Raw genomic sequence first — 288,358 nt, forward strand, 5'->3', positions numbered from 1 at the left:
TTTTATTGCTCTCTTCTAATAATAGTGATACATTTGGCTTGGCACAGTAAAATATTGCCAGCATTTGCAAGGTTTAACAGTAATTTCTTACAATAAAAAAGTGTATTCCGAATTTTACTGTGAATTCAATTCTAGCTTATTCTATCATATTCTCTCATAACACAACTTATTCTCTTAATTCTGATAATAATGTGCAATCTACATGATATATGTCATTATTGGATATTACAGTACAAAAATTATCTAAACTTTTAGAAACGGTTAAGGGGGTGTGGTGTTTCCAGTGCAGTTGTGGTGAGCTAATTGGTTGTTATATTAAAAGGGTCAAAAAATATGAACACAATTGCAAATTGTTTTGTTGAACACAGGTGGTGATGAAACAAATGTATAGTTCTGCCCCAACTTATGACAGGTCACTCAAAACAAGCAGAGAAATTATATTGGGCCATATAAACACAGTGTTTAAAATTTCATATAGCTGTCTCTGCATTTTAAGCTAGGATAGAAGAAAATAGTTACACACTTCTGCTATAAATATTAATCAGTTTGTTTTAAACACCATCACATCAGATTTGTAAGTAAAAGTTACTGTATAAACTGAAACGTTTATGTTAGATTCACCCTCTCAATTTATTCAATATTAGGCTATGCCATTAAGTAGATTTTACTTAATTGTATACAATTTAAATTTACTTGCAAAACTTGTGAAAAACCTTTTTTTTTTCAGTGTACAGATATCAACAATAATGACAATCAAAAAAAATTATTTTGGATTAAAAAAAAATGCACAAAAACATCAAAAACAACAATAAATAAATAAACCATAAAACAATTCTATGCATTCTGAAATTGCATTCAAACCTTGGCTTTGGGTTTGTTTTGAAGGAGTCTTCAGATCAAATCCAGTTTCTATCACATTGCTTTTTGAATTGTAATTTTCAGTGAGGTAGTGATATTAAAGCACACTTGTGTGAATTTATATTACTGACTTCACCATAATACAAATGTTTCCAAAGTTATTTAAAGTATTAGTAATTACTGTATTGTGACTTCAGTGGGTTTTAAAACATTTTAATTGGATGGCATAATTTTACTAATAAATAAATTATTTTTGGCTGCAATTGTTTACACTTTCATCATATCATTTGTGGTGCTTGCTAAGGCAAACAACACTATTAAAACTGCTCATATTTCGGGTTGGGGATTTGAAAAAAAAAAACAAACAAAAAAAAAAAAACAACTTTGGTTCATATTAGGGGGTTAATTAGGGTTAACCCCTAAACCTAAGAGTTAGCTTAAGAAGTAAATTAGTGTTAACCTTTAAACCTGTAACTCATCCGGCACCATTTGTGCTTCTGAGACAAAAGATAAATCATATAATGCGGCTTCTGAAGGAAAAGTATGCTATATAAAGATGTGTGTGCTATGTGTGCTTCTACTAATGTATGATCAGGACCCCGATGCGAAGCACGCCCTCCTCCTCGTCACACTCCTCTGCCGCCCGATTCAGGCCGGGGAGATCTCCGGCTTGACGTACTCCCCTCCCTTCCTGAAGGGGAGGTATTGCCCTTCCGGCCGTCCTTCTGCCGGCAGATCTTCCCTGCCTCTCTGGAGCCCTGGGAGAGATGAGGGGAGGGAGAGGGAAAGAGTGAGGGGGAGAGACAGAGAGAGAGAGAGAGAGAAGAGAGAGAGAAAAAGTGGCTCGCCGGTCCCCGGACACATTGTTGCCTGGTCCTCGGCCAGCTGGGCAGTGGTCCTCCCCCGACGCTGGGCGATGGCACTGGACATCGCCTCCTGGTGGATGGCAGCCGGCTCATCCTCCTCCCGGCAGACGTCAGTGGCTCCTCTGCCACTTGGCGGCTGGCAATGAGCTCCTCCGCCTCTGGCAGCGTCTCCTCTGCTCCAGGTGGCCGACAGCGAGCTCCTCTGCCCTCTGGCAGACGGCAGTGGCTTCTCTGTCTTCTGACTAATGGTAGCGGGCTCCTCCGCCTCCTGGGAAACTGCTCCAGTACCACCGTACCATACATCCTCGGCGTCGTTACCCTCCAACAGCATTGAGGTCTCTCCGACAGCGCATCCCTCATCCTTCCTGGGTTTCGGGACCAATGAAAAGGGTTCAGGATGGGCAAGGAGGAGGCAGGAACCAGCAGAACAGTCAACATAACTTTAATGACATAAAAGAACTTAAACAAACATAAACACACACACACAGCGGCCATGTGTCTCTCTCTCTCCCTCGAACTAGCGCTACCGGTTCTTCTTTATCCCTCTCCCAGCTGATTACGACAATTCAGCACTGGGCGTGCATCGTCACGGCTTGGCCACACCCTCCTTCTTGTCACATGTACTTGTAAGATGATACAAGAAATAGGAAAGATACCTTGTAATCCCTGGATCACCAGTGAAATATAACTTTATACCCAGATATGCAGTCATTTTTCAGGAATATTAGACAGCTGGATGGCGCTATTGACCAGTCAGAACCGAGTATTCCAGAGAACTGTGTATTAATACTTTTTTAAAACCTTGCAGTTGATAAAAAGTGCAAAAATATCCCATAGACTTATATTGAAGAAGGCATTCAAGCAATACTGTATCTAGAGACCAGAATATCACAGAGCCATAGTAAAAAAAACAACAACAACAACAACAAATATAGCAATGCACTAGCAACCACTCTGAAAACCCTAGTAACCACCTAGAACACATAGAGCATAGTGGGAGACACTTAAGGAACATTTTCTTCAGCTCTGATTTTTATTAGTAATTTATTCATCCTATGCATTGTACCACAAATTTTAGTTAAGAGCCCAAGCCTGATTAATGAATTATCACAAATCCAGACTTAAAATTGGTCATTGAAAACTGCTTGTTTTGAGTGCTGTTGTTGCACACTCAAAATCTAAACCTAATGGATGAGCTATATGTTCTCTCTCTCTCTCTCTCTCTCTCTCTCTCTCTCTCTCTCTCTCTCTCTCTCTCTCTCTCTCTCTCTCTTTCATTCTCTGTCTTCTATTAAGGTCAGGATTGAAGCTTGACACCTCTGCAGATCTTCCCATCAACTGCATGCAGTCATTGTCCATATTACTGCCGGGCAGCAGCGATGGATGTTACATGCCACGGACAAGCAATTTATTTTTATTTTTATGATACTACAGTAAATCAAGGCACTTGAATATGGAATGTAAAATATAATGTCATCATAGGGAAATATCTGCATAATATTAACACTGAGCCATATATTTTATATCAGTTAATCTCAATTTATGGCATTTACTTTGCATGTGGAAAATACCAAATGTAAAACTGTGTTAACCTGCTAAAACGGTCTGGTGCTATCGAATTATTTCCTATGCACGTTGATACTGTCATTGTCATGAAAACTGCAATGCACACACAAACATCTGAGCCATTTTTTTTTTATTTTTTTTTTTTTATTTATTTATTTATTTTTTTTTATTTATTTTTTTTTTTTGCCACAACTGCCAATGTTAGGTGAATTGAGAACAATTCACAGCCACAAACATTTCTTACTGGCCATGAAACAGTATTTTGCACTACTTTTATCAGAAAATAATAACACTTTACAAGAAGACATTAGTTAACTTCTAATTAGTTTTTTTTAACATTAGTTAACAACATTATTTACATAAACTATCAATGAACAATACTTTTACAGCATTAATTAATCTTGGTTAATGTTCATTTCAACATATAGTAATACTTTTTTTAAATCAAATGTTGTATGATAACATTAGTTAATGCAGTATGAACAAACATGAAGTAGCAATTAACAATTGTATTTTTATTAGCTAACATTAACAAAGAATAATAAATGCTGTAAAAATAAAATATATTGTTCATTGTTAGTTCATGATACCTAATACATTAAGTAATGTTAACAAATGGAACCTTACTGTAAAGTGTTACCAAAAATATGTTTGACAAACAGTGCAAGTCACTCAGAGAAGATGAGTCAGTCTCTATCACAAAACCGGTAAAGAAAACCCATTGTAATTTTGATCCTCATATTTTTTTATTTGGTGGCTTAATGTGAGGAAGATTCTGCATACTGTATGGTGTTCTAACAAAACTTCAGATAAAGGCCACGTCCACACTAATCATTTTCAGTTTCCTAACATAATCGCTTTCCAAAATATGCGGAAATGGAGAGCGTTTTTGAAAATCTCAGTTTTCGTTGGAAAAAAAATGCCATTCTAGTGTGGATGAGTGGCATAAACTTAGCAAAATGTATGCATTTTCAAATGAGAATGGATTAGTGTGGACTTGGCCAAACTTCTGATGATACAGTAAATATTCCACTCAGGTAAAAGTTGACAAAAGAAGACATGCAAGTCACAAGTAACGTGCCTCGACAGATGTTTTCTTTAGTAGACATTTTGTCTTATGAGTTAAAGAAAATTCCAGGTTCCATACAAATTAAGCTCAATCTACAGCTTTTGTGGCATAATGTTAATTTCTTCAACAAACAAAAAAATTCTTTAAAAAAATACATAAAAAAAAAAAAAATAAAAAAAAAAAATACATAAATAAAAAGCAAAAATTGAGTTTACAATGGAAGTGAATGGAATAATTTTTGTAGGTTTTAATGGCAGAAATGTAAAACTTATAATTTTATAAAAGCACTTACATGAATTGTTCTGCATTATTTGAGCTTTAAAGTTGTTTAAATTGTCATTTACGGTCGCTTTAGGGTTTACGGAGTTACGGCATCATGGCAACGAAGTTGAATATAACTTCATACAGAAGAGATTAGTAAGTGATTTTAACACACTAAAGTCATGTTAATATGCACATTGTTTACGTCTTGTGGCAATAATGTTTGAGCGGAATTTTAACGTTAACAGATTGGGCCCATTCACTTCCATTTTAAGTGCCTCACAAGGAGAGGGGTGAGTTGAAATAATTTTTGTGGTAATCAACATTATGCCACAAATGATGTTGATTGAGCTTAACTTCTATTGAACCTGGAATATTGCTTTAAAGGTGGGCTGAGAGGGTAACCATAGGGTAAAACATATCTTTCTTTCTACTGTACTCTAACTCACCAATAGGCAAGACCTTCACAGTTCATTAACCTACTTTCATATGCACATCCATTCAGAAAAGTAATCTCAGGCCAAGATGTGAGAAAGGCAAATTCTTTGAAGGCTTGCACTCTGTCTGAAGGTGGGTGATTATACACTGAGTCAATGTTCACATCTCTGTGCTCCAGTGCAGCTGAATTAAATTTTGGAATCAGATATTTTTATTTGAAATGAGCCTGTGCCCCTCTGAAGATAAGAATGGAGTTTTTCTTTCTTTCTAGTTCACTACTCATGTGAACAGAAGATTAAGCTTGGGTGTATGAACATAACATTTTGTGAAGAGTTTGTCGTAAAGTTAACTCCCAAAGAAATCCCAGTTTATTTTTCATTGAACGTCAATCATTCATGTATGCAATCATGGGCATCATTTTGTATTAAAAAAAGGTTAAAGAGACTTGGGGGTTGCACAGATGGACTGGGTGTTAAGTTGCGAAATTGCAGAGGCATAGCTCATGAATATTAATTATGTTTTGCACAAATCATTTAACATGATCTTTTACCGTTTTAATAAAAAATGTGATGTTTTTTATTTTATTTTTTTAATAAACTTTATTGAACAAATTCAATTTACAAACTACAAGTAGTGCACTGTAATTTGCATATGAAAACATATAAGCTAGAAAATATACATATATACACTTAAATATATCTCCAATCATATATCTATAGTTAGTGTAAATATGCTTACTCAGACTCATATGTTCCAAGTAGCAAAATCAGTATAAAAGAAACAATAAATCAAAAAACAAACAACATTCAAACATATATATATATATATATATATATATATATATATATATATATATATATAAAAAAAAAAGAAAAAAGAAAAAAATGTGATGTGATCTGGAGATCAGGTACATTTTACAGAAATTCGAAATATTGCCCCCAGTGGCCAAAGCGGTAAGTGTTGTTGGGTGTATGGTCCTGTGTTAGCTCCATTTTCTGGTTGCAACATCCACTGAAGGGCACCAAAAGCGAGTTGTGAAGCAAGTTGTTTTCAGCTGTACAGGCTGTAATACAGTGGAGGAATGCATGTCTTATAAACTGTACCATACGTTCGGAATCATCAGTCGGAATGATTTTAATTTCCAATTAAAACAAAACACAGCTAATGAAAACAATAACATTATGATTAGAAATGTCCAAAAATAATTAAGTTCTTATTAACGCAGTGATTTGAGGGATATGTCCCCACCGTAAGTGACACCTGTGTACGTTATTAAAGATTTGACATCTTGGAAATTTAGTTAGTAAAAGTTCACTGATGAAAAACAAACAGTTTATAAACAATTTATACGAAAACAAGTTAACCAAAGCAGTTGTGTCGATTATCCTTAATTTCTTAGTATTAGTAGGAGCATCTAGGGAACTAAGAAAATTCTGTAATGTGTTCCAAATCAATACGTTAATTGTGTTCTGTTTGTCATTCTATTAGATAGTTATCACCAGGCTTATGTAATGCACTCTATACATCTCTTAATGACTGACCTTTCTCTTATGTCGTTTATTGATCCATTTCACTGCATAATGGTCTGAATTCCATTTTCTGCTCATTTCTCTCCACCTTCCACTTATGACCGAGTATTGATGAGCTTTGGGTTAAAATGCATTAAAATCCTTTTAGGTTAACCCCAGCTGCCTCACTGCAACAGAGTATTTGCTACAAGTAATCATTATCTGGATTGTACATTTTACTTCATTTGTATCTGTTTTTATTTATCAGTAATATATTGTAACACATGGTCTTTTTTAATGTGGCATTGATATCATAAGGACGTCTGTGGCATAAGCTCTTTTAGTCTTACCAAGCATTATGTTATTGGCTCTTGGCTTTTTCTGCAGTGTGACAGACTACAAATGCTGCGGTTTTGGATATGGTCACTGATTTAATTAAGCAATATCACATGAGCAGGAGTGCGATATGGCCCTACATCGGCAGATTTAGAGCCATATAGCATGATTGCAAGTGTGATATTGCTTATATTCAACAGTTCAATGAACAAGTAAATTAAAATAAAATTAGGAAAAACTGAGTACGGTCATAAAAAACGCATTTGTGCATGGAACTACTTTCTTAAGCTGTGGATCAGAATTTGCCGTTGCTAGTTCAAAGCAAATGATGCATCCTAACCTCCGTTAGTAATTCAAAAATGTCAATTGGGCTGTTTCTAACAAGTTATTGGAGAAACAAGGGTGTGTGTGTGTGTGTGTGTGTGTGAGAGAGAGAGAGAGAGAGAGAGAGAGAGAGAGAGATGGAGCATGTGCCATCACCTGTTGCCACACGCAAGCAAAGATGCTATAGTCAGCTTTCTGAAGATAATGTCATTTTGGTCAAATTCATCCGTCCAAGTGGGGGTATTCCTCCCTATTTTGCTGTAGCTGGTGTCCAAGAGTCATTCACCATAGAAACCGCAATCTCCTCTGCCATTTTGAACAGTATTTCCTCTCCAATGTGGAAATTCCGGTAAGATGTAAGCGCCTTGAGTTTGTGTAATTAATCAGTCTGTTGTGTCTCTCAGCTGTGATGAGCCTTAATGCTTAAGTTGTTAGTTTAAAGCTATTACCTAGCTTTAGTGGTGTAGTAGTAGTAATCCGAGTGATCAGTAGTGCTGATGAATGAAAAAAAAACTGACAGAGGCTGACTAACTTAACATTACCTGGCTTATTTTACACACAAAAATTGTCTTTTGACGCCACCTGCTGGCTAAAATATGTAATGTCACAAAAGATAAAGAGACACATACAGCTCTTAGCGCATCTGCACTGCTCTTACACTTTAGTTTAGAATGGTACGAACACAAGCAGAGTGATACACACAGTGAAGCGTCCGAGTGCTGATGGTGTGAGACCATCAGTCCTCACGGAACGTCTCTCATCCAATCAGATTTGAGGACTGTAACTAACTGTTGTATATTAAACAATATCCCATTCCACTGGACTACATTTGGGATATATTGTTTCTCTTTACAAATCTTCACTAGCATCTCTGCCCCAGTCTATTTTCACAGGGTTAGAAAGTATTCATTTTCAGTGAAGGAAAACACCGTATGAGAAGCATAAAAATAGTAAAATCAATGCGTTTTAACCGAAAACTTTTGATTGTGGCATTAAAGGAATATTCCAGGTTAAATGTAAGGCAAGCTCAATTGACAGCATTTGCGGCATAATGTTGATTACCACAAAAAAAAAAAAAAAAAAAAAAAAAAACAACATTTAGACTCGCCTCGTCCTTTTATTTCGAGGTTACTGTGAGGTACTTACACCTCACAGTGAAAAGTATAGCCACAAGACATAAACAATTTATATTAACATGTTTTTAGTGTGATAAAATTGCTAACTAAACTTTTCTCTGTAAAATTGTATATAATTTTACAACTTTGTTAATGCCATAAACCTTATAATCCTGATTATAATCCCTGATTTAAACAACTTTACAGATCAAATAATATGCAGGTTATTACAAAATAATTAATGTACTTTTGTAATATTATAAGCTTCACATTTCTGCCTTTAAACCCTCTAAAAATTGGCCACAATCACTTCCATTGTTATTGCCTTACTTTAACCTCAATTTTTGCTTTTATATATTTATTTTTCAATTGCTGTTGTTGAGCTTAACTTGTATTGAACCCGGAATATATATATATATATATATATATATATATATATATATATATATATATATATATATATATATATATATATATATATATATATATAGATCAGTGTAGTTACTGACTGGTTGCTCTTGACAATGTGTAGTTAAAGATGCACATTAAGAACAGTTTTGATGTAATACATTTTGAAACACATGACATTTTTTTTTTTTACGAAAATAGTATTGTTCTTTGTATTTTTGTTTATAATATCTAAAAAAGTAGAGCTGTAAATTGATTTAAAAAAATTATCAATTACAGATACGCTGACATGGCAAATAATTGCATTTGCAGTGGTATCAATATTTGTTTCAAAAATTCTCCAAATGAAGATAAATCAAAGACATTAGGATACATGATAGTGGCAGATAAGTAAAGCATTAAAGTGTTACGTGGAACCTGAATTGGAACTAGAATTGTTCAATTCCCATCCTTAGCTATAAGAGAAGAAAAGACTGTTGACAAATAAGATGCAGGTGGTCACTGCAAGGCTGTTTGACAGATGCCATTGATTTATTCCAGCTCTTCCTGGATCTTGGATCAAGTATCTGCCTGTGGGTGTGGCACTGTGCCGTTAAGTGAGAGTAAACCCAATGCTGATGGAAATGTGACCCCTCGATGGCGAAACACGAACAAACAGAACACAATACCTCTGCGTTTTACAAGGTGCAGATTACTGCAGAATCTTTAGAGATTCAATCATGTCTGTTGAAGGGCTGTGAGTGGAATGCACTAGATAAATCACATAGAATATGATCCTGCAAAGGCACACTCACAAGGATCACAAGGGTGTCGATTTGGCTTGAACATGGGGGGCGGGGGTGTTATCATGCATGTCATTTTGTTATAATGGTAGGCAGCAATGTGTTTAAACTGTTTGCACTTTAATAGCATCTGTTTTGGAAGAGAAGTTGAGCTGGAATGAATATTAGAGTGGCCTATTTTAAAGCCTCAGGTGTCTTTAGCCCAGCGGTATTTGTCATGCTGGATATGGGAGTAAGGGACTTTAAAATATGAACCCAACTTAATTGGGGAGGGTTTATATTTCAACTGAAAATGAATCATTGCTTCTCATGTAGCATTATGTAATTCACAGGCGTAAGCAACATCATCTGTTTAGCCAAATCCTTCATCAATATTTTTTTTCTCCAATTTTTTAAAATAAAATTTAGATTTTTCTATTGCAATATATATATATATATATATATATATATATATATATATATATATATATATATATATATATATATAGTAACTTTATAATACATATTGCTAAAAAAATGATATAATGCATAACAGATATGCTATATTATATTATTGTGTTATAATTGATTTACATTATGAATATACTTAATATACTTAATTGAATATAATTCGATGTTTAATGACATTTCCCATTATTTTTAACTGCATTAGTAAATGTAGTTAGTCAACTAAAAAAAATAAAAAAAATAAGGATGTGGTAAGCAGTATATAATTTTATCAATGATTTTCTTACACAATTCATTCATAAATGTAATAATGTTTATTAATATTACTAATTAATTGAGAATATAAATAAAATTGTTAATTATATTATATTTGATATTAAAGCTAATAATATTAATAATAAATAGTATTATTATTGTTATAATTATTATTATTATTAATAATAATAATAATGTGTTAACTTTATTTAAATATTATATTTATTTATTTTTGAAATATAGAAAAAGTTGTGTACATCGCACAACAGTACAACAGTACAGGTTTGCGAAAAGAGGTGGAAGTCATCCAAATATGGGCAGAGAGGATTGTTCATTCTAATTACATACAGTATGTCCACCAAGAGATGGCACCAAGTACATGATGACTCAAGTGACACAGAATGGAACTGAATCTCGTTACTCTCATGAGATCTCATTACTCATGCCTGCATTCTTTGGAGAGAGAACAGTACAAATCAAGTTCATTTCAAGTGCTAGCTAGTCTCCAGAGTCTGATACCTCAACTTGAGTTTCCCTTTTGCTTGTGAAATGGGTGTGATTTTGGCACTAGAGTGGCATATTAAGGGCGGGTTTTATGGCAACGCTGTGGGGCTTTTGGCCCGATGGTGGGAATGCAGATCGATTTTGGTCTTGCGGCTCAAGGTCTGAGGCTGTTGGCCCCAGCTGAGCAGTTGATAGCCCTGGTTTGCACTGGTCCGATGGTGGAAAAGAATGGTACCAACACTGGATATAGAGTCTATGAGCAAGAAAAGGATAAGAGGACAGTGGGTCTATAGATAAACTGCCCCAACCCCAACAAGTTGTTGCTGCTAGACTGTGTATTTTATGTCAATGACAAATTCCTGATAATTTACAAACTGTGCTGCAGACCAGGAACCTGCAATCACCCATAATGGGGCACTGGCTTTTCCCTTTTTGTGTCCCCAAAAGGGTGAATAAAAGAACATTGACATTAACTAATAAGTCTGTGAGTAGGTGTATGTGTGTTGGGAGGCGATCCTTGGGTTCCTTCAAATTGAATATCTTAATAAATGGAACACATGGGATCATTAGAACAAAGCCTGGAGAGTAAATTCAGCTTTTTAATTTATTCCAGAATCAAATTGAGCTGTGAGACAAAGAGTTTCAGGGCTCATTGATGTGTAGATTTGGTCCTCAGTGAGGGCGCAATGGTCACATAAAGCTGTGCTATTTACAACTGTGTCTACGGCTTCAAATCACAACTCTGTATGTGCCAATCAAACACCAATGACCATTCTCCTCCCTCTCTCTCTCTCTCTCTCTCTCTCTCTCTCTCTCTCTCTGCATCATTCGCTTCATCTCACCATGTTTTTAAGTTACTTACGGTGACACTTAGGCTGTTTTTTAATGTCTACCAGTCAGTTAGTCTCAGTCGGCACACCCATAAACTGTCCACAGTTCATTCACTTCTATCAGAAAGACTTGCAGGCTTAATAAATTGGACCTGACATTTATTTGATGATATGATATTGAACCACAGAATATATTCTCTCTTTTGGCGTAAGCCCTGTCTGGTGGTCCGATGAGATTGTTACTCGAACCATCAGATCCTGCCGGAGATAGGAGGAGGGGGCGAGGAGCCTACCCCTGTGTAGAACAGGACTCGACTGGTGGTGGTGGGGAGGTGGAGGTTGCCATGTTGGCACACAGAAACAGCAAAGAGGTATATTGACAGCAGGCTTTTAAAATAATGGCTGATGTATTATTGGTTAACTAGATAAATGTGTGATGATATACAGCTGTGAGTCTCCCTCTAGAACTATGCTTACATTTCTATCAGAAAGACTTGAAGGCTTGGTAAAGTTGACATTACATTTATTTGATGAAATGATTTTGAACCACAGAATATATTTTCTCTTTTGGCTAAGCCCCTTCTGGCAGTCTGATGAGATTGCTACTCAAACCATCAGATCCTGCCTGAGATAGGAGGCAGGGGGCGAGGAGCCTACCCCAAATGGAGAAACCAGATACTACCCCCCAAAGAGAGGAGTTCCAGATGTGTTACGATCCAGGTCTTTGTGGCTGAAGTTCTGTTCTGGAAAAGAGAAAAGGAGATGTTATAAATGAATATACAATGGTGCATGAATTATGCAATATAACAGGCATGGTTGTGCAATACCTTAGCGATAGGATAAGCCTTGCTTGCTTTTGCTGATGACTCTTATGAGAAAGAGGGCATGGTTCATGTGATATCCTTGCTTGAGGATAGCCATGCTTGCATATCAACGTTAACTGTGTGATATCATTCAGAGGATGGACAACGTTTCGTTTGAGCCCTATGAAGGGGTGACATTGTTGCACGATTCCTTTGCTGAAGATAATTAAAGTATGGTATGAGCCCTCCAACGAGGGCAGTTGTTTCCGAAAGACTGATGATGTATGATTATGAGCCCACCGACGAGGGTGACCATTGCTTGTGCGATATCTTTGCCAGAGGATGAACAACGTGCATAAAGCCCTATGATAAGGGTGACGTTGTTGTGCAATATCATTTGTTTAAAGATAAACAAAGTTTGCTTATAAGCTCACACAAGGGCGGATGTTGTTTGTGGAATATCTTTGCCAAAAAATGTACATAGCATAAAGCCTTTCGATAAGGGTGATGCTGTTGTGCAATACCTTTTTTCTAAAGATGAACAACGTTTACACATGAGCCCTTCGATAAGGGCGAGCTAGGCTTGTGCAGTATCTATGAAACCATGCTTGGGATTGTGGAAGCCCTGGTGAGGAGGGTGGATATGATTATACAATATCCTTGCAGGAGGATAGACATGCTTGAATTTGATAATTGTGTGATATGGAATGTGTGGATGTAAAAGTGAGTGGCCCCAGGCCACCACCAGACAGGCACGAAACTTATGGCTGATGGAGAGTTGAGCATGCATGATGATTTGAAGTTTGGTTCGAATATATTTCTGGTATGATGAGGAAGGACAGCGGCCAAGCATCTCAATTGTGGATTCTGATAGTCCTTGATGAGCAGCGGTTGTTGCGGCACCAATTCTGAATAAGTGCCCCGAGAGACTCTGGGGGGAGACCACAATGTTTGAGGGGTCAGATGCGAAATGTGAACTAGTAAGTTGTAGAATGAATTGCCAAGTTGGCACACTGAAACAGCAAAGGGGTAGATTAAAAGCAGGCTTTTAAAGCAATGACTGATGTATGTATGATTGGCTAGGAGCTAACTAAATAATGGTGTGATGAGGTACAGCTGCGAGTCTCCCGCTAGAACTACGTTTACACTTACAATGACCTCCTGATGTGCATTGAAAAAAAGCAAGAGCTAACTGAAATTGCCAGTTCCAATCTGATTGGCATGGTTTACAATTGTTTTTATTTATTTATTTATTTATTTTTTTATCAGTCCATCTGGAAACAAGGTTGTGTTATGGGTTCACATACAATGAGCACCTTTGAGGAAGAGCTTATCACTGGATTTTCAGTTAGTGGCATCAGATCCTTTAAAAATTCTCAGAATTCTATTTGAGACAGTTAGTATTAAGTTAGTAACTGTAGAGTCTACTTGTTTATTATTACTTTTGGATGGACAGAAATTCTGATCATAGTATATACACATGTTTCTCAATTTTGTTCTTCTGTACAACCATTCACAAAGACTGCTGTGAATTTTTAACTCTATCATTTTGGTATAATCCAGTGATTTGCAACCTGGTATATGTGTTCCCCAGAAGCTACATCAGCAGGTTCGAGTGGGTACACGAAAATAATTGTATTTTGCTTTGTTTAACCCTTTAAGATATTATATATCTCAGGGGGTAAATAAGGTAGCTCCGAAAAACTGCTATTGTTTTGTTCCCAATCATGACACCTGTAAATGAGTAAAATTGTGTGTTGATACAACAAAGCAATCAAAAGATATAGCATTACAAAAACAATTTATCCAAGTGTCCAAAACAAATAAAACATAGTAATTGTGCATACGAATAAATTAAACAGGCAAATACAACAATGACTTAAGGTATGCTCTCTCTCCAAAGAATGCAGGAATGAGTAAAGAGATCTCATGAGAGGAATGAGATTTAGTTCCATTCTGTGTCATTTGAGTCATCATTGAGTCTGTGTCACGACTTGGCACCATCTCTTGGTGGCCATACTGTATGTAATTAGAGTGAATAATCCTCTCTGCCCATATTTGGATGACTTCCACCTCTGGTTACAGCGATCTGAATCCTAATACGATTGGTTTTGCATTAAATGACGCTGGACAACATACTACATAATTGTATGTGCTGTGTACACATTGTGCTTCATGTGGATTATCTGATGATCTATCCACTTTATTTTTCTGCGAAATTAGGGCGCCACTATTATTAATCTTGAATGTGGACCACTTCCGGTACAAGCCACTTCCAGCTATTTTAGCGATACAAAAATACTACATTATGCTGCTTTATATTATAGGCTGGCAATATATGTCATCATATTATTATCATTAATTATGATTTTCTCATATAGTTTTACAAGATATTGCATTTTGCCATCGTTTTATCACACTGTTGCACAGGCAGAATGAATGAGAGGTCAGACGCTGACAGGACAGTCCTCCACGCCGTCTGACGGCTTTTTTACTCTCCATTCTTGTCAGAGAGCATTCTCATTTTCTTAGCAGTGTATAGTAAACTGACATGCAGATCTTGCATTCAGCATAGCTTATGGAACATCACCTTTGGAAATAAACAAATAAAGGCATCATTGGAGGTTATGCAAGTACATATAAATGAAGGTTTACATGGAAACAAGTAACACTGCATCATTACGATCTCGGTAAAGTAAGAAGCGGATTTTATTTCCGTCTCTTCAATACAACACACAGCAACAAGTGAATGATTTACTTACTCTTTTACTATAAATGCTGAAGTTAGAAAATTATCTGACATTAGGCCATCATTCTGCTGTACATCCTATGGTTGTGTAATAGTTTATAAACTTATATCACAAAATCTATTTATTTAAATTTTGATCAAGAACAGCTGAACTTTTACACATTCACCGGAAATGCAGCCACTGCTTACTTCCACGTTGCAAAATAAGGTGGATACATCCGATTACATTGCGTGTGTGCTTGTTTTAGCGGGAATCCTGTTAAACGGGTGTGATATTTTATGCTCCTTTTATTTTTCGTGAAGTTATGAGCAAAAACGCGGCTTATAAGCTACACCTGTTTACATGTAACATGTATGTCAAAGACATGTACTTAGCTATTACACGCAATATTTTCACAAACAAATAGGCTGGTTGTATTTTACTCTTTGAGAGCTTTTCAACGACATATGTAACATGGCTATATGATCAGTTTGATTTTATTTTATTTTGTTTTACAGATTTCAATAATATGTACAGTGCAAAATTATTAATAAATTATCAAAACGGAACACTTCTGATTTGTCTGCAAATTTCAAAGCACTTGTTCAGTTTTGGTCATAATGCCTACATGCATTGTAAACTACAGCGTCTAAGCTTTATTTTGTGTTTGTCAAGACTGTAGTTTTAATATTTTTATAAATATTTCTTTCCCAATGGGCTCGCCGGCAGGCCAATCCGAGCTTAAAAGTTTAACCTATAAAACAAAATGTGACTTAAAATTAAAATATTGGGGATAAGGGCTGGTATAAAAAAAATACAGATTTTCCTATTAAATTAGTCTATTAAATGAATAAAAATCATTGAAAAAATCGATGACAATATTAATGATAATGTTAAATGATTGTAAGTCAGTGGGCCTGGGTAGCTCAGTGAGTAAAGACGCTGACTACAACATCTGGAGTCGCAAGTTTGAATCCAGGGCATGCTGAGTGTCTCCAGCCAGGTCTCCTAAGCAACCAAATGGCCCGGTTGCTAGGGAGGGTAGAGTCACATGGGGTAACCTCCTCGTGGTCGCTATAATGTGGTTCTCGTTCTTAGTGGGGTGTGTGGTGAGTTGTCCGTGGATGCCAAGGAGAATAGCGTGAATCTTCCACACGCGCTATGTCTCCGTGGTAACGTACTCAACAAGCCACGTGATAAGATGCATGGATTGACGGTCTCAGACACGAAGGCAACTGAGATTCGTCCTCTGCCACCCGGATTGAGGCAAGTCACTATGCCACCACAAGGACTTAGAGCGCATTGGGAATTGGGCATTCCAAATAGGGGAGAAAAGGTTAGAAAAAAATAAAAAATACAAAATATTGTTAGTCTTTGACACACATCTTTGATTTGATATTGATAAAGGGGTCCCTAAGCCTTACTGTTGGTGCTGTGGAGATACTTATGACAAAAAAGTTTAAGAAACACTGGTATAATCTATTTCAGATAAACCTTCCCCTATATGATGCATAAAAACAAAATGAACAGTGTTTGGTTGCTTTTCCCATCTAATTGGGAAGTTCTTGACCAGAACATGCTGAAAACTTTATTTGTTTAGTTACAAGTATGGCAATGTGAGACTACCACCCAGTAAAATACAGCTAAACTAACAAACTAATGCTGTCTTTAATGCAATTTAGTACAGAATAACAAATTCTGAGTAATGATCATGACTCTATTAGAGTCCTTAATATATCTTCTGAACACTGACCATATTTTCAAACCAAAAGTGATGGAGTGTCCTTCAAGACAAAGACAAGATGTATATAATTTATGGACTGGATTTGTGGAAGTGTTTATATGAAATACTACAAATGAATACTCCATACTAATGTCTATGATGCTAATTATATTCATCAGGTCAACAAGACTGCATGTGCAAATTGCATGTGTAAAAACAAATGGAAATGAATAACACCTTATGCTTTCATTATTAAGGTAATTAATGTAGAAATAATGAAGAAAGATGCTCAAGTCTAAATATAGTCCATGTTAAAGGGCAGTCATTAAACATTATTTTATTGAAGAAATGCATTAAGCACAAACCTTCCATATTGCTGTGCAATGATATATACAGTTTTTTGCATCCTAGTTGAAAATATATTGTGTATTTTAACTCTTCTGGAACACTGTATAGACAAATCAGCATCCAGGACTGGAACTATCCATTTTATAACAAACACTGGTAACACTTGGCAATAAAATTCTATATGTTAGCATTATTTAATGCAATAGCTAACATAAAATATTGAACAATAATTTTACAGCATTTTTAAAATCATAATTAATGTTAATTTCTACATATATTGTAGAGTTTTTCTAACTATTTCCTTATGAATTTAAATATTTAATTAATTAATTAATTATTATTATTATTATTATTATTATTATTATTATATTTATTTAGCCATCTTGATCATAACACCTAATGCATTAACAAGTGTTATCAAACTGAACCTTATTGTAAAGTGTTACACAAACATCACATAATAGATCAGATCAGTAGTTCATCTAAATGCAAATATTGTAAAATATATTTAAATATATGAATCAAAGTCTAATGACATTTCTAATTACTTTAATTTACATTAACTAATCATCTGTTAAGAGTTAATGTTTGTTATTAAGTATTATACAATACTTTTTTTATCTGTCATGTTAAGACATTCCAATCTTGCCAGTAGATGTTCTGGAACATATTACTTAGATGGAAACATAAATCACAGTGGTGTTCTGCCAAATGTCATTGCACTATCAAGAAACAATGCTGGATGTCAATGAAGTATTTAATCCAAAGGCCAACCATTAACATACAGGCTCCTTAAACATTTCAATTCTTACAGAGGCTTTGAAAATTGCTTTCCCTGCATGCCGTAGTAGCACCATAGTTGCTGTGGTCAGGGTTAGTAACCACACATAATCCAGCAAAAAAATAAAAAATAAAATAAATAAATAAATCTCATGTAATATAGAGCATTTATATTTATACGGTCCATTAATACTAATATATGCAAAATTAGGTTGATATTCTTAGCACAGAGACCAAAAATCCACATTTATTTCAGTCTGCTCACTTTGGGATATTGCAGTGCAGAATGACATCTGTCAGCACACAGTAGTAATCACAGGGAGAAAAGAAAGACCTTCAATTATTAACGGAGATAGAGACAAAGGTAAGATCTACTCACCCTTCACTGATATTAAACACATGAATGAGTGATGAGCTCCTACCTCACTGCCTTTCCTGTAGGACAGATTTACTCATAACAATTCAAAAGTTGCCTTTAATAGCATCATTTTGATGTTTATTGCCTTATTATTGTGTTTTTATTGGCTTCTCCTCCTCTGTCATTCATTCATTTAAGACTTATAAAACAGTTCAGATAAAGGTATTGCCAAATTAGACACATCCCTGCTGAACAAAACAGCTGAAACCAACCTACTGTAAGCTTGTTGTCTGGTCTTAGCTGGTCACTCAACCTGATCAGGGTGGTCAGTTAAATCGTTTCAGGGTTTTTTTTTTTGTTTTTTTTAGCAGGGATTGAGTGTCATCTCTTGCAGCACATTGCACTGAGCTGTTTTCACCCTATTTCATAATAAGAGCCAAAATATGATAATGAAACCCAACATGATGCAGAAGCAAAGATGCAGAACCCTTTTTATCAGTCAATAAATGTCTCTTTTGACTTCTGATCGATGCCTTTAGGTGGCAGCTTACAGATTAATGGAGAAATTTGGGTGGTTTTACATTATATTATTTTGATATTATAACCAAATCTTATGTACTGTACATTATGAATCTCCTCCATTTATTGACATATTTTGATTTTGAATTGTTGTTTGGATGAGTGGTAGAATATGACGCATATGAACTGTACTATTTTATTTTTATATTATTTTATTATTTTTTTGCAAACTGAATACTTTTTAAGAAATGTAATATTAAATAAAAAAAAAAGAACTTTTTTTATAATGTAAGAAACTACACTTCAGATGGAAAAGAATTTATTTTTTCTTACCCCATTGGCAAAATAAGTTTATTTTTCTTGTTTTAAGCATTAAACCTTCATAAATATCATAATAAAGATTTAATATCTTATGAATTTTTGCTTCTCAACTAAACATTTCTTGCTTTAAGGATCTTTGGATAATTTTGCTGGAAAATACTGATTAAAAAATATGTTTGCAGTGTAACACTATTCTTTTGCATCTTTGAAAGAATTTATATATCTTTCAAGAAATGCAATTCTTGTTAATGATTGAAATTAGTTACAAGCTTCACAATTTCTCTTTGTTACTAAACAAAAACGTGACCTTTAAAGCAATTTTAAACAAAAAGCAATATGTTATTGCTATGTGGAAACTTCAAGACGGTGAATCAAAGGAACACATTTTTATCTGGAATGTGTTAATTATAATGCTTTTATGCGTTCAATACTTGTGTTTATATATATATATATATATATATATATATATATATATATATATATATATATATATATATATATATATATTTGTGTACAATGGCTTTTTAAAGCTGTTAAGTGCAGTTTTTTTTTTTTTTTTTTTTTTTTTAAATGCTTTCTCATACAGGCTTACTGTAATATGCAGAGACAAGTATAAAAAAGCCATTTGCATGCTGATTCCACCTAAAAGTGGCTCTGTGGTACTATCAAAACATTGCTCTGTTTGTTTGAGCATCCCGACAGCCTGACATAACCAATAGCATTAGTTTGCGGCGGGACTGTCAGATTCATTGACCAATGAAAGCCAGGGAGAGTGGTGTTTATAAACGGAGATTATTTTTGCTATTCCGTTTGGTTTCCATTTTGCTATTGAAATAACACATTTCATCTTTAATACCTATGGGGTTTCTTAGACACAATTAAAGGTTGAGACAGGTAGACACCAGGAGAGTGTGGAATAATTTTTTAAAAAATAAAATAAAATAAAAAGCACTTTTCAAGATTTAATTTGTTTCATTAAAAGGATCTATCACTTAAACTGAATGCTTTTTTTTTTTTTTTTTCTGGCTGGAGCAAGGGCCCAGTATTACAATTCACGACACGTTTGCTCTATTTAAATGGAAAGCTATTAAATTAACTGTCGGATTCTTAATTTTCACTTCTCTCAAAAAGTGAATGGGGCCTTATTGATGAGTTTTGTTGGTGACGGAACAGAACCCGTCAAATATTAGCTTGCCAACAAGCGATAGCATTTAATGAGAGAGGAAATTTTTTTTAACTGTGTAGCAGACATGAGTGATTTAATTTCAGATAGTCTACTATACAGCTGTGATCCTGTTGTAATCAACACCAAACAAATGTGGCCATGAAGCTCAGCTATTGTTTTGAACTTTCTCACTGAACTTGACTTTCTTGTCCTATATTCTAAAGAAACTGTCACGTGAGCTGAAACTTTGACCCTGTTTGTAGCTGGCACTAAATTCAGTCTTGGGTGGTTCAATTTAGATGATCACTTAGTGATTGGATTTGGATGGGAAGCTACATACTAGGACTGATTTGATGCCAAGCACGGCCTGTACCCGAGACCTTGTGACCTGACCTGACTGGCACGGCCCAAAGCTTAAACCCAACCTGAAACCTGAAATCAATATCTTTATAACTTGAGTAAATTGGTTGTATTTTATTTAAGCATTTTAGGCGACATTCATTACAGTATTGTAACAGTAAACATAAATTGTTTTAACAAGCCATGGCAGCCCCTCAGCACAGAATAAAAGGGAAAAAACACTGGTTTACCGTTTATCAAGCGCTGAAACTTTTTTAGGTGAAGAACAATCTGGAACACATCGCATTTTGTAGTATGAAACGCAATCCTTCCTTAATGTGTCCCGGACAGTAGCGAAGCATCACCGGTTGCCTGTCAGTCAACCACTGTGCTAAAACAAGCGTTGAAATGTTGCTGGTTATGTGCAGCTGTAAAAGGAAATAATGACATCTTAACAGATCTTCTTCAGTGTGTCTGATATCAACATGCAGAGACACAGATGACAAGCACACACATCTGAAGCTCAGGTTAATATAGGTACTCCACTAAAATAACAGGGAATTCTGCTCGATATGTTGCATTTGTTCTTAGGTAAAATGTCAACTGCATGCAATTTCTTTTTTTGGGGGGGTGGTGGGGGGGTTATCATGCAAAAACACTGACATAGTGATTGATGTATGTCGTCATGAAATCAGAGACCCTCCCCTCAAAATCCGAACACAAGTGTCACAGGAGACGCATGGTAATGCCAGGTGGAAACAGCAATGCGTCTCTGCTGACCACATGTGATCGGATCCCCGAAAACGCATCTCAGTAGCAGATGGAAACAGGGTCTTTGTGGTTTTTGTAATCAGATCACAAAATGATTTGAACCCCGTTTCCACCTGTATTTAGCGCTGACCATAAAAAAAATAAATAAAAAAATAATACTCAATTAATAAATTTTATTTTCAAATTTACAAACCTGAACCCGACCCCAAATTGAAAAAGCCAAACATGAACCCGGCCCGAACTCGGCCCGAAAACCAATGGTTTGTCAAGTCCCGTCGAGCTTGGGTTGAGTAGCAAACCTTACTACACACAACACAGATAAGTTATGTTTATTGAGTGCAAAATAAAAAAAAAATAAAAATAAAAAAAAAAAGGACAAAAAAATTAAATTAAATCAGCATACTACTTCTAAATATAGAATATAGGGTACAACTGGGCTAAAGGCACACTTTACACAATTTTTTTCTGGTCACAAAGTGTATCAGGATTGATAAATACATTTCTTTTTATTGAATATTAATGGAGCAACATAATTTGTGTGAAAATAAATTAAAATATGTGTTTTATGGGGGCCTTTAGCCCCTGCAACAGGGGGGCTTTTTACCCCAAATACTGTCCTTTCACTTATTGGACAGTTATTAAAAAAACATTTTGATTTAATTACCTTGAACAAAACTGAATATGACAAATAAGTATTTCATCTTAAAATAAATGTGATAATTTCAGGTATTGTCATTAACAACATAAAAAATTATTAAATATAAGATCAAATTTCCTCATAATCTACCTTTAGACATTACACGTAAGATCTCGTGGGTCAGGAATATTTTGAAGTGCATAGTGACAAACAGGTGTTAAGGAAAGTACTCTGGTACTATAGTTTTTGTTGCTGTTTAGTGTTTTGGGAGAAAATAAAATCAAAAGTGCCTTTTACCCCTGGGGGGCCTTTAGCCCCATTGGACCCTATATTTACATTTTAAACTCACCTCAAATGTGACAATTCGAGAAGAATACTCACTGTTATTTTGAGCATATGTGACGGTTAATAACTGGGCCCCGCAGAGTAGCATCACACATATGTGTTTCTGCAACGACCAGTTTCGTTACAAGCTGCCAGATTCAAATCGGCTTTTGCGGCGACACAGGCTACGCTGGTCAAGCATCTGTAGTTTATATTCACTCAATCAGTTACTCATATAGTGTTTTAAACCACTTAATTATTTTATTTTATATACATACTTCCAACTCGTCTCCAAAGTACCACGATGAAAAGTTTACAGCTCATATACGCACAGACAATACATCAAACGCGATCTTCCTCCGATGCGTGCTGCAATTTGTTTGCATTAGTAGCAGTTGTCATTTGTCAAACAAACAGCTACTCATAGAGTCTTTTCAAGCACAAAATATGTTTATTTTATGTAACAAACAGCCTAATTGTCACCAAAGCACCACGATAACAGTTCACAGCTTGTATATGCACAGCCATCATATCTAAATGTGATCTTCCCATGCACGCAGCCACGTCTACTTATTAGGTGCAAATGCGGTTTTCACTCACACAAACCAGTCTTTTCAGGCATATAATATGTTTGTTTTCTGAAACAGACAGCCAAACTATCACAAAAGCACCACGACAACAGTTTAAACTCGTATACTCACAGTGAAAACATGCTGATCAAGCATGATTATCCGATGCACGCAGCCAAGTCTGTTTACATAAGCACTTGTTGTACACACACACACACACACACACACACACACACACACACACACACACACACAATGTCTGAGAAGTCAAACAGTGCATATAGGCAAACCGGACTGCAGATATTATTTGTTCATTTGTTTTTTACAGCTATAAAAATGAAATAAATAAAACAAATAAGAATAACCCATTTGTTCACATGTTTGCTATATTATATATCGTATTTTGTTTAAAAAAAAAATTATGACAAGAAATAAAAAATAAAATAAAATAAAATAAAATACTAATTTACACTCTGGCCCCCTCTACCGGCTGTGCAGTGTCACATGCAAAAATAACTCACTCCAGGGGGCACTGCAGGGGAATTTAGACCCTACTTATGAAAAGGTTAAAGCCATTGATAATGCATAGTCCGTTTGATGGCAAAAACTCACATTTAGGTTGGTTCTAGGACAGAAAGAATGGACTATTATATTCTGTACTGTGGACCACAGGGGTTCTTTTTAAAGCCATTACATTGACTGAAACAGCTCTGAATTCAGAAAGCTTAAGAGAAACAGTCATTTGCATAATGCACACCTGCAGATCCTTTTTAATGCATTTCAAATTGCTTACTACCCCAAAAACTTTAAATGTTAAAAGGCTTTCCAAATAACTTCAGATGAAAAATGTTCTCTCTCATTCTCAAAGCTGTGATTGCACCCAATCATTTATTAATAAGACTCTTTTTTACAGCAAAGTTTTAACTGTGCAGTGCGAGTTTGTGGTTGCCGTAACATTTGATTGTGATGGTGTTCACTGTACAGACACTATCCTGTCCTTGATGTACAGAGAAACACTGAATAAATTATTTCAGTCCACTCAAAGTAATTGTCTCAGCAATAGAAAGAGATAGACAGATCCTTCATAATGAGGTGCCCGTGTCTACATGTGCTCTACAGTAGAACACACAGCCGAATATTTAATTCTGCATGTCTTTTGAGAGGCACTCTCACAAATATGAAGGATACTAGCATAATGGAATAAGCCAGTTCAATTTATGTTCACGTCAATGTTTCCCTAGATCGCTTAGCAAGTTGCAGGCCATTTGTTGTATGTGATATTGTACACTTCAAGTAACTGACTAGAGCAGGTGTTGTTTGATTCCCGACTATCCTTATTTATTAAGTAAAAAATATGTCCCATTAATTGGTATTTTGTCAAAAGATTTGGCAAGCAAATGCATGATAATGTGCTAGATTTACCTTGCCAACACTTGTTAGCAAGTTCACTGGCATCCTGCAAAACATAGTGCCTTTCATACTTGAAATGAATTTGAAAAGCTGATTTGCATTCATGGTGGTGATATACACTGCATATTAAACATAGACACTTTGACATGTAAAATTGTTTCAGAGAACGTGTTTGTCATTCCATTTTTTTCCCACTTGCTGCTTCCTTAGATTTCACACCTAATGCCTAATGCTTAAAAGGATAGCTCACCCAAAAATGTAAACTCTGTTTGTTCACTCATCTTCATGTTTTCGTAGGGCTGTCCATTGAATACAATTTTTAGCCGAATCAATTACACGATATGCCGTTTAATTACCGGTAATCAAATTAATCGCAATGAATCGCATATAAATGTGTGCAGAGAAATGCCCCCAAATAACTACATTTCAATTTATAACGATAAAAAAAGTATAAATAATTATATATAATTTATTTATATAATTAAAATCCATTAAATTATTGTGGCAGACAAGTAAGGCATTGATAAAACAATGAAAAAAGTGACTTTAAAAGGCAATATTTTGTTTATTTCTATATTATTAAACATAAGCCTATTACTGGCCTACAATACACAGCAATTCATTTTGCAATTAAATTTGTCAATCTGTTGGAGATAGATTGTTTATTATAAGGGCTTTTCTAAGTATGTGTCAGTGTACACATGCATCAAACGGACGCTTTTGGAACATCTAATTTTAGTTGCTTTGCGTCATATACAGCAATTTTAGGTCACTCTCACAAGTTAAATGTATTAGAAAAAATGCGTCTCATGATCCTTGTATTTGGAATTGTGCTCCATGCAGCTGTTTTTGAATGCAAGAACGTGTTCTCGCTAGTATCAGGCAAGTCTAAGTTTGGTTTGTTCTCTGTAAGATGTGCATTGCCTAAACAGTTTTGCATATTGCTACCGGCTGAAAATAGGTGGTACTTCATGCTTGAATTGCTCCGATGGTAGGATAATTGTTTATTACGGTCCGGGGGCACAGTAGCGGTTCTAGCTTGTATGGCGCCCTGGGCGAAATCCGCTTCAACACGCCCCCAAAGTTGTTGACCGGGGGGTCTGTGTGGGTGCCTCGTGCCACCCCCCCCGCAAGATGCTGCCCTGGGCGACTGCCCATGTCGCCCATGCCTAAATCCGCCACTGCGAGGGCATGATATATTGCATTTTTATTTTTTTACAATTCTATTTTTTATATAATTAATCGCACTGAATTACAATCGCTGTACATTGCTGGCAGTGCTGGCAATGATGATGATGAAGACGATGACATAGTGTAGAGAACCCAAGTGCAGTTTATTTACAAAGTGAGAACCAATAACCCTGACTACAAAACAAAACATGAACATGGACTAGACTAGACTTGACTATGGCTTGGCTTGGCTTGACTTAACAACAGCGTACCAAACACATACATTCACATTCAGTACTTGACAACTAGACAATGCAAACATGAGAGCTTAAATACAAGACATGGGAGAACATAAACCAATGAACAAACAGAACTGATAACAAACTAATTAAACAATAAACCAATGAAAACATGACACATGAACATGGAGGGAAAACATGAAATCACATGACAAGGGATCACATGACATGAAACAGGAACTAAACTTTTCAAAATAAAAGACATGAATCAACAAAATACACATGACATATCCCCCCCACTAAGGGGCGACTCCCGACGCCCCAACACATAAACAAAACACGTAAAACATGACATAAATTCAAAGTTCTGTAAGGAGGGGGGAGGGGGGGTTTGGTGTCTTGAGGCGTGGAGCGTGGCGTGGCGAGAAAGGGCGAGGGGCATGGGACCGGGGCAAAGTCTGTGGGGGGTGGAGCCATGAGAGGCTCGAGGGACTCGAAGGGTCAGGGTGGAGCCGATGGCAGGGAGGACCAAGGTGGTGCTGGAGGCTCGGAGGAGCAAGTTGGAGCTGGGGGATCGGAAGACTGAGGTGGAGCTGGTGGGACTGAGGACCAAGGTGGAGCCGTAGGGAAGGAGGTCCCCGGTGGAGCTGACAGATCGGAGGAACGAGGCGCAGCCAGAGGATCGGAGAGCCAAAGCGGAGCCAGGTGACCGACAGACCAAGGAGGAGCCGGAGGGACGAGGGGCCGACAGGCTGAAGGACCGCAGTGGAGCTGAGGGAATGCCGAGCTGAGGCAATGTCGAGGGACCGACAAGCCAAGGTGAAGTCCAGGGCTCGGATGGTCCAGGCGGGGTCAGAGGGCCGAAAGTTCCCCTTGCCTGCTCAGGAGAACTAAGGGTGGGTATAAGGGTGGGAACCATCTCCAGGTCCAACTGCTCAGGTGTGGCTGTGACGTGGCATGGAGCAGGCTGAGGCATTGCTGTGACGTGGCATGGAGAAGGCTGAGGCGTTTCTGTGACGTGGCATGGAACAGGCTGAGGCGTTGCTGTGACGTGGCATGGAGCAGGCTGAGGTGTTGCTGTGACGTGGCATGGAGCAGGCTGATGATTCGGGGCAAAAGATGGCGCTAGCTCAGCGGCCATGACGTGAAACTCTGGCTCAGCGGCGGCCATGACGTGGAACTCTGGCTAGGCGGTGGCCATGTCGTGGAACTCTGGCTAGGCAGCGGCCATGTCGTGGAACTCTGGCTCGGCATCCGCCTCTCAGCAGTGAACGTGGAACCAATGATCTCTAGGGCGAGGTCGATATATTGAGCCAGACTGAGGGATCTGCGACCGCCAGGCATCAAAAAAGAAATGGACCTCAACATAGTCCTCCAGGGGACGATTCCCCTGACGTAGACGCAGAAGTAAAACTGCTGGGTTCATGGCTGGTCAAGTATTCTGTAACGATGCTGGCACTGGCAATGGCAATGATGAAGACGAAAATGATGATGTGAAGATGAGAGAACCAAAGTGCAGTTTATTTACAAATGTGATAATCCAAAAAACCCTAACTATAAATGTGAAAGCAAACAACAAAACATGAACATGGACTAGACTTTACTATGGCTTGGGTTAAGTAATAATTTAAGTTAAGCTAATTAAACAATAAACCAATGAAAACATGACACATGAACATGGATTTCAACATGAAATCACATGAAAAGGGATCACATGACATGAAACAGGAACTAAACTTTTCAAAATAAAAGACATGAATCAACAAAATACACATGACAATCGCATTCAATTGACAGCCCTATTTGTTCATGCTTATTTTATGATTTTCTTTTTTATTTTTTATTTTTTTTAAGAAAATCCTAATTGCTCTTTTCCATTAAAAAAAAAATAAATAAATAAAAGTTAATGGGGACTGGAGCTGAAAAGCACCATGAAAATATAATAAAAGTAGTCCAAAGAATTAAATGGAAGAAACAAAGTCAAATGGGTTTGGAACAATATAAAATTAGGTAGATAAAAACTGGATTCTAGGGTCAGGCAATACCACTTACAGTATTTTCTTTTCAATTTGAAACTAAGTATTATCAATTATCAATCCTCTTCATAAAACTTACTTTAGAATCGATCCACGCATCCCTACTGGATTCGTCATTTTAAACTTTATGGAACTGGTATGCGGTATCATAGATTTTGAAATTTTAAGACTCTGATGTTTGTTCAAATGATTGTGCCTAGTAACTAGCATCATGGCATCATGACTCAGCAGCTATTAAAAAAAAAGAAGGGACATAAGTAAATGCCTTTAAAAGCACTCTTGAAAGAGTATATTTTATTTATTTATTTTTTTTTTTTTTTTCTGATTTAGGTCTCTCATAACATTGCGCAAATTTTTCATTTTCACACAAAGAAACCAAATCTTTTTTTTTATTTTTTTTTTTTTTATTTTTTTTTTTGCAGTGTTGGGTTTTATTTTAAAGCACCATGATGAGGTTGAACCCTTGAGCAGATTAGTGCGAGGAACGGCCTACCAGAGAGTCCTCCATAACCTCTCTGAGCTGCCAGGGTTTGGACTGATTGTGCCAAGACTAACCCAGTGTCCTACCCCAACCTCTATCCTCAGCACTTAATTTCCGGAATTGGAAACAGGTCTTCACCTTGCTGAACACATCATGGAATGATCTGATCTTGGCCCAAGACTGTCTGAGCGATTTACTCCTACAGAAGAGAGAAACAACAGACAAAGGACATACTGTATTATGTTACAATGGGAAATGGATGCACCATTCTCTTCTTGTTCAATGACTTATATAGTTAAAAAATAAGCAAAACTCGAGAGCTTTAATATTTTAATTTGAGAACTTGTACAATAAATATTTGTACTTGTAAGTTGAAATTTACACTCACATACCCGACGTGAAAACTTGTACAATACAAATCTGAAGTTGAATGTTGCAATCTGCACTTGCAGACAATGATTAAAAACTGTTTTCTGCATTTAAATTTGCAGACAAATAGTTACAAATGTGTAAAATGAAATTTACATAAATACAACGATAGACACAAACTTGTATTGCATATTTATTTTTAAAATTTAATTCAGTTTTGCAGTACATTCACAAGTCTGTACTTACAACCTCTCAAGCCTGCCAATGTCAAAAATACACTAACTAACTAACCAACTAACCAACCATCTAACTTAAATAATTAATGCATAAAGGCTTTTAAGATCATGATAAACATATTTTCAGTCAAGTGTGTCCAAACTTTTGACTGGTAGTGTATCTTAACCTTCTCCGAGCGTGACTGCTGTGTGAATTTTGCATTTCCCTTTTTGATTTGTAACTAGTAACACCTAATACACATGAAAAAAAAAAAAAAAAAAAAAAAATCTGGAGCAAAACGTTTTCCAAAAATGTGATGCCAATATATGTGGACAGCGGGACTACATTTAAATAATACCAAGCTATTGAAAGTCTATGTATTTAAGATTTTTTTTTTTTTTTTTTTTTTTTAACACATTGTTTATTATGTTTCCAGGAGTGTTGGTTATTCACATTATTTTGAGATGTTACAGAATTACATCAGAAATTATCTTAAGTAATTCTGATTCAAAGTAATGGCCAGCATCATCCAGTTACTGCCAACCATGTTAAAATAAAATTATACATCATAAATTCTGAATCTATGTACTGATTAGCAGTGCCCCATGTCTTTCAAACATGTTTAGTGGTTCAAACATCATCTGCAGCCTGAAACTGAACTTTAGATAAGAATTTTGGATTGAATGCACTTAGCTGCATAGAGAACTATAGGATGCTCCTTTGCTCCATATTTAGTGAATTACTTAAACTCCAGTGGGCTGTCTCTCTGCACTGGTCTCAGAACAGTTCGAAATGCACCTTATTTTCATCCTAACTCCATATACAGCCTCTGAAAGCAGCATTTTTCAGCTTTAGAATGAACCCATTGATTCTCAAAGTGAAAATGAACAGTATATATAGAATTTCTATGGAAAAAATGTGCTAAAGTACACATTTGGGTCCATTGTTTTTAGCAGCGTGATGTTTTGTGATAAATCGCTCAAATTTAAAAAAAATGGCATATCGGATGAAACTACAGACTCAAATCTTTTGACTCAAACAGGTTTCAATGTAAAAACATAACTAGTTTCTTACCAGTAACCTGATGTAGTTTTGTTGGCATTTCTACCTAAGACAAGCTCCGCTGTAGTCGGCGCCATGTTGCTTGTCGCATACCTCCGTGCAACAAAATTTTAACCATTTACGGACAGCAAAGAGTTTCCTGAACTGAGATCAGTTGGTTTCAATAAATTTTAATTATACATTGCGTACAGCAAAGCCAAAATACAACGCCCACGAATGTGTACGCAGGGTCGCACAAGGTTAAAGTATAGACAAATTTGAAGACGTGTAGATTTTGACAATGACTGTGAAAAACACAAACAAAATGTTATAACTGATAGATTTGTAATACAATTTTTGCAATTTATTCTTTAGAGGACACTCAAATGTAGTCTTTGGTATTCCAATGACATTGATTCATGATTTTCACAACTTCTGATGGGAGGTCTATTGGCACACAATCAACAAAATAGCTTTATAAACTAGATCTGCCTTAATATAATCATAATATAATTAAAAAAAAAAAAAAACAGGACTGAATTATCTATGGTGATGCAGAGATGCAATAAAGTCACAAAGAGTGAAAATATAAGCAATTCATTTGTAGCCTTTTAGAAAATTCTGTTGCAATAACTAAACATGCTTCCACTTAGAACAATATGTTTAGATTTGTTTAGGATGCCATTTTAGTGCCATGTTTAAATAAAAATAATAATAATAATAATAATTATATATATATATATATATATATATATATATATATATATATATATAAATATACATATATATATATATATATAAACTCAGCAAAAAAAGATAATTTTGTAAATCCAAATAACTTTACAGATCTTTATTGTAAAGGGTTTAAACAATGTTTTCCATGCTTGTTCAATGAACCATAAACAATTAATGAACATGCACCTGTGGAACGGTCGTTAAGACACTAACAGCTTACAGACGGTAGGCAATTAAGGTCACAGTTATAAAAACTTAGGACACTAAAGAGACCTTTCTACTGACTCTGAAAAACACCAAAAGAAAGATGCCCAGGGTCCCTGCTCATCTGCTTGAATGTGCCTTAGGCATGCTGCATGGAGGCATGAGGACTGCAGATGTGGCCAGGGCAATAAATAGCAATGTCTGTACTGTGAGACGCCGAAGATAGTGCTACAGGGAGACAGGAAGGACAGCTGATCATCCTCGCAGTGGCAGACCACGTGTAACAACACCTGCACAGGATGGGTACATCCAAATTTCACACCTGCAGGACAGGTATAGGATGGCAACAACAACTGCCCGAGTTACACCAGGAACACACGATCCCTCCATCAGTGCTCAGACTGTCTGCAATAGGTTGAGAGAGGCTGGACTGAGAGCTTGTAGGCCTGTTGTAAGGCAGATCCTTACCAGATATCACCGTGTGTGTGTGTGTGTGTGTGTGTGTGTGTGTGTGTGTGTGTGGTTTTTTTATTTATTTATTTATTTTTTTTTTTTTTACATACACCAGTGGGGCCCATTTTCATAATCCGGCCAGCCTTGTCCATCATTAATCTCTGTATTTGATTGGATTTATCATCTTTTTCTCATGTCTGCAAGTGATTGCAAGTTCCTAAAAGATGTAGTGTGTCCATGATGGCCTGTTTCTCTTCATCAAATGTTTATAGCTCACCGATAACCTTGACCCTCAATAAATGCATCTCTCCCTTGTTGAGTGTCAAGTGTCGGGCTGGGAAGAGGTGTATGGCTTGTGATCGACAGCAGAAATGGGTCATCAGCACTGGCTGGCTGCATGTTTGAGTTGTCTCAGTCGCAATGACATTGATGGACGGCATTTGCTTTTGTAGACACAAATTACTTGCCTTACTCCTCTATGGCTGTAGCTAGTGGTTCATATCTGGCACTGAGGTAACTTGGAGAAATCTACTGCAAGGCAGCCTTTGATCCACAGTGGGATTGATAAAACAGTTTGCTCTGAGATTTGACATTCATTCACGTTGTATGGCTTTAAAGGGCTAGGATGAAACATCAGTCATGCCCTTTCAGGTTTTCTACAGCAGTCCGAAGCTTTCTTGTCAAAACAGCATCTCAGATTGGGTGAACAATTCTCAAATGCTGTTAAATGGACAAAGTAAACTTTGACCTTCTGTATGCGTGTCTAGCTAAATCTCTGCTTATTTGTTTGCACTCTACACTCATATAATAACATTTCCCATGAAAGAAAATATCAGTGCATGCAAGGCAGGAAAATAATAATGTAAAAGTTTTAGGTAAGCTTATGTTTTAGGTTTTAGTTCTGCTTATATTAATACTGCGTTTACTTCATGTCGGAATTACTGTAATTACGTGATGACAACTGGGGAGGTCTACATGGAGCTGTTCACATCCTCGGGCCTTGGAAATTATTCATTTCTATGGCAACACTCATAACGGTAAAATGGAAACATGTGTCTTAGTTGTTTACAACAAAATATTTAATCACTACATTAATTCATTATTTCGCCCATATATGTTCTTGCAAAATGTTTCAGAACAAAAAAAGCACTCTAGGTTACAGTGGCTATAATACAATAGCATACCAAAGAGAAATATGTGTAAATTACCTTAAATGGTTGAGGCCGTTACCATATTTTTTTACATGATTTTGGCTTGTTTGCAGGTACTTGCTGGTAGATGCTTGGAATGCATCCAGATGGAAAAAAGCCTGTCTCCCCATTTACAGCCATTCAAAAACAGCCGTGATTTCGGACAATTGTTTGTTTTTGTTTTTTTTTCAACAAATAAATAAATAAATAAATAAAATCAATCTAAGTTATTTCATTACATTATCCACACCTGACTAATCACTGGGCAGCGCCATGATGATTCTAATCGTTGCTGGAGTGTTTATTGGTTTCGTTCTCCATAAGAAGCATGGTAAAAACCACCAATATGGCCATTCCAAATGGAGAACTTTTACAGCTGAGGGACTATTAAAAATCGTGACTAAAGTATCAGCACTATGGAGCCACATGCTTTTTTGACAATAATACGCTAAACATCACATTTTCTGCCAAGAATATAAACCGATGCAAGAGAAAGACTTGTAATTGCGAGTTCTACAATGACATGAACTCTTTCTACAAATCAGAATCTCAAAATTACGGTAATTCTGACATGTCGTGAATGCAAAAATGCTACATCAGAGCTAATTTGCAGATTTCATGACACTCAGCATGTGTTTTCTTTTCATTTGAGAGTACACAAGAATCAACACATTGTCTTTGTTCACAATAGCATACTACCATACTACTCCTACTTTCCCTGCAGTATTTAGTATGGTGTATACAGTGTTGTTTACATTTTGAATGCTAAACATTCTTTCAATGTAAGCCAATGGGAAATGTTCAAATTGTAATCTTACATTTATTAAAAACTTAAAATTTTGCACAAAATAGATAGCACACCCAAGTCTCAAGACTTAAGTTAATATAGTTTTGCACAAATTTGAATTTCCGTCACTCACCAGGGACATGCTGGACTGAAACTAAGAACATCTACTCCTGGGTACAGGGGCGGTCACACTACACTTTGTGCTCCATTCACTCCCATTCATACGCATCCGAACGTGGGAGACCGGAAACGCAACCTCATGTGAAGAAATTTTGTACACCGAGAGACCTGCTGAAGTCCCGGAGCCTCACCTGTTCAAGACCTTTTGCGGGCCTCAGAACAGCTCTGGCTGGAATTGATAGCCACAATATCAGCTGCCATTCTCCCCAGTTATATGCTTTGAGCCTCACAAGTAATGTCAGTTTGGTTAAGAATTCCACTGTGCTCTATACGGCTAATTCCTTGGCAGCTTGGTATGTACAGGGATGTTATCTGTGAACTTGTCCCGAGCACCGAACTGTATGCTACTAAGTCATTAAATCAGATCGGATGGGCCTGAGTAGCTCAGCGAGTATTGACGCTGACTACCACCCCTGGAGTCGCAAGTTCAAATCCAGGGTGTGCTGAGTGACTCCAGCCAGGTCTCCTAAGCAACCAAATTGGCCCAGTTGTTAGGGAGGGTAGAGTCACATGGGTTAACCTACTTGTGGTTGCGATAAGTGGTTCTCGCTCTCAATGGGACGTGTGGTAAGTTGTGCATGGATCGCGGAGAATATCATGAGCCTCCACGTGCTATGAATCTCCACGTTGTCATGCACAGCGAGCCACGTGATAAGATACGCGGATTGACTGTCTCAGAAGCGGAGGCATCTGAGACTTGTCCTCCGCCACCCGGATTGAGGTGAGTAACCGCGCCACCACGAGGACCTAGTAAGTAGTGGGAATTGGACATGCCAAATTGGGGAGAAAAGGGAATAAAAAATAAAATCAGACCTGGACATTACCTACGGAAATACTCTTCATTAGTGTCATAAGTGTTCTATGTAAAACCTTGATTCCTCGAATTAAATAATAATAATAATAATAATAATATATATTTGTTTTTTTGTTTTTTTACTTAAGTTTGAATAAAGTTATTCACAACTGCAATATTATATAATTCCAAGAATATGGATTTCTGGAATGACGCAATAAGCAAACAACAGTTGTACAGCCTTCATTACCTCGGTTCTATTTGTGTCAGGAGGAGATTTCTCAGACAGATTTTTCGACCCTACTGTTAATGCCAGTCACTGGGCGTCAGGATTATGTCAGGATTATTGACTATGTCAATCAAGATTGACAGTAATCCAGATGCACTATAACGCTTCCCCACCGTAAAACGTGCAGGTACATTGTGAATAAAGGGCAGTGGCACACTGTTATTGTTATGATGCTCATGTGACATTGTCACGTGCAGAATTATTAGTGTGGTGCAGCATGCTATCTCAAGGCAATTTCAAACAGCAGTCTACAACTCATAGCTCTTCAAAAAAAAGAGCTTGGCTCTGTCCACTTTAATAAAACTGTCATCTCACTAATACCAACACATAATAACAGCACAGAATAAACTACGGGGATCAATATCATATATTGTTCTCATTTATCAAAGTCAACCTTCAGTATTAAGAAAATAATAAACAGTTAAGGAACTTTGAAAATTATGCAGAATTTACCTTTCTTAGAAATTTGCATTTCTGAGAAAGAGTTTGCAGATATTCTACAAATATTGTCAAGGGCAAAGTTTGGAAAGAATGATGTATGTAATGTATGAAAGATAATAGTCTGTTTAAACTCAGTTTAAAGACCCCAATGGCATGGAATGATTGGACAAAAGATTGTATACACTCCTGAGTGCAACATTAGTCATCAACAGTTTTGGTCTGTTTTCCTCAAAGAGAAAGATTGTACAGTAAATCTTAAATGTGTATATCTGATAAAATGTAATTTTGTCTACTTTTAGAAGTACACTAATTTAAAAATCTCCTCAAAGCGAACACACATGGACCAAAAGCCACAAAAGACAAATTTTGGTTTCATTGGGTTTTAAGTTGAAAATAAATACAGTATAATGCCAAGTTTATCATTAAAACAACACATGTTGTTTTTTGGAGATCTGTCTGGACTGCTTATGCTGTTATGTTTTATGTGGTTATTTGTAATTTCTGCCACATATAATTACAGGAATCTATTGCAAAATGTTTTTTTATTTATTTATTTATTTTATGTACAATACATAATTTGTTAATAATTTGTCCCACAACACAAGCTTTAATGACTCATCAATATCTAATTTCACAAAAAAAAAAAAAAAAATAAAAAATAAACTGTGTTGGGTAAGTTACTTAAAGTAATCCACTACAAATTATTAATCACTATACTAACATTTTTATTTGATTACTATACTGATTAGTTTATTGAAAAATATTCACGTAATTAATTCGTTAAAGTTTTTTTTTTTTTCTAAACACGTCACAGAAAAGTTTTTGTTTTTGCGCTCAACAACTTTCAAAATAATGTCTATATTTCATCCTTATTCATTGTCACATGCTAGTCGAATACAATTAGCACCACATGTTTCACCACCACAATGTCTCGTTATGGGACGCATGCCCTTCAGCTGTCACGGGAACACAAACAAACATACATATGAACAGAGCTGGATAGTAACAGATTACATGTAATCTGGATTATGTAATCATATTACAAAAAATCAAGTACTTGTTATTGTCACGTATCCACCGGACTCCCTCTCCCTCACCGTCTGTCACCCGCTCTTACTGGACTGAGTTCTAATAACGCACACCTGCAGCTCATCATCACCTCATTTGGACATGCACAACATCACTCTCACTCTCAGTCAGCGTCTAGCCTTGTTGTAGGCACCTCGGACTCACCTTTTGCTCAGCTGCAGTAGAAAGCTGCTTTTCTGTTTATTACTTTGTCAATGACCTATTCTGGAGATATTAGATAAATTACTCTGAGAATTCTGTGATTTCGGCATATCTACTCACCTGTGTTAACCTCACCTGTTTGTCAACTAACTGTTCTGGATATACACAACAAGTGACTCTGAGAATACGGCGTTTCCACTCACCTGGGCTAATCTCAACTGTTTGTCTACGATCTGCGCAAGATAAGTGACTTTGTGAAATCTGCATATCTACTTACCTGTTTGAAACGTACCTGTTATACCACAAACCTCTCTGAATGCTCAGGAAATGTGACTTTGAGAACTCTGCAAATACTTTGTTTCGATTTACTAACCTGCTTTTTATGTACGTAACTCACCTGTGATACTGTCTGACGTTGAAGTTACCTGTTTGGGCACATGTTGATTTGGAAATTACCACATATGGATTTGTGCCTTCTGCCTTGGTTCTCTGATCAAAGACTGTCTCCAAGACCGTGTATCATACCTGAATACTTGCCTTGCTTACTGCTTTTCCAGTGTCCTGTATAAACTCCCACATCTGGTTTCATCTCAAGCTTCTGAGTCAGCGTGTCATTTACATTTTTAAATACTTGTAGATTTCATTTACTTTTTATTGTTTACATTAAGGCAACATCAGTAAATTGTTCATAATTTATTGGTCCACCCTATTTAAGGTTTTTAAATGCTCAATGAGCTGACCACTGATATACAGTATGTTGGGTAAGTCTTTGAGTGTTTTTGAAAGTGGGGGAGGAGGGTTGAGGAACTGCACACACATACCTGATACTAGCCAGGTGGCTATAATGAAGATGGAGCTGTCTCACTCAGCCTTTGACCACTGGATTTACAAAAATCAGTTCACTTAAGGAGAGACAGGGCTGTGCAATGTGAACTCTACGTTCCAAAACGTAATGTCCACTACAAACAATCCCACCTCAAATCTAAAGAATTGAGGTGTGCTTGCATGTTTTCTCAACTTTACACTGCATATCTAACCAACTCCTGATGAACACATTTTATTTATCACTCTGTGTGTCGCTATGTCTCTGGAAGGGTTTTATCCATCAAAAGCATAAACATTTCATATTCGCAATGCAATCCGCACATAAATGCCAAACCGATATTTGTCATGTTTGAGAAACCTATTTGTGTTTGTCATTGATCGGCCTAGAGCACTATCAGCATCACAAGGGATAACCTGGAACTCCCTTCGTATTTTTACGCCATGTAAATACATTTGCGCTATTTGGACAAAAGCAGCGCTCAAATGATTAGACCATGCCTCTCATTATGATAAAATTATGCAAGTTACTAAACACTGCTGATGTAAAGCTGTGAAATGTTGTTTACATATCCAGCAACCTTCACTAATTATTAATTCTGGAAGTCTGGTCAAAAAAGTCTTTAAAGAATTATCAACCATCTTTTTCTGCCATATTGGGGGGGGGGAGGGGGGGGTGTTTATTTCATCACCCTGTAAGAGCTTTATTTTAGATTTAGTGACAGACAAATAGTCAAATTCTCATATTTTGATTCATTAAGTTTTTTTTTTATTTTAAAATGGTATAGAATAGCCTACTTCAATGCATGTGACATCAAACCTAACAAACATGACATTGCCTAACAATTTAAATCAGAGGTAATCTGATAACATAATCCAAGAAAATATGTTTCTGATTGCAATTTTATTCATGCAATTTGGAATCAGTACCAGATTACAATTTAGAAGCACTGCATATGAACATAATTCATGTTTTGAATGTGTTCTACAAATAAAATTTTAGAAATATTTGTAACCCAAGTAATTAAAGTCAGTAATTGTAATCTAGTTACAAAAATGTACATGTAATGTTACACTACATTTTGAATAAAAACAGTAATTAGATTACTGTAATTTAACACATTACATTCAACATTGTTAAAAATACATGTAAATAAGGCACAAAACCAGCAGACATCCATTCCAGAAGAAAGAGTTTCATGTACTGCAAAGATGATATCAAAATATACTACCGCTACGTATTTTAGATTGAAAAGACATTCAGTTAAAAAACAATAAAACGTAGGGCAGGACTTCATATTCATCAGGTAAAGAGGTCTCTATCTGACAAGTCATTGGAAAGTTGAAGAAAACAGGGGCTTGGTGACATCAGTTAAAAAAAGGAAAATAGTTAAAGTGGCAGAGTAAGTTATTACATTTTGATTAAAGGTTATGAAGACAACACTTTTTTTTTTTTTTTTTTTTTTTTTTATTGTGCCTTACAAGACCAGGAACATGTATTAAGAAAGTAAATAGTGTATATTTTGATTTCATGCTGACTTTAAAAGAATAGAAAACAGACACTTCAGATTTGACAATTCATTTACTTTTTGAACTTACAAAGTTTTTGGCCGCAACTGCATTCCTGTGTCGAGGAACTGACAGTGCGGCACCTTAGATGTCTCGCAGACTTAACTCTGAGTCTTTGTGTTCAAGCTGAAGGCCTCTTTGAAGCACAGAGCTCTCATGGCTTTGATGTTTGCATAATCCATTCCTTCCATGCAGCAGAGACTATGGTGGAAAAGAATAAGGTTAAATTACACTCTCCTTAAAGTGCAAATCAATGCTAATGTAGAGGAATTAGACCGCCTACATGCATCCATTCTCATTAGTCTCCTGGTCATGACACACCAGGCAGAAACAAAACTATGTTCCTGAAGCGTGCAAGGAGGGCCTCTTAGACCTCTCAGCTAAGACTTTGGGGAAAATCATCAAATTGCAGCCTCAGGGTTTCAGCTAACACTAATTAAATGATGTCTAAATGGAGAAAAAATAATTTATTTTCTTGTGGCATAAACTGTATATACAGTACTGTGCAAAAGTTTTAGACACTTGTGAAAAATGTTGCATAGAGAGGATGTCTTCGTAAATAGTCATAAATAGTTTTCATTTATCAGTTAATATCGTACAAAGTCCAGTTAACATACAAAAGCTAAATCAATTTTTGTTGGGACCACCTTTGCCTTCAAAACAGCACCGATTCTCCACGGTACATCTGGACACAGTTTTTCTTGGTTGCTGGCAAATAGATTGTTCCAAGCTTCTTGGAGAATTCGCCAGAGTTCTTCTATCTGTTTAGGCTGTCTCAATTGCTTCTGTCTCTTCATGTAATCCCAGACTGACTCGATATTCAGTGGGGAGCTCTGTGGGGACCATGCCATCTGTTCCAGGGCTCCCTGTTCTTCAATTCTATTTTATTAGCAAAATTAATGTTTAGGAGTCTAAAATGTATATTTCCTATTGACACACTAAAGCTACATTTATATGGACAGCAATGAGGGTGAATACTCACAAGCCATAAACCAGCACTGACTTAGCATGTTCCCCGTATTTCAATGTATATACGTATACATGTTATTTTTTTTATCTTGCTTGATAAAGTATACCACTATTTTATTGTATGTATGTTTAATATGACAATTGACAATATTCCTACTTTCTGGCAAATGTGTGAGTGAATGATAATATAAATTCCTAACATGACTCTTACATTAAACCTACCATCTGTCAAATAGTGGTCGATATTAGTTCATGTTGTTGTTTTTATGCAGTGTGTATAACATTTGAATTTTCAGTATAACTGTCATGTATGGAATTTGTAATAACCCCCAAAAAACAACAATTTTGTAACTTATTCTGTTGCTCAATGAATAATATTACTGTAAAGCAATCTTTATATCAGAGAAAAAGGCATATTAAGTAGAATGTTAAGATGGGACCTGTGCAGTAAATTGAGAAATGTGGGTTTGTCATATTGCTGTTAATAGCAGTGTCATAAAGCACATCCTTTAATCAGTATGTGATGCTTTAACCTCAGAGCTGAAATGCCACAGGAGCTGAAAGGTAAACATTTTAAATTCACAGGCAGGTGCTGCATATTGTACTTTTTTTTTTTTTTTTTTTAGCAAGGGCAGAGAATCTAGATGGATGGCAATCAGAGTTCATCCTCTGTCCAACAATACCAGATTTAAATCTAACACTCATTTGTCTGAAGCCAAATCACCTTCACTGCTATTTTACTTACTGCAGTGCTCAATGAAAGGGTGCTACATTCTTGAAAGAATAGGACAAACTGTAGTAACAAAAGTAATTAACATGCTTTTTTTGGACATAATACCATGAGAATACCATGTTCTTTAGGACATGTTGTTTCCATGGTATTATTTTAAAGCTGACGTGTATTTTTATTTTTTATTTTTTTCAATTATTTTGTTTTTTGTTTTTTTGCACCCCAGCTTAATATGAAGAGTCAGCTACAAGTAGGTTGATTGAGTGAAATGTTACCCTTTCCACTAGCTTCTATAGAGTACTGGATGTGATAGTACATAGATGTGATAAAATGAATTGCTGAGAGCCAATATTGCAATCAAGGTTGGCTTATGTCAAAGCTGCTATTGAAAATGCCTCAGAGTTTGACACAAACCTTGACAGGATCTCCAAGCTACAGTCATTGATTAAACCAAAATACCAACCAAAAAGCTTTCTGTTCTGTTGAAACAGGAAGGAAATGTGTTGAAGTATTTTGAAAGGCTGCATGTTGTGTTTGCCTGTGTTTGCTTTTAAAGTTTTTCACTTTTGGATTTTTGAAAATTTATTTTAGTCTGATGTCCAAGTTATGCAGAGGGGATCAGGTATGTCATGAAATTCCTCTTCAGAAGTTTAAGGAAAAAAATAAAAATTGTGTGTGTGTAGAACAAAACACTATCTCTTTGAGTTTAATTGTTACTAAAGGTTCTACAGTATCTACATGTTGTAATTGACATTATTGCTTGTTTTCATGAACAACTGTGAAATATGTTGCCAAAATGAATAAATTAATGTTATGCAGGAGCTTAAAAAGAAAAGTATTATTTTATAGAATATAGACTTTATTTTAAAGGTCAAAAAGGCAATGAAGCAATATACATCTTCACAAAGCTCAAACTACTGTGTGGATTATAAAGACATCTGTTAATGTTAATGAGCAATCTGCATTCAAGTAAGCTTTGTTTTTGTCAAATGTACATCTGTTTATAACAGCAAATTAGAATGTTGTTTTTCCCAGCTGCAACATCGGTTAACCTCATAGTACTTTTAGATTACATGTGTAAAAAAAAAAAAAATTCGGAATGTGAAAGTTGCATACATGGTTTTGCAGTTCAGACCCAAAATCTTGTGTTTGACAGTATTTATGAGAAACAAAGTGATATCGTAGAGATAATGTGTGGGGTCCCCCAAGGCTTGGTATTAGGTCCTTTATTAGTTAACCTATATATCCTTCAATTTGCTGGTGTAATTGATTGATTTTACTTCACCTTTCATTAGTCAACAAACGATACACAACTCAATTGATTTTTTACATGCATTTATACACACACACACACACACACACACACACACACACACACACACACACACACACATATTGCAGAATTTTAGCCTCAGTCACCATCCACTTTCATTGCATTTTTTTTTTACATACAAAGAAAGTGAATGGTGACTGAGGCTAACTTTCTCCTTTTGTATTCCACAGAAGAACACATCATTTCTCCCTAAAGACTGGTTGCATTTCTCTGTGTGTTCACCCTCCTTTCTTCTGAATTAGCTGACACATACAGATTAAAGGGAGCTCTGGACTAATCATAACAGAAAAAAGTGGAGTGAGGGTTGTTAAAATGTCATTGCCCTCGGCTAAATCTTGATAGCACATGGGCGTCATGACCCCTAATGAGACAACAGAGCTGAAGAGGGACGGAACGTCTCTGAAGCCCGTCTATCGGATCTTTCTAAAGCTACTTACCTTTAAGAGTCCATGGCTTAAAGGGGCTATAAGAAGGACATTAAAGCTGTCAAACAATTTTACGTTAGCATCTGTCACTTTTGGAGTCACATGCCTTTGTGTAAAGAACCAGAACCTGTCATGATAACAGAAGAACTCAACCCACAGCTGTATGAGTCAAACCATCATAGTGCAGATCAATACAGAGGTCATCATTTATAGTATGACGTCTTGTGATAAGGTATATTTTGATCTTGCAATGATTTTAAATGTTTATTGATGATCTAATTAATTTAGCAGATAACTAAGTAACCATAGTGTCCAATAACCTTGATTGTCAAATTTGTAGGTTTAGGGACATTTTTAGCAATCTTACACAGAACAAAACTTCCCAGTATATCTACGTTAATGAAGATATAAGCTGGGTTTCTATGTACAATGTTAGTCACACATAAGCAGTGTTAGGTGTAATCTGATTGCAAAGTAATTAGTGACTGTAATCTAATTAATTTTACAGCCAAAAAATAGTAATACATTGCAATTTAAATTTTGGTAATCAGATTACAGTTACTGACTTTAAGTACTTTACTTGGGTTACACATATTTAAAACATGTATTATGTTCATGTATGTTTATTTGCATTTCTGTGGAAGCTGAAGGGTGTACGCCCCCTAATAAGTCATTGTAAGGTAGAAACGTTATGACTTGTGTGCGACAATGAACAAGGCTAGATTTTTTGAAGTAGAAAAAACTCAAACTTTTCTGTGAAAAGTGTTTAGGAAAGTAAATTAAAAGTCATTAGTAGTGTGATTACTTTTTCGATATAAGGATCAGTAAAGCAATTTGATTACAATTTAATAGAAGTGGATTATTTTTTTTGATTAACCAAAACTGCATGTACGGTTCCCAAAAACATTGTATCTAAGTACTATGTAAAACAGGACTATTCAACTGGTGGCCCATGGCCAAATTGAAGTTTTCAGTGGCTCGCGTGAGGTTGTCAGTTGTCTTGTTTACATCGAACATGTTTTGTGTCTGTTCACACTGTTTTCAAATGTTTTTCTATGCAAACTTGCGCTAAGCAGACATCGTGCCATATCTTGATGATTTTACAGTGTCTCGTGCATGAGCACGCCATTTATAGACGCTTTTAGAGGTTGCGCTACTAATAAACATTATCCTTAATTTTGACGGAAGGAGAAGATTAAAGACGTAAAATCATGGACGACTGACAAGCGTGAGTTCGGAGCAACAGAAAAGTTCTATTCATTAATTTGGTCAAGAAATTTGCAAAGTCAAAAGTTTTTGTATTAGTCTGATTTACTCTTTCTGTAATTGACCAATTTTGAAAGCACTTTTTTTTTTCTTTGTTACCTGTATTTTTCTATAAAATAAAACAGCTATAAAACACAGATGTTTTATTTATATAGTAAACAGATATTATAGGCCTGCTATAACACTATCTGTAGATAGAAGCTTTTCGATAACAAAATATCCTGGCTTGGCCCATGTGCCCCGAAGATTTTTTCCATGTGGCCCATTTGTCGATGAAGATAAATAGCCCTGATTTAAAAACATGGAAAGTGAATTTTGTTTTGATGTGTATTTTTTTTTTTTATTCTCAAATATAGTGAACAATTTAGTTGCAATAATAAAAACACATTATTATGATTTATTTTGTGTGTTTTTTTCTCTGATAAATTGTGAAGGAAAGTGTAAAGACACATTTTAAGAGTGTTTGGGGGCTATCTTTAATTTGTACATTACATACAGTATTAGTGACATGTAAGTAGTAATTCATCTCCATAGCACGATATAGAAAAAAAAAACAAAAAAAAAAAACATTATCTTGGGTCTTTCACTTGCTTTCACAATTTATCAGAGACAAAAGACATAAAAGCCATGATTACAATGCATTGCAAAGCAATTGTTCACTATATTTGAGAATAAAAAAGTAAAAAAAAAAAAAATAAATAAATAAATCTACAAATCAACAAGCAGTTTTCATGTTTGGCAGTATTTACACACTATTTCCATGTTTGGGAGACTAATAATTAAAGTGAAAGGTGTGACGTTAGGTCAAAACCTTTGCACCTGACAACTCCCGTAACATGCGCTTAAGCTCTACTTAATGAGGATCTTCATGCTGGTTTTGGAAACTGCCGTTGTTCCATTGTAAAATAACAAGATGTAAGTTACGACGATGAGATTTGCAGCATTATCAGGAAAACCCCATAATAATAAAGGGGCAGTGGTAGCTCAGCAGTTAAGGCTCTGGGTTACTGACCAGAAGGTTGGGGGTTCAAGCCCCAGCACTGCCAAGATGCCACTGTTGGGCCCTTGAGCAAGGCCCCTGACCCTATCTGCTCCAGGGGTGCCATATCATGGCTGACCCTGCACTCTGACCCCAGCCTAGCTGGGATATGTGAGAAAAGAAGAATTTCACTGTATATGTGCAAATGTATAATGTGATAAATAAAGAAAATTATTAAAAATTATAATTATTATTAATTATAACTGGTGTTTTTCAGCTCTTTTAAGGGTTGTTTTTCAATAATTGTGTTGGAAATCTTGAATCTGATATTGTTACAACAGTTGTCAATCCACTTTGGCAATCCTCAGCTTTAATTTGGATCAGATTATTCCTCACCCTTTGTTTAAACTCTCTAAGATGCTATTTACCTTGTGAAACAAAACTCTTCACCTCCCTATACGGTACAAGCGTTGTCAAGTTTGCTGAAGTCTTTTAAGCAAATTGCAAACATTGTAAACAGTGTGCACATTATGTGATGCATTATGTGATCATCTTAATCAGTTTACAACGCAGATGCTTTAATGAATGATGAACCATAGAGAATTAGGTTCTGTTAATGAGGTGATTATTTCCTTAAATTATCCTTAAGCTGGATCTGAGCTCACACAGGGAGGATAAACGGACCAAGCACAACATTACACTAATACATCTGTTTTGGGAGGAACACTGCACTGTATAATATGTTAGTAATTTTAATAGAAAAAGAATGTTAAAACAATACAGTAAAATCCTGTTTATCAACTGTGCAACCTTGCCATATTTAGTGAAAGATTATGTACTTTTTATTGTAAATTTATTTATTTATTTATTTATTTATTTATTTTTTTTATGAAAATCTGTTATATTTAACAAGACATTACATGTACTTTCACAGTAGAATATTGTTAAAATAATAATAAAAGACTGTGGGATGCATCACATTTCATTATATATATATATTAGTACAAATTATTTATTTTATATAAATAATACAAAATAATTTAAATATTTATTTAAAAAAATTATGAGTTTTGTATATTTAGTTTTTTATGCTATGTTTGATTTGATTAAGTTAATGTGAACTGCACTATTTTAGAGTCATGAGTGTTACTCTTCATGAAAAGGCCAATTTTGGTGAACTTTAAGTGGCTTTGTATTTTACCACTACTTTAGTGTTGCATTCCTAACTAAGGTGGGTTATCAGTGTATTGTAAGTACAAAACAGATTTATGTAGTTGTTTGGGTGGTATATTAAACAACATTATATTAGATAAAGATAAAGCCAGTTACAAAAAAAAAACAAAAATGTTACCAAACATTGTTACTTACACAGATTAAGATTTATGAAGTACCTATGAACCTGCAAAATACTTTACATGATCTCCTTCAAATTTGTTTAGTTTTCATAATGATACAAATAAACTTGTTTAATTTTTTATTATTATTTTACACAACATAAGAACACAGCAGATGTTGTCTTTCTGTACATGTATCTTTTGTGCCGTAAAACAAAGGCAAAATCAATGTCACTCAAAAGAAAAAGCTTTCATTTTAAAAAATATCAATTTAATAACAGGTCAGTATCAAGTCTTTATATACTTGTTTTTAGAGTTTTTTTCTATATTATGCAGGAAATGTCATTTCCTTGAATAGAAAGGCTTTTGTGTGAAATCTCTCATGTTTCCTTCCATCCAAATGATCTAGAAAGAGACAGTAGGAGCCCCTGGCAAGAGGACAAAGGAAGGCACCAATGCTCTCCTCATACCATGATGCTCAAAATGTGTAGTAAATGTGTAGGTGAAGTTCTTTCTCTGATTATGGTTGGTTTGGTGGTGGAGCTCAATTAGAGCAGTTACCACCTTCAGAGAAGGGAGACCTTGGAGTGGACTCCCTCAAGGCAAACATCCGGATTATCCATGGGTTTTTCCAGAAAAAATAAAATAAAAATGACAGCAGAAAATATGACACACACACACACACAAACACACACACTCACTAACACACACACACACACACACACACACACACACACTAACACACAGAGAGAGAGAGAGAGAAAGAAAGAAAGAAAGAGAAAGAAAGAAAGACTTCTAGTGGCCCCAAAAAGTATTTGGAAACTTAAGCCACAGTTAAAATTTGAATGTCATTGCATTGGATAACATAATATCAAACCATTATTCATTTTAAGGATCACTGAGAAATAAGGTTATTGCGGTGATAAAAATGTAAAAGCTTTTCAAAAATCTAATTTAAAATGTGTCAAGTTCTTAGAAATGTAATCTTTGTGTTCGATTTAGTTTTGTACATTTATTGAACAAAAATTTAATTTTTTTTACAAAAAAAAAGAAAAAGAAAATTGATGTAATGACTTTAAAAATGTCATGTGGTGTAACCAGCAAGTAAAAGGTATTAAAATAAATTAAAAGGCAATTAAAATAATATATATTAAAATTTGGTCACATGACAACAAAATGGCAACCTACATGGTGGTTAAACCGCATGACTAATTTTGTGGACAAACGTTTTAAGAAATAATAATAAAATATTTTTCTGCACTACTCTCTCTCTCTCTATATATATATAAATTACTTAGTAATTGAAAACATGTTCATCATAGTACAGGTGTATTCAAGTCAATGTTTTGTGTGAGCTACATTTTTAATGTTTATTTTTATTTATTTAAATTTTTTTGAATAACATTTGAATAACACTGACCCTTAAATAGAGATGGCATAAGCACACTTTTAAAGCAAAACATTTCACACACACACACACACACACACACACACACACACACACACACACACACACACACACGAAGTTTGTTAGGTTTTAAATAGATATGGTGTCCAGAATTAAGACAAATATTACAAATACATTTTCAGGTTGACCATCTTAGTGGAACATGTCCATAGTTAATGTGATAAACTACACTTGTGTTTACTCTGCTAGCAACTCTTGTGTACTTGAGGGGAACATCTACTAAATGTTACCCTGGGACCAGTTGGTTTAGTAATTATAAAATGACTAAAGTTAGTTCTGAGAAAATGTTCAGCATCTTTTCATTGTAGATGCCACTTGGTTTGATACTTTGCTATAAAATGCAATGAAGTTTAAAGAGATCTTTCTGCTGTCATTTGCTTACCATCATCTTGCTCCAAACCTCTAATAGCTTACTTTCTTTTCACTTCTCTTTCAACACGAGAAAAAATGTTGAAGAATGTTGACACTGCTCTTTCCCACACAATTAAAGTGAATAAGGATCTCCTTTTGTGTTCCATAGAAGAAAGAAAGTCATTCAGGTTTGAAAAGCCATGAGGGTGAGTAAACGATGACATAATTTTCATTTTTGGGTGAGTTATCCCTTTAAATATCCAAATATTTTATGGGGCCAATGCATTTGCCTATTTGCACATACACACATAAACAATGAATGAAGACAAAAGTGTGAGATGCAGGCACTCCTTCTGCATCGTACATTCACACCGTGCTCTCTAGAATCCACTCTGAACTGGAAAATGTGGTTTTCTCGGCTGAGTTTTCCTTTTGGACTAGCATTCCATTCATGGACATACTCCGCTTGCAAAACGTGTTCCCGAACTTCTGTGAGCCAATATAGCAGTGATGTTTTGAGAGGTTCTCGTTCAAAGAGTACCTGCGTTTAGCCCGCACTCTTTCGACAGGCAGTGTCATATACTTGGACACAGTGGGGTGTGCTCTCCTCAAGATTGGGGTGTCTTTGAAGCAGGACGGGGGTGTAGGTGTAGGGGTGGGGGCAGGTAGAAGGTGCTGCTGCAGGGCGGTGGAGTTGTTGCGGTTCGTGTTTTGCGTCTCTGCGTTGGGTAGCGCCTCCACCTTGGGCTCAGTGCTGGCCGCAGGAACGGGCTTTGGCGCTGGTTTGCGCTTTGGCTTAAGTGACCCTGAAGAGCCGCGTGTTGTCCAGCTCTGGCTTTCCACGGAAGTGGTGGTGGAGCAGTCCGGGACGGAGGTCTCCGAAATGTGGGTTTGGGAATCGGGAGGAGGAGGTGGAGGCGCAGAGCTCTTTTGGCAACCATCGCCTCCTTCTAAGCTCAAAGCACCTTGCTTGGACACAGAGGGTGTGATGGTACAGCCCTGTGACTGCGCCCCGTTGGTTTGTGAGTGCATTTCGATGACTGAGGTACCTTTGGTAGTGTCGCCACTGTTGCACACTTTAAAGCGAATCATGAGGATGATGATGAAGACCAAGACAGAGGCGACGATTATGCCTCCAATGATGATGATCATGGTGCCACCCAAGAACTGGGATTGCATGAAGTGGCAGCGCATATATTCAGACTCAGTGGTGAACTGCACGCAGCCTACAACACGCGTAGCCGTCAGAGAGGTGATGCCATCATCATAAATAGCCAGCACACAGAGGTCGTACTGAGTCCCACCAGCCAGATTATTCACCAGAAAGTTCTTACTCGTTGGGGGAATCATTCTATTGGGTAAAAGAAAGAAAAATGGTGGTATAAAACATTACATGTTTCTTTAATCATTCAATCATTCGCTTTTTAAACTGTAATACATCTTTTAAGCAACCTCGAGAGATTTACCAGTTCCAGCAAAATGTTAATTTACACCTTTTTCTATCCAGAAGCAGTCCTGGCTGACTTTGTGCAATAGCCAAAACATTTTTTAATCTCAGATGTGGACTCTGTGTGTTGTTGTAGCCTATGTATTTGCTTAACAAAATAAAAATCATATAAAATCATCATATAATCATAAAAAAAGAATAATTTATAATGATAAATTAAACAGAATCGCAGAAACATGAAATCTAAACAATGCAATAATACTAATAATAAACATAGACACTGCATGGCTTGTTGGTCAAGAGATACAATTTTGAGGGGTTTTTTTTTTTTTTTTTTTTTTTTGGGAGTCAAACTCCACATCACTATTATTATTATTATTATTGCAATTCAAGCAAAATTGCAACTGTATGTACTGCATATAATTGGACATATTTTGTTTTCAAAACATTATGATTTAATTAATATTAATTAATATTAATACAACTAATACAATAACAATTAATGCAATTAATTAATATTTACAGTGGGGTCCAAAAGTTGAAAAGACCACAGGTGAAAATGCTTTGCTTTGCTTTTTTTTTTTTCTAATTTGATGCAAAATTCTATTATCAGCATATCCACATCAGGAGCAGGGGGAGCTGTTGTTTGTATTTTATTTTGTTTTTACTGAAACAGAGAGCAGGATACAGCAGTGGAGTGCACGTCTGAGAGCTTTGTACAGGGGCACACCAGTGCTAAATTATTGAAAAATAACCTAGATTTGGATAGTAGCTTTGGATAAAAGTGTATGCTAAGTATAAATGTAAATATGTGAATACTTAAGTCCTACTTTCTTTTGAGAAACAAACTCAGATGTAGTGCATCTGGTGAATGTATTATACTATTCTTGTCACGTTGTAATAAACAGCCCAAGCAAACTGTGATATCAGGACCATCTCTTATCTGTTTCATGTTTACCTTGCTGACAGCATGTTTAATCACATAATCTAAAGAGCATAGGACTGGAGCTGCAGTAAATCAACTTCGGTTCTGTATCTACAGGAAGTCTTGCTGTACCTGTAAGAGCCTGGGGCCTGCAATCACTCTCCAAGCGGTTCACTTCAGATGTGAACAATGACATGTCTTATCATCATTCCCCACGTGCTTCACCTGTCTCTCTCCACAGCCTGGCAAACATTTAGCTCATTCAGGCTGCTGAAAGAATCGCTCTGTGATTTTCCGTAAAAACCGACTGGATTTGAAGCACAAAGGATCTCAGTAGAATGGCCTTGTGCTCGGCCCGCCTTGACCAGTCAGAGCATTTCAGTATGCTAGGCGACAGTGGACAGAGAGACTTGAATGTATCCACCCATTTCTAGATGCTTCTTTCTTAAAGTGTAGTTTACCCAAAAATAAAATTTCCATTATACTTTACTCACCACCCTCATGTTGTACCATATCTATATTGAACTTTCTGTTCTTCAGTGGAACATAAAAGGAGATTTGGGTCAGAATGACAGCTTCAGCCACCATCCACTTTCATTGTATGAAATGCATTGTAAGTAAATGTTTACTGAGACTAACATTCTGTCTCACATCTCCTTATACAGGACTGGAATAACATGACGGTCAGTAAATGGCAACAGGATTTTCATTTTCGGGTCAACTATCTCTTTATACTATGTATAACAACTAATTAGTGGTACTGGGTGGACTTTATAATTGTAATGTACTATACTAATAGAATGACTTTCCTCAAATGTCATTAAGCGCCACCTTGTAAACATTACTGACCAATTCTACCTTAGCAACTGTTGCCGTATGCCATATTCATCAGACAAGCTTTTGCTAATTTTAAAGGGTCATGAAACCCCAAAACATATATATATATTTTTAGATGTTAACAGATATATAGGTTGCACATCATTGAAAACACTCATGTTTATTGTTAAGGGTAAAGTGGGATTTTTTTTACAGTTTAAAGAGAAACTTGAAGCAAAGTCATAAAATGAGGTGTATGCATAAACTCTGTGATTGGTAGTAGAGAACACTAGGGTACACTTCAAAGTGTTTCTCCACATTATTCATGATAAGGAAGGCTTCCATCCAATCAGGGGCATAGCACAAAATTTTGGGCCCTGGGCACAGAACTATTTTATGGCCCCCTGACCAATTTGAGTTTGTGGTGGGGATACTATGGACCACGCACCGCTGATGGACCAGACCACTTTTACTTTTTGAGGGGGTGGGGGTTGCTAACATGTGAGGAGACAAGGTAGATTATATGGGAACTCCCCATTTTTACAGGTAAAAAACAGAGTCTTGCGACATTTTATTCCAACTAATAGCATGTTATTACTGTATATATACACACTGGCTGCCAAAATTTGGAATAATGTACATATTTTCCTGTTTCGCAAGGCATTCAACTGATCACAAAGTATAGTCAGGACATTACTGATGTAAAAAACAGCACCATCACTATTTGAAAAGTCATTTTGATCAAACCTAGACAGGTCCCATTTCCAACAGCCATCACTCCAACACCTTATCCTTGAGTAATCATGCTAAATTGCTAATTTGGTACTAGAAAATCACTTGCCATTATATCAAACACAGTTGAAAGCAATTTGGGTAATTAAATGAAGCTTAACATTGTCTTTGTGTTTGTTTTTGAGTTGCCACAGTATGCAATAGGTCAATATTAGGTCAAAAATGGCAAAAAAAGAAACAGCTTTCTTTAGAAACTTATCAGTCAATCATTGTTTCGAGGAATGAAGGCTATACAATGCTTGAAACTGTCAAAAAACTGAAGATTTCATACAAAGGTATATACTACAGTCTTCAAAGACAAAGGACAACTGGCTCTAACAAGGACAGAAAGAGATGTGGAAGGCTAGATATGCATTTGTGCTCAAAATTTTGCATACCCTGGCAGAAATTGTGACATTTTGGCATTGATTTTGAAAATATGACTGATCATGCAAAAAAGTGATCATATGAAGCAATTTATTATCACATAGTTGTTTGGCTCCTTTTTAAATCATAATGATAACAGAAATCACCCAAATGGCCCTGATCAAAAGTTTACATAACCTTGAATGTTTGGCCTTGTTACAGACACACAAGGTGACACACACAGGTTTAAATGGCAATTAAAGGTTAATTTCCCACACCTGTGGCTTTTTAAATTGCAATTAGTGTCTGTGTATAAATAGTCAATGAGTTTGCTAGCTCTCACGTGGATGCACTGAGCAGGCTAGATACTGAACCATGGGGAGCAGAAAAGAACTGTCAAAAGACCTGTGTAACAAGGTAATGGAACTTTATAAAGATGGAAAAGGATATAAAAAGATATCCAAAGCCTTGAAAATGCCAATCAGTACTGTTGAATCACTTATTAAGAAGTGGAAAATTTGGGGATCTCTTGATACCAAGCCAAGGTCAGGTAGACCAAGAAAGATTTCAGCCACAACTGCCAGAAGAATTGTTTGGGATACAAAGAAAAACCCACAGGTAACCTCAGGAGAAATACAGGCTACTCTGGAAAAAGACAGTGTGGTTGTTTCAAGGAGCACAATATGACAATACTTGAACAAAAATAAGCTGCATGGTCGAGTTGCCAGAAAGAAGCCTTTACTGCGCCAATGCCACAAAAAAGCCCGGTTACAATATGCCTGACAACACCTTGACACGCCTCACAGCTTCTGGCACATTGTAATTTGGAGTGACGAGACCAAAATAGAGTTTTATGGTCACAACCATAAGTGCTATGTTTGGAGAGGGGTCAACAAGGCCTATAGTGAAAAGAATACCATCCCCACTGTGAAGCATATTGGTGGCTCATTGATGTTTTGGGGGGGCTGTGAGCTCTAAAGGCACGGGAATCTTGTGAAAATTTATGGCAATATGAATGCAGCATGTTATCAGAAAATACTGGCAGACAGTTTGCATTCTTCTGCACAAAAGCTGCAAATGGGACGCTCTTGGACTTTCCAGCATGACAATGACCCTAAGCACAAGGCCAAGTTGACCCTCCAGTGGTTACAGCAGAAAAAGTTGAAGGTTCTGGAGTGGCCATCACAGTCTCCTGACCTTAATATCACCAAGCCACTCTGAGGAGATCTCAAACGTGCGGTTCATGCAAGACGACCAAAGACTTTGCATGACCTGGAGGCATTTTGCCTAGACGAATGGGCAGCTATTCCACCTGCAAGAATTTGGGGCCTCATAGACAACTATTACAAAAGACTACACACTGTCATTGATGCTAAAGGGGGCAATACACATTATTAAGAACTAAGGGTATGCAGACTTTTGAACAGGGGTCATTTCATTTTTTTCTTTGTTGCCATGTTTTGTTTTATGATTGTGCCATTCTGTTATAACCTACAGTTGAATATGAATCCCATAAGAAATAAAAGAAATGTGTTTTGCCTGCTCATTCATGTTTTCTTTAAAAATTGTACATATATTACCAATTCTCCAAGGGTATGCAAACTTTTGAGCACAACTGTACAACTAAACAAGATAAGTACATCAGAGCCTCTAGTTTGAGAAATAGACGCCTCACATGTCCTCAGCTGACAGCTTCATTGAATTCTACCCGCTCAACACCAGTTTCATGTATAACAGTAAAGAGAAGACTCAGGGGTTCAGGCCTTATGGGAAGAATTGCAAAGAAAAAGCCACTTTTGAAACAGAAAAACAAAAAGAAAAGGTAGTGTGGGCAAAGAAACACAGTCATTGGACAACAGATAATTGTTATGGATCTTAACCCCATTGAGCTTTTGTGGGATCAGCTAGACTGTAAGGTGTGTGAGAAGTGTCTGACAAGATAGCCACATCTATGGCAAGTGCTACAGGAAGCGTGGGGTGAAATGTCACCTGAGTATCTGGACAAACTGACAGCTAGAATACCAAGGATTTGCAAAGCTATCATTGCTGCACATAGAGGATTTTTTTTTATGAGAACTCTTTGAAGTACTTTTAATTTTCAGATTATTAATGTCCTGACTATACATTATGATCAGTTGAATGCCACTTTGGTGAATAAAAATACCAATTTCTTTCCATACGAGCAAAATCTGTACATTATTCCAAACTTTTGGCCACCAGTGTGTATATATATATATATATATATATATTACTGACTTAAGTTTGAGAACCCCTGCATCAAACTAGGGCTGCAACTATTAGACTATACGGCGATTATTGCAACGATTAATAATTAGCTCTTAACCGATTATTCAGCTTGTGCCCCGACTTAAAAGTTTCTATTAAACATGCTTATTAACAATAAAGAGGACAAAATCATCTTTTAAAAATACCTCTAAATTACATTCACTGTATTAAAGAAAAAAAAAAAAAACTTTTTATTAAGTTTAATTCAGTAAAGAAATTCACTGCAAAAAAAAAAAAAAAAATAATAATAATAATAATAATAATAATAAAAAGTCCTATTGTTATCAAGTGTTTTTGTCTTGTTTTCTATTTAAAATGGTCTAAAAATCCTTAAAACAAGATACATTTACTTGAGAAGCAACATATAATATATTTAGACTTGCTTTGTATAAAAATGTATCTTAAATATAAGTGTATTTTGTATATAAGTGTATTTTTTCACTTGGTTACACTTCTGGGAGTGCAGTAAAGACAAAATATACTTATATTCAAGATCTGTTCTCTAAAAGCAAGTCTAACTATCTTATATGCTGCTTCTCAGGTGAATGCAAAATAGTAATTTTTCACGTTATTAATGTCCTGATTATATATTGTGATCAGCTGAATGCCACTTTGGTGAATAAAAGTACCAATTTCTTTCCATAAGAGCAAAATCTGTACATTATTCCAAACTTTTGGCCGCCAGTGTATATAACAAATGATAATGGAATATCAATGAAGCCTTTCTGTGGGCATCCCTCCAGTGAGGGTCCATCGTTCCCTGCGGTCCGATGCCCCTGCATCGAATCACTGCGATGCCTCATGCATGCGCTAGCATTACAACGGAGAATTCAAAATCACACATGGACGTGAGAGCAGTTCCTGGCCCAGATATGAGAGCAGACTTTTACACAGAATACCGTGGTCAGATCAGAATCACTTGTCAGAAAGGACCGCAGTCGATAACTGGACCAGAGCGAACATTTTTGTTGGACGAAGTTCTGCTACTTGCACTCCAAACATGAAGCAGCTTAGAGACACATACATATATTTCATTGCATCTTCTACATATGTCTGATCATGGACAGGATAACATGATGGCTGTTAAAAAACAGAAGACAAGGATGAAAACCAAAATCTCAGAGTCATGTCAACTATCTTCATGGTTTTCTTTACATTGTGCGAAAGTTGCCAGGATTTAGGCCTACAGGGTTTACCGGCACTGTCGTCAAGACAATGAAGTTGAAATACTGGATAACTTTACAGACAAGGTTAGTAAGCGATTTTATCACATTAGAGTCATGTTAACAAGTATTATGTTTAAGTATTGCAGCTGTACTTTTTAAACTGTGTATTGGACATGTTTCCTTTAATTAGTGCCTCAGTTTATGCAATTTTCTTTCTTTAGAAAAAAGGGATGAGTCGAAATTATTTTCTGTGTTAATCAACATTATGCCACAAACACTGTTAATTAGGATTGCAACTAATTATTATTTTGATAATCAACTAATCTAACTGATTATTAGAACAATTAACAGACTGTTCGGGTGATTATTAAAAGGATTAATCATTAGCTCTTAACTGACAATTCAGCAGAACTGATGCTCACTGGATGTTTTTTTGTTTTTGGCACCATTCTGAGTAAACTCTACTGTTGTGCATGAAAATCCCAGGAGATCTGCAATTACAGAAATACTCAAACCAGCCCATCTGACACCAACAATCATGCCATGTTCGAGATTACTGAGATCAAATTTGTTCCCCATTATGATGGTTGATGTGAACATACACTGAAGCTCCTGACCCATATCTGCATGATTTTATGCATTGCACAGCTGCCACACTATTGGCTGATTAGATAATCGCATGAATAGGTAGGTGTACAGGTGTGCCTAATTAAGAGGTCAGTGAGTGTATATACATATACTGTTTATAAATATATAGGGCTCTATTTTCGTGAGTGCACAAAGCGCTACGACTGTGCGCAACAGCTTATACAATTTTCGTGAGAACGCTAATTCTAAGTGCAATTTTCCTGCCATCACAAAGCGCAAATGGGCATGGGTGGGAGTGTCTGCGCTACTCTGGGTTTAAGCGCGCAAACTCTATGTGTATTGTATGTAAATGAAGTGGCACAAAGTGCAATTTGCTATTTTCCTGAGAAATATATTATTGCGCTAAGACGTTTAAATACCACCTCTTAACTCAGCACAAAGTCCAAATTCAGTTCCTGCATTTGCAGGTGGGAGTGAGGATTACACACTGCACAGCTACCTACCAGCAGGCTACCTTTACACTTAGTGCTTGCACACTTAAAATAGGGCCCACAGTAATTTTCTGTTTTCCACTAACATGAGTATCACATTTAAACACCAATATTGTGTCCTTGTTAGTGGTTAAAGCTCAGGGGTGGTAGCTGGAAAGCTCGATCTCTGCAAGGAGCAAGCCATGAAGCCATCACCATTGTGCCCTTGAGCAAAACACTTAAAGTGTCATGAAACCCCCATTTTTCAGCACCAGACTTTCACACCTCAAGGCGATTAACATTTTTAATAGAAACAATGGATTCCTATGAAGCTGTTCACACCTGGTGTGAATATTCGCATGCCGACAAAGCATGTTTTTTTTTTTTTTTTGGTTTTGTTTTTTTGCACCCAGCGATGAAATGCCCTGACCAATAAAATATATGCTTTGGATCACATGGCACCAAAGCACAGAAAGCTGTTTTGACCACTAACATAAATGTGAAAGTAACTCGAGGAAGAAATCCTGAACCAGCAGTGAGTATGTGTATTTCATTTGTATCACATGCCTTAAAAAAAAAAAAAAAACATTATATATATATATATATTCTCATATGGGTTCTCTTAACATGTAAATTACATTGCAGCATCACTGCCTTGCATCCCTGATCTTATGTGGATTGTCTTCATTATCTATTCCATATTGCTGCACTTTTGCCTTTGCATTTAATCTTACGTGAGTTATCTTATATCTCTAATAATATATATGTTGTGGCATATTTGAGTGATTCTAATCTTACTGCAGTGTTCTGTGTAAAATTCCGCTTTATATCCGGGCCAGGAACCACCCTCTCATGTCTGTTCCGCGAGTGCTGTTTGAACTCGCGTCGGCTAGGAACCACTTTCATGTCTGCATGTGATTTTGAATTATCCGCTGTAATGCAAGCTCATGCATAAGGTGCAGCGATTTAATGAAAGTGTTCCTACTTAAAAATAATGTGGAGACAAGCACAGATTCGAATGACCTATTAGTGTACTGTACTACATAGGGATGTGCCTGAAGCCAAATACCTTATTCGGAAAGGCACGAATAATGACTTCAAAATGAGTAACGGATTCATCCGAAAAATATAAAAAAATATTTGTATGACTGATTATCCAAAAAATCACAAGGATAAAGCGACATTTTAAATAAACATATCCAAAATTACAACAAATTTATGAATCTGTGCAGCCAGTATTTCTAAAAACAACCCTGATAGCATATCAACTACAAAGAACAAATTAAACCCTTGGCACTTCCAAAGTAACACAATTTACAATACAAAAGATTCAAAAGCCATTTCACACACATCAGTCTCTAAAGTACACCAGAATCACTCGTTTAAGGGAAAATTAGAAATGGATTTCTATTTCATGGTTTCTAATGGACAAATAGCACAGGATTGATCCATCCCTTCATTAGAACAACACAAACTGGTGATGGATTTGTGCACTAATGCACTGAGTATAAGGAACTTTTTCACAATTGGCCCCTTTACACCTAGCTGTTGTCACCAAGGGCCAAAGTTAGCATATTCAAGCATCTAGATAAATTGAGTTTTTTTCAACTGCTTTTAAAACCGAGTGGATTGTTCTCTCTTTGTGGGTTCCTCTGGGTCTCTATCGTAAGATTGTTCCCTCCAATTGTTTCTATCGGTTTTAAAGCTTACTTTCTAAATGACTGTGCTGTATTCATTTAAAGACCAAATCAATTTCTATTCTGTTCCTTGCAGGGCTGGAAATGGGGGGGAAAGCAGGGGAACGGAGTTCCCGGGGTAAATTTAGTCGGGGCACGGCGTTCCCGTTCATACAGGCTACATTTTTTATCTTTTCTCCACTAAATAGCCTACAAAAGCTTTCGGGTTCCACACATAAATGCATGGGATCTTTTGTGTCTGTGGTTGTGCAATGTTGACCATCCTGAGTGGCCAGAACACATTCATGCAACCAGGTATGTACACAGACATTTTGGGGGGCAGGGGCTCAAGTGGAAAAAAGGGCACTTCTCATAATTATTTATTTAAAAAACATTTTTTAAACAAGACGTTAAATATATTACACAACTCTGACTTCCTTACCAATTTATTTGAATCCCCTCACACTCACGCAATTGTTTCATACTCAACAGATTTCTACAAAATAATCAGTTCACACAGAGACCATGGTCTTCTTTAGTATTCACTAGGTTTATCACAAGAGCAGGCAACAGCAAAGGAAACTATGCCACAATGTGCATGTTTTCTATACTACTAGTTTCAAGTATATATTTAGAATAAATGACTGCACCAAGGAGAGGGACATAGTTTCACTAATAATTTGTTTATTTTGCACAAGGCAATAAATTGTTTTAATTCTTTTGGTGTTATTGGAATACATAACATTTCAAAATCAACAAAAATCTTCACACTAAACTGAAAAAGGCTGTTGCTGCTATTTTGTTAATTTTACAGGAAAAAAACACTGCAAAAATAATGAAAAAACACTGCAAAAAATTATTGACAAAATACAAAAATACAGCAATTTAACTGGAATTATTACAAAAAATTATCTTGAACTTTGAAATAAAACCTGTTACTTCCATTCCTTTCGTTCCTTTGTTGTCTCTCCTTCCTCCCTCTATCAGCATACAACAAACTAATAGAATGGATAGTTATTAGATGAGGAGCCTACGATCAAAATTATGAAGTTACTGTTTAAGGCAGGACACTTTTTTCATGTAGTGGTCAATTTTGAAATTTTGGTCTATTTTGCTTCCATGTCTTCTTTTACTCTAATGGAAAGAAAACTTCCAAAATACACATTTAGATGGTGATTGTTTTAAGCCTACTACCCTCCATCTGTTTGCATCTGTAGGTTTCTTCTAAATTAACCAAAAAAGCTAATCTGCATATTTAAACATAACATTTCAGGAGAAAAGACTCCTGATGTAAGTCATTAACTGTGGAAGTTCTGTGGTGATATGCTTTAGTTATTTTGTTTATCCTATTCACCTGCAGTGCCTTGTCAAATGTATGCAAATTATCGCATTTTAATTAGTTAACGCCTAATTTGCATATCAATGTGGCGATTGTGATGACGTTATTAGACACAAATTTTACTGTATTCACCTGTAGTGTCTCCATTAAGTACAGTACATTAGCCTGTATGGCCATGATATATTGCCTTAGCTAAACTTTAGCTAACTTATTACATTAGCTAGTAGCTCATGAGTCATGCATGTTAGCAAGACACAAGTTAACTATATATGTCTTTTGGCTAATTAGCTGTAAAGTCGAGGCACTGGAAGCTTAGTCTTTTGTTCATCACCTCTCGCCTCCACACAAGCCAAGAAAAACACAACTGGGATAGGAGCTGGGAGGGGCTGCTGCCTGCCTGTCTGCCTGTCTGTGTGTCTGATGTGCCGATGTGTGCTGCACTGCTGCGCGGAGACGCAGAGGGAGAGAGAGAGAGAGAGAGAGAGAGAGAGGGCATCGGAACTCGACAAAGTGTCATCTCCCGACCTGATATTTTGATTTTTTATTCAATAAATATATATATATATATATATATATATATATATATATATATATATATATATATATATATATATATATATTCATTTATTTAAAAAAAAAAAAAAAAAAAAAAAAAGGCACCCCAAACAAAAGGGCACTTTCTCTCGAGGAAGAAAAAGTGCAGGTGCTCAAGCCCCCTTTCATGTCTATGTGTGCACATGCCTGCATGCAACAGATCGACAGATGCACACGGGAATCCACGGCAACCAAACCAAACATGCATGCAACAGATCCACACAAACTCAATTTACAAATCCATGCACCAGAAGAATGCATACTGGTTTCTTTGCTCAGAATACCATCCACAAGTACATAAGTGTGTGTGTAATTTAATGCAAAAATAAATGCTGAGACATTTGTATTGGTATTCTTCTTCGAGAATGTCTGTTCTGCAGTCTTGACATAAACATGTACAGTGCTGGTGGCGTGGTTTAGCTTAGCTGACAGCAAATGCCCATTCATTAAAATGAAGGGAAATATCCAGTAGATTTGGCTATTATAAAAAAATGAAAAAGTACAAATGTGTTCAGAATGTTCAGTTTCAATCAGTAATTTTTATTTCAAGTGTAATGTGGTAATAGATTACATAGATATAATCTCTATAATCTGAAATAACTGTTTTATGTTTTTATTTATAATAAAATTCTATTTTTATCCCATTTAGACCCATTTTCAGCTGCCATTACTCCAGTCTACTAAGAAAATAATGTGTCACACAATCCTTAAGAAATATGTTAATATGTTAACTTAGTACTAAAGTAATTTATTTTTGTTAGAACAATTACAATGTTTGTGCTAAATCACAATATAGTGTATTTTTTCCAGCTGCAGTACTGCATTTGTTTTAGTTACTTTACAGTACATTTACTTTACAAATTTCAGTTTGAAAAATAATCAAAAAGAAACAAATTTCTCCTCAAATTCATCAGTCTATTGTTCTTATGAGAGATGAAGGCTATTCCATGCACTTCTTTTTTGAAAGATTAAAACAAAATTGATCTAACTGGGACCATGAGAAGTGGACAACCCGGATGCACGACAACAAAAAGACAAGAACATCAGAGTCTCTAATTTGAAAAAAAAAAAAAAAAAAAAAAAAACAAGACTCCTCACAGGTCATAAACTAGCAGCTTCAATTAACAGTATATGCTGAACTGCATTGCATTTGCATTGCATTTGCATTGCTGAAAGTAGAGGATTCTTGGATGAATAGAAAGTTTGAAGAATAGTCAATTGCAACATTATAAATGCCTTAACTGTAATTTTTCAATTATTTTCAAAATGCATCCTCGGTGAACATGACTAAACTAGCAAAATATACAGAAAGAATTACAAAAAAACTACGGCAATAGAGCACATCAGTGCCCACCCACTTTTTCAGCCGTCTTGGTTCTGGAAATATTTTCACATTTATTTTCTAAGCCATGAACCAAACCACCAGCTCTGAGGTGAATAACAACATTGCTTTGTAATCGCAACTTTGATTTGAAGCAAAAGAGTATTTAAAAATTGGATACAAAGACAAAGGTACAAGACTGTGTACTCAACATCTTTAACGAGGGAATGAACTACAAATCCATGAAGCATTGCAAATGACATAATTAAATTAAAATGATGGAAAAAAAATATACTATATTGATATAAATGTGTTGATTATAAGTACAGAATCAATACATTTAAATTTTATTGTAAAATATTAAAATATGTACAAATACACTTACTGAACACTTTATTAGGTACACCTGTACACCTACTTATTCATGCAATTATTTAATCAGCCAATCATGTGGCAGCAGTGCAATGCATAAATTAATTCAGATACAGGTCAGGAGCTTCAGTTAATGTTCACATCAACCATCAGAATGGGGAAAAATGTAATCTTAGTGATTTCAACCATGTCATTATTGTTGGTGCCAGATGGGCTGGTTTGAGTATTTCTGTAACTGCTGATCTCCTGGAATTTTCACCCACAGCAGTCTCTAGAGCAGGGCAACTCAACTTCGGAAAGGTCAAGGATCATTAAAGCTGGATCCCTGTACCCTCGAGGGCTTATCTCTTAATTTTTTATGACAATACATATACAGTATACTGTATATAAAAATATAAGTTAACATTTTTATAGTAAGAATGTTGAAATATTAGTTAATGAGATAGTTCACCTAAAAATACAAATTCTCTAATAATTTACTCACCTTCTTGCCATCCCAGAGGTGTCTAACTTTCTTTCTTCTGCTGAAGACAAATGATGATTATTTAGAAAATATCTCAGCTCATAAAAGTGGAGGTTTATAGTAAAAAAGAAAAAGACTTAAATATTGATCTGTTTCTCAACCACACCTAACCTGTCACCTATCAAATAACTTCTGAAGACATAGAGTTTACCCCTGGAGTCTAATGGATTACATTTATGCTGCCTTTATGTGCTTTTTGGAGCTTCAAAGTTCTTGCCACCATTCACTTGCATTTTATGGACCTACAGAGCTGAGATATTGTTCTAAAAATCTTCATTTGTGTACTGCAGAAGGACGAAAGTCATACACATATGGGATGGCATGAGGGTGAGTAAATAATGAGAGAAGTTTCATTTTTGAGTCAACTATCCCTTTTAGTAATTGTTTTTAAACATAAGGGGTGTAACAGTTAGATTTTCTGATATAGATCAGTTCTGCTGTCACTGTGATTGTCAACTAACAAACACCATGAGTGTTCAACATCACATACACCAGAGATGCATTCAAAAACAAGAGCGATATATCCACAATTAGCACCAAAAGTCCTAAGTGACAAGTCCTAAAGATTTGTTCACCCCTCTTAGCGTTTTGCACTGAAGTAGATCACTAAAAAGCATTTGCATGAAGTCATCTCAACGCCGTCAATGCAGGAAAAACTGTTATTTTTTTCCTGTAAATACTATTGTCATGATGTGTACATATCTCTGATGAGCTATTCAAGAGATTGAACAGATTTGCGCCATGTTGCGTTACCCTCAAGTGAGACTGTGCGCGCGCATGTTTGATCGACAGACCACGCATGAGTGCACGTGTACTGTGTATGAACATATGTGCAAACCAACAACCATTATCATAACATCAGCCATGATCAGATATTATATATTATATATTTGTATTTTATTTTATTTATATTTAACATCCTCTTGCAGTTTAATTCCCTCTCTAACATGATTCAGCAATGTAGAGAACTAGCGTAAATCCTCATGAAAATGGACACCTCACTATTCATACAGATTTTATAGGCTGCTGATAAAGCTGACAGAAAGGCTACGGTATATCAGAAAACCACTCTGTACAACTGTAGTGAGCAGAATAGAATCTCAGAATGCTACCTTGAGGCAGATGGGCTTCAACAGCAGAAGACCATGTCAGGCACTTTATTAGGACAATAGTGTTCCTAATAAAGTGCTCTGTAAATGTATATAAGTAATTTAAGAGTGTAGGGTCATTCGCACTATGTCATGGAAGTGGGCAGTGGTGTAGTTCTTTACCAGGAATTCCGCTATTGGACTGATGGGTTTGACAGAAGCATACCATCAATTAACAACCTTTTCCTATGGAAAAAAGGAGGATTTTTACTTCCAGACTGTTAACCTCTATATTCAGTGTGGACTCTCATTCTGCAAATAAGCTAGCTTAGCTTTGCATTTAAAAGTACGCAATTCTCACCTGTAAACAAGGGAGTCATCATAGGTTCCATTATACTGAATCTGAAACATGCGTATTCCAGGTATATTCCTCTGAAAGTTAAATTTGATGAGTGCAGTGGATGAAGTTGCTTCAGCTATTACCACCCTCTTATCAGGGCTGGTCTTAGCATCGCCAGTGTGGTTACTACCATTTGCTCCAGCCCTTGTAGACGTGGAGATGTCAGAGGAACCAGGGTCTGGCTCTTGAATGTTATTGGTGCTGTTGCTAATGTGTGGAAGCTTGATAATGACCAGCTCCACAATCTGGTGGGCTTCCCCAGCGGGGTTTGAGGAAATGCATGTGAAAGAACCTGTGTCCTTTACTGTGCTTATCAGGATGTCCAGTGTGCCATTGTTGTAAACGAATGTACGTGATGAGTTTGCAACTAACTTCCCCTCGGGAGATATCCAGTGAATGGCAGGCTCAGGGTCTCCTCTGGCTTTGCACTTCAACACTACCCTCTGGCCCTCAAGAACCCTCATCTCATGAGAGTAGCGGGTGATGAGAGGCGGCTCACAGAGGAACTCCTCCTCAGGAATGGACCAGAAGTAGCGTCCAGAGAGGTGCAAGGGTGTGGCACAGGTTTCTAAATCGTCCTCACGATTGAGTCGCCTAAGCCACAGAAGCTCGCAGTTGCAGTGTAATGGGTTTCCTCCAAAGCTCAGGGCAAAAGAAAAGGGATTCATAATTCCAGACGTAGCCAGAACCTGTGCTCGCTGGAAAAGCGGGTCTGGTGGAAGTTTCTGGAGTTTGTTGGAGGTCACGTCCAAGCGATTCAGCTTCTGTAGGAGGGAGAAGGTCCCCTCAGGAATGTAGTCGATCATGTTGTGGTCCAGGCTAAGAGTATGTAGGCTGGTCATCTTTTGAATGGCTTCCCAAGGGATGGTCTCAAGGTTGTTGTAAGATATGTCCAGTTCTTCTAGGGCTAGTAGGTCATTAAAGGCTCCCATGTGGATGAGGGTCAATTGGTTGTTGTTCAGAATCAGGTGATGCAGCTTGGACATGCCGCTGAAGGTGTCGTTGGCTATTCGCGTCAACCGATTGTGGTCAAGATGCAAGGCGCGTAGGTTCTCCAGGTCTGCAAATGCATGTGGAGTGATGTAGCTTATTGTATTCCTTGATAGAGTAAGATCCACCAGCTTGGTCATGTTGGCCAAGTCTTTCCGTTTGACACTGGTGACAAAGTTATCAGCTAGTCGGAGCTCCACAGTGTGCCTGTCAATATTGGGTGGTACAAAGAGCAGCCCTTTTTTAGCACAGAGTGTTGCGAGGTTGGGGGATAGAACTTGACAGACACAGCGCTTTGGACAGATCTGGGCCTTCACTGCCATTCCAATAACCAACAGGCAGACAAGCAGTTTTTCCATTGTAAATCAGGTTTTTACACCTACGGAAAAGAAAGAAAACAAAAAGGGTGAGATAATATACAGGGTTGCTGTAAGGGAGTTTGATTCATAGCATGGAACTTTTAACTTTAAAGGCACTTTAACTTTAACTTTGAAATTCACCAGGGACTCTTATTTTGAAATGTTTGCGCTTCACTGCTTCCAGCTGCTCATTCAAACAGATAATCTACAACGTATTACATTATAAACGGTAACAGTAAACATTGTCATATTTCATCAAACTACAGTATATATCATCATCATCATCATCATCATCAACAGTTGATCTTTAGTGATAGCTTGTTATAAATTTCCGATATGGCTTAATGATTGTGAACTGCTCTGCAAGAGCTGGAAACACTCACAAGCCCCCATGGGCTTGAAGAAAATACAACAGTTTTAACTTTAAAGGACGCAACACATGCATTTAATTCAATTGTATTCTTCTGAAGTTTAATAAACACATTAGGTCATATCACGATTCCTGTCTTTCTGACCCCAAATTTAAGACCTTTTTAAATAAAAATTAAGACCTTTTTTTGTATCCTTTAAGATATTTAAGACTTTTTGTGATCTTAAATTTTGGAAAACTGAATTTAAGAGATTTTAAGACTTTTTAAGGATCCGCGGGAATCCTGATATACTACCTTGCCTTTGAAACTCTATTGCAAGCAAGCAGGAATGTATTCTGTTTAGGGTTGGGAACTGAGAACCAAGAACCTGTTCATTTTTTTTTTAAAATATCGGATCAGATTAATTTGATGACTTTCAGTTCCGTGAACGGTTCTCGAATGTACATTCTTCCACCAATATGGACCTAACACTGTGCTAAAATAAATTTATCTTCCCCTTGAATCAAATATTTTTTGTAAGCTTTTTTGCCCACTGTCAAATAGTTTTTATTTTTTTATTTATTTTTTTTATTTTATAAATGCTTTTAAACTTTGTTCGATTTCTCTGAAAACAAGACAAAATATCTCATGCAATTTTGCTCAAATAAATTCATCTTGCTTTATTTTTACTAGAAAACAAAGACAAACATACTCAATAAGAAAATTATTTTCTGCAGTGTATTGAATCAGCAGCACAAAACATACAGCACAGTCAGTGTAGTACGATTCTGGAACAAACAACTCTTATAAAGCAGTTCTTTTACATCACAAACCATACAGCATGGCCCATATAATCCGATTTCTGAACAAAATGCTCTTATGAGCCGGTTCTTTTGAATCTAAAGCATGAAATAGAGCATGACAAGTGCAGTCCGATTCCCAAACGGATTACTTCTATGGGTATGTATAAATACCATTTGCAAGAATCGGTTTTGTTAAAATCGGAAATTATATCATAAGTTGGCAACAGACTGCTAAGGCCATCAAATGCAATACAAATTGCATTTCTTATTTCCAAATAACTCTCCTTAAAATGTGTTAAAATATTCATTACTAGAATTTGAATCATTAAGAGAAATCAGAATCTGAATCACTCAATTCCTTATTATTCCCTTCCCTAAGTCAGTCAGAACAATTGCATTTGTTGATGTTTATCAAACAACAGTGGTTGGCACAGTTAGAATGCATGTAATAACAGCACGCTTTTTGTTATCCTGCAGTTATTATAGGATGAATGATGCACAAACAAAATCCCATGTTACTGCAGATGTAAGAAATCAGCAGTTCTGTAACACAGCATTCATAACATTCTAAACTCAAAATAGACTCATGCAGTGTGGGTTTATTTCAAGCATTACACATGACAAACAATCATCATTACTCACTACAGCAGTTATTTCAAGATCTTAGTTTATTAGAAGCAGAGATTAAGAACAACTCAATATACTCTCTTTATCTTTGATTTCAAGAGTTTTAACACAACATCTTCTCTTAGTTTCTCTCAAAGGTGTGACTCATTCTGTCTTACTGTAGAGTCCTTCACTCTGCATAAGTATGTGGGAGTGCAGAACAGCTGTTTCATAATGACCGTGTGTGTGTGTGTGTGTGTGTGTGTGTGTGAACAGGGAGCTCTGACCCAGTGGGGGCAACTGTATTACATTTAATTATATAATTACGCAGGGCCTGGGTAGCTCAGCAAGTAAAGACACTGACTACCACACCTGGAGTAGCAAGTTCAAATCCAGGGAGTGCTGAGTGACTCCAGTCAGGCTTCCAAAGCAACCAGTTGGCACGGTTGCTAGGGTGGGTAGAGTCGCGTTGGGTTAACCTACTCGTGGTTGCTATAATGTGGTTCTCGCTCTCGGTGGGGCGCGTGGTGAGTTGTGTGTGGATGCTGCGGAGAATAGCATGAGCCTACACACGCTAGGTCTCCGCGGTAAGGCGCTCAACAAGCCATGTGATAAGATGCGTGGACTGACTGTCTCAGACGTGGTGGCAACTGAGATTTGTCCTCCGCCACCTGGATTGAGGTGAGTCACTACGCCACCACGAGGACCTAGAGCTCATTGAGTATTGGGCATTCCAAATTGGGGATAAAAATGTATTAAAAAAATACAATTTTATATATATATATATATATATATAATTACGCTAGTCTAACATCTCACTTGGCTCATACAAGGTACTGCATTAAAAACATGTATTAAAGCATTAGATGGAAAAAGATGCTGACATCAGACTGTGAAATTATGAGGACACAAAGAGCCAATCAAAGCATTAGACCTAAAATTATCAGAGCATGTATGACAGTGGGCCTTCTGACTGAATGATTATATAATCTTATTGAGGATGATGATGGTCTACTCACCCCTGTCTTTCCAAACCTCAATGACTTTCTTCGGTGGAAAACTAAAAGGTTGATTTTTCAAGGAAATATTTATTTGCCACATAATGAATGTGAAAGGGGTCTGTCAAGTTCCAAAACGACACAAAAAGCACAGTTTAAGTAGTCCATGACTTTGGCAATATATTCCAAGTCTTCTGAAGGCAATGCTTATTATATATATATATATATATATATATATATATATATATATATATATATATATATATATATAGACTACTTTCATGATTCTTCAGTTTTTTTACTCCTTGGAAGACAAAGTCATATGAATTTGAAACAACACAAGGGAGAGTAAATGATCACAGAATTTAAATTTTTGGGTGAACTACTCCTTTAGGTGAAAATGGTGACAAAAGATTACTGTATATTTTAGCCTCAGAACATGGCTGGGCATGTTAAAATAGTCATGTTAGTAACCACAAAAAAAGTCTACAAATGATGTTGCCACCCAATCACACAACGTATGCAAAGACCATGTTCTTTCCCACACTGTAAGTCTTTACTATTGATTTTCACTTCACCTTGTGGGTGGTACCGAGCACCAAGATTTGAGTGAGAGACAAGAAGAGAGAAAGGAAAGTAGAAAGCAAGAGTGAGAGATACAGAGAAATATGATACAGTAATGGAGAATGCTGTGTTGCAAATAAGAGCATTTGGGAATAGTATGTTGAGTGTGTGATTCATGCTAGTGGATCTGATTCATGAGCTCTGGCTCTCCAGTGGTGCATGGAGCTCAGCAGAAGAGACTTCAGCAGATGTGCATTATGTTCAGCCTCATGATACACTGAAAAATGATACACTAACCGTTCAACGCACCTGTATTCAAATACCACAATCACTATTTGGTTATTCTACACATGCAATAGAGGTCTTCAACCCGACTCAAGACTGACGGGACCCCGACAAAGTGTTGGGTTTTGGGCCGGGTTTGGTCTGTTTTTGAAGTATAGGATGAGTTAGGGGCTGTTTTTGTGTGTGTCTAAACGTGCTGGGTGGACTTTGACTTTTGCACCGTGCAAGGCTGTCAAATTTTTTAGAATCAAGTTAAAAAGGGTTTTCATTTTTAGAAATGCATCTCGAGACACCTGCGTTCTGTTTCATTCACTGCACTGCGTCTAGCTTTTTTAGAGCAGGTGTGACATTCTGAAGAAATTAATGTTGAAAAGAGGTCTTTACACATAACTGCGGCTGGAGCGCCAACCTGCCAAATGGAGTGGTGGACGGTGGTCGTGATGCCAGCCGTACACACCAGATATGTTACCCAGGGAACAAGGAAACCACTCTTGCTGAGCTCTTGAATACTGCAGCCAATTGGGCATGCAGCACAATTAAATGCAAAAGGTAACAAAAAGATGAAGATCTGCTTACCAGCTCCAGAGCAGCAGGTTTCGTTGTCCCTGGGTCGCCCGTCTCAAGGGCGCTTTGAAGCCTTTCACCGGTTCTGGGTGGCCGCGAGACGGGTGGCGTCAGCGTCAGGGGGACGCCCTTGGCGATGAGTAGATGGGGTGCGGGATCTTGAGCCGCACCGGGGCAGGATATGCCAGCTAGCATCCATCTACTGCTCTACCAACGAGAACTGCTGGGCAAAAGTCCTCGACGGTGTCGCAGAATAGGCCCGCCTGGGAAATGGGGGCAGCAAGGAATCGTGTCTTGTCGGCCTCACCCATCTCGACCAGGTTGAGCCAAAGGTGGCGCTCCTGGACCACTAGTGTGGCCATCGTCTGCCCGAGAGACTGCGCCGTGACCTCCGTCGCTCGGAGAGCGAGGTCGGTCGCCGAGCGCAGTTCCTGCATCAATCCTGGGGCGGAACTACCCTCGTGCAGTTCCTTTAGCGCCTTGGCGGACTTGCAGGAGAGCCATGGCGTGCAGGGTGGAGGCGGCTTGTCCAGCGGCACTGTAGGCCTTGGCCGTCAGAGACGACGTAAACCTACAGGCCTTGGACGGGGGCTTTGGGCACCCGCGCCAAGTGGAGGCGCTCTGCAGGCGTAGGTGCACCGTGAGCGCCTTTATCCACCGGGGGATTGCCGAATAACCCTTGGCCGCCCCACCATCGAGGGTAGGGAGAGCGGGGAAGCTGAAAAGATCAGGACCGGGCAGTAAAAAGTGCCTCCCGCGACCTTGTCAGCTCTTCATGCACTTCCGGGAAGAAAGGAACGGGGTGGGGCATGGCTTTGAGCGGCGCCGCGAGCCCAGGAACCAATCACCGAGCCACGAGGGTTCAGGGAAGAGCGGTGAAATCCACTCTAACCAACGCTCGCGGCTGCCCGGGAAAGCATGTCGTCATCTCCGCATCAGCCTGTGACTGGGCGATCGACCCCGAAGGGAGGAGCCCAGCTGAGGCTTCCGACTGGACGAGCCCGCTCTCCGATGCTGCGCTCGAGAGCTCATCACTTTCACGGGCTCCGAATAAGAGGTCGAACTCGCCGTGAGACGAGCCGGTGGACTCACCCGGAAGCCCGATCAGGGCAGACGAGCGTGCTGGGGAATGGGAGGTCCGCGGGGGGATACCCGGCGGAGGCGGTCCCATTGGGGTCCCCAAATCGCCCCCAGTGCTAGCCGCGCTGGCCTCAAACCCGTGGGTAAAAGGACCGAGGCGGGAGCCTCTGGGGTGGTTCGCTTTCTTACGAAGGCGAGCCGCGACCGCAACGTTGCCATGGACATATTCTCGTAATGAGAACATGACCATCCACGAATGCTGTCTCCACGTGAGCAGTGCCCAGACATGAAAGACAGTGATCATGACCATTAGAAGGCGAGAGATAACGAGCACAACCAGGAATAACACACAATTGGAAAAGCATCTTTAAAAAGACGTGTCTTTAAAAAGACATTCCATGTGTGCGCTCTTTTAGAGGGGAAAAATGCTCTTTCAGAAAATATACTCTCTAGTTTTTCTGCCGAAGTGCCCAGGGGCATTCTCTGCAGTGCACCAGTGCAGAAGAGGGAGAAGCCGCTGAAATGCACCGTCAGATCCAGCAGAGGTGAATGAACAGTAGTATTCAGCTCAGTGAGCATGACCATTCGGCTCCGAAGAGAAAATCTGAATGAGTGGTTGCATACCAGCTCTTTTTATACCCGTATGTTCGGGGGAGTGGCATGCAAATACCACTCGCCAATTTTCATTGGCCTTTTATCAAAGACCAGAGGTGTCTCGGGCTCCCAAGAGTGACCCCTAGTGTCACTACATCGACACCAACATCGAGTGAGTGACAGACAGGGAACTGCTGGATTTACGGCGCATTTCAGCCGCTTCTCCCCCTCTGCACCCGTGGAGTGCAGAGAACGCCCCTGGGTGCTTCGGCAGAGAGAAAATAAGAAAGTATATTCTAAAAGAGTATATTTTCATTCACAAAAAGAGCGGCACACACAGAACGTCTTTTTAAAGATGCCTTTCCGTTTGTGTGTTATTCCTGGTTGCGGTCGTTATCTCTCCCCCAGTGAGCCTACTTGCACATACCCTGTACAAGGTCAGGGAGGACGAGGAGCAGTTCATCCTAGTAGCACCCTACTGGCCCACCCAGACGTGGTTCTCGGATCTCATGCTCCTCGCGACAACCCCACCCGGCAAATTCCCCTGAGGAAGGACCTTCTTTCTCAGGGATAGGGCACCATCTGGCACCCGTGACCAGACCTCTGGAATCTCCATGTCTGGCCCTTGGACAGGACGCGGATGACCTAAGTTGCCTACCACCCGCGGTGGTAGACACGATCACTCAGGCTAGGGCTCCCTCTACGAGGCACCTGTATGCCTTGAAGGGGCGTCTTTTCGCTAAGTGGTGTGTTTCTCGATGTGAAGACCCCCAGAGATGTGCAGTCGGATTGGTGCTTTCCTTCCTGCAGGAGAGGCTGTAGGGGCGGCTGTCCCCCTCCACCTTGAATGTGTATGTAGCTGCTATTTCGGCTCATCACGATGCAGTAGATGGTAAGTACTTGGGGAAGCATGACTTGATCATCAGGTTCCTGAGAGGCACTAGGAGGTTGAATCCCTCCAGACCGCACCTCATCCCCTCGTGGGACCTCTCTGTAGTCCTTAGGGGTCTACAGGGAGCTCTCTTTGAGCCCTTGGAGTCAGCTGAGCTTAAGGCAATCTCTTTGAAGACTGCCCTCCTGACTGTGCTCACTTCCATCAAAAGGGTGGGGGACCTGCAGGCGTTCTCTGTCAGCGAATCGTGCCTGGAGTTCGGTCCGGGTTACTTTCATGTGATCATGAGACCCCGACTGGGCTATGTGCCCAAGGTTCCCACGACCCCTTTTAGGGATCAGGTGGTGAACCTGCAAGCGCTGCCTCAGGAGGAGGCAGACCCAGCCTTGGTGTTGTTGTGTCCGGTGTGAGCTTTACACATCTATTTGGATTGCACGCAGAGCTTTAGAAGCTCTGAGCAGCTCTTTGTCTGCTTTGGTGGACAGCGGAAAGGAAGTGCTGTCTCCAAACAGAGGATCGCCCACTGGGTCATTGACACCATCGCAATGGCATATCAGGCTCAGGACGTGACACCCCCTGCGGGGTTACTAGCCCACTCTACCAGGAGTGTGGCAGCCTCCTGGGTCCTGGCCAGTGGCCCCTCTTTGGCAGACATCTGCAGAGCAGCGGGCTGGGCAGCACCCAACACCTTTGCAAGGTTCTACAATCTCCGGGTTGAGCGTGTCTCGTCCCATATATTGGCAGACACGAGCAGGTAAGTTCTGGGACAGCTGGCCGGGTATTCCACTTGCGCATAGCGCCTTTACCCTCCCAGTCATGTTCACAGACTGTGATCCCTGGATGACTTTCCTCCTTAGCCCTCTGGCAGTTGAGTTTGCGGAGAAACTCGCTGCCGGCCCAGTACGTGCGTTAATGAGACCCTGTACTGAGGTAGGTGCTCCACATGTGCTGGTTCCCTGAAGGCAACCCCATGCGATATCTTCCACAAAATCATTTCCCTGTCGGTAAACTGCATCTTCCTTGGGCAGAGGCCCCTCTGCCCCCGGTCTCCATGCTCTGTAGAAACTCCTCCCCCTTTGGGTAGGACCAACTATGGGACCTCTCCACATGACACACTTCCGACAAGACTCGGTAAGACCATTTGACGTATTCCACTCTAAATAACCCCCCTTCTTGGGCGGGGTGTGTTCTCCGCGGTGTCTTCCCTTGGGAGGGACACCCTTCGACGTAGATACTTATGGCTTCCAGTTGGTTAAAAAATTCCACTCTTTTTGGGGAGAAAAGAGAGGAAAAGAGGCCTCGGCTGGGCTAGCCTGTCCCTATTGTTGGGCAGTTGATTTGTTCCGGTCTGCCCGTCACACACCGCCAGTTCACGTAACACAGTTCAGATAGTTGTGGTGTTTTGTATAGGGACCCCTAGTGTCACTACATCGACACAATGTTGAGTGAGTGACAGATAGGGAATGTCATGGTTACTTTCGTAACCTCCATTCCCTAATGGAGGGAACGAGACGTTGTGTCCCTCTTGCCACAACGCTGAACTACCCGCTGAACTGGTGAGTGGTGGTGGCGTAATGGGCTAAAGCACATAACTGGTAATCAGGTGGTTGCTGGTTCAATCCCCATAGCCATCACCATTGTGTCCTTGAGCAAGGCACTTAACTCCAGGTTGCTCCAGGGGGATTGTCCCTGTAATAAGTGCACTGTAAGTCGCTTTGGATAAAAGCATCTGCCAAATGCATAAATGTAAATGTTACTGGCCAGGACCTGGTCTCAGCTTCTCAGCACAAAACCTGAATGAGTGGTTGCATACCAGCTTCTTTTATACCCGTATGTCCGGCGGAGTGGCATGCAAATTCCACTTGCCAATTCTCATTGGCCTTTTTTAAAAAAAGCAGAGGTGATTGGGGCTCCCAAGAGTGACCCCTAGTGTCATTACATCGACACAACGTCTCATACCCTCCATCAGGGAACGGAGGTTATGAAAGTAACCATGACGTTTTATCATTTGAAGATGTATTGTGCTATATAGGCTTATAGCTCGCTGTTAAGTAGTGTTTGGTGCATATCTATTGCAATAAACGTTCTTTATTCCCGAGTCCTGAATGAATCCCAATGAAATAACCATTCGTGAACCCTCATGGTTATCTGAATATTACAAACGGTTACCATGCACATCCCTAGTTTATATGAGACTTTTATTAGATATATAATAATACAGCAACTACTTTAAGAAGTAACAGGACAAAATAAAAGTTGATGTAGAAGGTGACAGATTATATAAATTCATAGAGAATGAATATTCCCAACAATTGTAACACTGCAATTACCAAAGCAGCTTTTACCTCACAAAAGGTAAAAAATAATTCATCCAACTTTGCCTCTCAGAGTGAGAATCTTACACAAGGACACTTAAGATGACACTTAGGCCATGTCCACAATAATCCACTAAGTATTTCAAGTTTAAGGATATTATAATGGTATAATTTTCCGAAGTATGCGTTTATGGAGAGACTTGAAAGTCTCCATTGTCAGTGCCGTTCCAGTGTGGATGAGAGGCGTAAACGTAAAGAAATCAACGTGTTTTCGAACGAAAATGGATTAGTGTGAATGTAATGACTAATAGCAGTATTTAATCTGCATCCTAAAAATTCAGTCCTAAAGAATAACATGGACATCTAAAATTGTTTTCATACAGTTCCAATCTTACAATCCAAGCTCACTCTCATTCATCACCATTCTTTATGACAATTAAAAGCATTCAGATCCAAGAACAAACATATTGGCAGCTCCCAATTCTACTATGAACTTACTGCCAAAACTACTCTGCAATAATTAACCAGCACATTTATTTAAATATATTTTTAATTGTTTGTTCATGATACCTAATGCATTAACTAATGTTAATAAATGGAAACTTGTAAAGCGTTACCAGCAAAACCAATCAGATGGTTGTTAGACAAGCCTATCAGTTTGATAATATCTACTTGTACTATTTGAATTCACGAAACATTTGAAACTTCTAAACTGAAACAAACTATTTAAGTATCTATAATCAGCCACTTAAGAGTAAAAGAGTACTATTAAGTGGCTGACTAAGAGTACTCTTTTAAGAGTAAGCTCTACTCCTCATCTCATTCATTTTATACAGAATTGGACATTACAACTGCAACAAACTGGCTTCTAACCTTTTAATTAATAAGAGAACGAAGCTTTAACATTCTTTGGACTGTTTGGTTTTGTAGATTTGTCTTGGTTGAAGCTGGTTGATAACATTGTGTAACAAATGTATTTATTTATTTATTTATTTATTTATTTATTTTTTTGGTTCCTGGGTAGTAAGTGTTATTTCCTAATTGCTTTTGCCTCAGAAGTATAGAAAATGGCTATTATTCCCCACAAACTCTGCTTTTGTGACCAGGACAGTCACAAATAAATCTTGAAAAACTACTCACTTCTAAATCTTTTGTAGTCATTTTTGTATTACTTTAGTATAAATACATGTTAATTTGGATTCAAATGTTTTTTTTATTTTTTTTTTTTTTTTTTTTTTGAATTTATGTGAATGAAAAAAACACAAATTCACCGGTTTTCTCATTGGAAATAGGTACGTTTAAAAATATCACTGTCCTAGTCACAAAAGTAAAGTTTGTGGGGAATAATAGCCATTTTCTATACTTTTGAGGCATAAGCAATTAGAAAATAACACTTACTACACAGGAACAAAAATTGTGTTACATATTGTAATGGAAGTCTTGCTGCTTAAGGAAGTTAAGAAACATGGTGGGGACCAGTATCCATAATAAAATGTATGCTGGTACCCAGCAATGATGGTCTTTTCAACAGTGTTCTTGAGTACAAGGTGTATATTGTCTCTGCTCCAACAAACTATGAACAGAAGAGCTGTTGTTCTACCATTATTAAGGCAAAGGTAGGGCTCGGCGATATGGCTACAAAAATTATATCTCAATATTTCCAGCCAATAGATGTTCCTCGATAATTATACATTTGCTCTGAATTGACTTAAAAGTTATTAGCTTTTGTTTTCAGATGAACCATTATTTCAACTAAAAAAAACATTGTAGTCAAGTAGATTGAAAATGTTCAATGCATGAGGTTAAAATCTAGTTAAAATTATCAAAGGCATATTTTCCATATTTTTTTAACTAAATGAACACAAGGAAGCATGTTATTTATTTGGTTTAATTTATGTGCACCCATATACAATGATACATAGTAGCCTGATCAAAATTATTTACATTATTTACGTACTTTTTTTACTTAAACATTTTTGTGGATGAAATTCCCCCACTAATTTTTTTGGGAACCCAGTTGAATATTATATAATACTGAATTTTTATTGTGGGACCCAGTTAATTATTATAATATTATACTTAATAATTATTACTATTATTTTGAGGGTTATTTTTGTTTTTTATACAATAATAATGTGTTTCTGTCACTTATTTCACCTGGAGCTTTTATTTTGTTATGTCTCTGAAAGTGTACTGCAGTGTCAGAATATTTGACAGTTTACACGGTTCCTCACTAAAAATCTGGTAAGACTCTTTAATTTCCTTTTATTTTGTGATACTGTGTCATGTTTTTAGATTTGTATAATGATTTGTTGAGGTAACACAAGTTTGGAAATCGCAGTGGCCTGCAAACCGTTTTCATCTCAGGAGGTGCTCTGAGTTTAAATCACTTTAAATTCAGCAGTTTGCATTTTACTATACATGGATAGTGAATAGCCTATACACTGTATATATGCATCAGATAAAGGTGGCTGTACAAATCAAAGTGGCTGGTAAAACTGGGTCAAAAATTTTAGTTTTGTACCCTGCTCTCAACCGAGGTGCAGAAAATGCCAAAGGGGGTATTTACATTTGCTCACTTCATGCATTTTTACTTATCTGACTGCTATCCGATTGAATAAGCACATTCCATTTACACTTGGCCAAACGGGTAGAAATCTGATCTTTAATTCCCGCACTATAAATAAGGAAAAAAGTTGGGAACCACTGCAATAGATTATGTATACACAATAAACCCTCATGGAACACAATTTGAGAGCCACAGTAATGAGAAAGTAGAAGAGTGCTGTCAGTCATTTTGACAGGATACAATTGCTATGCACTTCAATGTGGAGAGCAGCACCAAGACAAACACTCACTAATCAAGCATGTCTGTGAGTGTATGGATGTTTCACCCCACCACAGCCCTTAATGAAGTGAAGCGATTGGCTTAACCACAGCACATATTGTACAGGGGTGTGCACTTGGTCCTTTATAGGTTTATGCATGTATGGGTTTGTTTGTAGCAACAGAGTGGCGATCATATGATCGCTCTTTGGTCAGTGATAGACAGAGACAGAGGGAGACACGATGTACAGAATACCTGATTATCATGCATTATTGATTTGGCAAACACATAAAAACTGCTCCATTATTCACATTGATTATATTTTACACACAGTGCACAAATAAATGTTTTAAGTGTTCTAAAAGAAGATCCTCTCACTCAAAATATTGTCATACACTTTTAAGATGTCAACAATGAAGAGATGCACAGCAGGATGAGGAAAGAGAGAGAGAGAGAGAGGGGGGGGGGGGATTGTGTCTAGATGGTAAACCTTGTTCTGCTAAATTTTGAGAGATTCACATTTGCTGGTATCAAGATTAGGGATAGGAGAAGAGCTGGCTGATGCATCAAAGATTCATGATATTTTCATAATGATTTTCTGCCAATATAAAATTAAGCTACAAAGCCGCGTCGTGACCTTATTCAGAGTAGTGGCATCTTATGGAGTTAATTAATAGAGGTTTGGGAGAAGCATGTTAATTTTAATCTGACAAATCACAGCCCAGGAGCAGGAGTATACAAGCCGCTGCTTACCTGCTTCCTGTGACAACTCTTCTGACATCCCACCTCCACCCCATCTTCACCTATTCTCTAGATTCATTATCTAAATAAGTAAAGTCCAGGAGGGGGGTAATCAGGACTCGAGTCGAGTCTCCAGCTCCGAGCCCTCCAGTATACGGACAGCAAGCCAAGCGTTTACTGCTTCAACACAAGATTACATTAACATACAAACTACTGAATATTTTTTTTTATGGAAATGAAATCAAGGCTCTGAGATAGACATACAGTCTCTTCAGTGGGTTGTACTGTTGTTTAAACTGCTTTGTATTGTTCCACTGACGAATCATTAAAAAATTGTTCCACTGACGAATCATTAAAAAAAAACAAAAAATAATAATATTTCCCAAAAATTTCAGTAGACAAAAATAAATAAATAAATAAATAAAAAATAAAAAATAAAAATATAAAAAAAAATAGAACATTAGATGTGATCTAGGAGGTTTATACAGCTTTATACAGTGCATGCCACTGAAGAAAATAATTTTGCCTCACAGCCTCATTTTCATACCCACCAAAAATCAAAACTGACGCTACTATGAATGAGGTCTATTAGACAACTTTTGCAATAACAACTTATCTTGCTTCTTTAAGAGCATCTATGATTTAAATGTAATTTGCACAAGTGGTGTTAGAGTTGGTATGTCAAATTAGTTAATTACAGAGCGTGATCAGTTAGCAATTTGTTTGCGGCATCACTCAAAAATGTTCACGGTCCCCTCGCTGCATGTAGTCGTTCATGTATTCAAATATTTTAGTAAAAATATACTGTAGGTAGGTAAACATTGCTGTTTAACACTATGTATTGGTATATTTGTGAAAATTATATATATATATTAGTTATATTGGTCATGAAAATGATTGAATAGCAATAATCCTTTTTTTTTATTTTTTTTAATGAAAACATGCATATTTTACTGTATTTGTTTACTTGCATTAAACATTTTGAATCTGCTTGGCAACAATGGCTATTTGGGGGTTGCTGTGAGACTTCAGATAAATAGTGTATGAATATCCCATATGAATCTCACAAGACTTTTCACAAAATTGGGTTTACTATCACAACTGAGAAAGAGTGGACCTGTCTGTGAGGCTATGATTTATAAATCTGTGGTCACCTCATGATCTGAACTACATGTGATCATACATAGAGTGAAATCAAAAGCATGTTCACTGTCTCTAAGGGTGATCACAATGTGAAATTACTTCAGACCCCACAATGAATATGGGCAACAGATCCAATATCAGGCTCCCAGGCCTCTTTTTTGAATGAATAGTAAATAAAAAATGTTAAAATATACCATCTACATCAATTCCCCAAGGCTTCTTTTCTTAATTGAAATTAGATTATTTATTTATTTTTAACTATGTTTAATATTTTGAACAGGAAAATAGAATGATTTCTCCATGTTTAATGTTTATCCAAAGGGTCAATCTGTGACACACAGATCCTCTATTGGTCAAAGGTATCTGTGTCTGCTAAACCTGCCTTTAAACAACTCGTAAAACCAAAACAAATTGTCATTGGACACATTACATGTCAGTCAGATGGTCTCTTTCTGGTTAACTGGTTAACTGTTTTTTTGGCCAGAATACACTGCATTGTGAACCAGACATTTAGTCAGTCAGAGTTTACTTAACTTGAACTTCAGTACCTAGCAAAAGCTAAACAATTCTGCACATATGTTTGCGTACCTGTACTCTTGCGTTTGTATTTGTACGAATGGAAGTTAATGTGAAACTAAATCTAGTGTGAGCAGCTTCTTCTAAAGGTTGGGTGGGAGGCTGACTTTTCTGGAGCATGTAGATCCAGACTTCAACAGGAAGCGATGGAGCTGCATTTTCCCCTCGCGCTAAGTGATGGCAGCAGCATTTTTCAGCCTGCTTATTCCAGATTAATCAGCACCTAATGGCAAAATACAGAGTGCTAAAATCTCCATAAAAGAGAGAGAGCTACAGACTAAGAGAGATGGATTGAAATACAGACAGGAAAAAAAAACAAAAAACATCAGCAGTAGTTGCCTGGAGCGATGACCAGCTTCAGCTTCACTCCCACTGAAACTCACGCACAGGAAGACGATAAGACAGCATCCATACTAAATCTTTCTACTTCTCTCCATGTTGCCTCTGCTTACTTCTGCCTAGCCTCTTTTGCTAAACTCAAAAGAAAGAAAACTCACAAGTGAGATCTATTTCATATCTTAATTGTTTTCCCTAGATGGTAAACAGATTAAACAGGGGGTAAATGGAGAATTGCTAAAGACCCTAGTAATCTTTAATGTTTAAGACTCTAGACTTCTCTAGAGTCTTAAAATATCTCAACAATTTCATAAGAAAAATCACAAATGAGATCTCTCTAAAGTGTGCACTGTACCTGCTGTAAAGTGTCACCTAACACTATTGCCATTGGTTGAAACATCTAAGACAAAATTACTTAAATTATAAACCTAAATGGCAAAGTATTCTTAAATGAGACAAATGAGAACTCCATGAAGTCTCCAGAGATATGAAAGAGCAACCTTTAAGCATCAGAATGATCCTCTCAATGGTTTTGCTGTCTGCCCCATTTCATTTTTCCCCTTTTGGTTCCCCCTTTGTGTCTCCTCTGATCCCTGCAGTTGTATGAAAAGATTTCAAAATAAAGCAGTATTTTACACCTCTTCCTGCTCTGTCAGCTTTCCCCAAAAGAGTTATGCTTTAGAGGAGTGGAGTGCAGCAATCATAGGAAATCTCTGCTCTGGAGGGATAACCTATTGTTCAGCACTGATCAAATTTCAGTAGGACAAAATCATGTGACTGTCAGTGCGTATGTGTGTCGGAGACAGGCACGACAGCTATGGGATCAAAATCCCGTCAAATGTATTGCGTTCACGGATCCAAAAATAATAATCGGGAATCAAATTAATAAGTGGGAATCAAAAAATAATAAGTGCAGATAAAAAAAAAATAAGCACAAAAATAAAAGCGCAGATCAAAATAATTAGCACAGATAAAAAAATAACAAGCATGAATCAAAAATATATAAACACATTTAAAATATGCTGCAAAAAAAAGCAAAAAAAGAAAAACAACAACAACAACAACAACAACAACAGAAAAATGAAAGCAAAGTCATCAGAATTGCAAACACAATCGTGTATTCCTTGGTTATATTATTGTTTTTTGTACTCTCTGACAATTTTGCTCATATTTTCATTTTTGTGTATGCTAACGCTGTATTTTATTTTATTTCATTTTTTTGCTTTTGTTTCCAAGTTCTGCGCTTGGTTTTCCAAAACTTGTAGAGTCTCATGTAAATCAGGGGGCATTTTGCGTCCCTTTTGGTCCACTAGTTCTTGATCGACAGCTCCTCATCTAGTTGGGTGACGTCACTCCAATACAGCTCCGAGGGCTGCTGCTCAATATTATATTATTTGTGGTTGATAGATACGCTGCTTGTGTCTGTTTTGAGTATTAGCTCTAGGAAACAATGTGTTGTCCGAGTAGGCCATTATCATAGTCTGTTAACACATGTATCGAGTCAACTGAATTTAGTTAGCAGAGTCTTTAGTTTAGGCATTATTTAAGACTTCCTTGTTTTTAGGTTATTGGCTGCATATCTAAAAAACAAACAAAAACAAGGCTGGGTTGGTGTGGATGTTTGATGCATGTTTTTACTAGCTGTACCAATGTAGTCGCGAGTTCAGAACACAACTTGATCCGCTTTTCCACGAAATAAAATACAGATCCCAACACCAAGACCTATTACAATACTGATGAATATAGAAATGTTTACATATAACTGGATTTTATTTTTACATTTTTTGTTTTTTTTTATATTAAAAATCTAAAAGGTGTGCATTATTGCTTACACCTACATGCACACATTGGAGTTGGTTGTGTGGCTGTAAGTAATTTGCTTAAAATGTTACTGAAGTTGTATACTCTATGTTATGGAAATGTTTGTAAATGTTTTGGATTTGTATGCTCCAATGTTGCTGTATCTTTAGAGACGTCCCTAAATTTGCGACAAAATGTGAATTAAGAACGTCCAACATCAAGCCAACTTTATTGCATTATTTATTGATGTGGGGACGCTTTGTCACGTGTTTCTGATTTCGCAGCAGTATCATGGAAAAAGAAATTACATGTAGCTGTGCCAACGATGGCAACGTAGGATCAGTACATAACGGCACATTCAGCAACATGGAAAAGCGGATCAAGTTGGGTTCTGAACTCGCGATTTTGGTACAGCTAGTAAAAACAAGCATCAAACATCCACACCAACCCAGCCTTGTTTTGCTTTTTTTTTTTTAGATATGCAGCCAGTAACCTACAAACAAGGAAGTCTTAAATAATGCCTAAACTAAAACTCTGCTAACTAAATTCAGCTGACTCGATACATGTGTTAACGGACTATGATAATGGTCTACTTGGACAACACATTGTTTCCTAGAGCTGGCAGAAAATATTAAAAACAGACACAAGCAGCATATCTAGAAACCCAAAACAATATGATATTGAGCAGCAGCCATCGGAGTTGCATTGGAGTGACGTCACCTCCCCTCTTCGAATGATTGGCTAGAGGAGTTGTTTATATATTTTTGATTCATGCTTGTTATTTTTTGATCTGAGCTAATTATTTTGATCTGCGCGTATTATTTTGATCTGCGCTTTTTATTTATTATTGCGCTTATAATTTTTTTAGCTGCGCTTATTATTTTTTGATTCACGCTTATTATTTTGATTCACGCTTATTATTTTTGGATCCGTGACAGCAATAATTTTGATGGGATTTTGATGCCATAGACAGCAAGAGACAGAATGATAGTTGGCATGCAGGTCACTTAATTGGATGAGAAAATGAATTCAGCGTTACATACGATGGGATGAATTTTAATAAAGCACATGACACTTGTGACACAAGCCAGATCCTATCAGGGGAAGCTCATATCTCCTTTGGTCTCTGTGTAATCCCTGGTGTCTGAGCAAAAGTGTGCTGTCTGGCATTAGAAACAAAGCATATGTACTACCGCCCACCGACCCTTGTAATACCGCTCTGGCTGTTTATTATAAGAAGGTGTCAATACCATCAGGCAGTATGCTGACAAATGTTTTTTGTCTGTCTGTGGTCTCATGTAAATGCAAGAAGAATAAGGCAATAAGCCACAAGAAGCTGTGTGTAACAGTGATTTAACCATGGTAAAAGGATATGTTGGGCAATGTGCAGTAGCATTTGAATCCTTTCAACATTATGGCTAGGGCTTGGCGATATGACTGCAATAATTATATCTCAATTATATCTTAATATTTCAGCCTAATTTATAGATAATTGCATATAATATTTAGTTTGACCTCATGAGGTGGATGAACAACATTTTCCAGCCAAATCTTTAAAAAAATGATGTGACTGTGGTGACATTTTTGCAAAATGACATTACATGGTTTATTACATGTTTCGTCCACAGTTCCAAGGTAAAATAAACACTGTGGCACTAAAAGTGAGTTACATTTTCTCCCAAACAATTTTTTAAGGTTAAAGCTCCATCGAGTTTAAAATCAACAAAACCTACCGCCCATCCTAAACCTAAACAATAGTGTCAGAAAAAGCAAATGTGAGAAGAAAAACGTAACTGTTGAAGAAACCATGCCATTTTGTGGTGCTTCTTTGACACTTTCAATTCATTTGTCAACCTGGATGCTCTTTAAGGCTTGTATCCCGGTCCTTCGCATTGCAAGTGCAATGCTCTATCAGTACAGCTACCACACAACTTGATTGCTCTTTCTTGTAAAAATATTTGGTTATGTGATGCTAACATTAAAATGTATCGCCTTAAAAGCATTGTGTGAGGAAAAATAGTGGAAAGTACGTGTTTATGAACAGTTAATCTGCTGTTTTACTTGTGATTTGTGTAAAAGTTAATAGAAGTCTATTGTAGCGCCTTTAGTGGTTGATATCAGGAAACTGCTGCAATATGTGCAACGAGCCACGTAAACATAATTTTGCAAAAATGTAGGTACAGTATAGTAACGGGAGTCTATGAAACAAGATTTACATTTCCTGAAGGTTAAAGTAGGAACACCTACTTTCACTATTGATCTTTTTTTTTTTTTTTTTTTATAATTGTAGTATTCTATCATTGGAACTCTAAAAGAGAAAGTAGCTATGAAAAAACCCCAGTCACCTCACCAAAGACTAATAAGAAATACTCTTTTATTACTTGTGGCCTAATTTCACATTACTGTGTTGTGACATAAATCCCAGAACCTATATCTAACCATTTAGAAGAAAAAAAGAACGTAGCTATGGTTTTATGCCTAGCAACCTGAGACAAATCTTGACATGACGGCATGCGTGTGTGTGTGTGTGTGTGTGTGTGTGTGCACTGGCATATGTTAATAAGGTCTCTGTGTGGTATCCTGTGGCTGATGACTGAAGCTCAGCGGGGGCTGTACAGTTCAGTCTGTCTGTTGAGTATTTAACCTGGCCCATTCACACAGACACCCCATCCGAGCTGTCTTGTGTTGTAAGAAGAAGGTTGTAGTCCAGAATAAGCTGCAATGTGGGCCAGACTTCATGCCGAAAATATGGCTACAATCTTTTGGTTTCCATTCATTTAATACATGTGTCGATGGGTTAAGTGGGCGAAGCTGGTCAACTAGTTCCGGTTGTGTTATGAAACATGCTTTACCAGTTTGAACAGGCCCCCACCAGCATAGCCACGGTAGTCTTCCTGCCCTAACAAGGTTGACTTTTGCCCTACCAGCTATTAATCCAACTGATCAACCACATTAACGAGGTTGGAGCAGTAAATGACCATCTTCAATCAGCTAGAAAACATCTAAAACTAACTACGTACCATAAGAAATCGTAACCTTAAGGAATTTCAGCTGGATTTTTTTTTCACATCATAATAATAGACTAACAGCCATCTCGTTGAACCTCCTTTACTCTAGAGGCTATACACCATCCATCAGATATACGGCAGCCCTCAGCATCATCAAAGGCAAAAATGTATCAATAAGATACATTTATGTATGCTTTCAAATGTAATGCCCAGGGACAAAACACTCTATCTACCATTCAACGTGAGATTAAGGGGTGAGGCCTGAGCTGTCCGTCAGATCCATTGCACCAGGGTTTAGTAGGCATGGATATCTCTCTTTCCCAGAACTCAAAGTAATAGATCCAGATTTGTTTTTTGTTTTTCTTTTCTCTGATCTTTTTCCCATTTAGCCATGCAGTTCACCAGACTCTGGGTGCTCCCGTCTGATTGCCAAATTCTGTGGAGTTTGTTATAATTCAGGATAGTTTAAAATTCCATCTATCATTATGCGTGATTGTATCACATCAGTGACTTTATGTAATCGTTTATGCAAATGTTATATAAAAGACTAATACACCAACATCACACACAGAAATCACTATTGAAAATGGCTTGCTAAATCTGTTAAGCTGTTGTATTTCAAATCCAAAACAGATACAATCTAATCGCTATTAAGAACTACATAAGGCTCACTGCCAAAGAACCAAAATGGTTTTAATATTAAAAGTCATAATTATCAGGAATAGTTTGAAGACCTCTAACAAAACTAATTTTTCTTGTGGGACTGAAATTTCAGTGTCAACTGAATTTGCTCAACTAGCCTTCTGTGTCTACTGATGTTTAAAAAATGATTTATTGATCAAAGCTAATTGGGTCTAAGTGTAATATATATATATATATATATATATATATATATATATATATATATATATATATATATATATATATATATACCGATCAGCCACAACATTAAAACCACCTGCCTAATATTGTGTAGCTCCCCCACGTGCCACGAAAACTGCGTCAATCCGCATCTCAGAATAGCACTCTAAGATGATATTACCATAGACTTTGTCAGTTCGAACCAGTCTGGCCATTCTCTGACCTCTCTCATCAACAAGGCATTTCCGTCCACAGAACTGACACTCACTGGATTTTTTTTTTTGTTTTTTGCACCATTCTGAGTAACTTTTAGAGACTGTTGAGCGTGAAAATCCCAGGAGATCAGCAGTTACAGAAATACTCAAACCAGCCCATCTGGCATCAACAATCATCCATGCGATTATCTAATCAGCCAATCCTGTGGCAGTAGTGCAGTGCATAAAATCATGCAGATACGGGCCAGGAGCTTCAGATAATGTTCACATCAACCATCAGAATGGGAAAAAATTTGATCTCGATGATTTGGAACGTGTCATGATTGTTGGTGCCAGATGGGCCGGTTTGAGTATTTCTCAAACTCAAAATCTCATCAAAAACATTTCCAGGTCATTTTTCACACCAATCAAAAGAAAATATAGCTGCAAGCAGCAATTACAGGGTCAAACACCAAAATGGCAAGCACTGCACAGCATTAAACACAACCCAAAGATCACACAAAACATAAAGTTCAAACACACAAAATGGATTTGAACCTACAACTTTCCATTAAACAGGTCACATGCACAGTCCACTACACCAGCTGTTATCAAAGTGACATACCAAGCATAGAGCAATCACAGCCAATCATCGTTGTGACCATAATCATCTTCATATTAATGTAACTTTATAATAAAATGAAAATCAAAATTTGATTTGAGAAAAGCCCAGAAACTATTTAGTAAGCGCAATAGAAAGATATCCATAACAACAGAAAAAATAACTATAGGAATTGTTGAGGTGGGGATTCAAACCCATAACCTTTAACACTATAAACCAGCGATTTGACACACTGAGCCACAGCTAACATATTAAACTGATGGCAAAGAGACACTACAAGGTTAGAGTTAGCACACAAATGTGGATTATCTTTTGAGCTATAGGTGATGCTGTCTCAAAACTGCTCAGGTATCCTCAGGACATGATGTTTATGATGCATAACAAATATATTTTAAATCTGACAATGCTTTTAAAAGATATATCACTTTTTAATAAAATTAAAAACACTATCGGTTATCGGCAAAATTCCACACTGATAGTTTTTCCCTGTTGTGTCCAGTGCTGGAGCGGCTGGGAAGGGTCTGCTGTCGTTAAACAGTATGAGAGTGGCCTCTATAGGTGAAATAAAAACTTCACTGATGCCTTTGTGGTGTTTGTTTTGACACGTGAGACTACACACTGCATGGAGCATAACACTTCAGATGTGGATTTAAAAAATCAACAACTAAAAGGTATGTATACAGTACACTAAAGTACACGTTGTCATATCATTATAAAGTAGTTAATTTGTTGACTAGATGCTGCATTAGTAGAGAACAGGAGGATGTTTGCAGACAAGGCTGAGAGGACGCTAAAATTAAAGCTAACCTCAAGTGGTTAGAACAATGTAACAAAAATACACGCACTTCCTACCCAAATGTTTAAATGTCATGATTGTTACCATCTATTACCGTCTATTTGCATTAGTTTATATCCAGCTGGTCACGTTTATGCATTCGTTAGCCAGCTAAGTTGCATATTTAAAGCTAGTGATGTGAAAAAGCAAATTAATATCTTCATGCAGCTGAGTGAAACGTATAAACAAATCAGAAACGCATCTGATTTTAATTCATTTTTTTTTATCCTCACTGTAATACGATGACTTCAGATCGATCACATTCTTGCGCTAAAAAGGCTAGACACAGCGCAACAAATAGAGTTTAACTGAAAGCAGGTGTCTCAAGATGTTTTTTAAAGTTCTTTTTAATTTGAAAAAGCATCTAAAAACAGCGCTCCTGCACGAGATGCTGAATAAACAAAAACAATGGGAAACAAAGATGTTTGTCTAGCATGCGTTTACATAGAAAAACAAATCGATGGTTGCAAATGCGTTCAGCGTGAACAGCCCCTTGCAGCTTGTGGAGGTCTTTGGCCATTGTGTCTTGCTCTCTAATAAGCGTTTCTCAGATTAAGCAATGAGCTGTTTAAATGCTTTGCCAGGAAAGATGTTCAACTTGGAAATGTGTGTCTTGAGATTCTCACATTCTTTTCCATTCTGTTGTGTTCCATCTGTCTGAACAGCCCCTGGCCTGGGCTCATAGACTGAGCCGCTTCACCAACGAGTTTAGCCGAATACCACAGCTATCTGTGAATATTGCTACCCTACATACAACTGTAATGAATAAAAAACAATTTTGCTGTTATTATAGCTTGAGTCTGGGGTATACTGTGGCATCAGTGCAAGTGTAACACCATGTGAACTGCCAATTGAAGCATTTCCCCAACCCCCCATTTCATTTTTGAATTAACATTTGAGAATATGGACCGATTAAAACTTTTTATTTATTTATTTTATGCACATTAGTTGAAAATGAAATGCTCTTTTTTAACAGCCAGGATAGGAATGTTCTATGCAATATTGTAACGGTGCTGTATTGTTTATGTATTTATTGCACTCTCTTGTGGACTAAGGAAACAACGTAAATTTAAAAATCAGCTGACGTTAAAATTTGAATATTAGTTCATATATATTCATATTTATATATTTATTTCATTTAAAAAAAAGTACAATACATTTTCATGGTTCAGTAAATACTGTTTATTTTTGTAATAATGTTCAGCACTATTTTACTTTGAGTGTTATTTTTTCATTCAGTATCAATTTTAAAAACTATCGGTTGATTAATTGGTTATTGGCAGGTACTGCCCAACTTAGCAACTGGTATCGGTAAAATCCACTGTCGGTCGACCTCTAGCAGAGGGACAGTATGGTTGACATGAGAAAAAAACAGGTATTGTTGAAATCCACATGACCTAATGAATCCACAGACACCAATCCCATGATTTTAGGACATATGGTTGAAATATAACGGGCAAAAATAGCCATTAGGCCCATATGTGGCGCTGTATCCAAACTTTGCATGTACCCTCAAATCATGGTCCTGATGAAGCATACCAAGTAACTTTTAAACAAAGGTAAATATCAAAATTCTTTACTATTATTTCTGTGCGGCTCAGTCTGGAGATTATTTTGAGCCATTGTTTGGACACATCCGACAAAGTTTGAAGGATGTGAAACTTTTAAACTGTAAACATCATTATCCAAGATGGCAGCTACTGTAATGGATGGAGCTATAATGTATAATGTTAATTAATGTCTTAAACAATAAGAGGAACGTAGTAATAATAATAATAATAATAATAATAATAATAATAAATGGTGTCTCTAGGACAAATGGTTAAAAAGATACGCACAAATAAAAGTGCATTTTTTAACTGGTGGTGGTGCTATGGAGTTTGTCCTAGAGCTCCCAAATTTGCTATGGGGACTATTCATTGCCACCCTTATCAGTTTGCCAAATTTCATAATTTTCCTACAAACGGTTATATGGGCCACCATAGACTCCCATTGGGGAGGAATAATAATAATAATACAGTGCATCCGGAAAGTACTCACAGCGCTTCACTTTTTCCACATTTTGTTATGTTACAGCCTTATTCAAAAATGGATTAAATTCATTATTTTCCTCAAAATTCTACAAACAATACCCCATAATGACAACGTGAAAGAAGTTTCTTTGAAATATTTGCAAATTTATTAAAAATAAAAAAAGGAAAAAATCACATGTACATAAGTATTCACAGCCTTTGCCATGACACTCAAAATTTAGCTCAGGTGCATCCTGTTTCCACTGATCATCCTTGAGATGTTTCTACAACTTGATTGGAGTCCACCTGTGGTAAATTCAGTTGATTGTACATGATTTGGAAAGGCACACACCTGTCTATATAAGGTCCCACAGTTAACAGTGCATGTCAGAGCACAAACCAAGCCATTAAGTCCAAGGAATTGTCTGTAGACCTCGACACAGGATTGTATCGAGGCATAGATCTGGGGAAGGTTACAGAAAAATTTCTGCAGCATTGAAGGTCCCAATGAGCACAGTGGCTTCCATCATCCATAAATGGAAGAAGTTTGGAACCGCCAGGACTCTTCCTAGAGCTGGCTGCCTGGCCAAACTGAGCGATCGGGGGAGAAGTGCCTTAGTCAGGGAGGTGACCAAGAACCCGATGGTCACTCTGACAGAGCTCCAGCATTTCTCTGTGGAGAGAGGAGAACCTTCCAGAAGAACAACCATCTCTGCAGCACTCCACCAATCAGGCCTGTATAGTAGAGTGGCCAGACGGAAGCCACTCCTTAGTAAAAAGCACATGACAGCCCACCTGGAGTTTGCCAAAAGGCACCTGAAGGACTCTCAGACCATGAGAAACAAAGATTGAACTCTTTGGCCTGAATGGCAAGCGTCATGTCTGGAGGAAACCAGGCACCGCTCATCACCTGGCCAATACCATCCCTACAGTGAAGCATGGTGGTGGTGGCAGCATCATGCTGTGGGGATGTTTTTCAGCGGCAGGAACTGGGAGACTAGTCAGGATCGAGGGAAAGATGAATGCAGCAATGTACAGAGACATCCTTGATGAAAACCTGCTCCAGAGCACTCTGGACCTCAGACTGGGGCGAAGGTTCATCTTCCAACAGGACAACGACCCTAAGCACACAGCCAAGATAACAAAGGAGTGGCTCCGGGACAACTCTGTGAATGTCCTTGAGTGGCCCAGCCAGAGCCCAGACTTGAACCCGAATAAACATCTCTGGAGATATCTGAAAATGGATGTGCACCAATGCTCCCTATCCAACCTGATGGAGCTTGAGAGGTCCTGCAAAGAAGAATGGGAGAAACTGCCCAAAAATAGGTGTGCCAAGCTTGTAGCATCATACTCAAAAAGACTTGAGGCTGTAATTGGTGCCAAAGGTGCTTCAACAAAGTATTGAGCAAAGGCTGTGAATACTTATGTACATGTGATTTTAAAAAAAAAAAAAATTTTAATAAATTTGCAAAGATTTCAAACAAATTTCTTTCACGTTGTCATTATGGGGTATTGTTTGTAGAATTTTGAGGGAAATAATGAATTTAATAAATTTTGGAATAAGGCTGTAACATAACAAAATGTGGAAAAAGTGAAGCGCTGTGAATACTTTCTGGATGCACTGTAATAATAATATTAACAACATGAACCAAGTATCTTATCTCTGGGCTGAGAGCTTGCATTCACAGCTGGGAAAGCAAGGCTTTATGAAGATCAATAGATCTCTCTCTCTCTCTCTCGCTCTCGCTCTATGGCTTTGTTCGGTCTCAGAGTGAAGGGAAAGAAAACACACCCAGTGAGGTGATTACCTCATGCATGAAGTTCACATCACCTTTTCAGCCAAGCCAAGCTTTATGGGATTACAGGGAAATACCGGTGGAAAACAGATGGATGAGTACAGGATAACTGTCTGTGCACCTCAGAGGAGAGGTTAAAGATGAGCGAATCATCTTATGTCACCATGACATTTGGGCAAATGCCTTTTTTGAGTGCCACTGTAAATATTTGTAAATATATTAACTTGGTCCAATCCATCAGAGAATATGGAAAATCTAACAAGCCTTGGTACAAGGTTAAGATCCAGGGAATACGCTTAAAGCTTTTTATTTGAAAAGAGATATCAAAGCATTCCTTCTGATTAGGATTCCTTCTTAATTTTGAGCAGGTGAAATGGCAGTTCTCCCTGTAATACTGTATGAAAGAAATACCACTTTAGATAGAGCTGGTAAAGAGGATATAGTGTTACCATAGTGACCCATTCATTCTTAGCAGGAAAACAGGGATAAATATCAGATAGATTTGGCTGGTTATTAGGCCTAACTGAAAACTTGCACACCGTTTTTATCACCTGCAGACCAAGAAAAAAAAAAGGGGGCAAATTACTGATGTGGCTGCAAGCAATTAGTTCAGAAAAAGAAAAGGGATGTCTGTGAAATCACATGTCTAAGAATGTGAATGTCTGCAGCAGATATTTTTTTACAGGTAAAATTAATAAATAATTGAATAAATATAACAAAATCATGCTGAATTACAGCAGAATTCAGAGCATCCACATCTGAACCTGATGGGGTGACTTTCAAGGGCTGTGATTAAACGGCACTGTTTCCAATCTTCTCTTTAAGTAAAAAAAAAAAAAAAAAAAAAAAAAAAACAGCAGCCATGTTTTCCATTAAAAACAAAACCAAAAAAAAAAAGCCAAATATATGGTAACCAAGATTTCTTTTCCCCTCTTGTTACACCACGTCCACAATGTATGATACTTTGCCTACTGTATTTATATCATGGTAGCTCTTTGTCATGGCCTTTGTCCATGGAACATTTATAGACAGTCAAATGCATCAATCAATCAATTGATTGGCTGGGTGCTCCCCACCTTCAGGAGTCAGGGCAGACTTTGTAGTTTTGTTTGTTCTGACCACAAAGTCTTTCACTAGACTGCTGCACCATTATTTAAATGAGCTACCATTGGTTGCATGTTTGGTCTATTACTGTGGGATCATCGATTTTAGATTTACTTGCCCCTAAATGTCAAAGTAAACAGTTGGTTGGTCATTTAACGTAGATCAGCTGTGAGTAATTGGGCAGTTCTAGGCCAGAATAACATCATCGCTAATATGTTTTTGGATGAAAACTAAGGATGCACCGTTATGGAATTTCCAGGCCAATACAATAACCAATAATTCACAGCTCATTGTGGCCGATACCAATAACCAATATATTTTTTTTTTAAGTTTATTTTTTAATCCTTTAAACTGCTAGCTAATTCATTAAAAGCTTATAATTTGAGAAATATCTGTCATTTAAAAGCTTGGAATTTGGACTTGCTGCTATTTAAGGTTTGGCGGATGTAACATGAACCAGAAATGTGCTTATATTATAGATGTATGTTGATTTGAATGAAAAATTAATGACAATTTGCATACATTGGATGGTGCCCATTTATATGAGTGTTTACGGTAATCCTGATGACTCACTAACAGAGAGATGGTCTAATGCATTAAACCAAAATGAGGCTATAAACTGCATGTTACGAACATTAAACAACAAAACACACAATACAAACCCTAAACTCTGTATACTGTACATAGTGTAATATTTATGCTAGCAGCCAGACTGCGAGTGCTGCGGTGGTGTGTGTGTTATGTGTGCTAGCGTGTCTCATTCACAGACGCGTTACAGTGCTCATCTGTGACAACTCCACTGTATAACTTATTAAATATGAACACAACAATCATAATGGGAATAGGTAACATCATACAGATTGAAAAGTCATGAGTCATAACATTACAAAAGTCTCAACTCGTAAATTACAACATGCACATTCGATTCACTCACAAACTAGAGTTTTTAGCCATCTCGAGTCACTCTGTGAGAATTATTTTAATATAAATGCACCGTGTTAGGTTGTGTTTAGACTTGTTTTAATCACAATGCTGTGCTGTAAGTAACAATGTACTATTTCCCACATTCTGCTTATGTTTCATGAATACGCAAAAATTATTGCCCCCAAGTAACTTAGTGTGCACGCATGTTTTTGCCGCGTTTTCGTTTATTGCCTCATGAAACAAACAGAATAAGGGAAATGGCATGACGTTACTTACAGCAGATTACTAAAACCAGCCCCAAAACAATGTAACAAGGTGCAGAGTTGTTGAAATAATCCTCACAGAGCAGCATGAGTTTGTCTTCACTCACACAGAGAGTATGCGCACTGTCGCTTGGGACTGCCCGAGTCTCTGCCTAAAGTTAAGCCACCACAGGCAGTTAGAGATTCTCAGCCACGAGCAAATAAACCGTAGCAAATTATCTGCGAAAATATCACCGGTAATTCCATTATCGGAGCGATAATAATTTTTTTAATTTTCCCGATTATCGGCCAATAATATAATACCGGCCGATATATTGTGCATCCATATGAAAACATGTTGATTTTTCTACATTTTTGCCTCTCATCTATACTGAAACAGTGTTTACCTCCACCAAAAACAGAGACTTCCGGAAATGGTATACTTTGGGAAACGGTGCTATTAGGAAACTGAAATGGAGTTTCCGAACTTAAACTGATTAGTGTAGACTAGGCTTGGGATCAGTGCCATTTTCACGTATCGATAATCGAAAGATTTTCCAGATGATTATCTATATATACTGTATATCAGGATTTTTTTCAGATATAAATAGGGCTGCTGGTTGCACAATAGTCTTTGTCTTTTCAAAAATATTTCTCAACAGAATTTTGGTAAAGTGTGAGCGGCAAGGTTAAGTAAAAGGGGTCGTGCACCAGACGTGTCTGGCGGATACGAAATTATTTTCTATGAAGGTACGTACACACTGCGGGCTCACCGTCTCCAGATGCTGTTACAAATTCTGCAGCACCACAGAGCTCATAAATTTGACCCAAATCATAATCAAAGGACATATTATTTACCCTATAGTCATTACTGAATGATATGTTGTGTATAAATACTGTATCTTTCATACATCTTACACAATGTATTTTCAGTTATAAGTCTTTTTGTGGTTTGACAGCTTGAATGAAACCTATTTAATGCTACATAAAGGGAAATTGCTTAATAAACGTCACCATTTCTAATCGCTCAGTTTGCCCAGTTACACCAGTTTCATATGCTAACCTGCAAACTCATCAACGTCACTTTAATAATTCTTTAAGAAGTACAAAATCCTTCTTTACTTTGGACTGCCATCAGCTCGTAATGTTTTGTGATACCTGTGCGTGTTCATGCTGCGACCAGCTTCAGTAAATGTTATGTCGCCCCCTTGTAGTTTCCCAAAGCTATTACGCCATACTACATTGCATGGAAGGCAACTGACAGTGTATTGAAAGCACACACATTAGCTTCTAATTTAAATGTTGGCTGATGTTAATATATCGATGCCTCAAAAATGTATTGATAAAATAATTTGCCAATCAATAATCGTGTAGACGTGGCCTAAGTATCTCTTGACTCTGATTCATTCTCCTGACCTTCAACCATGGAAGTGAAGAAATGTCTGGTAATTGTGTAGGAACATAATCCTAATCCAGACTGCACAAATAAGAACTTTCTCAAGGTGTACCAGACTATCTCAAGAAACAAACAGCCATACAAACACACCACAGAATAATGTATGCAATGTAATGAACTTAATGAAATAAATGAAATAAATAATTAAAATCCTAACAGCAACCACAAAAAGAAGGGGCAACTTTGTAGTGAAAGGTTGAAGTTGGTGTGAGCCAACAACATCAAGTCAGCTAATGTATAAGTGTCTTGGGAAATAAATAAATTACACAGCTGAGCATGCAAAGATGCAGGTGTTTACACAGACACATGCATAGATAGACACAGGTGCATGAACATGCATTAATAAATAGCACAGTCACACAGAGCAGATCGGTTGTTACAGTGTGCAATAAACAGAACAGGCACTAAACTGGGCAAGTGCCTCATCATTAGACTAACATTTTTCCTGTCATGCATTTTGTTTTTTTTTTATGTTTTGAGGCAGATCCTTAAGTCCTCTTGTCTCACAGATGCGTGTTTGCAGTGCAGGGGTCACTTGGTTCCACTCGGGTAAAAGGACAACTTTTGAGCTTAATCCGAAATGTCTTTACTGAGTTGATCATTGCCATCTGTGTGAAAGCAAGTGTAGAGCTGCATGATTATGACAAAAATATAAATTGTTAATTACGTTACTTGATATTGTGATCATGATTATTCATTTCAAATTTATAATAAATGTAATAGAATTTACATTTTTTTGTGGGGCAACTGTTTGCCATATTATTTAAGCAGGTTACACTGTCCTGCAATGGCAAAACACAGTACTGCCCTACAAAGGCAAAACACAGTAACTCAGCTCAGATTCAGAGAGTGATACTATTTTATAATCCTTATTTGGCAAAAAAAAAACAAAAAAAACAAAAAAAAAAACAAAATTGTAAAGCCATTTTTTCATGTTATCATTGGTGTAATTTTGGCTTTGTAGGGCAGTGCACATCCAAGAACTGTATTCCTTCATTACAGCCATGATCATAATCTTGATCATTTATTCAATTAATTGTGCAGTCCTAAGCTTGTGTATGGCTTAAACCAAGACCATAACACATACCCTTTGGCTGTCCGCACCAGCCGTGAACATTTAACGAGATATTAAAACCTGCAACAGATGGAAATGCCATGGCTCAGACAAACAGACACACAAAAGTGCAAATCTCTCTCATGGTTCTGAGAAATAGACAGGAGACAATAGTGTAAAGAAGCACTTCAGTCATTCAGTCATTGGAATTCTCTGAACCGATGATGCATGACTTGCATGTGTCGCCTGACAACAGGAACGTCTTCCTGTGAACTCATTACTTCTTGATGTGGCTCAGAAACTGGCCCTGCATGTGAAAACCACACCACATGGCATCCTATAGAAAAATGCTCTGAGTAGGAGTGGACAGTAATGTTCCCTTTAATTTTCTAGGGGGTCTAATTTAAATCATGTGATTTATGCATGGTTTAACAACACAGTTATTTTTTATTGCAGTAGTAATGCATATATTCAGTTTGACATCAAAATGTCTCATTCTGTTCTAAAAACTGATCAGAATCGAAGCTGATAGGAGTGGAAGGCCTGTAAGTTAATAATACCTGCCACACAGCGGGGCTATTTGCACTCCAATAGTCTGGTGGGAAAACAGAAATTAAAGTCAACTGTCCAGCCAAGTGTCGCTGCAATAACGTAGTGTGTAAAGACGCTATGGATGAGTTTTTATCAAGCGGAAGTCCCAGGTTCGCTTCCCACATTTGTCACACTTTTTCCCATTCTGTCTCCACTATTAATATTTCCTTTAATACTATTTATAATGAGTTGAGAGAAAGGTTTGATGCAGGTAAAATTAACCATGCTTTTAATATATACATATTGTAGTAACCATGCTTTTTGGCCATAGTTTTAATGCAATTAACCATGGTGTTACTACAGTAATATGGTGTTAATATAGTAATGTTTAATTTTGTGGTTTTACTGTGATTTTACTACAAACACATTGGTGATACTGTGGTTACTGTAGTAAAACCATAGTAAATTTTGTAAGGTAAGGTTAGGGTTAGGTTTATGGGTTGTTTTAGGGTGTCTCTGGGACTCTAAATAAACACAATAAACACACTGCAGTTAATTAGGAGTGCAAATAACATCCAACACTTTGCACTTAATGCAAAGAAGATGTTTTTTGTTGCTATTTATACTTATTAACACTTATTTACACTTATTTACGCATCTATCACTATTTGTACTTAGCGTAAATAGCATCTATCGCTATTTGCCTTTTAAAAAAAAAATATTTACGTGCTATCATAAAGAGGGAGAACAAGATGACAGAGACATTTATACAAAACGGCATAAAAAAAAATTTCTGCATAGTTTTTTCCATTTCCCCTGGCATTGTCTTTATTCAAGCTGCTCCTAATGGGAAAAACCTAAAAAAAATTTTTTTATATTTTGATATAGGCTCATGTGTTATCATTTATAATTATTTATTTTTTACCTACCTACCAATCTATCTATCTATCTATCATCTATCTATCTATCTAACTATCTATCTCTTTGCTTCCACCCCACAACCCAGAGAAAAAAAAAAAAAACAGAGCATCCCAAGAAGGTCAATGTGTAATTCACAAAACCTGAGTGGACCCTTTGGTAACCACATTAGAAGTGTCCTGGTTACTTGCATAAGCTCCGTTCCCTGATGGAGGGAACGAGACGTTGTGTCGATGTAGTGACACTAGTGGTCACTCTTGGGAGCCCGAGACACCTCTGGGCTTTGATAAAAGGCCAATGAAAATTGGCGTGGTATTTGCATTACACTCCCCCAGACATATAGGTATAAAAGGAGCTGGTATGCAACCACTCATTCAGGTTTTATGCTGAGGAGCCGAGACAATGTCCCGGCCATTTCAGTGGGTAGTTCAGCATTGTGGCAAGAGGGACACAACATTTCGTTCCCTCCATCAGGGAACTGAGGTTACGCAATTAACCAGGACGTTCCCTATCTGTCACTCACTCGATGTTGTGTCGATGTAGTGACACTAGGGGTCCCTATACAAAATGCCGCAACTGGCTGAACTTTGTTACGTGAACGGGCGGTGTGTGACGGGCAGACCACTGTGTGACCTCGTAGCCAGCGCACCAGGCCGACACGTAACCTCCCCCAACACTGTTATGAGTGTCGAACAGCCCTTTGGGACAAGTCAACTACCCAAAAGATAGAGACGGGCTAGCCCAGTTGTGGCCTCTTATCCCCCTTTTTCTCCCCTCCCCCCAAAAAAAGGGGGATTAACTGACTGGGCCGACCAGGTCTAGTCGGGGGGGTGCCCCTCCCAAGGGGAGAACACCACGGAGACCACACCTCGCCCACAGAGAGGGGGGGTAGTTAAGTGGAAATACGTCACATGGCCTTGCCGAGCTATGTCGGAAGTATGCCATGTGGAGAAGTCCCATGGTATGTCCTACCCTACGGGGGAGGAGTTACTACAAGCATGGAGACAGTGGCAGAGGGGCCTCTGCCCAAGGAAGACGCAGTTTGCCAACAGGGAAACAAATTAGCGGAAGATATACGTCGCATAGGGTTACCTACAGGGAACTGCCACATGTGGAGCATCTACCCCTGTACAGGGCTTTAGTTAGCACGTGTACTGGGCCAGCAGCGAGTCTCTCCGAAAACTCATCTGCCACAGGGCTCGGAGGAAATCAACCAGGGAACACAGTTTGTGAACACTACTGGGAGTTATCGGCGCACGTCTTGAAAGGTGAAAGGTGCTATGTGCAAGCGATACACCTGGCCGGCTATCCCGGACTTACCTGCTTGAGCGTGCCACTACACGGGATGAAACCAGTTCCACCCAGAGGTTGTAGAACCTCGCAAAGGTGTTGGGTGTTGCCCAGCCCGCTGCTCTGCAAATGTCTGTCAGAGAGGCGCCCCTGGTCAAGGCCTAGGAGGCCGCTACACCCCTGGTAGAATGGGCTCGTAGCCCTACCGGGGCGGCACTCCCTGGGCGTGATATGCCATAGTTATGGCATCAATGAGCCAGTGGGCAATCCTCTGCTTGGAGACAGCGCTTCCTTTCTGCTGTCCACCAAAGCAGACAAAGAGCTGCTCAGAGACTCTAAAGCTCTGCGTGCGATCCAAATAGATGCGTAAAGTGCGCACCGGACACAGCAATGTCAGGGCTGGGACTGCCTCCTCCTGGGGCAGTGCTTGCAGGTTAACCACCTGGTCCCTAAAAGGGGTCGTGGGAACCTTGGGCACATAGCCCGGTCGGGGTCTTAGGATCAAGTGAGAGTAGCCCGGACCGAACTCCAGGCACGTTTCGCTGACAGAGAATGCTTGCAGGTCTCCTACCCTCTTGATGGAAGTGAGTGCAGTCAGGAGGGCAGTCTTCAAGGAGAGTGCCTTAAGCTCAGCTGACTGCAAAGGCTCAAAGGGGGCTCACTGTAGACCCTGAAGAACTACAGAGAGGTCTCATGAGGGGACGAGGCGCGGTCTGGAGGGATTAAGCCTCCTGGCGCCTCTCAGGAACCTGATGATCAGGTCGTGCTTCCCTAAGGACTTACCGTCCACTGTTTCGTGGTGTGCCGCTAAATCCGACTGCGCATCTCTGGGGGTCTTCCCGTCGGGAAGAACACCACTTAGCGAACAGACGACACTTAAAGGCATACAGGCGCCTCATAGAGGGGGCCCTAGCCTGAGTGATCGTGTCTACCACCGCGGGTCGTAGACCGCTTAGGTCTTCCGCATCCCGTCCAGGGGCCAGGCATGGAGATTCCAGAGGTCTGGTCGCGGGTGCCAGATGGTGCCCCATCCCTGAGAAAGAAGGTCCTCCCTCAGGGGAATTCACTGGGGGTGGGGGCGGGCTGTCGCGAGGAGCGTGAGGTCCAAGAACCATGTCTGGGTGGGCCAGTAGGATGCTACCAGGACGACCTGCTCCTTGTCCTCCCTGACCTTGCACAGGGTCTGTGCAAGTAGGCTCACTGGGGGAAACGCATATTTGCGCAGTACAGGGGGCCAGCTGTGTGCCAGCGCATCTATACCGAGAGGTGCCTCGGTCAGGGCGTACCAGAGCGGGCAGTGGGAGGATTCTTGGGAGGCGAACTGGTCTACCTGTGCCTGTCCAAATTGACTCCAAATCAGCTGGACCACCTGAGGGTGGAGTCTCCACTCTCCCCTGAGGGTAACCTGCCATGACAGCGCGTCCGCTGCAGTGTTGAGGTTGCCCGGGATGTGAGTGGCTCGCAGCGACTTGAGGTGCTGCTGACTCCAGAGGAGGAGATGGCGGACGATTTGTGACATACAACGGGAGTGCAGACCACCTTGACGGTTGACATATGCTACCGTTGCTGTGTTGTCTGTCCGAACTAACACGTGCTTGCCCTGGATCAACGGCCGGAACCTCCGCAGGGCGAGCAGAATTGCCAGCAACTCGAGGCAGTTGATGTGCCAATGCAGCCGCGGGCCCGTCCATAAGCCGGCAGCTACGTGCCAGTGCTGAAGCGGTCTCATATGCATAAACCTGAGCAGAGTGGCCACCGTTGAGGATGCCATATGCCCCAGGAACCTCTGACAGAATTTTAGTGGAACCACTGTTTTCTGTTTGAACACCTTCAAATAGGTCAGCACCGACTGTGCGCGCTCGTTCGTGAGGCGCACTATCAACGAGACTGAGTCCACCTCCAAACCTGAACCAGGAGGAGCTTGCTCTTTTCCCAGTTGACCCGAAGCCCTAGTCAGCTGAGGTGCAAGAGCACCAGGTCCCTGTGTGCACACAACACGTCCCGAGAGGGGGCTAGGATTAGCCAATCATCGAGATTTTGAGAATGCGAATGCCCACCTCCCTTAACGGGGCAAGAGCTGCCTCTGCGAACTTCGTGAAGAGACAAGGGGACAAGGACAGACCGAAAGGTAGGACCTTGTACTGATATGCCCCGACCCTAAAATGCAAACCGCAGGAAGGGTCTGTGTCGAGGTAGAATCGAGACATGGAAGTACGCGTCCTTCAGGTCTACCGGCGCAAACCAATCTTGATGCCGGACGCTCGCCAGAATGCGTTTTTGCATCAGCATCTTGAACGGGAGTCTGTGTAAAGCCCGGTTCAGTACTCGCAGGTCCAAGATTGGCCGCAACCCACCGCCTTTTTTCGGTACAATGAGGTAAAACCCCTTCTTCATCTCGACCAGAGGGACAGGTTCTAACACATCCTTCCGTAGGAGGGTAGCGATCTCCACGCGCAAAGTAGCAGCATGCAAAGACCACAACGTCGCCATGGTCATGTTCTCGCAGTGAGTACATGATCCATCCACGAACGCTGTCTCCACGTGGGTCGCGCCCAGACACGAAAGAGAGTGATTGTGCGAACCACACCCCACAACACAAACAGATTGCTTCACTTTTATAAGTGAATAAAGTATTCAAGTATTCATTTGATGGAAGTGGTCCTGATTGAACAATATTTTTACAGCATTAATTAACTTTAGTTAATGTTCATAAAATGTTTTATTGCTAGTTAATGTTGGTTCATAACATATAACGTATACAATTTTTAATTTGAAAAGTGTATTAGAAAATGTTGAAATTAACATTAACCAAGATTAATAAGTGCTGTAAAAGTATTGTTCATTGTTAGTTCATGTTAACTAATGCAGTTAATGTTAACAAATGCAATCTTATTGTGAAGTGTTACCAATTACCGTCTTATCTTTTTGTTTGTATCCTTCCAGTTCAAAAATAAAATAACAAAATAAATTATATAATATACTGTATAAATTTTTTTTTTTGTTTGAATTTCCAGCTATAATAACATATTGTCATATATAACGTTACATGATATAAAATTATTTGTATGATACTGTAATATTTTGGTCATACCACCCACCCCTAACTTTGTGCAATACTGAAGTCTTTACAAGAGTATAAAAGACTTTCAAGCTCTATGCATGTCTCAAAAGACATATTTAGATGTCCTTGTTTTCTCTGAAGAGGCATGAAAATAAAGTGGGGGGAAAATGAACAAATATCTCCTCAGAGCATGACTGGCATCAGCGTGTTTTTCTTTCAGTGCCTGTTCCTCCCTATTCTTCTCTCCAGCAGGGCTCTGATCTCATTTGCCTCTCGGTATTGATTTTGCATTTAAGGATTAATGCAGAGTCTAATGGACAATCAGTCGGAATAGCACCCCACCTCCCTCTCAGCCTGCTCGGCATCAGGCGGAAGGGAACAGCTAGATCTATAATCAATTTGTTTTGCATTAATGCTTGCTGTTGTTTTTGGCAAATCGTTGGCTTGTCTTTATTGCTTAAGGGTTGAAGATTCGAGATTGCTCCCAGAGCACGTAATTTTCATCAGAATTGGTTTCTGCAAACAAACTATTTTTGTTTGTTAATTAAAGAAACAGTTCAACCAAAATTAAAATGATGTCACCATTTTATTTACTGTACTCACATGTTGTTCCAATCCAATATTATTTTCTTGCGACAACAAAAGAAAACATAATATTTTTAATTCATCGTGTTTTTGCTTTTGACATCAAAACATGAAAAGGCCTGCACACAATGCTTGTGCACATTGGATAAGCTGATAACAATGCTGGTAAAGGTGTGTTTAGATGTGCCAATTGGTTTATGCTTAAACCACTTATTATGGAAGCCGTGGAGTGCCGGTTTTAAAAAATAATAAAGAAATAAATTATCAATCTATTCATCTGAAAATAAAAACTTGAATAAACCAACTTCTAAATGCACAAATAAATAGACACATTTAAATGTGTTTAGTTTATTCACGATTAAAAATGTAATTATATTTAACAATAAAACTGTGCATTAATAAATCATGTATTTAATTAATGTTTAAAATGCAATTAAATGTGACAATAAATATCAATTTATTAATTTATCAATTAATAAGTCATTTTTCAATGCACCTTTTAAATTGCGTTTTAAAAAAGCATTTGGCAATTGCTTTTCTTCATTCATTTGCCAGCTGCTTTTCTTCATCTATTTGCCAGTGGCTTTATTTTATTTTTTTTACTTTGGCTTTTCTTTTTCCATTTTACAATTGAGTTTAAAAATGCCATTGGACAGTTGACATGATGGAGCAACCAATGAACCTTCGACTCAGTTTTAAGACACACCACCTCTCCCACATCCCACTCAAAGGAGATGTATGATGGTCTGTCACTGGACGGCTATTGATAGAGGTTTACGGTCTATGAAGCCCGCGCAAAAGAAATGGACGCGAGGCGTATCAGAAGTTAATGGTCTCTTGTCATTGCTGCAGTTAATTGCTGAGTGTGGCCCTCCCCAAAAGTGCACAGTGGTACGTGTCCAGAAAGGTAGCTGTCCAGAAAGGGAGCTGGTGATGACAGCAATGCCGTCAACAGAACCGATCCATGCCACTGACTGAAAGCATGTGGCCACCATGCTCGCGCTCCACCAGCGTGAGGTACCGAGCAGGCGAAGAAAGACACTGGACCTCCGGGCTGCAGAGGCCGCTAGATCCTACCTGAAGTGAACGCTTCTCTGTGCTGCCTGACCTTCCAGTTATATATATAGTCATATACATATGACTTTATGAGATTTGTACGATTTTTCTATTTCTAGTTTTTATTTTTATTTTTTTATCATGGTTTAAAATACCAAATGTTTATAAGGTCATTATAGACCTTAGGTATGTAAAAGTGTCCTTTTTTTTTTTTTTTGCACTTCCATAAATTATATTTTTATGATTATTTATATATATATATATATATATATATATATATATATATATATATATATATAAAATTACAATCACAAGATATATATTTCTTTTTTTTTATTAAAAAAGGAATGAGTACTATGTATGTGTATATATATATACAGTATATCAAAATATATTTTATTCTATTATTTTCTAATTGTTCTGAAGCTATTTTGAAAATTTGATAGTATCTGGGAATTTTGTAGATAGATAGATGGATGGATGGATGGATGGATGTGCCGGGTCTCTAAAGACCCAAATATAAGAGTGTTTGGTATGAAAAAAATAAATAAAAATAACTATGCTGGGTTCCCTTATAATAATTAAAATACAGTGTGTCAGCTTGTTTTCCTCTTTCTTTTTGTCTTTCTATTCTGTCACTGTTTTTGTTCATCTGGCTGTATTGTTCATTGATCTTTGTTGTTGTCTGTATTTTGTAAACTGTTTGCACCATACTTGGAAAAACAAAAAACTTTTGTGTTGTACGGTATAAAGAAAATAATGTGGGGTTGAACTACATGAGTAAATGATAACACAATTTTCAATTTTGCATGAACTAGAATATTCCTTTAATATTGTTGAGAAGAGATCTGGTTAAAGTTTATCAAAAAAAAAAAAAAAAAAAGGAATTAGGGAGAAGCATAAAAAAGTATTTGTTCTGCACTTTGGAGTTAATCTTGTTGCCAATGCAGATTGCAGTTGTCATTTGTGCATTGTAGTTTTTTTTTTAATTTTTTTTTTTTTTTTTGACAAGTCAGGTTGAGCAGGCCACCTCAGCATCTCTGGGTTCTGCAGCACCTGTGCTGCATCTGCACCTGAGGTCTCTGCAGATGCAGTTTATCCCCCCTTCCTCCCCCTCTTCTCCCTCTTCCCAGCGGGGTCTTATCTTTGCAATTCTGCAGCTAGAATCTAAACCACATTGCCCGTGGCTAAGTCTGGCTCTGCCATCTCAAATTTTCCAGATTGTTTCCCCTCTAGTTCCTAATCAGCAAAGTTTGGCTGTGAGGCACGAGGTTGCAGCCTCTCTGATCAATACTGCTCAGATTTAAGATGCTATTCCACTTTGATCCTGCCTGTGGCATAGACGCATTGATGCTTTAAAAGGATAGTTCACCAGAAATTGAAAATTCTGGCATTATTTACTCATCCTAATGTCATTCTTTTTTTTTTTTTTTTTTTTAATTCTTCTGTGGAACACAAAGGGAGAAATTCTAAAGAATGTACTGGTTGTTCTTTTCCATGCCATTACAATTAATGTTGACTGGAGCTTTTAAGCTTCAAAAAGGACACACAAAAAATACTATAGAAGTATAAAACCGAATAAAATCATAAAAGTGCTCCATTAGATTTCTCTGATATTCACTGAATCAATTATTTAGTCGCAACATTTAAAAGCCCACTGGAGGTGAAAAAAATATCAGTAAATAACAACTTTAATTTTGGTGTATTCCTAACATAAAGCTATCATATGGTTTTAAGAAGACTTGCAGTAATGTATGAGTCAAATGGATTTCTTCTATGATACTTCTATGATATGCTGTTTTTTGAGGCTGCCAACCCCAGTTGTCATTCACTTCACAGCATGAGTGGCCAGGATATTCTTTCTATATTCATGTTTTGTGTTCTACAGAAGAAAGTAATATGGTTTGAAGCGACATGAGTAAATGATGACAGAATTTTCACTTTCTAATGAACTATGCCTTTAACACACTCACATTGTGCCAACTCCAGCGGCGGAGCAACTCGGGTCATGCTCTCACCTGCAATCCAAATCATGCATATCCCATTATTCAGAGAAGTAGGTCACAGTTTATATACCACTGGTTCACAAACAAAATATAGTTCTCCATATATGGGGTATGAGGAGAGACAAAAAAATAAAAAAAGTTTATAACATCAATTGAGAGACCAGAGCAGAGTGACTTATGCCACTTATGGCTGATCTCTCCAGAGAGACTGAGGGGTCTGGCCAGGACAGGTCTCTATTATGCAGGGTTTTTCTTGCATAGAGAATTATGAGGCGGCCACCTTCGTCAAATTTCGTGCCGTCTCCGACTGTCGAAGAAACTCAAGCAGGCAGTCACGTGCACAGATAGACCACAAGTGGTGCTCAAGCACCTGCCCTCTTTCACTAGATAAGTGCCCTTTTTGCAAGTAACTTCTTATTTTTTAATTTATACTTTAGTTTTTATTTAAATTTGGCCCTTGGCATCAATTCTCAATTAAACGTGTGCCCGACATCTGCATTTAAGTTGTAATTCTGCGAGACCAAACGAGCCCCTGCCCCTCCCACTCTTTGACATTCTTTGTCACAGCCTCCACACGGTTAACGCAAGCAGAACGAGCGCCCTGAGGAGCAACATCAAAGTCTACCTGACCAGCCTTCATTTGTGACAGCCAGGTAAGGATAATGTTTGCCCTAAACTTCGACATTGTTTGCCACTGCTGCAAAATTAAACCACTATAAAAAAAAATCTCCATAGAGCCAGCAGGGCAATAGCCCTCCATAAAGCTTAACAACAAGCAAGCTAATCAGGCGCTGGCTCAAAATAGTGTCGTGCAGTGTCGGAAATGCCTCCGAAATTCAATATTTGAATTGCTCCTGTTTGAGTTTTTTTTTTTTTTATATTGATAACATAACATAGTCAATCCTCTGTGGTCACCGGAGGCGCCAGCGTGATCACCTGACTTTTTCCCTGATAACAGCAGAAAGAAATACTCCGTAATTTTTGGTCATACAGATAAGAGTAAGACATCATTCGAAACTATAAAGGGTTTATTTTATTTGTGTACACTCTCAATAACAGCAAAACGTTGTGGTTTTGTAAAATAAAGAAATCATACAGGATGCGATTTCTACCGTCTCAGTCTCCATGAACTTCTGTCTGGAGCGTGTCACGAAAATGAACTGAAACTCAGTTATGCTTGCCTCGCAGACATGAGAAACATGTCTATAGAAAGCTTGAATTGTCTACTTTAAATGAACCAATTTAAGTCCAAACAAATATTCTCTGACTGTGTAATCTGTATGAAGCCAACGAGAGGTACAGTCTTTCCCGTTTGAGCTCATTATCATTTTTGGAAGAAGACGCTGTGAATTTACCTCAGAAGAAGAGCGTGATCCAATATGGCCTTTCTAACACAAAAAATGTCTCACAAAAGTTAATTTTGTGAGCAAAAACGGGAGTCTACAAAATCTATTATGTATTTCATAGCCTTATTAGAGTGATTTAAAAATTACTAACCATGCATAATCTTGATTTTCTCAAAAATGCAAACATGTACATCTCATGTTTGGAGGCTCTTATGTTATAACACTGCTGAGAAAGTGATGCAGTTTATGTATTCATTTTGTTAATTATTCATACTTGACATGATGACTACAATCATGTCAACTGTATCTGGGCAAAATTTTTATTGTAATCTCAAAGCAATTTATGGCATTTGGAACAAAAGGTACCCTTTTTTATCAAAAGTCCAAAAAACTCTCCAAACAAGTGATCTGAGGGTTTTACTGAACCTAAGAACAACTTAAACCAGAAACATAATTACATAGAATAAGTAACAAGTAATAAGATCCAGCACTGTTTCAGTTGTGCGCATGGTAAATCAAGACCTGTCAATCTAAACAATCAGTCCAATCCAAGCTGTAAAAACCCTGTTATGTCATTCTCAGTTATGTCAAAATGCATTTCGGTGAACAAAAGAGTGGCCAGTCTTGTTGTGAGGGCCATATTGCTGCCACTATCCCACACACAGTGACTCATTCAGATCACATCTCAAGGCCCTTTTGAGTGACTTGCCAAAAGCAAATTCAGTGGCCAATTGTTCACCTGTTCACCCGGCCGACTGTGTTTTGTCCAGTCTGAAAGCACTCATACGTTTATAGACTGCATTTCTCTACACAAATACAACTGGCAATCTCTCTTGAAAGGAAAAGGGGACAGCATCCATTGCCAGTCCATTTCCCAGCTGCTTTATTCTGCCATTTTTCTCAGATAGTGTCTCTCCTAGGGGTTATACCAACTAGTCGACTTGCTGTTTTGTCCTCCCTTATCCCTTTCAGAGAGACTTCTGGTGGAATGTGTATGGAGAAACACACTCTATGAATGTATGAGGGCTTTCAGACTAGTCGTTGATTAGTCAATTAGCTCTGCCACTAGTTGATTCATTCAGTCTATGTTGACCAGTTGTGAATTTTTTTATTTTTTTTTTTACAATGATTTATGATGAAACAATTTAGGCCAGTTTAAAATATAAAGTGTTGCAGTGCTTTTGTCCATCTGTATTTTGATTTATGTTCATTTCCCTTAAGGGCTGTAAACTAGCTATTCTCTCTCTTCTTTATTCCAAAACATGTGAGCTTGACATATTACATCCAGTTTATTACAACTGCTTACTATCTCATAGGTCTCAAAATTACTTTATGAACACTTTATGAATATACACTCACGGGCCACTTTATTAGGTACACCTGTACATCCACTTATTCATACGATTATCTAATCAGCCAATCGTGTGGCAGCAGTGAAATGTATAAAATCATGCAGATATGGGTCAGGAGCTTCAGTTTATGTTCACATCAACCATCAGAATGGTGAAAAAATGTGATCTCAGTGATTTAGACCATGGTGCACTGGTGTACCGTGGCAGGTGGGCCTGTGTGCCATGGTATTTGCAGAGCTCCAGCATTTGCAAGTGAATATTACTGCGTGCGAATTTGGACAATTATTTGGCTGCACTGGTGCGAGTGACAGCTGATCTTACATGAATGTTATGAACTTATTATTGCAACCTACAATCAGAAGAAAAACTCCCTGATGCATCTTGCATCATATACTAAGTACTTTTAAAAGAGGCACGTTAGTTAATTGTGCATTCAAAGCGCCGTTTTCTCAGTCTCACATGGCTGCGAGCGCTCTCCTCTTCTCTCTTTCTCTCTTTCACGCACACACATAGACTGAGAGATAGTGAAGATATACCACATGAAGATGGTTTAAGCAGAGATTCTTGCTTGTAGGCCTATCTGTCAAAATGACGGACAGCATTTTGAATAATTAATTACTGATGGATGATGTCTTAACTTCGCGCTCAAACGCAAGTTCCTCAGAATAATAGCGAGTCAAATAAAAATGCATGAATCCATAAAATGTGCGATACCAGTAAACAGCATGTCAGCATCCTGGTCTAACTCAACGTGATAAGCAAAATCTCAAACATAATAAAATAACCATGAAATGTCACTAACTATAAGAGCCTCTTTACACAACTGCGAGAGGGTGACAGCGCACCAAATTTACAGTATTCTGCTTCTAACGGAGGTGCACATTGTAACATTATAACGCACTGCCAGACTGCAAAATCCTATTAAAACTGCATATCCTGTTGAAATGTTCACACTTTATATTGAGACTACCAAGCAGCTGCATGGCATCTTGCTTATGCAAATTCCAGGTCAATGCACGTTCCAAAAAATAAACAAACATTGTTTTACAATCATATTATTTTTATCCGTCATTAATTGCATTTTTTTCCTAAATAAAAATGTTTGCATAGAGCCCTTTTTGTCCTTACAACCTAAATAACCTTTTAAAAATATTCCATGAAATTTGTGTAGTAAATCTTTTTTTATATTTTTTCACAGATATAATTTACCATGGTTTCAATTTTTTTATTAGTGTTTCAGAGGCAGCATAAGGTTTAATACAGTTTATTTCACATTAATGAGGATGTACGCATCATTGTATTTTGAGGAAAAACATGGTGTGCCTTGGAAACGTAATATTTACAAAGATGTGCCTTGGTACAAATTCTGCTCTGCAAATCCATGGCACACCGGCACACCTGTCACGGTACACCAGTGCACCACGGTCTAAATCACTGAGATCCAATTTTTTCCCCATTCTGATGGTTGACGTGAACATTAACTGAAGCTCCTGACCGGTATCTACATGATTTTATGCACTGCACTGCTGCCACACAATTGACTGATTAGATAATCACATGGATGATCGTTGGTGCCAGATGGGCTGGTTTGAGTATTTCTGTAACTGCTGATCTCCTGGGATTTTCACTCACATCCGTCTCTAGAATTTACTCCAAATGGTGCCAAAAAAATAAAACAAAATCCAGTGAGCAGTAGTTCTGCCTTGTTGATGAGAGAGGTCAACAGAGAACGGCAAGACTGGTTCAAACTGACAAAGTCTACGGTAACTCAGATAACCGCTCTGTACAATTGTGTTGAGAAGAATATAATCTCAGAATGCTATTCTGAGATGCGGGTTGGCGCTGTTTTGATGGCATGAGGGGGACCTACACAATATTAGGCAGGTGGTTTTAATGTTGTGGCTGATCGGTGTATGCGTAGCGGTGTGTATCTTACTGTGAGGTAACTGGTTATATTCAACACTATTAAGAGAAAGCTTGTTTTGTTTGCAAAAATTGGTTCTAAAAACATTTTTAATTAGACTTTTTTGACTCGTTTTCCAATAAAACATCTAAAAACAATTTCAAACAAGGTACATTTAATTGTGGAGCTACATTTCATAAGATATTAACCCTTTCACACATATGATCAAACAGTGTGAGGCTCAAGAGGTGTACGATCAAACTGCTCAAATAGTCTTTTTAACATCACTATATCGTTATATTTTTTATGTTACAAACATTCAAACAATCACTAAATTAAAGTTTAAAGCTAACTGTTTTGATGCATTGATGCAGCCATGTTTTCTGACGTCAAACAAAGAATGCATAAACTTGTTAGTCCACTCGAGCCATCTCCCATTCCGTCCGTCACTCATTCTCACCACTTCCAGTGCAAAAAAAAGTGGAAGGGCTATGTTTTTAGAACCTTCTGTGCTTGATGAACTCAGGATCCCATGCTGCATTGCAATGTAAACAACATGGCGGCACGCATAGCCAGCAATCTTATCTATCATAAATCACAATAAATGTAATCTGTCATCCAGTGCATCTGCTGTGAAGTGTAAGGTAAGAGTTTGTTAAGACTCTGTTATGATATCGAAACTTCTTCTCCCTAGCGTTTTTCCCACACAAGTGCAGGGTCCGCTTTCAGGCAAGCCATTCTCCAATTTCTCTGATCCAGGGCATCCCTGGCGGCGACACTGACATGCTTCATATCTTCCTTGATTTGTTCCATCCACCTCTTCTTTGGTTGCCCGTGCGGCTGTTTTCCATCGGGGCTGAGCCGTAATGCTCTCCTTGCCACAGACTCCTCCTCGCTTCGGGTCACATGGCCATACCATCGGAGGCGAGCTTCTCTCATCTTCTCCATGATCGGTGCCACTCCCATGATCTTCCTGACATCCTCGTTCATAACGTGGTCCAGTCGGGTCAGTCCCAGTGTCCACATAAGCATGCGCATTTCCATCGTGTGGAGGGCCTGTCCATTCTTGGTGGTCGCAGGCCAGCATTCTGCTCCATACAGGGCGACTGGGTGGATGAACGTCTTGTAGAACTTTGCCTTGAGGTGCGTGAGGAATGTGTCGGTCGCATAGGATGCCAGTGACCTAGCGCCACTTCATCCAGGCAGCGTTAACGCTTGCTCTTGCATCCGGGAGGCTGTCGCTGTCGGCCGAGAAGGTGGAGCCAAGGTACTTGAACTGTTCCACTTTCTTCAGGTCTTTGCCATTGATGGTGACTGTGCCAGCAGTTTGGGGGTCCCCTTCTATGTACTCCTTCTTGTCGAGGTTGAGTTTCAGCCCACTTTCGCCGAGGTGGTCAATCTACTGTTGCACTTGGGCGTTGAGTTCCTGGCGGGTCTCTTTGGCGAGGAAAACATTGTCTGCGTACAGCGTTGTCCATGGGTCATTCGTTTGGATGTCGGCCATTGCTGTTTCCATGCAGAGGATGAAGAGCAAGGGTGATAGGGCTGACCCCTGGTGTATGCCAATCCGGATGTAAAATGGTGGCGAAGTTCCCACAAGGCACCGGACGCTGCTTGTGGTGTCTTGGTAAGGGAGTTGGGTCCAGCTCATATATTCCTCTGGGATTTGGTGCGATTGAAGCGCTCGCCATATGAGGCCGTGAGGGACTCTGTCAAAGGGTTTCTCCAGGTCAAGGAAGGCCATATGGACTGGTTTGTTCTTCTCCCTGTGCCTCTCCATAAGCAGGCGGGCAGCGTGGATGGCATCTGTAGTTCCGGATCCCTAGACAAAGCCACATTGGTTTGGCATGATGCTGGTGATGTTGCGTAGTTGGCAGTCCAGAACGTGCTTGAATATCTTCATCATGTGACATAGAAGTCGGATTGGCCGGTAACTGGTGCACTCGCTAACATCCCCTTGCCTTTCCAGATCAGCACAGTGATGCTGGTCGACCAGGCCTGGGGAGGCCTGTTATCGGTGATGATCTTGTTGAAGAGTAGTGCGAGGATATCTGCGCCTCTGCACCCCATGAGTTTCCAGGCTTCGGCGGGGATGTCATCGGGTCCAGTTGCCTTCCCGTTTTTCATCTTCTTGACAGCCTGTGACACTTCGGTGATGGTGATGGCTGAACTGGTCCAGCGATGGGATCCATGCTGGGTATCGGAGGGTGTTGGAACTATTCGATGGAGATCCCAGAGAAGTAGTTGCACCATTGCTGAAGAATGGCTGGCGGGTCCTGTAGTAAGCGGTGGTTGGTGTCCTTGATGGTGGCTACCTGAGCAATGGCTTGTGTGGACTGGTGATGAGAGCTGGCTAGGTGGTAAATCTTGTTTGCCCCCTCTGGTGTGTCCAGCTGGTCGTACGGCTCGTCGAAGTGTTTCACCTTGGTGGTGGCCACTACCCGTTTCGCCGTCGACTTGAGGGTCTTGTATTGGCCGAGGTCAGTGGGCAGACACGTTTGGAACCAGGTCTTGTAAGCCCTCTTCATTGCTTTGTTCGCCACTTGCATTTCTTCAGTCCACCACCAGACTGCTTTGTCGATGAATCTTCTTCCTGGCTTCATCCTTCCAAGTATCTCAGTGGCATGGATTTGGGTGGTGATCTCACCCCAGATGGCTTCTGCTGGTTGGTATGGATTGATGTTGAGGCCACCGAAGGCTGCTGCCAGCTGGTTCTCAGGCCCCGTCTTGCGCACATGATATTGCTGTTGTAGGTTGAGGCATGTCGTGGATGAGTGGCCAGTGTTGAGGGCCAATGTTGTCAGATGGGATCACCTTGGCATCAAGGGCGAGCTTCAGGACACGACATCGGAGCATCCAGTAATCGATCTGTGTCGCGATTCCGCCGCTGTTGTAGGTGGCCAAGTGGGTGGGCCTCTTCTTGAAAAATGTATTGGTGATGGCGAGGTCATGAGCTTCGGCGCAATCCAGGATGCGGCAGCCATTGTCATTGCGGGTCCCCGCCAACCGTGTACTTGCTCGTAGCCATGCCTGCCCGAGCCTACGTGCCCATTTAGGTCTCCACCGATGAACAAGTACTCGTCTGGTTCTACAGTGCACAGAGGCTTCCCCAGAATTTATCCTTGAAATCGAAACAGTTTTACTATAACACATAATTTGAAAAACAGTACATTTTAACGCTTGTATTACAGACCCATCTACATTTAAACACTTATTTCAATGTGACTAGCTTGCATGGTAGCTCACCTGATATAGTGTTGGCCAAGCATGCAAACTGGCATGTGAGCCGAAAGTGTCATAGAAGCGACACGATACAACGTTGTTGCTTTGGAAAATGTGCATTTCATGTAGCATTTGCTTTTAGGACACTATCGGTTAGGTTTAGTTGTTGGTTAAGGGTAAGGATGTTTGTTCTGTTTACCTCACATTTGCTTTTAGGACAATATTGGTTAGGTTTAGGTTTAAGATGTAGGTGAGAGAGGTACGTTTTACTCATTAAAACCTCCATCTAACATTCACCTTAAAAACCTTGTCTGATTACAGCACCGTTTTACTCGCCCCTTGCTGGACATTTCACTGGGAAACTGCAAAAAAATGTGTAATGAAGCACGTAATTTCGTTTAGCAAAAATGTTTTGCTAAACATTATTTTCATGAGATCAGGCTGCAAAATGAACTAACAATGAACAATGTATTTTGACAGCATTTATTAATCTTGGTTAATGATATTTCTTAAAGATACAGTTGATCATTGTTAGTTCATGTTAATTCATAATGTTTTCCATCCGCATCGACGGAATATTGCACATAAGGGAACCATTAACAGAACCGAAAGTCATGAATATCATGCCAACTCTAAGCAGCAGTGTCTTGCATCCCATCTGAAATCACAACCACAGGTGAAAAAGCACAGCCCATTCAAAAATCAGAGGGCATTTTGATTCATAGCACATTCTTTCGAGCACTGACTTCTCTGCATTTCAAGAGTTATATTTTTGACTCTGAATGGGCCACTCTGCCATGATTAATATTGAAACTGTCTTTAATAGCTTCTGGTCTGAAATGTTATACAAGCCACATTCTGCTCACTTACCTTCCCTGAATATGTATGAAAAGTAATCAAATTTAATGGCGTTTTACCTTTTCCAAATGCAAAACACATTGTCAAGGTGTCTGTTGGGAGGAATACAGGAAAATATTTTATCTGCCCTTTGTAAATCCTTAAAACATGGATAACACCGCCCCCTTCCTTGTTTTGCACATAGCAGCTTCTTGATTATCGTAGTGTATTTTCTATGTAATATGAAATCTGGCAACCTCACACATCGCAATCTAATTCTGTGGTTTTACAAGGGGGATGCTTTTAGGTATTTCTTGCAACAAGATGGATGGGGGATGGATCCCCTCGTGCGTATATATATATATATATATATATATATATATATATATATATATATATATATATATATATATATACAGTTGTGCTCAAAAGTTTGCATACCCTGGCAGAAATTGTGAAATTGTATCATTGATTTTGAAAATATGACTGATCTGTTTTTTATTTAAGGATAGTGATCATATGAAGCCATTTATTATCACATAGTTGTTTGGCTCCTTTTTAAATCATAATGGTAACAGAAATCACCCAAATGGCCCTGATCAAAAGTTTACATACCCTTGAATGTTTGGCCTTGTTACAGACACACAAGGTGACACACACAGTTTTAAATGCCAATTAAAAGTTAATTTCCCACAACTGTGGCTTTTTAAATTGCAATTAGTGTCTGTGTATAAATAGTCAATGGATTTGTTAGCTCTCACGTGGATGCACTGAGCAGGCTAGATACTGAGCCATAGGGAGCAGAAAAGAACTGTCAAAAACCTGTGTAACAAGGTAATGGAACTTTATAAATATGGAAAAGGATATAAAAAGTTATCCAAAGCCTTGAAAATGCCAGTCAGTACTGTTCAATCACTTATTAAGAAGTGGAAAATTCGGGGATCTCTTGATACCAAGCCATGGTCAGGTAGACCAAGAAAGATTTCAGCCACAACTGCCAGAAGAATTGTTCGGGATTTAAAGAAAAACCCACAGGTAACCTCAGGAGAAATACAGGCTGCTCTGGAAAAAGACTGTGTGGTTGTTTCAAGGAGCACAATACGACGATACTTGAACAAAAATGAGCTGCATGGTCGAGTTGCCAGAAAGAATCCAATGCCACAAAAAAGCCCGGTTTCATTATGCCCGACAACACCTTGACATGCCTCACAGCTTCTGGCACACTGTAATTTGGAGTGACGAGACTAAAATAGAGATTTATGTTCACAACCATAAGCGCTATGTTTGGAGAGGGGTCAACAATTATTGTGTTCCTTGAAACAAACTTCTATGAATGGCATTGCATTAGATAACAAAATATATAAACCAGATAGAAAGATAACACCAGCACACTTTTCAAGCAAAACATTTATCAAAAAGACAGTTGTTATGTTTTAAATGCTATAACAATAGAAATTGTTCAAATTTAAGATAAAGAGTTTGGACACTTTCTGTTTGTCAAACTTAGTAAAACATGTCCATATTTAATGTGCTGAACAACACCTGTGTGAACTTGAAGGAAACTTACTTCATACATTCATTAAAATTGACCTTGGGAAAAGTTGTTTAAATGTAATTACAAGAATGGATCAGGCTAAGTTATTTAAAATGATGATATTTTAATTTGATTATTTGTGCATTCATACATTCATTTTCTCCCAAATATCTCAAATTCCGTAACATTTCACATTTTATTGTTAATTCCGTTTTTATGACTGAAGTCCATGATTCCGTATGTGTTTTCTAAATCATGGAAATCATAGTCTATCATAGTCAATCATTCGCTATATTATATTTGCTTATTGATTTACTTATATGTAAGTGGAAGTTTAAAGTCTGGTACATATTCTGGTTTGTATGTTCTAAAACAGTTTTTGATGATAAAATGTATTTAAACTTTAAAACAAAACATGGAATTTGAAAAAAAAAACAACAAAAAAAAAAAAACACTGGCCCTGATTTACTAAAGGTTTGCGTGTATAAAAACATGTGCAAACTTGATAGCACGCTAAAAAAAGGTCAGAGCTGATCTACAAACGTAGTCTTTTAAAGATTGCATCTTTCAGATGTGTAAAATAGCACGTCTTGACAATTTTTGCGTTTCCCCAACATGAATATGCAATTTAGAGGTGTGCATCCAAATGCGCATAATAAAGGGAGGTCTAGATGCAAATGAATCAAATTGCACCCACAAAGTGATTTATCAAGCCTGAAAGTCATTTCAGAATTGGAAACTACGAGAGCAAATTAATAGGCAGGTATTAATCTGATTTGCACCATGCATCATGCTGTCATTGTGACAAAAAGGAGACTTTGAGGACAGATACATAGAACACCCTTTATTGACACACATTAATGTGAAATTAAATCTACCCTTTGAAATGAAAAAACTGTTTTATTCGATTATTTTAAAACTCATTATCATAACTGATAACATTATAAGCCTACTAACAATGTATGCCCAAATTATGTCATAATTTATTGTTATAAACATTGTTTTTAACTGCCGAAATATTGTGAAATATTTTAAGTGGCGGTTCTTTCCAGTAGGTATGCCGTACGCACCTGTATGCCGAACAGGTTTCGCCTTGATCCCGTGAAATGAACAGGCAGCACAAGTTATGTACCGTGCAGCTTCCCGTGTCTATCTCGTGCACAGCTAACTTTGCCATGGTCAAGATAATAGCTGTTTGAAATTTAGATTTAATTTAAGTATACATCAGTGGTGCGGTGGCTTAATGTGTACATAATATTGTATTTTCTTTGTGAATTATGAACATTTCAAGTGAAGAGTGTCATGTGCATTCTGATCAACTACTCTTACACTTTGATATGATTCAATCCTCTAAATAAACAAATAATTAAAAAAGAAAATGCTATATTAAATAAAATTAAATGGTATTTAGTGAGAGCTGTACTGTAATTGCATTTGGTGCAAGTACCACACACAAAAGCATCCTTTTGGAGGGTGTGTCCAACATATTTGCACGTGTAGTTATTTGCGTGATTTTTCTTAGTAAATCACCCGCAAAACACCCATGACACAAACGCAATTTCATAGATTGCACAAGCAAATTAGCACTAGTTATTTGAGATCTTAGTAAATCTGGGCCTTAGTCTCCAATAAACTATGAAAATTTGCAGCCTCGACTCTAGGTCTTTGTTCATAATGGTCTGTTTTCTGGGTTAAGCTGTATTGCCCAAAAGTTAGATTTTGAATGACATAATGTCAGTGTGAAGCAATGGGAGATTTTCAACCTTTAATGTTAAACTTATGTAAAAAATTTTAGAACACTAAAGAGGCTGAAATTACCTGAAAAAACAAAAAACAAACAAAAAAAAAACAAAGTGGAGTCTGTATATTCAGCATTTTGACCTTAAGAAAATGAAAAAGAAAAACTAATATGAGGTAGGGTTGCTCCAATACCAAAATGTTGGCTTCAGTAAGATACCAGCCCTGGTACCTTAGAATCAATACCAACTCAATACTAACTCAATACAGAAAATTACTTGTCTAAAAGAACTGCAGAAAGTCTTATAGATACAAATGCTGCCTTTTCTGTTTAATTTTTTCTGGATTCCATGTTAAATGTTTTAATTCAATGTTATGAACAAATTGTGTTTAATCAAATGTACAGCTTTAATCAAATAAAAATATAATTTTTGCAACTAATATATATATATATATATATATATATATATATATATATATATATATATATAATAGATGCACAACAGAGCTTTACAGTATTAATGAAAACGTTCTGATTACCTGAGGCAAAAGGCTGCCATGGCTCAATCACAACATGCTGATTTTCAGTACACTTGCACTTGCTTATGTGATATTGCTTACAGATAGTAATACTATAACCATTTCATATTATATTATTGTTACTATAAGTATTATTGCAACTGCTTTGAATATTACACTTTTATACAGTAGTAATATTTTTCTGTCGTAATGTCTTCAATTTCACTCAATCAGTTGAATAGAGCTCTCGTTTCAGCAGGACTTTTATTTTGAAAGATCTTTGACGTTCTTCCTGTTTGTGAAGGGTTCATTATATCAAGCTTCCCGTGACTCTGAAATCTCTGAGCTGCAATGGAGAAAGAGTTAATTTGAGAGTTCATTTATACACTCAACACACTGATCTGTGGCTCTGCAGATGGATACTAGTGGACACACTGCATGAAAATCAAGCATTAGTAGTGTGTGTTGCATTTGTGTGTGTTCGTGTGCATGCCTGTGTGTGTGTGAAGGAGATGACAGGGCAGAGAGGCGCCTCTTATTCAAACTGTGGGGTGCAGCGCATGTATATTATTTCATTAAATGGCATCCTTCTGCTGTTTAATGATCACACTTGGCCATATAGGGGCTTTTTTATTTTCAAATGGTCTTTGATTTCATCTCAAAACTCTCACATTACATTACATTTGGCTAATGGCAGCATATTTTAATATGGTACCGAAATTAACAACAAGATGATATCGTACCATTTAAAATGTTTTGGTATTGTGATATTTCATTAGCACCGGTATACCACGCAACACTAATATTTTTTTGAGGAAATAAAAGTACTGAATTTTTTTTTTAAAGAAACAAAATAATCAGATGAGCAATGTGAGGATCATTAGAGAGAAAACATATTGGAGAGAGACTAAAATGTAAAACTGATGAACAAAAAGAAAGTCAGAGAGGAAAAGCAAAGAACCTGGAGCCTGAAAACAACACATATATTATAGCACGATGCCGATGGAAACTGTGACATCAAAGCTAAGCAAATGCGGATAAACAACTCAGTGTGATGCGACCGTCGCAAACGATCTCTGTCACACACTACAAGAAAACATGGCAATCAAAAGTAAGCATTTCGGTGTCTGACTGCCATGTTGCACCGAAACATTTCATATGTGTTCAGTGTTGCTAAACATTTGGACATTTCTTGACATCTAAAGAGACTACTTTATCCATGTGGAAAAAGCAAAGGCAATGTTTTTTTGCTCTAGGGGGAAAGTAAATCTCAACACTTCCATGATTTGTAGGATGATCTGTGCATAATAAACAGCAGACAAATACAGAGCTTCATCCGTGAAAATATTGCGATGCCCCACATTTCTTGTTCTTATTATTTCACAGTTACAAGACACAGGTTAATCTTTAGTTCATCTTAGCCTCAGGCAACATGCCCAAGGACTGCATATGAACCATCTGATGCATATTGCGCACAAAAATGAAAATATTTTTAAAAACTCTGATTTGTTCTGATCTGATTGGCTGACTTCATGTAATTTTGCAATGTCCGCAAGGCATGTCGCTTTTAGCCTGACAAAACAATTAGTAGGGATGAGTGGATCGATCCTAAAGTGTCGATTCTTCCGATTCTGATGTTGTATTAAAAATATTGATCATAACACAAAAATATTTATTCAAATTTTATTTATTTTTTTAAACTAGGGATATTATTATTTGGTTACCATGAACATGAACAATAATCATAAGCTTTAAAGTGAAATAAAAAGGATTAGGATATATTAACAGGTACTTGTGCATAGGGCTGAGCGTTATACTGGTACTAACTAAATATCGCGATACCAAAAAAATGTAAAATGGTATGACATCATCTTGTTCTTAATTTTGGTACCATATTAAAGTATGTTGCCATTAGCAAAATGTAATGTAATGTAAGAGTTTTGAGATGAAATCAAAGACCATTTGAAAATAATAATAAAAAAAGTCTCAATATTGTAACGAGCAATAGCGAGACAGTTCAAAGGATTTATTTACAATAAATCTGAGCAGTCATTGTGGATGTTGAGGATCCCGGCACCGACTGCAGCAGTGGGCAGAGATGACAGAGAAGCGGGCACGCTGTGGCCGCGCCCGGGGCAATCAGTGAAGAGTGCGTTCGTAGAATGAGTGTGTGCGTTATGGAAGTCAGGAATAGATTAGTGGAATCCTCCATTGAAGCTTAGTGAGATGCAGAACGACGCCATGCAGGGTAGGGCGATCTAGTTCCTGAAACGCGGGCAAAGACAAGGTATCCTCCATGGAAACCCAGCTGAAATGCAGCGAACTGGAAGGCAACCACACACCCGACACGCGGGCAACCAACAGATACACGAGACAGGACCAACTAGGCAGAGAGAGTGAGGTTAGTTACTTCATACCAAACAACAATCTAACAAAGATACTGAGAACACAAAGGGCTACAGAAGGGAGTGAGTTAGAGGAGAACAGGTGTTGCTCGGCACGCTAATCAGTGGCACGATGAGCATTCCCCCGGGAACAATCAATGTTCCCATGGAAACGCCGATCATGCATGCCAGCCGCGTTTGCGAGACATGAGGGAGAGAAAATAACAAAACATACAAAATAATCCGTCAAACTCACTGATATGGCCAAGTGTGATAATTAAACAGCAGAAGGATATCATTTAATGAAATAATATACATTCACATGCATGCCACAGAACGAATGAGAAGCTCCGTCCTGCTCTGTCATCTCCTTCACACACACACACACACACACGCTTTTCATGCAGTGTGTCCAATAGTATCCATCTGCAGAGCCGCAGAGCAGTGTGTTTAGTGTATAATTGGCAGTGAACTCTCAAATGACCGTTTTCACCACTGCAGCTCGGAGATTTCAGCTCGTGAGTCACGGGAAGCTTGATATATTCACAAACAGGAAGAACTTCAAATGTCTTTCAAAATAAAAGCCCCGCTGAAATAAGAGCTCTATTCAGCCGGATGCGTGAAGTTGAAAACATTACGACAAAAAATATTACTACTGTATAAAAGTGTAATATTCCAAATAGTCGCAATAATACTCATAATTACAATAATATAATATTAAATGGTGTATATATATATATATATATATATATATATATATATATATATATATATATATATATATATATATATATATATATATATATATATATATATGTATATATATATATATATATATATACACTGTATTTTATATGTGCATAATATATTAATATTATTATCTGTAAGCAATATTACAAAAGCAAGTGTATGGGGGCCTGAGTGCTGAGTGAGGTCTCCTAAGCTACCAAATTGGCCCGGTTGCTAGGGAGGGTATAGTTACATGGGTTAACCTCCTCGTGGTCGCTATAATGTGGTTCTTGCTCTCGGTGGGGCACATGGTGAGTTGTGCATGGATGCCACGGAGAATAACGTGAAGCCTCCACACGCGCCAGGTCTCCGCGGTAACACGCTCAACAAACCACGTGATAAGATGCGCAGACTGACGGTCTCAGATGCAGAGGCAACTGAGGGGCCGTTTTCACGACAATGTTTTCAACTAAAAACGGAAAATGTTTTATGCGTTTTGGCTGTTCGTTTACATGACGACGGCGTTTTGGGGCCTGAAAACGCAAACTTTTGAAAATGGGTTTCAAAGTGCAAGTTTTTGAAAACGATGCCATTATCGTCTCCGTGTAAACATACAAAAACGCGCATTTGAGAAAACGATGACGTCACGTGCACGCGTATTCAGTGTTTAGTCTATAGGCATGCGCGCAAGTACTTCAAAACAACGCACGAGACATTCAAAACTACAATGGCGGACTACAGGACTGTGTTTGTGCTGCTCAAGATTGAGTTCTCCAGCAAAGTTTTGCTTTACTATATCACTACTACGACCAGTGATTGCCATCTTCATTGTTTATATTCACCGCTCTGTGGAAGAATGCTTATGTGCGCAGGCGCGTAGTGTTTCTTTACAAAGTGACATCGCCAACAACTGGCCTGGCATGCATAATACAGTTTCATCAAAAATCAGATTTTTTTTTTATTTGTAGACACCGCAGAGACCACACCTCATCCAAAAAGGGGGGGTATTTTGAGTGGAATATGTCACATGGTCTTACCGAGTCTTGTCGGAAGTACGTCATGTGGAGAGGTCCCATGGTAGGTCCTACCCAAAGGGGAGGAGTTTCTACAGAGCATGGCGACCGGGGGTAGGGGGCCTCTGTCCAAGGAAGACGCAGTTTGCCATCAGGGAAACAATTTTGCGGAAGATATCACATGGGGTCGTCTTCGGGGAACCAGCACATGTGGAGCACCTACCTCAGTACAGGGGCTCATTAGCGCACGTACTGGGCCGGTCAGCGAGTTTCTCCGCAAACTCAGCTGCCAGAGGGCTAAAGAGGAAAGTCATCCAGGGATCACAGTCTGTGAACATGACTGGGAGTCAAGAGCACATGTCTTCACCTCAAGGGAAAGGCGCTATGCGCAAGCGGTACACCCGGCCAGTTGTCCCGGAACTTACCTGCTCGTGTCTGCCAATACACGGGATGGGACCGGCTCAACCCGGAGATTGTAGAACCTTGCAAAGGTGTTGGGTGTTGCCCAGCCTGCTGTTCTGCAGATGTCTGCCAAAGAGGTGCCACTGGCCAGGGCCCAGGAGGCCGCCACACTCCTGGTGGAGTGGGCTTGTAACCCCGCAGGGGGTGGAACGTCCTGAGACTGATATACCATTGTGATGGCATTGATGACCCAGTAGGCGATCCTCTGTTTGGAGACAGCACTTCCTTTCCGCTAACCACCAAAGCAAACAAAGAGCTGCTTGGAACTTCTAAGGCTCTGCGTGCGATCCAAATAGATGTGTAAAGCTCGCACCGGCCACAGCAATGCCAAGGCTGGGTCTGCCTCCTCCTGGGGCAGTGCTTGCAGGTTCACCACCTGATCACCAAAAGGAGTCGTGGGAGCCTTGGCACATAGCCTGGTCGGGGTCTCAGGATCACATGAGAGTAACCCGGACCGAACTCCAGGCATGATTCACTGACAGAGAATGCCTGCAGGTCCCCTACCCTTTTGATGGAAGTGAGTTCAGTCAGGAGGGCAGTCTTCAAAGAGAGTGCCTTAAGCTCAGCTGACTCCAAGGGCTCAAAGGGAGCTCCCTGTAGACCCCAAAAGACTATGGAGAGGTCCCATGAGGGGACGAGGTGCAGTATGGAGAGATTCAACCTCCTAGCGCCTCTCAGGAACCTGATGATCAAGTCATGCTTCCCCAAATACTTACCATCTACTGCATCGTGATGAGCTAAAATAGCGGCTACATACACCTTCAGGGTGGAGGGGGACAGCCTCCCCTCCAGCCTCTCCTGCAGGAAGGAAAGCACTGATCCAACTGCGCATCTCTGGGGTCTTCGCGTCAGGAAGGCATACAGGCACCTCGTAGAGGGAGCCCTAGCCTGAGTGATCATGTCTACAACTGCAGGTGGTAGGCCACTTAGGTCTTCTGCATCCCATCCAGGGGCCAGACGTGGAGATTCCAGAGGTCTGGTCATGGGTGCCAGATGGTGCCCCGTCCCTGAGAAAGAAGGTCCTTCCTCAGGGGAATTTGCCAGGGGGAGGGGGGGGGGCTGTCGCGAGGAGTGTGAGATCCGAGAACCACATCTGGGTGGGCCAGTAGGGTGCTACTAGGATGATCTGCTCCTCGTCCTCCCTGACCTTGCACAGGGTCTGTGCAAGTATGCTCACTGGGGGAAACGCGTATTTGCATAGTCCATGGGGCCAGCTGTGTGCCAGCGCCTCTATACCGAAGAGTGCCTCGGTCAGGGCGTACCAAAGCGGGCAGTGGGAGGATTCCTGGGAAGCAAACAGATCCACCTGTGCTTGACCGAATCGACTCCAAATCAGCTGGACCACCTGAGGGTGGACTCTCCACTCTCCCCTGAGGGTAACCTGACGTGACAGCGCATCCGCTGCGGTGTTGAGGTCGCCCGGGATGTGAGTGGCTCGTAGCGACTTGAGGCACTGCTGACTCCAGAGGAGGAGACGGTGGGCGATTTGTGACATGCAATGGGAGCATAGACCGCCTTGGTGGTTGATGTACACTACCGATGCTGTGTTGTCTGTCCGGACCAACACGTGTTTGCCCTGGATCAACAGCCGAAACCTCCACAGGGTGAGCAGTTCTGCCAACAACTCTAGGCAGTTTCTGTGCCAACGCAGCCGCGGGCCAGTCCAGGAGCCGGCGGCTGTGTGCCCATTGCATACGGCGCCCCAGCCCGTCTTGGAGGCGTCTGTTGTAACCACAACGCACCAGGAGAACTGCTGTAGGGGAACCCCTGCCTGTAGAAATGCAAGGTCGGTCCAAGAGCTGAAGAGGTGGTGACAGATCGGCGTGATGCCAGTCATCAAGATAGTTGAGTATGCAAACTCACACTTCCCACACTTCCATGGGGGCGGGCTGCGGCAGAGCCAGTGTTGTTGCTGCAGGAGGACGCCCTTGGTGATGAGCAGACAGGGTTCGGGGTCTTAAGCCACGCCGGGGCAGGATATGTTGTAAGACCTCCATCTGCTTCTTCACTGCCGAGAACTGCTGGGCAAAGTCCTTGACGGCATCGCCAAACAGGCCAACCTGGGAAATGGGGGCGTCAAGGAACAGTGCCTTGTCCGCCTCCCCCATCTCGACCAAGTTGAGCCAAAGGTGGCACTCCTGGACCACCAGGGTGGACATCGCCTGCCTGAGAGACCGCGTCGTGACCTTCATCGCCCGGAGAGCGAGGTCGGTCGGCGAGCGCAGTTCCTGCATCAGTCCCAGGTCAGAACTACCCTCATGCAGTTATTTTAGTGCCTTGGCTTAGTGTACTTGCAGGAGAGCCATGGCATGCAGGGCGGAGGCGGCTTGTCCAGTGGCACCGCAGTCCACAGTCGTCAGGGACGACGTAAACCTACAGGCCCTGGACGGGAGCCTCGGGTGCCCACGTCAGGTGGCAGCGCTCTGCGGACACAAGTGCACCACGAGCTCCTTATCCACCTGGGGGATCACCGAATACCCCCTGGCCGCTCCACCATCGAGGGTAGTGAGAGCGGGGGAGCTGAAAGACCAGGACCGGGCAGTAAAAGGTGCCTCCCACGATCTTGTCAGCTCCTCGTGCACTTCAGAGGAAGAAAGGAATGAAGAAAGAGCTGCAAAAACTTAAACTGTGGTTGGGCACTTGTCCCTCAAACAAAACCGTCCAATCTAATTGGACTGTTCTTTTCCAAAATAAGCTGCAAAATGGACCAGAGTTTATGCTGATAGTCAAAAGTCTGACACAGACCAATCATTACTAAGTTACTGTTAAATCAATTGTCATTAGCTATGAAGGTGCTGATGAGGAAAATCAGGCCTTTAATCTATATGTGTTGAAGAGTCTTTTAATTCGCATCTGCCTAGATGATAACCAATTCACTCCCTGCACTCCCTGAGACCAAACACAGAGCCTCGTTAACATTTGATATAGTCATTTTATTCTTTAACCCTTTAATGACCAATTTTAGCAGCTAAGTTTATATTAATGATCTGGGTGGACTGGGGTTGTGTCTGTTGATTATGTCTACATAAAAAATAAAAATAAAAAATGTTACCAAAAAATGTATCACTAGGAGACTTGGAATTTAATACAGACTTGGAATTTAATACATTTAAGTCATTTGGACTACTGTTATAGTATTTAATGTCTTATTTGGAGCTTTACATTTATGGCACTATGAACTGCAGTTGCATTGAGAAAAGCTGAATGAACATTCTTTAAAATGTCTCCTTTTGTGTTTCATGGAGAGAAAAAGATAAATAATTTGGGTCTGGACTGACATGAGGGTGATTAATGACAGGACTTTCATTTTTGCGTGAACTATGCTTTTAATAAAAAAAATTAAATAAAAATAAAATAAAATAAAAAATAAGCAAGGGAAATCCTGTTTTCCATTATTTGTCCCGTTTCATTATAACACCAATAAACCACATTTTCCCTTTTGAGAGATGAAATTTAACCTCACAGAAACATCTTGGCTTTATGTTAATTACACCCACATATCAAGGGAGGTGTTTTACCTCACAGTAAAATTCAGCTGATTTGACATAGCAAATAACTGAGAGCTTCCTTTCATCTTGACCCAGTGGGATTACAAGATCGTCAACTAGGCAGAGCTGATCCACACACTTTCTCTAGCAAGGGATTCTTCAAAAATCACCAATGCCAAATTAGCTATTCCCAGACATTTATAAGCCTAAATCATTCTATTTTCTCTCTCATGCCATTTCTGTGTTATTTAGGATATGTTTGGCGAGGAGTTGATCCATAAGAATGTGTATACATATATATATATATATATATATATATATATATATATATATATATATATATATATATATATTATTATTATTATTATTATTATTATTATTATTTTATTTTGTTTTTCAATAAATACGTAAATAAAGCTCACTAAATCACACAGGTTACACAAATAGGACTGTCGCCCCATTTAACACTGGCCAGGAATAGTTTGTGGTTTGTGATAAATCATTGCATAATGAGTCTAGCCTAAACTGCAGCCGTTGGTTAAGACAATGTTGCTTTGTTTAGGCTAGTTGGGACACTCATGCAATCCCTTTGTTATTTAGGATACATTTGCCAGGCAGTACCTCCATAAAGTCTTTTTTTTTTTTTTTTTTTTTTTTTTTAGATAAATAAGTAAATACAATTCACTGAACCACACAGGTCACAAAAATAGGACTGTCACCCCTGTTAAACTCAGGCCAGGAATAGTTTGTGGTGTGTGATAAATCATTTGGTAATGAGAGAGCGGTAGGCGATGCATTTGTATTCCGCCCAGCTGTTGGCATACTTCTATTTGCTATCTCTCATGGCTTTAAAGAGAGAGAGAGACTGCATTAAGCCATCATAATCTAACGTTCACCCTGAATACAGATGTGCATATAGCCATTTTAGTCCATCAGTTAGTGTCAATATGCGCAGGAGTCAAAGGCCAGTGGAGGTAATCATATACGCAATAACCGCACCTACTGAATCTTTATCTTCATCAGGCGGGTCAAGTGAAGTGCAATTAGGGTCTCCTGGAATAGGACACATCCCGCAGCCGCTCTATAGAGTTTGTTCTAGTGTATGACTGCAGATAAGTAAGCATTTCCATTACTAGAAACTTGCAGAAGGACACTGCAAGAAACTGAATGTGCTCTTTACCACTTACGAGAGTATATCAAGCATGCAGGGTGGTTTTGTCCCATTTTATAGCTGCTGCAGAGTTCTTTTATGACTCAATATCTGCTTACTTTAGTAAGATCTGCTTACTGCAAGCCAAGCCAGAGTGTGAGTGGACAAAAGCGCACTAGGGAAGTGTATCTCATGCCACCTATCACCTATTTTATGCTGCACTCCCACAGATCTGCTCATCAGAGTCACTCAAATGGTCTGCACTTTACCTGAGTTTCCATAGACAACCAAAATGGCTTTCTAAGTGGGTTATGGCATGCATACGCACAATAAACACATGCAACACAAAAACAAGAGTGAAATTTCTGATCTATGGCACAAATGCAGGGATTAGACATTTGAAGCATATAAAAGAAGCCCTGGCATTATATACACTCACTAAGCACTTTATTAGGAACACTATGGTCCTAATAATGTGCCCGACATGGTCTTCTGCTGTTGTAGCCTATCCGCCTCAAAGTTCGACATGCTGTGTTAAGATGCTAATCTGCTCATTACAGTTGTACAGAGTGGTTATCTGAGTTACCGTAGCCTTTCTGTTAGCTCAGACCAGTCTGGCCATTCCCCATTGACCTCCCTCATCAACTAGGCGTTTCCGTCCGCAAAACTGTCGCTTATTGGATGTTTTTTGTTTTGTTTTTGGCACCATTCTGAGTAAACTCTAGAGACTGTAGTGCATAAAAATCCCAGGAGCTCAGCAGTTACAGAAATACTCAAACCAGCCCGTCTGGCATCAACAATCATGCCACAGTTGAAATCACTGAGATCACATTATTTCCCCCATGCTGTAGTTGATGTAAACATTAACTGAAGCTCCTGACCCGTATCTATGTGATTGACTGATTAGATAATCGCGTGAATAAGTAGGTGTACAGATGTTCCTAATAAAGTGCTCAGTGAGTGTATATAAAAATAGATTTTTACATTTTCAGAAGAAAATGTGTGTGAACCTAACCCTTCAAAACTCACAACCATGATGCTAGTGTGTTGTGTGTGGTTGCCACAGCATTGCTATGTGGTTGCTAGGGTGTTCTGGCTGGTTTCTAAATGGTTTTGTAATGGCCCAAGTCAAAATAGCCCACCCTGAGTCTCTATTATATTCTTATCCCTAGGGGATCCCTTTGGGATTTGTCATTCTATTTATTGTCCACCAAACGGAAATCCTTAGAATAAATTATAACAGGGCTACTAAACTTTGGAAAGCTCAGGGGCCACAAAGCTGGATCCGTGTAGCCTTGATGGCCGCACTCTTAATTTTTTATAGTAATTCTTTACAGTATATATATATATATATATATATATATATATATATATATATATATATATATATATATATATGTATATATATATATATATGTACTTTCTACCACATTCATTGCAATAAAGAAAACAGATATGATGAGTTATGTTATCAATGTAAAAGACACTGTCAACTCATAAACTCCAAAAGTGTTCCACATCACATTTAACTGAGATACGTTACTCCAACGATCCTCCAAAACTGCTCCAGTGACAAGTCAAAGATGTGTTCGCAGATCACTAATAAGCATTTGTGTGAAGGTGTCTTAACACTGTTATTGCAGGATAAACACTCTGTTTGACTGAAACCTGGCTTAAACCAGATTAATATATTAGTTTAAATGAATCTACATCCCCAGGTTGTTATAAACATGAGCCTCATCTGAAGGGTCAAGGAGGAGGTGTTGCTACAATTTACAGTGAAGTTCCCTATCTGTCACTCACTCAATGTTGTGTCGATGTAGTGACACTAGGGGTCACCCTTGGGAGTCCCAAACACCTCTGATCTTTGAGAAAAGGCCAATGGGAATTGGAGAGTGGAATTTGCATGCTACTCCCCTAGACATATGGGTATAAAAGGAGCTGGCTTGCAACCACTCACCCTCGAAAGCTGTTGGATTTACGGCGCATTACAGCAATTTCTCCCCCTCTTGCACCGGTGGTGTGCAGAGAACGCCCCTGGGCGCTTCAGCAGCTAAAAGAGTATATTCTTCCTAATAACAGAGTATATTTTGCTACTAAAAGTGTGGCACAGATGGAGCATCTTTTTAAAGATGCCTTTCCATCTGTGTATAATTCCTGGTTGCGGTCGCTATCTCTCCGCTTCTGACGGCCACGATCACTGTCTCACGTACTTGGGCCCAGGTGGAGACATCGTTCGTGGATGGGTCATGTCCTCATTGCGAGAACATGACCATGGCAACGTTGCGGTCGGGACTTTCCTTCGTCAGAGGGAAAGCCACCCCAACGGCTCCCCACCTCGGTCCTTCTACCTATGGATATGAGACCGCAGCATTTAGCACTGGGGGCAATTTGGGGACCTCAATGGGAGCTTCTCTGCCAGGAAACCCCCCATGGACCTCCAATTCCCCAGTACGCTCGTGTGCCCCGATCGAGTTCGGGGATGAGACTGCCGGCTCGTCTCAGGGCGAGTTCGCGATCTCATTCGGGGCTCGCGAAGAGGATGAGCTCTCGATCACAGCATTGGAGAGCGGGCTCGTCCAGTCTGACACCGAGGACTTGGCGATTCCCCAGATGGATATGGCAGTTACAGTGCACCTGTGCCCTCAAAACGCTGCCACCTGGCGGAACGTCGAGGACTTTGCCCAGCAGTTCTCGACGGTTAAGAAGCAGACGGAGGCTATCCAGCACATCCTGCTGTGGCGCGGATCAAGATCCAGCACCCCGTCTGCTCATCGCCAAGGGCGTCCCCCTGCGGCAGCAACACCGGCTCCACCGCAGGATGCCGGCCCCGGTGTGGAGCCACCCGCAGGAAGCAGATGCCACCCGTCTCACGGCCCGCCGCTAAGAACCCAAGGAAGGCTTCAAAGCACCCCTTAGACGGGCAACCCAGGGAGACGGAGACCCACTACAGACCTGGAGCTGGTAAACAGACCACTCCATCCCCTGGTGGAGGGCAGGGAGGAGAATCCTTGTTTTCGTTTTCTTATGATTTCGGCACACGCCCAAAGGGCTGCAGTACCCACATTTTCAAGAAAAGAGCGGTTTCCTCAATTCCTGGGTCATACATTCAGTGTCCACGGCCGTCGTTATCACAACCACTGGGCACCGCACCTTTATGGCAGGCATGGCACTCCAGAGCCAGGATGGTTGTGACAGGCTGCGAGGACAATTTCCTTCCTCCCCCATCCGGGACCGGTCCTATGGTGGGTATTCGGAGCCAGATAAGTGCTTCTGAATCCCCAGACTCAGCACGATCACGAGTTCAGGGCTTGAGCCCCCCCAACGTGGCACCTCAGGCTCCGCCCCGCAGCGAGGCCCCACCTGCCGGTACGTCCGACGTGATTGTTCCCTTGGTCCCCCTCGCCTGGAGCTTGGGGCCGTGGCTTGCGCTCCCTAACCCATCGCGGTGGCTGAACAGGACCGTCCGACTTGGCTACACGATTCAGTTCACCAGGCTTCTGCCCAGGTTCAACGGCATCCGCTTCAACTCGGTGATGGGCGAGAATGCCGCGGCCTTGTGTGTGGAGGTCGTGTCCCTTCTATGGAAGGACGCGATAGAGCCTGTCCCTCCAGCCGAGATGAAGAAGGGGTTCTACAGCCCCTAATTCATCGTACCAAAGAAAGGCGGTGGGTTGCGGCTAATCCCAGAACTGCGAGTACTGAACCTGGCCTTGCACAGATTCCCGTTCGAGATGCTGACGTGGAAATGCATTTTAGCGAGCGTCCGGCATCAAGGTTGGTTTGCGGCGGTAGACCTGAAGGATGCGTACTTTCACGTCTTGGTTTTACCTCGATACAGGCCCTTCCTGCAGTTTGCTTTCGAGGGCCAGGCGTACCGGTACAAGGTCCTCCCCTTCTGTCTGTCCGTCACCTCGCGCCTTCACAAAAGTCGCAGAGGCAGCCCTTGCCCCGCTAAGGGAAGTGGGCATCCTCAACTATCTCGATGACTGGCAGATTCTAGCTCACTCTTGGGATTTGTTGTGTGTGCACAGGGACTTGGTGCTCAGCCACCTCAGCTGGCTGGGGCATCGGGTCAACTGGGAAAAGAGCAAGCTCTCCCCAGTTCAGAGCATCTCTTTTCTCAGCATGGAGTTAGACTCAGTCTCTATGATGGCGCGCCTCAAGAACGAGCGCGCGCAGTAGATGCTGAACTGTCTGAAGGCGTTCAGGCGGAGAACAGCGGTCCCACTGAAACAATTTCAGAGGCTCCTGGGGTATATGGTGTCCTCGGTTGCAGTCACGCCACTCGGGTTGATGCATATGAGACCGCTTCAGCACTGGCTTCAGACTCGAGTCCCGAGATGGGCATGGTGCCGCGGGGCACATCGCGTGGCCATCACGCTGATCTGCTGCCGCCTGTTCAGACCTTGGACAGACCTTGCATTTCTGCAGGCAGGGGTCCCCTTAGTGCAGGTTTCCAGGCACGTCGTGGTTACGACAGATGCCTCCAAGTGTGGCTGGGGTGCCGTGTGCAATGGGTGTGCAGTCGCCGGCTCCTGGACAGGGCCACGACTGTGTTGCGTTCCCCCCAGTGAGCCTACTTGCGCAGACGCTGTTTGCAGAACCTCACAACACTGAACTAACGCTGAAATGGCCGGGACCTGGTCTCAGCTCCTCAGCACAAAACTTGAATGATTGGTTGCAAGCCAGCTCCTTTTATACCCGTATGTCCGGGGGAGTGACATGCAAATTCCACTCGCCAATTCCCATTGGCCTTTTCTCAAAGATCAGAGGTGTTTGGGGCTCCCAAGGGTGACCCCTAGTGTCACTGCATTGAAACAACATCTTGTTCCCTCCATCAGGGAACGGAGGTTATGAAAGTAACTAGGATGTTTTTGGTGTTACTCAGAGGACAGGATATAAGTTTAAGTCTTTTGAACGAATAATGCTTAATATGACACCATCAGATATAAATAAAAAAATCTTTGTCGTCTTTTGCCCTTGCTACGGTGTATAGATCACCCGGGCCTTACCCTGGTTTCCTTGGTGAATTTGCACATTTTCTATCTGATCTAGTAGTTAATGTAGATAGAGCTTCAATTGTTGGTGATTTCAACATTCACATAGACAATGAATATGACACATTGGGATTAACATTTATTGATATTCTCAACTCTCTTGGAGTCTGACAAAATGTGACAGGACCAACTCATCACCATAATCATATGCTAGATTTAATTCTGTCATATGGAGTTGATGTTGATACTACAGAAATTCTACCGAAGAGTGAAGACATCTCAGATCATTAACTCGTCTCTTGTTTGTTGTGATCAGCTAATGTCACTCAATCTACACCATGCTATCGTTCAGGTAGAATTATTCTTTCAACCACTAAACTAGAATTAGTCTCACATACTCAGTAAGCCAAAAAGTATAGAAGAACTTGATGTAATTACGGAAAATATAAATACAGTACTCTCTAGCACTCTTTATAATGTCACCCCCCATCGTTGCACCGTGGTACAATGATCACACTCATGCTCTCAAGAGAGCAGCTCGAAAAATGGAGCACAAGTGGAAGAATACAAAATTAGAGGTATTTTGCGGTGTATGGAAAGACAGTGTCTGTAGCTACAGACAGGCACTAAAAGCTGCCATGTCAGCATATTTTAGCAAACTCATAGAAAATAACCATAACATTCCTTGGTGTTTATTCAGTACTGTGGCTAAATTGGTTAGGAATAAAGCATCGACTGAACCAGATATTCCGTCACAGCACAATAGTAATGACTTCATGCATATCTTTACTGATAAAATTGAAATAATCAGAAATTAAATTGGAATTATGCAATCAACTGTCACAGCACCTCAGAAAACAGTGTCTCATAATTCTGCTCACGAGCAACTTCAATCCTGTGCTGTCATAGGTCACGAAGGGCTAACAAAACTTATCAAAAAATCAAAAGCCACAACATGTATGTTAGATCCAAAACCAACAAAGCTCTTAAAAGAGGTATTCCCAGTAATCTCAGAACCTCTTCTTAATATTATTAACTCCTCACTATCCTTAGTACAAGTCCCAAGAAACTTTAAAATGGCAGTTATCAAACCGCTTATTAAGAAGCCACAGCTTGATCCTAGAGAATTGGCTAATTACAGACCGATTTCAAATCTACCATTTATGTAGAAAATAATAGAAAAGGTAGTGTCCTCCCAACTATGTTCATTTCTACAGAGAAATGGAATATATGAACAATTTCAGTCAGTATTTAGGCCCCATCACAGTAAAGAGACTACACATATCAGAGTTACAAATGACTTGCTCTTATCATCTGATCGCAGCTGCATTTCTCTTCTAGTGTTTTTAGATCTTAGTGCTGCCTTTGAAATGATAGATCATGACATACTCTTGAATAGACTGGAGAATTATGTTGGCATTTGTGGACTTGCATTAGCATGGTTTAGGTCCTATTTATCAGACCGCTACCACTTTGTATGTGTAAACGAGGAATTGTCAAATCAAACAAAAGTTAAGTGCCACAGGGATCAGTTTTAGGACCTCTGCTTTTCTCCTTATACATGCTTCCCCTGGGATATATTATCAGGAATCATGGAATAAGTTTCCACTGTTATGCCGACAATACCCAACTTTATTTTTCTTCTAAACCCAACGAAAATTCACAATTCTATCTTCCCGTGTATCAATGAAATCAAAGATTGGATGGCCAGAAATGTCCTTCTACTCAATTCCGACAAAACAGAGGTACTAATTATTGGACCAGAAACCTCTAAAAATAAGCCGCTAAAATATAATTTGACTCTCGATGGATGTACTGTTACGTCGTCGTCTTCTGCAAAGAACTTAGGTGTTATATTTGATACCAATCTGTCCTTTGAAAATCACATTTCCAGTGTGTGTAGAACAGCATTCTTCCACCTGAGAAATATTGCTAAATTACAACATGCGTTCATGACCTCAAGACTAGATTATTGTAATGCATTACTGGGAGGATGTCCAGCAAGTTCAATAAATAAACTTAAATTGGTTCAAAATGCAGCTGCCAGAGTGCTGACTACAACCAAGAAATATGATCATATTAGCCCAATTTTATCATCGCTACATTGGCTACCTGTTAAATTTTGTATTAATTTTAATATTCTGTTGACTACATACAAAGCTTTGAATGGTCCAGCTCCACAGTACTTAAGTGACATTCTGACATGCTATATTCCATCACGTTCATTATGATCACAAAATTCTGGCTTGTTAATAAATCCAAGAATATCAAAATCCACAACAGGAGGTAGATCCTTTTCATATTTGGCTCCTAAGCTATGGAATAGTCTCCCTAACAATGTTCGAGATGCAGACACACTCACTCAGTTTAAGTCTAGACTAAAGACTCATCTATTTAGCCAGGCATACACCTAATTTAACCATCAAGTTGTGTAAAGCAGTCTTTGGTTGTCTTATATAAATGACACGTCAAAGCATATAATTTAAATGGTTTGTATTAGTAGCTATTAATGAATCACACAGGCTTATAGAATAAAGTTTTTATTTTATTTTTAAGTTTTATGCAGTTTATTGAGAAACAAAGTAGAAAGAAATTGCTTATATTTAATATTTTACAGCAATTATGGACAATGCAATTTTACAGTTAAACAGTTTTTAATGTGCAAAGTATTGAAAATCAAAATGAGTAAAAATAATTAACTTTTACAATTATTTTCACACAGTAAAAACATTATAAAAAAATTTACTTTCATATTTTCTACAGCACAATACACTTCCAACAACCAGCAGTGTAATAAATAAATGAAAAGATGGGTACAATTTTCAGTTATTTATTAAATAGGCTATAACAGTCACTGCTACCAATAACAATCAGTCTTCAGCTGAGTGAAAAGACAAAACAGTTGTTGCACCCAGCACCAACATCATTAAGTCTACGAGTGTCCCAACGTGCAATCAAAAGTCATCCACACACTCGCAGTCTTTACATCTACTTGCACACTAGTGGCCAAACACCGGAAATACGTATGACAAGTGGGTAAGTAGGCGAGACCAAAACCGCAAGTGGGGGTATTGGGACAGAAAACAAAAGCCTTCATTGGCCAGCTAACAAAGGACAATGCATCTATGTGAACTTCTGCAGTTAATCCAGGATGGACTCCAAAGACATTAGTCATTAATCTTAAAGTTCATAAAAAAATATTTTTATTTTTAAAACACTGGACCTAAACGCTTACTTAATTTACAAATTTAAAACCATAACTTGCACTGCACATAAATAACTAATATTGGCATTATATTCATGTTGTTTAGCCAGAGGGGAACTGGCCCCACAGTGAGCCTGGTTTCTTCCAAGGTTATTTTTCTCCATTAACCAACATCTTTTGGAGTTTTGTGTTCCTTCCACAGTCGCTTTCAGCTTGCTCACATGGGTTCTAAATACAATTATTATATAATTATTTAATTTCTATACGCATTTTACAATCATATTTAATCAAACTACACAATGATCAATGTAAGACATTACAGATATTACAGTTTCATTTTTATTTTATTTTTTAATGCATGATTTCCTGTAAAGCTGCCTTGAAACGATGTGTGTTGTGAAAAGTGCCATACAAATAAAAATGACTTGACAGACCGTGCCTGTGTGCACATACTGTTTCTATGGACGCACGCACTGACGGATCACCGCTCTCATAAAACATAAGCTATGCTCAGATATTCTTTGTTGTTTATTTCATTCGTTAAATCCTGTTGCAGTTTATTTCCCTCTCTAACTGTGCTGTGTTTTAGCAATACAAAGAGCTACCGTAAACACTCTGGAACACCTCACAATTCATGCACATTTGAAAGGTTATTGATAAATATATGTTTGATGATGAAATAATAACGCGGCCGCAAAAGATGGCTCGAGTCAAGTGCTTTGAGACGTTCAAACAAACAGAGCATAATTTTTATAGCTAACAGAGACAGAGTTTACAGTTTTTGAAAAAAAATCAACCTACGAATGGCTTACTTACTTAACACCTTCCCACTGAAAAAAATTCCCTCACTTTTAGAATGAACATTATAAATACAACACTTCATATCAATTCAAACATATTGCAGTATAGTACTCTAAAAAATTGTTACACATTAAATCAAATGTTAATGGCGAGAATATACAGTAATGGAGAAGAATGGGGAAGAGAGAAGGACATAACAGTAATTCCAATCTTCAAGTCTTCAGTAGAAAAGAAACCAGTGTTTTTTTAAAAAAAAAAATTTTTTTTATTAATGTTTCAACTTGCATCTGGATTTTAAAGGATTCAGATCTCTTTTTTGTTCAATTTAGTTGTAAGACATCAGTCCACTTTTCATTCACACAGTTATTTTTTGGAACCCATTCAACTTAAATATTGTTATAAATTGTAAACAAATACTGATGACATTAATAATAATAATTATAAAACTAATAAATTGTTATTAATATTATTATTATTGACTTTTAATTTTAAATACAACAGTAATATATTTAAATCGTGCACTTTTTAAACCCTCACGCTTTTATTTTGAAATTCTAAACTCTCCAGGAACTCCTGTATGTGTCTGTTTGTAGGCAAGTTCACCGTTGTTTAATTAGCTTCTTATTCAAATTCTGGTAAAATGCACCTCTGGTGCCGTTCTAAATGCATATTATAAGTGAACCGAACTATTGAGCATCTACATTTGAGATGTTGTTCGTGAGTAGTGCTCAAATATTGTGCACTGCGTGAAGGCTAAAAATAGCCGCGAGTGAATCACCCAGGGCTGCGTGTGCTTATGTGTGTGTCAACAGAGCAGCACCACTCACTAATGTGCTAGCACTGCGCGTGTATACTATATTACTATAAAATATAAAGTACTATTCACAGCCTATTGCGATTCACAGAGCTATCGCATGTCTTCAAGTGGCTTTGAATAAAATGCACGAGTCATATGAACAACTTTAATGGTGTTTTAATGTTTCTTTTATGTCATTTTTGGAGCTTGACATTAACGAACATGACTAACACATAGTATCGGATTTGGATCGGGCTTGTTGCACCGATACCCGATCCGTTTAAAAACTGTGTAACTGTGTATGTGTGCACACATGCAAGCATGATTGTTTGTGCACCCAGGGCCAGATTAAGGCCATCCTTGTTGTTGATGGCTCTTCCTGTATATCTGTAATCTGATCAGTTCAGATCAAATCAGGCCACCCGCTCAGATTCACTTCCTTTCCAGCACATAACACTAATACTTATCCCATTTTCACCATGTAAATATGAGACCAATATGTGCAAACAGATTAGACAGTGAGTGGCATTGTTCAAAGCCCCCATAACACAGATTAGAGAAAGAAAATAAGGAATGTTTTTCTTATAAACCATTCCAGTCCAGATATGCAGTGCTGTTCAGATAATAAAGCTTAAAGGGATAGTTCAAAAATGAATAAGGTCATCATTGTATGGAGAAATTATTAATGAAAGTGAATGGTGACAGAGGCTTGTCAGGGTTCTGCCCTTAGTTTTTTTTTCTTTTCTTTTTTTTTCTTTGTGGTAGAGCCCTGACATGTTTTTTTTGTCTGTTTTGTGTATTGTGTCCGGATTCAGCCACTTCGGTTGGTTTGGTTTATTCACTCTGTGGCTGAGTCCAGGCACTTGTGTTTTGTCTCGTGTTGTGTGAATGCACTTGGGTTTGTGTTTTCTCATTCCCTTGTGCATTTGTGTCTGTCTTCAGTGATAACCCGCCCTCTCATTTGCCTTTTAATCTGTCTGATTATTAGTTTATTTGTTTCACCTGCCCTCCTTGTTATCGCCTTGTTTTCTCCTCTATTTAAGCTCCTCTCGTGCTCTGTGGTGTGCTAGATTGTTTTTAAGTTTGTCAGTTTCTAGTATTCAAGTCTTGTCTCCAGTCAGTTTCTGAATTTCGATTGGTCTTGTCTTTGTTTATCTTTTAGTTTGTTTTTTGCCCTGTTTTGCTGTTCCTCTCCTTTGTGAGAGTTTTGGTTCGTATTTTGTTCTTTCTAATAAAAGCCCTTATACTTTCCTTCCTGCATTTGGGTCCTATCCTTCAATCTGTGACAAGGCTAACATTCTGTCTAACATCTCCTTTTGTGTTAAATGGAAAGAAAAAAATAAATAAATAAAAAATAGTCAAATGGGGTTGGAATAACATTAGAGTGAGTGAATGATGATAGAATTTTTTTTTTTTTTTTTTTTTTTTGTGAACTATCCCTTTAAATCAGGGTAAGAAATAAGCATCCGCCACCCAATTGTATTATATGTTATATTTTATATTATAAAATAAAATAATATATGTTTGAAAATAAAAATGGCTGGTAAAATTGGGCCGCAGTGGCAGGTGGGCAAAAAAATTACATTTTGTACCCTGCTTTAAATGTGTGCATTTTGGATGCATGGGCTAATTTTAAGTGCTCTATTACTCTTGTTATGGATAATATACACTTTAATCCATTCAAAAGTGGAAGGTAATGGTAATATGTAGTGATCGACCGATATGTTTTTTTAATGGCCAATGCCAATATCCAGAGTGCAGGGTGGCCGATACAAGCCGATATATCACACAATTTAATACAGTATATAACAGAAACATAAAACTGCTAAAAATTAATTAACTCTTATTTAGCACCATATTTACTATAAATTATATACTCAATTTCACACAAAACATTAAAAAAAAATAAAAAAAGAATCTAAAATAATATTGTATTTTAAATGGTATATAGCAGTTTCTTCTGATTTCTGTTTAGTCATCAATTTTTTTTAATTTATTTGCACATGTAGTAATTGTTAATATATTAGGAAGAAGGATATAACAGCACACACAGTAGTCCAGCAACCATGGATGGCATGTGCACATTAGTAATCTATTTTCTCACAAAAGACTGCATCAAACCAATTGTACATACAGTTCATAGTGAATAAGACATTTACTTATAGCACACGTGAAGCGCTTTTACTTTGAAGTTGCTCTCACGCGCTCCTGCAGATCCAGTGCAAGCAGCAATCTCCTGACAGTTTAAACGGCCTGGATCACCTACTTGGATTGTCACGGACTGACCGTCATGATTTGTGAATTATTAGAGGAACTTTTGATCCTGATCCTGAAATTTTGATTCTGGCTGATAGAATATGTGCTTCAGAGGAAGATATTAGATAGGGCTGCCCCCGACCAAAGATTTTCCTAGTCGACTAGTAGTTGACTATTTAAGCCATTAGTCGACTAGTCGCACATTTATTATATTAATTTAATTACTTAAATAATATATATATATATATATATATATATATATATATATATATATATATATATATATATATACTGGGGGGCATCAGAAAATGGTTTGAGTTCCAGGGCTGAGAAAGAATGTTATAAGTAACATTGCTAACACTGTTCTACATTACAAAGAAATACTAAACCATAATAATGAGTCTTTAAAATAAACATTTTACAAGCACACGCACGAAGCGAGTCGCAGCGACACCGGCAAAAGCTGTAATGATTCTGAATGTGTCGGAAAAACCAGCAAGGAGACTGTCTGAGCATTTTGTTAATTTATAGAGAGAAATGGACATTAGGGTTGTGCTGACAGACGATGATCTCGGGGATCAACGATGGTCAGAGTGATCGCCAATAGCTGATGCCTTTGACGATGTCAAGATGATATTTGGCTCGTTTTCCCATGTATTAAATTATTATTATTATTATTATTAGGCTATTATTATTATCAAATTAATATTACAAATAATTTGCCTGTAGACACACAGACACACGCTTGAAGAAACACACTTTATTATATTAAGAACAGATGACAGAAAAGCCGTCTATGTGCATGTATGACGTGCTGATACGGAGGCGTGCAGTCTCGTGAGCATGTAAAAGGTTCTCACTCTTTCCTTGTTTCTGTCTTCTGAATTTTATTTAATTTATTTTTTTGCAAGAACAGTATCATCTGTGAGTGCTGAAAATGACCTCAGACATCTCAGCTCAGGAGGTGCTTTGAGTTCAGTTCACTTTATTTCCACAGAGCAGTTCATTGTGAACGCAGCTCTGCAGCCTGTAAGAGATTTTCGTTTGGAGTGCAGTTTGAATTTAGAAATGTATTTGATTTAAATTTTTCGTTTTTGAAATAAATTAATTTAATTTTCAATGCAAAATCACTAAAGCAAGAATATTCACCGATCCCTCAGCCCGGGGATTTCCGATGTAATTGGACATATATATATATATATATATAGAGAGAGAGAGAGAGAGAGAGAGAGAGAGAGAGATAGATGTTGACAACTGTTGTAAAGCCATCTTTCAAATAGTTGAACAACACACATTTTAAATGCACTTTTTTTTCCAGTTTCATTTGAAATTGTAGTTAAATAAATAAAAAAATAAAGTTCAAAGTTTGAAATCAAGGTGTCTTGCTTTATTGTGAAGGCCTAACCCTAAACCTTCTTAATGAAAATTACCCCATAGTACCACCTAGCTTCCAACCAGCAGTAATACCGGTGTTTGTCAGTTTCCTGCAGAGTTTTTGTTTTTCCTGCGACCAACTGACCAATCAAAAGTTGGTCGACAAAGACTCTTCTCATCGACTAACGTTTGATGGACTATCAGGGGGCAGCCCTAATATTAGATGAGCGCTCGACGGGAATAAAACGCTGGATTTTCATGAGGTTCATGAATTACATCTTTTTAAATGAGAAATCTGCATATTTACAGATGGTATATAATAGAAGTTTTACTGATATTTGCCTTTTATCATTAGAAAAGAAAGTTAAAAGTTACAGGGAACTGTTGAGGAGAAGCTGATAGAATATATGCTTCAGAGGAAGATTTATGAGCATTCCACAGGATGTTGGATCTTCTGAAGTTTTGTGAAGTTGGTTTATTACATCTGTTTAAACGAGATATGCGCATATTTGCAGACTGTATGTGATATTAGTTTTATTGATGTTTGCCTTTTTATCATTAGACAAGACAGTTAAAAGTTACAGGGAACTGTTGAGAAGAGAGAGAGAGAATGAAACAGGTGAGCACTTTAACATGAGCTAAAACGCGTCTGCCGCGTCTCTGATATGTGGATTGTTTAAATGACACTGTGTTGCACACCGGTCTATTATTGTAGTAACATGATGGTGCGTAACAACAAAATGAACCGTGACTGGCCGTGTACATATCTCAGTCACTTCACATGCAAGCAACAAGGAAAGGAAGTGCATCTGAGCAGGTGGCCTGATTTTATCTGAACTGATCAGATTACAGATATACAGGAAGAGCCATCAACAACAAGGATGGCCTTAATCTGGCCCTGGGTGCACAAACAATCATGCTTGCATGTGTGCACACATACACAGTTACACATCGAAGTGTAGGTTCATATGACAAATTCTTCACCACTGGCAGTCCATTACGTGGATTCCCATTGAGATGACTGTATTTCATCGCCCGTGGAATTCCACCGTGCAAAGGTATGTGTGACCACGCCTTAAGGAGGAACACGATAAAGAGTACCGGCACCAGTATCGTTCCACTTCAAGCACTGAATGAGTGAGAGTGAGGTTTTCGCATTACAGTAATGAGAATATTTGAGGGGGAAATGTTCTTAGTTGTCATGAAAATAATGTCTCCATGCAAAAAATCCTAAAGGAATATTCAGAGTTCAACAAAAGTAAAAAATAATTTCAACTAGTTCCTCATTATCTTTAAACAAATCCAAAAAATCTGGGTTACAGTGAGGCACATACAATGGAAGTGAATGGGGCCAATTTTTGGAGGATTTAAAGGCAGAAATGTGAAGCTTATTATTTTATAAAAGCAATTACATTAATTGTTCTGTAAAAACTTGTGTATTATTTAAGCAGTAAAATTGTTTAATTTGTAATATTTGTAGAATTACAGGGTTTACAGCATTATGTCGTCAAGATGACAAAGTTGTAAAATTGGCTATAACTTTACACAGAAAATCTTGGTAAGCGATTTTATGTAATGTTAACACGCATAATGTGTCTTGTGGCTATACTTTTGAAACAGAGAGTATTTTTACATTTACGGATTGGCCCTATTCACTTCCATTGTAAGTGACTCACTGTAATGCAGATTTTTGCTTTTTTATTTTTTAAGAAAAGGAGGGACAAGTCACAATTTATTTTTGTGGTAATCAACGTTATGCCACAAATGCTGTCAGTTGTGCTTAGCTTATATTAAACCTTTAATATTCCTTTAATGTTCCTAAAAATAGGCTTTTCAAAATGAAAATTGCTAAATATGTTTTTCTCTTATTTTAATTATGGAGTTTCACTTATGTAGATGTGGCACATGAAATATGCTTTTTGAATATATGATAAACATACAGAACACCTGTGCTCTTGAACATCCTTATACAGCCTCCACTGTACTCTATCAGCATGCTTTGTGAAGTCCATATGTCTCATCTGAGCTGAAGGAAATGGTGTGGAATCCGCCAGAGTTTTGATAATGCCATTACAATATTATTAGTTTTGATAACTCATTTTTTATCACTTCCTCTTCCTTCTGATGATTTATTCCCTATATTTTACACTTGATGGCTTCTAATTCATAATCATTTTCCCATGTCCCAGACAGTCTTGAGAACAGGCCACATCTACCTTTGTCTAGTTCAAGAAAAAGAGTCCTAACTAACACATATTTACACTGAACACAAGAGAAAGCATCCACTCCCAACATAAATACACGTAACTAATGGTATTATAGCCTCATTGGCCTTTACACACACATGCTGTCACTTTTCTCTTGCTTAAAGCAGCAGGATGGCCAGATCAAAATATGGCACCGGTGCATCATGTGACAGCTCATTATCACAGACAAACACCTCCTAATGTGACTCCCACTCGAACCTCTGCCATTTTACCTCATCGCCTTCTCCTGTCACTTTGACAACAACCTCGCTCTCCCTTTTGCCGAATGCCAGCTCTCCTGAAACCGACACTGAGAATGTTTAGAGCTTCTTATGACCTCACAGTGGCTCTGTTGTGATTTTGTGCTGCTTCAAAATCTGGCTGTTACTGGAATTGTTTCAATTCCTTTCTATTTCCAAATTTGTCCTGAACACCTGCCCAAAAGCTTTTTTACATCCCAGTCCTCTGCGACTCAAAAAATTGCATCCTGAAGACTGAGGTAGTGCCTCACAGCATCTGCAGAGAAACTGCAGAATGGATTGTGGGTTTTTTGGACCTACACAAACTGGTAATTAAAGAATACGTTGGGGGATCCGAGGTCTAATTTTTGCAGAAATAATTCCATTAAAGCTTTTATGGACAAAAGATGTTATATATCTCTGCAGTATCTCTTAAAGTTAGTGGGGGAAGAACATGTGCTGTAGGTTCGGTTTTGGCCTGATTTTCCGTGTTTAATCTTTCTTTGACCTTTGGCCATTCATGTGTATTGTGTCACTGGCTTATTGCATTTAATTCATATGTATGAGCCGATTGAAATCAGGGAGAGGTTAGACAGCTGGCAACCCTGACCTGCATATATTCTATATCAGTCAGAGCAGACACAAAATACAAATCTCCCACAGAAAACAACATGCATGATTGACTGAAAGAGTTGCTTTGTCCTTGCAGTCCATGACATCAAATATGCCCATAGAAGATGGAGTATTGGATGTAGGAATTATTGAATATACAACTTACCATAAATGTACTATAGCTTGCTTGCACACTGCATCCCAAATAAGGTTTCTCTTTGTTGTATTTTAAATGAATATTCCAGGTTTATACAAGTTAAGCTCAATCGACAGCATGTTGATTACCACAAAAATGTATTTCGACTTGTCTCTCCTTTTCTTAAAAAAAAAAAAAAAATCTGCATTTACAGTGGAAGTGAATTGGTCCAATCAAATACTCTCTGTTTCAAAAGTATAGCCACAAGTTGTAAACAATTTTTGAGTTAACATGATTTTAGTGTGATAAAATCGCTTATTAATATTTTCTGTGTAAATTTATATTAAATTTTACAACTTTGTTGCCATGATGATGACATAATGCTGTAACCCTAAAACCTTAAAATGACCGTAAAACGATGATTTAAACAATTATAAAGCTCAAATAATACACATGTTTTAACAGAATTAATTTAAGTGCTTTTATAAAATTATAAACTTAACATTTCTGCCTTTAACACTAGGCCCCATTCACTTCCATTTTAAGTGCATTACTGAAACTTTGTTTTTTTTAAAAAGAAAGGTAAGGAGTAGTTGAAAAATATTTTTTGTAGTAATCAGCATTATGCCACAAATGCTGTCCACTGAGCTTTACTTGTATTGAACCTGGAATATTCCTTTAAACAAGTAACATACACAAAACAAATCAATGATATGGCTGCTTCTCCAGATATGAGTAAACAGAGACACATTAGGTTTCACTATCTCAGCACAGTTAAATGTCCCCCTAATTCGAAGTCACAACCCATATAGGCAACTGTCTTCACTGTTTTCTTCTTTCTGAAAGGATATTGATAACACATGCCTTAAACATGCAGCTTATATTAAACAGTGCCTTTATAAATCAAATACAACCTTCCAGGACTATTATGCTGTAATTGCAGCCTGCTAGTTGCATAATTTAAGGAAAGCTCAATTTTTCTCTGAACTGCCAAATAAATGAATGGATGTGATAATTTTAGGGCAGTAATGATAATTTCTGTGCCCTTTCCAATTCCTTATTCAAACAGACAATCACACAAGCTGTGGGAATCATAGCGCTCTTGCTGGCTTCTTGGCTCCATCTCATTATAACATGGGTATAAGCTCAGCAAGAGTAATTAAACAAGTCTGAAGGACTTTCTGGCATCCTGGCACCAGATCCAACAGGCCAGACAGCACATAAGAGTTTTAGGAGCTGCCCATGGTGCTGAATCACTTGTGCTCAATTCATTGTTATGTAATATTAACATTTGAGTGTGTTACACATATTAAATGTTTCCATAATTAATCACTATTATAATATCAACAAAATGTATTTACAAGCAGCTCCACAAAACAATTACACATTAAAACTATGCACTTGATCAGCATTAGGCTACTTATGCATGAAGTACACGGTAAAATGAATTCAGTAATGTGAAGTTTGACACGTTTTCCTTACATGTTGGCTTGTAAACATGGTAAACCATAGTTTTCCAGACCCCCATCCTGAGAGACGCTGCTCTGTGCGCCATATATTGAATTATAGCACCACCAGCCAGCAGAAAAGGTGCTGCAGATGCTCAAGATCGAACAAAATACAGCATATTTGGACATATTTGGAAGGTTTTGGTTTTGCTAATAACACTTAAACTTATTTTACATTTTAATTATACCTGTTCCTATTGCAGTACAGAATATTTCAGGTGCATGACAAATAATGTAAAAGTCTAAATAGACTAGTGATAATTTTTGATAATATCTTTCTTAAACTCTTCTTATTTTAAGTTGATCAGGATAATTAAAGAGCAGCACACATTTCAAACATCCGAAAAATAAATATTTTCAGAGATAAATAGCCTATTAGTGCCATCCAGAGACCATTGCAGACACTAGACTGCAGATTGCTCCTTAAGTTCATGTCTTATATATAATATTATCGCTGCACACATCAAGTTCATAATTAAAATAATATGTTGAACGATTAACCGAGGACGAGGACAACTCGTTTTCACACACAAACGACTACGAGTTTAAAAAGCCACTTTGGGGGTAAAATTCGAATGCAAAAATTATAGTCTCAAAGATCCAACCGTTTGATTATATACATTTACCCCCCAAAATGATATAAAACAAACTGCAGCTATGACTGGGTAACGCCTCTTCTATCACTGATTGGATCTCTGCCAATGTTTAAGACTATTACTTCATTGCTTTTGCCAGTCGATGCTTTACGAAAACGCCTCTCATGACATAGATAATGTTACTCATAATGACACCATTACTTAGAATAGAGCAGATTAAGGATGTGGGTGCACATAGCAGAACCGATTTACATCTAGTCTTCCAACACAACAATGAGACAGTGAAAGTGTGTCTGCGTTAACGACCCCCTCCACCGCACAGCAACCACACACACACACACACACACACACACACAAACCCATCCATCCCATTATTTGTACTATACAACCACTCAGACCAAATGCAAATTATGGATATATATTGTATGTTTGAGGTTGAGGTTCTATACAATGCGTTTTATGACACAAACGCCCATTGTTATCTTCCCACAATTTCCACGCACTTCGTTCCCAAACAAAATTTTTTGGGTAGTCTATTCCCAATTTTGGGAGTAAGAAATATGTTCTACTTCTTTAGATACATAGCCTAATAATGACCTTGTCCTACGCCTAAAAAACAAACCAAACCCAACCAACTGCTCCATGTCTGCCAAAGACGTCCGGACCCTCTGAAAAAAGGCTTTTGGCACCGATTCCTCAAGGAGGTCGATATCCTGACCGAACAAGAGAAGGGACAGCTCAATGTTACATGCAATTCAATATTCTGACAGAAAAAAAAAGTTTACCTCGCAGTAGGAACGCCAGTCCTGCTTCAAGCACCGAGGGTCAAAGGAACCGAATTTTCTCACTAGTAATATTTTCCCATGTTGCTGGTCCGTTGTGCTCCATTGGTTCACACTAAATTATCTTGAAGCAAAGGTGTGCTTGAAATGAAGGCATCCAACTCCGCAAAGCCCATATCCAAAACCATCTGTTAGTCTTCGGTCAGAGCCTCTAAAATCCAGTAGTTTTCGTTTCTGTTTTCTTTTCCGTTCGAGGTAATGGGTTGATATCCCTTCAAAAAAGCCAACTAGGATTTTTGAGGAACAGTCAAAAAATTGTGCGCAATGTGCCTGACGCTCCTTTAAGAAAGCCAAGTACTTGTTTTCTCCTATGAAGAGCTAAAGCCCGTGCCATTCTCCTCCCGCCCGTCGACGCACCTCGCTCGAGCGCGAGCTTTCGTCCGCATTAAACGCCGGTTGCTCCCGAGAACTCAAATCAGATCTCAGCAGGGAGACCAGCTTCTTACCGCCCCACCTTTACAAGTCCTTCCCCCCGCTTTGCCTCCTCCACACCGAGTTAATCCACACAGTCACTGATGGTCTTCCTCGCGTGCCCTCCATCCAAAAGGTCTCATGATTGACGCACCCTTCAACCTTCTCCTCAGACCGCGTACGCTCTCCACATCGGGCTGAAGATGAATTAAGAACTCGAAATGTCTCTAATAAGTCGAAATAACAGGCACAGAACGTAAAACCTAAAGTGAGGTCTTCTTAAATGCCAATAAATTGGGTAGACAAAGCAAATTCCTCACGAACTCTCTTCAAATTCATTCGCGCCATTATAACGGTAGAGCTGTTTAAACAAACTAGTTTTGCGCGAGCTACTGCGATCATATGTGTGACGGCTGTTCTCTCTTCCCTGCTGTTTGGAGAAAAACGCAGGAAGTGATCACGGATTGGCTCAGACTGACGCTCGCGGGGTCTCACTCTGCGCCTCTCAGTGAGAAGTGCTGTTGATTTAGGGCTCGAAGACGAAAAAAATAAATTAATTAAAAAAAAAAAAATAAATAAAAAAAATAAAGGATGCATCCCACGGGACGAAAACGGGAAAGAACAGTACAGTAAAGATACTCTCAGTTCAACTCCATAGCTGCATTTTCTACCTCAGCCAAACCCCGTCCACGACGACCTACCAGATGGTTAGGATTAAGAACAAACGTTACGTTGTTCCGAGTTCTGGAATGTAGGGTCCCTTCACACCGAACGCGTCACGGATTTTTCAGTAGTTTTTCTTTGTAAACATGTGCAAGGCTAGAGGACGACATTGATCGTTGCGCCGTGTCTATTTTAGTTTTTATTTTTTATTTTTTTTCAGCGTCCCGCGCAGGAGCGCCGCGTTCTGTAGAATGTCAACTTTTAAAAACGCGTCTCGAGACTCGAGACATCTGCGTTCTGTCCTTTTTAAGTTTCAAAACTTCAACTTTTAAAAACGCGTCTCGAGACACCTGCATTCCGTTCTATTAGTGACGCTGCTTCTAGCTGTTTAGCGCAAAAACGCGTTCAGTCTGAACGTCCTGTTATTGTGTTACTTACAAGCTCTGAATTCACTGCAAGCAATTATGGAAGTAAATGAACCTATGTAACTTATTAAGCTATAAAGGTTTATTTCAATATCGTTTAAGGTGCTGCCTCTGTAATATCGTTTCCACGGTCGTTTTGGTGTTCTGAGGGACAGGAGATCGATAACGTGCGATCAAAAGTGGTGGTGGCATAGTGGGCTAAAGCACATAACTGGTAATCAGAAGGTTGCTGGTGCAATCCCCACAGCCACCACAATTGTGTCCTTGAGCAAGGCACTTAACTCCAGGTTGCTCCGGGGGTATTGTCCCTGTAATGAGTACACTGTAAGTCGCTTTGGATAAAAGCGTCTCATAAATGTAATGTAAACCAATAAAAGCGTCAACGCCACTCGTTATGTATGGCTTGACATTTCAGCTGCCAATATAGATTCAGCTCTTGCGTTTTGTGAAAACTCAGCCTATTTAAACTGATATGACGTTGTCACTGTCATACGGAATGCATTAAAACATATATCATGATTATATATATCAGTTTAAATAGGCTGTTTTCACAAAACGCAAGTGCTGAATTGGTTTTACGTTGTTTGGTGTTTAGTTGTGTTGATTCAGCACCGTGGACAGCAACAGCATAGCCTCCCGAGATCAAGCGATTCATTTGTGTCTATTGCTGTGTATTTTGTAATTATCATTTAGATCTTACATATAGCTGTTTAATAGTACTACTACTACTAATAATAATAATGCAATTTTTGTATAGCCTACTTTGTTATTCAACAAATAACTAAAAGTAAAGATAAATAATTAATTAATTAAAAATACAAATCTATTATTTTATTTAAATATTAATATTAATAATAATAATATATATAAATTATATAATATTATGTATACATTTATAATGTGTTTATAATATATAAAATGTAATATTATATTCATTATTCATAATAATTAATATTTTTTTCTGAAAAATCTTACAATGTAATATATTGTTTCATATGTCCATATATATCTATATATATATATATATATATATATATATATATATATATATATTATTATTATTATTATTATTATTATTTATTTATTTATTTATTTTTTGCTAGGTGCACTGAAGATAACGACTCTCCAGACAAGTCCATTCGTGTCTGAAAGAAACTGATGTGACAAAGGGGAAGTAAGATGTGTCCCCTCTCACCCCTATAGCACTGTCTGCTGTTGTGTTTGAACTTTTCTTTGACACCATATTTCAGAGTAATGGCACATAGTGGGGTCCTCATGAAACGGTCTAAGAATTGTAAATGATGCACCCACTTCTTTTGCATAAGGTCACCATGTGTTCTTTAAAATAATTTGTACATGCCTGACTAGTGTTTGACAGGTATTTGACTTTTTCACTTGGTTGATTGCCTAGGCAATTTACTATTCACTTTGTTGCCAGGATGCTCCATAAAATAGTGACCAGTTGTTTCCCTGCACTCCATATACACTGATCAGCCACAACATTAAAACCACTGACAAGTGAAGTGAATAACATTTATTATCTCATTACAATGGCACCTGTCAATGGGTAGGATATATTAGCCAGCAAGTGAACAGTTAGTTCTTGAATTCCATGTGTTGGAATCAAGAAAAATGGGCAAGCGTAAGGATCTGAGTGACGAGAGCCAAATTGTGATGGCTAGACGACTGGGTCAGAGCATCTCCAAAACGGCAGGTCTTGTGGGGTGTTCCCGGTATGCCATGGTTAGTACCTACCACAAGTGGTCCAAGGAAGGACAACCGGTGAACCAGTGACAGGGTCATGGGCGCCCAAGGCTCATTGATGCACGTGGGGAGCGAAGGCTACTGAAGAGCTACTGTAGCACAAATTGCTGAAAAACTTAAAGCTGGCCATGATAGAAGGGTGTCAGAACACACAGTGCATCGCAGCTCAGACCAGTCAGAGTCCCCATGCTGACCGCTGTCCATCACCGAAAGCACCTACAATTGGCACATGTGCATCAGAACTGGACCATGGAGCAATGGAAGAAGGTGGCCTGGTCTGATGAGTGTGCATAGTTTACCTGGGGAAGAGATGGCAGCAGGATGCACCATAGGAAGAAGGCAGGCCGGCAGAGGCAGTGTGATGCTCTGGGCAAAGTTCTGCTGGGAAACCTTGGGTCCTGGCATTCATATGGATGTTACTTTGACATGTACCACCTACCTAAATATTGTTGCAGACCATGTACACATGGCAACGGTATTCCCTGATGGCAGTGGCCTCTTTCAGCAGGATAATGCGATCTATCTATCTATCTATCTATCTATCTATCTACAGCTGTGCTCAAAAGTTTGCATACCCTTGGAGAATTGGTAATATATGTACCATTTTTAAAGAAAACATGAGTGAGCAGGCAAGACACATTTATTTTTATTTCTTATGGGATTCATATACAACTGTAGGTTATAACAGAATGGCACAATCATAAAACAAAACATGGCAACAAAGAAAAAAATGAAATGACCCCTGTTCAAAAGTTTTCATACCCTTAGTTCTTAATACTGTGTATTGCCCCCTTTAGCATCAATGACAGCGTGCAGTCTTTTGTAATAGTTGTCTATGAGGCCCCAAATTCTTGCAGGTGGTATAGCTGCCCATTCGTCTTGGCAAAATGCCTCCAGGTCATGAAAAGTCTTTGGTCGTCTTGCATGAACCGCACATTTGAGATCTCCCCAGGGTGGCTCGATTATATTAAGGTTAGAAGACTGTGATGGCCACTCCAGAACCTTAACCTTTTTCTGCTGTAACCACTGGAGGGTCAACTTGGCCTATGGCTTAGGGTCATTGTCATGCTGGAAAGTCCATGAGCGTCCCTTTTGCAGCTTTCGTGCAGAAGAATGCAAATTGTCTGCCAGTATTTTCTGATAACATTTTGCATTCATCTTGCCATCAATTTTCACAAGATTCCCCGTGCCTTTAGAGCTCACACACCCCCAAAACATCAGTGAGCCACCACCATGCTTCACAGTGGGGATGGTATTCTTTTCACTATAGGTCTTGTTGACCCCTCTCCAAACATAGTACTTATGGTTGTGACCATAAAGTCTATTTTGGTCTCGTCACTCCAAATTACAGTGTGCCAGAAGCTGTGAGGCGTGTCAAGGTGTTGTCGGGCATATTGTAACCGGGCTTTTTTGTGGCATTGGCACAGTAAAGGCTTCTTTCTGGCAACTCGACCATGCAGCTAATTTTTGTTCAAGTATCATCGTAATGTGCTCCTTGAAACAACCACACCTTCTTTTTCCAGAGCAGCCTGTATTTCTCCTGAGGTTACCTGTGGGTTTTTCTTTGTATCCCAAACAATTCTTCTGGCAGTAGTGGCTGAAATCTTTCTTGGTCTACCTGACCTTGGCTTGGTATCAAGAGATCCCTGAATTTTCCACTTCTTAATAAGTGATTGAACAGTACTGACTGGCATTTTCAAGGCTTTGGATATCTTTTTATATCCTTTTCCATCTTTATAAAGTTCCATTACCTTGTTATGCAGGTCTTTTGACAGTTCTTTTCTGCTCCCCATGGCTCAGTATCTAGCCTGCTCAGTGCATCCACGTGAGAGCTAACAAACTAATTGACTATTTATACACAGACACTAATTGCAATTTAAAAAGCCACAGGTGTGGGAAATTAACCTTTAATTGCCATTTAAACCTGTGTGTGTCACCTTGTGTGTCTGTAACAAGGCCAAACATTCAAGGGAATGTAAACTTTTGATCAGAGCCATTTGGGTGATTTCTGTTATCAATATGATTTAAAAAGGAGCCAAACAACTATGTGATAATAAATTGCTTCATATGATAATTTTTTTTTGCATGATCAGTCATATTTTCAAAATCAATGCCAAAATGTATCTATCCATCTATCCATTCATCCATCTGTCTATCTGTCTATCCATCTATCTATCTTTCTATTTGTCTGTCCGTCCGTCCGTCCTTCCATCATCTATCTATCTATCTATCTATCTATCTATCTATCTATCTATCCATCCATCCATCCATCCATCCACTCAAGATATACAAGATCCCTTTTTTTATGTTTGCCCATTGTTGTGAGTCTGTAAGTCTACGTTTGGTACAAGGGAAAGAATATGTAATTATTTTATTTCCCTTGAAACCATGTCTCTTCTTTAATGACTAATATGTTAATTAAAATACTTTATTTCTCTATTCAAAAACAGATGTGCACTATTCTCTACACATCACACACGTGTATCTTCTCGCACATGCGTGACCTGGAATCTTTTGTGCTATATCTTCACATCATCATAGGGAATGAAACTCCTTTGGTGTAGACCCTGAGGGATGCACATTCACTTTCGCTGCTGATGTAAGTTTTTGCTCTCTTGAGACTACATCACTTGTAATCATGCCATGCATTTGCAAAGTACAATATTCTGTTTTTAGAAAGGTAGGGAGAGGATGCTAATGACTTTGATGGAGTGTAACTAGTTCTGATTGTATGCAGTATGAATAGAGCAAAAAAGGAAAAAATACAGAGGCTGAGGTTGTCTGTGTTCATGTATTAGGTATGCTTGTCAAGCATTTATATTCCACTAGGATTTAGAAATCTCATCCTCCATTTTGCGTATTTAAACTAACGGCAATTGGTTACGACGTGCAAAAAACAATTTGCGCCATTATAACATGAGTTACCGTTTAAACTAAACACTTTGAATGAGAAGGGTATTTGGGAGCTTCTGCTACAGGAGAGCTTATTGGTGAATAACAGTTTAATTGTCTTTCTGTTCTCATCACACAGACATATTGTATAACTTCTGATGCCTTGGAATATAGTGCACAACATGGATATGGACATGGATTTTTAATTTTTTTATTTGTATTTTTTTTTTGCTCTGTGAATTATTTTATGTTTCACAAAAAAATAACAGCGTACAGATTTGGAATGACATGAGTGTGAATAAATAATGACATAATTTTCGCTTTTGTGTGAAGTATTTCTTTAAGAAAAAAGTATGCTGATGAGACAAAGCTGTTGCTGGCCATGAAATGATGGAAAGGTCAGGGGTATCACCAAAGGGCTGAGAAGGGATTTAATGTCAACATGACTGAAGCATTGTGTGTGTGTTGGGGGGGGGATGTTGTGTGGTTTATGAGAACATTTTCTTAGGTTACAAACTGGTAATTACAAGGGTATTATGCTATAAATGTGGTTTATGAGGACATTTCTAGTGTCCCCATAATTCAAATCGATTAAAAAACATAATAAACAATGTTTTTTTTTTATGTAAAAATGCATAACGTTTTTTTTGAGGGTTAGGTTTAGGGGTAGGGTTAAGGGATAGAATCTATAGTTTATACAGTATAAAAATCATTATGTCTATGGAGAGTCCTCATAAGGATAGCCGCACCATTATGTGTGTGTGTGCGTGTGTGTGTGTGTGTGTGTGTGTGTGTGTGTGTGTGTGTGTGGGTGACAGGTCATGTGTCTTCTGATTGGTGCTATTTGTTCACCTCCGAGTCACATTATCTCCCCCCACCCTTTGACACAGTTACTGTCTAAGACAAGCAGGAAAAGGACTCCGGACAAAAGGAAAAAGGACCTGAGGATTGATTTTTGGGGGGCAGCAGTCTTATTTATACTCTGGGCTCTATCATGTTGATTGTAACATGAACACTAAAACAACCATAAAAATGAATGTTTAAACAACTTTACAGCTCAAATAATACACAAAATATAATGTGCTTTTATAGTGCTTTTATAAAATTATAAGCTTCACATTTCTGCCTTTAAACCTTCAAAAAATTGGCCCCAATCACTCTCATTGTAAGTGCCTCACTGTAACCTTGATTTTTTTCCTTTTTTTTATTTATTTTTGTTTTTTTTAAAGAGGAACTAGTCAAATTATTCTTATTTTTTTGGTAATCAACATTATGCCTCAAATGCAGTTGACTGAGCTTAACTTGTATTGAACCCGCAATACTCTTTTAACTAATGTTAACATACTGTATACAACTTTTCATGTAAAAAATGCTCCGCTTGGCATCGTGCTTCAGCCGTGAATATATTCACAATATAGCATGGCCTCTCATGCCTTATTTCTTAAATAAATGCTGCTCATTGTTAGTTCATGTTAACTGCAGTATCTCATGGGCAGAAGAAAATATTAATATTAATTAAGAGTGTATTTACCCCCAGTTGTGTCCTGAGTCCTGAGAGTCCTGGGAGTTGAGTTCTGAGTGGAGTTCGATTTCTCTTCCTCGGCTTCTCCATGCTCCACTTCCTCTTCAGCTCCACGCTCTTGCCCTCGTGGCTTGCAGCCTCGCCCCGGCATCTCTCATGTTCCGTACCATGTAGAAGTCCAAGAAGGCTCGGACGCCAAGGTCAAAGGAACTTCTCTTCTCTGCACTACGACCCACACACGTGACAGGAGTTCAGGTGATCAGTCTTCCATGCGGAAGGCCTCATTTCCAAAGCCGCCTCATCATCCATTGATGCAACAGACAACAAACCATCCACAATCTAACAGATGTCCAAAACATCGATGGAACGAACTTTCTAAAAAGACCCAAAGAACCAAGCAACACAAGGAAATGCAAGGAAATGCAAGTACATCTCCAGACTTTGCTGAAAGTGCTGGTGTCTCTCTAATATAATTCGGGTTACCCAATTGCACATTGAGTTAGACTGAATTAAGCATTAATGGTTCTTAAGGCATTATCTACAGACACCGTAGAGTTCATTTTCTCTGTACTGATCATTTCTTTCACATTCTGTCACTTTACTCACCAACCTGTTTCATGTTTGTAAGTGTTAGATTAGTTTTTATGTTTAGAATAGCAATAAAGTCTTGTTTGTATTTAAAGATAATTTGACTGTGGTATAATTTGATAAACTTGTCACTTGATTTTTCAAAGATCTGGCCCAGAAGTTATACTGAAAATATGTGCGATATTATTTTCAATAAGCCATGAGAATAATATTATTCCAATAAGTGAATTAATCATAATTCCCTTATTAAAGCTAATTCCTTACAATAGAAATTGTGAGTGGATACAACGAGACGTTGTATTACGATTTTAATGGTGGAGAATTTTATTCAGACAAATAACCTAATTATTTGTCATTTATCTTTCTTATAATGTTGTTGAATGTTTTGTATACTTTAATCTGTACTGTGTACATCTACATTAACTGAAATTCCGACATAACTAATGAAGTTAACTAATTGTATTAAATACAAACTTATTGTAAAGTGTTACTAAAATATTTTACAATAAATTCATAAATGCATTTTTTTTTCTTCATAATTTCATAAATGCGAATCACTATCCAATAAAATTTAGATTTTCAAACTATTTTTCTTCACAAACTCCATTGGAGGAGCTAATGAGTTTTCAGCATTGATATTGTTTGTACACTTGTTTTGCCCAAACTGTCTTTTACATACACTCACTGAGCACTTTATGAGGAACACCTGTACACCTACTTATTCATGTGATTATCTAATCAGCCAATCATGTGGCAGCAGTGCAATCCATAAATTCATGCAGATACGGGTCAGGGTCTTCAGTTAATGTTCACATCAACCATTTAGAATGGGGAAAAAGGTGATCTCAGTGATTTTGACCATGTCATGATTGTTGGTGCTATATGGGCTGGTTTGAATATTTCTGTAACTGCTGATCTCCTGGGATTTTCATGCACAACAGTCTATAGATTTACTATAAAAAAAAAAAAAAAAACATCCAGTGGGTTGCAGTTCTGTGGACAGAAACACCTTGTTGATGAGAGAGGTCAACGGAGAATGGCCAGACTGGTTCGAGCTGACAGAAAGGCTACAGTAACTCAGATAACCATGCTGTACAATTGTAGTGAGCAGAATAGCATCTCAGAATGCACGACATTCTGGATGTTTTTTGTTTTTTGGGGGGGTTCTAAATACAATTATTATTTAATTACTTAATTGTTAATTTGTATACACAATTTACAATCATATTTAATCAAACTACACAGTGATGACTCTAAGATTTTATATATATTACAGTTTCATTTTCTGTTAATGCATGATTTTCTTTAAAGCTGCTTTTAAACGATGTGTGTTGTGAAAAGCGCTATACAAATAAAAATGACTTGACAACATGTCGAACTTTGAGGCGGATGGGCTACAACAGCAGAAGACCATGTCTGGCACTTTATTAGGACCATAGTGTTTCTAATAAAGTGCTCAGTGAGTGTATACTGCAGCTTTATACACATACACAAAGATACATAACTAACACAGAAAGCAGTCATACTGTATATCCGTAAGCAACTTTCAGTACTTATGTTTTCCACAAAAAATACTCAGGACTGTTTGTGGCAAAGGGTCTTATCGTTTTGACTGGTTAGCAGGGGGTAGCTGATATTACTGTGAAGATGAATGCCTGGCAGGGTGGAAGCAATCTGCTCACCCTCACTCATAGAGGAGTCTCAACACCTGCTTTAGTTCCTGCTCCTCCTCCCTATCTGCTTTTCGCTGTGTGTCATGTCTGGGGTTGTTCGCCACCCCTTTATAATTGGCTGTTACTCTGTAACTTTCTCCCCTTGCAATCATTATATTTCTGGAACTGTGTGTAAAAATTTAAAAATAATTTACTGGTAAGAAAGTTGTTCTTTCTTGCTTTGAATTTCTTAGTTTCTCAATCATCCTTTGTGGGGTATACAGCAGGGATTTGTGTAAAGAGAGCAAGCTCAGTAGTTCTTAAGCAATGAAGAGAGAGACGTCTGGTTGGGGTAGAGTGATTCTCTTGGGGCTTTAGGGCTCATGTAGTGAGTGTCTCTGTTGTCTGGACAGGTGGTCCTCTGTTAGCTTCTGGGTCCGTTTATGTTGTTATGGTGGGTGCACATGATTTTCAATGTATCACTGAATAGTAGCAACAACAGTATGGTGTCATTATCTAAAGTCCCAGATATAGATCTAAAGCCAGTATGTATATCTTATAAAGAATATTAGAGAGCCCCTAGTCTTAGCATCAGACCCACAGTCCATGTGGGGAGCCCACAAACCATCCACAGTTTGTTCCCTGACCATCTGATGCATAGTACACACAATACAAATGGCAAGGGCTGACTAAAATCGACCATTGGAATCTGATTGGCTGACCAACACTGCTGTCCATTTATTGTGATTTTTCCAAGATAGTCAATAGAGCGCAACAGTCTGGTTCTGGAAGTAGAATCCCATTCATTTTCTTCATAGGGGAACAGATATTTAATGACAACTTAAAAACCTTTTAAAGACAGACCTACCATGAGCTCTGAGGTTGTTAATTTGTGGTATATGCCTCTGTTGAAGCCATCAGTCAGCGTTATTTCATTGTAATATAAAAAGAAAATGTGTTTAATAGCAGAATTTCTGGTGAAAAGGTACACAACCCATGATCATGAAGGGAAACTACCAATCAGAGAATCGCAGCGAACAAAGCATGCCAAGCGTGCTCTGCAGCAAACACCCTGACGCACTGTAAATGACACAATCAAGTCAGTCTCCCTACACTCTAATACTACTCATATACTCTATATGGCCAAAAGTTTATGGACACCCCCTTCTAATTAACAAATTTGGTTACTCCATTAAATCCAGTAAAGAAAAATCTTTATGTTTCTTTACGTAATGGCTTGGACTTTGTGTGCTTCCAAATTTGTGGCAACTGTTTGGGGATAGCCCTTTTCTGTTCCAGCATGACAATGCCCCTGTGAACAAAGTGAGGTCCATAAAGAAATGGTTTACTGTGTCTGGCATGGAAGAAATTGACTGGCCTGCACAAAGCCTAGACCTGAACCCCACTGATCACTTTTGAGTGAACTGGAACAGCAACTGTAAGTCAGGCCCCGTCGACCAACATCAGTTCCTGACCTCACTGATAGCCATGTGTCTGAATGAGAGCAAATCCCTGCAGCCATGTTACTACATACAGTATAGTGGAAAACCTTCCCAAAAGAATGGAAGCTGTTATTACAGCAAAGGGGGAAATTGATGCCTAAGGTTTTGAAATCAAATGTTCATCAAGCACATATGGTGTCCACAAACCTTTGGCCATATAGTGTATTTGCATATATCTGAACATTTTGCAATGAAATAGATTGTTTATATATTGCATTTGCTATATTATCATGGTATCAACTATTTCAGATACTGCCACTAAACGGCACATAAAAACTAAACAAAATGCGATTGGTCACTCAGGCCATCTAAGTTGCAAAATGGACCAGACTTTATGCCGATAATCAAAAGTCTGGCTATGCAAGACTAGAGAGCCCTATATTGTGTTTAATAAACCATAGTGCCATGTTGATGTTGACATGGTTTTATTAAAAGTGCCAATTTCCTTTAGTATCACTCTGCAGTAGAAGAGCTTATACCCAATCCTAAATTGGATTTAAACCACAGAATGCATGCAGGCATTTGGTTAAGAAATGTAAGTCTCAGTGTTAAAACCATCAACATAACAAAGGCAATAAGCATGCCTACAGAGCCTGTTAGATAAGTCAGGCAGCAAGCTATTGATGCAGGGCATTGCAGGCGAGGAAGCATCTGTGGTGTTTTTTAAGGTCACAACTTCATCTTTCTGCTGTTCTGTTTATATGCAGAAACAAACACAATATATCAAGCTGTCCCATTCACTATATAAGCCACAACAGTGTTTTAAGAGCACTGACCAATGGCCCATTTCATGTCAGAGAAAAAAAAAATTACCAAGACTAGTGCTCCATTGAAAACTTGATGTTTCGACCTCAGCGCTCATAGTTAGTAATCCTTCTGCAATGGAAAATGGAGAATGAAGTTATTAAGAACTTATGGGGCAGATCTTGCAGCTATACCCTAGAAATAAGAAAAGGAAGTGGGAACATTTAGTTTCCTCAGTGAAAAATGACATTATGGCTTTGGATTGCATGGAGGGGGTCTGAACACAGTACCTCAGAGTGTCACCCTCCTTTGCCTTGCTAAACATCTAACCACCCTCCGTGAAGAATGGAGTAAAGGATTAAATCGTGAATGAAATCATCCCGAATCGCAGAGAGGTAGAGGCTGATCTGATGCGGGGATTGTGGCTTGGACTAGAGGTGGAGGGATACAGCTTTGGTGGGGGGTGTCACAGTAAGGAAGTTTGAATTGTAATGCAATGATAGTATGGATAAGCTGGCACAGTAGGCTTCTTGTATTCCTGTATTTTGCAACCTGCTCTTATAGAAACACATTACTATGCCTATGTTTATGCAAAATGATTTTTACTTGGTTTAAATCGAGGAAGTTTCCTGGTAAAATAAACACTTAAATTCCTCACACAACACTATCTTATGACATAAAAAAAAAAAAAAAAAAAAAAAAAAAATTGCTTGACTTTTTAATGTTTGCATTACATAATCACAACATTTATAAGCTTGTTCAAGCATAATCAAATTTTGCAGTAGTTAAACTGATAGAGCATTGCACTTATGATGCAAAGGACCAGTGTCCAAGTCGTGCACAGCATACAAGTTGACACATGCCTCAAAAGTGTCAAAGAAGTTGCACAAAATTTCATCTCACTGTGGCAGGGCGGAGGGCGATTAAGCCTAATCTAATAAGGCTGATTAAGCCCGAGAGGGATAAGGCCGACCGGAGAAAGCAGTGCAACAGAGAGAGAGGTACGGACAGCTGTCCGACACCTGTGTGTGTTTGTGTCTTTTTTGGTTACGTTTATCATTAAACTATCATTTATATTGTCAAGCCGGTTCTCGCCTCCTCCTTTCCATTTACCTTGTTACACTGGTGCTGAAATTCGGGAAGGAGGAGGGATGCGCTGTAGTAGAGTCCTCACCACTACCATCCACCCCAACGGAGCAGCCGCGGCCATCCGCCTGCTGCCTGAGAGCGGAGGAATGGTCTCCGACCGCGAGGGGAGGAGGGGCTCCCCGGCCTGAGAGAACGAGGGAGGAATGTGGCAAACAATCCTGCTATTGGATTTCTGGTTTACTATCAACTTAACACCTCAAACTGAATATCTTTCAAAGATTTGATGCTACCTACCTGGAACTCCTGCAAGTTGTGTAACAGCAGCCAATAAGATTTGTACTACACTACATGGCCAAAAGTATGTAGACATAAACCAAAACACCACACCCATATGTGATTGTTTATTTTTCCAAAGACGGTAAAGAACATGTGTGATGGGGCCTTGACTTGCCCAATCTGTCAGACATGAAGTGAGGCATGGATTAGCCTGCCTCTTTGACACTTGTCGAAAGTGTATACAGAATGGATCCATTTGCTATTCTCTCTGGAATAAATGCCTGATTAATCCAGTGATCAGCTCAAGAATCCAGCAGAGCCCCAGTAAATAAACACACACACACAAGCTCAGACACCCAAACGCAAATTGGACCCAACAGCCAACTATTAGTTTGAACCTTCGAGAAAGCATAACATCTAATGAGTTAAGTCAACAGCTTCCGTTTTGCCTGTTGATTTTTGTATTTTTTTCCTGCTTTTTCAAACATTCTCCAGTGGTTCATAAACCAAGTTTCTTTCGGTTTCATCTCCAACAAAAATGAAAAGTCAAGAACTCTATTTATGCATGGTATTCTGCTTTATGCTAAGCCAGCATGCAACCGATTCACAGATGGATTTATCTGGATCAAAATAAGGTTGTCTTTAAGTACTTAAGCTTACAGTAGTAGATTTGTTAGATAGTAGCAAACCCAGCCCATTCTGTTTGTTCCGATCAGAACCAAGCTGTGCACGATGTCTGAAAAAATGGGAATGACAGTGTGAATGCGGCCACTGTAATGCCAACCTGTTGAAAATATCATCTTAAACCAGCATTAATTTCCATTCAGGTTAGTGCTGGTTTGGTGCTGGTCTAGCTGGTGGACCATGATAGCTATACTGATTATCAACAAAAAATGCTGGTCAACTAGCATGGTCTTTCTGGTGAAGTTGGTTGACTAAGGAAGTCTTGCTGTTTAAGGTAGTTAAAGGGAAAGTCTATCCAAAAATTACTCACCTTCATTTTGTTCCAAACACATATGACTTACTTTCTTCCATAGAACACAAAAGGAGATTTTAGGTATAACAAATATTGGGTAGTAATGGACTACATGTTATCTTGATTACATACCTGTAATCAGATTACAAAACCAAGTACTTTTAATTAGATTATATTGCATTTTAAATGTGTGTAATTATATTACAGTTCATTTTTATGGATTACATAGGGGGACTCAGTGACTGACAAATAGCAAGTTTTTGTTTGATTTTTGTGTCTAACATTTAAAGTGAAAGTGAAAAGTGTGAAAGTGTGTAAGAGATTACAAATTGGTACTTAATACACTTAAAATGTTATTTCATAAAAACATGCAATAACTAATCCCGAAATAATCAGATTATATGACCTTAAGTGTGTAATCTAAAAGATTATGTAACTGATTACAATTTTAGTTTTGTAATTTGTAATCAGTACTAGATTACATTTCAGAAGTAATCTACCAAACACTGGGCACAATGTTAGCCTCAGTCACCATTCACTTTCATAGCCTCTTTTTTTTTCTCCGTATGATGAAAGTGAATGGTGACTGAAACTATCATTCAGCCTAAAATCTCCTTTTGTGCTCCATAGAAGAAAGTTTGTCATAATAGCTATGTATGTGAAATCCATTCAGAAGTGCGGGGACATGACCACTGTACAAAATGAGCAGGAAACAGAGCATGTAGGTTATCTCTCTATGACACAGTCTGTCACACATAGAATGGCAGTGCTCTCACCAGCAGCACTCTCTCACTTATCTTTTGAGAAAAACAAAAGACCTCCTGCTAATGAGCAGTACAGGTGACAGGAAACAGAGAGTGAGTCAGAAATAGAGACGGAGTGTGTATGTGTACTGTCACAAATGTGTGAGTGAGAGAGAGAGGACAGGAAGCGCACAGGGTCACCTGCCACTCGAAGCTGTGGTTGAAGCCGTAATGAAGCATACAAGCTGTCATGTTCTCATGGCCTGATAAACAAACTGAGTGAACAGCAGTGACAGATCCAGCCTTCCTGTGAACTTGTAGCATGGGATATACACAGCCACAAACACAGCAGTTCACTCAAAAACAAAATTATGTTATTTACTCACCCTCATGTCATTGTAAACCCCTATGCTGTTATTTTTTGTGTGGAACACAAAAGGAGAGTTTGTGAAGAATCTTTATGCAGAACTTCACAGTCCACACAATGACATAGTGAACATGTCCGTAGGGCTCCAAACACAGGATAAAAGTAGTCCATGCAATTGGTGGACTGTATTCCATATATTCCATTGTGTAAGGAACAGACCAAAACTTGTGTAATTCATGTTATTCACAGAAAAGATTTGCATCTTTGCCATGCAGCTCTCAGATATTCAAACTGGTGCTACACGTTTGGTGCCAAGTACCAACAGCATTTGTCAAAAACGACAATGCCAAAGCTGGCATGTCACTTTGAAGGGTCCATTTTTGAATCTATGTGCCAAACTGAATGAGATTTCAGCTGAAGGTGAAGATTTTCAGTGAATTGTGACTTAAATATTGGTCTAATATTCATACAAAGCTATCAAATTGCTTCTGAAGACTTGTAATATAGCACACAAGTAAAATAGTAGTCATATGGACTACTTTTATGGTGTGTCTGTCATAACATTTATTTTAGGGGGGTCACTGACAAATAAGGTTGTCCAAGGTGATAAACATTAAATCTTTTAAAAATCTAGTTTAAAATACACGTCAAGTTCATAGAAATGTAAGATTTGTGGTTTTATAATTATAAACTTTCAAAAAAGTTTTAAAAAACAATCCTCTCTGTTTTATCCTTTGTTTTTTTTATTCCACCAACAAATACTAACCTACATGTATATTATTAATAAAAGATTTGTCTGCGTTATTAATGCCAACATTTTATTTTTCAAGAACTTTAGCTTTTAATGGGACTGATTTTTAATGAGACGATTAAACCAATTAAATGATATTGTGGCCTATCGTTGCCTTTCATTGCCATCGTCATTGCCATCGTCATTTTTGAACATTGAAAAATGCAGTTCTAAACTTAAATTATTTCTGCCAAGTAATTTCACTGTTTTGAAGTAGCTTAAAAAGAACATTTTGGTAGCAACATTGTAGACAGCAAAATAATATTAATAAAGATCAGTAAAAATTTTGCCATTGATTTGCCTTTGATCATTGATTTTCTACAAGTAACATCTGTGTTGTCTCTTGAAAAGCACCAGTTGCCATTGCAACAGTCAAAGATTGTTTACAGTTTCTTCAGAGCTTAAATCCAGCAGAGAAGAGGTCAGACAAGTAACCACTCAGCAGGTATTATTGCTTGACTTTGAGACCTTTGTATCAGCATGTAAACAAAATAAAGCTATGTACTTGGGTACATCGCTATTTCCATTGTAATGTACTGCAATATTTAGACTTCTCCTCTCCCAACATACCAAGTGGATATTATCACCTCCAAATGGTGTCTCAGATATCCAGATTTATTTCTGCAGGAGGTCCAACTATGCTAACTTTTCTGTTCGCTTTCTGGGTTTTGTAAGGTTATGTTTATGTGTGTCAAGGTGCATGTGTGTATCACTCAGACTCAGTGTTTTTGGCTGAGAGAGGTGCGAAACAGCTGCTGTCTCACCTACTGAGAGACTCTGGCACTCATTCGTAAGCTTTTGAAACCAAGCTGAATGAAAAAAATTCATGCCCTTGTGTGACGGTAAAACATACAACAGGGGAGCGCAGACAGGATATCAGCATTTGTCCTTTATCACAGAGACATAAATCACTGTGCCTGTGACACAGCACTTTAGGGGCTCCCTGTTCTGAATCCCTCCTCACTTATGACAGTAGCATTCAGTAAATTTCAGCACTTTCAAAAATTATTAAAATATAATTTAGATTAAAGGGAATATATTATAGGCTTTTGGCCTTGTGTCTATGTACTCAGTTGAACTTCAATTAAAAAAAACAAGGACAATATGTTTTCCATGACATGGCTCCCTTAAATCTGTGTATACCAAGTGTATTGCTCTTGTGTTTTGATGAATATATTGCAATGTACATAAGAACGACAATAGGCTCAGGAAAGAGAGGGTATTTCAAATGGTAAGTCAAATGTAAGAATCTTTAAGATTTATTTATGACAATGATTGCTTTTAGAGCTTTTGTTTGTTTGTTTTCAGTCCAGGTCTGTTGAGCTTGCAATGATGTTAACAATGCATGCTGGACGCGAATATGGGATTTTGTTATATGGCATCCCATGGGGATTAAAGAAAAATTGAGAGACAGAGAAAAAGCCAGAGACAAGAGGAATCTCACGGGTGTGTGTTGGACAAAGAGAGGAATTTTACTACCCGATTTGGAAGATTATAAATTGTGAAACAGGAGCGCTGGGAGGCATTGTTCACCATTATTCACCATTTCACATTTACCCTAGTCTTCCCATATTTCACAAGCTGGATGCTGCCTCTCTCTCCTTTATTCCAAGTGCTGAGTATGGTACAAATTATGGGGGTGGCAAACCCCCAAGTATATAGTTTGTGAGTAAAACAAATAGGCTGGTTGTATTCACTCTTTGATAGGGGTGTTACGATCCATCGATCTGGATTGATGCATCGATCCAATGACTAACGATCCAATGTTATCGATACAATGCGTAAATATCGATATAGACATTTTTTCAAGATGTACCTTTATTTTAATACTCTCATGTCAGCCACGTCCATATGCATTTCCGTCAGGCGATGAAGCAACCTTATTAAATTAATTTGACTTTATGAGTGCTAAATATGCTTTTCATGTGGGACACGGATGTGCACGGGGTCTTTGAAGCCAAATTGTGTTCTGCTATTCGTACGGTGTGTGCACGTGTCAGCCGGGCTTTCTGCGAAATGTGAGCTCCATTGACAGTATCCGTGCGAGCACATCAACCGGGCACTCCTTAAAATGTGAGCTCTTGTGGCAAACGCAGAGCGGCTCACATGCGCTATTAATTCAGGCTTCCATCGATATCATTGCGCATGAGACCCATTTGAATTTTACATGAGAATTTGTTATTTTAAAGTACCATGGAGAAGTTCAACCATGTGAAACATCTTGACAACGCCGACATTCTGAACAGCACTAACAAGGGAAAGAGAAATCACCTGCTCAGCTCCAACATCAGTTATAAGACTTTACACATCTACACATCAACACCCTTACTAAAATTGATCCCAGTTAACTGTAACAGAATTTTTCATTACAACTGTCGAAGTTGTAGCCAAGAAAACTGTGGATAGCTCAGATGGTTGGAAACAAGTCATGGCTATGTAAGTATTTTGAATTGGACTAAACTGAAAAATTAGCTGTCATCAAACGAGTGATTATTTATCTGTATAATTATTATTATTATTTTTTTTTTTTTTAACATCTGAAGTACCCTATTTTGTTGTGGATGTCCCAATATGTATACAGAGAGCTGAATAAAATAATCAAAATATATTTTAGTTGCATTTGAGGGCAAAAAAAAAAAAAAAAAATTAATTGATTGTGTAAAATAGGCACATAATATCAGAATATCGATCACAGGCCCCTGAATTGAATCATATGTGGCAGACTTTGAAGTATCGGCAAATATTGGATAGCAGACCAAGAGAACGATTCAAGATCGTATCGTGATGAAACGTCTGATTTACACCCCTACTCTTTGAGAGCCTTCCAACAACACATGACACATGGCTATTTGATCAGTTTGATGTTTTTACTGATTGCAATATGTACAGTGCAATTATTTTTATATTTTTAAAAAATGGAACACCTCTGATTTGTCAGGATTTGTTCAAAGAACTTGTTCAGTTTTGGTCATAATACCTGCATGCATTGGAAAGTAGAGCCTCTAAGCTTTCAAATTATACCTATTTTATCTTGGTCAAGACTGTAGTTATTAATCTGTTTACAATTACTTTCTCACGGGCCCACCGGTGGGACCATCGGAGCTTAAAGGGTTAAAAGTACTTTAGATAATTTAATTTTGACTAATTGAAAAATGTTAGTTTTTTGTTAAAGATAGTTTAGATCTTGAATTTTGATTAACGTAGTGTTTTGTTGAAAAGTAGTTTAGATAATTGATTTTTGTTACTTTGAAAAATTTTAGTGCTTTATTTAAAAAGTAGTTTATATAATTTATTTTTTGGTATTTGACAAATGTTAATGTTTTGTTTAAAAAGTGTTTTAGATTTTTGATTAGTTGAAAATCATTAGTGTTTTGTATAAAATAGTTTAGATATTGTTTTTGATTCACTGAAAAATGTGTTTTTTTTTTCTTTTTTTAAAAAAAGTAGTTTAGATGATTATGTTTTATTAATTTAATCACAGTGTTTTGTTGAAAAGTAAATCATTGATTTTTGATTCATTGAACAATGTTAGTGTTTTGTTGAAAAGTAGTTTAGATAATTGATTTCTGATTCATTGAAATTTTGTAGGATTTTGTTATAATGTAGTTTAGATATTGAATTTTGATTCAATGAAAAAATATTAGTGTTTTGTTGAAAGTAAATAATTGTTTTTGATTCATTAAACAATGCTAGTTTTTGTTTAAATCTATTTTAGATAATTTATTATTGATTAATTGAAAAACAGTAGTGTTTTGTTGAAAAAGTAGCTTAGATAATTTATTTTTGATTAATTGAAAAACAGTAGTGTTTTGTTGAAAAAGTAGCTTAGATAATTTATTTTTGATTATTTGAAAAACATTTGTGTTTTGTTGAAAAAGTAGCTTAGATAATTTATTTTTGATTATTTGAAAAACATTTGTGTTTTGTAAGGTATTTTCGATAATTGATTTTTGATTTGCTGAAAAAAAATTAATTGGTCCATTTAGCTAACTGTGCAGTGGAAAATAACAATTTGCCTTGTGTAAGACGACACTGAACACATTTCAGCCAGAAAAATACCAGATAACTTTACCAAAGACTGGGTGCTGTGCCCAGTTAATTTAGCTGCCAGCCTCTGTCGTGCCAAAAAGCTGATAAGCTCTCTCAGCCTGCCAAGTGAATGGGCAGCTCCACTTTGGACTTTAGAGCATTTCAAGGTTTATGGTCAGGTCTCTGTGAGTGAACAAACACAAGTCAGAGAACTTTGAAATATATACAAGCATAATGCAATGACTGTGTGCCTGTGGCTTTAGTCTGTGCTGAAATCATTGTGAGTGTTCAGTCAATCAGAAATACATGTTTACTTGTGAGCAAATAGGCCTAATGGAAAACAACATTTACTACAAGTATATAAAGCTTATTTAATCTTTAAAGACAACATGAAATGGCATTCACAAAGCATTTAACTTATGCAATTTTGACATATTTCCAAATGTGAAAGAATATTCAGCTAGAAATAATATAGTATGGGACTTTATTCTATGGGATTTGATTGGATCATGAAAAGTGAGGAGGAGTTTAATCAGGTAAGGCGATATTATTGGTTAATTTTATTTTCTTCAGAATAACAGGACCTGATGAATCATGCATTGTAGGAACATTGCAAAAGTAAATAGGGCCTTTAAAGGATATTATGATATTAAAGGATATCAAAGGAAAGGAATTATATATATATATCTGTCTGTCTGTCTGTCTGTCTGTCTGGCAAACACAACAGCCTTCTGGTTATAGCACATATGGGATGTCACAATCCTTGCTGTGTCTTCCAGTGTGCAGAAAACATTTATTTAAAGGTGACGGGTTGAGGTGACAGGATTATCAGGGATAGCTGCACTAATAAGCTTTCCTGGTCCTGGAGGAAATCTGCCAGTCACATAGGGATTTTTAAGGCTCATGATCCAACAAGTGCTCATGTTCTTTATGTACTGTAGCTCTCTTTCATATCACCATTAACTTCTACCCCAAGCAGCTCTCTGTATTTCTCCTCCAAGACTTCATTAGGAATGAGTTGTTGATTTGTGCCTTTCTGGATTCCATCTAAGAAGCCATGCTTTACAGTGATTTTAACATAGTTAAGGGCTGTTGTTCTTATGCGAGGTGCACACTGGATATACCCTCTCTACCACTGTAAAATCACTGTAACGGATGACATTGCATGACTTATTGCCTTTACAAAACAGTGGCACCAGCGGCATCATAATTTTGAGTCACTTTGTCCCAGAGACACATTTTGAATTGTATGGACTAAAGTAAAAAAGGAAAGCATTTGAATGTTTATATCAGCCAACATTTGAATGATTCAATCTTGATGACAATTTGGAGTAGAAACATTATGATAATATTGTTTGAAAGCTGAGACTTTTCTTCTTACTAGGGCATAAAACTAGAAATGTGTTTATTGGTGTATGGGGCAGGTTACAAATAATGAATATTAAATAATACACAATGAATAAAGTCAACATAAAATCTAAATTGACCCTATATACTTTCTTACAGTAATACTGTTTCTGGTCTTTTTGGATTGTGAGCGATTCATCTGTGCATGTTTTTTTTTTTTTTTTTTTCTTTTTTTCAAAAAAGTTACTAATGATTGTTTTTGTAATCTTTCATACAAACTTTCAAACTTACTCCACATCTAAAACAACTTTCCTATTTTATCACCAAGCCCCTTTATTTTTCAAACCCTGACCTCCAACTACCAAGCTAATCCAATCAAATTTTACTGCCAGAACTACCAGTTCAAGGAATCTTACAAATGTAACAAACTTCCATAGATTGAGTGGGTAAATCATGGAACAAAACAAACCAACAACTATTTATGGTGCCTTAGCAGTGTATGTGTGTGCAGTGTGTGTGTGTGTCTGCTCTGAGAGTATACAGCTCACTGGCTGTTTGAGGGTTTGCAATAAATACGTCCGCTCTGTGTTCATAACTGCTTGAGCTGTGGCCACAGGCTGCTCTTCTCTGTGGCATCTGCTCCTGTCACAATCTGTAATCCTCCATGCAACCCTGACCTCAGCCAATCTACGCCAAGCACTGGCCAGAGAGGATCTGCAGTCAAAATGTGCATACCAGTGCATGGAGACCATAGTCTGATCCATAGTTTTCTTTGTGGATAAGATGGCTGCTTTTATGAAAAACATTTGTATGTGAAACACAGCTCTGACAGATTGTAACTTTTAGAAATTAATCTGATGCAATGGATTTACTATTAACTAGGGGTGGGTGTTATGACTAAAATCTTATATTTTTAATTCAGTTTATTTGTATAGTGTTTTTTACAATACATATTGTTGCAAAGCAGCTTTAAATAAAATATTACAGTATAAGTAATTTTATATCACAGTAATGGTATATATTACAATAAATGTATTTAGCTGAAAAAAAAAAAAAAGGCTTTTTTTTTTGCAAAATGACTTTTAGGTGCCAAATTCAAATTTTTTTTTTTTTTTTTTCACAGTTTTCTGGTGGAACAACTGTGCATTTTATTAGTATAGCAGGGAAAGAGCATGGTGGTTATGGCTGCTGTTGATCCATGATTTTAGTTATACAGTTGGTTTGAAGTTATTGTCGGTATGTTTGAGATCATTTTTATTTAATTAAGTAATGAGGACTGATTTATGTAAATTTGTTGATTATTATTTATTTTTTAGCTATAAATTGACATATTTAGTAACTTCATATATTTAGTATGTTATCCTTGTATTTTTCCCAGTTTTACACATTCCACTGACATTAGCAGAGAAGTGACAAAACCGCTTCCTTTGACTGTTGTCTTTGGGAGGCATTAACTGACTGTCAACTCAAGCAAGGTGTTTGAAGACAGAACATAGTCATGGTGGCTTTGTACAGCAAGTTTGCTACATGCAATCCCAGCTTCTAGGAACTCCAAGATGATCAAATCAGCACAAAATAATGATAACGAGGTGAAAAATTCATGCATGATGAATCTCCCAAATCATTTTTAGCTGCAGTTGTATAGAGACTGATGAGCAAAAAGTGAATTGTCGGTTACTCCTGTCAGACTCTGCGCTAATCTGTTTCAGAAGAAAGCTATCGCTAATGACTTTTGACATTCCCACCAAAGCTGTCTGCCTTTGTCTTTTTTGTTCTTTTTGTTTTCTTTTTTTGGTCTGCAAACTAGCAGTCTGGGATGCATGGATAATTAATCTTTGGTTATTATTTCTTGTGCTATCACCATACTTGCTCATTAAAGTATTGTGTTGTTCCTGTTGCATTTCCTGTATTGAAAGTGATTACGAGCTGAGTCTCCCTGTGCTTCGCATGTGGCGCATATTTGTGTTGTGCAGAGTTGCTAATGCTACCTATGTTGAGTGTTCCAGATCGGTCACTAAATAGGCCACATTTCAGTTAGGATGCTGTCATAGAAGGCAGCAGCCTGTTGGCAGGAGGTAATGTAGCACGGCAGCTCACTAAGTTTTGGAACTGTTATGGTAATAAGCTCAAATTGAGAGGAAATGATCTCACTGTCATTTAATGCTGCTTAGGCTGAACAAAGCTAACAGTTAAGAAACATTGGCTAATCTAGGGCTGAGCGATTAATCAAAATAAAATTTAAATTGCGATATGACGTAGTGCGATTATCAAATGCAAAGCTGTGATTTAATTAAATAAATAGTCTGCACGTACTGCTCACTGTGCTTACTGTATGTGCGCAGCTCTGTTCTCTGTAGTGTTTCACATACTTTAAGCACGCATGAGGCTAATGAACCTAGCACATAAAATTTACAGCACTCTAGATTCACTTATTGCACATTTGTGTAATTCCAAATGTTCTTAGATGCTAAAAGTTATTATCCAAATCTAAAGTAACCTCATAACACCAGGATTTTGTGGACAGAAGAGTGAATAAGAGCATTTCTCTTCCTTCATGTCTTGCTTCAGTGTACCACCACTGTGTTTGTGTTTCGCGGAAAGAAAAGAAAGTCATACTAGTTTGAGATGGCGTAAGGGTGAGTAAATGATGAGAGAATTATCATTTTGGGTAAACTTTTCCTTTAATCTGAGTGGTATTCAAACCAGCTAGCTATGATATTGGATATCAAGACGGGTGGTGAAATCCATGCCAAGTCTACGCTCTCATCAGCTGCTTTTGGGCAAAAATTGAAACAGTGGGGCTAGTTGGCACTCCAAGGATTCACCAATGTGTACTCGGCAAGAGAGAGAGGTGAAGCTGCAATGCAGACACACTCTGTTTGTTTTTAGGATTAATGTTCTGTCTCGGCAGGGCTCATATTTGCACAGCCTTAGAATGAGTTGAATGAGATAGAGAGAGAGAGAGAGGGGCAGGTGGTACAGCTGAAGCTACAGTCCAAAGCTCTGTTCCAAAACCTAGTGAGCTGCATAACTGTCTACTGCCTACATAGGCAGCGGCTTTCTAAGGCAGCATCATAACTGTTATGGAACCGCATTAGTGACTGAAGCCACATCCACTAATACATTTTCATTTGAAAAACGCATTCATTTCACTACATTTACGTCTCAAAACAAATCAAATCAAATCAAATCCCTATATTGTCACTCCACCATATACACAAGTGCAACAGTGGGTGAAAGTCTTGGGTGCAGTTCCAAGCAACATAGCAGTATGACAATTACAATAAACATCTCATATACGCATAACACAGTTTACAAATCTTGTTACACAATATACAATATACACCTAATAATAAACAATATACAGTAAAAAAAATATAAGAAGACTGTATACAATAAAAATAACATACAATATACAGTATATTATTTCTCTCATCCACACAAAGGCCACGTCCACACTAATACGTTTTCCTTTGAAAACACATATTTTTCTCTAAGTTTTAGCCTTCCATCCACACTGAGACAACATTTTTGACAGCGATTTGTTTTTTTTAAAATGCCAACTTCACGTTGTTGTATGTGGACAGGGAAAACGGAGATATCTAAAAAACAATGACGTATTTTGTTGTCATGTGACGCAGTCATGTGATCTATTCAACCCAAAACAATCAAGATGGCAGCCCATGTTGTAGCAGCATTCTGCCTGCTGTTCACTTTGACTGCATTGTTTGATAGATAAATGTTTCTTTGTACAACCTTCACACTGCATTCCTTTAATGGCGATGAGAAGTTTACTCAGATTTATTGTTCGGCAATGAAAAACGAGGATAATTGCGTTTCAGACTGTACATGGAACGGCGATTTTCTGCATGCACAGTAAGAGGATATAAGATTTTGGTAACAATTTAGAATAATGGACTGTCATTAATAGGTAATTATGCAGGAATTAATTCAGGATTAATGAGCAGTACTACATTAACACTTTAGTTACTACTATTTACTAATATGGAAACATGATTAACCAATCAGTAAGTAATAGCGAACTGATAACTGAGGTAGTTCACTGTTAGGTAATCACAAATGACTGAATTTGGTTTTCCTCATTGAGAACTATCTACTAACTATGACTAATTTAATATAACTACTTATTAATTACTAATCAAAACATAAACAGTGTCTAAAATGCAAATGATTATGTTTTTATTGTGAACATGATCATGAAATGCTCCTTCAGAGAAACATGTGCCTCACGTGTGTTCTTTGCTGGAATTAATTTTTGAACACAACAGCTCTCTAAATCATGGCTACAGTGTCTGGTAGAGTATCATAGTCAGCTTACAGATGTATGTGCCCAACCTGTGTATTGGGATATCTCTTGTGTTCATTACAAATTATTAACTTCGGCAGGTTTGATATTGCTGGAGGTCTTTTTAAAATAATTTTGGTAACCCATAAGTAATGAGTCAAGTGTTACCACATAAACACGAAGGAAATACTAATTATTTTAAAGCGAGGGTCATGGTAACACATTATTAATTAATGAATACACACTTGAATATACACAACATTTTTTATTACAAAACATTTTTTAAATGAATATTTTATTCATATATACTGTAGGTTAATCTTACAAGAAGTGTTTAATTGTATGTAAAGTGCTTTATTTCTGAGTAACTGAAAAAAAAAAGAAAAGAACAAGTGTCTGGTCCATCAAGCTTCTAATCCAATTAGGGTTTGCCATATTCAGTGCTTGCGCTGAAACTGAAAGAAGAGCATGTGCGATCATGCACGCGGTAAACATTAACATACTTTCTGTTCTGTTCGTACTGAACATAGGCAAAGGAGGAAACATGTCAAATTAATTTGATAAAAACTGTACGCATTTACAGAGTGGGCGGAAGTACACATGTGGAATCGGCCTCATGCTGCACGCCGGTTTTCTCTCCGTTTTCTGTTGAAGTCTTGTGGAGATCGACACACTTGTCCTTTAGACACATAATTTTATTATTTTACTTTATGTTAAGATATAAGACTTTAAAAACATGTAGTAACCGTGAGCACCAGCAATTAAAAGCATTATCCTGCTAAAGGTTTGTAGCCTATGAAATTATGTTCAGTTATTTGAATTATTCATAATTCAATGCCAGACATTTTTTTTTTTTTTTTTTTTTGAATGTCTGTGAATGTTTGTTTGATCAGTTTGATTAAATGAATAAAATGTAGGAACAAACACTTGAGTATCCGTTACTAACTGACAAGTAACACCTCAGTTACTATTAATGGTCTATAATGTGTTTTCACTTTAGAATAATGGTCCAGATAACCTTTAACTCCCAAGGAAGGAAACAGTAAGATCTCATTAATTAATAATGTGTTACCATGTCCCTCACTTTAGAATAATGGCCAGATCATTAGTAATTCCTATATACTTATGTGGTAACACTTGACTTATTACTTATGGGTTACCAGAATTATTTAAAAAAGACCTTCAGCAATATCAAACATGCAGAATTGAAATATCCCCTTAAGAAGCAGCATAATTAAATTAGCTACAGTTTAAAACAACCTTTGCATTGGGATCACTTTTGATACCTTAAAATGCTACCTCCATTGGCAGCTCACTAGGTTTTGGACCAGAGCACAGGACTATGTCATTATACTCTTTCTCACATTGACTCAGTTGAGAGGAAATATACTCCAGAGCATTCCAGGTGTCAAAGCCAGAGGTCTGAGCACCAGCAAGGATGAGGACAAACTCGAGCTGCATTGCAATGATGTTGATATAAGTATCACACACTGTCTGGAATGGAAATAGAACCTGGAGAATAGAACTGGCAGAAGTAACCAGAGAGAGAGGCATGCATAAGTGAATATAAGTTTGGCACAATGTGCATCGGCACACACAAATCCGAATCTAAAATAATAAGGTCATGTGCTTGCCAGCTATTGAGGTTATGAGTTAGTGCAGCCTGGCTATCTTGACTCTCATTTTAGCGCACATATTAGGAGAAATTACTGGATATCTCTCAGTTTATCCAGTGCTGAAATAAAGTGTTGTTGACTTGGATCAATACTGCAAAGAACTATTGCTTCTAAGAGGAGCTGGGTTAAAAGTACACTGTCCTTAGTGGTGGATCCTCCAAGTTAGCCCTGCCATAGCACTGAAACAGTCTGGCTCATTTTACCAATGAACAATGAGCACCCTGCTGCAGGGATGGACTTTACCCTGTTTTTCACCTCCAACATATAAATAGAAATTGTTCTCATAATAATGAGCTCATCAAATTTCATTTTACTTAGGCTATGAAAATAATAAGCTCAAAAAGAGAGTAAATGTCTCACTATTGCTTTATTATCTGTATTTCTATGCCTTTTCTCCCCAATTTGGAATGCCCAATTCCCAATACGCTCTAAGTCCTCATGGTGGCGTGGTGACGCCTTAATCCGGGTGGTGGAGGACGAATCTCAGTTGCCTCCACATCTGAGACGTCAATCTGTGCATTTAATCACGTGGCTTGTTGAGTGTGTTACCACGGAGAATAGCATGAAGCCTCCACACACGCTACGTCTCCGTGGAAACGCATTCAACAAGCCAAGTGATAAGATGCAAAAAACAGAAAGCACTATAAAAGTATTCCAATGCTGTATTTAAAGTCTTCTGAAACCATATGATATGGTTTATCTCATTCAAAAGATACATTCAAATATTAAAATGTCACAATTGGTCACAAGACATGTGAGAAACAATGACATTTGACATCACTTACATCCAAGCTGTCGCAATGCTTCTTGAGGCGGTAATATGTGAATGTTTAAGCACTGATTATTAAATTAACTTAAATTTAGATCCGTTTCTCACAAAAAAGCCATCACACACTTATGCTGTAAGTTCCGGAATACAGCGCACAAATAAAGAATTATTTTTATTATAATTTGATGGTGCTTTCTCACATTTGGAAAACTCCCTTGTGTCCTATAGCAATCAAAATAAGTATTAAATTATACAGCAATGAGTACATGATTTCACCATTTTCAATTCATTTCTTTTTAATATGTAGCCTTGAGCAAATTATTGAAATACTCTGAAATGAGTTAAATATGGCATCAGAGTGACATTTAAAATATGGACGAAGGGGGACTTATTAGTGGTGCAAGCAAAAAGTCACTATAATGATGTATTATTTTGAGAGTATGTTGCAATGTTCATGTTTATAATGAAGGTGTGCTGTAAATGTTATACTCTTTCTGTTTTTCTTTTTCTTTTTTTTTTTTTTTAACAAAACAGAAAAGTTGTTAGGAATTGTATCACAAAACAGAAGATTAAAAGATGGTACAGTATTTTAATGTTGTGTCTGAATAATGTTTAAATGTACTCAAATACAAATAAATGGGCTGCTCATTCAACTTCAAAACCTACAGTTATCTTTTAATATTCATATCAAATTTTAACACACACTCAGTAAAAAATTGTGTTCTATTTTTAGAGGACTCGCAGGACCCCCTTTCTTAGGCTATGTCACTAAGCCACAAGCTACCAATGTCCACACATACTTTACACCACTTGAATATATCATGGTGAGCCCACATAATTCTCAGTTAGAGCCCAATGTCTGCTTCCATTTGTTTTATCCTCTCTTGTTTCACTTTCTCCCTCACCATATCGGGTCCTTGGAGACCAGAGTTCACGTCTGATTTATATATATTTTTTTGAAAGACATCTAAAAAACCAGTCTGAAGGGCAAGCTTTCATTGCAATTGACCAAATGGACATGTTCATATTATGTCTACGCCCATTAATGGTTTACCGTACAGTATGTAACAACACGGTGTGCAAAATCCCACCAGTGACAACCCGGAATTCAATTTATTTTCAGTGCTTCAACTAAAAGTATCAGAAATAACTTCAGAAATGTCAAACATGTCCTTGAAGTTTGTATATATTCCATTTTTCAAAGGGAGAAGTTTATTATTCTGTGATTGTGGTGAGATACTCTCTTTCTCTGGAGCTTTTCTTAGTGCATCTGATTAAATTGGAGATTTTTTAGGATGGGTGACATGACTGTAAGCTCCTGTGCCCTTTCCTTTTTTCAACTTTTGCTATTTCTTCTCTCGTTCTCTCACACTTACACTGTTCCTTTGCTCTTTTTTGGAAAAAGCAGAGCTGATGCTTCTGTGAAATGCTCTGCTTCCTTCTGACACTTTTAGAAATGGCAGTGAAAATTCATAAATATTCATGCTCCAGCATGGCTTCATTGTGCCGCACATCTACAGGGGTGAGTGAGAGAAGAGAGCTTTTCTATTAGCGGCCTTTCTGTTCAGATAATGTTAGGTTCTAAAGAGAGGCATTTTGGAGACTGGCTACATGGGCAACTCCAATCTAGCTTGACAAGAGAGAAGGCAAAAGGCATGGAGGAAAGGACAGAGAGAAAGAGTAGAGAGAATGTGAATCACCTGGCGAGCAGGCATAAATAAATTGCTTAAGAAAGATGAAAAGCTCATGCTCACTTCTTAGTCGAAAAGTTATGATCAGAGATCAAATGCGGTGCTCTGATATATTTATAGAACTGGATTGCTAACGTAATGGTAAACTGCCAGTAGGAGGTAAAGTTCGAACACCAGAAGTGTTAGAGCGGCAATATTGGTATTGTCCTCAACAGCCAAAGAGTCTAAATGACTGATAAGTGATACCTACACTGACTTTCTCCTGAGCTATAAATGAATTCTGACTGGTGCCAGCAATCTAAGTTTGTCGCATCTGGCAAATCTTAACTGTAGGGAAAGCACAACAAAATCTCCCTCCTCTTTGTTCTTAATCAGATAAACCCCCAACTTAACTCATCACGTGACTGATAAGTTGAGAGACTGTTCTATGACCGCCATGGAAACCTCCGTTGTTCTTCAATATAACCAACTCTCTACACTTAAAATTACTATACTGATCATGATGCATGTTTCTGGCTTACCAGCTCACATGAAGCTTAATTCAGGAACATTTGACATGGACTTTGGTCTTATTTCACTACTATCCAAATACACAACTGTGTGTAGGATTTTAACAAAAATTGACAAATGCATCATATGCAAATGATAACCCCGACAATTATGTTTCTCATAATGTGTAATGTATTTCCCATTTTTAAAACTAACAAACTAAATATTAAGAAGTTTATCATGCATTATAACTGAATTATAACTGTAATTTAATAAGAAAGTACTAGTGTTTGGTATGTAATTTATTGTTTTTTAAATTCCAGAGTGATGGTGTGAAGTATTTTTGGGTTATTTGCAGTTATAGTTCTCTTATGAAAGTCATGATTAAAATGTTCACTTTTTGAGCAGGAAATTCACAAACCTGAGAACAATAGGTCGTAAATTAATTATCTTAGGGGAGGACAGAAATGACCATGTGACATAGCGAAAGACGGCCAACCTCAACTCAACTTTGCTCTCTGTTCTTCATTCTTCATCTTGCACACATGCGCAGGGAGTCCCACTTCCGGTGCTCGGCCTGGACATTCCATCACCCATCCATCGACGCAAAAGACAAAGACTTTCTTCGGACCCAGCCAAGAAACCAAGTACAAACCTCCAAACTTTCGCTGAAAGTGCTGGTGTTTTAGAAGTAATTTTGTACCCGATTGCATACTAAATTAAGTAATTATGGCATCTCAAGGCATGGTCTGTAGACTGCATAAAGTTCATTTTTCCATTACAGATTATTTCTATTTCATATTATGTCAAAGCTCACTCACCAACCTATGTTTTATGTTTGTCTACTGTATGTGTGTTAGTTTTATGTTGTAGATTAGTTAATAAAGTCTTATTTGTATTCAAAGAGAATTTGACTGTGTATTTTATCAAATCATATCTATCCCTAGAAATCTGTAAATCCTAAAATGCTGCATTGCTCATAAACCGTATTTAAATCTATTTGTGATATTATTTTCAATAGCCATGAAAGTAGTATTACTGTAAGAATTAATATTAAGTGCCGATCAACTTGATCATAAGCTAACCATTATGCAATTGGTTATGATATAATTGGTGATGAATGCTGGCAGTTGTAAATATACCCTGTCACAAAGTCGCTAATTCTCTACAACTCGTTCTCTACTTCCTCCACATTGTGATGTCACGCAGTGGTAGACATTTGCATCTGTCCGCCTCCACAACAACACATCAATGCCTACTTTACATTATCACTTCTGTAGCCTGTCCATTAATGGTGAGTAATGAGATGGCAAGGAGAGAGTAGGTCAGTCAAGAGCAGAGAGCCAATCATAACTGTGTACGTTTACTGTCAAGTCTTAATGGAGAAGCAACACCAAAACCAAGCGTTTCTGACAGATAGTCAGAATAAGGGTTGTAAATTATCATGTTTTACAAATATATGACTGTTTTTTGTGCAAAAAAACTTTACTAATAAGTGAACCTCAAGAAACATTAAAATAATAATAAAAAAGGCATATCATGACCCCTTTAAATGAAACTTAAATTAAATGTATTCAAAATTGATGTTTGCAATACATATGTCTGAAAATGTCTGTATCTTACCTCAGTTTCAGTGAACTTGTTTACATTCAGGTTGATCTGTTCGCCACTGTAGTTAGATAGTTACTTTATGATACAGATATACTCGTTCAGGTTTTCAAGAAGTAGGAACATTTCTGATGTGAAATGTCCAATGTGTGGAGCTAAAAGTGAGTTAATGTTCACCAAACACATGAGGTTTTTAAGGTTAATGCTCTATCAAGTTTTAAACCAACAAAACTGACCTCCCTGTCCTTAACCTCAATGCTAAACCTAATCGATAGTATCATAAAAAATCTATATATAGTAGATGTTTTCCTGTGACCACATTTTTTTGAGGGCTCTTAAAGCGTGAAATTGACTTATATTTTCTTCTGTCTACTGCCTTTGACATAACTGCTTATGCACTGGGACCTTCTGGTTGTACCTCCAGTAGTATTGAAAGATTAATTTATTAAGAATGACTCCTAACAGATGTAACAATTCAACGTATATTTTTTTTAAATATATCATATTCCAATATTTCATTAACAAATGGCCCCAAACAAATTTAAAGAGGTCTGGGCTAAGAATTGAATATCCACTGACCCTAGAACTCATGATAATACAGTTTCCTTTCTCAGCAAATCTTAGCAGAAATAAGTTTAGAATACAAATACAATCAAACTGAAGGTTAACTGCTGTTTAAAGTTAAGAGGTAATATACGCACATCTAAAAGGATGCAGGTGCATAGCTACAAGTTAAAATTCATAAGAATGAGTAGAGATGCTGGCACACTGCTAAACGTTTCAACTCAAATAGTGTCTTTGTCAGGTCAAACAAGTTATCTTTTCCCTCCTAAATTATATACACTTCTTTACCATGGAGTATAGGCCAAACTCAGTAACTAACACTGAAACTGAGAAAAAAATTAGAAACATTTTTATGTGGATTTTCTAGTTACTGCTTTTTCACACAAATGTTTCTCTGAATTTCAGCATATGAGACAAACTCATCTGTCACCGGACAGATCAAAGAGATCTGTTTCAGCCATAACTCAATTTCGCATTTTGCTTTTTTAGGGCAGTATAATAGTTTAGTACATTAACCATAAAGTCAAACAGAAAGAATCATCATCATTTAATATTATAATATTACTTCATTAAGCAGTACCCATATGTGTCAAATTTTAGGATCTTAGTCTTATATGTTATTGAGTTCTCCATCTAATATATTTCTTTTCACTCCATCCTTGTTTTCCTCCTTGATATTATTTCTCTCCACTCCATACTTGCATTCGTGGGGAGTCTGACTTGTCTTTGCAATTTGCTTTAAGGCTATAATTCTAATGACTCTAAAGGGTTATTGCTTTATTTTGTTTCTTAGTAATGGAGGTTGTATACAAAGAATAATGTTGTCAGGGCCCACTTAAGTCTTATGATTATATAATTGTCATGAATCCCGCCTTTGTTGTTCCTCCCACTCACCACCAGAGGGCTCCATCACCTGGAGATTGACTTTAACTCTCTGGACTCCATTTCCCATAATCCCCGTACCTGGCAATGATTACCTGTTCAACTCTTTCCAATTTACTCAGCTATTTAAGTCTCACTCGCTATCATTGCAAAGTCTTGTTTTGCCCTGGCTGATATTTCTAAGTGTTCTCTGAGTTTTCTGTATTATCTGTGTATGATCCTGGTCCGTTTACCCTGTCTTGACCCGTTGCTGCCTGCCTACTATTACTGCCTTGATTTCCTGGATATAACCTGTGATTGTCTGCCATCTGCCCTGACCTCTTGCCTGTTTATTTACTACCATTCTGGATTTCCTTTTATAGTACTGTTGCTGGTGATTGAACCCTTGCCTGTCTGTATCACTATGTCTATTATGATTAAAGCTGCACATGGATCTCAACTCCGCTGACTTATCATTACAGAAGACTTCGCCACAAACTGATCCAGCGGCTTTTCTGCAACTCACCACCGAGGTCTCAGCGCAAGTGGATGTATCGGCCGTACACCACCAACAGCTTGACTGGCTGTCATCGTTAACAGAGGAGGTTGTTAAAACTTTGCAAAGCTTCCGTTTACCAACACCAAACCCTTCAGCCTCGTCATCCACTCCAGCAGCTTACCCGGCCTCACCTAGCACATTCACAACTCACCCACGCTTTGCCTTTCCTGAGAAATTCAATGGATCACCAGCAAACTGTAAGGGATTTCTGCTCCAATGTTCTCGGTTTGTTAATCAACAACCCACACTATACCCCACTGATGAGAGCTGCATTTCCTTTGTTTGTTCGCTGCTTACCAGTAAGACGTTAGATTGGATTGCGGCAGTATGGAATGGCGGCAGAACAACATTCCCTTCATTCTGTTACATCCTCCAACAATTTCATGCTGCGTTTGAACATCCAGTAGGAGGCAAAGATGCCGGAGATCAACTGCATTCTCTTAATCAAGGTAATGCCATGTCACAGCCACATCTGAGTCTGCTCCATGCCATGTCACAGCCACGCTTAAGCCTGCTCCATGCCATGTCACAGCCACACCTCAGCCTGCTCCATGCCATGTCTCAGAGACCCCTCAGCCTGCTCCATGCCATGTCACAGCCAAGCCTGAGTCTGCTCCATGCCATGTCTCAGCCACGCCTCAGCCTGCTCCATGCCATGTCTCAGCCATGCCTCAGCCTACTCCATGCCATGTCACAGCCACACCTCAGCCTGCTCCATGCCATGTCTCAGCCACGCCTCAGCCTGCTCCATGCCATGTCTCAGCCACGCCTCAGCCTGCTCCATGCCATGTCACAGCCACGCCTCAGCCTGCTCCATGCCATGTCACAGCCACGCCTCAGCCTGTTCCATGCCATGTCACAGCCACGCCTCAGCCTGCTCCATGCCATGCTTCAGCCACGCCTCAGCCTGCTCCATGCCATGCTTCAGCCACGCCTCAGCATGCTCCATGCCATGCTTCAGCCACGCCTCAGCCTGCTCCATGCCATGCTTCAGCCACGCCTCAGCCTGCTCCATGCCATGCTTCAGCCACGCCTCAGCCTGCTCCATGCCATGCTTCAGCCACGCCTCAGCCTGCTCTATGCCATGTCTCAGCAATGCCACAGCCTACTCCACTCCATGTTCCAGTCAAGTCTGAGTTGTTTCCATGCCATGTCATAATCTTGCCTTCCGCAGCCCCGGCCTTGAGGTCCTTCACAAACCTTGTCTCCAAGTTGAATTATCCACCACTGATATAGGTGTATAGGGCTACGAAAACCCTTTCCCACAAATTGTCAGTGCCCACGCCTGCCACGGCCAACAGGCCAACGCCCATGCCTGCCACGGCCAACGAGCTGGAAGCTTCATCCGTCCCAGAGCCTGTGTTGCCAGCCTCGTCCATCCCAGAGCCTGCACCACCAATTTCGGCCTCCCAGAGGAGGAGGAAGAGAAAGGCTTTCGTCTCTGAGTCTCAGTCTATGTTAACAACCACAGAAGTCTTTCCCGAGTCTCAGTCCATGCCCACGACCACAGAGGTCATCTCCGAGTCTCAGCCCATGTTCATGACCACAGAGGTCATCTCCGAGTCTCAGCCCATGTTCAGGACCACAGAGGTCGTCTCTGAGTCTCAGCCCATGTTCATGACCACAGAGACCGTTCCTGAGTCTCTGTCCATGCCCACGACCAGAAAGGTCGTTCCCGAGACTCTGCTCATGTTCATGACCACTGAGGTAATTTCCCAGTCATCCTGGACTCTTAGTCTCGAGTCTCCCATGGCTCTGCCTTGCATGGCTTTGCCCCTTGAGCCTCCCATGGCTCCACCTTCTATGGCTCCGCTCCTCGAGCCTCCTACAGCTCCGCCTACCACGGCTCCACCCTCAGAGTCTTCCATGGCTCCAGTCTCCAATCTGGGGTCACCACCCAGGCCTCCTGACCCTGTTTCAGCTCTGTGGTTGTCAACCAGGACTTCTGATCCAGTCCCTACCCTGAGATGGCCTCCTGGGTCTCCTGGCCAACCACCTGATCTGCTCTGGTCCCCTTGGTCTCATGGCCGTCCACCTGATCTGCTCTGGTCTTCTGGGTCTCCTGGCCTCTGCCTGATCTGTTCTGGTCTTCTGAATCTCCTGGCCATCTGCCTGATTGCTCTGGTCCTCTTGGTCTCATGGCCATCTGCCTGATCCGCTCTGGTCTTCTGGGTCTCCTGCTCATCCACCTGATCTGCTCTGGTCTTCTGGGTCTCCTGGCCATCCACCTGGTCTGCTCTGGTATCCCTGGTCTCATGGCCGTCCGTCTGGTCTGCTCTGGCTCCCTTGGTATCCTGGCCCTCTGCCTGATTTGCTCTGGTTTCCTTGGTTCCCTGGTCATCTACCTGATCTGCCCTGGTTTCTTTGGACCCCGGCATTGCCTACCTTCTCACTTCAGGAGCCGCTTGCAGGGGGGGAGGGGGGGATCTATGTCATGAATCCCGCCTTTGTTCCTCCCATTCACCACAAGAGGGCTCAATCTCCTGGAGATTGACTTTAACTCTCTGGACTCCATTTCCCATAATCCCCGTACCTGGCAATGATTACCTGTTCACCTGTTTCCAATTTACTCAGCTATTTAAGTCTCACTCACACTCTCTATCATTGCGAAGTCTTTTTTTGCCCTGGCTGACATTTTTAAGTGTTCTCTGAGTTTTCTGTATTATCTGTGTATGATCCTGGTCTGTTTACCCTGTCTTGACCCGTTGCTGCCTGCCTACTATTACTGCCTTGATTTCTTGGATATAACCTGTGATTGTCTACTGCCTGCCCTGACCTCTTGCCTGTTTATTTACTACCACTCTGGATTTCCTTTGATAGTACTGTTGCTGGCAATTGAACACCTGCCTGTCTGTATTACTACGTCTATTATGATTAAAGCTGCACATGGATCTCAACTCTGACTTATCATTACAATAATTTTTATCTGCTTATTTATTTCAATATATTTTGTAATATTGGGAATAAGTGTAAAATATATTTATATTGGGCCTTGTGATCTTAAGAATTATGCCATAGTACAAAAATTAAAGACATTTGATTAGTTGTCTGGGTAGTTTTTGAAACAGAGTGGTAAAGTGTTACCCACAAATATATCTGCAGAGAGTAGTGGAATTACATGGTCAGCTATAAATGTTTGTAAGCCATTGCACTGCTATAGGTGGAATTTCATTCCTCCAAGCCTGCAGTCTGTCCAACATTTCTGCTTCAGTACTGAATTTCTATCGACCTTCAGACTCTCCCTGTGTCACGAGACACTACAATAAGTCTCACTGGACCCCCTAACCATACCTCAGTTTTTAGGGCCCTGTTTCTTGCCCTGGGGACTGAAAGCATGTTAAATAATTCCTGACTGCTCATTGATATTGGATCTGTCAATTGTAGATCTCTCCTCTGCCCTTTATTTAGGACATTGATTTACTCCAGGTGAAAATCTGTCTCTCTGAATAATTTGTGTTGCCTCTCTGTCTTTGGGACATCCTCATTTTCTTTTCATTAGATCAGTGGCCTGGTGGAGCTCAAAGGCCATAGTTTCACATTAGCTCAACTTAGATTGTTATTTGATGTTCAACTGTCACTGTGGGTAATAAGAATCTCTATTATGCAAAAGATCTAATTGCAAAAGCTTGGTATCAAAACTGCATCATTCGAAATCGTTGAGAAAATAACAATCTATGAGCAGCCGAGAATTCTAAAAACAGATACTTGGTGGGATGCTAGTTGTTGAAATGCCATGCCTTTTACAGCTTTTGCATATCTAGACTGGACTACTGTTATGTTTTTTGCCGGCCTTCCTGCATGCACAATCAGGACCCTTCAAGTGATCCAGAATGCAGCAGCATGGCTGGTCTTCAACGAACCCAAAAGAGCACATGCTACACCCCTCCTTGTCTCTTGACACTGGCTGACAGTTGCTGCATCTATTAAATTCAGGGCTCTGATGCAGGCATTCAGAACAGTCACTGTCTGCACCAGCTTACCTACAATCATTCCGGAGAGAGAGAAAGCGGTAAGGGTGCATACACCTGAGCCAGATAATGATTAACACCTGTTTCCAATTGCAGTAAGCTTGAGGAGAGCAGTATAAAAGGGACCATGCAAGCGGAAAGAAGACAGAGAGAGTCAGGGACAAAGAGGCCTGTTGTGAAGCTGAAAGCTGTTGTGTTATTGTGAAGCTGTAAAGCGCTGGAGTTTATTAATTAAAAGCCTTACCTGTGAGTCAAAGAAACCAGTTTCCTGCATCCTCCTTCCCCTCCTGGCATTAAGTTTGTTACACTGGTGCCAAAGCCGGCTCCGGTTTGTCCCCCCCCGGTGACTTCAGTGCCTCACCACTCTCCCCCTCAGGTGGATGTGCCCGCCGATGCAGATGCGGGCGTAGCACCTGGGCCAGTCTGCTGGAGTTGCTGGGATCCCGGGCACTTCCGAGATCAATGCCCTGTGATGAAGCTGGGAACTGTGGTCCAGATCCCTGACACTACACGGGCTGCCCTCGATCGGGCCGGAGTGTACAGGATACTGGTAAGTGTCAAGGGGAGTACTCATCAAATCTTGGTGGACATCGGTTGTAACCAGACTACTATCCACCAATGCTTGGTTCAACACGAGGCTTTTGGCACCAGTATAACAAACTTCATGCCAGGAGAGGAAGGAGGACACAGGGAACTGGTTTCGTCGACTCACAGGTAAGGCTTTTAATTAATAAACTCCAGCGTTTTACAGCTTCACAATAACATAACAGCTTTTCAGCTTCACAATAACTCATCAGCTTCACAACAGGGGCATGTTCAGCACCGACAAAACGTAGCAAAAAATGTATTTAAACGGAAATGGTGGTGCATTGAACACCCTGTTGTATTACGCAAGCATTGCAACTATGGCAGCTGAGAAGGCCGTTCTTTGTGTTCTTTTCGAAGAATTTTCGGAGCCTGATGAAATCGGTTTAAATACGTGTTTTATTCTTCAAAATATGCTTGCTGTTACAGTTACTGCCCTTGCCATCGAGAATAGCAGAGAATATCCCAATCGAGTGAAGGGATATGTGGAAACTGTGGTTCCTAATTATGGTGATCCAACATTTGCCTCGCATTTCAGGATGACAAGGCAAACATTTCTTCTAATGTCTTCAATTGTTGCATACAACAAGCTGCAGTGGACACATTTGTAAAGGTTTTTAGTTGGATCCATTGTGCACACTGCCTTTTTAATATGGCAGGTTTATATACACATCGCTGCTGATTGGGTAACACCTCTGACACACCCACCAAACGAGAGAAAACGTACCTCAAAGCCCGTTGCACACTGTTTCACACCGTTTTGAGGAAACATGTCGTTCAACCCGGAAACCGTAGCAAAACAGTGCACACTGTTTTGAGATTAAACATGCCCCAGGTCTCTTTGTCCCTGACTCTCTCTGTCTTCTTGCCGCTGGTGTGGTCCCTTTTATACCACTCTCCCCAAGCTCACTGCAATTGGAAACAGGTGTTAATCATTATCTGGCTCAGGTGTATGCACATTTAATGCTTTCTCTCCGGATGGACGCTCGACCACGCCCCCACTGCCACATGCTCTAATCTCTGCCTTGGCTTGTGCTTTCTTAATCAAATTTAAACTTTGCATTGCAGCACTTCATGTTACTATCTCCTTAAGATTAATTGCTTATGTTGTATCCTTTCTCATTTTGTAAGTCACTTTGCATAAAAGCGTCTGCTAAATGAATAAAGGTAAAGAAAATATTCAGGATTATACAAAGCTGAATGCCACACACACACACATGTATGCCAACCCTGAGTCTACAACAATCTACATAATGTGATTTTATAGATATCATAGTGATTATTTCAGACAAATATTTGTTTAAAGTAGAAGTGCGTAATTTCTGCACTATTAGCATCACAAAACGGATTTGCAAAAATAATGATTTCTTGAACACTCTCCTATTTGCCATTGGTATAGGAACAGTTAGTCCCGTCCCCTCCATTGTCATTCTGGTTGGGATGCTCAAACAAACAGTGCAATGTTTTGATGGCACCACAGAGCCAGTATTACACTTTTCTTGCAAATCAACATACAAATGGCTTACTTATAGTTGTCTCTGCAAATTAAGCTGGCATAGAAGAAAAATACTGTATGCTAATACTGAAACAATTGCACCTACAGCTTTAATACTTCTTAGCTTTTCAAGCCTTTCTAGAAAATTTTGAGGTTAGTGCAGTTTACATCATTCCTATGCTACTGCATGAAACTGAATGCTGCTTATGAACAGAAGGGAATGCAAAGTGACGGGTAATATAACACATTTGGAATGATGCACTCCGCAATTAAACAGCTCGCGGCGAATCCATTATTAGGCCAGTGGTACGGATAATGGTACCTCAGACTGGGTAACTCATTACTAATCATTTGCAGGCAATAACAAATATAACAAACATCCATCCACTAACAGACTGCCTGTATTGATAAAATATAGCAGACATTATGAAAGTTTCCAGACAGTATGATTACTCAAAAAGTACTGTGGTGATTTTCATAACACTTATAAATAAAAAATCTAAACGTACATTCATGCATACAGAGGTTTGAGCAAAATTAGTTGTAAGCATACTTTCTGTGTTGTGGAGTAGCTAACTAAAAGTAGTGACACAATATTGTCAATTGCATGTAGCTAATCTGTTTTTAAAATTGTGCAGCTTTTTTCAGTAGCAAGCTTAATGACCCTTTTTTAACAATATATGACAATAATCTAAGAATATTGCTTAAAAATAGTTTAGGTTAGTGACTTGTAGTGTAGCAAGCTACATGAAGGGTAAAACTCCATTAAATTATTACTAGCTTGTATCTTCACAAGCTACAGTTTCATAGTAACTTCTCCAACACTACATGCTGCAGTTTTACATTTGACAGATTTGCTAAAGTTCATGGATACACACAGGGGTCTACCGGGGTGGCAAACGATGGCAAATGCCAACCTAAGTAAAGGCATTGCCACCTCATCTGCCACCCTAGTATAAGTATACAAATGTATAAAATACAAATGTAAGATGTTGACATTGTGTAAGGGTTTATTCATGTCGAAATGCATCAATTCTCACCAGAAGCACAAATGACTACACAGACTGATCGTGTGATTGATTACAGCGGCAGCCAATCACGTGAAAGTATATCAGTGGTAAATTGCGTGATAGGTCAATTTTTCTTTTTTTTTCTTTTCTTTTTTTTTTACTGTATTATATATTTTTTTATGACACTTACAAAAATAGAACAGCAGACTTTGTTTGCCTCAACTGACAGTTGTTGATTTGAAAATCTTGCAGTGGCCAAGATCTACAAATATCAGTTGTCAAGCTAGCCAAAATATAAACAAATTAAAGGAATAGTTTACCCAAAAAAGATAATTCTGTCATAATTTCCTCATGTCATTCCAAAACCCATATGTATATAGTTCATAGTTTTTCTCTTTGCAATGCAATGCATGCCTGCTGTTCAGGGAAATATGCCAATGAAAAAATGATCAAGTATATCTAATTGCTCCCTTCTATCTTCTCAGTATCAAGAGCCTCCATTATCATCAACCTTGACCTACTCTTGCTGTGTACTGACTGTAGAATTCGCTCTTGGAGCATGCTAAGCACATGTTAATCAAGAGTAGAGGCCCGAGGTCATATTGAGTTTGCGTGAGGTTTTTCAAACTCCAATTCTAGTTTAACACATCGCTCCCTAATGGGTTTTATTCAGACGGTTAAAAAATGATTCACCAACTCCTTTAAGAGTTACTCTGTGGCATTTAACGTCTTTTTTTATCATTGTTGATTACAATCACTGGCTGCACGCTAAAATACTGCTGTTCGCCACTACTGTATGTTTTCAACTTTTCTAGACATTTTATATATAAGTTACTTGAGCGACTTTTTTGTTTGTAGCTGGTAGTAAAGCTAACCACCTTATAAAAAGACTAGTGTGACTCTAGTTTGGAGACTTTACATTATGAGCAGCTTGGGAAGCTAACTTCAAAGTAACTTCCCCAACACTGCACATAACAGACTTAAAAAGGTGTCACCCCCATCCATTACTCTCATAATACATTTTTCTTAAAGTAAATAGATTGTTTTTGAGTCCATCATAATATTGTTGTTGTGCCTTTTTGTGCCCTGAAGACGCTACAAAGTGTAAGGTAATAAGAGTAAGAGTAAGTAATGCATTTAAAGAAAATATTTTTTTTCACTATAGGTCAGTTCATGCGGCCTGAATGCCATGAATGTTGTAAAACAGGACAGACTGCAGTGAATCACATGATATTGTCAAAATATACCGTATATTGTTCCCTACCTGTCACTCACTCAACGTTGTGTTGATGTAGTGACACTAGGGGTCGAACTTGGGATCCCCAAACACCTCTGATATTTGAAGAAAGGCCAATGAGAATTGGCGAGTGGAATTTGCATGCCACTCCCCCAGTCATACGCGTATAATAGGAGACGAATTGCAACCACTCATTCAGATTTGTCCTTCAGAGCCGAGCAGTGTAGAGAAATTCACTAGCGTTCCATTCACCTCTGAAAGCGAAAGTGTAAAAACGCTGTTGGATATACGGTGCATTACAGCAGGTTCTCCCATTCTCACACAGATAAGTGCAGAGAACACCCCTGGGCGCTTCAGCATTCACACTTGTGAGAAATAAAAGAGTATTTTTTCTCTAAAAGAGTAAGCACTGATGGAGAGCGTCTTTTTAAAGATGCCTTTCTGTCTATGTGCAGTTCCTGGTTGTAGTCGGTGTCTTTCATCCTCTGACAGTCACGATCTCTGTCTCACGTGTATCGGCTGTAGACACACTGAGACAGCATTCGTGGGTGGCTCATGTTCACACTGCGAGAACGTGACCATGGCAACGTTGCAATCATGGCTTTCTTTCTTTCATAGAGAGAAAGCCACTCCAGTCGCTCCCCGTCCTGGTCCTTGTGCTTACATGCAAAAGGCCACAGCGGTTAGCGCTGGGGGTGATTTGGGGGCATTCATGGGAGCATTTCTGCCAGGTGAATCCCCACAGACCTCCCATTCCCCAGCACGCTCGTTTCCACCGGTCAAGTTCATGGATGAGTCAGGCGGCTCACCTTAGAGCGGGCTTAATGTCTCATTCGGGGCTTGCGATGAGGATGAGGTATCAATCACAGCATCGGAGAGCACGCCCAGTCAGAGGCCGATGCGGCGCTGGTGGCCATGCTTGCCCAGGCCGCCACAGGCAGCAGGCTGGAGAAGAACGCTCTGAGCATTCGTGGCTGGACGATTGGTTCCTCGGCTCAGAGCGCCACTTTGCCCAAGTTTCTTTCTTCCCGGAGGTGCATGAGGACCTAACGAAGTCATAGCGGGCATCTTTTACTGCCCGGTCCCGTTTCTTGGGTTCTTCTGCTCTCGCCACCCTCAATGGTGGGGCGGCCATGGGGTACATGGAGGTTCCTCAGGTGGACCAGTTGATTTCAATGCACCAAAACGCCGCCACCTGGCAGAATCATCCTAGGCTCCCATCCAGGGACTGTAAGTTCACTTTGCCCTTGACGGCCAAGGTGTACAGTGCTGCTGGACATGCCGCCTCCGCCTTGCATGCCATGGCCATCCTGCAGGCCCACCAGGCGAAGGCTCTGAAAGAGTTGCACGAGGGTACTGACTTCGCCCTGTGGGTGACAAAAATCACGGCGCAGGCTCTCGGGCAGATGATGTTCACTATGGTTGTCCAGGAGCACCGCCGGTGGCTTAACCTTGCAGAGATGAGCAATGCCGACAAGGCCCCCATCTCTCAAGGTGGCCTGTTCAGCGACACTGCCGAGGACTTTGCCTGGCAGTTCTCAGCAGTCAAGAAGCAGACAGAGACGATCCAGTATCCTGCCCCGGCATGATTCCTCCGCCACCTACAGGCAGTCGAGATCCATTACCCCGTCTGCTTGTCACCGAGGGTGTCCGCCTGCAGCAGCAACACCGATGGCTCGGCCTCAGCGTAGAGCCTCCCGCAGGAAGTTGACGCCCCTGTCCCTCGGTCTGGCACCAAGAACCCCAGGAAGGCTTCAAAGCATCCTTGAGATGGGTGACCCAGAGGTGAGGAGACCCGCTGTCAACCAGGAGGTGGTACATGGACCACTCCGTCCCCCGGCAGAGGGCTGGGAGGAGAATCTTTGGTGGCCGCATGCCCAAGGGGCACCAGCACTTTCATTTTCAGAAAAAGAGCAGTTTCCTCATTCTCTGGGTCACACCGAACATTCGCAGCAGGGGCGCTGCAGACACGAGTCCCCTGCCTTCGCGCACCCAGCTGCAACACACACAAATGCCCGTGACCAGGTGTATGTGATGTGCCACAAGGACACCCAGCCTCCTCTCCCATTGCAGACTGGTCCTATGGTGGGTACGCGGAGCGAGGTAAGTGCTCTAACATTTCTCTCAGCACAGCCATGAGTTTGGGAAGCGAGGCCTCTCGACGTGACAGCTCCTGCTCTGCCCTGCCGCGAGGCCCCATCCGCAGGCATGTCAAAGGTGATTGTCCCCTTGGTTCCCTTGCATGGAGTCTGGAGGCGTGGTTAGCCCTTTCCAACCCATCCTGCTGACTCAGGACGATCCGACTTGGCTATGCAATTCAGTTCGCCAGTTGCCCGCCCAGGTTCAATGGCATCCGTTCTGCCTTATTAGTAGGCAAGGACGCCACTGTTCTGCATGCGGAAATCGCAGTCCTTCTAGAGAAGAATGCGATAGAGTCTGTCCCTCCAGCAGAGGGACATTTATTTAACTATTTACATGTGTATCTGACTGTTATTATGTGTATTTAATACTCACTCAACATTTTGGGGAAAAAAATAACTCATTTTATAACCCAGTTTATTGGGTAAATGGGCTACCCAATAAATTGGGTTAAAATAACCCAAATAGTGGTTAAAAAAAGGGGGTGCAACATCAACCCACCATTGGGTTAACTGCTGCATTATTTTTAAACCCAACTTTTTAAGTGAGTATAGGATTTATTCAAGAAAAGATTAAGTCACAAAATGTATTTGTTTATTGACGGTTTACAACCAAGTACAAAAATATAACTTGCAGATAAGTATAAATAGGTTTAAAAACACATTATTTGGGCACAACGGTGCTATAGGTCCCTGCGGTAAAAGGCTCTTTTGACTTTATTTTCTCACTAAAATAATATATTAAAAAAAAATAATAATAAAATAAATAATTGATAATAATAATAATAGTAATAATAATAATAATAATAAAAAAAATGTTAAATAGAAAACTTAAAAATAAATGACAACAAATAATACCACCGCACTTTTCTAAACACCTGTTTGTTGCTATACACTGCAAAAAAAAAAAAAATAAAAAAAAAAAAAAAGAAAGCCTGTTCTGCAACAAATTGTTTTCCATAAAGGGTAAATTAATGCAAAAGCTGTGAAAAGTGGGTCAACAATGAAATAAACAGAAAATGGCACATCTTTTGCAGAACAGTTTATTTTGAGTATGTATATACCTAAACGTTACCCCAAATGTCTTGATACAGTATATCACAAGTATTGCATAAAGTGACAAATTTGTATCTACACTGTATAGCTCCTATAAGTATAGCTCTTTTAGGACTGACCCATGATTGTGAATCAATACAAACTTCTCTAAGATGGTATGGCATGTGTATAAAACAATGTTAATTATCTGAAACGTTATAGGAATTATTAGACCTGTCTGTTCCTTTAAGCTTCAAGAAATTTCTTTATTTCCCAAAAAATAAAAAATAAAAAAATAAAAAATAAATAAAATAAAACACACACACACACCATAAACAGTAATCTGCTTTTCATGTGCCTTTACACTAAGAATCAAAAGTGATGTTTTGAGGAGAACACTAATCGCAATTATAAATGATTTTTCTCCAAAAGAACATATTCCTAAAGTTCCTTCTAATGCAATTAGCATGCAAAAAGCCATCCATAATGTGCACAGATGCTGACATATTCTACATGTGAATAGAAATAATCAGCAATTCAGTGCACGTCTGAATGTGTGCTCAACTGGGAAAATGAATAAACGCGTCATGTTAGAAACTGATGTCCTTGAAATGAGTGCGTCCTTGTGGCTAAAAATGTTTGTCAGCAAATAGATTGTATTTAACTCAGAAAACAAGTCAATTGTTTTGGCAGTGAGAATAAACTCCCCGTCAAATTTGCTTTTGAATAGAACCTTGCATGCAATGGTCAATTTGTAAAAAAAAAAATTCAAGGGGGATGGTGTTGTCAAAGATTTTTTTTTGGGGGGGAGGGGTTGGTCTAATACTTATAGGTCATTGACAAATAAGGTTGTCCAAGGTGTTAAAATGAGTAATATTTTAAAAATCTAGCTAACTTGACACTTGTGTCAAGTTCTCAGAAATGTAATCTTTGTGTCCAATTTAGATTCATACATTTTTGAAAAACCTTTATAGCATTTTCTACAATAATATATAAACTTTAAAATTGTCATGTGGAGTAACCATCAAGTAAAAAGTATAATAATAATTTATTTTCACCTTGAATGCATGAGAGTATAAACAACTTCATCATTAATTTCCCATAAGTTTTCAAATGCATTTTTCAAGGTACCTTTTCATGAAAATGTCAAAATAAATATCAGATGTTTTTTAAAACTTCACGCTAAATCTTGAGGTTCTAAAGGTTTCCGCTCTGTTTTATGTTTTTTATGGTCAACATAAACAACAATATAACTGCCTACATGTTCAATCAAAGCAAATAACTTTATTGTCACACAACCATATACACAAGTGCAATAGTGGGTCATGACAGTGATGAGAAATATACCAATTTACAATAAACATCAGATTTACACAACACAATTTACATATCTAATATACACATAATTACACACAACACAATATACAAATAATAATAAACAATGTACAGTATACAATACACACAATATAGAATACACATGATACAATGAAAATAGTATATATAGTATATATAAATATACAGTAGGTTGTGTTGTACTGTATTGACATTCGGCTGTCGGTTGATAGTCAGTTGCCAGTGTGTTGTTAATTATGACAGTCCAATGTGAGATAATAAGATTAATAAAGTGCAGTTCTGATGTATATTGATCGTGAGAGATCAAGAGTTCAAAACTCTGATTGCTTGGGGGAAGAAGCTGTCATGGAGTCGGCAGGTGAGGGTCCTGATGCTGCGATACCGCCTGCCTGATGGTAGCAGTGAGAGCAGCCCATGACTTGGGTGGCTGGAGTCTCTGATGATCCTCCAAACTTTTTTCACACACCGCCTGGTATATATGTCCTGGAGGGAGGGAAGCTCACCTCCGATGATGTGTCTGGCAGTTCGCACCACCCTTTGCAGGGCTTTGCGGTTGTGGACGGTGCTATTGCCATACCAGACAGTGATGCAACCAGTCAGGATGCTCTCTACAGTGCTGGTGTAGAACCGTGTGAGGATGTGGTGGTTCATTCCAAACTTCCTCAGCCGTCTCAGGAAGAAAAGGCACTGATGTGTCTTCTTCCCAATGGCCTCAGTGTGGACAGACCATGTGAATTCCTCAGTGATGTGGACACCGAAGAACTTGAAGCTGCTGACTCTCTCCACCAGTGCTCCATTGATGGCAATGGGACTGTGTTCCCTATCTGTCACTCACTCGACGTTGTGTCGATGTAGTGACACTAGGGGTCACACTTGGGAGCCCTAAACACCTCTGCTTTTTGAAAAAAGGCAATGGGAATTGGCGAGTGGAATTTGCATGCCACTCCCCCGGACATACGGGTATAAAAGGAACTGGTATGCAACCACTCATTCAGATTTTCTCTTTGGAGCCGAGCAGTTGCATTCAGTGCACTGATCACCTCAGTGCACCGATCACCTCAAACTGCTGGATTTTGTGGCGCATTTCAGCGGCTTCTCCCACTCTGCACCCGTGGAGTGTAGAGAACGCCCCTGGGCGCTACGCCAGAACAACAAAAAGTGTATATTCTAAAAAAGAGTATATTTTCAATTCTAAAAGAGCGGCACACACGGAACGTCTTTTTAAAGATGTCTTTCTGTTTGTGTGTTATTCCTGATTGTGGTCATTATCTCTCTGCTTCTGACAGCCACGATTGCTGTCTTACGTGTCTGGGCGCTGCCCACGTGGAGACTTCGTTCGTGTATGGGTCTTGTCCTCATTGTGAGAACATGACCATGGCAACATTGTGGTCACAGCTTGCCTTCGTAAGAAAGCAAGCCACCCCAGCGGCTCCCCGCCTCGGTCCTTCTACCTATGGGTATGAGGCCGCATCGGTTAGCACTGGGGGCAATTTGGGGACTCCAATGGGACCACCTCCGCTGGGTAACACCCCACGGACATTCCTCGGATGAGACCGCCGGCTCGTCTCGGGACGAGTTCGACCTCTTATTCTGGGCCCAGGAATACGATGAGCTATCGAGCGCAGCATCGGAGAGCGAGCGGAGACTTCGGCTGGGCTTCCCCCTTCAGGAGTGGTCGCCCAGTCTCAGGCCGATGCGGAGATGATGGGCATGCTTTCCCGGGCAGCTGCGAGCATCGGGCTAGAGTGGAACCCTCCACTCTCCCCTGAACCCTCGCTGCTTGATCATTGGTTCCTGGGCCCAGAGCGCCGCTCATGGCCATGCCCCGCCCCAGTTCCTTTCTTCTCGGAAGTGCATGAGGAGCTGATAAGATCATGGAGGGCACCTTTTACTACCTAGTCCTGATCTTTCAGCTCCCCTGCTCTCACTACCCTCGATGTTGGGGTTGCCAAGGGGTAGTCAGTGATCCCCAGGTGGATAAGGCACTCGCGGTGCACTTATGCCAGCAAAGTGCCACCATCTGGCATGGGTGCCCAAAGCTCCCATCCAGGGCCTGTAGGTTTACGTTGTCTCTGACGGCTAAGGCCTACAGTGCCACTGGACAAGCTGCCTCCACCCTGGACGCCATGGCTCTCCTGCAGGTACACCCAACCAAGGCGCTAAAAGAGCTGCACGAGGGTAGTTCTGACCTGGGATTGATGCAGGAACTGTGCTCGGCGACCGACTTCGCTCTCCGGGCAACAAAGGTCATGGTGTGGTCTCTCAGGCAGGCGATGTCCACCCTGGTGTTCCAGGAACGCCACCTTTGGCTCAACCTGGTCGACATAAGAAAGGCTGACAAGGCACGGTTCCTTGACGCACCCATCTCCCAGGTTGGCCTGTTCGGTGACACCGTCAAGGACTTTGCCCAGCAGTTCTTAACGGTGAACGGTCTGCTTGTTGCCCAGGGTGTCCTCCTGCAGCAACAGCACCAGCTCCGCCGTAGCCCGCCCCCACGGCCCAGCCCCGGCATGCAGCCCACCACAGGAAGCGGATGCCACCCGTCTCACGGCCGGCCGCCAAGAACCCTTGGAAGGCTTCGAAGCGCCCCTGTGACGGCAGACCCAGGGACGAGGAGACCCGTTTCTACAGAGCTGGTAGACAGACCACTCCATCCCCAGTGGAGGGCTGGGAGGAGAATCTTTTGTTTCATTTTTCGCCATATGCCCAAGAGGCTGCGGTACCCAAAACTTCAACAAAAGAGTGGTTTCCTTGTTCTCTGGATCACATGTCAGGTGCGCACACCCGTTGTCACGACCGCTGTCCATCGTCCCATTTTGGCAGGTTTGGCGCTCCAGCGGCAGACCCCCATCCCCTGCGCACCCAGCTGTGGCACAAACATGCCAACACCAGGTTGGTTCTGACGGACTGCGGGGACGATGTTCATCCTCCCCACTCCTCGACCAATCTTATGGTGGGCGTCAGGAGCCAGGTAAGTGCTTCGATGTCTTTGGACTCAGCACGGCCATGGGGTTCAAGCCCCCTCGACATGGCGCCTCAGACTCCGCCCCACCGCTCCGTCCCACCTGCCGGTAAGTCCGACATGATTATCCCCTTGGTCCCCCTCGCCCGGAGTTTGAACGTGTGGCTCGCGCTTTCCATCCGTCACGATGGCTGACCCGGACCGTCCGACTCCGCTACGTGATTCAGTTTGCCAGGTGCCAGCCCAGGTTCAGCGGCATCTGCTTCACCTCGGTGAAGTGCAAGAACTCCGCTACCTTGCATATGGAGATCGGTACCCTTCTACGGAAGGGTGCGATAGAGCCTGTCCCTCCGGCCGAGATGAAGAAGGGGTTTTACAGCCCCTACTTCATCATACCAAAGAAAGGCGGTGGGTTGTGGCCAATCTTGGACCTGCGAGTACTGAACTGGGCCTTGAACAGACTCCCGTTCAAGATGCTGACGCAAAAACGCATTTTAGAGAGCGTCTGGCATCAAGATTCGTTCGCGGCGGTAGACCTGATGGACACATACTTCAACGTCTTGGTCTTACCTCGACACAGACACTTCCTGCGGTTTGTTTGCGAGGGCTGGGTGTACCAGTACAAGGTCCTCCCCTTCGGCCTGTCCTTGTCCCCTCACGTCTTCACGAAGGTCACAGAAGCAGCCCTTGCCTGGCTAAGGGAAGTGGGCATCCGCATCCTCAATCATCTCGATGACTGGCTAATCCTAGCTCACTCTCGGGATGTGTTGTGTGCACACAGAGACCTGGTGCTCACATACCTCAGCTGACTGGGGCTTCGGGTCAACTGGGAAAAGAGCAAGCTCTCCCCGGTTCAGGGCATCCCTTTTCTCGGCTTGGAGTTGGACTCAGTCTCGATAATGGCGCGCCTCACGAAAGAGCGTGCACAGTCGATGCTGAAGACAGCGGTTCCACTGAAACTTTTTCAGAGGCTCCTGGGGCATATGGCATCATCAGCAGTGGCCACACCGCTCAGGTTGATGCAAATGAGACCGCTTCAGACTCGAGTCTCGAGATGGGCATGGCACTGCGGGACACATCGCGTGGTCATCACACCGATCTGTCACTGCCTCTTCAGCCCTTGGACTGACCTTGCATTTCTATGGGCAGGGGTTTCAACGTGGCTGCATTGGCACATCAACTGCCTTGAGTTGTTGGCAGTACTGCTCACCCTTCGGAGGTTTCGGCCGTTGATCCAGGGCAAGCAGTGTTGGTCCAGACAGACAACACGGTGACGGTTGCGTACATCAACCGTCAAGGTGGTCTACGCTCCCGTTGCATGTCACAACTCACCCGCCGTCTCCTCCTCTGGAGTCACCAGAGCCTCAAGATGCTACGAGCCACTCACATCCTGGGCGACCTCAATACCTCAGCGGACACACTGTCACGACAGGTTATGGTCGGGGAGAGTAGAGTCTCCACCCCCAGGTGGTCCAACTGATTTGGAGTCGATTCGGTCAAGCACAGGTAGACCTGTTTGCTTCCTGGGAATCCTCCCACTGCCTGCTTTGGTACGACCTGACTGAGGCACCCCTCGGTATAGATGCGCTGGCACACAGCTGGCCCCTGGGATTATGCAAATACGTGTTTCCCCCAGTGAGCCTACTTGCAAAGACCCTGTGCAAGGTCAGGGAGGATGAGGAGCAGGTTGTCCTAGTAGCACCCTACTGGACCACCCAGACATAGTTCTTGGACCTCACGCTCCTCGTGACAGCCCCCCCTGGCGAATTCCCCTGAGGAAGGACCTTCTTTCTTAGGGACGAGGCACCATCTAGCATCCACGACCAGACTTCTGGAATCTCCAGATCTGGACCTTGGATGAGACATGGAAGACCTAAGTGGCCTACCACCAGCTGTGGTAGACATGATCACTCAGGCTAGGGCTCCCTCTACGAGGCGCCTGTATGCCTTGAAGTGGCGTCTGTTCGCTAAGTGGTGTTCTTCCCGAATCGAAGACCCCCAGAGATGCGCAGTCGGATCGGTGCTTTCCTTCCTCCAGGAGAGGCTGGAGGGGCGGCTGTCCCCCTCCACCTTGAAGGTGTATGTACCTTTTAGGGATCAGGTGGTGAACCTGCAAGCACTGCCCCAGGAGGAGGCAGACCCATCCTTGGCGTTGCTATGTCCGGTGTGTGCTTTATGCATCTATTTGGATTGCACGCAAAGCTTTAGAAGCTCCGAGCAGCTCTTTATCTGCTTTGGTGGACAGCAGAAAGGAAGCGCTGTCTCCAAACAGAGGATCGCCCACTGGGTCATTGCTGCCATCGTGATGGTATATCACGCTCAGGACTTGCCGCCCCCTGTGGGGCTACAAGCCCACTCTCCTAGGAGTGTTGTGGCCTCCTGGGCCCTGACCAGTGGTGCTTCTTTGGCAGATACCTGCAGAGCAGTGGGCTGGGCAACACACAACACCTTTGCGGGGTTCTATAATCTCCGGGTTGAGCCGGTTTCGTCCCGTGTGTTTTCAGGTACGAGCAGGTAAGTTCTGGGACAGCTGGCAGGGTGTGCTGCTTGCGCATAGTGCCTTTCCCCTCCCATAAGGTGAAGACATTCACTTTTGTCTCCCAGTCTTGTTCACAAGCTGTGATCCCTGGATGACCTTCCTCCTTAACTCAGTGGCAGATGAGTTTGTGGAGAAATTCGCTGCCGGCCCAGTACATGTACTAATTAGGCCCTGTACTGAGGTAGGTACTCCACATGTGCTGGTTCCCCATAGGTGACCCCGTGATTGAACTCAAGATGGCGCCGAGTATGGCTGCTGCGTTGCGAGCTCCGACACAACATAGCAATGTTTTGTTTGTTTTGTTTACAATTCTTATGTTTTTTGTCTTGGATGTTGTCTGCCTTATTGTCTACGACAGACAAACACTTTTGGACATTGGTTCAGCGATCTCACACCGAAAACCGGACTTCACATTCCTCAATGCCGACCCGCTGTTTACAAACACGCAAGCGGAGCCCTTTGTCTCGGCAGCACGGCCAGGAAAGGCAGGAGATAAAGGGGAAACAGAGCCGGCGTTCTCATCAGAGTAAGACGCCACGCAAATCGACCCCCGCTACCCACTATTCTACTGGCAAATGTTCAGTCTCTGGATAACAAGCGGATCTCTTTCCAACGAGAGATGAGGGACTGCTGCATTATCTGCCTAACAGAAACTTGGATGTCTGCGGAGATTCCAGACTCAGCCATTGAACCCGCGGGGTTCTCCATGCACCGAGCGGACAGAGCGAAAGACCTCTCAGGTAAAACTAGAGGAGGTGGTGTATGTTTTATGATCAACAAATCCTGGTGTGATCAGAGGAACGTACATTCCATCAAGTCTTTCTGTTCTCCTGATCTGGAATTTCTTATGCTTCTGTGTCGAACATTCTGGCTACCGAGGGAATTCACAGCGGTCATTATCACTGCTGTGTACATCCCCCCACAAGCCGACACAGACCGGGCACTCAAGAAACTGTATGGGAACCTGAGGCTGCGTTCATTGTGACCGGGGACTTTAATAAAGCCAGTTTAAAATCAGTCGCACCAAAATATCACCAGCACATTAGTTTCAACACACGAGGGGACCGGGTTTTGGATCATTGCTACTCTCCATTCCGGGATGGCTACAAATCCCTCCCCCGCCCACCACTTGGCAAATCGGACCACTCTTCCATTCTGCTTCTGCCCGCTTACAGGCAGAAACTGAAACAGGAAGCACCCACCCTCAGAACGATCCAGTGCTGGTCGGACCAATCAGACTCTACGCTACAGGACTGTTTTGATCACACGGACTGGGAGATGTTCCAGTCCGCCTCTGATGACGACATCGAGCTTTACGCTGATAGCGTAATGTGTTTCATCAGAACGTGCGTAGAGGAAGTGATTCCGACCAGAACTGTACGAATCTATCCGAATCAGAAGCCGTGGATCAATAGCGATGTTCGCGCGGCACTTAATGTGCGGACCTCCGCTTTTAATTCCGGGAACGCGGAGGAGCATAAACAAGCCAGTTATGCCCTTCGAAAAACTATCAAAACAGCAAAACGCCAGTACAGGAGCAAGATTGAAGGACAGTTTAACACCACCAACTCTAGAAGCATGTGGCAGGGAATTAACATCATCACGGACTTTAAAGGGAATAAAAACTCCACCATGAACACCGCTGCCTCTCTACCGGATGAGCTAAATACTTTTTATGCTCGTTTCGAGGGAAATAACACCGCCCTCGCAGAGAAAGCTCTCGCGGCTGAAGCTACAGAGGTTAGTTCACTCTCCGTCTCTGTAGCGGATGTAACCCGATCCTTCCGACGGGTGAATATCCGCAAAGCCGCGGGCCCAGACGGCATTCCGGGCCGCGTCATCAGAGCGTGCGCGAACCTGCTGGCTGGTGTTTTTACGGACATTTTCAACCTTTCCCTCTCTTTGCCTGTAGTCCCCACATGCTTTAAAACATCCACCATTGTGCCTGTTCCAAAACAATCAAAAATAACTTGTTTAAATGACTGGCGTCCTGTTGCTCTGACCCCCATCATCAGCAAATGTTTTGAGAGACTAATCAGAGATTACATCTGCTCTTGCCACTCAATCTTGACCCGCTGCAGTTTGCTTACCGCAACACCCGCTCCACTGATGATGCCATTGCATCTACAATACACACTGCTCTCTCCCACATGGAAAAAAAGAACACTTATGTGAGAATGTTGTTTGTAGACTACAGCTCAGCATTCAACACCATAGTGCCCTCCAAGCTAGATGAGAAACTCCGGGCTCTGGGCTTAAACAGCTCGCTGTGCAGCTGGATCCTGGACTTCCTGTCAAGCAGATGCCAGGTGGTTAGAATAGGCAGCAACATCTCCTCATCACTGACCCTCAACACTGGAGCCCCACAGGGCTGTGTTCTCAGCCCACTACTGTATTCCTTGTACACACATGACTGTGTGGCAACACATAGCTCCAATGCTATCATTAAGTTTGCTGATGACACGACGGTGGTAGGTCTGATCACTGACAATGATGAAACAGCCTACAGAGAGGAGGTGCACACTCTGACACACTGGTGTCAGGAGCACAACCTCTCCCTCAACGTCAGTAAGACAAAGGAGCTTGTGGTGGACTTCAGAAGAAAAGACAGAGAACACAGTCCCAACACCATCAATGGAGCACCAATGGAGAGAGTCAGCAGCTTCAAATTCCTGGGTGTCCACATCACTGAGGAACTCACATGGTCCGTCCACACTGAAGTCGTTGTGAAGAAGGCTCATCAGCGCCTCTTCTTCCTGAGACGGCTGAGGAAGTTTGGAATGAACCGCCACATCCTCACACGGTTCTACACCTGCACTGTGAAGAGCATCCTGACTGGCTGTATCTCTGCCTGGTATGGCAATAGCACCGCCCACAACCGCAAAGCACTGCAAAGGGTGGTGCGAACTGCCAAACACATCATCGGAGGTGAGCTTCCCTCCCTCCAGGAAATATATACAAGGCGGTGTGTGAAAAAAGCTCGGAGGATCATCAGAGACTACAGCCACCCGAGCCATGGGCTGTTCTCACTGCTACCATCAGGTAGGCGGTATCGCAGCACCAGGACCCGCACCAGCTGACTCCATGATAGCTTCTTCCCCCAAGCAATCAGACTTCTGAACTCTTGATCTCTCATGATCAATATACATCAGCACTGCACTTTATTACCCTTACTCTTATATCTCACACCGGACTGTCATAAATTATATTATTATTATTATATTATGTCTCTCTTAACAACTGACTATCAACCGACAGCCTGAATGTCAATACAGTACAATACTGTACATTCTATATATAAAATAGCATATTGTATACTGTACAGTGTGTGTTATTGTTTGTATATTGTTGAGTGTAATTATGTGTATAACAGATGTTTAAGTTGTGTCGTGTTGATTTGATGTTGTTGTGGGTTGGTATATGTCTCATCACTGTCACGACTGCTATGTTGATCGGAACTGCACCCAAGAATTTCACACACCATTGCACTTGTGTATATGGCTGTGTGACAATAAAGTGATTTGATTTGATTTGGGAATTTGATTTTGTGATATCTTCCGCTAAATCGTTTCCCTGTCGGTAAACTGTGTCTTCTTTGGGCAGAGGCCACCCCGTTCACCATGTTTGTAGGTAGGACCTACCATGGGACTTCTCCACATGACATACTTCCGACAAGAATCTGTAAGACCATGTGACATATTTTCACTCAAAATACCCCCCCTTTTTTTTCTTTGGGCAGGGCGTGGTCTCCACGGTGTCTTCCCCTTTGCAGTGACACCCCCCCGATGTAGACATTTATGGCCCCCAGTTGGTTAACAAATTCCACTCTTTTTAGGGAGAAAAAAGAGGAAAAGAGGCCACGGCTGGGCTAGCCTGTCCCTCTTTTTTGGGCAGTCGACTTGTTTCTGAAGGACCATTCGATGCTCATAAGAGTGTTGGGGGAGGTTACATGATGGCCTGGTGCGCTGGCTACGAGGCACACAGTGGTCTGCCCGTCTCGCACCGCCAGTCCACGTAACACAGTTCAGATAGTTGTGGCATTTTGTATAGGGACCCCTAGTGTCACTACATCGACACAACGTCGAGTGAGTGACAGATAGGGAACGTCCTGGTTACTTTCATAATCTCCATTCCCTGATGGAGGATAACGACATGTTGTGTCCCTCTTGCCACAACATTAAACTACATGCTGAAATGGCCGGGACCTTGTTTCAGCTCCTCAGCACAAAACCTGAATGAGTGGTTGCATACCAGCTCCTTTTATACCAGTATGTCTGGGGGAGTGGCATACAAATTCCACTCGCCAATTCCCATTGGCCTTTTTTCAAAAAGAAGAGGTGTTTGGGGCTCCCAAGTGTAACCCCTAGTGTCACTACATCGACACAACTTCTCGTTCCCCCCATCAGGGAATGGAGGTTATGAAAGTAACCAGGACATTCCCTGTCTTTTCTCCTGAAGTCCACCACAAGCTCCTTTGTCTTGCTGACGTTGAGGGAGAGGTTGTGCTCCTGACACCAGTGTGTCAGAGTGTGCACCTCCTCTCTGTAGGCTGTTTCATCACTGTCAGTGATCAGACCTACCACCGTCGTATCATCAGCAAACTTAATGATGGCATTGGAGCTATGTGTTGCCATACAGTCATGTGTGTACAGGGAATACAGGAGTGGGCTGAGAACACAGCCCTGTGGGGCTCCAGTGTTGAGGGTCAGTGATGAGGAGATGTTGCTGCCCATTCTAACCACCTGGCGTCTGCTTGACAGGAAGTTCAGGATCCAGCTGCACAGCGAGCTGTTTAAGCCCAGAGTCTGGAGTTTCACATCAAGCATGGAGGGCACAATGGTTTTGAATGCTGAGCTGTAGTCTACAAACAGCATTCTCACATAAGTGTTCCTTTTTTCCAGGTGGGAGAGAGCAGTGTGTCGTGTAGATGCAATGGAATCATCAGTGGAGCGGTTGTTGCGGTAAGCAAACTGTAATGGGTCCAGTGAGGGAGGCAACACAGAGCAGATGTAATCTCTGATTAGTCTCTCAAAGCATTTGCTGATGATGGGGGTCAGAGCAACAGGACACCAGTCATTTAAGCAAGTGATTTTGGGTTGCTTTGGTACCGGCACAATGGTGGACGTTTTAAAGCATGTGGGGACCATAGACAAAGAGAGGGAAAGGTTGAAAATGTCCGTAAAAACACCAGCCAGTTGGTTCGCGCATGCTCTGATGATACGGCCCGGAATGCTGTCTGGACCCGTGGCTCTACGGAAACCATGTTGGTTTCACCCATTGCCTTTGATTTGGTGGACAAAAGCATGTTTAAATATGAATCACAATTAAATATTAAGTAAATATGAAACAACACAATTGTTTCACTGCTTTTTTTTTTTAAGAAATAACAATAAAAGATTATTCTGCATTAGCCTTGCCAACATTTCTTTTTTCAGGAATTTCAGCTTTTAATGATAATTTTTTACTGTATCTGGACACCACAAGATATTTTTACTTTAAGCCCCAGAGAAAATATAAATTTGACTTGAAAATATGATCATCATAGAAGAGGGGTATTCGAGTAAATTCAAGTCTGTGTAAATTGTTTTTATTTTATTTTATGTATTTTTTATTTAATAGACCTGGACAAAAATGAGTGTCACTTCATTGACCCTCAGGAGACATGGCCATAATATTTACCTGTTACCCTCTGTAATTGTATTTTATGATGAATTCTGTAAAATATATCCACATTATGATCATGAAAAATGTTTTTATCTAGATCGGTCGCTCACTGTCACAGACACGCATTTTTTTTCTATTCCAATAACCAATCTATTAAAGGAAGTTTGGGCTGTTTATGAAGAATGCTTAAACAGTGGTGTAAAAAAGTTGTTCTACACACAAAAGCATTTTATGTGAAAATGTTTGAGTTAAAAACATGTACATGTTGTAACTGTACGCTCGTCATAGCAATATCTTACATTCTGTTCTCTTTTTTTAAAGAAAGACAAAAGAAGTGTCAAGATTTGATTGGGGGATTTCACCTATAGAAATCTGGCAACCTTAAACACGTCGAAATCTAATTCTGACTGGCTAATCGCCGTTATTTAAAGTCTGTTATTTATGAAACGTAGAAAATTTTATATTTTACTTGCATGATTAGTTCTAAGTAATACATGACACAATAAATCGAATGGGGATAGAAAGGGAGGATGGTGGTTTTAAAAGGGGGATGCTTTTTTGGTATTTCTTGCAACAAGGGGGATGCCATCCCCTCACAACCCCCTCAACTCAAGCCCTGCTCGCATGACAGATGCATAAACCTGCTTTCAAATTCAATAATTCAACTTTAATCCTATGATATGCGAGTGCTATTAAGATTAAGTCACTATTGAAAATCTGTTTAATTTAGCCCTACTTGACAGTCAGGATGTGACAGGAAATCTACAATTTCTGTCAAGTCTCCATCCAGATGTAATGAAAATTTTAATTCACAAAGCTACTTCCCTTCACGCACTGTTAAGTGCTTTATCTATGAGTCTAATCTCTTTGCAAGAATCACTGATGTCATTGAAAAGTGACACAACAAGAATACTAAAGAAATTAGTTGAAAATATCCATTCATGCTCATTAGAGAAGGCATTAGGTTATGCTGTGTATTTCTAAGTCTAACAAAAAATTATCAGTGTGTGTCTACGTGAGATAGCGTGTGTGTGTGTGCACTTATTGGGTTTTTTGCATTTTGATGAGCTCATATTCATCAACGAGTGATTCATTCATCAAACAGTCTATTATGTTCTATTAGTGAATACCTTGGGAAATTAGTCATTAATTTGAAGTTAATTTAGGTTTGAATTCAAATTGCACGTCAAACTGCTGTATTTTTTAATATGACTGTCATGATTCCATTTCAGCTTGGTTATGAAGAATGTGTAAATTCGAACAGGGAGGAAGTTTGACTGGTAATGCATAAGGATGGGCCACAATGGATGAAGATCAATTTGTTAATTTGCGAGGTCGGCAGTATATCTAAATTTCTTATATATATATATATGTATATATATATATATATATATATATATATATATATATATATATATATATATATATATATATATATAGTTGTGAAATAACTTGATTTTTTTTTATTGCTGATCAGCAATATGCCACTATATATATATATATATATATATATATATATATATATATATATATATATATATATATATATATAATATTTTGTTTGTGCTGATCAACAATATGGCAAAAAAACAACAACAAAAAAAAACTATATATATATATATATATATATATATATATATATATATATATATATATATGTAACACCTGTGTATATATATATGTAACGAAGCTGCTGCTGGTGCAGAACCCAAGTGCAATTTTATTGACAAACGTGATATCCAAAAAATAAAAAAAACTAATTACAAATGTGAAACATAAACATGAACTTGACTTTACTTAAAACTTGACTTGACATAAACATGGCTTGACATAAACTGACAACGTTACATTCACAGTAACAGTCAGTATCTGGTGTGGCCACCAGCTGCATTAAGTACTGCAGTGCATCTCCTCCTCATGGACTGCACAGATTTGCCAGTTCTTGCTGTGAGACGTTATCCCACTCTTCCACCAAGGCACTTGGAAGTTCCCAGACATTTCTGGGGGGAATGGCCCTAGCCATCACCCTCTGATCCAACAGGTCCCAGACGTGCTCAATAGGCTTGAGATCCGGGCTCTTCGCTGGCCATGGAAGAACAGAGAGGGTCATGTCAGGATGAGCCTGCAGGAAGGGTACCACATGAGGGAGGAGGATGTCTTCCCTGTAACGCACAGCGTTGAGATTGCTTACAGTAACAACAAGCTCAGTCTGATGATGCTGTGACAGACCATGACGGACCCTCCACCTCCAAATCGATCCCGCTCCAGAGTACATGCCTCGGTGTAACGCCCATTCCTTTGATGATAAACGCGAGTCCGACCATCACCCCTGGTGAGACAAAACCGTGACTCATCAGTGAAGAGCACTTTTTGCCAGTCCTATCTGGTCCAGCGAAGGTGGGTTTGTGCCCATTGGCGACGTTGTTGCCGGTGATGTCTGGTAAGGACCTGCCTTACAACAGGCCTACAAGCCCTCGGTCCAGCCTCTCTCAGCCTATTGCAGACAGTCTGAGCACTGATGGAGGGATTGTGCGTTCCTGGTGTAACTCAGGCAGTTGTTGTTGCCATCCTGTACCTTTCCCGCAGGTGTGATATTCGGAGGTACCGATCCTGTGCAGGTGTTGTTACATGTGGTCTGCCACTGCGAGGATGATCAGCTGTCCCTCCTGTCTCCCTGAAGCGCTGTCTTAGGCGTCTCACAGTACGGACATTGCAATTTATTGCCCTGGCCACATCTGCGGTCCTCATGCCTCCATGCAGCATGCCTAAAGCACGTTCATGCAGATGAGCAGGGACCCTGGACATCTATCTTTTGTTGTATTTCAGAGTCAGTAGAAAGGTCTCTTTAGTGTCCTAAGATTTTATAACTGTGACCTTAATTGCCTGCCGTCTGTAAGCTGTTAGTGTCTTAATGACCGTTCCACAGGTGCATGTTCATTAATTGTTTATGGTTAATTGAATAAGCATGGAAATCATTGTTTAAACCCTTTGAAATAAAGATCTGTAAAGTTATTTGGATTTTTACCAAATTATCTTTAAAATACAGTGTCCTAAAAAAAGGGATGTTTCTTTTTTTGTGTGTGCTGAGTTTATATATATATATTCTGTCCATATTGTTGATCAGCAATAAAAAAATAAAAAAAAAAAATAAAAAAAAACATTAAACTTAATTTTAAAAAAAAAGTTTAAAAAATGTGAGGCACTTACATTGGAAGTCAAATTTATTGACACAAGACATAAACATTATCTGTGTTAGAGTGATTTTAGAGTTATAAAATCATCCAATAACCATATCTTTGTAAAATTATATCAAATGTCACAACTTTGTTGTCATTACGACAGAATCCCGGCAAACCCTGTAGTCTGGTAAACTCTGTAACACTGGCAAATCCCTGATTTTGTCACACTAAAACCCTGTTAACATGTTTAATGTTTATGTCTTGTGGCTACACTTTTGTAACAGTATGTATTTTAATTGTTTATCGACTGGCCCCATTCACTTGTAAGTGCAATTCTGTAACCATAATTCTCTCTTTTTTTTAATATACAAGGGACAAGATGAAATAATTTTTGTGCTGGTCAACATTATGCTACAAATGGAATATGTATGGAATATTCCTTTAAGCAGTTTGAGAGTTTGCACAGTAAAGCCTTGAAAAAAAAACAAAAACATGTGTGATCAACCACAGGTGAACCCGAAACCAGCCTAATTATACAGGGCTTCCTTAAAACGGATTAGTCAACTAGTCCTTCAGGCAACCCACAGACTAATCCATTTTTAAAACATGTAGTTTTGCACATCTACAGTAATACCACTGTAATTTCCTTGTCACACACAGAATGTTTTACATTCGAAGTATGTGATGTTCCATGGTTCCAAGTTCTCATTAGAGCTTCATTTTAATTGATCATGTTTTCTCTCAGGTGTTGGTGAAGGTATCAATCAAAAACTCATGCAGTCAAGATCAAATGTGAGGTTTGTAATTGGTGTACTGACCCTGGGATTCACACCAGGAGGTCATCCAGAGGACTCGTTCTGCACGTATCTCTGGTCCCATCAGTTTCTCTGTGGGGATCCTTGCCATATCATAATGCACCAGCCATTAAACAAGTACAAAAGCTCATAGGTGATGTGTCTAGTTTCTTCAAAGATAAAATGCATTCTCTTATTCCAGCTAAATGTGCAGAAACAACTATAAGAAGCCCTTTGCCAGTTGAAACACAAAGAGGGTAAACACTGTTTTGGCTCTGTGACACTTTTAAAACATTGTCCCATCTGCTTAATGGTCGAACATGCCAATTTCTGACAAACTCTATCTTCACAAAAATATCAAAACTGAAATATAAAATGGTTAGTTCAGCCAGAAAGTAAATTATGTTATTTACTTACCCTTATGTTGTTTTAAACCCATATGATATTTTTTTTTCTTAATTGAACACATTCGATTCAATTGCTTGGTTGCATATGACTACAAAAACAGATGTTAATGCAATACACATGTTCAATATAATCTTAATTTCCTTTTGATCTCAACAGGAAACAATTTTCTTCACAGAAAATAATCATAATTTTAGAATAACCAACCGTACTATTTAAACAAAGGTATGCATTTTGAAAAGCAAAATTATCCCTCATACATCTCTGGGTTTGATTTCGATTGATATTCCCCATAGTGAGACACAGTATGGCAAGAATGAACCAGTTTATAATTTGTGCAACTAATATTGGAGAAAAAAGGATGAAATGAATCACTAGTAAAATGACAAATGCTTCCCTGATGATGAGGAGCAAATCTCATTAATAAAATGCTCCATTTCAGGAATAGAATAAAAAAAACAACAACTAAAAAACATGACTGCTAAGATTGAAAATACGAATCAATGTGCATGAGCCCCGAGTTTCTCCATATTTTGTCTGTTTACTGCTTTGCATTTATATTTCATGTCTCCTATGTTGCTGCTATTAACAGTTATCACACATACTTATTAATGGCGGTGTAGAGGGAATGAAAGCGTCGTTAAATATTATTTTTATTTTTTTTAATGGGGGATGGTTTAATTATAACTATATATGTAATCTCTGCATAATCTTAACATGTAATGCAGTTCAAACCAATGAAATGATTTACATAATACAAGAAACAGTAGTCATGTATCAAAATGAAACACTGACCATATTTCTCTGTTTTTCATTGTGTACATGCATTCATGATTGTAGAACATTTTCAAAGCAATCCCTCCTGTAAACTCATTAAGAACATGGTTCCCAATTTAGCATCTATTACAGATAAAAATTATCTTAAAAACATGTATTCAAAGAAACATTATGTTAAAAATGTAGTACAATGCATACCAAAAAAAAAAAAAAAAAAAGATTGACCAAACACCATGTGTTTGCACAAGTGCCAATCAGAGATTAACAGAGAAATGGATATGAATGCTTTTAAAAGTTAAAAGGTATTACACATTCAGCTAAGACTATATTCATAATTATATAAAAAAACTGTTTTTTTTATGATTTATGTATTTTAATTGTATGAAAAAATTCCATCAAACTTAATTGAGTAATCTTTATATAATCCACATTATTATAAATCTGGCATAATTGTGAAGAATTTAAATTGAATATAATGCTTAATTAATGTAGGGTGACCATACGTCCTCTTTTTTCCGGACATGTCCTCTTTTTCGGACCTTAAAAAAGCATCCGGCTGTGATTTCTAAATTTGTGAAAAAGTCTGGGATTCTGCTTTAGTTGCATTATGATGTGCATCTGGTCTAATACTTAATTGTGTGTGCACGCATATTTGCATTGCTTTAACCCCTCTTTGTAAATCCCGCCTTCTCACACAAATGAGATTAAAAGTTTATAAGCTTGCAGCAACTATTGGCCAAATTCCTGCCTGTCAATCTCTCTGCGAACGCGTGAAGCGCTGTTGTGTTCGGCATCATACAGTTGCTTGACAGTAGCAGCAAATGACAGCCGAGTGGAAACAATGCCCAAACGAAAGTGCAAATTTATAGAAGATTTGCACAAAAATTCCCATGCTTTCGTTCAGGTCGAGATCCGTGGGAAGCAGAATGTATGACATGTAAAGCTGGCACTTATGTGTCAGTTGCTAATAAAGGTGCAAGTGATTTAGAAGCACAGATTAGCTATGCGAAGCATAAAGGGTCAGCAAAAGGTGAAAGTTCATCAGGTAAATTGACGGACTACTTTTTGCGACCAGGTAAAATTGTTATCACATTGCTTCATTTTCCATGGCCATTCTAAATAATAGTAATAGTAAATTAAGGTACACTCATGGCATCAACTATTTTATTTTAGTACATGGACATTCCAAGAATGTTGGAAATTTTTATTTATTTATATATATTTATGTTATGCTAATAGAGTGTGTTTTTAACTGTATAAAAGTTTGCATTCATAGTAACATTGTTTTGAACACGCTTTAACCAAGATCAATAAATCATGTAGAGCTCTTATTAATGCCATTATGCTGTGAGTTGTCATGCAAGTTTGTCATAAAATTAAAATGCATACATCTTAAAATAGACTAAATATCTAAATGTTACATAGCACAGCCTCAAGTGCCATATGACTTTGCCTGAAATTTCATAATTTCATAATTATGCAAATTCATTAAGTGCCATCATTCCATTCGAAGCCACAATGTTGCTTTGCATGTGTACTATACAGTGATACTGTACATGTATGATGATAGGTAATTGCTGTTATATTTTTTACTTTAATATCATGGTTTTTAGCATGCCTTGAATGCTATATTGATGAATCAGCAACCAGAACGGAAACGATCTGTTTTATAAATAGCTTAAAAAAATTAAATACAAAATACTGGATTGGAGTAAACAATTTTTGTGACATGCCCTTGGGAAAAGAAAAATCATTAGCCAACAACAGATATGTTATATGTGCTGCAACAGCTGCAACTTGCTATAAAAATGTTATATAGACACTGCTTAAATAACTCATTGATTCAACCAACATTGATTCTCCATGACCAACTCTAACAAAATGCCCAGATTTATCATTCTGAGCAAGGAACGGCAGAGATGGAAATCTCATATCAGGCACACAGTGGTTCTCATTTTTTTTTTTTTTTTTTTTTATCACCTTAAATGTCCAGCGACTTATAGTCTGAAGTAACTTATTTACATAATTTATACATAATTGATGTTGGCCGATCAAACACGCTGCACATCAAAATGCATATGCTTACACACAAACAGATGAAAACATCAGTCATAGAGACGGTAGTAATGTTTTAATGTAGCCTATTCAGAGTATTTTGTCTTTACAAAGTACTTTATGCAACCAGTTTAAATATTATGTACCATCATAACATTATTGTTCTAACAAACTGTAGTCACAGGCTACTCCTAACATGCCCGCAAAAAGATTTTCATCATACTCGTAGTAAAAACATTCAGTGAGTGATCCGGATAATTAGTGCATAGCAAAGAGGGTTGCAAATATCAGAAATATCCACAGATTTATTAACGTTAATAAATTAATAGAATACAACAGGCAGACAGGTTGTCAATAAAGCTTAACTTGTATTTAACCCAGAATATGCCTTTAAGGTGGTCTCCCAGTCTGGCCATTTAATATTGCCTGAAAGCCCAATAGAAAGCCAACAGACCAGCCTGACGAGGCTGGGAGACCAGCAAACCTGCCTAGGCTAGTTTAAGATGTTCAGCAGGGAAATGAGATTCAAAATCCTGTTAACCATGTCTACACTGCAGGCAAATGTTGTGATGTGATGCAACAAAACTCAAACTCCTGTTAATAATATCAGAATAATTTTAGTTTGCTGCATCCCACTGCATTGTAGTGCAGACTGGGTATTTGAGAAAACAAATTTACTCTGTATGGAAATACCTTACAAGCAAATGTCAGTTGCTGCACTTTTCCTATAGTCATACTCTCTTGAGCCACTACAAACATGAGAGAATGGATGGAGTTATAAAGCAGTGGACGGATGGAATGGAGGGAACGTATGAAAAGGTGTTTTGACCCCAGGGCTCTGATTTTCAGGCCTGATGGGTATAAAGAGACCCCCACTACAGGCTTATTAACTCTGCCTCTCACCACCACTCATTGATGGGGTGATTATGGGCCATAACTGTGGCCGTGTGTGAGGGCCCCTCATTAGTGAAACTAATGGAGCTCTGTTTGTGTTTGTGTTTTTATAGTGTGTGCTCTTAGGGTATGTTTACATGACAACGATGTACTAAAAACGGAAAAGTTTTTGCTTTGCATTTTTTAAAAGTTTCGCGTACAGATGACAACGTTGTCAAAACGATCCCCATTCACACGGATCTGTGAAAACAACTAAAAATGCTGTGTTATGCATGCCAGGCCAGTAGTTGGCGATGTCACTTTCTAAAGAAACACTACGTGCCTGTGCACATAAGCATTCTTCCACAGAGCGGTGAATACAAACAATGAAGATGGCGAAAGCATCGAGCAATTTTGTCTGGATGGACGATGAGGTTGCTTTATTACTACAAGTGACCCTGGACTATAAAGCACACCACCTTTTTAAGGACTCCAAGTGGTGATCTCATGTTGATCTGTTCTCCCTGGAGGTAAGGAGGAAGTTCTTGAAGTTCATGCCTATGGACTGAACACATAATACACGTGTGCATGACGTTTTTGTATGTTTACACGGAGATGATAACAGCATCATTTTAAAAAACTTGCACTTTGAAACCCCTTTTCAAAAGTTTGCGTTTTCAGGCCCCAAAACTACGTTGTCGTGTAAACGAACAGCCGAAACGCATAAAAAGTTTTCAGTTTTTAGTTGAAAACGCTGTCGTGTAAACGGCCCCTTAGAGGGAAGGGGAATGTCAGAGATGATGGGATTCGATGAAATGGAAGCCAACACACAAGTGTGTGTGTATTAAAAGGGATAGTTCACCCAAAAATTAAAATTCTGGCATCATTTACTAAATCTTATGTCGGACCAAAACAGTAATCATGTGGGTTTGGAGCAACATGAGGATGAGTAAGTGATACCAGAATTTTCATATTTGGGGTGAGCTATCCCTTCAAAAAGAGAGAGAGAGGCAAAACAGAGCGAAAAACAGAGATGGAGAGACTGAGGTGCTGACCAGAGATGAGAGAGATTATTAAGAGTGTAATTGATGAAGAAAGGAACCATAATTACAGTTTCCTGCAGATGTAAATGTAGCTCTTTTGCTCTTAATTATGCATCTGGCATGATTTTGGGAGTTCAAAGGTATTGCTGGGTAATATTAGTGCCTCTGTTAGCGAGCAGCTGTAGAATTACCATACATTAACAGGTCTGTAGCTCCCACTGCAGTCCAGGACACACACACAATCACACTCACACACACAATTTTAATGAGGTAAACACACTGTAATCCAGCTCATTTTAGTACATTTTCCCTAATGCAGTGGGTCTACATATACAGCACACTACTTTAAATCAATACCATATCAGGATCTGCTGTCAATATTTTAATATTGCAGTAGTTAAGTTCTGTTTGCTGTTGGTTTGTCAATAGCCTACGGTATGTATGGGTGTTTCTTCAACTTCTTACTATAGGCACTCATGTTCCATGGGTTGATATTTATTAAAACAAACAGATATATACTATATATATATATATATATATATATATATATATATATATATATATATATATATATATATATATATATATATATATTTGAATGTCATGTTAAAACTGACCTGTAACTTTTTACCAGGCCTTTATTATTATTATTATTATTATTTTACACTTTTCAAATGCCTTATACAGTATGTACAGATTTTACTGTTTAAAATTTTTACTCTTGTCCCAGGCCCAGACTCTCAATATTTCACTATGAAAATTCATTTTAAAAAGAAAAATTATTACATGCTTACAACTATGATAATCTAAACAAAGAGTGAAATAATCATGAACAATTTCAATATTTATTTTTGTGTACAAATTATTTCTATACATAAAAAAATAATAAAAATAACGACTGTCCAGCACCAAATAATTTTGCCCCTAATAAAGTTTTTTTTCAAAAGTTAGTTTACTTGTTAACCAAGTCAGTGAAAGTGTCAGGGAAGAGCATGCTTGAGATTAAATAAGAAACAAATACAAAAGAATGTAAAATCACTTGTGAGCAGAATGTTTTTATTGGGTATCGTTTCCAATCAGGCTGTAATTTTGCCAAATTATGCAAACAGTGTAAAAAATAATTATAATAATTGTGTGTATTTAGGATACATAAAATGTTATCTATGAAATTAGCCTCAGCAAGACAAAGGACTCAGTCATTTTATATATATATATATATATATATATATATATATATATATATATATATATATATATATATATATATATATAAAAACTAAATAAAAATAAATAAATAAATAAATAAATAATAATAATAATAATAATAATAATAATAATACATTTCCATCACAGTAAATTCTATCATAAATTTCTATTAAACCTAAAACAGAATTTGAGATGTGGTAGAAATTACACTGTGGTGGGAATTTTCATGACAAAAATTACTGCTTTTAAACCCTCCAGAATGCCTTGCCCCAATATTCCATTGATATTTGGTTGTTTTTACAATCTGAGATACGACTCATACTGTAGATTGAACCTAAGGGGATAGATCACCCAAAAATGAAAGTCATCATTTACTTACCCTCTTGTTGTTCCAGACCCGTTTGACTTTCTTTCTTCAGTAAAACACAAAGGGAATGTTAGCCTCAGTCCCTATTCACTTACATTGCATCTTTTTCCATAAAAGGAAAATGGTTACACAATGTTCATTTTTGGGGCACTATGCCTTTAACTTGTTTTGATCCTGGAACATTACTTTATGTTTTCTTTGTGACAAATGGCAGAGACAATGGAATAAAAATGCTTCCTCCTTTTTTTTATAAGCAGTTCAAAAGAAGGTTATTTGCTATTTGATTCTCCTGAGAAATAACATAAAAAACATGGTTGTGCATGCATGAGCCCAAAAATAGTCTTCTACACATAAGTCACAGAAATGAGTCCAGGTTTATTTCAACCCTTTTTCATTGTAAGCCATACATTTTTTGTTGGGTGACCAAAAATAAACAAAAAACAGCATGTATAACTGTAGGGTCATTACCATGTCATGTATTGCTTTTGCTGATGCATTTGGCCTTTGAATTAGTGAGACACCTTGAATACATGCCACCATGGTCCAAAATCGCCAAATACAAGTACAAATTGGCTTTGGCAAGTAAATAAAACAGTTACATGCCAGTTGGCTGGTAACTTTATTAGGAACTGAAACATACAGTAAATACATGGTTTAAATAGATGTAAGTGACATGAGTGATTCAAATCAAACCTGGTACTAAAGAAAAAGGAACTTTTATGACTTCCTCTCACACATCTAACAACTTCTAATGTTGTAGAAAATTTATGTATAGAAGTTTAGCTACATTGCCTAAAGGCTTTTTCCTCCAGAACACATGACACATGTGATGACACATGCAGTATGTGGAATATTCCTCACATTAAAATACCGAAATTTCTAAGGGTCTCCTTTAAGGTTTTTTTTTTTTTTTTTTGTAGGTAAAGCTTCTTGTATACAGGCCCAGCTCCTGCCAGCTATGCTTAGGTGGGGTGGGACAACTTATTTTTATGTGTGTAACTGGCGTAACATGGCATAACTGTTAAGATCATAAGGCCCATTACACCTACATTTCACAATAATATCAAAGAAGAATATGAGAATATATAGGGGAAGGAAATATAATAGATGGGGAAATCAATAACATATAAGATTAAGAACCTAAAATGTTAACAAAGGTGGGAACTGCTTAAAGAAGTAATTATATATTAAATGATGATGATTATTTCTCTTTGACTTTTCAGATTAATTGGTTAAATAGGAACTACAAAATCCACATCAAAATAATTTGATGGATGGACAGACAGATGGATGGATGGAAAGTAATGCCATGTCAGCACCAAAGGTTATTTTCATGGCAAAAACAGAGTAGTTTAAAGTGTAATTAAAAGTATCAATGCACTGTAAAAAGATGCAAATAAAGAGATGTAAGACACAAGGTGAAGACAGAATCTCTCAGCGACACCGAACGTACAACAGGGGAAACAGAAGCATGCGTCCCGCAAAACACTGTATCCAGACATTGCCGCGAAAGGTACCATCAGCTAATACTGACAGGTATGATGCTTTACTTTATTCAGGTCCAGTATTTCGTGAACACCCACAGCATGATTTTGGGGAGCTGAGGTGGATGGAGAGGGAGATATTTGATGAGCGAGAAGAGGATGCCTGTTGTACAATAACATAAGCCACATAATCACAGCTAGTGACACTACCCGGATACTTTATTGGCACTTAAACCAATGCATTGCACCAAAATATCTCGTATTACCGTTCTCGCTCGCATAACATCTCTGACTCTCTGGTTTGCAGCAGCCAATTCTTGAGTGTGCATTGCTTTAGGCCAATGACAAAAATGGAAAAATACAAAAAATTTCTGGTGCTATTTTGTGATTGGTTGTGGCGGTACAGCCCACCCTCAATGTTTGCAACACATAGCCTGTCCCCAAATAGCTTTTAACCAATGCACAAATCATAAAAAAATCTAATATTTATTTAATGCTGTGTTTGCCAATGTTTGATTGGGTGGGCAAGAGCTCAGCCCACCCCTGCCCATGCCTACATCTGGCCGCGCTCATATATGATGTTGCGAGTGAAATAAATGTATTGTCATAGGAACCAAAATTATGATAAAAATTCCCAAATGCTTTGTAAGAAGTATTCATGACTGGTATAGAATTCAATGGCCATTGGCAGGTGTGGGAAAAAATAAATAAATAAATAAACATAAATTTTCTGTTTGAATGGACCCTTAAACTCTAATCCAACTGTCATCAAATTAATCATAAATTAACCATAAATGTCTCCTCCAACAAGCTTTAAACCCTTGATTCTCTGAAAAATAAATCTACAATATTTCAGCTGAATCAGAGACAATGTTTAACTGTTTTTTTCTTCTGCTGCTCTGATAAACTGAATAAAGTTATTTATTTATCAGACAACACAATTACATTTATTTTTCTACTCTGAGCAGACAGACAGTCAGCCTAAACAACATGTCAAACGTTGAGGACACAGCTTTCTCCCTTCCACTGCTTTGGAGGCATATTATGTGAAACCTTTAGAACGTCAGTCATGTGTTCTCTCTCTCTTGTTTTTGTTTCTCCTCCAATAAGACTCAAGCTACGTTCTGATTCACAGAGTCCCAATGCAGTGTTCACTGCACCACACAAAATAAGCAAGGGATACTTGTAGTAGTTCACTTCAGGTGACAAAATTCAATCATTTGGAACACCCTGCAACATCATTAAAATCAGAACACTATATATATGTATATATGTTCCAGTCATCGAAATTGATTGGACATTCCATGAGTACTGATGGTCTCACACCATCAGCACTCAGACGCTTCACTGTGTGTAACACTCTGCATGTGTTTGTGGTGTTCTAAACTAGTGTAAGAACAGTGCAGATGTGTTAAGAGCTATCTGTCTCTTCACATTTAATTTTGTGACATTACATATTTTAGCCAGCAGGTGGTGGCAAAAGACCATTTTTGTGTGTAATATGAGCCAGTTGGTGACGTGAAGTGAGTCAGTGTCAGTCAGTGTTTACATTCAATAGCACTGCGTGATCGCTCATATTACTACTACACTACTAAAACTAGGAAATAGCTTTAAACAGCTTTAAACTAACAACTTCAGCATTAAGGCGCATCACAGCTCAGAGACACAACAGACTAAGTAATTACACAAACTCAAGGTGGTTACCTCTTACCAGAGTTTCCACATTGGTGAGGACAAAATGGCAGAGGAGATTGCGGTTTCTAGAGTGAATGACTCTTGCGCACCGGCTACTGCAAAATAGGGATGCATACACCGCTTGGTTGGCTATTTTTCCACTGAGAAAATTGGATGAATTTCACCAAAATGACATTATCTTCAGAAAGCTGACAAACAGACTTCAGCATCATCAACAGGTGATCGCACACGCTCCATCTCACAGCTCTATCTCTCTGTCTCTCTCTCTCTCTCTATCTCTCTCTCTCAATCTCTCTCTTTCTCACACACACACACACACACACACATACACACACACACACATCCTTGTTTCTCCAATAACATGTTAGAAACAGCCCGAGCCGTGATACTACTATTTCTAAAGTGATGCTTTTGAGAGGCTTGAACGCATCATTTGGTTTGGCGTAAGAAAGTAGTTCCATGCACAAATGCATTTTTTTATGACCGTACTCGGTATTTCATATTTATTTATTTTTTTATACACGTGTTCATTGAAATCAGCATTGTTGTGATTGCCTACGGCAATCGGCCGCGGCCAAATCACAGCAGCGCTTATGTAAGGCCATATCGCTCTCTTGCTCGTTTGATATTGCTTACATATATATATATATATATATATATATATATATATATATATATATATATATATATACACACACACACACTAAGCAAGGGATACTTGTAGTAGTTCACTTCTCGTGACATATATATATATACCAAATAATAAAGAAAAGCAGCCAATAAGTGTCCAGCATATAGATGGGGACTCCTTCAATACTGTTTAAAAAGCATCCCAGGGTGATACCTCAAGAAGTTGGTTGAGAAAATGTCAAGAGTACATGTCTGCAAATTCTAAGCAAAGGGTGACTACTTTGAAGATGCTAAAATATAACACAGTTTTGATTTATTTTGGATTGTGTTTAGTCACAACATAATTCCCATAGTTCCATTTATGTTATTCCGTAGTTTTAATGACTTTACTATTATTCTAAAATGTGAAACAAAATTATAATAAATTTTATGAAAATAAATGTAATTTATTACATTTATATTATTATAATTCTGTTAATAAATTTGAAAAAAATGCAGAATCTGCAGGATGTTTATGGTTTATTTGTAATCATAGGCCATAAACATGTCTTGCAAGTGAATGGGTGCCAAAATTGTGATGCTCCAAAAAGCACATAAATGTAATCCATTTGACATCTTCAGAAGTGATATGATATGTGTGGGTGAGAAATAGATTAATATTTAAGTAAATTTTTGCTAGAAATACTTCTCCCTGCCCAGTAGGGGGCATATATGCATGAAGAATGTGAATCACCAAAAACAGAAGAAGAATATGAAAGTGAAAGTTAAAGAGGTTTACTGAGCAAGGAGGAGAATTTATAGTAAAAATGGACTTAAATATTATTTCTCACCTAAACCTATCATATTGCTTCTGAAGGCCCATTCTCATGCATTGTATGGACCAAAAGAACTGAGATATTCTTCTAAAAATCTTAATTTGTGTTCTCCTGAAGAAAGAAAGTCATACACATCCGGGATAGCATGACGGTAAATAATGACAAAATTTTCATTTTTGGGAGAACTATTCCTTTAACAAATAAAACCTTATTGTAAAATGTTACCTGCATTTTATATTCCACAAGACCTAATAATAATCTCAGTCACCATTCACTTTCACTACATCTTTTTTCCATACAATGAAATAACGATGACCAAGGCCACTTCCACACTAGTACGTTTTCGTTTAAAAACACATAAGTCTCACTTCGTTTATGCCTCTTATCCACACTAGAATGGTGTTTTCCTCATCCGAAAAAGGAGACTTTCAAAGTCTCCATAATTGCATATTTTGGAAAATGATGACGTTAGAAAACTGAGGTGTTAAAAAATGGAGGTTCGGTTTATGCTGGAAGTGGCCTAGTCTCGCTGCGGCATAGGTCTGGGGTATATAGTCGCTTCAACTGGCCAAGAACCGCCCATTTAGACAGAAAACCTATCTAACTGACATATAAAGCGACCAGTCACAGTTGGGTTTGTCATTATTGGGTTTTTAGGGGCGGGGTTATCAGAGATGTATCATGGGGCGGGGTTATCAGAGAGGTATCACACGATAATAAAAGACATTAGGAGAAAAAATTATTTATGTAATAGTGCGCGATTATGCAGAAATCACACAGGAGAATAGCTGAAAAAGTGTAGAGTGTCAAAACCTCATTATAGAGAATTTCACAGACATAACTAAGTAAACAAGGCAGAAATTGCAGCTCTGCTCATGGATATCTGCTTCACTTTCTGTTACGTGCCTCAAAAAAACTCTGAATATCTTTAAAAGATTTGATGTCACAAATTCTGTGATTATTTTGTCCTCAAAAGCGCTCATTCAATAAAAGCAGAAACTTGTGAACACAACTTGGCTTTCAGGCGGACTAATGAGCCATCCTGTGTCCGTCTACTCGTGGAAGTTCCATCGAACCAGCAAATCAGATTTGTGCTGATCAGATCGAGAAAGCTTTTTCCAGTTTTGTGTACTAAAAGCATCAGATAGTTAGTGCACAGACTGTGGGCCGTCTGTGGCCGTGCCGTCTTAGGCTGAGACTAGACGTGGCCTTAAATCTCCTTTGGTGTTCCATGGAAGACAGAAAGTCATGTGGGTTTGGAACAACATGAGGGTGAGTAAATGGGAATTCAACTTGGCGGGCACTGTTGGCCCATTGCAATGTACCCTATCTCTCTCAAACTTCTTCCTGCTCTCCCTCTGTCCTCTTCTAATGCCCTCCTTTACACCACGATAGATTGCTCCTTGTCGCTGCCGACAATCTGCAATGCTCAGAGGGGGAAAGGATAACTGGGAGATTATCCATTGTGATGAGAATCATTATTTTATTCTTCGGCATAAGTGCAAGCAAAGTCATCTCTGATTCCCAGCAACAATCAATCTGCCAACACTTATTGCTGGGGGGTTCATAACAGGCTTCTGCATTCATTACAAACGGCAAACACATGCCGATGTGACCTGCATATGAAAAACAGCTTGCCCGGTTATGTACTACAAATCAGTACACATCCTAAGGCCCACAATCCCAGCTTGGCCCAACACTGTTTTCTATCCACACTGTGACATCTACACTACCACCCCGCCTCCAAACACCTTTCAGGAGCATTGAAAGGTTGCTTATTACACAGAGGTGATAAAGATGAGATACTGTAGGAATTGCTTTCAGTACTGAAATTTCCTGACTTTCCTGATACAATCCGACTCCACCCTACTTGTAGTCGGAGTGAGAGTAGACACACACACACTCACACACACACACACACACACACACACACACACACACACACACATGTTGGTGCAGCTATCATTATGAGGACTCTCCATAGACATAATTATTTTTATACTGTACAAACTATAGATTCTATACCCTAACCCTACCCCTAAACCTAACCCTCACCAAAAACTTTCTGCATTTTTACATTTTCAATAAAACATCATTTAGTATGTTTTTTAAGCGATTTCAATTATGGGGACACTAGAAATGTTCACATAAACCACATTTATAGCACAATACCCTAGTAATTACCAGTTTATAACCTAAACAAAAGTCCTCGTAAACCACTTAAACCTGCCCACACATACACACACACACATATATACTGATATATATATATATATATATATATATATTTGTCAATAAGAATTTTATTATCAGAAAAATTATTTGAGTGTGAAGAATTGAAAAATTAACATGAATTTGTAATGCCTCAGTCTTAGTATAATAATGTCGCATTTGGAATGTCCTTCTTTTGCTTTAATGACAGCATGCACTCAAGCTGCAATGTTTATGCAAAACCTGATGATTCATGTTATCCAACATGATTTGAGAATGTGTGCTCCAATGTAAGCAAATAAATCTGACCTTTTGAAAAAAATTGGTCAGTGTCATAAATTTGCTTTCTGTCTGTGAAGGAGGGGTTCGAGCATGAGGGGCCTAAGCATGCGATTTGGCTCAAGCTGTAAGATCGAAAGTGTCATAGAAGCACCTTAAAATGACGTGGATGCTTCATCAATTGTGTTTTTCATCTTACATTTGCTTTTTACAACACTATTGGTTAGGTTTAGGGTAGGGAGGTAGGTAGGTTTTAAAACCTGATTGAGCATTTAAACTTAAATCTTAATCTGTGTGGGAGAAAATTTAACTCTCTTTTAGTGCCACACAGTAGACATTTCACCTTGGAACTGCCGCAATGAAATGAAAAACGTGTAAGGAGCCACGTGAAATCCTCACGCAAAAATGACACCATTGATTTTCATGAGATCAGGCTCCGTTCTTGTGCTAATTTGGTGGTAACCAACCTCAGTATTAGTAGAGTAGCAGAGTCATTTGACACATATACAAAACAGATTTATTTGCAAAATACTTTAGTACATAGGTTAAAACAAAGTTAGACAAAGAAAACTTTTTAAAGACCAAAATATTTTCCCAGATACGGAGCAGTATGAAAATCTATATTAAAATAATTATCCTTGTATTATTCTCTAGCAGGACAGGAATGGCTGGTCAATGCCTTTAGTCTGCATGCAACTGTGAAGTCATGCTAACCACACATGCATTTAATATTAAACAGTTTTGGATCAAACCCATTGCAACACATCTCACCATCATTTCAGCCGATTACATCACAGTCTGTCCCCACTTGTTTTGTTGAAGTACCCTTCAGTTTGTTTGCTCCTCAAACCTCTTTAAACCTCTTTAAAACCTCTTTAAAATCTGATTGTACTTTTACCTGGTAGTCTGCTGCTTCCTCCAAACACTTGTACTCAGAACCGGCCTGCAAACTGGGGAATTATTAGTGCAAATTGCATTGAACAATAATTTTTTTGGGGCACATTTGTATAGTTACCTGATTTGCACGATTCCTTTAGTGAATCACATGCTAAAACAACGTAGAATGCATGTGCAAATAAACAGTGTTATCAATGGGCAGAATCAGTGTTAAATCTCATCAGTAAAATTACTGGTGGTTAAGTTTTTTAAATTGGTTAAGTTTTTTTTTTTATTTTTATTTTTTTTTGGCAATGATAAAGAAGACAAAACAAAAAAGGCACATCATAATGATAATTAATAATAATAAAAAATAATAATAATAAAAAATAAAAAATGAGTAAACATCTAAAAATAATTTATCAATCTAATCTAATAATCCATTTGGGTATTTCCCCGCTTGAGCTGCGTAAATAGAAAGAGCTGCACTCTGGCAAAATAAACTGCTTATAAATGGGTTAATTTCTCACTTAAAATGGGTTAATTACCTCACTCAAATGATTCCTATATATACATGTGATTAATCACTACATCCACAGCATATGTGTAATATAACAACTTGCGTATGCACAATGTAACAAATGAATTTGAACTAAGAGCTAGTAAGAATTAGAGGTTGACTGAAAAGAGTTTTCAAATGGTCAATGGGTGGTCGATAGGCCGATATATCACACAATTTAATATAATAGTAAAACACAAATACATACATTGTGTAAAAAAATAAATAAATAAATTACCTTTTATTTAGTATTGTATGTACTCAAACTTTCTCACAAAACTTAAACTTTTTAAAAATTATAATAAAAAAATCTTAAAAAATAAGATTTTGTGTGTTTGAGGTAGTTAACAGCAGTTTCTCCTGGGGTCTGTTTAGTCTTTCAATTTAAGTAATTGTTTGCACATAAAGAAACTGTAATGCATTAGCAAGAAGGAAATAACCAATAGTGCACACATTAGTCCAGCAACCATGGATGGTATGTGCACATCAGCAATCGCATTTTCTCACAATAAGGCAGAGTCAAACTAATTGTACATACAGTGCACAGTGAATATGACATTTACTTATAGATACTTATGGTGCTCATGAAGCGCTTTTACTTTGAAATTCTATCATGCAGATCCAGTAAGAGAAGCAATCTACTGACCACTTCCAATTCACTCAGACCAGATCGCCTAGTCGCACTATTCAGAATGCGCAACTTGAATACATTTCCGTAAAAAAAAAAAAAAAAAAACTTGTTACATGAAATGCAATATTATAAACTGGCTACTAGGGCTGGGCGATATTTGATATATCTCAATACTTTTCAGCCTATTGACGATATTCGATATATATCTCGATAATTATGTATTTGCTCGGAAATGGCTCAAAAGTGTTTTTTTTTTTTTTGGTTTTTTTTTTCAGAGGAACCATCATTTCATCCAAACAGCCATTGTAGCCAAGTATTTTCAATATTTTAAGGACATTTAATAAAAATATATTTAAAAATAATTGGTTTTTCATTAAAGGTGCAATATGTAACATTTTTCATGTAATATTCGCCTTTTTTTTTTTTTTTGCCAATGTGTGAACAGCTTGTAACGCAACTTAAAAAATGAGCCCTTCCCGGACTTCCTAGGTTGCCTATTAAAGCCTGTAGACTGATTTTCATGCGAAGGGAGCGGGTCGCTTTTGCCGGGAAAATCCAAAGGATGTGACGCTTCTGCGCGCTTCCGAGAGCCTTGCCTCAAACAGTAGCTTCTCTTCCGCTATTCAACAGTGTCAGCAGACAGTCTGCAACACTAGGTAGCGCTATCTTAGAGATGGAATCCAGCAAATGTCCGGCTCCCAGCAGAACACCGACTCCTACACAAACTCAGAGTATGCCAAAAAAAAAATATATATATATATTTATCTACTGAATCCCACCTGGCTAAGCGGGAACATGATCGTGGTCGAGCGAAAACTAGAGTGGACATCGGCAGGGCATTTGATTTCTGGAGGGACCTTCGTTCAATTTTGGGGATCAAAACCGACCCTGAATTGGTGTTCTTCTTATTGGACAGGTAAGCTTACATAACTGCAAAGCATGTGAAATATAGTGCCATAAGGATTGATCTGTGTAATTTTAGCTAACTTGATCTTGCCTGCTAACGCTGACGAATTGCAAGCTACCTTACTTCGTAACTTTCAAATAATTTCAACGATCTTCTCTTTATACTAAAAGTCAGGTTAATGTCAATGTTAATCTGTAATTATTCAGCAAGGTAAACTACAATAATACATTGAATGCTAGACAATGTTCAAGATAATGCAAAAAGCTCCATTCATTAAAGTAACGTAACTTGGTTGAACATAAAATATATACATTTATTATAAAACAACAGCGCATCGATATGACAGTTGTGATGGATTCAATACTGAATTGTGTCAACATATTTATAATGTACAGTCTATTTTATAAACAGCTACTGTCATCATCCACCAAATTTAGCTAACAGCTATTGATAAAGCTAGCTAGCTAGCTAACGCCGACATAGGCTATCGTATAAATGCAGTCAATGTATCATGCAAAGAAAAATGATTATTTCAAACTACAGTCTCACATAGTAAGACCTATATCCACACTTTGTTTTAGCCCTGGTCCAGCACTGGAGAGTCAAATATACAGGTGCATCTCAATAAATTAGAATGTCGTGGAAAAGTTCATTTATTTCAATAATTCAACTCAAATTGTGAAACTCGTGTATTAAATAAATTCAATGCACACAGACTGAAGTAGTTTAAGTCTTTGGTTCTTTTAATTGTGATGATTTTGGCTCACATTTAACAAAAACCCACCAATTCACTATCTCAAAAAATTAGAATACATCATAAGACCAATAAAAAAAACATTTTTAGTGAATTGTTGGCCTTCTGGAAAGTATGTTAATTTACTGTATATGTACTCAATACTTGGTAGGGGCTCCTTTTGCTTTAATTACTGCCTCAATTCGGCGTGGCATGGAGGTGATCAGTTTGTGGCACTGCTGAGGTGGTATGGAAGCCCAGGTTTCTTTGACAGCGGCCTTCAGCTCATCTGCATTTTTTGGTCTCTTGTTTCTCATTTTCCTCTTGACATACCCCATAGATTCTCTATGGGGTTCAGTTCTGGTGAGTTTGCTGGCCAGTCAAGCACACCAACACCATGGTCATTTAACCAACTTTTGGTGCTTTTGGCAGTGTGGGCAGGTGCCAAATCCTGCTGGAAAATGAAATCAGCATCTTTAAAAAGCTGGTCAGCAGAAGGAAGCATGAAGTGCTCCAAAATGTCTTGGTAAACGGGTGCAGTGACTTTGGTTTTCAAAAAACACAATGGACCAACACCAGCAGATGACATTGCACCCCAAATCATCACAGACTGTGGAAACTTAACACTGCACTTCAAGCAACTTGGGCTATGAGCATCTCCACCCTTCCTCCAGACTCTAGGACCTTTGTTTCCAAATGAAATACAAAACTTGCTCTCATCTGAAAAGAGGACTTTGGACCACTGGGCAACAGTCCAGTTCTTCTTCTCCTTAGCCCAGGTAAGATGCCTCTGACGTTGTCTGTGGTTCAGGAGTGGCTTAACAAGAGGAATACAACAACTGTAGCCAAATTCCTTGACATGTCTGTGTGTGGTGGCTCTTGATGCCTTGACCCCAGCCTCAGTCCATTCCTTGTGAAGTTCACCCAAATTCTTGAATCGATTTTGCTTGACAATCCTCATAAGGCCGCGGTTCTCTCGGTTGGTTGTGCATCTTTTTCTTCCACACTTTTTCCTTCCACTAAACTTTCTGTTAACATGCTTGAATACAGCACTCTGTGAACAGCCAGCTTCTTTGGCAATGAATGTTTGTGGCTTACCCTCCTTGTGAAGGGTGTCAATGATTGTCTTCTGGACAACTGTCAGATCAGCAGTCTTCCCCATGATTGTGTAGCCTAGTGAACCAAACTGAGAGACCATTTTGAAGGCTCAGGAAACCTTTGCAGGTGTTTTGAGTTGATTAGCTGATTGGCATGTCACCATATTCTAATTTTTTGAGATAGTGAATTGGTGGGTTTTTGTTAAATGTGAGCCAAAATCATCACAATTAAAAGAACCAAAGACTTAAACTACTTCAGTCTGTGTGCATTGAATTTATTTAATACACGAGTTTCACAATTTGAGTTGAATTACTGAAATAAATGAACTTTTCCACGACATTCTAATTTATTGAGATGCACCTGTAATATGCAGTCTCAAAGTTTGTAGTAAAACAATCATAACTGTGTCATTTTAATTATGCTACCTCATCTGTCAGCATGATGGCGGTGAATCACGTTCAGCCTCTTTGTACGTTACGTCATTGTTTTGGTCGATGCTTGCTCGCGTCCCTATGGAGTGTATGCACGAGCGCGAGTACGAGCAACAGGTAGCTGGCTGCAGTTCACTTAACGGCCACAGGTGTCATTAATAACAAGGGTTTCTATATCTTACATACTGCACCTTTAAATAAACACAAGGGAGAATGAAATCCAATCATTTTCATTGATATGCACTTTATATTTATATTTCATATACAATGATAAACAGTGGCTTAATATAAAAGCATTATTTACCTTCAAATGTTTTTACTAATACATTTATGTGAATGAACAAGGTGTGCAAAGCTGCTTCACTGACTTATTTTTGAAACCCCAGTTAAACATTGCATAATACTAAATTACTAGTGGGACACATCAGGTTTATTATTATAATATAATGCTGAATTATCATTATTATTCTGATTATTAGATATGCGTTATACAAAAGTAATATATTTCTGTCCTGTTTACTTCACCTCCACCTGGGGCTTTTATTTTGACACAGAAAGTGCTGTCGTATTTACTTTAACTTCACAAGGAGCTTTTATTACATAATTCATATTATTTCCTGAAACGCTGTAATCTCCTCCTTTTCTATTATACGGCACCGCGTTTGTAGATTTGTGCAATATATTGTAGCGGTTACTAATGTTTGGATTTGCACGAATGCTTGAACCTGCATTACTTTTTTTTTTTTTTCCTTTTCTCCCAAATTTGGAATGCCCAATTCCCAATGCACTTTAAGTCCTCGTGGTGGTGTAGTGACTCGCAACAATCCAGGTGGCGGAGGACGAATCTCAGTTGCCTCCACGTCTGAGACTGTCAATCCGTGCATCTTATCATGTGGCTTGTTGAGTGCGTTACCGCAGAGACAGTGCGTGTGGAGGCTTCACGCTATTCTCCACAGCATCCACGCACAACTCACCACGCGCCCCACCGAGAGCGAGAACCACATTATAGGGACCACGAGGAGGTTACTCCATGTGACTCTACCCTCCCTAGCAACCGGGCCAATTTGGTTGCTTAGAAGACCTGGCTGGAGTCACTCAGCACGCCCTGGATTCGAACTTGCGACTCCAGGGGTGGTAGTCAACGTCAATACTCGCTGAGCTACCCAGGCCCCCTTGAACCTGCATACTTTGATTTCACAATGCACGTGAACTGGTCTGAGAGTGCTGCCATGTGCATAACACAGATCAGCGTGTCATTGGTTTGTTCTGAATCACACAGACTGTGTTTTTCTGTCTTTAAATCGCAGCTTTTTGTGGATTAATAATCACATACTGTATGATCAACTTGCAATTTGTTTTATTTTATTTTTATTGTATTTTTTATTTTTCACTCAATTTGGAATGCCCAATTCCCAATGCACTTTTAAGTCCTCGTGGTCGCGTAGTGATTCGCCTCGATCCAGGTGGCGGAGGACGAACCCCAGCTGCCTCCGCTTCTGAGACCGCCAACCCGCACATCTTATCACACAGCTTGTTGAGCGTGTTGCCACGGAGACTTCACGGCATCCACCGCGGCATCCACGCTCAACTCACCACGCGCCCCACCGAGAACGAACCACATTATAGCGACCACGAGGAGGTTACCCCATGTGACTATAGCCTCCCTAGCAACCGGGCCAATTTGGTTTCTTAAGAGACCTGGCTGGAGTCACTCAGCACACACTGGCATTCGAACTAGCGAACTCCAGGGGTGGTAGCCAGCATCTTTTACCACTGAGCTACCCAGGCCCCCGACCAACTTGCCATTTTGATGTTATTTTGATTAACTGTGCAGCCCTGAAGGATTGTGAAATTAGTTGCACTCTTTATCAAACTTAATGGCCAAATAAAAGCACATTAAAATCATTGCGATATTCACGATATTGGTCAATTTTACATCGTCAGCAAAATTATCTCGATAATATCATTAATATTCGATATTTCGCCCAGCCCTACTGGCTAAAACACAAAAAAATTATAATAAAAAAAGTAGCTTATACTTCAGTATATTCATATAAGCTATTATTTTACGAGCTCAGGTTTTCACAAACCTGTTTTCACACTGTATTTTGTTGTATCTTTTTAACGTCTGATACATGTTTAAATCAATAAATGTTTTTACATTTTTCAAAATGTTTGAATGTTTGATTCCGTTTAATTCCAAATACTTCCCTGCTGAGTGGGCTCAGGTTTTTTTTTTTTTTTTTTTTGCAATTTTATAACGGGAGTCAATCAAGTCTCCCGTTCAAAAATGGGTCTCTTTAGTTTCCCACCGGTCAACATTGTGACCACTTACATGTTTACTTGTCCTGTGAGCACCAATCCAGGGCGTGCTGAGCAATCTTATTAATAAATCAATAATAGACCTTTTAAACATTATACAGTATGTACAATGTATGGTTGTTGTAAGTGTATCATGACAGGTTTTCTTTGCTTCCTTTTATGGAGTTTTGACAGACATAATCTTTGAAATGGCTCTGGTCATGTGACTATTTGCACCACTCATATGAATTTTTTACATGAAATCAAGACAGTCTGCACTGTCATTTACAACTGACAACTCTTTTTAGACTCTTTAAATTTCAAACTAAATTTCGGTCACAATTGTAATATCATTTGTAACATAATTGTAATCATCATCAATTAAAATATGTTATTTTTGGTGACTAAAATTATATGTTGTTGTAGTAGAGTAAATGGATTTGTAACGTTGTTGGCTGGAACTGCTGACAATGATGACGATGACGTGAAGATGAAGAACCCAAGTGCAGTTTATTTACAGAACGTGAACTCCAATAACCCTGACTACAAAACATGAACTTGGACCTGACCTGACCTGACCTGACCTGACCTGACCTGACCTGACCTGACCTGACCTGACCTGACCTGACCTGACCTGACAAACACATACCATCCCATACAATACTTGACAACTAGACAATGCAAACATGAGGGCTTAAATACAAGACATGGGAGAACATAAACCAATGAACAAACAGAACTGATAACAAGATAATTAAACAATAAACCAATGAAAATATGACACATGAACATGGAGGGAAAACAGAAATCACATGACTAGGGAAACAGGAACACATGACATGAAACAGGAACTAGAATTTCAAAATAAAAGACATGAATCAACAGAATACACCTGACAGGATTCAAATGAATGAATATGACATGACAAAATATTGACAAAATTTAAACGACATTTTGGTCAAAAAAATAAAAATAATAATAATAATAATTATCCCTGCATCTCAATGTGCATACATGCATCCTAAATAGAATGTGAAGTGAGAATTAGTGTGTCTTAAATCATAGTATGTTTAAAAAAAGTATGCCAAAGTTGCCCAGATGGTCTGCTACTTCCGGTGGATTGTAAAATTGTGGATCCGTGCACACTTTTCCCGCTAATATTACCCACAATCCCTTGTTCAACATAATTTTCACTATAGAACTACAAATGTGAAACGTGTAAAAACTACAACCATGGTGTTGAGACCAATGATGCTTCATCAGTTCCTATATGTTTCCTCACGTAAGTTTAATAGTTGAATGCTGTGAAAAAAAAAAAAAAAAATGACTTTTTTCTCGCTGTAGAACAGCTTGGCTTGCATTAAATACACATTACTACATGCATCATATGTAAAATAGCAGTGGATGTCCACACGAAAGACCCATGAAAGATTTTCAACCATGCAGAAAGCATTGTAGGTTAGCGTAAATGAAATGGAACAAAGAATAATGAATGCATGATAGGAAAAAAATAAATGAAAATAAGGAACGTGAGTGTATTCATAAATGTAACAGAATGATTGATAGGTCAGTGTATGGTGACGTAGCTATGCGACCAAGGGGTCTTTGTTTTCAAGACACAATTTGATGATGTAATAGTTATGTCTCAATACTTGCAGACTCTTTTGCTACACACTCAAAAGTGTGTACTTTTCTATAACAAAAAGAGTAGATACTTTAAGGGTGTAGTATAAGTAGATGACTCGAGATGCAGGGTAGGACTAAGTGAAAAAACTGTTTAAAAATTAACTCTGGGTGCAATTTATTCTTTGAGAAAAACAAGCCCAGTCCAAGTCTCTCACATTCTGAATTCTGATTTTTTTTTCAGCGATCTCTAGATTTTGTTGGTTCTCAGTTGGCAGACTGAAACAATGCTTTGTGATTATCTTTTGGAATTATTTATAACACACATTACGTGCATTTGCGATTATTTTAGGGATTATTTATAACATGCATTTCTTACATTTGAGATCATTTATGACACGCTGTCCTTGCAATTACTTTGTCCTTGCATATACATTGCTTAGCATTTGATCTTTGGGATCCTTTCTTATCCTTAATTTCTAACCTCATATCCATCTGTTTTTCATCCCTCCATATCTCTTTCTCTGGTCAAGCATGATGCAGCAAGTGTGCCTGACTGAATTGCGTGGTGTGAAACCAGCACTCCAGTTTCTACCAAATTAAACCAGACTAAACGCAAAGTTTTCAGAGCCGTGGAAGAATGTGATTGTATATGCTTGCGTCTTACCGTGACCTATTTATTGCTGCCGTTTCTAAGCTCTATTAATAGCCTACAATGCAGAAAATGAGAAATATACCATCCAAAAAGACAGGTTTTTTTAATACACTCCTAAAAAGCTGAGATGGCGCTTTGAGTACGTTTTTTTTTTCTTTTTTTTTTTTTTCACATTTTATTTTTACCACTGTAGACATCTCATTGTGTTTCCATCTAAAGATGAGAGAAAGAAACAGAGAGAGGGGAAAAAATGAGATACTTATAAATAATGTTGTTTCATCCATAGAAGAGCAAATGCTGGTCTATGTCAATAAGAGTCTATGCTGGTCTATGCCTTTTTTAAGAAGTCAAGGAAATTTTGCTGAAAATTGCAATAAATAAATAATTTCCTTGTTCTGAACATACTGTTGAAGTCAGAAGTTTACATACACTTAGGTTGAAGTCGTTAAAACGATTTTTTTAACCACTCCACAGATTTCATATTGGCAAACTATAGTTTTGGCAAGTCGTTTAGGACATCTACTTTGTGCATGACATGAGTAATTTTTACAGCAATTGTTTAGAGACAGATTGTTTCACTTTAAATTGACTAATTCCAGTGGGTCAGGAGTTTACATACACTAAGTTAACTGTATCTTTAAGCAGCTTGGAAAATTCCAGAAAATTAAATTAAAATAAAATTGCCTTTTAGACAATTAACCAATTAACTTGTGATAGGAGGTGTGCTGAATTGGATGTGTACATGTGGATGTATTTTAAGGCCTACCTTCAACCTCAGTGCCTCTTTGCTTGACATCATGGGCAAATCAAAAGGAATCGGCCAAGACCTCAGAAAAAATAAAAAATAAAAAAAATATTGTGGACCTCCACAAGTCTGGTTCATCCTTGGGAGCAATTTCCAAATGCCTGAAGGTACCACGTTCATCTGAACAAACAATAGTATGCAAGTATAAACACCATGGGACCATGCGGCCATCATACCACTCAGGAAGAAGATGCATTCTGTCTCCTAGAGATGAACGTAGTTTGGTACAAACTACAATCAATCTCAGAACAACAGCAAAGGACCTTGTGAAGATGCTGGAGGAAACAGGAAGACAAGTATCTATATCCACAGTAAAACGAGTCCTGTATCAACATAACCTGAAAGGCTGCTCAGCAAGGAAGAAGCCACTGCTCCAAAACCACCATAAAAGAATAAAAAAGCCAGACTACAGTTTGCAAGTGCACATGGGGACAAATATCTGGGGAGAAATGTCCTCTGGCCTAATGAAACAAAAATGTAACTGTTTGGCCATAATGACCATTGTTATGTTTGGAGGAAAAAGGGTGAGGCTTGCAAGCTGAAGAACACCATCCCAACCGTGACGCATGGGGGTGGTAGCATCATGTTGTGGGGGTGCTTTGCTGCAGGAGCGACTGGTGCACTTCACAAAATAGATGGCATCATGAGGAAGGAAATTATGTGGATATATTAAAGCAACATCTCAAGACATCAGCCAGGAAGTTAAAGCAAATGGGTCTTACAAATGGACAATGACCCCAAGCAAACCTCCAAAGTTGTGGCAAAATTGCTGAAGGACAACAAAGTCAAGGTAGTGGAGTGGCCATCACAAAGCCCTGACCTTAATCCGTTAGAAAATTTGTGGGCAGAACTGAAAAAGCATATACAAACAAGGAGGCTTGCAAACCTGACTCAGATACACCAGTTCTGTCTGGAGGAATGGGCCAAAATTCCAGCAACTTATTGTGAGAAGCTTGTGGAAGGCTCCCCAAAATGTTTGACCCAAGTTAAACAATTTAAAGGCAATGATACCAAATACTAACAAAGTGTATATAAACTTCTGACCCACTGGGAATGTGATGAAAGAAATAAAAGCTTAAATAAATCTTTCTCTCTACTATTATTCTAACATTTCACATTTTTAAAATAAAGTAATGATCCTAACTGACCAAAGACAGGGACTGTTATCTACGATTAAATGTCAGGAATTGTGAAAACTGAGTTTAAATGTATTTGGCAAAGGTGTATGTAAACTTCTGACTTCAACTGTATTTACTGCTGTCGTGTATGTGCTTTTTCAAAGTTATGATCAAATGGTTTTCTTTAAAAGCAGCATGCAACCGATACATTTAAAACACTAATTTTACCGCAGTGACTGATTGACAAGTGAGTAAATGGTGCATCACAGCTGATCCCAATCACATACACATCGCATATGACAAATTAAAGTTATACTACAAATGCAATGTGGTCGCATGCGTTTCTAACTACAGAAGAATGTGGTTTAAAGGAATAATTCACCCAAATATGATAACTTTTTCAAAATGTTTGTCATTATTCACTCTGAAATCATATTTTAACCTTGTGCGACCCCGCGACCTCATGCTAAGACTCGCTATTTTGTATTCGTTATACACAACGCATACTTTTAATGAATAAAAACTGACTGAATACCGTTCACAAGACTCTAGACTGTCATTTAAAGAGTTAACTTCTGCCGCACCGAGTCACGTGACACAACAGAAATCCATCAATTTCATTAAAGCGCTCCTACAGACGCAGCGCCAAAAAAAGTGCCTCTGGTAAGAAAACTCAAAGTTTTTTTTTCATTTAAATATATTTGTTTGTAAAGAAGAGAGTCTCTAGTTTAGTTTGATATGCCGCTTTAAAAAATCTGTTCATTTTTCACGCATCAGCAGGCTGATAAACATGAAGGGCTCAAATGGGTGCTGTGTTGCAGTTTTCTGACAGATGTTCCAAAAACATGTTCGTTATTTTGAATAACTTTTCACTGTAACAAATCTGTGGGTCATTTCGCTTCATTTTAATCTAAATTTTGGTATATTTTTTTGTGTTAACACTGTAAAATAAGGTGCTACTCATTAACATTAGTAAATGCATTCCTATATATTTACTCTGCATTTTCACATTGAGAATAAATGGGTTCATCCAAAAGCTGAAAAATGTAGCTTTCAGAGCCTTTTATATGGAGTTAGGAAGAAAATAAGGTGCATTTGTAACTGTTCTGAGACCAGTGCAGACAGACAGCACACTGGAGGTTAAGTCATTCACTAAATAGGGAGCAAGGGTGCATCAACTCAGTCGAGTCAGAAACTCACTCTGCATCCATTTTCATCCATTTCTGGCATGAGCGAACACTGACGTGTTTGGCTGCCGCTGCTCTCCGGTCTTTTCTAAGTTGGATTTTCTAACTTGTTGCTGGCTGTTTGGTGGTTCAGTTATGAGCAGCCATTGGCAGGCTGCTTGACCGCTACCTCGGCTGCACCGAGGTGTGTGGGCTTAAGTGGACTGAATTTCGGGTCTGGTTGAAGGGCCAGGAAATGATGGATTATTTTTTGGTGGTTCACTCTGGACTTCTGGATTTTTATTATTCATCTACACTATCTGCAACTGGAAATACTCAACTCTGTTACGGATTCAGGCTCTGATCCTCTTCTTACTATGGTTTTAATTATTCATCCATGGACTTACATCGCTTGAACTCCACATATCGTCTCTCTGCTGGAATCTACAATCAATGTGCTGCCCTTGGAATCACACGCCGACCACTGTATGTCCACAGAGCAACTCATCATCATTCGAATCGGCTTTTGTCAGCTGTCTCCTCTGATGATTCCTGCATACCGGTGATGTGATCTTCAGTTTGCCGTCCCTCTGCCTGTGACGTGGATAATCGGGGTGTTAATCCTGATAATCTCCGTATGCTGAAGCATTCTACTTATATTTCTACCATGGACTCGGAGCCTACTACCGTTAAGATGGCCCTAGTAAATGCAAGGTCGCTATCGAATAAATCCTTTGTTCTAAAATACTTTTTTATGTCGCATTCTTTAGACTTTTTATTTGTGACAGAGACTTAGCTCAGCCCTGGTGACTTAATTGTTCTCAGAGAACTTTCTCCCCTGGACTGTGCATTCTTCAATTCTCCAAGGACATCTGGACATGGCGGTGGCATTGCCACTATTCATAAAAAAACAATTTTAGATGTAAAATTCTGCCAACAGACATGTTCTCGAGTTTTGAGGTACAATTATTAAAGATCGATATCATGGGTCATGTGCTATGTGCTTTGGTGTACAGACCTTCAAAATCTAACAAGGACTTCATCTGTCAATTTTCTGTTTTCTTTCTAACATAGTATCTCGTAGTGATAGACTGCTGATTCTCTGTGATTTTATCATCCACCTATGTTGTCCATCCAAACCTCTGGTGAAGGATTTTTTTATGCCTTTTAGAATCCTTTAATTTTTTAAAATCTGTCTCTGGTCCAAATGGTAACTTGGGTCACACACTTGATTTGGTTTTGTCTTTTGGTTTTTCTGTAACCTATCTAAAGATTTCTGATGTTGGTATTTCTGACCACTATTCAATTGTATTGGATTCTGTCAGTTCAGGTCCTCCACCCACTATCTCGCAGTCCTCATTTTACTCTCGGGCATTCATTCCTCTACTGCTAGTCAATTTACAGACTATTACCAGGCCTTTTCTCAGGCTCTCTATTCACTGGTCTGGATACTGAGGAGCTGATTTAAGTTTTTAATAAATCATGTTCTTCTGCCTTAGATTTTGTTGCTCCTGTTAAGGCCAGGAGAGTTAAGGGCAAAGATGCCATCCAGCCTTGGTTAAATGACTACATCCGCTCTCTCAGACAAGAGTGCAGAAAGGCTGAGCGGAAGTGGAAGAAAGACAAACTCCAGGTTTCATATGACATTTTAAGGACTTGCTTAAATAACTACCAAAAATCAGTGAAAATGGCCAAATAAAATGTTCTCTCTAAATTAATCTCAGAGAATCACTTAGAATCACTGTCCTGATGTGTCTACTGAAGCCTGTGAGATGTTTCTTCAATGTTTCACTCAGAAAGTCCAAGAAAATAAGGCCTCTATTCAGCCTGCAAAATTTTATTCACCGCTGGTATTCCAGCCACTCAGTTCTCTAACATGCTTTCAACCAGACTCTTCAGCCCACCTTGTTGATTTAGTTCTAAGATGAAGTGTTCAAGTTGTAAAATGGATATACTGCCTGCTCGTCTTTTCAAAGATGTCTTTGAAACAATAAGCTCTGATGTGACTGCAATTATTAACAGCTCTCTAGCAAATGGGGTAGTCCCAGCTAGTTTTAAACTTGCAATTGTGCAGCCTCTGCTTAAAAAAAATGCACCTCGATTCCACTGTATTTACCAATTACAGGCCTATCGGTCACACTTTATTTTAGGTGTCCTGAACTGCTATGAAATAGCATTAAATACGTAAAAGACTACGTATTTACTGTGTAACTACATGTTGTTCTGCAAAATGCCCAAATTTGCTGTTACTGAGGTTGAGGTACGAGTAGGTTTAGGAGTTAGTGTTAGGGGTTAGAGTTAGGTTCTGGGGTAAGGGTTGGGTTAGGGTTAGTTAAGTTAAGTTATACTTTATTGTCCTTTTGCAAGAAAATTTGTCTTGGACTCGAAAACCGTAGTGATACACAACAAATACCAACCCAATACTAAACAGTGACAATTAATACAGTCATAAAAGTGTAGCGTTGGTATACGAAGGGCACACACGACTACCAATTATAACAAAACAGGGTCTATTAATATTTTTTGTCAAAGTGGTTAAAAATGTAATTTAAGTCATAAGCTTCACATACAGGTCATAATATTTAAAATACATCACACATGGACTGGGGTACTCATCTAAACCAGACATCACAAAGCAAACAAAAGAAATCAAACTCAAAATACCAGGTGCCAAATCACAGCCATCCAAAACCAAATAAAATTACAAATGTAGTATCCCCAGACCATCCTGATAACCCCTGCTATAAAAAAAAAATAAATAAATAAATAAATAAAAAAAAAAATAATAATAATAAAAAAAAAAAACAGGGACTCCAATCTATCTTACTATTTAGAATATTAATAGATACTGGTACAAAATATTTTTTTTTGTAATGGTTGCTTTTACACACTGGGACTCTATAACACTTCCCTGATGGTAATAATTGATACATTGTAGATAAAACATGACATTCTTTGTGCATTCCTAAAAACCAACTGCTCATATACGGATTGAAGGGATATAGATTCCTTTACTTCCATAATTTTCATAGCAGATTTTATAAGACGAGCAAGCTGTGATTTTGACTGAACTGAAAAGTTCCCATACCAAGCTTGCATCCCATAATTTAACAGACTACCCATTCTGATTTACGCCAAACCTAAGCCTTCTTAAGAAAATACAACTGTTGCTGAAATTTACAAAAAGATTTCCAATATGAGTTTTCCAAGTGAATGAACAATCAATGACCACTCCCAAGTACTTCTAAGTACCCACCTGTTTAATGACGGTATCATGGATGACTACTGGAATATAATCACCTATTCCTTTTGGGTCAAATTTAATTTCCTCTGTTTTCCTTACATTTACAGTGAGGTGATTTACATCACACCACTGAACAAAATTCCAAATTTCAGAATGGTAGTCAGATGTGTCCTGGATTCTATTTAACAAACTTAATATTGCAGTATCATCAGAATACTTAATGATATAATTGTTCTTATTTCTACTGATACAATCATTTGTATATATAGTAAAGAGAACAGGAGAACTTACACAGCCCTGGGGAGCACCAGTACTGATGGATTTTGGGTTAGAAAGAATGTTATTTACTTTCACATATTGTGTACGGTTGGTTAAAAAAAAGAAAAGAACCATTTGATAATAAAAGGATTGATGTTAATCTTTGTAAGTTTTCCAAGCAATAAATGTGGCTGATGTGTATTAAAAGCTGAACTAAAATCAACAAAAAGTAGACATGCATAAGCATTAGAATTCTCTAAATGTTGAAGAGTCAGATGGATAACAGTATTAATAGCATCAGCAGTCACTCCTCCCTCCTTGTATGCAAACTGAAATGGATCTAACAGTAAATTTACATTACATTTCAGTCTGGACACAACATATTTCTACAAACACTTCATAACAATAGAAGTTAGGGCAACTGGTCTAAAGTCATTATTGTCAATAGAACAAGGTTTTTTGGGGGTGTAATGATAGTCTTTTTCCATAGTGATGGGACCATGTGAGAGTCCAATGATTGCTGGAAAATTGGGCATCATGCTGGTGTTAACTCCACTGCACAAACCCGCAACAGATAAGCTGAAATACCATCGGGATCGGTAGACTTCTTACTTACTTCTTTTGGGTGCCCAATTAATCCGGCCTCCAAACCACATGAAATAGTTTGTAAAACAACCTCTCATTCCTTAGTAAAATCATTAGTATCAAACTGTATATAAAACTCATTTAGTTAATTTGCCTTCCTAAAATCATCAGTAGTAATGAGGCACTGTCTTCTAGAATACATATTAGATATAGTTTTCAAAGAATCCCACAGTTTTTTACTATGCATAGTGGATAAATTGTGTTCAAGAATATCCCTTTTCCGTCTTCTAGCCTCCAGTAGCAATTTATTCAATTCCTTTTTGACAACTCTTAACTCAGCCTGATCATTCTTCCTGAAGGCTACTTTTTTCCTATTGATACAGTCCTTCATTTCTTTTGTTATGTGAGTTTATTATTAGGAAACATAGTAATGTCTTTTTTAGTAAGTACAGTATCCACACAAAAGTGAATACAATCCAAATCATCTCTGTTGCTGTGTTCACATCTGTGTTGTGAAAAACTGTCCAATCTGTGCTCCAAAAACTTCCTTTCAATACATCTATACTTTCTTCATCCCACACCGTTACTGTCTTGACCAGTGGCTTGTTGCTTTTTAACACAGTCCTATATGTCGGTGTTAAATGGACTATGTTATGGTCTGAGGTCGCTAAAGGAGGTTTGGGTTTAGCAGTATAAGCATTCCATAATACTATAGCTTTTGTCCAGGACATTGTTGTTCCTTGTTGCATACTTGATGTATTGGACAAAGCCTGGTAAAAACTGCTCAAGTTTACAATGGTTAAAATCATCCAAGATAAGAACCAGAGCTCCAGGTGAACGTTGCAGCTGATTTTGAATACAGTCTGATATGCACGTAGTGGCTCTGGATGTGTTACCATTGGGAGGGCTGTACACTATGCACAGTATAACATTACCAAACTCCATCGGGAGATAAAATGTCTCAAACTTATACAGAGGTATTCAGCATCAGAGCTACAGCCAGTTTCTCTCACTGTGTACTGTGTGCACCATCTGTTACTCATGTACACACAGATGCCTCCTCCCCTGTCCTTTCCTGAGGACTCCCCACTGTCCGCCCGAATAAGAGAGAAGCCCTCCACCTCAACAAGAGAGCTGGGAATATCCTTATGTAGCCAGGTCTCCGTAAACATCATTAAACTCGAGTCCCGATATTCCAAACATGCTCTGGCGTTAATACGGAGTTCCTCCATCTTAGTTCTAAGTGATCTTACATTGCTTAGTATAATGGAGGGGAGAAGAGGTCTATTAGCCCTCCGTCGAAGATGTTGTAAGACTCTCCTTCATCTGCCTCTTCTCCCCTGTCGCCGGTGTTGTTCTGAGTGCCATTTCAGTCCCACCGGTAGCTCTACCACCGATTTAATTACAAAGGACAAAGTGAGAGCAGAGCTTCTCTGGTGTATGTGATGAGTGGCCGAGTTTCCCCACACCTTATAGTTGTTAGGCATGTTGTTAAAAGTTCCCAGATGATAAGTGTCCTGACAAAGGTTTGTGTAAATGTCGCCATTAAACAAACAACCACATTAAAACGTCAGAAAAAAATACAAAAATAAAAATAAATAAAGAAACTACCATCAAACAAACATAGATACACATGCAGCCAGTGAGTCCGGGTCGCAGCTGAGCAGCACTACCATATTATAAGGGTTAGGGGTAAAGTTAACAGTGTAACTACAAATGTAATTAAATGCAAGTACTTTAAATGTAATTACAATGCAACAACATGTATGTACATAATAAGTACATTGTATCAAATGTTTAAGTACATAGTAGTTAAGGACACCTAATATAAAGTGGGTCCGGCCTATCTCCAAGTTGCCATCCATCTCAAAGCTTTTGGAGAAAGTTGTTTATTCACAGTTATACTCATACTTGAATTATTTTAATATCTTTGATAAATACCAGTCTGGTTTTAGAACCTTACATATTACTGAATCTGATCTTCTGAAGGTCACTAATTACATTTTGCTCTCACTTGACTCAGGATCAAGTGCTGTTTTGATTTGACTGGATCTGAGCGTAGCATTTGACACAATTGATCACAAAATACTTTTAAACCAGTTGGAGTGTATGGTGGGTATTCAGGGTCTGGCTCTGCAGTGGTTTGCCTCCTATTTGAGAGAGAGTACTTTCACAGTAAATATAGGTATTGTTTCCTCTACAACAGCCCCCTATCTTGGGTGTGCCCCAGGGTTCTATTCTGGGGCCATTATTGTTCACTCTCTATATGCTTCCCCTGCGCTCCATTTTTCAACAAATATAATGTCTCCTATCACTGTTTCGCAGATGACTCACAATTTTATTTACCAATTAGGCCTGATAACAGCTGCTCTGTTGATTCACTTCTTATGTGTTTTGAGGAAATTAAAGGCTTGATGGCAAATATTTTTCTGTAATTAAATGAAAGCAAAACTGGTTTTATTATTGGTTTTAGGCTCTGCTAGGACTTCTGTAATTGAAGCCTGGTTAGGTCTGCTCTCCTCCAATATACTGTACATATGCATGTCAAAAATCTTGGGGTAATTTTTGACAAATCATTACTGTTTGACTAACAGATTAGTGCCGTTACTAAGGGAAGTTTCTTTCAATTGAGGTCTATTGCTAAATTAAAGCATTTTCTTTCTGGTAAAGACCTTGAAACTGTGATCCATGCTGTTATTACTTCACGGCTGGATTATTGTAACTCTCTGTATGCTGGTCTACCTCAGTCTGCTTTATCTCGTTTACAGATGGTTCAAAATGCCACAGCTCGATTTTTAACTGGAACTAAAAAAAGTATCACATTATCCCTGTATGGCTGCTCTTCATTGGCTTCCTCTCAAGGCTAGAATTGATTTTAAAATTCTTATCTATGTGTACAAGGCCCTGTCTGGTCTTGCTCCTCAATATATTGCTGACCTTCTGCACCCATATTCGCCTCCTAGAATGCTTAGATCTTGTAAGCAACTTCTTTTATCAGTTCCCCACTGTCATTGCAAGTCTAAGGGAGATCGAGCCTTCTCTGTTGTCGCCCCCAAACTCTGGAACAGTCTCCCTTCATACGTAAGGTCCGCCCCATCTTTAGTCATTTTTAAATCTTCTCTTAAAATCTATCTTTACTCGGTATCTTTTGATACTATTTAAGGTCAAGTTTACATGTTGTTTATTGGTGTTTAGTTCTGTTTGTTTTTATATTGTTTGATTATTTTTATGTATTTGTGTACTCTATTACACTTTTGTATCTAATTGTACAGCACATTGGTTCAAATTTTGTTGTTTTTAAATGTGCTTTATAAATAAAGTTGTCTTGACTTGATTTGACTTGACTATAGCTTTCCTATGCAGCTAAGTGCATTCACTTCTACAATCTGACCAAAAGTTCAGTTTCAGGCTGCAGATGGTGTTTGGCCCACTCAACATGTTTGGCAGTCAAGGGATAATGATTATCAGTACATAGATTCAGAATTCATATTTCAGAATTTTAGTTTAACATGATTGGCAGTGTATTGATGATGCTGGCCATTTCTTTGAATCAGCATTATGTATTCATCTTTCTTGAAAATCAGCATTAATGTTTATAATGCCTCAAAAACATGAATAACCAACACTCCTGGACACATAATAAATTATTTGATGAAAAAAATCTGCATTTCTATAGCTTGGTATTTCTTAAATTTTTTTAAAATTAAAACTTATTCCCGCTATCCACATATAAGGACAACAGTTTTTAGGAAAACTATTTGTTCTGCTTGTTTATTAGGTGCTACTAGTTACAAATAAAAAATAAATAAATAGGAAATGCACACAAAAGGCACGCTCATGGACCCCATTTACACATGTATTTAGCAAATCACACGAGACGGATGTTAAAACCAGGTGTAAATGGGGCTTTTGAGACAGGGACAGTTTCCCAGATGCAAGTCCATCTTTCAACCATATGGTAACTTGCATCTTAGTTGAATGATGAATGTGGCGCCATCTGTGTACTGTGTTTGTACGGCAGCCTGGATAAAGCATCACTTTGAGTTTAATTTGTGACAGAAATCTACTTAATATGGACACCCTGAAACATACAGAAGTCTTTACCTTTTTTTTTTAAAGCAGGAGGAGAATATTGAAGGGGCTTCACTGGAGAAGTTTTTGCTGTGCACAGATATTTAAATGAATGAGTTTTAGCCATTCCTCGTGGGCTTGGGCTTAGCTATTTTATCTGTGGGGCTTCCTTGTCTATATCAAGCTTTTGACGGGGGGGGGGGGGGTGACTGCTCGCAGAAATAAGTTTCGATCTGCTCATGGATGGTGAACTGTTCCATTGTTTGCAATTTACTTCACTTTTGAACTAAACTGTGTTTCCATCTGTGCAAAGCCTCTACTAGCCTACCTGGAGCCCTTGCAGCCCCAGTACATAACACCGACTCTGGTGAGTCAATGGACATTTCCCCACTTGTCGCTGGCCGTTTGGTGGTTCAGTTATGAGCAGCCTTTGGCAGGCTGCTTGACTACTACATTGGCTGCACCAGGGTGTGTGGGCTTAAGTGGACTGAATTTCGGGTCTGGTTGAAGGGCCCATAATGATGGATTATTTTTGGTGGTTCGCCATGGCCTTCTGGATTTGTATTATTCATCTACGCTATCTGCAGCTGGAAATACTTGGCTCTGTTATGGATTCAGGCTCTGATCCTCTTCCTGGTTAAAGGGGTTAAAAGAGGTTAAAATCTGGACTTCCATGGACAAATTATTGACAAAGTTTTCCTACTTTTCTGTCCTACTCCTGTTCTAACTGGTTATGTTTGCCTTCAGATATTCTAAAGATGACTTAAATCATTAGGCCTGTTTTAGGCCTTAGCATGCAGCTACAGTCTCCAGTTACTTGTTTCATTTTTGTGGGGCTATTATTTGCTGTCAATAGGAGTTCCCTTATTAAAATGTGATACCAGTAAGACCTGTGGACCCTGCTTGAAAATGTAACATCCAGAAAACAACATGTTTGATTGTCAGAATCTGTGTTGGTAAATACATATATTTAAATAAAAAAATAAAAAATTAAAAAAAATAATATATATATATATATATATTTTTTTTTTTTTTTTTTTTTCAGGAAAAAACATGAAAAGATATTTGGGATTTTTTTTTTTTAAATTGTGATATATGGCGCAATAGATTTTTTTTAAATATTTATTTCTATTTTTATGATAAATCTGTTAAGGCAATAAACAGTTTTTCTCTCAATGCAGGCTGTTCTTGTTGTTATTATGTGTCGTTGTTGATATCTGTATCAAGCGTACAACTAAATTTAATGAACAACCCCTTACACTAACTTTGTTACAGTAGCTCAAAGCCAATGCCCATAAAGTGTACTAAATAGTCATTAGTACACCTTTATAAACATTTTCAATGGTTTCAACTTTATTATATGAATATGAACAAATTAATAAAAAATTTTTAAATATGTGTAAATAGTAAAAGCATGTGTACATACTAGTGCCTGACCGATATATCGGTCGGCCGAAATTAGCGTTTCACCGATATATTGGTATATCATGTATATTTTACCTATATGTGCAGATATGAAAACTTTTTTCAGAACATATAATGCAGAAAACAATGCTTTAGAATTGGTGTTATAGTGTAGTTTGTCCAGCAGAGTGCGCTCAGACTCCACTGTTTACAGAGTTGACTCTGAGCTGACGGTGGCTCTGCAGACAGGGCGGAGTTAGGTGGTGCGGAGTTGAGCAGTCTCTTCTCGGTAAGCTGCTAACTAGTTTGTGAAATACATACTGGAAAGTTATTAAAAAATGACCCCATCATTTTCTCTTTTCAATATAACCAATATAATGTTAATCCTGTCCCTGACAACCGTCACTCATGTTTGCTATGTTAGCCAGCTATAGTTTGTCAGTGCAGTAATGTAGCAGATTGAAAGGTAAGCATCAGAGCATCTTTTTACAGCTCAGCAGACAACGGTGCGGTGGTGGATTGTGTCTGTTGAGTGTTGATTTCACGCTACACTGTTACCTAGTTGGTGAGACGCAATGCTGGTCCATCTTTTACTCTCCGTGACGACGAGCTTTTAGCTAACTAGCTAACCATGTAGCTACTTTCATTGCTTGTCAGCAGAGTGGAAGCTAATGTGTAAACATGTATTCACCAAACTGTTTTGTTCAGGATTCACAGTTTGGTACCCCCTTCAACCAAAAAATTCCAGTCATTGCATTTATAAAATGTAATATTTAAAAATCTGGTTTTCCACCATTGAAAGTTTCCCCTGAACTTGTATAGCAGAATACGGTGTAACACCATTGCTGCCATTAATCTCTTGTCTCGGCAGGTGTAAATGCTTCTTGTTTTACAACCTGCCAATAATTGACTGGCAGTATTAAAATAGTCAGCCTTTGACTAATACTAAACAGTACTGATGTTTATTTAGCTATTTATTTTATTTTTATTTATTCTTTATTTTAATGGTCAGCAACTGACTGATACTAAACATACTGTACTGATGTTTATTTAGCTATTTATTTTATTTGAATTTATTCTTTATTTTAATGGTCAGCAACTGACTAATACTAAACATACTGTACTGATGTTTATTTAGCTATTTATTTTATTTGAATTTATTCTTTATTTTAATGGTCAGCAACTGACTGATACTAAACATACTGTACTGATGTTTATTTAGGTATTTATTTTATTTTAATTTATTCTTTATTTTAATCGTCAGCAGCTGTCAGATACTAAACTGTACTGATGTTTATTTAGCTATTTATTGTATTTTTATTTATTCTTTATTTTCTCAGTGTTCATTTCTAGAATTTGTTGACAATGTATAATAATAATGTCAAATATTCTTTGATAAAAATATTTGAGAAAGCAGCCTTCTGAGTATCTTTGCATAGTCATATCGGTGCAGAATCGGTGAACAATCCACATAGAAAAGGTCTGTTTTCATTCCAGCTCAAAAATTAACTATATCGACCACCATATCGGTAATCGGTGAATTTTACCCCTCCAAAAACGATATCGTATCGGTCTCAAAAATACCATATCAGTCGGGCTCTAGTACATACCACAACAAACAAACAGCAAATGTGTTGCCTTTACAGACCTTGAATACTAATTTGCTGGACATTAATTAATAATTTGTAAACATGAATAGTGTGTGAAGTGGGGAACAATACTAATAATTTCTGAAAACATTTGCAAATGTAAAAAAGTGCATAAGCTCATTTATTAATTATTTACAAAAAAATTCTTTAATGACATTTGTAAGTTTTAAATTGTACATTAACATATGATCTGTTAATCACTCTATAACATTTGTTAAAATATATATTATATATAACATTTGTTTGTATATGTTAAAAAGTGCAAGTTTATATGGAATGAAAGTTTTATAATGTTTATAAGTATTTTAAATCACATTACATAATGGTTAATAAATCATTAGCTGATGTTAGTTAAATTAATTAGTAAACATTTACAAGCACATTGTCTCATATTTCATACTATTTGAATATACATTCACTAATGATCTATTAAGCATTCTATAATTTGTTTATTTTTTTTTCAATAGCTCAGTCATAGATGGCCTTAGTAGAGGTTTTCGGGGTTGTTGTTGCTGTAATGGTGCACTGCAGCTATTGGAAAGCAGCTTTAGTACATGTGAACAGTGATGCCCTTATTATTTCTCCCACACTGCAACTGGGACCACAACTCTCTTTCTCCACAGCTCATAGATCTAGAAAGACAGTCAGTGTGAAGATCTGTTGGTATTTTTCTGTTTTCCACCCCTAAAACATTCTTAGAACAGGCTATAAATTCCTGGTTAATTTTGCCTTTCTTAGGGGCTGTTCGTGAAGGATATGTTCTTGCGTTTAAAAATAGCTAGACACAACGCTGAGGAATGGAACAGAAGGCACAAGTTAAAACTTTTTAAAAGGGATAGTTCATCCAAAAATGAACATTTTGTCATCATGTACTCACCTTCAAGTTGGTCCAAGTCCGTATGACATTCTTTCCTCCATGAAACACAACAGGACATTTTTTTACACTGCTCTTTTTGTTTCATAAAATGAAAGAATAGTGACTGAGGCTGCTAATCACTAACATTCGGCCTAACAGCTTCTATTGTGGCAAGTAAAGGGTGAACTATCAGAGTTGATTTCAAAATAAAGCCAGCAATTTTATCATGTTTGAGGTCAACGCAAAAGTCAGTTTGAGATCAGGTGGGAAAACAACAGTTTCCAAAAGCACAGCTGAATCCGCCAGGTAAAATCCTTATTGGTCAAAAAATCCACATTGCAGCAGAAGTTATACACATATACAGTGGATGTACAGTATATGTGGTCGCATGATGGAATGTCACTTTTGCAAATCTTTGCGTTTTTTTCTCGACATCTATGAATACAATGGATTTTCAGCATTCTCTGGTGCAGCATAAACTCTATTGTGTAGGCATCCTGATGCATTTCTTTCCATCAGACACTCCATCAGAGCTTTTTCTATTGTGTATGAACCCATAGACAGTGATTGTATTAAATCTTGCTCAGAGAAAGGCCGTTATGGTCCCGAAGCTGCAATTGTCTTTGAATTCATTATTATACTTTTAAAAATGTAAATGGCCTCCTGCTCCTGACTTCTTGTTCTTATGATTGTAATAAGGTGCAGAATGTGTCATTTTTGGTATAATTTAACGCACAGGTCAATGTGGCAGTTAAGGTTTTGCTCTTGACTAAAATTGCTCTCAGATCTCATTAAATTCATCTTTATTGTATGTAGGGAAATTATGGTAGCATAAATGTACAAGGTATGGATTAAAGTGCCCGCTTACCTTAACCAATAATATGTAAGGAAATGTATGTGTGTTAGGAATTAAATTAAATTGTCCGTATGTCTATGCCATTATGTAGGAAAATTACCGACTTTGCATATCTCCAACAATAATTTGTAGGAAACTGTATAATGGAACTAGCCACGTTTGACCACCATTATAAGAAGGATAAATGTGAATATAGATTCTCCACCATTTAAAATGTAATACAACAGGATCATTGTATCCAGTCACAATTAATATGTAAGGAGTTAGCTTAAGGGAATTATGATTAATTCACTCATTGAAAGAATTACGGTATACATCTAATCACTCGGCCACGCTGAGTTGATATGATGCAGCTGTGAACTCTTTAGATTAATACTATTCTCATGGCTATTGAAAATAATATCACAAATATGTTTAGATATGGTTCAAGCTTCAGAGTGCATATCTTTTAAAAAATCAAGTGATGAGATTATTTATCAAAATATACCACAGTCAAATTAACTTTGAATACAAAAAAGACTTTATTGCTAATCTAAACACTTGAACTTTATGGAGTCTATAGACAATGCCTTGAGTACCATCAAGCAGGTAAGCATCGGCTTATATACTCCTGTTCATGGGCTGTAATTTGTCAGATTAAAATTAACATGCTCCTCCCGAACCTCTGTTAATTAACTCCATAAAGTTCTGTGCCTCCGTCGATGTTTTGGACCTCTGTTTAGATCGTGGATTGGAATGATGAGGTGGTGTTTTGGAGCAAGGCCTCCTGCCAGGGAGACTCACGACTCCCCGTCACGTTGGCGAGTCGTAGCGCAGAGAAGAGAAGGGCTTCCTCTGAACTTTTCATTCCGAGCTTTCCTGGACTCTACATTGTGCAGAAACCTGGCAGAGGGGTGCCGATGCGAAGCCAGCCAAGGAAGGGCTAAGAGCCATGTGGGAAGAGAAGAAGCGAAGAAGAGCAGAAGAGAACCGAAGAAGAAGAGGGCATTCATTCTAGGCGGGGAGGCTTTATACTGATGAGGTTGGCGGCACCCCAAAGGTGTCTTGAGCCAATCAGAAGTGTCTTTTCAGATACCATGTGATAATCTCCCTGTCCCTCCTTCTGAAGGTGATTAATGAGTCTTTGTCTGTGAAGATTCCCATTTCCCTCTCAAAATAGGGCAATGTTTAATCATGACCTTTTATATCACGGATACAACTGAATATATAAAAAAATAATCAACATAAACATTCCTGAAATGCCAAAAGAATTTCGACGATAGTAAACATGATGTGCTATATCATGAATGGTTACCATTCTAGAAATATAACATGAATCAAACAAGATTAAAGAAAATAATCCTCAATTTGTCAGTTATAAGTGATTACAAACCACTAAACATATTTTAAAGGTTACATCAGACTACAATCATTTGTGTAAGATAACATATTCCAGTCAAAAATAGACTATGTATTGTGCAGTGTAGAACGATACAATGAAGTCTTTTGATAGTGTTATAGCTCATAATACATGTATATGCACTGTTAAAACCCAAGAAAAGTTAGTTTTGCGATTGTGTCAAATTGGTTATATCAAAGGACAAAGACTGTTCTGAGTGGGGTTTTTGTAGACTGTTGGGCATCAGCAGGCAAAGTCTTTACATTGAAGAATTTCAGGGTAAAAGGTTAGGTTTTCCTGGACAACCTCACTTGTTTTGTGACAGTTTCATTTGTCAGATGCAGATCAGCTCAGACTCGGTGGCACCAGTCTGAATTGTCTTAGCTTCTTAATGCTTAGAGGAATTTCTGGTTTCATAGGCCATCTTGGTGTAATTCTGTTTTAATTCTTCTTAATTTCCTTCTGCCGGGCTACTCCGATCCTAAATGTAGGACATAATATGTTTATATCACACTATGGAGACTTCCTCCATGTTGTCTTTTGTGCTGTCAGTTTAAGGCTATATAAACTCGAGATAGACAGATCAACAGATAGACATATAGGCAGGCAGGCAGGCAGACAGACAGATAGACAGATAAGAGAAAGGCAGAGAGAGATATATGACAAAATTATTCAAGTATGAGATTACAAAGGCGTAGAAAAGCAAACTTCCAGAGGCAATATGATGCAGCAGCTGCCGTGTATCAGATCAAATTGACTTAAGTGTCATGTGTCTCAATAGATGAGTGATTCACTAAAGTCTAAGATTGAAGCTTAACGGAGATCCATCATCCTACAGTTTTAAATGACACCCCTAAACCTCAGACATTTGCCAGCAAAACAAGATAAAGCCTAACCGCATGCAGATTCATATCAGGAGAGTTTTTCTGGAATTTAAAATGGTAAACTCATACATATCCAATAGTGTGGAAAGTATAATGTGAACTTCAACAAACTGTAATAAGCAAATATGCAGTAGCTTCAAACATTACAGAGAGTGAATAAATAAACATGCAAATAGAGATAAAAAAACAAAATAATAGGTGGCCCGTGGAAAAAAGTAAAACGTTAAGGTAGACAAAAGTAAAAAAGTGAACATTTACCATTTTACTGTTCCATTCTGCTTTCTAAAGGTCAGAAATTAAAAGATTAATCATGATTACTTTATTCTGTTGCAACATGACTACATGAAATCAACATGTTGCTACCGAATGGCATCCTGACATCAACCCCATTCTGCCGAGTTTCTGACAAGCGGCATCTCCCATCAGACATTTTTGCATCAATTCAAATGTGTTTGCCTTTAACTATGGCACCACTGATTCGGATTCAGAGTTTGCATTTTCCCTCTAAGATTAAATTTTTACTCCACTGACGGATAGGTTTAGGGTTGTGGTTTGGGTTAGGGCATAGGGTTAATAAAATATGCATTCCTGTTGACAGTATTACATCATTTACAACTAAAAATTAAACTTGCTTTTGGTGCCACTCTGTGGACATTTCATCCAGAAACTGGAGCTCACTCACGCCCATACCTTCAACAACATTTCCAGCTTCGGCCATTGCTTTAAATTTTGGTAAGCACAGACCGATTTCAGCAGCAGAACTTTCAAACTACTGTCACCGAATTCACAGTGAGATCAGACTTTATATTGACAGCTACAGTTTGTACTCACCACTGTCCCTTTTGACTTGCTGGGTTGTAAGGAAATATAATGTTATTTCCTATTTCCTGTTTTTATTACACAATATAAATGGGTCTTTATACTTAATATATAGATAAATAAATATATAGATGCCTTTGTGGGGGTCCCTCATATTTAGGGGTACTTTGTATCATAAGGTTTGAAAACCCTTGATCTAGAATATCCTGAAGTAATATGGGTCATGAATGCTGTTTATTGTTGACTTAAATATATCATAAATTTCCGAAAAGAGGCCTTGTGGACTTTTGGCTTGCCCTGTATGAATTTGAACGGTATTCATAATTTGGAGTGACAGGGGTTTCAGTAGGTATGTTTCAGAGTCTGTTTGACCTTGTACCATCCTGGCACCACAAACTGGGGTTGAAAGGAGCATTATAAGGCAACTTTATTCTGGATGAATCCATATCCTGCTTGCTCTGCTGTCATAGGGAGAAGGGATAAAGTCCAAGGTATTCCAAACAGACTCTTTTCCAGGCAGGAATAGCCCTATAATCCAGCAGAATCCCAAAGCAGGACCACAATTTGACAGAGCTTCAATAGTGACACGAGAAATGTGCTGTGAACAATCAGTTTACAGTTGTCATCTGTAAATTAACTAATTCATTATTTAGCCATATATATTTTATGATTATTTATTTGAAGGCACTAATGTGAAAGTATGTCTTGAAGGGGAGAATAAAAAGTTGGTTTGGACAGATGTGTGATGTTGCAACACCCCTGGAGCAACTAAGTTCCCCTTCTGTCACTCACTCGACGTTGTGTCGATGTAGTGACACTAGGGGTCGCTCCTGGGAACGTGGGAGCGTGAACTTTCTTTGCCCCACAGTGACCCACCTCTCCAACTGAATATTTCTTTCAAGATCTTTCTTTCATCACACCTATCAGACAAAATATTATGACAATGTGTTTTGGAATTTTCATGCTCTTTCAAAGAAGCAGATCAAAGTTTACTAATATACAGAAGCTTTCCCACAGTATATATAGCCTCGTAGGGCCTTGTCCATCATTCAATTTGTGGAAGAACAATGGCCAAAGTGTTCTCTGGGCATGAGGCTCATATCCTTGATCATGACACTAGACCACTTGCCCTGGTTCATTTAAAAATAAAAGTATTGTTTTTTGTGATCTTCTGCATTCATTTTCAATGGCCAGTCATTTTTGACCGGGAACACCACAAGTGTGACTTTCTGCCATTTTTTTTTCTAAATAAAAGTGCTTCAAAACAAACTTCCCTGTTAAACATTAAAACAAACTAGAGTGTAATTTTTATAGCATAGATGTTTTCTTATGGTATTTAATTTAGTCAAAAAAAAATTTCACTCAAAAACTGAGGTGCATAAACTAAAATGATCAATAAGTTCCAAAAAAAATAAATAAATACAAAACCTGTCCTAATTGAAAGAAAACAAGTTGACGAAAAGATCTAATACAATTTGGTGATCATATAGCATAAAGCAATTTTTAATAGGCAGGTCATTTTTGACAGAGAACACCAAATTATGTTAAAAAAATGTCAAGACAGCACAAGGGTTAAAAATGTATACATTGCGTATAATACCAAACATTCAGAAAAAGCATTAGGGTTAATTTTTCAGAAAAACATTAATTCCTTGAAAATTACAATTCTTACCTACTCATCACATATGACTCATGTGGTATATTTCAAGTTCTCTAATTTCATATGAACGTTTTGTATGCGTAACAGACCTACAGTCCGAAACTGCACATGTTGTCAGTCACTGACTGTGTCTTGTGAGACACAAAGTTTTATTCCTGCAGGGGGCGCTTGATGCTCTGAAAACCAAATCCTCCATGCATCCACCTTTAAATCATAAAATTTAACATTTTATATCCCTTTGGAGACATTTTAGACTGGATAATTCTTTTTAATAAACTGATAATTACAAGGATTCATACCTGTGACTGGAAATCTGCCTCAGCATTATCCATAAAAGCATTTTAAAAAAAATCCTCTTTGATTGAAACTGTGATTGGCCCATCCTGGCCAGCGCTGAGAAAATTAACAGGTACCACGTGACACCGCCGTCTACGCTAGAGGGGCTTTGCGTGACACTAGTTCAGCAATACCAACTTGTACAACGGACAGACTCACCGTCACGCAATTGCAAGGTATCTCATACTTAATTATTTCAACAAGGACAGATGCATGATTGGGTGGGACAAATCACCTCCTTCACAGACCCCCCCCCACCCCATTTTACACCAATGCCCCAGCATGACAGAAAACCAAATGCACATGTGAGTGCCTAAGTGCATTTCCACACAATTACATGTATGTATATTTATGCGTGTGCATGTCAGTATATATGTATGCATGAGACAGAGAGTGTATTCTTAGGATTTGCTTTATGCTGGTACAGAAGATTCATCATAGAAATATTAGAAAGCTTGCAGCCACACACTCTAATATAACCCACTTTTGCACAGCCAATCAGTCATATGTGCGTGCCCAGCTTTGCGTTTGCTAAAACAGTGTGTGCCTCTCTGACATTTAATAAAGGTGACCGCAAAATGCAGCCAGAATACTCCACTAAAAGACTTGATGACATAATCAAGTTGCAAAATTGAGAAATGTCCTTCTTCATATTTACAGCTCAAATGAGATGTCCAGCTGGCCTTGAATTCAGCAAGATTGCTATAGATTATTCATTAGAATGTCTTTTACTTTTTCAATAGAGTTGGTAAATGGTGATGAGCACTGTTGAAGATTAGTTAAAGCTGGCATGAACCGCTTGATACCATTAGGGAAAACTCACCATCATTAATTCATACTGATGTGGTATGACTGCATGATGATAAGATTATGTTTCATCGCTCTGAAGGAATTCAATATAAAAGTGGCCCCAAAAAGTATCTGTAAGCTTAAGACCAGTGGTGGAAAAAAATATTAAATTTCCATACTTAAGTAAAAGTACAGATACCACACAAATGTATTTCTTAAGTAAAATTAAAAGCCATCCATTAAAATACTACTTAAGTAAAAGTAAAAAGTACCTCGTTTTAAAAATACTTAAGTATTCAAAAGTAAAAGTAGATACTGCAAATTCAAATCTTTAAAAATGTGACCCATTTATGATGTTGTTATTTTTAAAGCCTAATAATTGAGTCTCATACAGGTAATATTGAATACCATAAGTGATAGTTCAGTGTAATAGCTTAGTCACTGGTGGATAAGGACTGGGCATTTTATTCAGAAAATAAGCTATAATTTAAGGAAATTAACATGAACAGCATATTATTAATTCAAATAATAATATCAATCATTTTATAATGTATACTTTTAAAATATTTAATTATTCTGTCCCTGGGCAATTTTTAGTTGAAGCTACCCTTATTAAAAAATAAGCTTTTAACAATATGGCACTAAAAATACACAAAAATATTATATTACAAAATATATAACTATCAGTAATAATCAGTATTTAAAGTGATAATGTAAACACATCCATGTAAATAAATGAGTTGAAAACAGTGGTGAACAGAAGCATTTAACTAAATATTCAACAACAAATAATAGACGTAAAAATAGGGTATTCTGCTTGAAACTCAAATGAATCGTCCTTTAATATGGTTCATGTAAATTAATCCTCTGAACAAACTGATTCACTAAAATGAATCTAACTTCCCAGTGCTTCATATCAGAGGGAGAGAACAGTTTTGGTGAGCTTCAGACACATGAGTTGTCCAAACGAACTGACTCAATAAAATGAGCAGTTTAGGAGAGCATGCTTGATCAGCCTTCTTAAATACTGTGCACATAAACAACAAATGTTCATATGGGTAAAAGCATCTGGAAAATTTTCAAATTCCGGGACATTTTGGGAATGGAATTTTATTTTTCCAGGACAGACGTCCAAAAACTGGGAAGATCCTGGGAAATCATGGATGGGTGCAACTCGACATGAGCGCTCTTTACAGCAGATGCAGACATAAGCACACATTATGTGAGAGTTTGAAAGAAGCACCTAATGTCTTTATTCCACAGCATCTTAGAAAAGTCCTCCATTGCTTCTGTGTTCCTCGCATTCTGTGGCTTAAACAGAATAAAGCAATGAATATATTTAGACTGTAAGGTTTATACAGAGCTAGGGTAAACTGCATCTTGTCTTTGCTTTTGAAAGCACGTTTAGGCTTATTAAGTTTAGACATTCACTGAAATACTTCATAAAAACAAGCAGCACTGGTCTTACACAGACTCCATGATGAGCGCATGCGCCGAGTGTCTATGTGCTCACGCTGGCTGCTGTCAATAAAACTCACTGCACTCTTTATAAACAGCTCTCTGCTCTGTTTTCACAACTAATGAAAAACAACCTTTTTTTTAAATCCGGGTAACGAGAAATGAGAGGCTCTGTATCAGAATAAAAAGTATTTATTTTGGTAAAAAATCAAAATAAAAGTTGCAACAAATTTAAACACTCAAGAAAGTACAAATTCTGAAAAAAGCTACTTAAGTACAGTAACAAAGTGTATGTACTTTGTTACTTTCCACCACTGCTTAAGACACTTAAAAATGTATGAATGGCAATGCAGTAGAACAAAATATCAAACCAAGTGACTGCAAACAAATGCTAAAGGTTGTTAAAAGTTTCCTCAGAACTGCAATTACTTTTTACCAACTGGATTCAAGGGGATTTTTAGTGGATGTATGAATGCAATCTCCATTCTGTTGTTACTGTTGTCGCTGCAAAACTTGTTTGATTGCTTATGTGTTTTTATTTTTTTGTGCCATTTGCCTTTAACAAACCATTGGTTAATTGGCCTTTTGGGTTAATATATCATTTATAATGTACTATTTATGTTCATAAAAGTAAGTAACTTAACACTAAACCTTTGTTATAGTTGTTTCAAAAAGGACTTTAATATGTTATATAATATATATATATATATATATATATATATATATATATATATATACAGTGTATATATATATATATATATATATATATATATATATATATATATATATATATATATTGTATAATAAAATTTTTATTATAAATATTTTTACATTTATAAAAAACTGAGCACTTTATTAGAAAAACCTTTACACCTACTTATTCATGTGATTATCAAATAAGCCAGTCATGTGGCAGCAGTGCAATGCATAAAATCATGCAGATATGGATCAGGAGCTTCAGTTAATTTTCACATCAACCATCAGAATGGAGAAAAATGTGATCTCAGTGATTTCGACCATAGTGCTCCTAATAAATTGCTCAGTGAGTGTATATTAGGGATGTGCATGAGTAATCGTGGATGTGTGTCGTTGAGGTGTTCGATGCGATCAGGAAATAAAATGGCATCTTTGCTGTGTGCTTTCAACAAGTGTGGCAATACATGTATTATTTGTATTTTTATTGAATCCTACTCTGTTGGTATTCGGTTCTTCTTGGAGTCATGCCTACTGTACCAACGGATGAGGATCTGCTTTTATGGTGAAAAGAAAACGCATAGCGGTACGAGAAACTCGGAAGCTTATCACACCAGTATGTGTGCATGTACATTAAATCTCTTAACACAGAGTGCATTTCATCAAAAGTCAGCTTTCCCACTTTTTTTTTAATTTATTTATTTTTTTTTATAATAGCATGTGAAATTATATAAATGTGATAGCCTTAATGCATACTTAGTTTATAAATGTGCATATATACAGTACACACACACACACACATACACATACAGTGTATGTATATATATATTTCTTCTTATTATTATTAAAAATAACATATAAATAATTTTTAAGCATAAGCCTCACTAGATTTTGTCATATATCTGAGACATTCAGGCTTCGTATCTTATATCATTTTGCTTCTCAAGGAAATGTTTCTTGTTTTAAGGATATTTCCTGGAAACAAGACACAATACTGAGTAAGAAAATAATTTTTGCACTGCAGATTCTTTTGTTTGTAGGAGACTCCTTCATCCTTAATACACCATAAGATTGCACATTTCAAACAAACTTTTGATAATGATTACTAGTGTAACCTTTGTTCCCTGTTGGAGGGAACGAGACGTTGTGTCGATGTAGTGACACTAGGTGGTTCGATCTTGAGGTCCCCAATCACCTTTGCTTAAAATAGAAAAGGCCAATGAGAACTGGCGAGTGAAATTTGCATACCACTCTCCGTCCCGAACATATGGGTATAAAAGGAGATGGCGTGCACCACTCATTCAGATTTATTCTGAGGAGCCGATAGAGAGTCCCGGCCATGTCAGCGGCCGGTTCAGTGATGCAGCAGGAGGGACACAACGTCTCGTTCCCTCCAGCAGGGAACAGAGGTTACACTAGTAACTTAGACGTTCCCTGTCTGTCACTCACTCGACATTGTGTTGATGTAGTGACACTAGGGGTTCCCTATAAGAAATGCCGCAGGCGCTGAACCGTGTCACGAGGTACGGAAGAGTGGACATGGGCAAGCTGCTGCGTGCCTCGCAGCGAGTGCTCGACCACGTCGTGACCTTCCAGCGAGTTAGGTAAGGCGTCTCCCTAGTCCCATTAAGGGGGGAGGAGGCACTTACCAAAGGAGGGTACAGGCAGTGGCCTTTCCTGATATTTGCTGTTAAGCAATTTTCTGGCGAGCACCTTCTGGAATAATGCTGGGAAGTGCTCTTCCCTCTCCAGGAGGGAGGGCACTATGGAGACCACATCCGAATACCTCAGATGGACTTACCAACGGGTTCACATATGGAATGATGCTACCGGGAGGACACAATCTACGGAGAGGGTACACGGCAACAGTGGCTGAAGCAGAGCGAAGCTCTGAGGGGAAACACAGGGTTCACCAGAGGGGAAAATGAACAATATAAACGCGTCACACGGGATTACCAAGAGGGGAATCACCACATATGGAGCACTGAGAACGAGTACACAGGCTCACCTGAAAAGGGGCATACCATGAGTACTGGGCCTGGTGATGTCACTCCTCCAACGATTTCTTCACCGAACAGTGCTTAAGACTTAAAGAGGCATCCAGGGTTCACCAGTTACGGGGAACTGTTATGGACAAAATAATGCACATTATCACCTTGAAAAAGGGGAAAGGTGTAAATGCAAGCGGTACACCCAACCGACTGCCCGGCCAACCTGCTGTTACCCCGTTACACTCAGGATGAAACCGGTTCTAAGCATAGGTTGTAAGACCTCACAAAGGTATTGGGTGTAGCCCAAACCGCAGCACTGCATATGTCTGCTAGAGAGGCCCCCCTTGCCAGTGCGCAGGAGGACACAACACCTCTAGTGGAGTGCACCCGGACTCCCAAGTGACATGACAGGTCTTGTGACTGGTAAGCCAAGGAAATGGCATCCACAATCCAATGGGCTAGCCTTTGTTTGGAGACAGCTTTCCCCTTCTGCTGCCCTCCAAAGCAGACAAAGAGCTGTGTAACGTCTGTGTAAGATCAGTGATGGTTAATTACACTTTGTTTAAAAAAACCCTTTTAGCCTTTTGACATTTGCATATAAATTACTGACCTGGCCTCCGCGTTTACATTTATATGGGTGCTAAATTGCAGATGGTCTTTATCACTATCAAAAGGACGCTAAAACAGGTCGCCTCTGGAGTGTCTCCATCAAGCTTCAAACACATTCCACAGAAAGGGGGGTGACCCCCCCGTGCCAGGCACCAGAGCAGTTGTCTGTCTCCAGTAATTCCAATACACGTCACACACACACCTAAAGACATTTTCTCTATTTAGGCCATAGTAAGCAGTTATAAATGTATCTGCTATATGCATGTGTTGTATGTATATTCCCCTATCATATTAACTTAGTTAAAACCCTTTACTTGTATTAGTTAGACGTTAAATGCCTATATTCAAGTGTATGAGTGTATCTCTGCTTTAATATCGTCTGGAGGTTACCTTCTTGGTATCAAAATTATCTTCTCTTTATTTCTCACACAATAATGTACACCATGTGATCGTGAAATGCATCGAACAATTCTTACTATGTTTTGAATTAAAAGCTGCACTAGCGGTCCAGATCAGCAATAAAATGCGAATGGGCCATAAACGGAGACAAAGGATGTCTCTCCCGCTCAAAATGCATGCCTCTGATTGGCCACTCCACCCACAAAATGGGTGCGGCAATGAACTATCAAAACTCCAGAACGCAGACTAATCATCGCTCAAAACTCTTCTTCTTGAGACCAACACACTCCAAAACTCTCCTCTTGAGTTTAACCTTCTGGCAGTGTTTACCTTCTTTGCTACAGCTGCTCCAAGCATCTGAAGCTCTGCGTGCGGTCCAGGTAGATGCGCAGGGCGCGAACTGGACATAGCAACGACAAGGCCGTGTCTTCCTCCTCTGAAGGGAGTGCTTGCAGGTTCACCACCGAAAGAGAGTGGTGGGAACTTTGGGCACTTTGCCGGCCCGGACTCCAGGCATTCGCTGGTGACAGAGAGCGCCTGTAGGTCCCCCACCCTCTTTGTAACAGTTTTCCTGTTACTGATATACCAGTAGTCTTCTCAGTGCAGCATTGTCATTACTCAACTGAGCATTAGGGGGTGTTCTGTTTAAGAAATACATGAGTTCACCTATTTAAGGGAGCAAAGAAGGAGAAACGGGAGGAAATTAATTCTCTACCTTCATGGAGAAGCTTACCTCATGGTGGTTTAGGCCTTTTTTACCCTGTTTGAGGAACTTTATAGTTCTAAGCTCATCCGTAATTAATTGTCATTGGTATTTTTTCTTTGTTAACAGTGAGTTTTTAGCATATGGTTATGGTTTGTTTGTTTGAATGTTTTGTTTATAGAGGGTTTGTGTTCTGTGCATATATGGATTAACAACTGAGAAGACTGGTACTAAGAGAGTTGATTTCCATCTACTGCTTGTTACTTGTTAAGCAACGCTATACTTCAAACATTGATGCCAAATCTCTCTTCCGGTTGAACTTTGCTGTGGAATCATCTTGACATTTAAGTACTGTTTTCTCACTTCATTCTTTAACAAAGACTGAGCAAGGGTATGGTCCTAACTGATTGCAAACTAAAGACTGTGCTGGATTGTTTTTTTTTGTTTGTTTTTTTTAAATGTTTGACCATCAATTATTGGTGTCATGTTGAAGTTATATGTGCTATGTAACTCTGTTTAATACACCTGACTCATGAGTAAAATTGGTCTGTTTGGTCCCTCATTTCATGTAGCACTTAAACAAAAGTTAAAGAGATAGGTGTTACATCTTGATGAAAGTGAGTGCCACCAGGTGGGCCAGCTTCAGTGACAAAGTACTGAGCTCGGCCTGCTCCAGGGGCTCAAAGGAGGGTCTCTGTAGGGCAGGTAGAACCACAGAGAGATTCCAATAGGGAATCAGGTGCGGTCTAGGAGGATTCAACCTCCTCGCACCTTTGAGGAACCTGGTGATCAGGTCGTGCTGTTGTGAGGGTCTCCCATCCAGTATATCATGATACGCTGCTATAGCAGCCACGTACACCTTCAGGGTAGAGGGAGACAGCCGTCTCTCCAGCCCTTCCTGTAGGAAGGACAGCACAGACCCGACCGCACAGCTCTGTGGGTCTTCCCCATGGGAAGAACACCAGTTTGCGAAGAGACGCCACTTCAAGGTATACAGCCACCTCGTAGAGGGGGCTCTGGCCAGAGCGATCGTATTGTAGGAAATTTGGTAGTATAAATGTACACAGGATGGGTTAATGTGCCCACATACCCCCACCATTATATGTAGGAAAACAGTATGTGTGAGCTTTAAATTAAACTGTCCTTTTAATGGAATTAGTTGCATTCGACAACCATTATAAATTAGATAAATGACAAATAACTAGACTATTTGTCTGAATAAAATTCTTCACCATTAAAATCATAATACAACGTCTCGTTGTATCCGCTCACAATTTCTATTGTAAGGAATTATCTTTAATAAGGGAATTATGATTAATTCACTTATTGGAGCAATATTATTCTCATGGCTTATTGAAAATAATATGACACATATTTAGGTACAGCTTTTAAGCGAAATCTTTTAAAAACAGGGATGAGAATATTTATCAAAATATACCACAGTCAAATTATCTTTGAATACAGATGAAGTTTATTGCTATTCTAAACATAACCTAATCTAACACATACAACATGTAACAGGTTGGTGAGTAGTGACAGAATGTGAAATAAATGATCAATACAGAGAAAATGATCTTTATGGAGTCTGTTGACAATGCCTTAAGAACCATTTATCCTTCTTTGAGTCTAAATCGATTGGCAATCGGATTACCCAAAGTATTACTTTGAGCAAAAGTCTGGAGATGTACTTGCGTGTCATTGCGTTTCCTTGCGTTGCATTTCTTGTGTTGCTTTGTTCTTTGGCATTGAAGAAAGTTCATTCCGTCGATGTTTTGGACCCTGTAATGATCGTTGATAGTTATTGTCTGGATGGATGATGCTGGTGGGCTTTGAAGCAAGGTCTTCCGCAAGGAAGACTCGTGACTCCCGTTGGGTGTGTGAACCATAGAGCAGAGAGTGAGAGGCTTCCTCAGGATGAGCTGAATAGCAAGAGACAGGACCAAGACACTGTTCAAAGAGCAGTTCTAAGAGAGAAGAAGAGGAGCAAGGGGCATTGTTCCTCGATAGGAAACTTTTTGAAGTTGAAATTGGAAAGGTGTCCTGAGCCAATCAGAAGTGGCTTTTCAGAGTCACATGGTCGACTGGTCTGTCCTTTTCAAAATTGATTTACAATCCTTTGTGTGGAAGATTCTTACGACTTCAAAAATAGTGCATGTTTAATCATTAATTTTATATCTACAGAGGTCTGGCCGTGTGTGCCGGAGCATGCCCTGCCCCTGAGTGAGAAGGTCCTGCCTCAGGGGAATGCGCCAGGGAGGGGCTACTGCCAGAAGCATCAGATCTGAGAACCAAGTCCGGTTGGGCCAGTACGGCGTATGCCCTTCTCCCTTAGTGGGGCCAGGGCAGCCTCTGCGACCTTGGTAAAGGCATGAGGGGACAGGGACAGACCAAAGGGGAGGACTTTGTACTGGTATGTCCATCCCTTGAAGGCAAACTGAAGAAAGGGTCTGTGTCGAGGAAGGATCGATTCGTGGAAGTACGTGTCCTTCAGGTCGATGGCCGCAAACTAATCCTGACGTTGTACTGACGCCGGGATGCGCCTCTGCGTTAACATCCTGAACGGAAACCTGTGTAAGGCCTCCGTTCAAGGCATGCAGATCCAGGATTGGGCGCGATCCTCCCCCTCTCTTGGGCATGATAAAATAAGGGCTCGGCTACGGGGATGGGTCCTATTGCTCCCTTCGCCAGAAGAGTGGGCAACTCCACCTGGAGGACAGAGGCACCCTCGCCCTGCACCAAAGTGGAGAGAATGACACTGATCCTGGGGGGCGTCTGGCAAACCGGATCATGTAGCCGAGACGAATCATCCTGATGAGCAACCGCGATGGGCTGGAGAGTGCTAACCAGGCCTCCAGGCTCCGACCCAGCAGCACCAAGGGGATGACTGGATTTACCGCACCCGGGGAGGGAAAGACAACTTGGGGGGGACGTACTGTTCTGCAAGCCCACAACGGTGGCCGGGGCAGGCAAGTGGCCCCCGAAACCAGCATACTTACCTGTTGGCCGGTCATCTCTTGATGGAGAACAAGGGCACGCGAGGTACTCGCATCCGACTTGTTGACCGGAAAGACTTCCAGGGCCTGGCCGTCACGAGCGCGCTGACCCCTGGGTCAATAAGGGAACTGCTCTTTTATTGACCATGTGGGTGCCAAGGCCCAGAGGCAACTGGCGATTTCATACTCACACACGCTGGCCCAGGGGCGATGGTGGGGCCGTTAATTCACCCCGGCCAGACCAGTCGGAGTCAGACATCTCATCCCTGGGTCACCCATATCAGGGCCACCTCGAAGCTCGTCCAGCCGACTGATATATAGGTGGAGCTGCCTTCCTGCGGGAGGATCTTACCGGCTCCGATGGTGTGAGAGCCGGGGCCGTCATCATAGGAGAACAGCCCTGGCAGGAAGCAGATGGGGTACGGGACTTCGGAGGCCTGAAGTCGGCCGAGTCGTGCCACGGCAGGTTGTGTCTGACTGCCTCACCATCAAGAACTGATGGGCGTAGTCCTCGACAGTGTCGCCAAAAAGCCCCCCGTGGGAGATGGGCGCATCGAGAAAGCGATCCTTCTCAGTGTCATGCATCTCCGCAAGGTTGAGCCACAGGTGCCGCTCTTGGACCACCAGAGTGGACATCGTTCGGCCCAGGGAGCATGCTGTGACCTTTGTCGCCCGTAGGGCAAGGTCGGTCGCAGTCGCAGTTCCTGCATAAGCCCTGGTTCAGTTCTGCCTTCATGCAAATCTTTCAACGCCTTGGCCTGGTGGACCTGCAGGATGGCCATGGCGTGCAGGGCGGAGGCGGCCTGACCCGTGGCCTTCGTCACCAACGAGGAAGAGAACTTCCAAGCCTTGAAAGGGAAACTTGGTCGGTCCCTCCAGGTGGCTGTGCCCTGCGGGCATAAATGCACCACTACGGCATGCTTTACCTGGGGAAGCTCGATGTATCCCTTAGCTGCACTGCCATTGAGGGTAGTTAGGAGGGACGAGCCCGCGAAGCATGTATGGGCAGAAAAAAGTGCCTTCCACGACTTCGTTTGCTCCTCGTGCACTTCTGGGAAGAAAGGCACCGGGGTGGGGCGCGGCCGTGAGTCATGTTTCGAACCCAGAAACCAATCATCCAGCCATGAACACTCAGGGCAAGGTGGAGGATTCCATTTTAGCCTGATGATCGCAGCCGCCCAGGCAAGCACGGCTGCCAACTCAGTGTTCGCCTCATCCTGAGCTCTGCCGCCCATGGGCAGGAGCTCAGAAGATTTGTCCGCTTCCGACAGCAGAAGCCCACCCTCCGATGCTGCGACCGATAACTCATCCTCGTCACAAGCCGCGAACGAGACATTAAATCCACACTGAGGCGGACCGCCTGCATCGCTCGACAGCTCTTCCGGGTAGAATGAGCGTGCTGGGGGATGGGAGGTCCGTGGGGGCTTAGCTGGTGGAAACACTCCCATGTCCACATCCAGATTGCCCGTGGCGCTCGCCGACCCAGCCGCCTGAGTTTCAGCCCAGGGCGGAGCGGGTTGGGAAACAGCCGCATTGGCTCCTTGCTTCATGAAGAAGGAACTGAGCCGTGACCGCAACGTTCTCATTGGGATGTTCTCGCAATGAGAACATAACCCCTCCACGAAAGCCCCCAAGCACTCGAGACAGATTTCGTGGTTATCCTGAGGGGAGAGATAATGGCCACATCCAGTAGCACAAAGGCGAAAGGCCGTCTTTAAAAAGAATGCAATCGTTTGTGCAAGCTCTTTTATTAGAAAATATACTCTTTTAGAATATACTCTTTTAACACCTGTAGACTCGGCTGCCGAAGCGCCCAGGGGAAGCAAAACAATCGACGTGGTGACCACTGATACACTCCGTAAATCCAGCAGCGTAAGCGTAGGTGATGGGATGAACACAATACATGCATTCAGCTCCAAAGAAAAAATCTGAATGAGTGGTGCACGCCATCTCCTTTTATACCCTTATGTCCGGGGCGGAGTGTGGCATGCAAATTCCACTCGCCAATTCTCACTGGCCTTTTCTATTTTAAGCATAGGTGATTGGGGCTCTCAAGATCGAACCCCCTAGTGTCACTACATTGACACAATGTTGAGTGAGTGACAGACAGGGATCAAAGTTTGTGTCTCCATGCTACCAGTGGATACTGCTGTGTAATCAAAGGTCTCTGGCGTCTTACTAATTATCTGTCATTTCCCACCTTTTCTGTCTCACAGAGAGAGATAATTGACAATTAAGTTTACAGACAGTGAGCTAAACATGAGTCAGGAAATAGATGCTACTACATTCAGTTTGTGGGTACACTGTCAGAAAAAAGTGTACGGTCGGGGTCCATTTGTGATCACATAGGGCACGGTCGTTTCAGACCATTCTGGCACCCTAGGCGAGATCACTATAGCTGGGGGTGGGGGTTTGGGGTGCGTTGCGGTGGCCTCCTCTTTGGTGCCCCCGCCGCCTAGTTCGCCTATGCCTAGAAATGGCCCTGACATAACGTGCTTGAGAAAGCCTACATATTGTTTTCCTATTTCAGTGTAGTATGGAATAATTGATGAGGGGCTGTAGAATTATTGACAATTATTGGACACCCCGTATTGGTAATCGTGTTGCGGCCGTTATGCCTCAGGTTTGCATTCATTTTCAATAATTCAACGTTTGAGACAATCATGCTGCTTATACCAAAGCTACTACACCTCAAGATGTTTTTTGTCACGTTTTCTTCATTTAAACACTTTAGTCTGTTGAACTGATTTCTTACACCACGTATTTAGCATGTAACGGTACGTGTCCACTGGCACGGAAGAAATCCGCTCAACACCGCTCACCAAGCCAGAGAGCTGGGTAGGGTTGCACCAGCTGTGCGTAAGTTCTCACGTAAGTTAGGATGTAAAGTTCACACTAAGGGCTTAGTAACTACCTGTTAGTTTGTAACTAAGTCAGTTCTTAATTTGGTTGCACCACCTGTTCTATCTAGTAGGTCATAAGCTCTCCATAAAGTAATGTGTAGTCGCATAATATGACGTTTACCTTAATTGATCCAATAAGCAGCCTTTAAATTTGTACGCAGAAGTGTTAAAAAGCTGTGAATTTCAGCTTTATCTCGTTACAGATGTTCAAACCTTGTAACCCGTAACTGACAGCTGTAATAAATTATATCCCGATTAAAATATGATACGTAATAAAAGTAGCTACATTTGATAAATAGTATATTTGCCCTGTGTAAATAACATAAATAGGAACTGTATCTAAAATAAATAAGGGGTAATAAATAAATACTAATACGACAGGCTGGAAAAATAGACATTTATTCATTTTAATATCTTAGATATTTCATATATGTTGAAACTTGACACCGGGTGACACATCCTTAAAACTGCACCATTAGATCAGTTTCATGCTGAAGAGCCACTTAAAAGTACGTTCTTTTTGCTCTCGCTCTCTCTCTCTCATAAATGGATTGAAGCCTGTCAATCAAAACATGAGCTCATTGATGTCAGTAAGTGAGTCTGTTTTTTTATTCCATCAGTTACGCCTGGTCAGAGCCTTCTGTAAATATTTAGTTAATACGTAGTGTTATGTCCTACCTAAGTTTAATAGTGCAATGCTCAAATATTTAGTAGTGCATAAATTGTGACTTAGTGCCCATTTACGCCACAACTAGGCTAAGTTATAATGTATGTATAGCTGGTGAAACTGGCCCCTGGTGCTTTGGGCTGGTGTACAGCAAGTGTGTATCAGCTATGATTGTTTTCCGTCCACGAGCAATAATATCATTTTCAATATGCGCGATTACAGTTGGAAAGATACCAGCGTTAATTCTGAATGCCCAAAGTATAAAACATTGTTGATTTATTACACTTTTGCTTCCCCAACTACAGTATTGTCACAATTAATCCAAGTATTATGACATTTATTGCCTGTAATCCTTGATAATGCTTTTGTTTCTCTGTTTATGTTAGCATACTTGGCACCAATCTCTTGGAGCGTGCAATTCTCGAGGAGGAGAGGAGTAAGGAGAAATTTGGGCACAGTCATACAGTCTGAAGAAACTGCAAAGAGCCTGTCACAGGTCTGTGTCAGGGGTGAGTGGACTGCTGTAGTATAACGCATTAGTTAGCCAAGTGCACAATAATGTTTTACAAGTCATATATTTTAAGTCTTCATTTTTATTTGTATATTGCTTTTCACAATACATTTAGCTTTTAATTACTGATAGCATTAATACTCTTTATAACTGAAGAGTAACAGAGCATTTAGATTTGTTTTTTTTTTTTTTTTTTTTTTTTTTTTTTTGCATTTGAGATTGAACAAATATTTTCCTCTGCACTTTCTATTTGGCTCCAACAGGAGTTTGCTGTCATTGATGAGGATGCACCTTTGAGGGACATGTAAATATTTTGCATGTACTGTATGGCAAGATGCTACCAGATACCTTGGTTGTTAAAGACCGGATGCAGCAAACATTTTCATGGCGGAGAAGTAAGATAGAAGATGGAATGACTGGTGGTTAAAAACTCTCCAGTATAAGTAATATCACAGAAAATGTAATGTCAATTATCAGCTTAAAATACATGTTTGATTTCAGTGTAGCATGTGGAACAGTAGGTTAGAACTTCATTGTAAAGACCAGGGGAACATGAAAATGAGAGGTGCACGGAATTTTTCCGTTACTTGGGCATTTTAATATTTTTATATTGCTGAAAAGTTGTTGAATAGTTTACCCAAAAAGGCAAATTCTGTCTTTTACTCACCCTAATGTAATTTCAAACCAACATAACTCTTTTCTTCTTTGTAACATAAAATGTGAATTTCTGGTGGCGGGACATAAACCACAGTAAAAGTATTTGAAATAAATGGTGCAATGTATTCCAAGTTTTCTGTAGTAATATGATCACTTTGATGAACAGAACATAAATTAAGTTGCTATTTACTATCAAATTAAAGCAATAAAGCACTGAAAACCGCACTGGTTCTCATTGCATCCTGTGAACAAACTTGGAATAAAAGTAGCATCGACTAGTTTTACCGTGGTTTTATGGTATTTTTCCCTCTTTTTGAGCTTTTTTTGAGTCACCATCAGCTGACATTATGGCCAATAAACACTATGAAAGTTTCAAATATTCACCTTTTGTGTTCCACAGAAGAAAAAAATATACAGGTTTGGAGCAACATAAGGGTGAGTTAGGACATAATTTTCATTTTTGGGTGAACTATTTCTGTAAGACTGGTGTGACCACTTTAATATCAAGTTAATGTGAATGATTAACTTTCCATTACTATATATATATTATTATTATTATTATTATTATTATTTATTTATTTTTTTATTATTATTTTTTTTCTAAAGTTATGTGATGAATTTGACCAAACCCATTCATCAACTGTCCAGTGCTTCAAGGAGGGCTTAACTAGTGTTGTGCATGAGCTTGCACCAATAAAAATAATTTTGGCCAAAATATACATTGAAGCAAGTGAGGAGATGCTTGCAGAAGATCTTCCAGGTATTTACAGAGGCATTACTGCATAGTAAATATTGTCAAAAAAAAAATATATATATATATATATATATATTTCGTCAGTATGATGTAAAACTATAAGTTCTGTCACAGCAAATTTAGTAAACTTGGAAAGTTGTTTTTGCAGACATTGCATGGTTTTAATACTGTTCTAACATTATGTTTTCTTCTTACAGTGTGATGCTGATACATTATATGAAAATTGTTTTCACCAGGATGGTTCAAGTTCTGATCAAATGGATGGTGTTCAGGGGAATAAGAATCAAAGTGGAGACAGTTGCAGCCTTCAGTTCATACTTCATTTTTTAACATGATTGTTTTTTTTTTGTTGTTGTTTTTTGCCTTATATGAAACATATGCTCACTTCCTGCAATGTGCTATTGCAAATATATGAGTAAAGAATCATTCAAATATGTCCTGTGTTCCAGAAGAGACTATTTACACCAAATAAAAAAATATTTTACTCACCCTCATGATGTTTCAAACCTGTATGACTTTCTTTTCTTATGTGGGACAGAAAAGGAGATCTTTTTAATGAATATCACAGTCTGCCCTTTCAATGAAACAGCAGTGGATAGAGCCTCAATTTAAAGCTTAGAGGACCAAAAAGATGTCATAAAAGTAATCTATGTGACTTGTGCGTCTAATTTCAAGTCGTCTGAAGGCATACGATAATAATTTTTGTGAGAAACAACCAGAAATGAGAGAAGCTCCTTCGAAGTGGTTTGTGTTCACATGTTCGTTTTGTTCTTTTTTTAAGCTTTAAAGTGAGGTACTGTCAACTGCCATTGTGTTGAAAAGATTACCTCTCCTTTTATATGCTCCTAAAATGTATATTTGGGTGACTATTAAAGGGTACTTAAAATAAAATGTGTAGAAATATTTTTTTTTAAGTGAGATGGCTAAAATATATATATCCTACTCTATTTGATGGCAAACTGTGATTCTGAGATGTTTAAAGTGTTAATTCTGTGACTTTGTGAACAAAAATGAGAAATGTGAAATTATTGAATGTTTCATGTTATTAAATAGAAGTGATTTAAACATCAAGTTGGCGGTTTTTAATATGCTTTATTGAGCACAAAATTGCCATTCATAAGGTAAAAAGTGCTTGTCACTGGGGCAGTACCCTTAAAAGGCCAAATATGCACCTTTTCCAAGGGTACGTTATAGTACCATATCACTGAGGTCCAAGTTAGTCATCAAGGGTACATATTTGCCTCTTAAAAGGTACAAGCTGTAAGGGTACGACAATATACCCATGTTTAAGGGTACACGGATGTACCTTTGAGGGAACTGCCCCAGTGACAAGCCATTGTACCCCTAAAGGTACACATTTTGCACTTTTTTTCCGAAAGTGTAGAGTAAATGCATTTGAACACTACATATATCAGACAGTAGTGGATATTTCAATTCATCCAAGTAGGGATGGGACAATATATCGAATTTCTAAATATTGCAAAACAAAATAAATGATGAAACACATTGATGCAAAATGTGATATTTCAAAATTTGCAACATGTCCATGTGATCATAAATCAAATGACCCATCAAACATCAAAATCTCTCTGTCACTTTGTTGCATTTTTGTACACTTTACTGGGTTCACATAAGGTCCTTTAAGGTGCTTGAATTTAGCTTTTAGAAATTTCCTGGAATACCTGAGAAAATCAGGCTTGATATGCATGAACCGTAGAGATTCTGCAAGAGTGGAGTCAGAACAGGCAGTTAGCGTAATTCTGCATCCATCCAAAAGGCAGCTGCAGACTAAATCAAAGAGCAATCACTGTCCCCAACCTGGTGAACAAATGAGAACAATACCCAGCCCTGATTAGGGAGAGCGTCAGAGGTTGAAAATGGCTGGCTGTGATTGCAAAAGAGGTGTCAGTTATCCAGTCACTTAGCCTTTACCTCTGCAGGTATTTAAGAGAAGGAGGAAGGGGAATAAAGCAGAGAAAAGGGCATAAACAGCAGTCAGATATGGAGGCTGTTAATGATGATTGAGTCACTGTGGCAGCACGGCTCCCTTCTGAGCTGGTGCAAGTCTACAAAAATGAACACTGTGAGATAAAGGTCTTTAGAAATGTGCAGTTGGATGGAGCAGTTTTTGTACCAGTCTGGCAAACGTAGGATAACGGCTTCATTGTGATCAGGGTTGGGAATCGAGAACGGTTTCATTTTTTTTTTTTTTTTTATACTGGAAGCAAATTATTCTCAGTTAGTCAGAGAGATTCTAAGGAGATGAGATAGCTCACTCATCTACATATGAATGGGAGAATTTGTAACGCTAAATAGTGTGGCTGTAGTCTCGCTTAATAGCTGAATTAGCCAATTGCCTTTTTGTTAGAGGCATTGCAATACTCAGTATGGGTTGTTGGGATGGTCCTGCTTTACAGTCAAAAGAGTCAAGTGGCTGTGTGTTTTCATGAAACGTGCATTTACACAAGTTTTTTGATTGATTTCAACTTAAGCAGCACAATTTATGATGCCATTGTTGTTAGGTTGTATTGCTTATTAGAAAGACATTATCTAAATGTAATCTTGACCAACAATTTTAGAGATTTTGATCTTTCCCTATTCAAGTAGATAGGAGCTGTATTTTTAATATGGCTTCCGGGTGACCTGACTTGCTGTACAGGGGCTTTGGTTTGGTTCTTGTACACTTCTTGAACATCTGCATTCTTCAAACAGATGGAATACAATGCTAAAATACTCTTGAGAGTATTTCCTGCACCAGTATTTAGCGCCACCGCAATGCAACCAGTCCGAATCAAGAATGATCGACTCTTATGAGCCAGTTATTTTTAATCAGTCTATAGACCCTCAAATCAATCTCAGTCTTATAAGCAGAGGTGGAAAGTAACGAATTACAACTGCTCTCGTTACAGTACTTGTTTTTCTACTTTAAGTATAAATAAATAATAATACTTTTACTTGATTTGATTAAAAATGAAGTATTCAACTTTGCTGGAGTTATTTTTCACTTCAATTACAAAGTACAAAAAAATATATATATATATATTGCTGAATTTTTGGGAAATGTTTTGGTAAGAAGAAATTGGCAAGTTATAAGCACTAAATCTGTTTATAAACTAAAACGGGCTGTGCACGGCTCAACGGAAGCCCCCAGGGCACAGCATCATGAGCACAGCAGCTTGCATAAACTGCCACTGGTGTCATCTATTCTCTAGTTTCTCCAAGATTTTCTGCCCTGTCACTATACAAGAACTGTAATACTGTGAGTTTTTGCATTTTTAATTTTATTCTGGAAAGGAGCCGTTCATTCAGGTACGAGGGAACCGTCTGAACACGTTTAACCACTGATCAAACTTCACTTGTATTTAAGGTAGGCAATGTTTTAACTTTGTCAAACATTAACACAATGTAGTTTGACAAATAATGTATGTGGGGATATCTTGTTTACTTGCTACTATATGTCTAAAAACAAACTTTTTAAATTCCTTAGAAAGATATAATGCCAGTAGAGTCAGAAATTAACAGGAACTCGGGGAAAAAACGCCACCGAAATTGACAAAAATATCCCAGAAATTCTAAAAATGGGGGCAAAAAATGCCCACGCAACGAGTTCCAGTGTTTTATTAATAATATCTGATACATATCTGTTACAATTACATACACTGCGATCTTCTTTTGACTTTTTACTGAACAATATTTTTTTCCCTGCTGTCCAGTTCCTCTTACCATCGTATGCACAGAGGGGCTGTCCGCTTCTATCAATCTGCATCAGTTCGGTATTGTACTCCCACGTTAAATTCTGTAACTGTTCTCCCCTCTTGTTCAAAATAAACTGTCCTAGCGGATAACACTCTCGCTCACGGTGCTGTACTGTACTTCCCTGCCCTGTGCTGCTGTTTATCTGTCTGAAAAGCCTCACCTGCTACTGGCCAAAAGTGCGCAAGGGATGGATGTTATATAAAGAAGGTATGAGAAATCACAAAACATATTGTAACCAAATGTTACAATTTACTAAATAATATCTCAGTTTGTTAAATAACCATAATGTTAATTAAGACTTTATTATTACAACTGTAATACAATAATACATATACAGAACAACCACTTTAATGTTTGAATCAATCATATCTCTCACTAAACACTTATTTTATTAGGTTGGCATGTAGGAGTTGATAACAGTTTGCTTAATAATCTCATTCCATATCTGGATAATTGCTGCAATATCATAAAGGATAAATTTCCTGCTCTATGATATTGCATTATATTAGCTTTGTACAGTATGTTAATTTAATAGTCAAAATACTTGGACATACATGAATAAGAATAAACCTGAAATAGGAATGTGTTTCAGTCACAATGCACATTATGTAGTTTAGAGACGATTTAGAGACATTTAGAATGTTACAAATGGCTAATTCTATTTAAATAAATGTTGTATTCTTAAAATTTTCTGTTTGTCCAAGAATCATCTTGCAGCAATGCAGGTCTTTGGCATTTAGAAGCTGGTAGCTTAGGACATGTGTGGAGTCTCTTTCTCAAACTAGAGACTACGATTTACTTGTCTTTTTGTTGCGCATCTGGCCGTCCACTTCCCTCTCTATCCTGGTTAGAGATTATTTTTTCAAAACAGTAATGCATGGAATAGCCTTCATCTCTCTAAAACAATAGACTATAAGAGAAAATAGAATTTCAGGAGAAATGTGTTTCTTTTTGCCTATTTTTAAAACCAAAATTTGACTTGCAAGTGTAAAGCAACTTGTAAGAACTCAATACATCAGCAAATGGGGGAAAAACCCACTGTATTGTGATTTCCATATGGTAGCGCAACCATTTTTAATTGTTCTAATAATAAGAACATTTTCTTGAGTACCAAATAAGCACTTTAGAATTCTTTTGTAAGGAGTAGGTGACACAGTATATGTCTGCCATCATGGGTAAAGAAACAAATGAATAAATACTACTTAAAACAATTATTTCAAACATCAATAATAATTTGCAATTAATGATTTTGGCAGTATTTTTGATCAATTTAATGCATCCTTTGTGAAAGGAAGCATCATTTTCTTTCAAGAACAAAAATGTCTGTGTTTTAAAAATGGAAGTCTGAAAAAAAAAATAAAAAAAATCAGTTGAAGGGATCTTAACTTACTAAAATTATTTGGTTATGTCAAACAAACAAAAATGCTGAGACCTTTTACTGTGTTATGCGTACTACTTTAGGGATAGTTTTGCCAAAAATCTTCTTTTGTGTTTATTGGAAGAAGGAAAGTCATTTACCACAACATGAGGGTGAGTAAATAATATCAGAATTGTAATTTTTGGGTAAGGAATTGTAAGTCTATCCCGTTAATGGAATTGTTAAGGAACCAAAATTGTTAAAGGATTGTTCCTGGTTCAATACAAGTTAAGCTCAATTAACAGCATTTATGGCATAATGTTGATTTCCATAAAAAATGTGTAAAAAAATTGGCATCACTCAAAAAAACACAATAAAATTATAAAATGAAGCGGTGCAAAAATAAGCAGTTACAGTAAGGCACTTACAATGGACGTGAATGAAGCCAGTCTATTAATACTTAAATACATATTGTATAGCCACAATATGTAAAAAATTATATGTGTTAACATGATTTTAGTGTGATAACATTGCTTACTAACTTAATCTGTGTAAAGATACAATAGCAAGAAAAAGTATGTGAACCCTTTGGAATTAGCTGGCGTTCTGCATTAATTGGTCATAAAATATGATCTCATCTTCATAAAAGTCACAAGTATAGACAAACACAATGTGCTTTAGCTATATAACACAAAAACAATTATAATCTTGCATGTCTTAATTGAACACATTACATTAAACATTCACAGTTCTGTGGAAAAAGTAGGTGAATAACTGGTCGATCCTCCTTTGGCAGCAATAACCTCAACCAAGCATTTACGGCAGCTGCTGATTAGACCTGCACAACGTTCAGATGGAATATGGACCATTCTTCCTTACAGAACTGCTTTAGCTCAGCCATATTCTAAGGATGTCTGGTGTGAACGGCTGTCTTGAGGTCATTCCACAGCATCTCTTTTGGGTTAAGGTCTGGGCTCTGACAGGGCCACTCCAAAAGGTGGATTTTCTTTTTTTGAAGCCATTGTGTAGTGGATTTGCTTCAATGTTTAGGGTCATTGTCTTGCTGCATCACCCAACTTCTACTTAGCTTCAGCTGTTGCACATCCACCCTTACATATTCCTGTGGGATTTCTTGATAAACTTGGGAATACATTTTTCCCTAGCTGATGGCAAGTGGTCCAGGCCCCGAAGCAGCAAAGCAGCCCCAAATCATGATGCTCCCTCCACCATACTTCACCCTTGGGATGTAGTTTTCATCTTGTTATGTGGTGCCCTTTTTATGCAAATGTAGTTCTGCATGTTCTTTCCAAACAATTCAACCTTAGTTTCATCAACATTTTCCCAGTAGCATTGTGGGGTGTCAAAGTGGTCTTTGGCAAACTTCAAGGGCAGCAATGGTTTTGTTGGAAAGCAGCGGCTTCCTTTGTGATGTCCTGCCATGGACACCATGCCTGTTTAATCTTTTCCATATAGTAGACACATGAACAGAGATGTCACTCTAGGGTTCTTTTTTACCTCACTGAGCAGTCTGCGGTGTGCCCTTTGAGTCTCCCCACTTCTGGGGAGAGTTGCCACAGTACTAAATCGTCTCCATTTATACACAATTTGTCTTACTGTGGACTTATCTTTGGAACCCTTTCCAGCTTTATGCAAAGCAACCATTCTTGATCGTAGGTCTCTTCTTCTGAGACCTCTTTTTTGCGAGGCATGGTCCATGTCAGCAGATGCTTCTTGTGAATGGCAAAATCAAACTGTTTGAGTGCTTTTTATAAGTCAAAGTAGCTCTAATTCACACCTCCAATCTCATTTTATTAATAGGATGCCAGCTTTGCCAACGCTTGACTCTAATTAGCTTTTGTTGACGTTATAGCCTAGCAGTTCACATAATTTTTCCAACCTACACTGTGAATGTTTGAATGATGTATTCAATATGTACAAGAACAATACAATAATTTGTGTGTTATTAGTTAAAACAGATTGTGTTAGTATATTATTGTAACTTAGATGGAGATCAAACCATATTTTAAGACACATTTATTCATACAGTAAATGTAGTTAATTCCAAAGGATTCACATACTTATTCTTGCCACTGTATATCTAAAATTACATCTTCGTTGTCATGACAACAAAACTCTGTAATCGCAGTATTGGCTATAACTTTACACATATAAGATTAATTAGCGATTTTTCACACTAAAATCATGTAATCAACATTGTGCCAGAAATGCAGTTCATTTAGCTTAATTTGTACTGAAACCGGAACATTCTTTTTTGTGGGCCTTGGAACCAGGACCGATATAAATTCCCTACGATTCTCATCCCTTGCTGTAGGCTTGCAATGCACGATTAGATTGAAGATATGTTGGTTCTTTCCAGTTGATGTTGAGATACTATAGCCTGAAACTTCAAAGTGTGAATGTTACATAAGTAATTTGCCGATATGGCATGTGTAGTAGAACCTTATAATTAGCCCAAACCTCAATATATCATTCATTACAAAGGGTAAGATTTTCCACACCAGAATCATTCTCAAATGATGAGACATCCCTTGATTAAGAATGGATGTTATTGAATCTACAGATCTGGGCCTTTAACAAGAGTTCCTTTGTTTGAAGAAACCTTCACAACAGGATATTCCTTTGAACACAAACTATTAACAAGACAGCTAGAACTAAAATAGACTTCCCCGCTATGCAAAAATTATGTGCTATTGTTCCAACATCTTAATAAAATCCTTTATTCCAAGTAGACTTTTCTGTATATTTAAAAAAGAACCACTCACTAGTCAAATCTCACATTTTCCTTCACAGTCCTCAGCACTTTCAACAGCTGCTGCTCATTAGCCTAAAGCTGTACACTGGGAACTGTCCATGATGCTGAATCAGAGTAAAATCCCTGTCATTTTTTTTCCTATGATTGTAAGATCTGCTTTCCTGGCAAATACAGAACAGAACAACATATTGGTCAAGCTGATGACTCCATTGAGGTTAATTTACAGATGACATGATCTCCTTAGGGTATGTGTATAAGGAATACATACCCGTTCCTCCCCGTTGTGACTCAGTTCCAGAACTAAGCCAGTTTTACTCGAGCCAAATGCCTGGATGGATCAGCAGAGGCAGTGAAGTGAAAAAGCAGCAGAGATTGGGAAGTTAAGGGGGGCGCCACGACAAATCTCGCTTAGGGCACCAAGTAAGCCAGAACCACCACTGTGTCTCTATTTTTAAATGATGACAGCGCTCCTTAGGTGAGTCAGAGTCTCTAATAAACAAGAACATATACTCTGTGCAGGGAGTATTGTTGTTCTGAAAAACAATGGGTCCGGAGAGAGTCACATTCTGTGTTTAAGATCTCTGAGTCATCTATAATTTATAGTGGCCCAGACAAAAGAAGGAAAAGAGTGAGGTGAGATTTAAAAGGAAATCGGTGGTGTCAAAGGCTTATTTTTGGTAAGATATAGACTGAGCAGAGGAGAACAATTTCAGGCACGGCAAAATCCTCCTTCGAAATCCCCTTGGAGACTGTTTAAGCTGCATGCTCATTTAAAGGCTATTGATTCTTGTTGTTGAATAGCTTTTCTGTCTTTACTGTATGTGTTGTATGAACCACTAAAAGTACAATAGCCTTAGTGTTTTGGATAAGTTTAAGAGATTTCAATAGCAGTGGCGGCTGGTACTTTTAAAAATGCGGAAGTACAAACTATTGTTTTGATGTCAAACTACTGCTCAAACTACTACTCAAACAGTGAAATTTTTAATGAAAGAAATTAAGCTCAAAACTGTTTTTGCAACAAAATAAGCAAAACATCCTAGTATGAACGCTGAAATAAATGTGTTAAGTCAGACTGCAAATAACTTGTATTTGCATGTATCGCCAAGCCGCCGAACACTCGACAGTGGCGCTTTTACATTTCATATGCTGCAAATCACGTGCGTCACTGTTTCAATTATTGGCTGTTTGTTGCAAAGTTCCGCCCATTTAAAGGAATATTTCACCAAAAATGAAAATTCTCTCATTATTTACTCAACCTCATGCCATCCCAGATCATACATGACTTTATGAAGAATATCTCAGCTCTGTAGGTCCATAAAGTTCAATTAAATGGTGACCAAAAATTTGAAGCTCAAAAAAGCACATAAAGGCAGCTTAAAAGTAATCCATACGACTCCAGTGGTTAGATCAATGTATTCAGAAATGATATGCTAGGTGTGAGTGAGAAACAGATCAATATTTAAATAATTTAAGTCTAAATTCTCCTCCCTCCCCAGTAGGTGGCGATATGCTAGAAGAATGCTAAGAATGCGAATCGCCAAAGACAAAAGAAGAACTCTTAGGAGAGAAGAGCGCCTAGGAGGGCTGTTTAAAAGTTGATTCAAAGTAAAAAAAAAAAAAATAAATAAATAAATAAATATATATGGAGAATGTTTTGGACCCTGTTGACTTTCATTGTATGGACCTACAGAGCTGAAACATTCTTCTAAAAATCTTCGTTTATGTTCTACAGAAGAAAGAAAGTCATACACATCAGGGATGACATAAGGGTGAGTAAATGATGAAATAATTTTCATTTTTGGGTGAACTATTCCTTTGAGAGCACAACAAATTATCATTATCACTTCCGTGTGTGACAAAAATGCATTTATTGAAAGCCCAATGTGCAATAGTCAATAATATGCAGATTCAATGCAAATAGCTTTCATGAATCTTACATAGACTCCTAGAGAAGCATGGCGGCCAGGCGGAACCCAAAAGTATGCAAATCTCTCGTCCAATGAACATTGATGTTTTGCACCATTGATTTAAATGGGACAGGTATCATAGACGCCCATTGAAAAACAGCTTTAATAGTGCTATATGAGCCGTGCATCCACTGTCTTCTATGGATATATTCATGTAGGAAAAGCTGATTGTGTTACTTGAACGAACAACGTATCTATGATGTGTGATATTTTACACTTTTATTTGCTAAAATATCGAAATGCACAAAGAGTAATATGTAATTTATATAGATTATTTTAATATTAAACTCGTCATTGCCGCAATCCTTATAAAATTTTTAGGGGAAGATGTGCTTCCCAGGTAGTCTCAAAGCAATTGCCACAGTTGAATAGAGTTTGCTTTGTGAGTAATGCCAAAGATTTATTTTGAACCCTACATACATTAAAAGTTATATTCGACATGGGATAATGTTTGACCACCTGTGTTGCAAACAGCAATAGAAGTGCAATACAAAATAAGCTAGTAGATATATTTTTGGTCTTGCCTGTTGATGGTGAGATACTGTCGTTTAAAAGCTCAAAGTGGAATAATACCTAGCTTCAGAGTCCCTGACTGGTAATTACAAATTCGACACAGATACAGTATTACTCGGAAACTCATACTTACAATAATTACAATTTGACTTAAAGGGATAGGTTAACCAAAAATGAAAATTCTGTCATAATTTATTCACCTTCACATTGTTCCAAACCCGAAAGACTTTCTTTTTTCTGTAGAACACAAAAGCAGAATAACAACCACAGTAACATTCATAAAAAAAAAAAAATAAATAAAAAATAAATAAATAAATAAATAAATGTAATCAGAGACTCCTTTTGTGTTCCATAGAGGAAAGAAAGTCATATGTGTTTAGAACAACAAGATGATGAGTAAATGATGACAATTTTTATTTTTGAGTGAACTACTGTATACAAGTATATAAGTATGCCTCACTATCTTGTTTAAACATAAATAATAAAGCTTTCTTTTATTATTATTACTTCATAAACAAATGACCGTCATTACATTTTTTTATTTTTTATTTTTTATTATTTTTATTTTTTTTATATTTGTTATATTTTTATTTATTTTTTTTTTATTTTTTTTATAGACAGTAGATTGGTGAATGCCTATGTCAGTCAGCTCTTTGTTTTCAACTAGAGTCTTTGGTATTCTATGGAAAACTCACAGGGGCTCTGTGCTTGCTTGCTTTCAATCAGCAGGTAGACTGCTTTTGTAATTCACAAACAAAGATCTTTTATTTAAAAGCGAGGAGGAAATGTGTTTGAAACTTTCAGAAACTGCACACCTCCATATGGAGCAACGCAAAATCACAAATAGTGATGCAAGGGACTCTCAAAACATATGCTAGGGGCATTTGAGAGATGCAAGGCAACTTCAATCCCAGTCTATTATAATCACAAGATTTATGACACATTTTGATTTTGTAGTTACGTGGAGACTGCAAGGCACTATAATACTGAACCAAGACGTTTTAACTCCTCTATAATAAATCTATTTAAAAAAAAAATAAAAATAAAAATGTTAAAATCAGGAAATGATCTAATGATGCATAGTTTTCATTTTTTGGGTAAACCATCACTGTAACATTACATAACATCACAATATGAAAATGCCATGATCAAATAATGGACATTAATAGTTTTAACATGATGAACATGATGAAACTTCAATTTATCAAGATTTCAAGTAGTCTAATAGAAAAATCACTGTTGTGGAGCTATAGTCTATACATCTGGACATTTCAAATCCCAGTTCCAGACTAAATGGGTACACAAAGTACCAAGAATATTTTTGACTGTGACGTGGTGTTCTGTTATACCAGTATCCACACCAACAGTCCACAGTGAGCATGCTGATCTTAAAGCTGTTGTAGCTCATAAAAGCATGTCCCAAATCAGAAACGTTGTGAAATTTTCTGAGAATAGCCATCTTTATCCATCTCTTGCATATTGCATTTTGGGAGCTTCTGGTGGAAGTTTGGAATACTAGCCAGTGGCTGCCCACAAAGGACAGATGCTCTGCTTATTTTTTTTCATAGTGTGTAAGTTACATAGTACTTTTCAGTTGTTTTCATGCTTTCTGCATGCTGTGAAAACACACACACACACACAATGCACACAGCTTCAACATGAAAATAAAACACCTATGGAGCTTTGGAAAAGCATCTTTCTGTTGAGCATCACCTTTGAAGGATTGTGATCAATGTTCCTTTCAAGAACGGAACGCCCTGTATGATTTTGTCCATGACTGAGACAAATTTTGGGAATCATAAAATAATTATTCCATTTTACAAGGCAAATTTGGCAGTCTTGGATCGCTTAGTGTGATGTGCATTTATTGCCTTTACAATGAATCTTTGCCTCCATACTTTATACTAAATTGTGTTTATGATATGCACTATAAATGCCTTGTTAATTAGCATTCCCTTCACATTATTAATGTGGGTAATTGACAAATTAGGCAGTGCAAAGTGATAAAAACTAGTTTAAAACAAGAAATACAATATTTGTTTATAATGTTGGTTTCATTTTTTAAAATATTTAGCATTTTCTACCAAAGAAAATTAATTAAAAAAATTAATAAATAAATAATTAAAATTACTTTAGAATTGTCGTGGTGTAACCATAAAGTAAAGGGTATTAGAATACTTTCCTTGCACCTTGATTACACATGAATGTACACAACTTAATCATTTCAAAAAATGTCCTGGTTACTTTCGTAACCTCCGTTCCCTGATGGAGGGAACGAGATGTTGTGTCGATGTAGTGACACTAGGGGTCACTCTTGGGAGCCCCAAACACCTCTGCTTTTTGAAAAAGGCCATTGGAAATTGGCGAGTGGAATTTGCATGCCACTCCCCCGGACATACAGGTATAAAAGGAGCTGGAATGCAACCACTCATTCAGTTTTTGTGCTGAGGAGCCGAGACAAGGTCCCGGCCATTTCAGCGGGTAGTTCAGTGTTGTGGCAAGAGGGACACAATGTCTCGTTCCCTCCATCAGGGAACGGAGGTTACAAAAGTAACCAGGACATTCCTTATCTGTCACTCACTCGATGTTGTGTTGATGTAGTGACACTAGGGGTCCCTATACAAAACACCACAACTAACTGAACTGTGTTACGTGGACTGGCGGTGCGAGACGGGCAGACTGCTGTGTGCCTCGTAGCCAGCGCACCAGGCCGTCACGTAACCTCCCCCAACACCGTTATGAGCGTTGAACAGTCCTTCGGGAACAAGTCGACTGCCTAAAAAATAGGGACAGGCTAGCCCAGCCGTGGCCTCTTTTCCTCTTTTTTCTCCCCAAAAAGAGTGGAATTTGTTAAACGACTGGGGCCATAAATGTCCACGTCGGGGAGGTGTCACTCCGAAGGGGAAGACACCACGAAGACCACACCCCGCCCAGAGAGGGGGGGTATTTTGAGTGGAAATACATCACATGGTCTTACCGAGTCTCATCAGAAGTATGTCATGTGGAGAAGTCCCAAGGTAGGTCCTGCTTGAGGGGGGAGGAGTTCCTACAAACATGGTGACCGGGGGCAGAGGGGCTTCTGCCCAAGGAAGACTCAGTTTACCGACAGGAAAATGATTTAGTGGAAGATATCACATGGGGTCACCTACGGGGGACCACCACATTTGGAGTACCTACCTCAGTACAGGGCCTAGTTAGCACACGTACTGGGCTGGCAGCGAATTTCTCCGCAAACTCGTCTGACACAGGGCTAAGGAGGAAAGTCATCCAGGGATCACAACTTGTGAACATGACTGGGAGTCAAAAGTGCACGTTTTCACCTCATGGGAGGGGAAGGGCACTATGCGCAAGCAGTACACCCGGCCAGCTGTCCCGGAACTTACCTGTTCGGACCTGACAACACACGGGACGAAATCGGCTCAACCCGGAGATTATAGAACCTCGCAAAGGTGTTGGGTGTGGCCCAGCAGAGGAGGTGAATGAAAACCGTGGAGAATTCAGCTCAATGAATAGAACCGCTCGGCTCCGAAGAGAAAATCTGAATGAGTGGTTGCATACCAGCTCATTTTATACCTGTATGTCCGGGGGAGTGGCATGCAAATTCCACTCGCCAATTTCCATTGGCCTTTTTTCAAAAAGCAGAGGTGTTTGGAGCTCCCAAGAGTGACCCCTAGTGTCACTACATCGACACAACCTCGAGTGAGTGACAGATAGCAAACATATTTTTCAAGGTAATTTTATATATATATATATATATATATATATATAATTGTGTTATTTTTATTTTTTTTAACATCCATTTTGTGTCACGATTATAAGGATGTTTTCTTAGGGTTACTCCATTTGACATGAACAAAATGTGCCTTTACAATAAACAATAATAAAAAAATCTAAATATCTGCGTTTTTTTTTTTTTTTTTTTTTTTCACACACAGTCAAAATGGTCTAAAGGGCTTCCCTCTGTTGTGTTGTTGTTTTTTGTCACATGTCAACAGAATGGCTACCTGCTTGTTAGTTACACCACCTGACTTTGATTTGGTGGAAAAAAGGTTTTCAAATATTAATAATATTTAAAAACAAAATTGTTTCACTGTTTATTTTTTAAAGAAATAATAATAAAAGACTATTCCAAACTGCTTATGCCAACATTTCTTTTTTATCAAGAATTTCAGCTTTTAATGAGACATTTATTTATGTATTTATGTATTATTATTTTTTTTTACTTATTTATTTTACAGTCTCCGATGGTTACACCACTTAGAAATTTTTTACTTTAATATCAAAATGACTTTGAAATTGTAAACATGTTTATCATAGTAGAGGTTTATTAGTAAGTAATTGTACTGTCTGAATTGCACTTGCAATGTCATTTTGAATAACTCAATAGATCCGGACAAAAAACAAACAAACAAAAAAAGAGCATCACATCATTGACCCTTGTAACAAAATAAGCAATTATTCAAGAAAGACTTCAAACATTCCAATGTAAAAAAATAATAATAATAATAATAATAATAATAATTGCCAACATTTAGGGATTGCATGTGTTTGTAAGGAACCACCTCTATTTCACATGTCAATGAGCATGTCAGAATGTGACACAATGTCAACACTATTGATAGTTACCAAAGTCCTAAGATGTATATGTTGGGATGTATATCAATGGGGTCTCATTTCAGGGTAGATCTCATATCATACAATCTGACAATCAACAATCATAAAGGACGGGGAAAAAAACATTGCACATTTAATTCCTGTCCCTTCATCCTAAACTCATGCACTTCTCTAGCTCGATCTTAATTGCAGTTTTCTATAAACCTGCCCTGGAGGTAAAACAAGAGATTTGTATAATTTATTGAAGTGTGTAAGAAAATTTAGAAGGGGTTGTTCATTTAAATTTTGAATCAGAAGACTCTTTTCATTAACCTCCTGCCAAACGACCACGGAATTATAATTAATTGATGAGGCACAGCTGATTGGCAAGGCTGACATTCGAAAGGGGATATGAGCATACGAGAACAGAATATTTTTCTTGCTCTTCTTACAGCTACTTCCTACGGGATTAAAATCAATGAAACCAATCCACCAGCCCAATGTGTTGGCTGCTCTGCCGCCAGATCAGGCTGACATGCGGGTTGAGCTGTGTCCAGTTAGGTCTTTGAAGGTTTACAATGACAGGACAGCGGCCTGGTGCAAGACCAATTGTTTGTTTGCTTTAGTGATGCACGCAGAGGGAATGCTCTCTCTAAGCAGAGACTAGCACACTGGGTGACGTAGGTATTTTTTCATGCATACGAGTCTTCAGTGTGTCCTGTCCCCTCATCTATTCACTGTCACTCTACGCGTGCTCTCACAACATCTTGGGCAGCACTCAGAGGTGTATCGCTCTCTGAAATTTGTGCAGCAGCAACATGGGCTTCAGCCTGCATTTTTTTCTCATTTCTACAGACTGAATGTGACTCCCCTGCCAGGTGTGCGCTGCGGTGCTCTCTACCTGCACTGATGCATCGCAAGGGGATTCCTCATGACTGCATAGGTATTCGTCTTCCACTAGTGCTTTCAGTACCACCAGAGTCTCTGGTCACTCGGAATTCGCGAGAACTCAGAGTTTGTGTGCATTCACGGTGAACTCAGAAAGGCATTCTCAGCAGATCGCAAAATACTCCAATCACCATGGAAACAGACGCAAAGAAGAAAGGCGCACCATATTTCAGTGATGCAGAACATGAAGTTTTAATGACTGCAAACGAGCATTACTTCATCTTCACTCGTAATAGCTATAGGAGCTGCATTGGTTTAGAACTGAAAGTTTGCTTGACAGAAAGTATTCTGAATCATTGCGTGATTTTTTTTTAAATTATTAAAACTAGAAAGTTTTACCGTACATGTAAAAGCTTAATTCAACATTAATATTAGACCTCTCTCACCTACATTACTGTTTAATAGGTTGACTGTTATGCTATTTTTTGGCACTGAACTTCATTATAAGTATTAACAGTCATATACTATTAATATTATGATATTAGGCTATATGTTTACTATATATTTTATTTTAAGATTAATTTTACTGGTATTTACCATGTTCTGTGCATGCTAATTTTATTTTTACTGTATGTCATGTGAACTGTTTGTATTTATTTTTAATACCATTTGATGTACCCAGTTTAACACATGAGTTTCTAAAAACTTCATATCACCTTTAATTTCTCACAGTTGCTGATGGTGCCATTGTATTAATAGGCCCTTTTTCTATTGAAGGATCTCCCATAGTTGTCATCATTTTTCATAGATTGAATGTAATGTTTATCAATAGGACACACATGATTATTCATAAGATGAAGATCTGCTGTAAGAGAGGTGGAGAATGATGGGAGGCCCATAGAGTTATGTGACCATTATGTCATTTTCTTATTTGGTGTGGCAAAAAAAAAAATGTTTTTGTTCATTGCTAGAAGGCAATGGCTGTGCAGTCTCATGCAGATGGTCCATCTACCTCCAACAACTTGTTTCTGAATGAAATTATTTTGTTTGAATTAAATCATGTGTCTAATTATACATTATAGATGTTCATACATTTTACATTTACATTTATGCATTTGGCAGACACTTTTATCCAAAGCAACTTACATTGCACTTATTACAGGGACAATCCCCCTGGAGCAACCTGGAGTTAAGTGCCTTGCTCAAGGACACAATAGTGATGGCTGTGGGGATTGAACCAGCAACCTTCCGATTACCAGATACGTGCTTTAGCCCACTACACCACCACCACTCCTGTTCATGATGTTCATGATCTCAATATTAGAGAAAAGTAACTCTCATCTCTTCCTAGTTGTAAAGGAAACTGTCAAAGGTCCATATTGAAAGGCAGATTAAACATGTAATTTAGAGATGGACCATAGCTTTTAATGGAGTAGAGGAGGCTGAGCATCAGAAAGACATCTTTTCATTGAATCTTTTGACCACAAGCTAAAGGGGGGCACTATAGGTTACTCTAAATGACAGCATGTCTAATTTATATTTTCAGATAATAAAGAGATTACAATGAACAAGTCTGGAAATGTGTGCATTTATATGCACAGTACATTAATTAAAGTGATAAGGAATCAAATCTCTACCCTCTATGCTATATCTGTGGTCTATAAAATTATCACATATTATCCAGTTGTTGAAGAAGAATGAGTGATTAGTTGCTTAAGCTTTGTATTGGCAGACATTACCTGCATATTGATACTATGCAATGTAATGTTATAAATAACATAAATATTCAATGACTGCAGGAACTGTAAAAAGAATGTGGGTGCTATAATAATTTTATTCTTTGATATTTATAGATATATTCATTAAATTAATAACTAATATTATTAGAAAGGCTACATATAAATACACAAAGCCCTTTCTTTGCAGTGAAGAGTGTGGAGGCCTTTCCAATGTGTTCCACATTAAAAATATTACAGTATTAAACACTTCTCATTAAAAGAAAAAGCACAATGAACACAATTTGTTCACTTTTGAATGCAGATCTGTGGTGTGTGTGACTGGAAATGCTGAGGAGAAGAAGATTTGTGAAGTAAAGATTGCATTTGACCATAATAATGCTTTAAAAGTATAATAATGTGCATAATCTGAGCTTCCACGCCCACTGTGTCTCTATCAAAAGGGCACGCATGCGCTGACAAAATCTGAAACTGACATCTACCTGAAATAAACTAACTCTGGAACATAACCTACTCCAGAGCAGGTTATGTTCAGAGAGTAAGTTGCTATGGCTACTAACATATGTAGTATCTTGCTCCTCCGAGTTCGCTCCCTTGTTCTCCTTGAATTTATCAAGATGAGCATCAAGGATATGGACTTTGAGGGACATCCTACAGCCCATTGTGCCATAGTTCTTCACCAGAGTCTCAACCAGCTTCACATAGTTTTCGGCCTTGTGATTGCCCAGGAAGCCCCAAACCACTGCATCAAAGCTGTTCCAAGCCGCTTTCTCCTTACTAGTGAACTTCTTGGGGAATTCATTGCACTCCAGGATCTTCTTTATCTGAGGTCCGATGAAGACACTGGCTTTGACCTTTGCCTCAGACAGCTTAGGAAAGAAGTCTTGAAGGTACTTGAAGGCTGCTGACTCCTTATGTAGAGCTCTGACAAATTGTTTCATAAGGCTGAATTTGATGTGCAGTGGTGGCATCAGCACCTTCTGGGGGTCCACCAGTGGCTCCCACTTGACGTTGTTCCTCCCCACAGAGAACTCGGTCCGCTGTGGCCAGTCCTACCTGTGGTAGTGCGCCTTGGTGTCCCTGCTGTCCCAAAGGCATCCCAAAAAAACATTTTAAAATTAAAAACTTCTACAATTTTAAAAATTTACAAATTTTATAACATAAAATTCTGAGCAACAATTGTCCATCTTACCTTCCAGAGTTCCAGGAACCAAAAAAATAAAAATATATTTGTTACATGGTGTAATCAGGTCCTGTAAATTAAAGGGGTCATCGTATGCTTTTTTACATTTTCAACTTCTTTTAGTGTGTAATGTTTCTGTTTCAGCATAAAAAATGTCTGTAAAGTTACAAAGCACAAAGTCCACTCAAAGCGAGTTATTGTCTATATTAATTTAGCACTGTTTCTGAACTCCCTAAAAGGACAACATTGTAGTCCCGAGTTTTTTTCCGGGATCCATCTACATCACAGGATCCATCTACATCACTAATTTAAATAATTCCCGCCCGAGGCATATTCAAAAAATAAAGGGGGTGAGGCCTGGTTGAGTTGCTGTAGTAAAAGAAAAAGCGAGCCGAGATGTACCTTGCAGTGGAAAAGTGCCAGTGTGTTGTCGACATGTCGAAGAGACACTGTTTTTTCAACCCTGATTCCAAACACTCTTATTTCGGCCTTCCTAAGGACAAAGAACGTAGAGACCAGTGGATAAAATTTATTTTTAACACTGTTCCTGAACATTATAACCCTAAAGTTTATCTGTGTTCTGCACATTTTACAGAGGACAGCTTCCATAACTTCAGGGAATATAATGCAGGCTTCTCTCAAAAGCTTGCCTTGAAAGATGAAGCAGTTCCTACTTGTTGGGACAATGTTGCGTTTCTGGATCACAACCTGTAAGTATGTTTTATTATTAGTTAATTTTTCTCTTATTGACAGTTCTAATACAAAGTATTGTCTTGTAGCTATGATGTAGACTAAGTGCAAAGCTGTTTGGCTCTGCTAGCTAAATTGTGCTGATATATTTTTTAGCTGTGGTCCCACTTTTTTAACTTTTGTAAGTTTCTGTTCAACGCTCGTATTTCTGGCGACAAAGATTCAGCTACACCTGTTCTATGAAAAGATAATTAAATGTACGTTACATTCTTTAGCGTCGTAGGGCCTCGAGAACACCCTTTGACTCATATGTGCATTAGACTCCTTGGCCCGCGAGCCACCTTCGCCCCGCGGCGCACTGCCGTGGAAGAAATGCGCCCGGCATATCGTCCTCTGTGAAAGCTATTTTGTGTGATACATGGATATTGTGTATACAGAGACTGCAGTTACTTTTGAATAATTTATAACCGCATCTGAGATGTATAAGAGAATTA

At 38.8% G+C, this 288,358-nt stretch overlaps 1 protein-coding gene across 4 annotated transcripts; it reads right to left on the reverse strand.

The window, feature by feature from the left end:
• Positions 1-45,771: 45,771 nt before the first annotated feature.
• Positions 45,772-178,727, reverse strand: lrfn5a (leucine rich repeat and fibronectin type III domain containing 5a). Of its 4 annotated transcripts, none has more exons than XM_051723075.1 (3): positions 178,611-178,727; positions 63,573-64,980; positions 45,772-48,814 (listed from the first exon to the last, which is right to left on the reverse strand). In XM_051723075.1, the coding sequence occupies exons 2-3, from the start codon at positions 64,958-64,960 to the stop codon at positions 47,830-47,832; spliced, it is 2,373 nt and encodes a 790-aa protein (XP_051579035.1). In that variant the 5' UTR covers positions 64,961-64,980; positions 178,611-178,727; the 3' UTR covers positions 45,772-47,829. The 4 variants fall into 4 exon arrangements, with proteins under 4 accessions (XP_051579035.1, XP_051579037.1, XP_051579036.1 ...); XM_051723077.1 differs by lacking the exon at positions 178,611-178,727 and adding an exon at positions 153,963-155,065; XM_051723076.1 differs by lacking the exon at positions 178,611-178,727 and adding an exon at positions 146,220-147,070.
• Between the last annotated feature and the right edge of the window lie 109,631 nt (positions 178,728-288,358).

This window comes from Myxocyprinus asiaticus, chromosome 17 (assembly GCF_019703515.2).
Source record: "Myxocyprinus asiaticus isolate MX2 ecotype Aquarium Trade chromosome 17, UBuf_Myxa_2, whole genome shotgun sequence".
NCBI lineage: Eukaryota > Metazoa > Chordata > Actinopteri > Cypriniformes > Catostomidae > Myxocyprinus > Myxocyprinus asiaticus.

What these genes read in the sequence shown, in the direction of transcription:
- lrfn5a (XM_051723075.1), bottom strand. Translation starts at nt 64,960, where the DNA reads ATGGAAAAACTGCTTGTCTGCCTGTTGGTTATTGGAATGGCAGTGAAG. An exon ending in GATGACTCCCTTGTTTACAG is followed by an intron (nt 48,815 to 63,572) that starts GTGAGAATTGCG and finishes TTTACCCAATAG; the next exon opens with AATGATTCCCCCAACGAGTA.